This window comes from Wyeomyia smithii, chromosome 3, assembly GCF_029784165.1.
Source record: "Wyeomyia smithii strain HCP4-BCI-WySm-NY-G18 chromosome 3, ASM2978416v1, whole genome shotgun sequence".
Lineage (NCBI taxonomy): Eukaryota > Metazoa > Arthropoda > Insecta > Diptera > Culicidae > Wyeomyia > Wyeomyia smithii.
Genome location: NC_073696.1, coordinates 81,922,521 through 82,134,171, shown reverse-complemented (window position 1 = coordinate 82,134,171; position 211,651 = coordinate 81,922,521). Strand labels below are relative to the sequence as shown.

The 211,651-nt window shown below is 38.8% G+C and overlaps 6 protein-coding genes across 12 annotated transcripts; 2 read left to right on the top strand and 4 right to left on the bottom strand.

Moving 5' to 3' along the window:
• Positions 1 to 311: 311 nt before the first annotated feature.
• LOC129731925 (proton-coupled zinc antiporter SLC30A2) lies at positions 312 to 24,435 on the top strand. The gene is made up of 6 exons (XM_055692314.1): positions 312 to 808; positions 22,521 to 22,631; positions 22,703 to 22,865; positions 23,046 to 23,902; positions 23,964 to 24,204; positions 24,280 to 24,435. The coding sequence occupies exons 1-6, from the start codon at positions 701 to 703 to the stop codon at positions 24,390 to 24,392; spliced, it is 1,593 nt and encodes a 530-aa protein (XP_055548289.1). The 5' UTR covers positions 312 to 700; the 3' UTR covers positions 24,393 to 24,435.
• An 8,546-nt stretch (positions 24,436 to 32,981) lies between these two features.
• Positions 32,982 to 106,594, bottom strand: LOC129731924 (uncharacterized). 2 transcript variants are annotated; one of them, XM_055692312.1, is made up of 7 exons: positions 106,175 to 106,594; positions 62,229 to 63,132; positions 38,500 to 39,607; positions 36,896 to 37,535; positions 36,725 to 36,824; positions 35,169 to 35,323; positions 32,982 to 34,877 (listed from the first exon to the last, which is right to left on the bottom strand). In XM_055692312.1, exons 2-7 carry the CDS (start codon positions 62,296 to 62,298, stop codon positions 34,524 to 34,526), a joined length of 2,427 nt encoding a protein of 808 aa, XP_055548287.1. In that variant the 5' UTR covers positions 62,299 to 63,132; positions 106,175 to 106,594; the 3' UTR covers positions 32,982 to 34,523. The 2 variants fall into 2 exon arrangements, with proteins under 2 accessions (XP_055548287.1, XP_055548288.1); XM_055692313.1 differs by lacking the exons at positions 62,229 to 63,132; positions 106,175 to 106,594 and adding an exon at positions 46,793 to 47,174.
• A 1,555-nt stretch (positions 106,595 to 108,149) lies between these two features.
• On the bottom strand, positions 108,150 to 131,711 carry LOC129731923 (mothers against decapentaplegic homolog 3). The gene is made up of 8 exons (XM_055692310.1): positions 131,057 to 131,711; positions 110,890 to 110,983; positions 110,592 to 110,824; positions 110,313 to 110,527; positions 109,819 to 109,993; positions 109,553 to 109,758; positions 109,350 to 109,494; positions 108,150 to 109,287 (listed from the first exon to the last, which is right to left on the bottom strand). Exons 1-8 carry the CDS (start codon positions 131,254 to 131,256, stop codon positions 109,164 to 109,166), a joined length of 1,392 nt encoding a protein of 463 aa, XP_055548285.1. The 5' UTR covers positions 131,257 to 131,711; the 3' UTR covers positions 108,150 to 109,163.
• An 8,277-nt stretch (positions 131,712 to 139,988) lies between these two features.
• LOC129731921 (RISC-loading complex subunit tarbp2-like) lies at positions 139,989 to 155,446 on the bottom strand. Of its 5 annotated transcripts, XM_055692305.1 has the most exons (9): positions 155,366 to 155,435; positions 155,057 to 155,306; positions 154,849 to 154,978; positions 154,304 to 154,601; positions 149,143 to 149,237; positions 148,787 to 149,084; positions 145,182 to 145,276; positions 144,826 to 145,123; positions 139,989 to 140,719 (listed from the first exon to the last, which is right to left on the bottom strand). In XM_055692305.1, the coding sequence occupies exons 3-9, from the start codon at positions 154,956 to 154,958 to the stop codon at positions 140,642 to 140,644; spliced, it is 1,272 nt and encodes a 423-aa protein (XP_055548280.1). In that variant the 5' UTR covers positions 154,959 to 154,978; positions 155,057 to 155,306; positions 155,366 to 155,435; the 3' UTR covers positions 139,989 to 140,641. The 5 variants fall into 5 exon arrangements, with proteins under 5 accessions (XP_055548280.1, XP_055548281.1, XP_055548282.1 ...); XM_055692306.1 differs by having other exon boundaries at positions 154,849 to 154,985; positions 155,057 to 155,427; XM_055692307.1 differs by having other exon boundaries at positions 154,849 to 154,972; positions 155,057 to 155,427.
• Positions 155,447 to 164,829: 9,383 nt separating this feature from the next.
• LOC129731920 (interferon-inducible double-stranded RNA-dependent protein kinase activator A homolog) lies at positions 164,830 to 168,977 on the bottom strand. 2 transcript variants are annotated; one of them, XM_055692303.1, is made up of 7 exons: positions 168,777 to 168,977; positions 168,130 to 168,468; positions 167,953 to 168,073; positions 167,597 to 167,894; positions 166,736 to 166,879; positions 165,384 to 165,645; positions 164,830 to 165,314 (listed from the first exon to the last, which is right to left on the bottom strand). In XM_055692303.1, the coding sequence occupies exons 2-6, from the start codon at positions 168,446 to 168,448 to the stop codon at positions 165,397 to 165,399; spliced, it is 1,131 nt and encodes a 376-aa protein (XP_055548278.1). In that variant the 5' UTR covers positions 168,449 to 168,468; positions 168,777 to 168,977; the 3' UTR covers positions 164,830 to 165,314; positions 165,384 to 165,396. The 2 variants fall into 2 exon arrangements, with proteins under 2 accessions (XP_055548278.1, XP_055548279.1); XM_055692304.1 differs by lacking the exon at positions 166,736 to 166,879.
• A 24,559-nt stretch (positions 168,978 to 193,536) lies between these two features.
• LOC129731919 (brefeldin A-inhibited guanine nucleotide-exchange protein 1) lies at positions 193,537 to 201,840 on the top strand. The gene is made up of 3 exons (XM_055692302.1): positions 193,537 to 194,149; positions 194,805 to 199,750; positions 200,400 to 201,840. The coding sequence occupies exons 1-3, from the start codon at positions 193,984 to 193,986 to the stop codon at positions 200,565 to 200,567; spliced, it is 5,280 nt and encodes a 1,759-aa protein (XP_055548277.1). The 5' UTR covers positions 193,537 to 193,983; the 3' UTR covers positions 200,568 to 201,840.
• The last annotated feature ends 9,811 nt before the right edge of the window (positions 201,841 to 211,651 follow it).

Here is a 211,651-nt window from a genome sequence, read left to right as displayed (position 1 = left end):
GTAAAACAAATTTCATATCAAATATGAAAACTATTAAAAACGTGTGCCTCTGGCATATGCAGATTCATTTGATAGCTTCACTAATTCACTCTTTATAAAACTTGCGAATCTTACAGCGCTCCGCTACCCATCAAATCAGCACTCACTGCAGTCGTAGTGGTAAAGCTAGAGGCGCAGCCACAGCGCAGCGTTTGTGTGCTTTACTGATTCGAGCTTTCAGTGCACAATAGCTTTGCTGATATTTGTACCAGACCGCTACTGTGGAATATATGGCCGGGGCGAATGGAAAAGTTCATTCAGTATGGCTCGTGCGCCGGTTGAATCAAGACGATCAGATCCAAAACTTTTGGCGCATTCCCCCACCGACATCGTGGTGAAGAGAGTGCCGGAGTGGCTCATAGTGTTAAATATACGTTTCATCAAAGTGATAATTTCTGACGTCGTGTCGAACGAGAAAATGATATAAAGCTGGTTTAACTGTTTGGTTTGAGAGTTTTGTGGTCATGGTCGGATAGTCGACTTGGTAATCGTTACGATCGGAAAACCCAAATGTTGAAGTGATCTGCATATGTTTACTCTAGCAATCAAGTGCCGTTAGTGATTGAACTGAAAACGTTACCGCGCCACATTACTTTCGCAAATCGCCGATATCGCTGTGGATGATATACAGTACGGTACCAGAAACAAACATCAATCCAAAATGTCTGTTTATCTTCAAGTCAGCACTACGTGCGATGACGAAATGTACGATAGTGGAAACGGTGGGATCAACACATCGAGCCAGCAGAATCTATTGTCTATTACTAGCGTAAGTCAGTACCGGTTAGATAGTGAAAGCAAAAAAACTATGCCAGAAAGTGCAGACGCGTTCACTGAGCACTTTGACTGTGAATTCGACTGAGCCATATATGTAATACACTTTATTATCATTATTCACCGAACAATGGCAAATCGACATGAACGGCTGCTTATCGCATATCACCAGCAGACTGTTGGAACCGCGAGCACACAAGGTCTCAACGTAACAATGATTAGACGGTTTCTAAGCCACGAAAGAGCAATGTTTCTTAAGTCCGAATACCACAGGCTGCCACAACAGAGTGGCAATCGAACGTGGGTAAATTTGTACCTGCTATCATGGACTCATGAAGTACAATATTGTCTCAGCTTTTCAGCAGAAAAAGATCATTGTGTCACATATTTTTTTCACACATCGGATGTTGTTTATAAGTGGAGCGAAATTGTAAATTCCAATAAATTGATTGGTTATTTTCGAGCAAAACCGCTTAACGAGGCAGGAGTATTGCTTTTGTTGCACCCACTAGAATGCCACCTTTCTGATTTATTTATATCATGTATATTGAAAGAGTTACAGATTTTCAACAGAACATGCGAATTGTTAGATTTTCAACAATTGTTCAAATGAAATCGAATATTTAATACAGATAAAAGCAATTAATACGAAATGGACGTCTTCTATGTCCGTCAATTTCAATTACTGTTCCAACTAAAATAATAAAAAGAATAAAATTCATTATCTGATTTTTGCATTGTATTTCATTACGAGTTATTATACATTCTGATTAGCTTAATCTAGGGTAGGATTGTGCCAGAAAAGATTACATTTTGGTTTCTTAGTTTATAATACACACATTTAGACATTTAACTTGATCCAAAGCACGTCAATTTTCTACTTCAGTTAACAACTGCTTCATAGTTAGGTTACAATGAACTAAAATTTTACTAAAAATGCATAAACATAACCATTCATAGGGGATAACAGGGGCGTCTCCAGGTTGCTTAATAAGAGAAAATTAAGGGGCCTGATAACCACAGAAGACTTTCTCACTATCTATCTGTCTCTTTCTCTCAAACACACACTTTCTTACTCTGTTTCTTATCTCTCTATCTTCTTTTCTAACTCGCTGTTTCTCTCACACTGTTTGCTTCTCTCTATTTGTATGAGACGACCAAATAAAATTTTCTCTAAGAAGCCTAAACCTATGTGAATGTTATTGATCCTAATTATTAGGTTGTATAACTTAGTAGTTTACTAGAGGGAGCTCCGTAGCCGCAAAGTTACAAAGTTCGCCTTGGTGAGCGGATGGTCGTGGGCTCGAATCTCAGTAGAATCAGGTCATTTGGTGGTTGCCAAAGGACTTTACCATGGGTTTATTCTCAGGCTTCCAACCAAGTACCTTTCCTTTAATCTGAATTCTACAGTATCTCTGTTGACTCTCCTTCTAACAAAAATAAGTCCCTATTATAATAAAACGGGTGTGAGTAACGTATGAAAGCTCTCTCCAGGGAATTGTAATTAGGCGATATTGTTAGGAGGAACAGAGGCTCGGTAAAGTAGAATAGTAAGCTTGAAACGGAAAGGTAAAACTTACACACAAGCACGGATATGAATGATAAGCGTATTACTTACTTCAATAGTGATACTGCCAATAATATGAAGTGCGGAGTACAGAAAACACTTGGGCAATATCACAATAGATCTAATCTCTGGCCGCAGTGATGAGCCCACACAGGAAAAAAACGTAGTTTACTATTGAATATTATTGTGATCGACAGTTTTTTCAAAACTATCTACGCTGGTCCCCCTCCAACGTTCGTGCCACGTGGCCAGCCCATTATAGTCTGCCGTATTTTATCAGTTTTATGAAGTCCGCTTATTGTTATGCTTGGTACACTGCAGGAACGCCGGACTCTATCCTCGCAGATTTCAAATGCTTGTCGATAGGCCTCCTTCATCGACCAACACTCATGGCTGTAGAGGACCATCAGAAGAATCTGCGTTCTGTATAGTGCAAATTTCGTGCGGATATGCATGCTGCGGGATCTCAGAACCGAAAAGGTCCTGTTTGCGGCAAACATCGTTGTCACACATCACGAGAGTACCAAGATACATAAATTCATCGACTACTTCACAGTTACCCCTAACTACCAAAACCTCAGTGCCAAGAGAACTTCCACGCCCTGTACCTACCAGCCACCACGTTCTTTGTTTTGGTAGAATTGATGATAAGTCATATTCTTGCTACTTCCCTATCAAAAGGCATGCACGCCTCTTCCACTTCTCTGCCTTTAATATCGACGATCGATATCGTTATCGATCATTCGCAAATCCAAGGAGCATATAAGACTTCGAGTTAGTGACACCACTGCACGCCAGCTCTCCGTACTACACAATGACAGATCCGAAAACCCGTAACCTTTCTTAAGACCGTCCAACCGGACAGAAATGATGCCCGCTATCCTGACTCATGATGAAAAACCATCAAGTTTCTTCCAAAACCCAGTGCGCTTAACTTAATCGTATGACGCCTTGAAGTCTATAAACAGATGGTGAGTCTGCAAGTTAACCTCTCTAAACTTGTCATGGATTTGACACAAGAACATTTAATCTGTTATAGATCGCTCTTCCTGAAAGCCACTGTGGTACTATCCAACTAAAGCTTTTCATAACAGTTTCAGTCTATAAAAAGCAGGATGCTCGAGATAAACATGTATGCAGACGCAGAGTTAGGGAGTGTTATGCCTCGATAATGCGAATCGGTGGCCTTCCTTGTAGACTGAGCAAATCGTTCAAAAAAGTTCTTTTCTCGGATGGTGATAAAAAACCAAGACAGAAAATTAAGTTTGATAAATTTTCCATGGATGGTAATTATATTAGCTGACTTGCAAAAAAGTCAACGCCCTTGCCCTTCCGGCAGTTAATCGAAACATTTGCCATAGCGGCAAAAACATGCGTTAGGTATGTTTTTGAGTTCTTTCTTCGTTTTTACAACTTCTCCTTAGTTTTCGCGACACCAAAATTGCTAGAGAATTGTTAGGTTTGCCGAAAAATTCTCGATGTGACGCGGTTGGGGGACTTTGAGCGGGTTCGCCGGCTTGGGTATCATATCGATATTCAGCCACTTTTTCTCCTCCAACGATCGCTTCGAGTAGTGGGCCGACGCCTGATCCAGCCAGAACATGGCGTTTCCACCCTTATGATACTTCTTGATGAACGACGCAATCTTTTCAGTCTCTGCCGCTGCGTCATTGCCTGCAGCTCCGAGACTAGTGGACGGGACTACCGCTTCCTGACATGTATGTCCTTGTTCGCCAGGTATTTTTTCACTGATTGGCCGATTGCACCGGCCTTCCGACCAAGCGCACGCAGCGATGTAGCCACTTTTCCCTCTATCTTCCTCTTCAGCACCTTTTGGAGATTCGTGTCGCTCAGGGTCATAGGCCGTCCGGAACCGAGCTCTCGATGCTCGGATTGTTGTTCATATCGACTGAACCTGATAAAGCTGCCAAATGACTCGTGAGTTCCTATGATTGAAGCTGCATGGGTAGTTTCGTCAGTGCGTGTGGAGGTAAACCCATGAAAAATCGACAATTTTTGTCCACTTTTTTAATGCAAACGTTAGTTTGTCTTCGGCCCAAACTCTAAGGATGAGCCGATGGATTGAACACAACAGCTGGTCACTTCCTGGCTTGCCAGATCTGCGGATTTGTATTACTTCTACGGAACAGTAGATGGGTAGTTCCATAAAAATTCGTAAAAATCCGTAGAATCTACCGATTTACTCGAAATATTTATGGAATCTCTCCCGAGTAACTCCCGACTTTAATATATTCGGGTGGGAGGTCGTCCTTTCCAGCTGCTTTGTGACTTTTTAGTTCTGCACAAGCTTTCTTGATCTCAACCAAGCTTGTCTATCACCCTCCATTTCTCTTCCGTTTTTTCTCGACAGCTCTACCCTGTTCACCGTTCAACGCATAGTCACTAGTGTCTCATCAGTTATCGGGTTCCTTTCCCTGTCCTTGCACATAGCAGTAATTGGTACAGTCTAGTTCCTGACGCCGTTGTGTCGTACCTGGAGAAGTATGCCTCCATTCACAGTACTGTATACTCGTTCGCGGTACTCATGTTTCTTACGTTGGTGGAGAATCTTTTCGGTCTTGCTTCCAGATATCGTTCCATGCAAAGTATGTGCTACAGTTTTCCATACCTCTAGCTGCGGCAGAGTTCACCAACCTCAGGCCATTCTTACGAAAGTGAGAGTCCATCGGATTCTGTAGGATTCCACTATGGAATCCGAAGAATTCCCATAACACGATGCTCATTTAAGAATCCTAGTCCCACATACAGGGCCTTCCTGAGGATTCCTTTTCCAGGATACCTTGTAGACCCATTGTGAGGAATCCTATGGAATCTATGCGAATCGTATGTGTTCGTCCGGATATATATGAATTAATTCTACCCGGGACGTCAACCGCACGAACACACAGATTTCGCATAGATTCCCGAGAATTTCTCTCATTGGAATCGTGAGCGTCAGCGAAAAGGGATTCTAAAAACAATCCTCAGGAATGTTCTCTCTATGGGACTAGGATTCTTGGATGAGTATCGTGTTGTGATAACTCTTCGGATACAAAATCTTCCATTATGTGCTTGGCGGGGTACTCGGGTACCCACAAATTAAACTTTTTGCGTCTTTTGCAATTTTCTTCCTATTTCGATAGTTTTAACGCCAAAAGATTTATTAACTGATCTACCTTCAAATTAGCGTTAGCGGTTCTCCGAAAGAACTCGTTTTCTCCCATAAATCCGGTTTTCGAGGATATGTTCCAGAGCTGAGTAACTTTATCAGTTATTAAAATGAATCTCACAATCAGAGCCTGACAAAGTCGTTTTCAATTGACAAGTATCAGGTTATAGCTTTTGTATCATTTTAAAGCTCTTCGTGAGTCACATGAAAATTACTCGGAAGCTCTTGCTTTGATTTTGACAACTGAAGGGCTAGAAAATGATACAAATGCGTTTCAATTGAAAGAGAAGATTATCACCATCACTCTCACATGACGATTCTCAATTGAAAATGACAATGAGCGCTAACGGAGATAGGGGGCTTTCATACAGTACTTCGCGCAAATATATGGAAGAGGGAGAGAAAAAAAAACCGTGACGGTATGAAACGGAGGACATCAAAACCAGTTTCACAATACAAAGTGGTTACGCAGCGCCAGTGATCAACAGTGAAAAAAAATCCGAAATATTGATCGGAACTTGCGTGACGTATTTATTGGATGCCATTGCCGTTTTCTCCACGGCTTGCGGTATGAAAAATCTATCGTCAAACGACGCGATGCGGAGCTAGTTTCAATTGAGACGCTGAAGGAAATGAAAGAGTCTCTCTCTCCGTCACTCTCTCTGTCACTCTCTCCGCCAATTGAAATAGTCATCAGTTTCATTTGAAACGATCCGATGAACAACAGACGGGAAAGAGACAAAGAAGTGATTCGATGACAGCAGCTGGAAGGAAACAAGTGAAAATGAAACTGTTCGAATCGAAATGATAGCCCAAAACAATCAGTTCCATTGTTTTGTTTCGAAAATGTTGAGCCCTGCTCACAATAGTCTTTTCAAAGTTTATAAAATTACTTCCACAGACCGTTTGTATGACTTTCGGTATTTTGGTCAGATGCCCTCGAAATGTTCGTTCCGGAACAGATTCCACTGGGGCTTCATCCACGTGAACACGTTATTCTTTTCAACAAAATGGAAATCTGGCAAAAAGCATATATTATAACTATTCGCTCCGGATCAGACGTTGTTAAACGCTGCCCAATATGGGAAAACAGACGTGTACGAAAACTTTTCTCAGCTGGCACATGTGGCCCACCGGAGCTGGAACCCGATCTTCACTAAAATTACGCGTATCATGGTTATCAAAACGGAGAGCTTGAGATAGGCACGTTCTCGATAGAGGTGACAGATTGCAGCAGGGCATTGAATTGCACTAACCAAAATTTACTTACCCGAGCGCATACATATAAAACAAATTCGCACGCTAGCCTGTGAGGCTAATAGGGGTCTCAATCAACTAAATTAGTTGAGAGAATTCGTTATCGATATTGGTTTTGGCACATTTTGCGTGTTGTATACACACACACTCTACTGTACTAAGTCGAGAAAATTTCCAGTTTGAAAAGATCCTCGACTCGATCGGGAATCGAACCCGATATGACAACCGTGTGGGAGAGCTAACCGACCGACATCGCTAACCACAGAGCCACGGGGACCACATACATACGCGCATACATATAAAACCTCCAAAAATAATATTTTGTAACAACATCAAAGGTTCGGAACATAAGCTCAGAAGCTTTGGCTTCGGATTTTTCTAACCTTAGAAATCAAAAATTGATTTTTTTGTCTAAAATGACATTTGTAAACCTCTAAAACAATTTTTTTACATTTTATTTGATGGTAGATGCTCTTCTCGCCAGTTCCGCACAAGTCCTCTCTCCACTCCATTATGCACATCAAAATGTTCAAATGTCAAAAAAAATTGTTGATCTACAGCAAGAGTTATGTTGCTTTTTGCTTATAGATTGGTTTTCGATATACAAAACATTTTAAAAAAAAACCTTTTATAAATATAAGAAATTCCCATCTTAAAACACTAATCAAATCGATAGTGCTCGAATTTAGCTGCTAATTTAGGAGATGTTTTTGCAGATTTTAGAAAATGATGCATTTTGTTGGTTTGTAAACAAAGATAGAAAACTTATTGTGAAATTAGAAGACTGCTAATGATACCACTAAAAGAGCCTTTTCGTAATTTGCTAAACTCATTGTAAATTATTCGCTTCTGAATCTCACAAAGATGTGCTAAAATCGATCGGGTGTGGGATGAGCGTAAACGGTAAGTACATGATATTGACGTCACATTCTACAATCTGCTTCTTCATTTTTTAATGTCAGGCTGAAGAAATGGAGAAGTTCTTACAATTTGCTAGTGAGCTCCTTGATCGCGTTTGCAATTGCTATCACGAAACAAGTAGTATTTATGTCTCTTACTAACAAACAATGGTAATCAAAAAGTGTTCGAACACTAACCAATCAACCAATCAAAACTGCGCGGGTAATTAAAAAAAGATAAAATTAAATGGTGAATGCCATTCACGACTTCAAAACTACTCATCACGGATGCATCCAACCAAATAAATTGTTTCTAATCACTCTGCACGTGTGTGAAATATTAAACAAGACTGTAATGCTCTGCGGCTGAATAGAGGATGAGTTTAATGATTCATTTCAGTTTATTTGTTTTCGGTTTTCGTGTCACTAGTCGATTATTTCTAACAGCGAGTCAGTATTATGAAATACCTGCTGGCAAGTAAACTTTTGGACTTGGATATAGCTTCCTGAAAATTATATTTATTTTTGAAACTGAAAACATAATATATAATAAACATATCCTTTGTTCTTCCTTTTGCTTCAATAATACCACACTATAATTTTCTAGTTCTCTCTTTATATAATACAAACTCATCGAACAAAAAACCGATTTCAAGATGTTTCCAAAACCAACTGACCTAACACACGACGGCTCTCATAGTTTTAATTTAATAAGCACATAATTAAATCTATCAAAACAACTTGAATTTGAGCAGCGATTGGTGCTAAGACACGTTAGAACATATTGAATACGGTTCTTTCATTTGGAACCAAAGTTGGAAATCTGGATTTTCCAGATTTTTGAAAACGCTCGAGACAAACTTTAAAATTTGCCAGATATTTAACAATGAGCTAGATTTGTTCCAAATTTCCGCTCGTTTGTCTCACAAAAAGGTCATCAAGTCAAATTTTGCAACAATTAATTGCATACCTCAAGAACACAAACACAACGGCCCTTTATCACATTAAATGACTGACATTTTTTTTGTATTTTGCATAACAGCTTGATAACCTCTACGGCATTTCTTTTTTGCTCTAATAAATCAACAGCGTAACTGAAACCTAAATAATTCTACTAAACTAAATCTTCGGTCATTTCAAACTACACCCTCTCCTCTTAAAAGTTAGATACTCAAGATCAAAGCAAAGACGACCTGAAAATGTAAACTAAAATGATGAAAATGAATCTACCGCAGAGCAAATGAATGAACAAATCGCAATGCGAACTTTCTTCCAACGGCTTCACTAAAGGTTACCCTATAGAAGTTTCGTGCCCGACCATCTCTTGCGATCTAAGCACGCCAGTGGAAATGGGTCTTTTTAAAGCTCTTATTGCAGAGTGCATTGTATTCGAAAAGGTACTTGGATGTTTCATTGTCATCAAAGCAGGTATTCCGTTGCTAAAGTACCAACATTATCACATTCCCATGCTGGGAACAAGTTCAACTGTGCTTCTTGCTAATTCTACTTGTAAGGTGGCACCAATTAATGACTGAAGTATTGTTGTTGTTGTGGTTGTCGTTACCGCTTATCTGCCGCTTACGATATCTGAAAAATTTGCCTTATTGGCACAGTTCAAGCTGCAATAGGGTATAGCCAGGGTGCAAGGTGTGCTGTATTACAAATGAACGTCCACGAAATGTTTTCGCCCCTCAGTACGTAGATATACGATAGAGGTGGGTACAGAGGAGGCATTGTTGCGGCAACAGCTGACCGATGAACGATTCGATTTGCCACTGTTCGCGAACCTCGTCGTCACTATGCGATCAATTTGCAGCACACCGGAGCGGGTAAACAAAATTCGTTGTAATGAAGTAAAATGTGAGTGTGTATGTGACCACGTGAGTGCATTGTTTATGCGTCCGCACTCTTCATATGATATATTGATATCACTAATCAAAAGGTAACAACACAGTTACCATTTTAGTTCTGTTGAAAATTGTTATAACATGTTTACGGAGTGTGCAGTTGCAGTTTTACCTACTAACTATTATCATTACCCCTGCGACTAGATGCTTATCATGTTTCTATTCACGTTGATATGATCTTGAAAACAAAAAAAAATGTTTCCCATCAGCTATCGGGTATGCTTATCGTTAATTTCCGTTCAATTGTTGTACAACTATGAATTTACTCAGATATGAAAACACGTTGGTATTCCCTCTAAGCATCATCCGCAGTATTTTTATCTTAAATCACTCCACAAGAAAACTTCAAAATACGATGATTATCAAATTTAAAATAGCTTCAACGTACGCACAGACCAACGTCTGCTTGCACGTACTGCTTATCAATCGATAACGGTGTCGATTGGAGACTAGCCAATTGATTTATTAAACCCCATTTTAGTACTTCGGTTACCCTGGTCTAAACTATTTTTCGCACCGTCAAAATTACCGTATAAGAAATGTTTATTTTTCTAAATTCCGAGTCTGTTTTGGACATGTACCAGTTGGTTAGCGTTAGCGTTCATCCAACATACGTCAATAATTATGTCTTCAGCGGTTTAAAAAATATGCAAATCGCAAAAGGTCAATTCGAGTTTTAAAATAACACTGGTCTACAAAAGCAGCAAAGTGTTGCCCTCAGCCTCAAAATAGTTGTCCTAGAAATATTATTAGTTTTCACCCATTCCTGTAAATGTTAAAGCCCCTAGTGTATGCAGAAGTTCGTCAAAGTGCAGCATAGTAAGTGCTGATCGAGTTAATCGCTTTAACATTGGCATATGGGAAAACTCGTTCAAGTCTAGGCAAAAGTTACCTTTCATTTTTTTCCATTTTGAGCTCTAGAGCAAAATCTGTGTTCACCAGTGTTAATTTTGTTATCCTCATCGTTCGCAAAAATTCAGCACTCTGCTAACCTCCGATTCTATTATTATCAGTAAGCTGAATTGTTATGCTGTCGTATATGCTTATAAAGTGCTGTCCACACAAGCTTGTTTTGAGCTAGAAATTGCAAAAAACTGACTGTTATTAATGTTTCATTTTAACATCAACGCTCTAAAAATATCTGACTATTTGTTGGTATCTTTCCAGCTCCACTTTTTTTTAGTTTAAAAGCTACACACTTATGTTTTGTTGTTTTTTCACTATCAGTGCAAGGCAAGAACCTCTTCAAATCCATAGCAGGCAGTTTTTTAAAGGAGTCGTTAACTAAATGAGAACAAAATTAGTAAACTTTGTCTAGGACGTAAAACGAAATTTACTTTCTTTACTTTTTTGGCAAACGGACCATTCACCGGTCCAGGGCCGAACGAATTAGAGATGTCCATCTTCTTCTGTCTTGAGCAGCCGTTCTCCAGTCTCCCCGTACACCAGCAGATCGTGCATCTTCTTCCACCGCGCACATCCACCGCGTGCGAGGCCTACCACAGAGTCGACGGCCTCTTTCTGGTTCTCTACTGAAGATGGTTTTGGCGGCTCTCTCGTCAGGCATCCTGGCTACATGTCCAGCCCACTGCAGCCTGCCCCGCTGTATTACCTTCACTATATCAGCATGTTTGTATACCTGGTTCAACTCGTGATTCATGCGTCTGCGCCACACTCCGTCTTCCAGTTTACCGCCAAGTATCGATCGCAGAATTTTACGCTCAAAATCTCCGAGCACTCGTCGATCAGCTTCCTTCAGCGCCCATGCTTCATGTCCGTAAAGGGCCACCGGGAGTATCAGCGTCCTATACAGCGCTAGTTTTGTGCGAGTTTGCAAACTACGGGACCTTAGCTGGTTACGCAGTCCGTAGAAAGCCCTGTTCGCAGCTGCAACTCGTTGTTTCACTTCACGGCTCATTTCGTTGTCACATGTCACAAGCGTACCAAGATAAACGAATTCGTCAACCACTTCAAATCGTTCCCCATCTATCTCCACCTCAGCACCAACACCACGGGGACTCCCACGCTCTCTGCCAGCTACCATGTACTTCGTTTTGGCAGAGTTAATGACAAGTCCCAATCTCGCTGCTTCTCTCTTAAAAGGTACGAAGGCCTCCTCCACGGCCTTACGGTTGATACCGATGATATCGACGTCGTCCGCAAAGCCAAGAAGCATGTGAGTTTTTGTGATGATCGCACCGTTTCTTTCGACGTTTGCTCTTCGTACTGCACCCTCAAGAGCGATGTTAAACAGTAGGTTGGAGAGCGCATCCCCCTGCTTCAGTCCATCCAACGTTACGAACGCGGCTGAAGTCTCGCCAGCTATCCGCACGCACGATTTTGATCCCTCCAGTGTCATACGACTCAGCTTTATTAGTTTCGCAGGGAAACCGTGTTCCAGCATGATCTGCCACAGCTCGTTTCTTTTCACTGAGTCGTATGCCGCCCTGAAGTCCACAAAAAGATGGTGAGTCGATAAGTTGTACTCCCGGAACTTATCGAGGATCTGTCGCAGGGTGAAAATTTGATCCGTCGTGGAACGCCCTTGTCGGAAACCAGCCTGGTATTCGCCAACAAAAGATTCCGCTAGCGGTCTCAATCTGAAGAACAGGATACGGGAGAGCACTTTATATGCGGAGTTGAGCAACGTTATCCCTCGATAGTTGCCACAATCCAATCGATGGCCCTTCTTATAGATAGGGCATATGAGGCCTTCCAACCAGTCGTTCGGCATTTGTTCATCCGCCCAGATTCTTAGTATTATCTGGTGGACCGCATAGTACAGCCGCTCGCTTCCCGCTTTTAGAAGTTCGGCCGGGATACCGTCCTTACCAGCGGCCTTGCCGTTTTCCAGCTCATTAATCGCCTTTTTCACCTCCTCCTGTGTTGGTGGCTCCACAGCTTGTCCGTCACTCATAATCGTCATCCTGTTCCTGCTCTGCTCATCCGGTACCTCACCGTTCAATAGCGCCTGAAAATGCTCCTTCCACCTGGCTGCAACCGTCGGTTTATCAGTAAGCAGGTTGCCGTCCTTGTCATTACACATGACCGGCACCGGGAAATTCCTGCTTCTGACTCTGTTGACAGTTCTATAGAATCTCCGCACGTCGTTTTGAGCATAGCTGTCCTCTGCGCTGGCGAGCACCTGCTCCTCGTACTCGCGCTTCTTCCGACGGTGGGTTCTATTTTCAGCAGCTCTTGCCACCCTGTACCTCTCTCTGTTCTGACGCGTAGCCGCAGTGAGCATGCGGCTCCTGGCACGGTTCTTCTCATCTGTCGCTCTCTGGCACTCGGCATCGAACCAGCCGTTAGGCTGCCTTCCACGCGTCGTACCTACCACATCTCTCGCAGTCGTTTCGATGGCGCCGTGAATACTGCTCCACAGCCCATTTATGTCTTCCACTCCTTCCTCCTGCTGTTCTGCGATCCGTTGATCCAGCTCTCTGGCGTATTCTGCTGCCACGCCATCAGCTTTCAACCGCTGAATGTTGAAACGCGTCGTCCTCTCTGTGCGAGATTTCAGCACGTTCGACAACCGTGCGCGGATCTTACAAACGACGAGATAATGGTCAGAGTCAATGTTTGGTCCCCGAAAAGACCTAACATCAGTAACATCCGAAAAGTGCCGACCGTCAATCAGTACGTGATCGATCTGGGAGCAGGCTTCTCCATTTGGATGCCTCCAGGTGTGTTTCCGAATATTCAAACGTGGAAAATAGAAGCTACATATGGCCATTCCTCTGGCCGCGGCAAAGTTTATCAGCCTCAGGCCGTTTTCATTGGTTGACGAGTGGAGGCTATGCCTTCCAATGACCGGACGGAAGAATTCCTTCCTCCCAACCTGTGCGATTGCGTCTCCGATGACGACTTTTACGTCGTGTTTTGGGCACTCGTCATAGATTCGCTCAAGCTTGTCATAGAACTCATCTTTGACTTCATCGGATTTGTCGTTTGTCGGTGCGTAGGTGTTGATTAAACTGTAGTTGAAGAATTTGCCCTTAATCCTCAACACGCATATACGGTCGATGACACCCCGTTAAGCATACAGACGCGAGGCATACGGACGCGAGGCATAGTACGCTAGGCATAATGGACGGCAGGCATACGGACACGAGGCATATGGACGCGAGGCCGAATGGACGCGAGGCCGAATGGACGCGAGGCCGAATGGACGCGAGGCCGAATGGACGCGAGGCCGAATGGACGCGAGGCCGAACGGATGCGAGGCCGAATGGACGCGAGGCCGAATGGACGCGAGGCCGAACGGACGCGAGGCCGAATAAACGCTAGGCCGAAAGGACACAAGGCCAAGGGGAAGTGATATGGAATGTGTTATTATCGTCATCATCAACACAGCATTCGATAACATGTATTTCGCTTCAAAGTGTCATTTGAAAAGCAATACACTCGCGGCCTTCGGCCGACTCGCTGTCCGAGCGAATGCTGTCCTTACTCGCTACCGCTCGTTCGGACTTAACTAAGGGAAGAAAACTCCGTTTGAGTAGACCTAGCAAACCAGTAGATCAGTCGTTTGGGTGCGAGAGGCCGCCGCTTCCGACGGCGGGTCGGCGGCCGGCTCGGACTGCGGAAGCCACGGCGGCTTAGTGCCGCCTCGTTTCCTTGCCCTCGATTATGCGTCTTCGCCGCATGATTTCAAGAAAGGTATTATACCCAACTTAAACTCTTTAGGAATATAATAACACCTGAACTACATAATTGGATCTCATGCGATCGTACAACATCGCATTCGGCCTCGCGTCCTTTCGGCCTTGCGTCCATTCGGCCTCGCGTCCATTCGGCCTTGCGTCCATTCGGCCTCGCGTCCAATCGGCCTCGCGTCCATTCGGCCTCGCGTCCATTCGGCCTCGCGTCCATTCGGCCTCGCGTCCATTCGGCCTCGCGTCCGTTATGCCTTGTGGCAGTATGCCTCGTATCCATTATGCCTCACATCCATTATGCCTCGCGTCTGTATGCCTAGCATACTATGCCTAACATCCATATGCCTAGCGTCCATATGCCTCGTGTCCCGTCCCCTATACGGTCATCTACGGGCCTCCACCGGATGACTCTTGTTTTCTGATTTTCCAGCACTACGAAACCGACGCCCCGTTCCGCTGCTTTGCCGCCACTGTAGTAGATGTGGTACTTGAAAGAAGTGCGTGCAATAGGGTCTACTGCACGGAATTCCCTTTCTCCGGAATTTGGCCACCAAACCTCCTGAATCGCTGCGATTTCGACTCCCTGCCGCTGTAGTTCTCGAGCAAGCAAGCCAGCCCGCGCTGATTCATTGAGAGATCGGACGTTCCAAGTACCCAATTTCCAATCGTTTACCTTGATCTTTCTCCGTGTTCGTAGCCTAGGTCTTTGCCGATTGATCTGTTCCGTATTTCTAAAATCGTTGTTCGTGGTTGATGAAAGGTTTCGGTATGCTACCTTACCAGGGTCGCGATACCTACATCCTGCTGATGGGGCTGCCATCTTAGGTGTAGCTGGCGGGATACAGCATTCCATAATTCAGCCGCCCGCTCCGGGTCAGACGCTGTTGTACGCCGCCCCTATGGGGATACAGCCGCGTACGACCCCCTTGCCAGTCAGCATACGACCATAGTTTCCACCGGGGTTGGTTACCCGATCTCCGCTAAGGTTACTCGTATTCCGGTCGGCACCACGTGGAGGTTGGGATAGGAGTTGCTGGACAGAGGTGAATGGCCACATTAGGGTCTCAAGTTACACGTGTCCAGCCATTTGCCAACCAAAACGAAATTAATAGATTTAAATCTAAGAATCAGTTTTTTAGTTCCAATGTGGCTGTGATTGGTATTTTTGAAGAAAGTTCAAATAAAAAATTTTCTTGGAGCGTACAATTTGAAATTTTGTAACGACACTCATAGTCTTGTAATCGAAATTTTCAAAAAAAAAAAATGAACCGTTAGAATAATAACGACAATCCAAAAAAAATATGGGAATACTCACTAACCCGACTTAATTTTGGTTGAGAAAAAAAGACTGATGCTTTAAAAAAAGGAAGATACTCAAGACATGTTTTAACTTCGATTTATTTGTAGTTTAAACCTAAGGAATACATCATTATCATTTTCTTGGACATTATAGTACACCATCTAACAGAAATAAAATAATTTTAACTCATTCCTCAAAAACTAATAGTTAATCTTCTTGGGAGGTCTCCTTATCAGTTTTTGATTATTTTGGAGGTAAAAGAAACGATGCAAAGAAATCAACTTTACATTTATTTAGAGATAAATTTAGAGATTTAGTGTGGTTCGAAAGTTATGGAAAGAATCGTGTTCTGGAGACTATTTAATCTCACTCATGTTTCTCAATGATGGCTGGATCGATTTTTATAAAATCAGTGTCATACGGAAGGTCTAGTTGTCCCATAAGACCATATTGATTTTTTTTGCAATCGGACTATTACTTTGCCTGTTATGTTTAAAAATGTGAAATCCAGCTAATAAAAGAAACATATTCCAAAGACTACTTAAACTCACTCGCTTTTCTCGAGAATGGCTGAACCGATTTCCACAAAATTAGTGTCAAATGAAAGGTCTAGTTGCCTCATAACACTTTACTGTAATCGAACTGTAACTTCGTCTGTAATGTATCAAAATGTGAAACTCACGAAACTTTATTATCCCAGAAACTACACAACCGATTTGAATTATACTGATATTAGATGAACGGGCTAGTTAAGGGTCAATATGAGTAAAGTGACGTTTCGATTATACCACGATCAAAAAAAAAGTTTCGCGTCATATATTTGAAACATATTTATTCCATGTTATTTGCATGTGTTAATGTATGTTTATATGTGATTAAATGTCATGTTTTAAATGTTCGGTATAGTTTCACTGTTGGCTACCGAAACTTTGTAATTTAGAGTGATAAGTAAATCCAGCAAATATTTTCAAGGTATATTTTTTTCTGAAAATTGAAGTGTTCGTGTCAATGATGAGAAAGGCTGGGTCTCACCGCTTGGTGGAATAATTTGGGGTTTTTATCAATTGATTGATAACGTTGATTTTAATTGCCATTTCTCGAATACAAGGGAAGATTCTAGTTCTCTTGTTATTCTCCGCTCCGCACACACTGAAAGCAAGCATGCAAGACATAACGATCATACATACACGCTACTGGCATACTCACACCTGGTGGTGTTTGCTTTCAGTAAATGGCTGAAACAAATGGCAAACGAGGCGCGAGAGATCCGGACAAAATTACAAACATGTCCGGACATGTTCAGTAATGATGTGCAGTGTGGTCCGCCGGTTCGACCGTCTACTATGGAATGCTGCGATCGAATGAATCACCTGCTCAGCCTTGCTGCGCTAAAATCAACTGCTATTCTGCGAGCTGTGGGTCAAGCCAGTTTCCAGTAAGCGTCAACCGTTCTCTTGCTGCAGTAGTCGGTTATACAATGAAGACTAAATGTCTGCATGCTAGCTGTTATACGTAACTGCTAAAAGTCTGTTCCGGTGGCGCCTCTGTCGACTAGAGCGAGTCAAACAACAAGTCGGTTATAAAATCAAATCGTTCATATACTTTTGCATCGACTGTAATGGGTAAGAAAACCTTGTTTCAGCTCTGATTGGTCAAAAAATGCGTTCAACAAGGCTCTACAGTTTTCAATAGTATAATAGTTAGCATCACAAAATCGCAATACTCCGCATTTTAGTGTGTGCATAACTTATTTTTCTAATCGATTAATGTAAAAGTGAACCCATTGGAAACTAACTTAAATTATTTGAAAGTGTACAATATTCGTGAGGCTGTCGATGTTTTCGGTATTATAATTTGTACCTCTATGTTGCAGTCGGGCGTAATTCTACATAAAAAATTTTTTTGCTGGTAAAGAAAAACTGTCTTTTTTTTAAGGTGGCGGGGAAATCTACAAACAGACACCTGAGAAGAGAACTCAGCGTGTGGGGATGAGACTAGGGGAGAGATACTGGGGTAGTTAAACTCCCCCAGGCACCTACTGATCCCTGTCCCGACCCATTAAAAGCCCTCCAGTCTCCAACCCTGGTCTTCCTGGAACGACGGTTAAGTATTACGTCGGGGAGTGGCTTTTGTGCGTGATGCATCCTCTTTACTCTTATAACCTCCTAGCTAACTACTTGGAGACTGGTAGTTAGCTACCACTGGCATGTTGGTGGTTGACCCGCCACACACGTTGCAGCTCCAGGACAATCTGAGAGGCGGCCGCACAGACCACGTTCCAGATGTCCGGGTCGTCGGACATCCTCCGGACTAGATTGCCCGGAGTGTCGCTCCTCGCTCTTACGAAACGGGGGCATACGAAGGAGACATGCTCAGCAGTCTTCTCCTCCTCCACGCACTCGGGACACATGGGGGACCCCGCGTATCCGAACCTGCAGATATTGCCTGAAACAACCATGGCCTGACAGGATTTGTGTCAGGTGGAAGTTCACTTCACCATGTCGTCTCCCGACCCAGCCGGATATCTCCGATATGAGTCGGTGCGTCCATCTACCCTTTGTGGAGTTGGACCATTCCCGCTGCCAGCGGAGCATCGAGAATGACCGTATGCCCCTTGTGTCACGTTGGTCGAAACACTCTCTGTCCTCCTTGATGGCGATGCTGATAGGCATCATTCCGGACAAGACACAGATTGCATCGTATGACACCGTACGATGCGTACTCGCAACTCTCAGGCACATGAGCCCGTAGGTACTTTCCAGTTTACCACGGTAATTGTTAGTACCTAGCGCTCTGGACCACACTGGCCCACCATATCTAAGTATGGACGAAACCACGTTGGCAAGAAGTCTTCGCTTGCTGCCATAAACCGCTGAGCTATTAGACATCATACGAGCAATAGCCGATGAGGCCCTCTTACAGGCATAGTCGACGTGACTCCCGAACGTGAGCTTGTCGTCCACCATAACCCCCAAGAGCTTCAGGGATCGCTTCGAGGAGATGGTGCAGTCTCCGAAACTGACCACCGCCTGTTACTCCGATTTACGGTTGTTCACAACCGTGACCTCCGTCTTATAATGCGCGAGCTCCAGTTTCTTGGAGCGCATCCAGTCCTCGACCTTGCGTATACAGTGCGCGGCCGTCAACTCGACCTCCTCGATAGACTCGCCGTAAACCTCCAGCGTAATGTCGTCTGCAAAGCCGACGATCACAACCCCTACAGGGAACTTGAGTTTCAACACTCCGTCATACATGACATTCCACAACACCGGGCCCAGGATAGAACCTTGCGGAACTCCTGCGGTAATTGGAACGCACTTCTGACCCTCTCTATGGTGGCTTAAAGCCACCTTAATAAAGTTATTAAAAAAAGACCCTCCTCCGTGTCGTAAACAAGTACTCGGTTCTGGAAATAATTTTCCAGAATCTTGTACAGCGACACCGGTACATGGATGCTCCTGAGCGCGAGCGCTATGGAGTCCCAACTGGCACTATTGAACGCATTCTTCACGTCGAGCGTGACGATTGCGCAGTAGCGTATTCCCCTTCTCTTGCGCTGGATTGCCACCTCCGCCGTCTTGATGACGGAAGAGATTGCATCCAGCGTGGACCTGCCCTTCCGGAAGCCGAACTGGTTAGGTACTTGCCAGACCGTGTACACCCTCCGTGTACCGCACCAGTCTGTTGAGGATGATCCACTCAAGCACCTTGCCCGCGGTGTCCAGCAGGCAGATAGGCCAATATGCCGATGGGTCCCCTGGCGGTTTTCCAGCCTTCGGCAATAAGACCAGCCTCTGCCGCTTCCACCTGTCCGGAAAGAGACAGTCATCCAGGCACCTCTGCATGACTGCCCTGAACAAGAAAAACTGTCTGTCTGTCTGTCTGTCTGTCTGTCTGTCTGTCTGTCTGTCTGCCTGTCTGTCTGCCTGTCTGTCTGTCTGTCTGTCTGTCTGTCTGTCTGTCTGTCTGTCTGTCTGTCTGTCTGTCTGTCTGTCTGTCTGTCTGTCTGTCTGTCTGTCTGTCTGTCTGTCTGTCTGTCTGTCTGTCTGTCTGTCTGTCTGTCTGTCTGTCTGTCTGTCTGTCTGTCTGTCTGTCTGTCTGTCTGTCTGTCTGTCTGTCTGTCTGTCTGTCTGTCTGTCTGTCTGTCTGTCTGTCTGTCTGTCTGTCTGTCTGTCTGTCTGTCTGTCTGTCTGTCTGTCTGTCTGTCTGTCTGTCTGTCTGTCTGTCTGTCTGTCTGTCTGTCTGTCTGTCTGTCTGTCTGTCTGTCTGTCTGTCTGTCTGTCTGTCTGTCTGTCTGTCTGTCTGTCTGTCTGTCTGTCTGTCTGTCTGTCTGTCTGTCTGTCTGTCTGTCTGTCTGTCTGTCTGTCTGTCTGTCTGTCTGTCTGTCTGTCTGTCTGTCTGTCTGTCTGTCTGTCTGTCTGTCTGTCTGTCTGTCTGTCTGTCTGTCTGTCTGTCTGTCTGTCTGTCTGTCTGTCTGTCTGTCTGTCTGTCTGTCTGTCTGTCTGTCTGTCTGTCTGTCTGTCTGTCTGTCTGTCTGTCTGTCTGTCTGTCTGTCTGTCTGTCTGTCTGTCTGTCTGTCTGTCTGTCTGTCTGTCTGTCTGTCTGTCTGTCTGTCTGTCTGTCTGTCTGTCTGTCTGTCTGTCTGTCTGTCTGTCTGTCTGTCTGTCTGTCTGTCTGTCTGTCTGTCTGTCTGTCTGTCTGTCTGTCTGTCTGTCTGTCTGTCTGTCTGTCTGTCTGTCTGTCTGTCTGTCTGTCTGTCTGTCTGTCTGTCTGTCTGTCTGTCTGTCTGTCTGTCTGTCTGTCTGTCTGTCTGTCTGTCTGTCTGTCTGTCTGTCTGTCTGTCTGTCTGTCTGTCTGTCTGTCTGTCTGTCTGTCTGTCTGTCTGTCTGTCTGTCTGTCTGTCTGTCTGTCTGTCTGTCTGTCTGTCTGTCTGTCTGTCTGTCTGTCTGTCTGTCTGTCTGTCTGTCTGTCTGTCTGTCTGTCTGTCTGTCTGTCTGTCTGTCTGTCTGTCTGTCTGTCTGTCTGTCTGTCTGTCTGTCTGTCTGTCTGTCTGTCTGTCTGTCTGTCTGTCTGTCTGTCTGTCTGTCTGTCTGTCTGTCTGTCTGTCTGTCTGTCTGTCTGTCTGTCTGTCTGTCTGTCTGTCTGTCTGTCTGTCTGTCTGTCTGTCTGTCTGTCTGTCTGTCTGTCTGTCTGTCTGTCTGTCTGTCTGTCTGTCTGTCTGTCTGTCTGTCTGTCTGTCTGTCTGTCTGTCTGTCTGTCTGTCTGTCTGGTAGGGCTAGAACTTCACTTTGAATGCTTAAAAGGTGGCGCTGCGATATAATTTATTTTCTCTTAGACGAGTTTTCTGTAAAATTTGTGTTCTTATCGCTTGTCAGATTTTTTATATTTTAATTATTTCTTTAGTTTTCTCTTGACATAAACGAAATAAATCCATCGTTCTGTGCCGAATAAGTTTTTAAAGTAGTTGAGAAATAAACTCGATCCGTTTTTCGCGGATGTTTTTCCTACCAATAAAGTATAAAAAAGTGACGAAAATTTTTCGTGTATTTCAAAGATTTTGAGATACACAAATTCCGTGCCATGTCTGCGGCCAAATCACGAACTAAATTAAGCATTCAAAATAAGGCCCTCATTAAACTAAGAAACTTTGCTGAAAACTGGAAATCGATTGGATAGGGTATCAGAATCCTGGCCAAAGATCTCAAGATTAACAGAGTATTGACAGAAAAATTCTGGACATGATATTCGCAGAGCTTTGGCAGACCAAAATGATCAAAATTTACTAAGGATTTAACAAAAATATCAGAATTTATTACATAACCTACTCACACTAGGCTAAAGCACATTTTTGAAAAATCCTCATTCCTTTAGTAGCAAGGTATAGTCTCTTTTTACGCGGGGGATACGTGACGCGTAAAAAGAAACCGCGTAAAAAACCGCGTAAATTCCGGAATCCGCGTGAAAAACCCGCGTAAACAAAACCGCGTAAAAAGCGACCTTAGTGTATTTATATTCTTAACAATCCAAATTTAAATAAGTGAAAAGTTTTAAATTTCTACTTGTAAATTGGTCGATTCTCACAATATATAGGAAGCGAAATCCGCTAGTCTACTCTTCAAACAAAGTTTTCATCGGTTTGATCAAACCAATGTGATCGTAGGCACGCAGAAACGTCACAATAAACCAAAGCGAAAACCATGCGAACCAATATCTTCGATTTCGCTAGATCGAATCTGTTCACAGGGGCAAACCCAAATAAGAGGGAATAGGACATAATAAAACGTCATGAGAAGCGTCATCGGCACCGTATATTTTTCTTGTCGCCAATAAATAATTCTACAGCAGAAAAACATGCTTGTATGCTTGTAGTTTCGGCAAAACTGCCGGAGCCGAAAAACTGACCGTTCAATATCACGAGAAATGCCGAATTTGTTGTTTAGTCATATGTTTATTCGGCTTGTTATGATATAGATACACTTTTCGAATTTGTTGCCTAGCGCTCAAATATGCGTAGCAACGTAGTACGCGGAGACAGTTAACCGAAGTTGACTTAAAAAGTTTACACTCACTCGACTTTAGCTGCGCTTTCAATGCCTTGGCGCAGTTGTTTTATCCCGTTCGTTGAGAAAATACTGGATACTTCCGCGACGAACTGACTACATCAACCTAGAAATCGGAGCTAATCGAATCGAAAAACATGTGCTTGCTGCCGTACTAGACCTTACCAAACATATTATTAAAAAAGGCCAACATTATTGACATAGTTAATCGCCACTTCATAGAATATCGGTATACCATATATGGATAAAACGACCATAACCGTGACGACGAACGTGATGGCGACCTACGCTAAGAACGTAAAATTATGATAAAACCTACCGCGAGACACGAAGAAATAAATATGTAAATTTTTAATATTCAAATAAATACGCTGTTTTTCTGTATTCCAGCTTGCACATCCAACCTGCAAATTCAACCATAGTTCAAAGAATGATGAATCTTACGGAGAGACTGAAAAGCGAAAACTTATTTGGGCGATAGTTTTCACGTTAGCCTTCATGGTGAGTGTGTAGTACATTAGGCATATCGAAACGTCGGTTCAACGTAAGCTAACAGCGTCTCTTAATTTCAGTTAGCCGAATTCGTCGGAGGTTACATATCCGGGAGTTTAGCTATCATGACCGATGCCGCCCATCTGCTGTCCGATTGCATTAGCTTTCTGATAGCGGTTATTTCCATCTGGATATCAAACAGACCACCCGACGGGCGAATGTCCTTCGGATATAGGCGAGTAGGTAATGAATATTTTTTCTAGCAAATTTTGGATCAATAATAATCAACAGATTTTGTTCGAATCTTTCATCATTTAAAACGAAGGGCCATTCTAAATATAAAAACTTTTATTTCTACATGAGCTAAAGCACCAGAAACTTTATGCGGGGTTTTTAATCTCCCTATTTTCTATTATCTTCCAGAGGTCCTCGGTGCCCTACTGTCAATCTTCGGTATCTGGTCTCTCACGGTGTTGCTGGTGGTGGTGTCCGTCCAGCGACTGCTTAGTAATGACTACGAAATTGACGCCAACACTATGATAATAGTGGCTGTGTTAGGTGTAGTAATGAACATCGCCACAGCGTTCATCTTGCATGGATCGTGTTCCGTAGTGCCGCACTCTCATCACGGCCACTCACACGGCCACTCGCATGGTCATTCCCATGGCCATTCCCACGGTCATTCCCATGGTCACACGCACAAGTCAGTTCCAAGTTCCATATCGGTAGTTCCTCCGCAGTCCCGTTCTCGATCTCATTCACCGCGTAAAAAGAAACCGCAACCTCGTTTGGATAAGCTCAAACTATACGACGAAAAACGGACCGATCAAATGGAGCAACTAACTATTCCCAACTTGCCCCCCACTCCAAGCGGCAGCCCACACACCTCGCTGCCACCTACTAGACACAATTCGTTCACAGTTAAAAGCACTTCGTCTACGAATTTAGACAATATTTTGTACATAGCTAGAACTAAACTAAAAAGCGAAGCTTTGCGACAGCGAATGAGCTTAGATGGAACCAATTCTCCAGATCTGATCAGCTCCAGCAAGCTGCTCTACAATAAAATAGACGCCGATGATTGGTCTACCGTTAGCCAAAACAGAAGGGAAAGCTGTGATACTGAAGACCTGTCTTCGAGTGACGAAGATTGCTCGACTCACCACCATCAGCAGCACGGAGAGGAAAATCTCAACGTTAGGGCTGCCATTATACACGTGATTGGTGATTTTATTCAGAGCGTTGGAGTGCTGATCGCTGCCATCATCATCAAGTTTAAGGTAAACTTCCAAAACTTCGTTATGCTGTTCAACATTTTCTAATCCAACCCTTCGTCCACAGCCGACTCTGAAAATAGTCGACCCTATTTGTACCTTCCTATTTTCACTGATTGTGCTGATTACTACCGTGCGGATCTTTCGAGATTCCATGCGAATACTGCTGGATGCAGTGCCGGACAGTGTTGCGGTTGATAAGCTTAGCGCTGAGCTCGAGAGCATATCGGGCGTCAAAGCTGTCCATGATCTGAACGTGTGGAGCATTACGACCGGACTGAATGTGATGACTGTCCACCTAATGGTTGGTAAGTGACACTAGTGGAACTGTATATGAATATTACGCGACCAGGTTATTTTTTTTTTATTTTACCTTCCCGTAGACCCCATCGCCAATACGTCGAAAATTCTAGTCGCAGCACATACGATAGCCCAGAAAGGTTACAACATACGGCGGTGCACGGTGCAAATTGAAACGATAACTTTTCGTACCTAAGTTTTACGCTTATTTTTTATGGTATTTGTAGGTTAAATTTATAGCTAGAATAAATAAAAAATATTAGAAAAAATGTTCTTTTCGATTGGTTTTTACTATGTTTACAGGGCAATTAAACTTTTTAATTTAAAAAACATTCTTTAAAATTTTACTGGTTGATTGTAAAAAAAAACAATCAAAACTTGAAAAAGTTGCAAATTCAAACAATGAATCAGTAAAATGATAACAAACATTCACACTTGAAGCAGGAGTCCGACTAAATAATATACCTCGCGAACAATTTTGTTGGCTTAAAGCTTATTAAGCTACTGATTGGTTTTTACTGAATAATTGCTGTATAAGCTACTACCTAATCCCTTCGCAAAAGGTGGTATCCAGCGGGCTCCGCAAAAAAAATACATGCAGTGGATGCAGTAAAACTCGGTGGCGGAAAGGCTAACACGTCAGTTTCCACACCGGATATAAAGGTCGACAGTTCCTTGCTAGTCAAGACTATCGAAAAGAGTACGGACAAGCGGCCAAAGGTGGCGGTGCTGTCCGAACAGCTCGATGCGATCATCGAGTTCGCAGCGAGAGGAGCAATATCGCTAGGGATCTGAAACAGAGTCTCCTTCTTCGGACTACCATCGATGAAGCTCAACAAAAGAACGCCGAACTCGGGTTGAAGCCTTCGAAAAGGAGGTGACGACTAGAAGGGCAACTGAATCTACGCAGGTTCAGACCGATGCCCCTTCCCCTTTATTCGTTGCAATCTGCTCTACTGAGCAGGTCGGTAAGCGAATGAGGCAGTCCTCGAAGGAAGCGGCCCCCGATAACGTGAAAAAACCGTTGGTGAAGCTAGTCTCGCGAGCTAGCACACCAACAGGCTCAAAGGCCGGAACGTTGAACGGAGCGGCGACTGTGGGAAACCCATGGGTTGTCGTGGTACAAAAAAGCGTCCAGACAGAGCGGCGACAAAACGTCCGTCAAGGTCAAAGAGGCAAAGAGCAGGGAGGACGCCCTCATACCAAAGACTGACGGGCTAAGTACTCAAAAGTCTTGAAGAAAATAAGTAGCGAAACCCAACTCAAGGATTTCGTCCGTCGATCTCGCACTGGCGAGATGACTCGAGCTCTGGAAGGATGCGAAAAATAAGGGCGCTTTCTACAAGGTGGTAGACGAGCAGGTCCTAGGCAAAGAGATGCAGGTTCTCACGTCGGAGGTGACTTACTAGCTCAAAAACTTGGACGATATCAACTTGGAGGGGTGCGATGTTGCGCAAGCCCTCAAAATGCGATGTTGCGCAAGCCCTCAAAAAGAAGTGCGGTATGGAGATGGCCACTACGTCAATCCGCCTCCGAAAGGATCCCAGATGGTTACCTTCCGACTTGTGTCGGCGGATGTGAATCTGGTACTGAAGAATGGCAAGCTCTAGGTCGGCTTGATATCTTCTTGGTATACTCCAGCAACCGGATGTTTGCTTCTGATGATGGTGCAGGCCATAGAGCGAAGGATTGCGAAAAGTCCCCAAGTGCATGGTATGTTCCTGAAAACTAGACGCCAAACACTTTATGGTAGGCCCCAAGTGCCCAACCGACAAGCCCGCTGCGAAAACACGCGGTTCAAAAGTTATGAATTTTTGTAAATAAAATACATCGAACATAGCCTTTTTTTATGGTCACCCTATTTCGGAGCTAGTTCCCTTAACAACCCAACGAAAGAATACGGGTTTGATTATTTTCAACATAGAAGCATCCCTGCGATTTTGAGCCCAATTGAAGCACTTTGCGTGACCAACTTCGAAATAGGGTGACCATAAAAAACGACTGTGTTCAATGTATATGATTTTAAAAAAATTCATAACTTTTGAACCAGTTGATCGATTTTCAATTTTTTGGATCAAATTAAAGGTAATTGTTCCTATTTATGAGAAAAAATACCAAAAAATAAATCTGGGTGTTTTTATATGCATAATGTATGATATTATTGAAATTTTTGTCTTGTATTTAAATTGAATTTACTCAAATTTAAAAAATAACATATTTTAAAAAAATTTATAATTGCAAGTATGCCTTTCAAAATGAGACCAAAAGATATTTTTTATGTTTGCCCCAAAAAGAATGGCATACAAATGAAAAACGCATATTTTTTATGAAATATATTAATAACTTTGATTAAAATTGAGATATTTACGATGTCAGCATTGCAAATTGTTTCTCTTAAAAAGCTCTAAAAGTCGTTCAAAGACAGTTTTGGGATGAAACTTGAATTAAAAAAGTTAAAGGGGAAAATGTATTTTTTTTCAATATTAATCGGTTGTTTTCAAAGATAGAGTGAAACTTTTTTTTACAAAGTTACTTAAAATTAGTGGAGCTATAATATTGTAGAACAAAATTTTCTTCTATCTACAAAGATAAAAACCTAAATTAATCCACCTAGCGGTCAGACCCAGCCTTTCTCATTCAAACTTTTATTTGTAAAAATAGATTTACATGAACGCTTCAATCCAATAAATGTATATTCACTCTTAAAAAATATTGATGTTGTAATCTATACATATAAAAATGCAATCCGGTCTGTCTGTCTGTCTTATCCATATAGGCTCGAAAATCACCGAACCGATCGGCGTGAAAATTTGTATGTAGGGGATTTTGGTCTTCAGTAGAGAACCAGGAAGAGGCCGTCGACTCCGTGGTAGGCCTCGCACGCGGTGGATGTGCGCGGTGGAAGAAGATGCACGATCTGCTGGGCCCTGGACCGGCGAACGGTCCGTTAGCCAAAAAAGTAAAGTAAAGTAAGTAAGGGGTTTTTGGTGCCGATAAAGGTTCCCATGATAGTTTGAGACCCCTCCCTTTTCTGGAAGGGAGGGGTCCAATACAAATGAAACATAAATTACTACACAACTCAAGAACAAACCAAGCAAATGAAACCGAATTTGGCATGTGGATTTTCAAGGGGTAACAAATATATCCATAATAGTTGGATGAAACACAAATTTCTGCATATCTCGCGAACTAATCAACTAAATGGAACCATATTTGGCAGGTGAATGTTTTTAGTGGTAACAAATATGTTCCATAATCGACCTCAGGCAACATTTGGGATTGTAAGATGGCAACTTCTGGTTTCTGGAAAACAGCGTGAAATGGATAATTCCCATTAAATATGAGTATATCTGGAACCAGAAAGATGCAGAATATAAAAATTGATCACAGATACACTGCCGGTACCCGGATAACTGTCCCATAACGAAAAACAACATGTTGAGAAAACTGCGATTTAATATTATCCGTGAATATTCGGATTTCCAGGAATTACACCCAGAACCAATGACCATAAAAGTTTCATGGCAGCACTAGTTTATCGTTGAAAACAAATAAACATGGATGGAATTGGTTTTACGTTATACAACTTGAAAAGAAGACAAAATAGGACAAAATATGCGGGTACATTTCAAAAGTACTCGCATATTTTGTCCCATCCCATATAAATTCAACCAGCAACCGGCAGTATCATTAGCAACGTAGATTGTACTACAGAAAAACAACATTAGTCTAGTTAATTAAATGTCATACTTCTTTACTGCCGTGATATGACATTGTGACGTAGATCCAAGTGATCAGTTTTTCAGTACGGCCCAAAAACGAAAGAATTTCTCGTCACTTTTGTATGGAAATGTGTGCCAACGTCACTTTGTTTTTTTGATTTTATGCAACGTACGAATAAGTAACAACGAAAAAGAAGATACCAAAAGATAGGTCTTCGGATAAAGAACAAATTGACATGCAAAACTCATATTCGAGAAAATGGCACTTACGTCACTTTGTCATCTCACGGCAGTATATGCCTAAAATAATCCGATATACACTAATCTAGAGCAAAATTATATGTTTGCAGTTTATACCACTATGCAGTGGGACTGTAATGCGGGTACTTTCAATATGGGACAAGAGCAACTTGGTATTTTTTCCATGTTTTTTCATACAAAAGTATCAATTTTAATTTTTTCCCAGAAAATATGATAACAATTAAGTCAATTCCCGATGATAACTCAAAAGTGACCGAAATCAGTATGGGACAGTTATGCGGGTACCGGCAGTACAGTCCTTTTAGATGGTGACTTCCGGTGTCTGATAAACAGCCGGAAATGACCAAATACCATTCAATATTAATGTTTTCGGAACCAGAATTACGCCCAGATGACAGAAATTGATTTCACAGGCAATTTTAAAGTCCAGAATGACAACTTTCGGCCTCTGAAAAACAGCCCAAGGTGACCAAATACCACCCAATATGAGTATCTCCGGAGCCAGAATGTTGCAAGAAGCTAAAAATTGACCTCAGACACCATTATGAATTGTAGGATGTTAACTTCTGGTTTCTGGAAAACAGCCAAAAATGGCCGATTTCCGTCTAACATGAGTATCTCCTGATCTAAAATGATACACAGCAGCTGTAATCGACCACAGACCCCATTTTGGATTATAGGTTGGCGACTTCCGGTTCCTGGGAAACATCCGAAAATGATCGAATAACACCCAATATGGGTGTTTCTTCAACCAGAATGACGCTCAGAGGCTAGAAATTATTTTAAATACCCTTTTGAAATCCAAGATGGCGACTTCCGGTTTGTGAAAAACAGCCTAAAATAACCAAATACCATCCAATATGAGTATCTCCGGAACCAGAATGATGCAACGAGCTAACAATTGACCTCAGACACTATTTTGAATTGCTAAACGGCAACTTCTAGGTTGAAAATGACCGAATAATACTCAATATGGATATTTCCGTAATCGAGATAATGCATAGAAACCATACATTGACCCTGGACACCATTTTGAATTTAAAGACGACCACTTTAAGTTTTTGGAAAACACCCTAAATAACTAAATACCTCCTAATATGGGTATTTCCGGTGTCAGATTGATGCCATAAAATCTGCTGAAAATGACCGAATACCACCCAATATGAATATATTCAGAATTAAGGCGACGTCCACAAGTCAAAAGTCGAGGATGTTGTCATTTCGATTAAAACCAATCATTTCAAACCAATCATTTCAAACGATTTGGTCGATTCGTCGTGCATTTGCAGTTTTTAAACACTTCGCAAGGAATTATTGAATTTGGAACGTTCAATTAGTACGATACCACATTTAATTTATGTTGATGCTACATATATCGATCAAAGCAGGTATAGTTTTAAATAGTCTTTGAATTTCTTGTCTTTCCATAACTTTTGAGCCACATATCAGATTGCTATGAAGTTTGTTATTTGTGAGTTTGAGACAGTTCGTATGACACTAGTCATGTTCAAATATGTCATATAATATTTGAGATAATAGACTTTCGTGGTTTTACCAATTTTGTTCAAATCGGTTGTGTAGTTTTTGAGATACTGATGTTTCATGATTTTTACATTTTGATACATAACCCCTAAACTAAAAATCCGATTACAATGAAACTCAATAGGGTCTTATGGGACAACAAGACCTTTCATTTGCAATTAATTTCATGAAAATCGGACCAGCCATCTCTGAGAAAAGTGAGTGAGAATAAAAATCTGCACATACACACACACACACACACACACACATACACACACACACACACATACAGAAAATGCTCAGCTCGTCGAGCTGAGTCGAGTGATATATGCCATTCGGCCCTTTGGAGCACTTTTATACTTTCGGTTTTGCAAGTGATTGCTATACCTTTCTAGGAGAAAGGCGAAAAGATACTTGATTGCATCGAAAATGTTGGTCACCCTAATTTTGGATAATTTTTCAATAAGCGCTTTAGCATATGTAACAACTGTGTAGAAGAAAGTTTTTCTCTAAAATGTTGCTATAGAGCTCTAGACCCGAATTTCCCCCTGAATTTGGTTTCTGGACCATTGTGCACTGGTCTATTGAAAGGTTCACCTAGATTTTCGACCTATTATCCTTGGAGCTAACGGGCCTAACACCGTTGGTAGTGTCGGGCGACTTCAACCCTTGAGCTGTTGAGTGGGGAAGTCGCTCTACTAACCAGAGGGGTCAGATCCTGTTGGAAGCATTGGCAAAGCTCAACATAGATCTGGCCAACGTTGGGACCAAATGCACATACAGCAGAAATGATGCGGAGTCGATCATCGATTTAACGTTCTCCAGCCCAGGACCCAGGAGGAAGTCCCCGGTTTACTTGTGGACTGACGCGATAGTGAACATTCGCAGTGCGTGACTCTGTGCAAGACGCAGCGTGCGCGAACAGAGAATTGAGCGGAGGATTGGTTCTGCAGAGCGATCACCAGCGATGCTGGAGTGTATCGTCGAGAAACTCTTTCTACGCCACGAGCCCAGTCCTTGGCTTCCCTCAGTCGAGTCTCACGTCCGACGTTCCAGTATCTCAAACACAGACCAGGGATGGTCGGCCAATCTACCGAACACCCATCCCTTGAGCCAGTCTTCAGGTAAATTTCAAATTTTATCAAGGTATACGGAAATTCGAACCAAATTAGATATATTGACAGCATAAACTAAAATTTGCCTAAAAGTCATATGGGATTCTTATGCTTCTATGGGTAGTAAAGAGGGTGCATCAAGCACAAAAGCCCCTTCCCGACGTAATACCCGGGATGGTTAAAGCTGGAGACTGGAGGGGTTTTATTGGGTCCGGAACAGGTCCAGTAGGTGCCTGGAGTTACTACCCTAGCATCACTCTCCTAGTTGCATCCCCACTCCCTGAGTTCTCGTCCCAAGTGTCTGTTTGCAGATTTCCCCGCCACCTTTAAAAAAACTTGTTTGTGAAAAGGTTGTCCTCTAGGTCCCTGCACGTGTCGGCTTGTGGCACGTAGCGTTTGCGTGAGCTGTCTTGCTTCTTGTATAACTTTCGTGTGTGATTTGCACGGTACTGTTTCTTAATCCCTTCGCGATCTCGATCTTCCTGCTGACGCTTTTTCTTACAAACGACCGAGTTTTGCCTGTTCCGTGGCGTGGGTAGCGCTCCACGTTCGCTCTCGTTCCGTGTTGCAGCATTCTCGCTCGTGCTGCATGTAGTTAAGGAACCGACCCTTAATTGTCAACTTACACATCCTCGCACCGACCGTCTGTCAGCCGATCACGCGTTGGCGCTTCATGTGAAGCCGGAACCCAGCTTGTGGACGGACTCAAAGCAAAGCCTTGGGTGCTACATTCCGTTTTGGAACTCGACATTCTGCTTATTATACACAGACTTCGCAGCCAACTGTTTGGCGTATAGGACAGTTGCGGGGCTAGCGCTACGATCCTACTGAACGTACCTCAAGACCAACTGGGGTGGACTGACAGCTCTGGTAAAAGGTCAGTATGGTTTATACAGGGTGAGAAACTAACACAAACTTCAATGGAAAAACATGTACCACTTTTTTTCTATGGCAAAAATAATGACAACCAGAAAGCGTTGAGAGCAAAAGTGGTACATGTCCATTCTGAGCATGAAGGATGCATTTTATTTCGTTAATCTTAGGACATAGAACATTCATGTCTTCGGCAGCGTTGTTCAAGTGATTAAGTACTATAGGATGATGATCTGTTTGTTGAAGAATTCTGTCACTTCGTGGCGCTAGTGTATATGTATTTCATAACAGAAGAAATTTTACATAATCTAGATCGACTGGGGACAATTCAAAGGAAAACACCCTGCTATCTTTAGGATTGTTATTTGGCCGATTATAACTACACGATGGACCAAGGTTCAACTTTTGGTAGACTACCGGTTGCCCTCCGGATCCAGAAATACCATAGAAGAGTAAAACTGAAAATTGTTTTGGCTAGAACTCTGGTATCAGTTATCAAATCTCAGCTTTTCTTTGATATTATGGTATACTATTGCGTTCTGCATCAATTTATACAAAAAACTGAAAAAGTGATCTAATGGCACATGTACCACTTTTGCTCTCAACGACTTATTTGTCAAGACCAGCAAAGCGCTCGACTGGAATTGTGTTATTTAGCTGCTCACGGATTTCTGTTTTTTTTATATATATCAGCTAAAACAGTGTAATTTTCTGAGCAAAACGCGATTTTTTAAAATTTCATATCATTTTTACACTACACTTTTATTTCACTTCACTGTTTAATTCTATCCCTTTTCACCTTCATATCATTTGCCTTCGATTTTTAAATGAAGAATGAAACTCGCTCCAAATCGCTACAATGCAATGACAATTGGTATACAGGCGAACTGTCATTGTAGCGATTTCGAGCATATTTCAAACAATTTTAATTCGTGATTTAAAAATTGAAGGACGACAGAAAATTTTTGAAAATCACGTTTTGCTTAGAAAATGCAGCTCTTTTAGATGATATAAAAAACTGATATAGCTAATCAACCCAAATGTATTTATAAATTATTCACTGGGGTTAGCTATTAGATGAGCTTCAATTTCAGTTATGTGTCCTATAAGTCATCTAAAATGACTGGCAACAGATCAATTGTGTAGTTGACGCGTAATGAGAATCTGTTATTCAACTATTTCTTAAACAAATTGGAGGCGTATCATATTTTTCATTAGGAAAGATAGTAAAAAAGGCATTTTTCTCTGTGAATTTCTTTTCGTTCTAAGCAGGTTCGATAAACGGGAACAGCATATATTCCACATTCATGTATTCACAATACAGCAGTTTGACTCCACTCAAGCATCATTGCATACCACTCCTCCCCATCTGGGAACGGATTGTCAGATTCATTCCTTTTCCACGGTGTATATGTTAATTTGCGTGTTTCGATAGTTGAAAAGATCGTTTGCAGGTTACAGTATAAATTAGAACACTATGATTATATCTGACTTTTTTTTTCATTGTCGTTATTGAACTCTTCGAATTGTGTTTTCTTTTGTTTCTACTTTATTAAGCAGGCCTGTCTGTCTCTACAAGTGGCTCAATTGCTGGTAGTGTTACAGTTCATAGTCGTAATTCTATCATTTGAAAGTATGAGCAAATATTTAGCGAATGTTGAAATAGATACGAATAGCACGGGTATCAACTCGACAAATTACCTAATTTTGATAACGAATAATCGAAAATGCAGATAAAACGAATAGAAGAGCTTACTTTTTTTGTACTAATGTTCGCGATCGATGATCAAAAGGCACTCATATTTATATGATGTCAAATAAAAAAATCTATCGTTTGATGACACTTGAGAAAGCTGTCAGAGAAAGAGTGGAATGTTGAAACTTCGACAACACTGATGGGTATGGTTTGTTGTACATATTTAACTTACTATCGTAAATGTCGAGTCGATGTTGAAACAAATTTTTGCATAGTGCATTTTTGACTGATCAATGCTTGAATAGCGTACGGAAATTTAGATAGATAGAAAACATAGTTGGACTAACAATAATAGAAGGCATAAAATTAAAAGGTATAAATGTAATAAAAATGATTATTCCACTAGTTTAAGCTTAATATGTCGATTATAGATGCTGAAATGAAGTAGGACTTGAGTTTTAGCTACATTTAGTCAAAAACCGAATATTTAGTGGAGTTCCAACGGAAATCTTATAATTTATTACGGATGAATCTTATAAAAATAAGTGAATTCAGCTTTTTATTCATTTGCAGCCTAAGAAACAGGATTTAATGAATCGTTTTCACTACGTGCAGCACTGGCTTTCTAGCCAAAGAAATAAACAGAGCTATTGGTCTAGATCAACCGGCTGTTTTGCAGCAACGCATGCTAAATTCACACTTTAGGAGTTATTTGTTTAGTATGTTATGCTTACAATTAAATAAATAATTTACCTCCTCACGTTTTTATTCCGGTTTATATGAACTAATAATAAGTATATTCAACATATAAAAAGTTTGTCATTTCTCATAAAATCACAATGGATGTATTTTAGTTACGATTGATTACAATTTCTACTCCTTCTCGCTTTTGCATGCTTCATGACGGGTCCAGATTTGTCAAGATTAAATCCACACTTAAAATGTAGGTTTCTGAGTCGTCCTCAATAAATCAGTCCAAATATAATTATCTAGATGTCAGCGTTCTACGTGTTGGTGTGTTCTGTTTAGCGATACAAAAGAATGACAAAACATGCTTTACACATTTACGTAACTTCCGGGCAATGGACCACTCCTACGGTACCAGTCGTTTAGGATATTCGTTGCTGACTGCAGCGAGATCAACTCGCATCCACCACAGCGGCACCGTTAGTCGTTTCAGACGCACTAATCACTACACTACTGGTGGTACTGCCATTGCTACTACCTGCACCGGGAACAAATATTTCAATGTTCTGCTGGCCACTGGCCAGTTTCTGCTTCCGCTTCATTTCCATCAGCTGTTTCCGCTGGATTTCACGCTTAGCTGCGGCTGCCTTCTTTGCCTCCGTTGCTGCCGCTTTTGTACTACTAGAGCCGTTCGTGAGATTATCTGCCGTTCCGTTCGATGCTGCTGCGGTGGCGGGTGCTTTGAAGGGTCGCTTTACAAGTTTCGTACTGCGAGCCTGCGGGACTGGGCTTTTAGGTAACGGTTTCTGGGAAGAAAAAGATAAGAAAGTTAGTCTGGCTGTAACATATAACGATGTCGATTCTAACACTGGTTCAATATATCGATGTAATAAGAAATAAGGATATTTTCCAAGTTCACTTTCCCCCACCTATCCGAAATTAGTACAAAATTCATACCGAGTGCTGAAATTATTATTCATCATGGAAAATATGTTAGCGGTTGAGCAGAAAAAATATCCTTTCTTATCTCTAACTAGTTCGAATTATCCACGATTTCTTAACATAACACGTAAACGTAAAACCGAAAAAACACTCACCTTCCAGCCATTTTTCCGAAAAGTATCAATCTCTCGGAAAGAATCATCCACGTTGTCAACCTGCAGCAATAGCATGTCCCAAAAACCTCGCAGATCTTCGCACGTTGTCTGGAACTTCTCGTTCGGCGACTGATTTAAGTTTTTATAACATAAACCTGTAAGATAAATAAAACATCAAAGATAAAAAGGATATTTTTAAATATTAGTATCAATACTTCTTGAACCGTTACGCGGTTTGTAACATGAATCGTGAAAAAAATATTTTTTATGCCCTACTCAAGTTGTGTTATTTATATCTTAATATTTTCAGTCATTTCAGTTGAGTATCAACTAAAAATATTTGAATCTCTATCTAATTTCAGGGCGAGTTAAACTTTCTATTGAATCTTTGTTCAAACGATGTTTGATATATAAAATTTCATATTAGATTCATTAGAATTAGAATTTACTTAAAGAACTGGAATACTTTCACTTGACATCAAAAAAAATTCGATTGTTGTGACTCCGGTCAGGTTTGGTGAACTGATCGACTCCGGTCAGGTTTGGTGAACTGATAAGGCAGTTTATTTTTGCTAGAGCTGATCAATGAGAATAACTAATTTCAACGGTCTGGACTGGACACGTGATTAACACACGCCGAAAAATATTTACTTTCTCTATTACACATCTGTCAAGCTGAGCTAATCAAAACGCAAGATACCCAAATACAACTACAGGGAGCACGATAAGATAACCAACAATATCTCAAGCACAAAAATACTCAAACCGGTTGACGTCATACGATAGATGGCTCTATCCATATTTCTTTATCAGCACTTTAATTCTGCTGATATAACAACATTTGCAGTTAGGTGTATTGAGAACAACACAAAACGTTCTGAAACTAGATGCACAAGTATCAATCCATTTCTAAAAAAAATGAATTGGGATTCATTGAAAAAGGAGGAATTCATCAAACTGCTTGCCAAATGTAAACTTTAAATGTGTACCCGTACCGTAGGCTAGCGCATCATTCTAAAAGCCATTGTAAATGATAAAGTTTGACAGTCGTTGAATGTAACAAAAAAAAGGTTTTTCCTAGATTAAAGCACAAAAAACACTAACCCGAATGGTAGGGGAAATAAATAACTCTGCTATGAATGTTTTGAGTTTGGATGAGTTCCAAAAACGTCTGGGGCATGCTATTATATCAATTGCTTAAGGCGAACGAAGCAATTTTGCGCTTGTCTTAATAGAGACACATGGTGTCGTCATGTTCCTTATAAGTAGCTAAAATAAAGCAACGTGTGACATGACAATTACACATGAACGAAATTTCAGAGACAATTTTTGGGAAAGATTGAAATTCGTCAACGAGACTACCAAGAGCCGATTTCGGAATTCTTCAGAAGTTCCTGCCAAAACACACATTACAAACTACGTGTAAAAGCATTAGTTTAAAAAAAACCTGTTTTTAGTCTGTCTGATAGTAAAAACATATACCACACTGAAAGTCTACAGCTTACGAACAAAAATGTCGAGCGAATGCAACGTGTGAAATAAAAACAACTACTAACCTTCAAACTGTTTCATTTTTTGTGTACACAGAAGCCGGGCCTTCCCGGCTGCCACCAGCACATAGCCGGCAATTTCTTCGCTAATTTCTACGCCATCAATCTACGAAGCAAGGCAAAAATTTGATCAATTCTGATAAGTTTTGCTACAATTATTTGTTACTAATCGCTCACCTTTAGAGTTTCAACTTCCCTCTCGATTTCGGATGCCATTGTGAGCAGTCGATTTTGCTCGTTCTTGAGCACCTGTAGGAAATAGTTGCCATCCTTCGGCTGAATCTTAGTTGGTGCAATTTCCGCTACCACATCGGTGCCGTTCACATTTTCCTTGTCATCCTCTAAATGCGTATAGTGGTGGCCATTCTTTCTGCTGGTTCCATTCCGAACAACCGTCCCATTGTCACCTCCATCGTCGTTGAACGCCATGACAGCCACAGCCGAATGGTTCAATTTCATATTTCCTGACGCTAGATTCGATTTCTTGTCGCAAACGAGATCTTCAATAGCCGGTGTCTGATCTGTCACTACCGTTGTCGCGACTGATGGGCAAGTTTCCCGATGAGTACTGGCGATGTTATTGCTGGTAGCAGTGGTTGTTGGCACTGCAGCTCCTTTGTCACACGACTTGGACGTCACCGTAGCCGAAGTGGCCACTGATAAAAGCTCGGATTCGGGTCGGGCCGACGGGAGATAATAGGGACGTCCATTAGACAGACGAGGCGCCGAACATGACGACAAAGCGATGCTGCTTGCAGTACCGTTCGATGTAACTTTGCCCTTATTCGAGTGCAACGTCGAGTGCGAGTGGCGATGACTAAGCCGAAATAAATAAAAGAGAGGAAATCGATTAGTGAGCTGTGGGAACAACAATCACGCGTGGAGATAATTATAAACATGATCAGAGGAGATTGGACAATTTCAGTATCATCGCAAATGAGAGTGTAGGAGAGAATGCTGCAGGTGTTGTGCACGTTATTTCCTCAGTATTACAAAGATTCGTAGGTTTAAACCAATCGATGCGAGGTTTATGGAGGTTTATTAGGTTTATTATTGATTTTCTAGATCTAGCAAAATAGTTAGACAGGAATACTGCCGCTCCAAGCAACACTGTCCCATATTCTATGCAAACCTTATGGACGCTGGGACAGTTATGCTTGGAGCGGCAGAATACGATTTAATCGTATAATACCACAGTAATACCACAGAATACCGCTTTTTCGATCAAAAGCGGATTCTTTTCACGGATGTTAACATTTATAGCGGCATATTCTAAATATATACAATTACTACAAATCGCAAAACCCGTTGAATTAATTTTTAGGCCATTTGTAAAGGTAAAGGTGGTATGTGAATAAACTGTTGCTAAGGGGTTTTCAAACCATGTGGCATTTTTCATGCGGCATCTCAAAATAACATCTGTTCGCCGTTGTTTCTGAAAATCACTGTTCACAATTAAAATGTGTCAATATTTAAAGATAATTTTGGTGATTACAAAACCCAATTGAAAAATAAAATAGTGACAAGAAATCACTGGAAATTAAACTTTTATTTTTCTAGGCAGTATTAAACCACACGGCAACCATTTGGGACAAATCGAAACGGTTACGACTCATTTAAAATAATTTTATGCCGAGGGATTGCAATCGAAAATCGTAAAGCTGTTTTATTTTATCAATTACTACAGTTAAGGGGCTCTGAATCTTTGAATTGAAATTCCGATATAGAATCAATAGCGTTAAACAGCATACCTATAGAATTATAGTCAATAAACTTCCTACCTTAGTTCATCATTCAAAACGGCGTGATGACCATTGGAACTCAGACCGCAGCTGTCGCCATTGCTGTTACTACCAACGCTTCGGTTCGATGACGACTTGGGTACTTTCTTGGGCGAAAAAATTTGCAACTGTGCTCGAAACTCGGGCCGCAAATGTCGTAACACTGGCAGTGCTTCCATATCTGGATCATCGTCGATTTCCTTATTGTTCTCGTCAAGATTTTCCCTCGCACCACCGCACCCCATCATTCCGCCGAATCCAGTCGTACCACCGTTCGACACACTCACGCCTCCACCATTCGGAGCCACATTTCCGTTCCCGATCGTATGAATCGCACTGCAGTAGTTTTTGCTCACATTCTCATTCGCAATGTTATTCAAATATTTCCTCTCGTTGCCATTGTAGATTTGCTTATTTATCACTACACCTTCTGCATTGCCGTATAATTTTTCAACGCGTTGCTGTATGAAACTCTTCTTCACTACCTTTTCGCTCTCTCTAGCACTGCTAATTTGGGATTGCGATGAAATCACTCTGGTCCTCAGTCCACCACCGCCAAATCCATTGCCATTAAACATTGACGCATTATCTGTGACATCCTGGCCCCCGGGCATACCGCCAGCCCCGTTATAACGTCCCGTTCCGTTCACCATCCCGCCGACTCTTCCGTTGCTGATGTTATTGTTTATGCTGTTATTCATACTGATATAGCTGAGCGTGGGCGCCGTTAGCTGAAAATTGCCACCATCCGACCGATTATAATGCAGCGTGGCAATGATTGGCCGGCTCGGTGACACCTCCCGCGACTTGTTGATGTCCTGCCGCAGCTTCGAGTCGTACGTCGTCAGGTTCGAGTAGCCATTGACGCAGCAAGCCAAATTAAGGTAGCTTGGTTTCTTGCCAGCCACCGCCGTCGTGGCCGTCTCCGTCTGGGGCGACGTCGTCGTGAGGACGGTACTGATGTTCCCGGTCACCGGATCCAGCACGGTCGTTACGGCCTGACAGTTGATAACGGGGATCTTACAACGTTCCTTAATGCCGGCGGTAAACTCACGCTGGATGTCTTTGGCCGAGTTGGGTGTGAGAAAGTTTAATTCTCCTGAGGTGTCTGGGAAAAAAGAGAGAAATTGGTGGTCATTTTTTGTGAACATTGCGCGATTTCAAAAGATCAAATAACTGCATACGAGTGCAATGTGTGTGATGAGTAAGTTCGTTGAAAAATGTCTCAAGGAAAAAAATATTTCCTCATTGAATTATGATACCTTATTCTACTCTAAGAACGCGTAACAAAACTCAATGCGCTTTGCCAAGAATCCCATACATTTACATGCATAACGGTTGATATAAATAAATTAAAGAATCAACATACACCCTTGACTGTATCCTTCGGCAAAAATTGGCGCTCGGCACGCTACCGAGCAACAACTACATACTGCCTCGTCGCAGCGACAGCATAATGTGGGGTTAACCTCATAAACCATGGTTTTATTCAATGTCGCTATTTAGTACTACCTGGAAGGACACCGCAAGACCTAGTTCTACTCATGCTTAGTTTTCAGACGTCGGTTGACAGTTTTGTATAATCCAACAAAGCACCATTACGGATTACAGTTCAATGTTTGAGCTCAACCCTTTGACCTTATTCTGCTACTTTAAACATACAGTGGAATGTGTATTTCTGCTCACGATAGACTCGTTCTTCAACAATAAACGGTTTTAGTGGGCTTTCCTTGGATTGTGTAGCACATCAATTCGAAGCAACCCCAACACAGGTTGATGACTACTCGAAAGTGCCTCCATGTAGCACATAATGACTTTTGAACACAAGTACCATGTCAACTGAAAAACTGGCGCAGTAAAGAATTCAAAACAGCGTAATAATAATACCTCTACTGAATGCCTATTCCTACTTTTCTGAAAGCAAGCCGTTTATCTCAAAACCTTCGGACTTTCAAGTTGGTTGATATTAGTTTATATTTTTTAAATTTATGACTGTGAGCATCAGGTGCGTCCAGTTCTTCCGTTCCGTTCATTTTTCAGGACGATTGATACAGTTTTCAAAGCGGTTTGAATGATTTGTTGAAACAATTAATTTCTACTAATTTTATTTCAAGATAAAAAACATAAAATAAAACAGAAGCATCGATCTTGGCAAAACTAGTGTTCAATCGATGATTTTAAAAATGATAAATGGTTAAATACACTGACTTTAAAATGTCAAATTTGAGCTACCAACAACAGTCGACAAAATTTATACAAAAGTTTAAATGTTTACTTGATCACTCTTACAAAACCAATTATACCTTTTTCACCACACGACCTACTTTTGATAAAAAATAACTTTCATTTTGAATTATTTATAGAACATAAAAACTCATCAGTGGAGTGGCATAAGGCGCCATTTTATACAGTATATATACGAATGCTCGGGCCTTCCTTTTCACATGCTGCATTAGATTTTGTACAGTCGATTCGTCGACCTTTTCAATTGCTACACGCCAGTTCGCTTAAAATTGCTGCTCGTTCCCGACGACTTTTTCTGTCTTTCGTAAGTTCCAATCGCTACCGCTCGTTCGGACTTAACTAAGGCAAGAAAACTTGTTTGAATAATCCTAGAAATCCAGTAGATCAGTCGTTTGTATGCGGAAGGCCGTCGCTTCCGACGGCGGGTCGGCGGCCGGCTCGGACTGCGGGAACCATGGCGGCTTGTGTGTGTGTGGATTCACACCAGTTTGCCATCACGCACGTGGCTATCGTGAGTCAGGTTTTGCTTCCAGTGATTCTGCCTTTCGTGCCCTTCGAAATTCTGCCTTTCATATTTACGCCTTTTGAAATATTCTGCTGGTGTCATAGAATTCTTTCGACAGCTTAATGTTTTTAAACATCTCTGCCCCCTTGTCCCTTCCCGTCGCCTTGTGAAATTCTTATCCCGGAATCGGTCTAAGTCGTTTTTGACGTATGTCTCGCCATCTATAACGATACAGTCGAATTTGATCAACATCTTCGTGTACAACTTTCGGACGATTATTGTTGCTTTTCGTCGCGGTCCAGCTCTTTTCTTGACACGTTGCACGGTGGTGTGGGACATTCCGACTTTATCTGCCACATCCCGGCTCGATAAGCTTGGATTCCTTGTGTATGTCCCCTTCACCGCTTTGGTTATCTGTTCGACCGTCGGGATGCGGTTTCCTCCAATTTCAGGCTTCCGAGTTGTGGTCAACCTCTCCCCAAAACACTTGAGACACTGTCGTTTGAGGCAAATTAAGCTTTTTCGCTAAGTGATTATGAGACAAAAGCGGAAATTGTTAGTCCGCGTGCAGAATTTTTAAACGCTGTTTCTCTTGTGTGGAGACCATTTTGACAACTGAAGTGTGCCAGAAAACAAAGTAGGCACACCTGTGCCAACAAAAATAGGGGTTTCTACTTGTTTTTCAAATAATCGATTATGGGATTAATGCTACGTTGAAATTAAACACTTCCAACCGTTCATTCGTGGCTATTCTGCACAACTTTTATGATAAAAAAAATGAACGATAAGGCTGAAAGAATATAACTTTATATAAGCTTCATTATCGCAAAAGAGACTTTAATAGTCAAAAAAAAAATTGTCAGTCATTAAAAAATCCTAATAAGTTTGAATATAATTCTAAGCACTTCAAGCTTTACACTGATAGCTTTGCGTAAATATATTTTTATCACATATTTTAATTAAAAGATTGCCAACTTTTTCAGTCGGGTATTCTGAAAATAATGACAGCGCACATAGGAGTATTTCAGTCAAAAACCTGGCCAAAATACGAAAAAAATAATTCACGTCTTCCTCGTGCTATCGATCCTTTTTGGATTCTCTGATACTTACTATTTTGTATGCAGGCCATCTTGAAATTAGTTGCTTACAAACTACAGTAACTATCATAACCTTGTTATTAATGAGAGCCCATGAATAAGTCACGAATTGTTGTACGAAAACTATAAACTTCCTCCCATGTTATTATAACTTTAAAGTGATTCTTGAGCGTAAATTTAATATGGGCGGTAACAACGAAGGTATGTTAAGTAAATTTGTGTCGGTAATGTGTTGTATAGGTTGAAAAAACTTTTTAAAAACAAGGCATTGTCATACATGTGTTTTTCAGTTTCTTTTGATCGAAATTTTTTTTACAAAAAAGGATTTTTGTTAGGGTTCCCAGCAAGTCCCAGCAAAAACTCACCCACCATTGGAAAGGTTATGTGTTTCTCAATAAGTACCAGAAAGAAAATCTGCCCCATGCTCACCCATTCGTAATTGCGACCAATGCGAAGTTGGAACATTCAGATTTGCTGAATTTTTGTTTTTATTGAATGAGTGCATGTATCATGCAAATTTGATTAGTTTCTTCCGGTTTTGTGATAACTTGCCGAAAAAAATCTCTATTCGGGTTGATTGCGCAATGCTATGAACATTCGATAATTAAAAAGTTCCTGATTCTGGAGGAAAAACTTAAAGAAACCCTCAAATGTCATCACAAAAGATCAAAACAAGTGGTAAAAGTCTCACAAAAAACCCATATGTCCTCCAAGAAGCACACGATCTTAAGATGTCAAGAGAGTCGCTTCAAAAGTTAGTTTATATAAAATTGACAGCTTCGAAATATGACAAAAATGGTATAGCTTAACCATAATGTTGTAAAGTTGGTCGGAAGCTTCGCATTTATGTCGTCCAAGTAAAGGATTGATGGCAGTGATCGAAGTAAGAGACGCAAAACGCAAACAAGAGATTGTACCATTGAATGCATTGAGTTACGTAGTTCCCATGACTCAATGATCTACTGGGAGCACTGCGGTTTCCAACATCATTAGGACGATCCTTTGAAAGCGAGTGATTTAAAAGTAGCAGATAATAGATATTATTGACAAAAAAGTATTCACCAGAACAAGCTCTTACTATATTTGTACTTTTTAGAATTGCAGAGTAATAGCAGAGAGAAGTTGATATATCACTGCTAGGTGATTAGATCTTGATGGAAACATGTTAATAATAAGTTTTTATGTCTAAATATGAAACTTAACAGAGATAAAACCACGTTAAGACACATTTGCTATCTGAAAACTCATCAAAATAATTTTGGCCAGGTTTTTGTTCTACGTACTCCTATGTGCAGCGGCTAATAGGAACACTGCGGCCAAAATAGAAGGCGAATAGAAGACGAGGAAATTGTTTGACTTCGGAAAATGTATGTAAAATAATAGGTTTTTTTTATTTAAACGCGTACATTTAAACGTAGTTTAATAAAAACACTCAAAATTTCGCAATATTTTAAATCAATTTTGTCTTCATTTATTTAACTGTTTTGTATTTTTTGACTCATTACGTTTTTTTTTTTTCATTTTACCGTACATTCGGTAAATTTTCGGTCAATAAACATAAATTCGTTGAATATCTACAAATTATTTTTTTTTTAATTTTTACAATACCTCTTTCTAGATTTCCCGCACCTAATATTTGTTTCTGATTACTTTTTTATTTATTGGTTTATTTTTTTACTTTCTTTCATTTATTCAGATCTGGTAATTTATGGTTTGATTTTTCATAGTGATTATATTGGATTTATTTGTTTAATGTTTTACAAATAGTTTTTTTATTTACATAGCTATGTACGTACATCATTCCATTCACTAACGTGAAATTTCCAGGCTGCAAAAAATCCTTGCAAAATATTACTCAAATTAGTTGGGTGGTACTCTAAAAAAGAAGATGGTAAGCTCTGATAGCGAAACATTAGAGCTAATGGTGAGAGCACACTTTCCTGGGTCAATTATTATCGACTCAAGTAATGGCAAAAGTATATCTGCATCAAGAACTCTTGTAACCAGGACAGAAATTAACGAAACAGTGAATATGATGACTGGGCTAAATATAACTAGGGATAATGCAAATACGTTGGCCAAAACAAATTTTTACTGGAAGTAAAGTTGAATTGGCAATCGACTCCTTTGAAAAAGTCACCTGGTAGGGACGGAATTTATTCTGTACTACTACAAAAGGATAAAGCAATTTTAGTAACCATTTTAACACAATTCTTTCAATCAAGTTAAATTTTAGATTATATTCCGGGAGCGTGGCGACAAGCACAGGTCCGTGCTACACATTTTCTGCCCGATCACAATAAAAGTGACGTTCGTGTGATTCATTTTCGGCATACACTTTACCCATTGAAATGAAAATCGGATTTGCTGATGATATAGACATAATTGTGCTTGGCAGGAATGATGCTATCAGTGCAAACCAAATACAAATTGCCTTAAACATTGTTGTTATGAAAAAAAATAAACCTCGGAACATTTGTTATGCGATGCCCTCTCCCGGCAATTTTTAGCAAAAGGTACAAGTTTTTTGATAGAGGGCTTCTAGAACCCTCTGATATCTGGAGTACAAATCCCAGCACGGCTCTCCGCTTCATACTAAATGTAATACCGGACGGACCGGATTAATGCTATTGGTCAGTTATAACGACCACTTCCAATAATACGTTATCCTGTTTTAGCAAGAATAAAAAGGGGAATATATCACAAAAAATCAAAAAATTGTTCGCAGTGACGAAAATACCCAACACGGAAAAAGACGTACAATGTTCCTTAAATTACTATCCTCATTTTTCAAGATTGATTTTTTTTATAAATTTTCTTCAGAATTAAAATTTTTATTCAATAAGGTTTAATTTTGATTTGATTTTCTTCAACACTCTAGTGCCCAGTGCCGCCTTGAAACGGTCTTCAGTTACACCACTAAAAAGCTTCAATTGATATTTAAAAAACGTTTATAAAAAATCATAGTGATTGTTTCGAAGTCCGTCTGAAAATTTCGTGACGTTTTATCATTTTTTCTTTTTTTTCTCATAGCTTGATCTTCGTCAATAGAGTACATCTATTTGTTGGACTAGCGTTAGGGTTTTGTGATTCCTTTTATTTTGTGAATGTTTGGTCCACCTCTGATGGTCATTTTGGCCAGTTTTTTGTTCATTGCTAATCCAATAGCTTATCATCGTCTTTAACAATAGGTTTTTATTATTTTTGTCACTTCATCGAAGTATTTTATTATTTATTTTTTATAAAGTTCTACGGTCATTTTTATTTATTTTTTATAGTATTTTACAGTCATTTTTAGATAAATCAGCATACATCTTTCATCGTAGCGAAAGGTTCCAGACAACTGGGACTCATTTTCCGAATGACGTGTGATTTAAAAAAATATCCACTGCTTAGTTACGCTACTGTTCGCTTGTTAGGTCTTCACTGGAGTACTGTTCTACGGTCACTATAACAATGCTATCCATCGAATCGAAAAGATCCAGTGGCGGTTTGTACGTTATGCCCTTAGAACGCTCTCCTGGCGGCTACCTATGCGTAATACTAGGTACGGGGATCGTTGTCAGTTTCTTCAGATCTACACTCTCCAACTACCCCGAAAAACAGCGCGTTTACTGCCCTGACATTCTTCGTCAAATCAACCTGAATGTTGCAATTGCCCTTCCGTCGAACCAACTACAGCTCTAATAGTGCCATCATAGGTATACAACGCGATTTCAACAGTACCATAAGCCTTCAACTATCGTTTATCATTTAGTGTTACACGCTCGAAATTTTCGTTACTGTCCCGTCGACTTTTATATTAGTAGCCATTAGGACAAGTCATTTTATGTCTGTTGGCAGTAGTAATGAAAAAATAAATAAATAAATAAATAGATTGACAATTTCAAAACCAGCGCTTTATTTACTAAATCTGCATTCCAAACAGGCACAAAGAGATCGTCCGAAGCTTGGGACGAATCGGAACAATCCTTAACTTCGAAAAAAAAGAAACGGAAACAGACACAAAACATAACCAAACCTTCAACGATATGTCACCGCAGCGCAGTCTGTCTGGGGATTCATCATTCCATACACGCCCAAACAATGAGTAACACTGGACAACAAAAATAAATGACTCATAAAATTAAACATAAATTATCAAACAACCACCGGAGAACATGTCAGTTTTTACAACTTTCAACGTCACTTGCAAGCAATTGAATTACTAGCTGCTTAGCTAGCTGCTTTATCAACACGGTCGACAGCAACTCCAGCATCCTCCTCCCAGGGGGTCGACATCCATCGATTTCCCCATACTAGTCATGGCCTTCATCTGCCGTACCACATAGTCTAGGCGTGCGAAAATCATCACTTGAATCAATAACGCTCTCAACGAGAGAGGCATTCACTCACATGGGTACGCGTGTTACCTTCTTCACCTTCTTCTCCTCACGGCAGTGCATACCTTCTTCGTTTGCGAATTCTGTGGTGAGGAATTCCAATCTCATCAGCACACATTCACACACTTGAATACGCCTGCTATTTTCACTTGATTGCCTAACCACTTCATCCACGAAAAACACGGCAATCGTCGATCAAAATCCATAGTCCTATCTCATACTGGTAAGTTTCCGTCGTTAGCCATTTCAACTAGCACAGCAGCGGGAACGGGATCGGGAACGATCAATCACCCTAGGAGCGTACACCTGGTTGCGGCGTTTAGCTTATCGAATCGCATGCTCTCGAATGACTGAACGATACGCAACAAAACAACCTATTTCCTGGCTTACAACAGGGCCGTTACTAATCTACCGTTCGCCAAGAAACGCGCACTGGACTGAAAGAAGTCATAAACTGACCGAAGGTCTGAATGAGACTGCCTACGCAATGATACGAAACGGTCTCATACACATTCTTGTACACTCACTCACAGCATTAAGTCGGCCGACAGAGCGGTTGAATGGATTCACTGAGGCTCCAGTTGTGTTGGTGGGGTAGAAGCGCCATTTAAGGGTTTTTCGGAAGTTCTTTTTCTTTAACATACAAAAAAAATAAAAGATGCTATTTTTTCGCAATTTGAATAGCTTAAAACTAGATTGACTACACTAGATTTGAGCATGTCAAACGCTAAGAAACTGCAAGTAGTCGAATAAAGATTATTAAAAACGCATTTTCTCACACGGAAGAGGCCGTCTTAATTTGTTTTAGATTGCTACCCTATAGGCTGCGTGATAATTTCATTCATAAAGGCAAATGACAATGTGTAAAGTATTTCGTTCTACTGTGTATGTCCAATCGCTGGACAGTTCGATACTATATAGCGAAAAGGTCAAACAACTTTTAACCTTATAGAATTGAGCATTTCATGATAACAGATATATTTCATATAATCAGTAATGAATTTTAACTTCAATTATTATTGAAATACTTTTCGTAATGGGAAGTTTAAAAGAGAACTGATGACTGTTGCTAATTTAGCTAATTTAGCGGGTGATGATATGGCATCACCTGGCATTCAAACTTTGTTTTAAATTTAACAATTATACTTAAAATGTTGCACGTTGAAACTATTCAGTATGGTTAGAAAACAGATCGATCTTGAATATGCAATACAGTTTGTGTCAATTGTTGATTTGAGTTTGAAGTTTATTTTTCGAGGTAAAAACTCATTTCTCTCCGCCAGGATTGGATTAAGAGGCCTCTACATTGCACCTGGACAGAAAACACACCGAAAGATCAGAAAATGGTAAAGCAGATATTGATTCCAAATTTTGTTGTAATTGGTTTTGAAGTTGAACGAAAAACGAAAATGAAAAATCACCCTCAAAAAACTAAACTGTCTTGAAGGTAGAAAGAAAGCATACAACAGTTGAAAAACATCCCTAAAATCCAAAAAAAGTCGAATGAAAAAAAAATCTTGAATATAAATAAGTGACTAAAAACATGTTCAGGGAAAAAAAATTAAAATCTTAAAACGTGTCGAAGGTAAGAAAAAATTGAAATGAAAAGTAGTTACAAAATTTCCTCGAAATGTTTCGAACCTATTACAGGCGAACTTCGATATAAGGTACCCTCGTTATAAAGTACCTTCGATATAGCGTCACTCGATATAAGGTACATTTTACCTCGATATAAGATACATATTTTTATTATGTTACAAATAACTCCGAAATTGGTATGGAAACTTCTATAAACAATATATTGGTTATCTTATCAATGTCTCTGGTTATTATTGATCATTTAGGGAGTGTCCATAAAATACTCCACACATAGTGGAAGTTTAAAGACCCGTCCGAAAAGTTTAATGCTGCTGAAAAAAACATGATATAGCGTGGTTTAACATGGATGGGAACGGAGAAGCTGATAAAAAAATTAACTTAAAGTTTGATCCCTGGAGAATTTGTTTGAAATTTTAAAAGACAAAATATTATTAGAACTCGAATTGCTAAAAATGTTTAAAGATTGTGCATATTTTTATCAAAAACATCATAAAACCTATGAAAAGTTGGAAATATACTTAAGGTGAAACCTCATTGAATCCACAAATGGCCGACTTCGAGTAGTTAATGCGTTCTCTGTAAAAATGCTATTTTATGTTTGCTGTGGTGAAGCAAACGCAGTGAGTATTTCCGAGTCTTGTGCTTTTGAAAATTCGAAGTGGTTACTCGAAGTCGGCCATTTTTGGATTCAATGAGATTTCACCTAAAGGTATGTTCGGCAGAATGATGTATTTCTCAAATATGTAAAAATGTTCAGAATATAGTAGGCCTCTGAAATCACACCGAAAAAAAATTATTGGGATTTTTAAATTTTCAAACATTTAAGGAATGTGTGTATAAAACTACCTGTATGTGATCAATATTCAAGAGATAGAATCAAAGCGTCTTCAACAAAATTTTTCTGCATAATATTACCTAGAACTTTGCTAAGAACTTAACTTTGATTTGATAAGTTATTAAAAAAATTAAATTAATTGCACTTTTAGGCAGATTAATCAAAAATCTATTTGCATCAAAAGTTTCCCCATAAGATAAACAAAAACTTTGTCGGATACACTATGGCATTTAAATAGCATTTTCACACTCAAAGAGTTGAAGATTACGTTTTTCACGTTTTAAACCAGTGTGTAATGTGCAACTTTAGGCCATCCTTATGTGTAAAGAAAAGTAAGTTCAAACGGTCAATTTTAAATACAATGAAGAAAATGCAGATTCCGAAATCCCGAAGGACGAGGAAATTATTGAAAAAGTTTTCAACCCGTAAGCCGTAAGTAAGATATTCATGGTTCTTATACAGCGAACCAAAAATTAAATAATAACGAGAAGTAGAAAAAAAAGAAGCAGTTTCAATAAAAAGTTTGTATGAATGTAAATAAATGTTGAAAAAAATGAATGATAATAACCGTTACGGCTTGATTTTTTTTTCTAGATGACATACTTTTTGGAAATAAACTATCACACGCCGCTGAAGGTCTCCTAAAAAGTAAAAAAACTATGTGTTTCAAATCGTACTTAAAACATGTTGATTAACACTTATAGTTGGATTCTATTTCCAAAATAAACTATACGTACACAAATGACAATGAAATGAAGTATTTGAAGCCCTATTGTTGAAAATGTTTCATGATTCGATATAAGGTACAATTCGATATAAAGTACAACTTAAAAATCGAAATGTACCTTATATCGAAGTTTGCCTGTATAAACAAATAGAAAGTTCTAATTTAATTCCAAAAAAATGAAAATTTCTGTTGAAAAACAGTTGAGCCCAAAAACGAAAAAAAATAACAGAGCAATAAATATAACAATAATAATAACAGAAATTAGTTACAAATTGGAAAAATCATCCGAAGCAGCAGAGAAACTTTTAAACCAAAAAAAAAATATTAAAAAAATTATATCAAATTAATATTTAATAACTTAGAACAGCACCAATAAAACAGAAAAAAACCAACTCAAGCAAAAAATCATATCAAACTCAATGTAAAATGCATAAAAACTCTTTTAGATATAGCTTGAAACATCTGAAAATACTTCGAAAGGCTTGAAATGAGTGAATTCTGAATTTAGTTAAAAATGGTTGCGATTCGTCTCTGGATGCTAGAAAAATCCATCCATGGTTTAAAACATTTCAATTAGCCGGAAAAAATTCAAAATAAAATATGATCAAAACATAGACAAAGTCTTCTTAGCTACAAAAGAAACAGAGGAAGATAAAAATTCGTTCCAAGAATATATAAAAATTTTCCCTGAAAAAACGAATGAAGGTATTCCAAATCAACTAAAAATGTATGTCAACCGCTCCTGAATTCCAGAAAAAATTAAGAAAATGATCCTCAATTTGGTTCAAATTAATTAAGTATTTCTAACTCGATGAAGTAACCAAAAATAAAATGATTGAAATTAAGCCTGAAAGGACAAAGCAAAAATTCATTCCAAATTGACTTGCAGTGGCTCTACATGAATGAAGCTAATTCCAAGTATAGCGTTTCACAGCTCAATTGAAAATGCCTCAAAGTGTTACAACAAAAAACGAAGAGATCACGTATAAAATGATTCCAAATGTTTTTAAAATACACCTGACAATGATTCTAAAACCAGAATATCTGTACAATTTCTAATATATAAACCTTGCCCCAAGTTGTCCCCATGACATGTGGACGGCTTTTTACATCGATAGATTACTTTTAAGATTTTACTCTAATTAGCATATTAGGCTTAAACCGTACTGTATATGAAAGAACGTCCGTCCTGTTTTCTACCTATTCGTGAATTTTTTATCGATCGCAACTTCAAGTATAACTGTTGAAATGTGATCAAAGTGAACAGCATCACCATGTGGAATTAGATAAAAAAAAAAGAAAGCGCACCTCCATTTCTCCACTTTTTTAAATATCGGAATATTTCAGTTGAACGATCTTTCAATTTTGGTACAAATTATATTATTTTGTCCGACGTTTCGGTGTTGGTGTCTTCCCCAGGGAAATTTTTTCAGTTTTGTTCCTTATGCTGTGGGTTTTCAATTATTTTTTTATTTGTTTTCATCATTTGTTTTCATTGCGAAGTCGTCCAGTTGGTGTAAAAAAGTTTAATTTGAAAAGTAAAGTCAAAGAAAAGTTGAGTCAACTCACTTTGAAACAATATCGTTTACAAATGTAGCTATTTCATACTCTCGCCGTGCATTTAATGTTTGGATGCCAATCAACATGCAGTGAGCTCCATATGATGCAAAGCGACGTGAGGCCACAGCCTAGCTTACGAAGAACATATCATTGAAATTGCTTTTGTACTGATTATATTCTTTCTTAATGTATACCTGGACAAGCAGACCACGAAATGATGCAATATTCCAGTATAGATCTCGCATAGGCAATATATAAAGTTTTGATGGTGTATGAGACTTGAAAATGGTAGCGTTTGATAAACCCTAACATGCAATTTTCCTTATGTATGATAGAAGAACTTATGGATTTCATTCAGAAATTAATTGATGGTGTTTATTTCCAAATACAGCTTCATGTCGTCGGCATATGTTAATACTTTCAGATTTGTTTGAGAATGAAAAAAATGTCGTTTACGTACTACAAAGAAGTGGTCCCAAATGAGACTAGAATTGGATTTCATTTCTTTCCACTAAGTTTAATTTCTTTTGCCTGTTAGTTGCATATGCCACTTGGGGAGACCAAGCTCAATTCCATATTTGCAGTTTAGAACCTTAAGTACCTTAAGATGCTTGACACTAATATTCCTCGGTTATTCTGGATAAGGTGCAAAAAAAATCGCAGTTGCAATCTTCTTTCAAAAATGTGGTTCCTTTGATAACGTTTACAAAAAAGATTGCATTTTTGACCGAGACATAGCGAACATGTTCGTTAAGTTGCGCTATTGATGGGAAATTGTTTGATTGTAGTTTAGTTTTAACGTAAATCAAGAAATTCTTCGGACATAAATTAATTTCAAGCTCAGTTTTTGCTTCAAAGCAAATAACTGCGTGTTTTGGTTAGGGACGTTGGGATATCATTAGGTATCGATATTTGAAATCGATACTGGTATCAAAAGCAAATGCTGATACTCCGATATTATCGCGAAAAAAGTATCGATACTGCGAAGTATCGTTGTTCGATATCAGGCTCATTTGAACTAATACTCACATTGCTGTTTTTGCATGTTTGTTGCCCGCGATATGGATAATAGTATTGTTTAATTTATTTGAACTTCTCTTTTTCACCTAATGAACTAGAACTAAATAGCTATTTAGCTTCTGTAAATGTTTCGCCGATTCTGCTCTCCGTAGCCGCAAGGTTACACAGTCCGCTTTGGTAAGCAGGTGGTCGTGGGTTCGAATCTTAGTAGAATCAGGCCATTTGGTTGTCAAAAGGACTTTAGCTTGGGTTTAATCTCAGGCTCCCCACCACGTACCTTTCCTACAATCTAAATTCTACAGTACTCCTGTTGACTCTCCTTCTAACAAAAATAAGTCCTTGTGTTATAATAAAACTGGTGTGAGTAACGTATGGATGTTCTCTACAGGAAATTGTAATTAGGCGATATTGTTAGGATGGATAGAGGCTCGGTATAGTAGAGCAGTAAGCTTGAAACGGAAAGGTAAAACACTTACATTCAAGCACCGATATTGAATAACAAGCGTATTACTCACTTCAATAGTGATTCTGCCAATAATATGAAGTGCGGAGTACAGAAAACACCTGGGCAATATCACAATGGATCTAAGCTCTGGTCGCAGTGATGAGTCCTCACAGCAAAAAAAATGCTCTTCAAAAACATCGAATCTCTTCTGATCTGTAGAGCTATTATCATAACACGTATCTCACAATTACAGTCGCGTCGCATAATATATCACGTAAAATAAAACACGAATTGTTTGGTTACGAATTTTGGTTGGTTAATGATTGGACCAAAGGCGCGTAACAGTTCCCACTAGTGAACCTCAGCCTTCCAGCTACCGTACCCCTACCTTCTCGTGGTACCAACTGATGCGAGTAACCAGTGGAAGATCGGGTAACCAACCCTGGTGGGACTGCTGGTCGCATGCTGACAGGGTGCGGGGCTTCCTTCCTCGGAAGGGAGTTTCCTGGGATCGACAACAACAGAAGCACGCAGTGTCCCTCTCAAGTCCTGGTAGTGCCCGGGACTCTAAACAATGGCACTACGATGGCCCTCCTGCGACATAGTGGGGTTGGTCGCTGGCCTTGCAAGCCCGCACCATTAAAAAACAACAGCAACGAACGCAATAACGTTAAGTACGGACCGGAACAATCGGCTAGGACCTAGGCAACGAAAACGGACTAATGATTGGATTCTCGGAACATGGAACTGCCGATCTCTCAACTTCCTAGGAAGTACCCGCGTGCTTTCCGAGGAATTGAAGACCCGCAAGTTCAACATCGTAGCGCTGCAGGAGGTATGCTGGAAGGGGACGATGGTGCGTACGTACAGGGATGGTCACACCATCTACCAGAGCTGGGAACAGCTTTTATAGTGATGGGAGAGATGCAGAGGCGGGTGATCGGGTGGTGGCCAATCAGTCCTAGAATGTGCAGGTTGAGGATCAAAGGCCGTTTCTTCAACATTAGTATTATCAACGTGCATAGCCCACACCTCGGAAGTACCGATGACGACAAGGACGAATTCTACGCGCAGTTGGAGAGTGAATATGACCGCTGCCCAAAACATGATGTCAAGATCATCATCGGTGATTACAACGCTCAGGTTGGCCAGGAGGAGGAGTACAGACCGGTGATTGGACGATTCAGTGCACACCAGCTGACGAATGATAATGGCCTCAGACTAATCGACCTCCAAGAACATGGCCATACGTAGCACCTTCTTTCAGCATAGCCTCCACCATAGACTCACCTGGAGATCACCGAATAGAACAGAAACACAAATCGACCACGTTTTGATAGATGGTCGCCACTTCTCGGACATTATCGATGTCAGATCACATCGAGGCGCTAACATCGATTCGGATCACTACCTAGTGATGGTTAAGATACGCCAAAAACTATCCGTTGTGAATAACATACGGTACCGTCGCCCGCCACGGTATAATCTCGCGCGACTGAAGCAACACGACATCGCAACACAGTACGCGTCATCGCTCGAAGCTGCACTGCCAGAAGAGGGAGAGCCTGAAGAAGCCCCTCTAGGGGATCGCTGGAATGCCGTGAAAACAGCTATCAGCAGTGCTGCGGAGGAAGTCCTGGGACACGTGCAACCGAATCGACGTAACGAGTGGTTTGACGAAGAATGTCGGCAGATTTTGAACGAGAAGAACGCAGCGCGGGCAACAATGCTGCGTTGAGCCACCCGTCAGAATGTGGAGCGATATAGACTGAAACGGAGACAGCAAGTCCAACTCTTCAAGGAAAAAAAGCGTCGCCAGGAAGAGGAGGAATGTGAAGAACTCGAGCAGCTGCACCGCACACACGAAACACGAAAGTTCTACCAAAAACTCAACGGATCCCGCAGAGGCTTTGTCCCACGAGCCGAAATGTGTAGGGATAAGAATGGAGGCATTTTGACGGATGATCGTGAGGTGATCGAAAGGTGGAAGCAGCACTACGATGAACACCTGAATGGCGTGCAAGCAGGAGATCACAACAGGAGCGGAGAAGACGTGGTCGGTGCAACGAACGACGAAGATGTGCCACCCCCAACAATAAGCGAAGTTAAGGATGCGATCCGGCAGCTCAAGAACAACAAAGCGGCCGGAAAAGACGGCATCGGAGCTGAGCTTATTAAGATGGGCCCCGACAAACTGGCTAGCTCGCTGCATCGGCTGATCGTCGAGATCTGGGAAACAGAACAGCTACCGGAGGAGTGGAAAGAAGGGGTTATCTGCCCCATATACAAAAAGGGCGACAAACTAGACTGCGAGAACTATCGAGCGATCACAGTCCTGAATGCCGCCTACAAAGTGTTTTCCCAGGTCATCTTCCAACGCCTGTCACCATTAGCCAGCAGGTTTGTAGGAAGCTATCAGGCCGGCTTCATGGAAGGACGGTCTACGACTGACCAAATCTTTACACTGCGGCAGATCCTCCAAAAGTGCCGTGAGTTTAGAGTCCCTACACACCATCTTTTCGTCGATTTTAAAGCCGCATACGATTCAATAAACCGACAAGAGCTATGGAAAATTCTAGACGAAAACGGCTTCCCGGGGAAGCTGACAAGACTGACTAAGGCTACGATGGAGGATGTGAAGTGTTGTGTGAGAATTTCGGGTGGAACGTCGGACCCATTCGAGTCTCACAGGGGGCTCAGACAAGGTGATGGTCTCTCCTGCTTATTGTTTAACGTCGCGCTAGAGGGTGTTATGAGACGAGCGGGGTTTGACATGCGGGGCACGATTTTCAACAGATCAGGTCAGTTTATTTGCTTTGCGGATGACGTGGATATTGTCGGCAGAAAATTTGAGATGGTGGCAGACCAGTATACCCGACTGAAACGTGAAGCAGATAGGATCGGACTGAAGATTAATACGTCAAAAACTAAGTATATGCTTGCAGGTGGGTCCGAGCACGACAGGGCACGCCTAGGCAATACGGTAACAATCGACGGGGATGAGTTCGAGGTTGTCGACGAGTTTGTGTACCTCGGCTCTCTGGTAACTGAGAATAACGATACCAGCCGGGAGATAAGGAGACGTATTATCAGTGGAAGTCGTGCCTACTATGGGCTCCATAAAAAACTACGGTCGCATAATCTGAGTCTTTGCACCATATCCTGTACAAAACGCTAATAAGACCGGTCGTTCTCTACGGGCATGAGACGTGGACAATGCTCGAGGAGGACTTGCGAGCACTCGGAGTTTCTGAACGTCGGGTGCTAAGAACCATCTTTGGCGGTGTGCAGGAGAACGGAGTGTGGAGGCGTAGGATGAACCACGAGCTTGCGTGCCTCTACGGTGAACCCAGTATTCAGAAAGTGGCTAAAGCTGGAAGGATACGCTGGGCAGGGCATGTAGCTAGAATGCCGGATAGCTACCCTGCAAAATTGGTGTTCGCTTCAAATCCGGCGGGAACGAGAAGGCGAGGAGCGCAACGAGCGAGATGGGTGGACCAGATGGAGCACGATCTGCAAAGTACCGGGTGCCCGCGGAACTGGAGGCAGGCAGCCATGGACCGAGTGAATTGGCGGAACCACGTTATGCAGGCCATGTCTTAGGACGTACGGCCATCTAAGTAAGTAAGTAAGTAAATACGAATTGTAAAAATGTGTTTCCCTAGTTTTTCCTGTGATGAGTTGGTAATCTTGTCTTGGTTTTTTTCCTACAGCTTAAACTGGAAAAATATTAAAGATTATAGCTTTTTAACCGTTCCAGTGACTTTTGCCACAGGCCACAGAGTTCGCCGTTTCTGAGTTTGCTCACTGGAATACTTCATTTAAGCCTCTGAAGACTTTGAGCTAGCTAAGTACCAAATTTCGCAGAAACGGATAAAATGCTTTTTTTTTATTTCAGTTTGAGCTCTAATGCATTCCTGTGGCTAGAGGCACCAAAATTTACTATAACGGTTGAAAAGTTATCTGGACAAGGAACGAACATGTCTGAGTCACAGATTTTGTTAACCAATTTAATATTTTTCAAGCCGCTAACCGGTAATAGTTCTCACAGTTTCTCCTTAAAATGTCACTGATGAGTGACGAAACGTCGGATAATATAAAAAAGTTGCTATACTTCTTTAAGATTGTTCAGACGAAAACACGCATGCAACGCACTTTAACCACTTTACTATAAAAAAAGGTTTTAAAAAATGATATGATGTCATAACCAGTCCTCTATACGTCGAGATGACCGAAATCCGGTCAATTGTATATAATAAATTTTTAAGCATTTGAAATCTCAAATGCATTTCTACAGACAGGTACGAGAGTAGGAGAGAAACAGCACGTTTTTTGCCGTGTTCGGAAGAAAAAGAATCGATTCTAAGTTAGTATCGGAGGTATTGCAACGTCCCTAGTTTTGGTGTAGTTGTGTAATGTTGCCCTTGTAGGTTTTTGTTTTTTTCTGCTAATGTATTCAAAATCTATGGTTGTTCTAACGGTTACAGGGTTTCCCAAGAAAGCGAGCTAAAAAACATTCTAAGACCCATCGTCACGTAAAAAATTACCTCGAAGCATACCTAACAGAATTGATGTCATAAAATCATGAAATCATGAAATTATGAAACTGTATGAAGCACTACAAAATAACTAAACGCATCCTCGAAGAATAAAGCACTTTCGAAATAATTTTCTTGGGTAATACTGTGACTGCGGGTAATTCCGCGCAGCACATTTTTCCGCGCCTTCATCTTGAAAAACTATTTTTCCACAGAGAATTTCACTAAAACACAACTAATTTGTGTGCTTTACCAGGTGCATAGCATAGCCTGCTATGGAAATTAAGTATGTTTTAGTAAAATTTACTTTTTTTAACAGTTTTTTAACATGAGTGCGCGGAAAAATGTGTTGCGCGAAATTACCCGTTACGGTAATACATAATCTAGTCTCTCACTATACACGATACTTCATATAAATAGAACAACTTTATTACCGCTCGACCGTTCAAAATATAATTGCCACTGAAATAGTTTGATAACATATTAACGGGTGACAACTAAAAATTTGGAATTTTGTAAAGGCTTTCTTACTCCACAACAAACACGCTCAATGAGAAATGAGAGTATGTATTTAAAAGCTCTCTGTCTCCTCTTTATGCCATTATTTTTTGTTTTGTTTATGTATGCCCAGTTCTGTTCAAAATGACGTCGAAACAAGAAGCAAAACAAAATCATTGTACAGTTTGCTGCACAACAATTTTGGCAAAAAGTTCACGATAAGAAATTTGAAGGCGAAAATTTTTCGATTTCTATTGTATATGACTTCCTTCAAACCTCAACTATAATCCGCCAGGAAGGTAGTGAAAGACCGACCAGAGTAGAAGACATAAAAGGGCTTTTTTCTTTTTGTATGAGTCATGGTTTAAGCCTAGTGGTTTGGCTATCAATCAAAATGTATACCAGTCAGGGATGTCATGTAGAAAACCTCATGTAGTTTTCGACGAGTTTTCTGCGTAGAATTCCTCTGGTAGGATACCTAACCAAAAACGAGTTTTCTACGAGTATTGGACGAAAACCTGCAGAGATTTTTGTGATGAATTACATGAAGAATAAACGAAATTTAAGTTTAAAAAAATGTTATTTATTTTTAATTGTGATGATTATTTGTGTGAACTGAGAACGAATTTGACATTTGAAATCGTTGTTTTTAATCTCCATCGATTGAATTTGTTTTTGATGAGTTTTATAAGTTTTCGGATTAGAAATACCTCCCGTTTGCAAAATATTCTAGGGCTTTCTAGCCAGTACAAACAACAAACTCAGGTATGTTTAGTTTTATCTTCGAAACTTCGTTTAAATTTGTAAATAAAATCGAGTAGCAATTCAGAACTCGAAAAATGAGTAATTACTTAACTCAAAACTGGGTAATACTACACCCAAAAAGTGAGTAACAATCACTCAGCTTTAAAACGCCTTGTTTCTCAATTATGCGTATTAACGAAGTTACTAAGTTCATGAGTTGTTCCACTTTTTACGAAGATGCGTTAAATTTTACTCATTTTAGAGTTATATTTCCCGAGGGTGTGAAGAATTCTTCCTGCAACCGTTTAAAGTTGCATGGAATTTTTGGTGGGCTTTTTTTTATATATGCCAGGGGAACCATGAACCATTGAGATGTTGGGTACGCTCTAAATATATGGGATTGGACAGCGATAGCATAGCTCTGTACTGCCGTGAGATGACAAAGTGACGTAAGTGCCACTTTTTCGAATATGAGTTTTTCATGCCAATTTGTTCATTATTCGAAGACCTATCTTTTGGTATCTTCCTTTTCGTTGTTACTTATTCGTACGTTGCATAAAATCAAAAAAACAAAGTGACGTTGGCACACATTTCCATACAAAAGTGACGAAGAATTCTTTCGTTTTTGGGCCGTACTGAAAAACTGATCACTTGGATCTACGTCACAATGTCATCTCACGGCAGTGTAGAAATCAGGCCTAAGATGCGCCTTCACTGTTGCACTGATTTTGTATGTGACGTATATTATGCGATTTTGCTTTCATTAGCATTTTTGAATGACGACAAATCTGTTTTTGAACCGTGAATTACGATTGAAATTATTGAGTGAGAACTTTGTTTGCTTTTTTGAGTTTCTTTATCATTGCTTGTTTCGCCATAATCACAAAATAGTCCGGAAAAACACTTTCTTGCTTCTTCGTGTTTCTTTTTTTTTTTTTTTTTGTTATATCAATTCTCCCGTACTTAAATACACCTAATCAGCGCAGCGAATGGCATTTTATGACTCATACTGTGAATTTTCGAGTGTTTAAGAGTTTTCTACTTGCAAGAGGTTTTCTACCGTAGAAAACGTAGAGTACAATTTTCTACGTAGATTACTTACGAGTCCCGAAAAATCGCGTAAAATACCATACCTGATACCAGAACGAATGTTTGAACAACACTATGGTTCTATTTCTTCCATAGCACCATATTGATGAAAAGTATGTGTTTTGGCCAGATAAAATATAATCACATTACGTCAAACCTTTCTGAACAACCACTCGACTCCATTTGTACCCCAAATAAGCAACCCAACGAATTTACCTTAGTGTCACCCAATCGAAGATTTCTTTGGGATTTTAGGTTCGTTTGGTACAAAAATAACTGGAGATCAACGAATCGCAATCGGTTGATTGGTAGTAGCAAGAGATGCATTTGAACTTGAAGAACATACAACGTTCTTGTTCCGGCATAATAAAAAAGCTTCGCCGGAAGGCCGGTGACGGACCTTTCTCAATTGTTCATTATTTTTCGTTAGTTCATAATGAATATATCTTCTTAAGAAATAAATCAGTTTTTTTTTAAGTTTAACCATCTTTTTTGACAGTACAGTAAAAATTTCCTCATCTTGCACTGCAACAGATTTATTGTGATCCTAACATATTCATAATATCCATTTTTTAGAGAAAATGAGTGAAATCGAATAGAAGATTGAAAAGGTATTTAACAATGGTTTAATTCTTACCGCAAAGCAAAAAAAAGTAAAAATTCCATCATCCATTGGTCTCCATGACGAAACCGTATATTCTTTTCAAAATAAAATAAATGCAAGTCGCTTAATCGCTTTTAACATTGCCTTTTAAAAAAATGTTCATCCTACATACGAAGAATATGATTAAAATGAACAAGTAAACAAATATTATCATGCACTGTATTAGGCGACGCGATCAAATCGGTTCACAGCACCACTCTACAGTCGCCGGCAATGACGCTATTTTGCTGTAGTAATAGTAGTGAATGCTGTAGCAGTTCGAGTTACATGTATACAAAGCACGCACATTAACCTGGCAGCGGTGTAACGTCCAGTCGCGACCAAGCGTATAAACAAACAAAACAAGAACAGCGTTAGCTACAAATTCGAACTAACCAGTAAAAGCAATAACAACAGCAACAGCAGCAGCAAAAAACACAACCTGTGTGTAAATCAATCCGACTTTGGTTATTCTACTGAAACTGGCTCCTTTTCCACTCAAACATGACGCAATACGATATGCATATTAGAGCGGAGTGCAGCACGCAACTGATCGAAATGATCGGTCATGTAACAACTATGAACTGCAGTGTGCATAGGAAACGCATTCAAACAGAAATGCACTGCCGCTAATTGAGAAAATACACAAAACTTCACCGGAGTGTGAGTTTCAGTGAACTTGAGAGCCTTTTTTTAGCCAACCAGAAAAAAAAGGCTGAAAGTTTATTAAACTGATATTCCTATTTTATGTTTTGAAGAGCTGAGTAAAAATTTGATAACTGTTTAGGTTACGGAAGTAAACATCGAAATGATTGAGCCATAAGTGTAAAATAATACCCAAATAATACAGGGAAAACGGACATAAAACATAGGCTTATCCAATTTTACAATCAATGGAATGTATTGAAAAATGCCAAGCGTATGTCTGTACCTTTTAAATACCACGAACAGACAAGCCATAAACAGGAAATCAACGCTATCGTTTTATAAATATTTATCAAAAAAAAAAAAATTAAGGTATAGCACGCACTGGCATTCACGGCTGAAATCAACACCATATAACTTAACAGTGCTATTCAACAGCATTTTTGAGATCCATGCAGTAAAAGTGACTCGGGTCTACGATTCGTACATCATTGCCATCTACGAGCCAAAAATCTGCCATAAATAAGCATATATATTTTGGAAGATTATGTCATCATCAGAAGGTGAAAAATTTTCCAATTAACACCGTTCCTCGAAACTCGCACCTCCACATAGCTGGAAACAAAACTACAAGCAGTAACCGGTTCATAAGCTTAAAGACATAGTTGGGGGGTGGTCCTTGGAAGGTGCAAAACTACAGTCGAAAAACGCAAAAAAAAAAACATTTGAACGAGATCGTGAAATTTCAAGGTTCGGTCAAGGTGAAAATTTGGATCACACACCTTTCTCGGAGGTAGACACACTTTATATGGCAACTTGATTAATAATCGAAATGAGCAGACCGACTCAACGGAAATTTGTCCACTCCCACGAGTTTTTAGCTAAAATCAGGAACAAGGTTTAGGAACTAATGTGGGGAAGTATTCTATACCAACGATGAAATTTCGAAGAGTGGTTATTCTACATATTTTTTTCATAATAGAAATGACACATAATGTCATGGAATGCAAACCCATACTCTTCTGCCACTCGAAAGGTATGCCGAGCTATTAGTGTTTGGTATTTAGTTATCAACCAAACGTGTTTCAAAATTTATTTATTTTTCAGCTTTCGATATGTCAAGTTAAATTTACATAAAAAAAATCAACACCAACTCACCTGAGAAATCAGTCGAATCAGCATCTACGTCAAGTGAACAACTACCAATAGAGTCTACACTTCTATCCATATTCCTCTGGAGGACTCCGGATAGAAGCCGATACTACTGCGACAACTGCTGCTTCGCCACTGTCCTAATAATACTCAACTTTTTTTCAAGGAAAACAACTCCAACTGCGCGTTTTTAGGTACCGATATCACGACTGCTCTGAATCAAATCCTAAACCGTGTGCTAGAAGTTGCACCAAAATTTATAACCTTGTTTTTCAATCGTTACGTGCTGGGCGGCGCACAAAACAAACGCAAATTGCACTATTAGCAAAAGAAAAATTCAACTCACGTTCAACACACCACCGGCAATGTTGTTACTCAACACTCTCGCAGGCCACCAATGAATTTATGCACTCGTATCCCAATTTCCGAAAACCAGTTGTGCACCCGTTGCTGCAATCACAAATTTTGAAAACTCGCCAACTTTGTTCTCCACGGATTTTCCTTTCCACCTACTTCAAAGTGGTGCAGTTCGGCAACCGCAACAACGAACAGTCCCCGAGCTAAGAGCTCCGATCAATTTATTCCTTCTGCGGGTGAACTCTGATTCGAATTCCGGATTGTCTTCCTCCCAGACCGGATGGAGTTTGAGCACTGCCGCGGCGATGTCTTTCTATTGCTGATGCTGTCGGCGCTGTCGTAGCTGCCGTTGCCGTTCACTACGTGTCACACCGCTAGAGCAGCTATAATTGAACATTCTCGGAATATCACTCGCTATTCGTCTGACTCGGAAAAAACCACTCGCGCTGCGTCTTTCTCCGGGGAGTACCGGCGACTGAACTGTTGTAGCAGTTCGAAACGATGCAGCGCCGCGTTGCAGTAGAGCTCCCGGAATCGTGAGTGGAAAATCTCCCTGAAAATAAAAGAAAGAAATGAAAACATATATAAATGAACATCTAATGATCTGCTCTTGCGGCAGTCAGCCAAAGCGGTATCGGTGTTTTACAACTAGGTATAGTAGCGAGTAAGGAAGAGAGAAAGAGTGGGGGAGCGGTTTCGGTAAATCATTTCTTTCTTTTCCAGGTCAGTCGCCTCCAGTTTCGAATTACTCATCGATTTGGCTCAAGTGGCATGTTCACCATGAGCGAGGAAAGGTTTGTGTTACTCGGTCAAAATTATTTTTCCTGCTTGTCTCGTTGCTGAATTATTAAGTACTTTGAATAAATTGTGGAGAGTACTTAATAGTAATAATAAATTTCTACTATAATTAGCAACTATTAATTTCACAAATCGAGACTATTCAATCTTAAACTTCTTTAAGGATTTTGTTTCAAGAAGTGTTCCTTTCGGAACAGAACAAAATTATTCCCATAACGATTATGTTGTTTTTGTTAGCATTAATATAACAAAATCTCCCCATATGCCCTGAAAACTAACCAGATCATGTGGAAAAACATTTCATTTTGTATATATAAGATTTAACTTGAAATTTTCATATAACATCTAACTTAAAACCGTCTTCATCCGCCTAAACTTTTAATCGTAAACAGCCAATAAACCATGTGGAATAATTGTAAGAACTAAACAATGCTTTTTTGCTTGGACTACTACACGGTGACCAGAAACTTTAATCAATTATGATATCGTCTGGGTGTATGCTGTATTCCGCACTTTCATCATTAACAATATCACTATTGAGAGTAAGTGACATGCTTGTATTGTTATCGATTCTCGTGTATATTCTTCTAACATTCGTTTGAAACTTACTGCTCTACTATACCGAGCCTCGTTCTTCTTGCCAATATGATCGCCAATTATAATTCAACTAAACGTTCCTCCGGCCAGTCTTATTTTGTTGAGAGGTAAACGTCAAGAAATTGTAGAATTAAATGTAAATGAATTCGACCCAAACAAACGAAAACGAAAACCCCAACACTTAAACCTGCAAACGCATTTTTTTGCGGCTTCAAGTCGCCGACCACGCACGACGCACTTGCAGCAACCGCGGGACTAGCAGATATAAATAAAAACTAGAATCTTTGGAACACCGTCAAGTATTACGGTGTCCAACAGAAAGAAAAGACAACATAAACCATCATTAGTACCGCGCGCAAGAAGAAGCATTCGAGGCAATTCTCGTGGATGCACTGTTGAGATAGGATAATTTTACCGATTTCGACAGCGGGAAAACAGAACCCATAGGAACGTCGTCGTCGTCAAGCTATGTGGCGGCCCCTTCTGCTCGTTCGGTTTTGGGGCGGCTCGAAAAACGCGAGGATTTAGATAAAAATAGAGTGAGTTCTATTTCGGACCCCAGATGCAAGCTGTTCGAATCGCTTAAATGCATCCGCAGCTTGCGACAAATTATCTGCAGCTGTAGGGAAGTGCCGTTACCTAAGCAGCATAATGATTACAAGTCGTTTGAAAAAATTATCATTTTTTAACACCGTGGTTTTAAGTCTCTTTAATTTATTTTTTCGTATCCTCTAAAAAAAGATTTTGTCTATCAATGTGAAATGTGCTTTGGACCGTTTTTTCGGTGGAGAATTATGACGAAAAGTAACCGTTATGAAACACACGCTGCTGGAACACGGTCCAGTCAGATACACATTGTTCGTTGAATAATAACCCACAACGCAACACACGTCAGCTTACGAATTTCCACTATTGAGCAATCAGCCGATAAGAATCTGTGTTACGGTTTCAGTTTCAATTTCAAAATGCAACAAAATCGCCGAGATAACACCGGAAAAACAACGCCAGATTGTAAACCTGTGAATGCAAAAATTATGTCATGACCGAAACGCTCTGTTTGCTATGCATTAACAGTGTGAGCACCGCACATTACTGGCCTTTCCGAAATGCCAATTATTTGTTTAACGCTGCCATCATCATCGACAGCGCCATCATCGCCATTTACACCCCTAGTATTTGTGGCACTCGATATGGCGAGGCGTGTGCTTCTCATTATAATGCAGCGGCTGCGTGTGACCGAGAGTTGCGTCTTTACGCTGCACTGCACTTTTGAGATTACTCCGGTTGCAGTAACGCAGCTACACATCTTTTCCTGCTTTTTGTAATGGTTGTAGCAGTACGGCGCACTCTGCCTACACGCAGGAGCTGAATGCTACGGGGGATGATGATCTACGTGCGGATACAATCTCCAAGGACCGCTCCAAACGATAATGACAACGAAGTGATCGGCGTCCGTTTGCAGTCAGTTTTACGATCGAGTACGATATATGCATCGGAACAAGACAAAAATATTAAAATAATTGTTTTATTGTTTACTTCATTTAAACCACTTTAATCAAATGTTATGGGTCAAATGGAAAAATCTGGTTACCCTTACTAACACGCAGAGAATCCCCAGGATACCTTTAATTCGGTGACGGAATCGTGAAAGGAATCGCAAACACGATCCGGAGGATTCCCACTCAGGATTCTTATTCAAGAATCCTAGAGCCATACACAGGGCATTCCTGAGGATTCTTTTTTCAGGAATCCTTTTCAAGGACGCTCACGAATCCAATGTGAGGAATCCTAAAAAATCTATGCGAATCGTATGTGTTCGTCCGGGCAGTCAATAGTTTTCATTCAGGTAGCATTTTATACTTCTATATTTCATGAGCGGAAATTTGTTTTTTGCACAATTAGGCTGATACAAATTTTGAAAAGTTTTTATGTCCACGGTTATCAAAGTTAGCTAAGGGGAGGGCAAAAAATAAATAGCACTGAGAAGAAAAAAAGGAATAGCTTTCATACAAAATTGTGTGCAAGTTACGACGTTTGTAACTTGTATGCTAAAGTGTGTTGAAAAATACCTCATTATTATCATTATTAATCATTTGGCCTGCCTCTTGATGACATTTTCACTGTCACTGTACTTGTTTGTTGCTAAATTAAGCATATACGCTGTCGAAAAGTCATTAATATTAGCAAAACGGTTTGAACTTTTTTTTCTTCCCCTTCCAATTTCAACATTTTTGAAGGGGGGAGAGTGACATAAAATGAAAATGATATTTGTATCAGCCTTACTTTGAATTTATCAATGCGCATCACTAATTGTTAAATGTAATGATAAACTAAAATTACATTTTGATGAAGAGAAAAATACACAAAAAGAGCGAAACTTTCCTATTTAAAATTAAAAGCGCTCAAAATCGTGATTTTTCTTTTAGTTATCCTCCATATACTGGTTTAATTGACATACTATCATTAAAAAAAACTCTAGTGTATAAAAAACCTCAAAGAATTAAGTTCTAGTATGGAACTCTGCTGCTAGACACAGGCAACAATATTCATTATAAATTTGTATATCATCCTTACATACAACTTATTGAAAGACACTGGAAAGATATTTTCTACACAGAGCGAGTTATTGCCAAAAAATGTAAAAAATATGTATTTTTAAACTGCATGTCAGATAATGAAGATACTGGAAGGAAAAAACCTTCCAATAAATTTTGTAGAGTTAATATGGTAATAATTCATCCTACGCAGATTTCGTGTGCAAGTTTTGCGTAACTGTGATCTGGGGATGCACAAAACATGATATTTTTCTACATTTTTTGGCAATAACTAAGTCTTTGTAGAAGCTATCTTTGTTGTGCCTTGTACAAAGTTGTGTGATTGGATGATATACAAATATATGCTGACATTGTTACCTTCTGAATGCTACAGTTTTCTAAAAACGTTTTATTTCAAAGACTAGTAAATATATGAAACGGTAGATCTCCAAAACAGAAGGATGTTTGCATTTATATCTTTTTTGGAAGTTCGCTTTGTTATTGAAATACTTTAAATGTACCTTTAGTGGCCTTGTAACGGGACACTGCCCAAGTAAATATTACTTTAAACAGATAGGTAAATTGCAAAATGATGTCTGTCGTTTTTGTAACCTAGCTAAAGAAACCTCGGAACATTTATTATGTGAGTGTGAAGCACTCTTTCAAAAGAGGAAGCAATTCTTTGATAAACACTTAATACAACCATTAGATATCTGGATGACTCCTCCCAATAAGGCAATGAACTTTACTCGTCAATAATACCTTATTGGGACAATGCCTATATTCAGCAAGTGGAAACCATTCAACCTAATAGTGGTACGACACCCTGATGAGGCTTACATCAAATAGGGGCCCGCCACAAAAGATCAAATCTCTGGTCACAGTGTAAAATGTACCGAACAGGGAAAAAACATACTTTAAATAAGTTTAAAAGAATTAGTAAGAATTGTCTTTATAAGAGCTCCCAATAAACAATTGAAACTTTTCGTTGTTGGAACCTGACAATTCAACAACAGCACTACAACATCACAAGATGTAAATATTCATTTTACTGCAAGCTCATGCATTTCCATTTCATGCCACATGAAATATACAACATCACAGGTGTACAAACTGCGACATTGAACCGAGACTAAAATAGCCATAAAGCGTGTAAAATCTGCAAAAGTATCCGAGATTGTTTCTTTACGGTGTAACATACGACATTGATAAAAAAAGCGTTGCAAATTTGCGACATTGTATGTGTACAAACGCACACACAAAATTTGAAAACCATGTCTGCACGCGATAGTGAAGGAAAATCGTCTAATGCACGAAGTGTATAAAATAGCTGAAAAATATGCCTTAAAATGCTTAAAATCGCTGAAAATGGTCCTTAAGGCCAACAGGAAAATGATCGAAAACTATTCTTGTACAAAGGCTGGTGAAAGACAACAGAAGTGAAGAATTATCTTAAATTGTGCTTTGAAAGGATAGAATGATCTTTCTAAAATTTACGTTAAAATTACAAGGGAAGTTCTTCTATAAAACTGCTTTCAATTTTACAAGAGAAAAAAGCAAAAAAAACTCTGAAACCAGTCCGAACGGCCTAATAATTAATTAATAAGTCTTGATATGAATGAAAAACCACTTATAATATACAGGGAGAGTGGTTGTCTGTCTAAATAAATCTAAAAGTAACCTTTTGGAAGCAAAAATGTTTTGAAGTAGTACAATTTTTATTCTTATTTTGATGTTCTCTCAAAAAAAAACGTATTTAATATTATTGTTTTGGTCGCTCAAATTGAATGTTTAACCGTTGTTTGTTTTTTTTTAACGCCAACGCTTCAGTTTTTGAGAAGTTACCATTTTAATGTAGCTGCTACTCTTCTGGCTGTTTTAGCCTTCTTCTCCACAACAACCGACGCTAGAGTACACAAAGATCTAACTTTACAACTGATTTGTTGATTTGTTGACACAACTACCGGAAGCTTTACTCTCAGTAGTCACGCATAAAAGCTAGCATGCAGCAATTTAGTCTTCATCGTATATCCGATTACTGCAGCTAGAGGACTGTTGACTCTTACTGGAAACTGGCTTGACTCGCAGCCGGCGGAGCAGCAGTTGATTTTAACGCAGCAGGGCTGAGCAGGCGACTCATTCGATCGCAGCATTCCACAGTAGACGGACCAACTGTCGCGTCGCGTCATTTAGCCATTGCTAATAGCTGGCTGTGAGTGTGACGGTATCATTTGTGTATGATAGTTTTGTCTTGTTTAATTGCTTGCAGTGTCTGTGGAGCGGAGAATAACAAGAGAACTAGAATCAACCCGTGTCATAAATGAAAAAAGAGAGTTGAAATTGATTAGCCCCAATCGAGCGTATTTCCAAACCTATTGCTATAAATACATCGACGTCGTAATTCCACGTTAACCTTGCGGTTATGTTGTCTTGGAAACAACCTTTTCAACTATTTGTTTTGAATCAGTTGCAAAATATCTCACGGAGATTTTAACAACTGAACCCTGGACAAGCAGCAATTCACCTTAACTAAAGGACTATGTTGTTTACTTTGGTTTTCTAAACTTTCACTTTTATTTACCTAAACACGATATGAACTGAATGGCCGAAAACTGAACTGAACTGAACCGAAAATAAGCCCGTACCATTAAAAAACATCAGCAATGAACGCAATAACGTTTATTAATCGCCAATAACGCAATAGCCAACGAAAACGGACCAACGATTGAGTACTTGGAACATAAAACCCGCGTGCTTTCTCAAAAAATTGAAGACCCGAAAGTTCAACATCGGAGCGGAGGCCTAGTGTGGTTGGTAACGTCTTCGCCAACCACGCTCGACGCCTGGGTTCGAATCCCACCGCCGACAGAGGTGTCGATAGTTGTGAGGGCTTGATCCACTCACAACCAACCCAACTGGTCTAGATTCAATCCTAGCCGACACCGGGAGATTTTCTGGGGCGAAAAATCTCTGGGATCACGCCTTCCATCGCATGAGGAAGTAAAGCCGTTGGCGCCGGTCCGTTAATAAACGGGTCGTGAGTTAGGGTCCTGGGTGTGGAGTCGCCTCCCTGGGCGTCGGTGATTGGCCACAACAGTGGCGGAACTAGACCGACGGAAAATAAGCGAGAATAAAAAAAAAAAAAAAAAAGTTCAACATCGTAGCGCTGCAGGAGGTATGCTGAAAAAAAAGACGATACTGCGTACGTACAGGAATGGTCATACTATCTATCAGAATTAAGGAAGCACACATGGGAACACCTTTTATAGTGATGGGCGAGATGCAGAAGCGGGCAATCGGGTGGTGGCCGATCAGTCCTAAAATGTGTCCTAAAATTCTCTTTACTTTAGTTATATACAGGGGCGGACGAGAGGTGGTTCGAGCTACAGGCGAAAATTGATTCGGTCCACACGGTCAAGACCACAGGAGTGAAAATAAAAGAAGGTGACTTGATAGCTCAACTATTGTTAACGTTACGCAACAGCTATGATTCCCGGGTGACGCCACTCGCTAATCTTGAGGAGAAGGACGGTCGAACAGCGACTGTTGACTGAAGCGAGAAAAAGGACAGACCACCAGAATGACTTGAGTGATGCTAGAGTTGTCGGAGATATGATGAAGTCGCAGTGAAAGATTATCGGCAAGTACCATGGTTCTGGCAAGGTCGAGCACATGCAGAAGAACTGTCGTTCGGCGAAACAAAAGGAAAATGCTATAGCGGCAGTCGATAAGAAGGCAGTCACGTTCATGATAAATGATGACCAGAAAAAATATGAAACCGGGGAGATCCAGTTCTGCTTAGACGCAAGATACAGTGATCATCTCGTGAAGGATGAAAATCTTCTGCGGTCTATGTGGAAAAAGAAAGACGCTTTCATTATCTCGATGCGGCCAGAGGTCGTGCCACTGGTCGAAAAGTATGATAGAATAATTGAAGGTATGTCTAACAAAGGAGTGGAATTTACCATCTAGAATGTAGTACTGCTGCCGTATCTTCGGGAAAAATTGCTCTCGGTCAAGAAGCTCTTGAAAAATATTTATTCGGATCGCTGGTATGGAATGTACCACGTCATTTCGTATCATTCATGATTGGACGCATATCGCTGTAATCTATACCATCAAGCGCAACTCAAGGGTGTTCCGATGTTTCAAGGACTATAAAACTCACCGTGGACCTGGGCCGCGAATAGCTTTGGCTGGAAACAGGATACGAATTTTCGGATGTAATGCTATGACTCAGATCCCGAAATTAGACCCCAAGAGCCGAGAAATAGTAACTTTTAGCTACGCTCCGAATGGATAGCTTTGAGACAAATTAGTTATTGCGAGAGACGTCAAGTTCAACAAAGGTTGTTTCCCTTACACTGAACTGAACACAGTGATTGAGCGCTGATGTAGATGGAGTGGTTTGGCTAGTTGGTTTCTGCATGATGTTGGTGTTAAGATTACGCAACCGACGATCTATTAGGCAACCGTAGTTGCATATGAATGACCCAAAACCTGACATCAAACTCCATTTTATACGTGACCACATCCAACTGAACGCATACTAGTAGAACCTATTTGGACCGACAAGCAGTTGGCGAAGGCGCTGGACGTTGGATGATTCGAAGACCTACGACGAACAGTTGGCCTCCATAATCGAGGAGATAGCGAAGTAGGCACTGTCAAGCAGGCCTTGAAAAGTTGACAAGCGCTCAGGAGAAAGATTTTCAGTCATTTTCAATCAAGACGTGCAATCATTAGGATCGTTTTTCAATAAATTGTTTCTCATTGGTCCCGTTTGCCTGAGTCCGTTCAAGTCCAAGTCCGATGTCATCCGGCAATTTTTTTCAAGGAATGGCAGTCTAAAAAAAAGATAGTCAAATAAAACTTTACAAAAATTCAATTTGGCGCCCTCCGGTGATTGGCGAGCAGGCGACTGTCCTTCGCCTTCGCGTTAATCCGCCCCTGTTTATATATTTCTTTTTCAAATAATACATTCGAAGTATTCTCCTGGAAGCAGTTCAAGTAGGTTCTTCTCGATAAAACAGATATAATTAATATACAAGATTCACACCTTTTTGCCCAATGGTTTCTTTCGGAACGTTACTATTTCAGGAAATATTCAAAACTACACACAATTGCATAAATAGTTAAACAACTAATATAACCTTAAGGTAAAATTGTCGCCGTCTGGGGATATATTCTACAAAAGAACTCTCAAACGGATTACGTACAGACACAGGACGCATGTTGTGCGTGGTCAGACTCGTTTGTTGGCCGAAGCCCACACTTTGTCTGGTTATTAACGGCTGGCAGCGGGCCGCACCGGTTATGGGCCGATGCAAATAAATCTTGTTACATCGTTGCACTTTATTACCTCTCCACCCACAGCTTTCACAATAAAAAGTCAGTGGGGCGATCAGTAAAAATCTTGAAATTTTTCTATTAGAAATTATCGTTCCAAAGTAATATAATTAATTGCTTTTAGACTATAATAGTTCTGGAATGCGTGCAAATAGCAATCAGCCGCGTCGAATCAATTACTTTTCAATCTAAAATGAATATAACAACCAGTTCCTAATAGTTTACATTCATAAATCGTAATTAAATATCCCATTCATTCCATCCATGCTGGCAGTAGCAGCCAAACGGCACCCACAGTAAATAATCTTCCATTTGATTTGGTGATTAAACTCCGTCAGCTCCATCCAGTGAGTCGAAAATATACGATCTTATGAAACGCCTTTCGAGATTTGAGCGACAGCAACCTTTCCGTCAGCATAGCTTCAATCTGGAGTTTGGAGTTCCAACATAAAACTCAACCATTCACGAAACCGAAAGTGTTTCCATATGCAAACCGCACGCCACTCTGCCTGCCGGAAACCCGCCTGCAGTTCGATCGATGCAACGTAATTTTGCCGCTGGCATAATTTCACTGTCCAACCAGCAACGGGCAGCTCAGCAGTGCGACCAATATTATGCCACCAGGCAACTGTCTATATTGAATTACAAATTTACGCCCGCTTTCGGCAGCAGCATGTGCGCCGCATTATATCCAACTGCAGGCGGGTGTCTCTACGTTTCGGGAGACTGATTTGGTAGTTTATCGCATCACTCACTCACTCACTCACTTTCGATCGTGGATTGTCGTTTATAGCACGCGATTTATCGTTAGTGTCGTGATCACGAAAATGCTAATCACAACAGAAAAATAAATTTATTTCGGGAAAACCAACCTAAACTTTCTATATGCTGAAATAACAAACGACAACAAATGTAGCAAATTAAAGATCCGATCATTCGACTATTCGTCTAATCTAATGACCATTGTTGTAATACTAAGCAAAGACAACCACACTAACAGTTGTTTTGGCGAAGCACGTCCAGTTCTACTACTTTGATCATAAGCTTCATTGTTTATGAGCCGTTGCAGAGCTTATGATCCGCAGCTGTGAAAGCAGCTTAAAGGTAATAAATTTTCCTATCTAAGCAACCAAGCATAGTGCAATGTGGGTTGATGGGTGATTTATCGAACATACTTGCTTCTAGTATGCAGAGCAACTTACAGCCCGTTGAAAGAAATAGATTTATTCGGCACGTGTTCTGGGTTAATTCACTTTGCAGCAAACAGACTAAGGAACCAAAACTCTTCGGACCAGAACTGTTGATAGTTCAATATATCGTCGTCGAAGTTAAAGTGAATTGCACTCTATCTACAGCTCGTTTGCATAATACCGTGTCTCCCAAAATGGCACACTTTCCTTATGACAACTTTCATTAATTTATCACCCCTAGTTATGCATCTCTGGTTTTATCCATTTAAGGAAGTTTACCGTCGAAGTGGCATTTCGCTGATGTCTGTTTTGTGTTTATTACCCGAATGAATGTTTCTTTCCGCAACTGGTCATAAATAAATATATCATCCGGGATCAGCATCACCGCCGGCCGGAGAAGAATGCATACCATAATAGCGATGTCATGCCATACTCTAGGCCACCCTCAAATTAATTCATTTTAAAAGCTGACGGCAGTTTTATAATGTAATAGGCTTACTATAAACTTCTTTTTCCACGAGCTGAAATCGCTTCCAACGAGCTGCACGATTTGTGAAAGGTGTAGAGTGAGTAACAATGACCTCAAAGAAGCATGCTGCAGTTAAATATTCAGAAATAGAATTCTAAACTCACTCTTGCCACCACGATGGGCGTCCAACAATTTTCGACCCTCTATACAGGTTTATGTGTTCACAGACCAAAACTGGCAATCCAACCCCATTCAGACTGTTGACCCTATTAGCTACTCGAAGGTAAACTAGCGGCTTGAAAGCAACCAGTTCGTACGGAACGTAATTAGTGTCAAAACTGTATTTGGACATAATAAAGGATTTTTACTTGTAGGTGGCGTTAGATCGAGATCGCATCGATCACTTTCAGCTAAGCGAAAATCTGTCTATTGCTAAATCACTTTGCCGAAAAAAGTATGACTGCTGGTAAACTGCCGTCATGATCGCTGCTTTTGAATGCAGTGTAGCTTTCTGCGATTCGGCGTGGAAATAGTGTTTGGGCCATGGAACAGTTCAAGATTATATCAACAGGTTTTGCGTTCTTATTTCAATTTATTTTTGTGAGTGAACCCATCATCGGAATAAAGCTGTTAATCCCTCCAGACAAGTTTGTAGTTTTAACCCAAAAGGCATGAAAGAGTACGCAACCAAGATTGAGACTGAGAAAATTGAGTTTTCAAAATATCCATTATGATATCACTTGAGCTACCGTTGCATATCCTAGGTGAATGTAAACTGATTAACTGAATGATTCCGCTAGAGCAATTAAAACGGGTTTTCAGGTTAGGCACAATTCGCAAATTTCCCGCGCTGTGCTAAGTTTTACAACAGTTCAACAAACTATACACATATCCACTATCGACTATTTTCCATCGTTGCGCAGCCTTTGCCCAAATAATTTCTCTCCCAACCGATTCGCTAATGGGCCACCGTTTGTCTACGGCGCAAGGTTTGCACCTCACAGCTCTGGAGTGCTGCAATTAGACTGGCACGAAATGATTTGTCAGAAAATAAAATACGCGAACAAACATTATTTCGCAATTGTAGCCTCTTGTACCCTCTGGGTTAAACCAAAACGAACCTATGCTAAGTTTTCGTACGTATAAGCTTTCTCATCTCATGCTCAGCTATTGTTCGCATTGTGTCCGTGCCTAATCTACTTCACTTTCCCTGGCGATAAGCGCCGCCTCATAACGGTACGATGGCAGCATGTGGTTATGCTGATCGTGGTGTTCACATGCTGCGCTTCAGCAAGCATGCGATCCGAGCCTCCGATGGTGCGATATCCGCTACCATCGGGCCGCAATTGATGCACCGCAATATTGTATAATATCAGCATCCGACTGCGTTTGTGCCTGCTTGTGCACACCTGTGAGTGATCAGCACAGTGAGTGGATATTAAAATGGTATTCTGTTCGCGGTTTTTATTCACTTCGGAACCGTGGGATATCAGGAAACTGACGTGTGCTAGAGAAAAGGTTGGTTCTGGTTAGCTTTAATACTTAACAGTACAAACCAACGCGTACTGAACCAAATATATTTTTTAAATTTTCTGTAGGGTAGCAGTTCTATTATCGTCAGGTTTGCCTATTATCTTCCGAGGAGTTAACGAAGTCATAAAAAAACTAATCTTTCACAAGAAAATGCTGGGCAATATGAAGAACAATTCACGCTCTAGGACAGCATTAACCTCCCTGACGATAATAGGACGAACCTGACGATAATAGGGCCGATACCCTATATTCAATAATAAAAAATCAATCCTTATTCCAAAAAAAAACTTTCACTTTATCCAAAATTATAGTTTTGATCTAAATTTTTATGTACAATCAGTGGGAGAAAAAACCAAAAGCGATATTTGAAATCAGTGAGTCGAAAATACCCAAAAAAGTATTCTTAAAACCAAGACGGTTGATTACCAGTGTGTGTCACCGTTGAAACGTTACACATTCATAGCTTAACTGTATACATTCTTCGTTTTCTTAGAAAAAGATTTTACTCTTAAACTATAACCGCCAGGGTCGCGATCTTTCGAAAAACAAAAAGAAACTAGATTTGGATGGCATGACATATGCACGAAACACGAAACACTAATCAGAGCGACATTTATTAAGACATAAGACGTACGCCGACAGTCTCTGAACTATTTAATGGAGCGCTAACGATCATACTTTGAGACCAATTAGCCAACGTCAATCAAATCAGGTCTACACGGCTAGGGTATTTCTTTACGCTATGAACTCCAACTCTACCACTTAATACTTAAATTTCCAAAGAAAACTATAATTTGTCGGTTGACTTCACCGCAAGTATGCCTGCGCTATAACTTGCGGTGATCTATGCACTGTTGATTTCCATACGGAACTGTTCACGCTTCAACGAAAAACAAACTAGCCTCTGGATACAAGGCTCAAGCTAACTACACGACTGACAAATTATGACAACTGATGATACCGTTTCAAATCGGTACAAGCAACAAAAACAACAAGTAAAAACTTAACTCAACATTCTCAAGAACCAAAAGATAGCTTGTTTCCGCGATGCAGCGTAACACGCAGAAAAGTGTTGCCGGCTTTAGTACACGATTGCTCGCAACGAGACTCAATCAACCGGGGCCCAGAGTTCATCATATCATTGTGGTTTCGACAGCGATTTCCCGTCATGCGATTCTTACTTAACCGCAAGCTGACTGCCGAGAGGCACAAAAACTCCACTACTCGATGTTATGTTCGCTTGTTGTCTCTTTCTTTTTTACCCCTTTTCTTTCCGGTTGTGCGAATAGTGGATTAGCCTATTTAGGCAGCGAAAGCGCTTTGGCAGTGAGTGAAGGTTTCACATGCCCCCAACCATGGCGCGCCTGCAGGATAGTTGTGCCGAAAGTGCTCCGCTGGATTCATGGTACGCGATGAAATTAAACGTGAAACCCTTCCTGTCGTCGCGAAGCGGCAGGTTTACACGGCCAGCACTCCGGGAATTATGTGGTGATACGATGCGAACATTGTACCTACGGTGTCGTGCCACACATGCGCAAGTGTGAAAGGCGATTAACCCCTGTGGAGAATTTTGAAACTGGTTTGCAGATTTAAACGCATAAGATATTTGCCTAAAAAAGAAATGATCTGCCAGACCAGTCGGCCACCTGCTCATGAATGGAAAGTGCCGATGAATATCTATTGAAATTAGCAGCCTAATAAAATAGCGCGTGCCGCGTGTTGATCAGCCGTTCAACCTCGATACAAATGAACCGCCAATCATTGTGTTGGGGTCGAAAATAACAAGCCATTCGCTTTTTTTCATCTAGTGTTTCATTTCTTTTGCATTCTACTGTAAAAATAACATGTAAATCACATTTTTTAGTCTGCCAAGCCTATTCTGTAAACAAAACCGCAAATGAATCAAAAATGTTAAACGCATATTACCAAACAGTTTGTTGGACTTATAAGGTGCCATTAACAATGTTATACTCAGAATATAAAAATACACAGTGTGCATATTCTACTCGAACTGCACATTTATATCCTATAACTCTACCGAATACGTTTTTCTAATGTATTACACTTGTAAACACAGGTTTGGCTCTAGAGCTCGAACTGAAAAAAATGAAAGATTCTAGTTTTTAAACCATTGCTGTGAATTTTGGTGCTTCTAGAACAGATAACTTTTTCAGACTTTACGAACTAATTTCATTTTTTGTCATATTGACTTACATTTTAAGTTTAGTAAAGCGGGCAATGTATGTAGTTTCGCGGGAATGCGAAGATGAACGGGAATAGAAGATGTGACTAGAATTAGATAAAATTTTCCCTCGTCCAGACGAAGGACGAGTCTGGACGAGGGAAAATTTTATCTAATTCTAGTCACACCTTCTATTCCCGTTCATCTTCGCATTCCCGCGAAACTACATACATTGCCCGCTTTACTAAACTTAAAACTTTTTCAGAGACTTAAATGAGTTTTCTCGTAAACAGCGTTGAAGCGACGAACCCGGCGAGCAATTACTGCATACACTAGGGGCTCAAAAACTCACAGGAATGGTTAACGTGGAACTGGACTGGATATGGCTTTTGCCATATAATCACTTGACAATTCTGCGCGTAAAAATTCTCAGCCTGTACTTTATAAATAGCGCTCGAATTGCTTCTCTATACATGCGTCAGCGGTGCAAACAATCGATCAAAGTTTCACACACATAATTTGAATGATTTTCTAGAAAATTATCTTGCAAAAATTTGGCAATATAGAGTTTCACCTTAAAAAACTATAATCTTTCTAGGTCAGCTATTTTGAGCTTTAGGGCCCCGAATTTTGTTTCAACATTTAGACCCCACCCACACACATGAAAAAAAATTCTAGTTTTTAAACCAACCCCCTCCCCCTTCTATGGAAAACGTGCAAAATACAAGCTGTAACATATTTTGTTTTAGGAAACGTATTGCGTGTTTAAAGATGCAAGCGGTTATTTATGTGCTGGCAGCAAATACTTTTTTGCAAAAAAATAGATCACTCTAAAAAGGCTGCGTCAATTTTCTCTCACACGCTCCCCCTTTTTACAACCTGTCACAAAGCGATGTTCTACTATTGTACTTTTGAAAGCCTTGTAAACCGGAAATGAACTTCTTAAACTATAGTGGACCCAGCCTCTGCTCAAACCAATCATTCTACTAGTAGATGGCGATTAGGATGGTCCTAACTAGTGAATTGTGAAATTGAACAGTGAATTGAACAACGAAATGTCCTTTGGAGGACAAATTACATACTTAATCAAAGAGTTCATATATTCGGGTACTAGCAGCGGGTACCAGCAGCGGTAGTGGTGGTAACTGCGTCAGCGGTAGGTGCAGCGGCACTTCCTTTAGTAGTGCCTTTGTGCGGCATCGGTAGCATCCGTAGTAGGTACATTGGCCGGCACTTCCTCCAGCGATAAGCTCTGCCGTGTTTTGGCAACACACAAACGTTTTTGGGATGCTGGCAATCAGCCAGCCGTGAACCACACCAAAAACTGCGTAGAAAGCTATTTTACTATATTTCCAAGCGAAATCATGACTGTTTTCAGTTATTCAATAAAGATTGGATTCGAAAAAATGAGACACACAAAACTGATCACCAAAAATTCAGTTTAATACGGATACTTCTCAAATTTTCAGGGATTAAATAACTACATATTAGCTACGTTTTAGATCAATTTATTGAATTTCTTCACCCCAAGCTAAATGCACATACATTTCTCTTGGCACTGCTCATGAGGTCTTGGGCGACGCTTTGCTCATCTTCCTTACACAATTTCTCCCAGTTTTTCTTCGAAGCTTCATTGGTTCTAAATGTTTTATTTTGATTATCGCCCAAAACTTTTCGATCGGACGAAATTCTGGTGAATATAACGGGTTCACCTCCTTCGGGACTACATTCACGCCCTTCGGGACTTCATTCACGCCCTTCGCTTCGTACTAATCCATTACAGGCTTGGCGTAATGGCACGAAGCGAGAGCCGGCCAGAACAGCGTGGGACCACGGTGAGAGCGGAGGAAAGGCAGCAAGCACTTCTGCAAGCATTCCTCTCGATTAATCTGCCCGTTTATGGTACCGGTTGTAACGAACGGCTTGCTGTACCGTCCGCACTCACAGATCGACTGCCATAACAGCTACTTCTTTGCGATTTGTTCCGTCTTTCTCTTCCGTAACTTTTCCGGATCCTCCATGCGGGTTGTACCGACAAAAAACTCGAGGCCGGGGATTTATCTAGTGTCCGTATTTATGTATGTCTCGTCGTCAAGGACGACAGCCTGGCTTGACCAGCCATTCACGGTACAGCTTTCGCACACGCCATTTGGCCACCGTGTTTTGATTGTCAGTCCGGTTTGGCACCTTCCTGACCTTAAAAACACGTAACCCAGCCCGCTTCATTGTCTGCTGGACGAACCGCTTCGACGAATTGACCTTTTTGGCCACGTCTCGAGTGGAAAAGTTTGGGTTCTACTTAAAGTACTGCCTTATCTTCCGCCTTCTCAGGGTATTTCGTTTTCGGTTTTCGGTCGCTTCCAGAACGCCGCTCGATGGCCTTCGTTTCCCGGAACATCTTCAAAACGCGGGACACGGTGGAATGGTGGATTCCAAGCTTTTTGCCGATCCGCGTCAAGATTTGCTGGCGTAGCTCTTTTTGTTTCGAAAGCATCTCGGAAACTACTTGACGGATCGCGATAAAATTTTGCAATTATGCACACATGAACATAACACTCTAAGCTAGTATTATCCAAAATTTCATTAATTTTTACCCACGCGATAAAAAGTTACACCCAAAACTAAGTGTCGTCCAATCTTTAAATGTAAGCTCCTTTTTTAAAACACTATGCAACACATTCTAACAAAATCGTCTAGAAAACTCGAAAATATGTAAAAAAAAATCTACCAACAAATTAAAAAATAACTTTCGTTCCATCTTTCATCAAGTTTTCAAATGACATAAATTTTACATCACTAAAATTGAAGTTTTTTGTTCCGAAGAACATTTTTTCCAAATCTAGAATTTGATTTGCTACAACTCGTCGAAGTTTTTGAGACACAATTTTACAATAATTTCGCTTGTAAAACTAGAACGCCCTTTTAAAATATATCGCTTAAGTCAAGATGGTTCGAATAACTGCGAAAAAAATCGACATAATCTTTCCATATTTCCACGAAAACTGGATGTGGAAAATTCAGTTTTAATTTAAAATACCCGCCATTACGACAACAATTTTAAAAGATATACTCAAAGTTTTCCTGCCGTGGCAGACGATAACACAGTTTGTGAAAATCTATGTAATAAAAATAGGTTGGAGTCCGCCAATCACGATTTAACTAAAGAATGGATAAGCGGATCGGCGTGAAAATTTGTATGTAAGGATTTCTGGGACCGGGGAAGGTTGTTATGCTGATTTTAGACCCCTCCCTTCTCTGGAAGGAAGTGCTGCCATATAAACGAAACACTAATTTCTGCATAACTCAAGAACTAATCAATCAAATGCAACCAAATTTGGCATGGAAAGGTTTTCGGAAGCATGAAATATCTCAAGAACAAATCAAATGAATAGAATGTAAGGATTTTAGAATCCTTGAAATATTTTTATGATGATTTGACACTCCTCCCTCCTTTGAAAGGGGTCCCATACAAATGAAACACATTCTTCTGCATAACTCGAGAACTAATCACTAATTTGACATGCGAAAATTTTTGGGAGTGTGAAATATGTATCTGGTAGTTGGGACTCCTCCCTTCTCTGGTTCCATACATATAAAACACAAATTTCTACATAACTTTAGAATCAATCAGGCAAATGGAACCAGATTTGGGATTTTAGAGTACAAGAAATGTTTCTATGATTATTTGACATCCCTCTCTACTTTGGAAGGAAGGGGGTCCCACACAAATGAAGCACATATTTCAACCAATTTTTCCGGAAAACAGCTTGAAATGATCGAGATGATGCACAGAAGCCAAAAAATCGGAAAATTGCCATTATTGCCACTGGTTTTGCCAATTGCCACTGGTTTTGGGAAGTTTAATTTAAAAAAAAATATCACGTTACTCACAAATTTTATGAAGCATCCTACTAGGCAAAAAAATAGATGCTATCGCATACGGAGGATCACCAAGATATCAATAAAATAGTAAACATTACCATTCCTTTTTAATATTACTACCTAAAAAGATCACGAAATATGTTAGGTAGCTGAATGAAATAATAGATTCGCGAGCTCAAGAATTTTTCCTGGCAGATATAGAAGGCAAATTTGAAAATTACATTCTTACAATGAAATCCTACTTTCACCAATTGAATTTGTAAGCTCGACTTCACTTTTTCTAGCTTTTCATAATAAAAGTAAAGAAATCAACAGTAAGCTTCCACTCACGAAAATTGTTCTAATACCCTAATTTCTAAGTTTAAAGCTCAATAGCCTGGGATCATCTCATATAATTTTAAGTCTGTTGGTCTCAATAAGTTTATTAAACTTAGCGAGCTCTGCTGAAGCATCAACCAGTTCAATACCACCTTAATGATGACAATATCCACTCAAATTGTCTAAAACGGATCAATTAAGGGAGGCAGCTTCACAGTAGAAGAGAGACACATTGCATACGATTTTGACAGCACAGCATTCTATAATAATCGACACACCACATCGTGGGATCTGAAGCATATAAACCAATCGACTCGATTCGTTAACACGACAATACGACTGACTTGTTTCAAAAGTTTCAAAACGCAGCGATAATAATATAAGAGTCAAATAAAAAGTAACTCTAGCTTCAAGCTTTGTGAAGATATACTTCACACTTTTTGCAGTATCATAATGTTCACAGATTTTCCTGATATTTAATAAAGAAAAGTAAAAATATGCAACATCTACGTAAAAAGAACTCTGTTTGATTCGAGACGCAACGTAATAATCAACAGTATTTACCATCCGGCACCTCAAGTTTTGTTTTTTGTCAATTAATGTTATTGTTATTCACACATTTCGGGATGACATTACAGCACACAAAACTACGATGATGCATTGTTTTGTCTCTACCATACCCAAAACAGCAGCACAATAGCCAACAACGAATGCTACCACGTACCACCTTACTGTTTAGGTCAACTTTCGACGTAAATTCAACACACTATGTGCCAACCCAATCAACGATGAAAAAGCACGCCCAAATTGCAACGCAATTGGAGAGAAGGTAACACATGCAACCGACGAAACATCCATCGTTTTAAGGGGAAAGTTTTCGAGTGAATGGTACTGCTCCAAGTGCACCTACATACATCGATAGAAAAGAGGTTGTCATTGAAATGTTTCTAGTTGTTAACCCACACCAAAGGGTAAATATTCCAGCGTTTTGTTGAGAAATTCGATTACCAAATCTGTTAACTTGAACTATGAGTGTACTTGATCATTGATTAACAGTTATTGAGACAGTACAATTAACCGTGTTCCGGGACACCGACCAATCACAGATCACAAACATTGATTTACAATGTATGGTAGTAATATTCGAGCAACGCCCAACTCGAAAAAAAAACAATAACAAACTTTCATCTGCGTATGAAACTGTACATTTATACAAACCGCCCGGTCGGTTTTTATTCTGCGAAACAGGTTTACGAAACAGTTGCAACGAATGAGATTACACTTGTTCCGGCTGGTTAACCACTGTGCCGCTAGGTCTGTAAACCTATAAAGCAGGTTTATGATCACACGATTGCCGACTGTTATTATTGGCCGCCACATAACATTCTCACTGGCAGATGACAAGTTTCAAAACTGCAAAAAAATATCCTAATGGAATAAAAAGTTGGAACTTAATATCTGAGGTGTTGTTATGTCAAAACAAACTATGTTATGTTAATTGCAACTGGATTTGTTTTGCGAATCTATGACTCCATTAATGTGTTAAATAAGCTGCACAAAACTACTTTTATTGTACGCGGTTGTTTTCGCGATTTTTTTGCAAATTTTTGTTTACATGGTAGAGATCAATAAACCACTGTAGAAGAACTGCGAAAACAAATCGTGCAAAAAAGTTGGAGGGAAGCGAACCGTGAAAAACGTTAACCGGCTGCAGTTCTATAATGTGTTTGAAACAATGAGATAATGATGTAGAGCCAAACAAAAACAAACTTACGGAAATTTTGGGCAATTCGATTTTATAACCATAAAAATGACTCTCAAAACACACATGCAAATATTTACGCTAATGTACCGAGAACCACGGTCTTCCACATCGTGGGTCACACCCAAAACCAAAGCACGTTTCACTTCAACTGTCATGACCTTGCTTGGTTTGTTTATGTTTTCCAGAACTTATTCAGGCGTACATTGGCTTCTTTTAGCAATCAATCAAACAGTACAAATATGCATTCTCCTAAAATTGATTGTTTAATCAATAAACGGCAGAGTGTCAATGTGGATGTTGGTACGCAGTTTAGTCGTACGGTACGTTGATGGAGAGTGCTAGGGGGAGGGATTTCACGCAAGTTTGTCTTTGGATTTGGAAAAACCCTCTCGGAGTTCGGTGAAGCATAGTTAGTTGTGTGAGATCAGTAATGGTAACGAGATGGCATATTTGGTATTCGAAAAAAACCCTTAGAAAACCAATTTTCCACTCTGGCCCTTTTCAAATATATATCTGGATTTTTTCAAGTTACTAGGTATGCAAATTGCTTAAATTACCAATGTCATCTTATTCACTAACGGCTGTGTGAATTGGCGTGAAATCCCGCCTAAGCCCAACTATGAAATAATAGAGGTTAAAAAAAATAATGTTAGTCTGAAGAATGACACAACTAATTGTACGGTATATATTGGTTTAGTCAATTATATCACTCGCTTCTAAAATGAATGATGCCGTCATTATAATACCATATCATTGATCCGTATGAAATTCAAACAGAAACAATGCGCGGACGTACTGATTGAGACAATCACAGAACAATGTGTTGTGTATACAGTGTTACATTTTTTCAAGTTTGAAGAACATATTTAATCGATTCGCTTAAAGGCACCGTTTAAAGCCCTTAATAAATTTATCTACACATACATGTTGTCTTACATGCTATTCGGCAACAGCTATACCACCAAAGTTGTTTGTGCAACTACTAATTGCTAACAAATTGCTAATAACTGTACTAGTTGACATCACAGATTTTAATACGACAGATGGTTTGATAAACATTAAAGTTTCCCAAGAAAGATTGCGCCTCTAAGCGATTAGATAAGGTTCCGTCATTTTCGCAAGAAACAATGTTTTCTACTTTATGTAATAACCGCCAGCGGTCTTTCATAACGAAGTTATAACCCAACTTAACCCGGATGACAAAAATAGATAAGCGGTTTCGCTGGCTGCACATATGACACACCCATCATTCAAATGACAATCCATGGCTATTATTGTCATTATATGAGGTCCCACAATATACTCACGTGCTTGCCCGGTTTTTTTTCAGGCGTCGACTAACAAACGCACGAAGACCAGATTGAAAAGTCAACCCGATGAACCCTCGATACGAGAACGGCGCGGCAGCTGGTTGACTGACGGCGGAGTAAGAAGTTCCATTTTTTACAACATTTCTAGGTATACAACTTGTAATAGGCCAAAAAACTTATCTATTTTTAATCACTGAAGGCAAACATCACAGCCCTGCACCGCCCAGTTGTCTTGTCACATCACGAATCTAGCAGTGCGGTTGATTCCAAAAATAAATCACATAATATCAACACGGAATTGGCCGCGTGTTCTACGTTTTCTATGCGCAGTCTTCGGAACATAAAATTCGTCTCCTGATTCTGCTGTGAAACGACGATAAAATAATCTTTTTTGAGGGAGAGGCCCCTGTGTAACCAGGCTCACTTCGACATCCAGTATGTTGAGTTATTCACATTTTTCAACACTCAGTTTTGCCGGCAGAACTACGAAGTGCAAGCCATTGAAACAAAATTCAACTCGTCGTGAAGTGTGCGGCAGTATTGCGGTTGCATGCACACCAACGGTTGCGGGCCGAAACCGCTCTGTGGCCTACATCGCAATGGCTGGGCGAATGTGCCACGTATGTAGCAAGCAACCAACATTGATGGAGTTATGTTTGGGCCGTATTTCACACGGTTCACGCGGGGTTGACAGCGGAGTTCTCCAGCAGTGCAATCGTGTCTCGTATGCAGGGAGGTAACAATTGTTGTTTTTCTTGCAATTTTGTTGAGAAAATTAAATAGGTTCAAGTTTATTTTCAGGAGTTTTTTGATAGAGCGTTTCCCACTTCACTATACAGGGCTACACCATGCGGGAAAGAAATCAGAGGGCCAGATTTCAAATGCTGATCATTTCTATACTACTATACAGAATGCAAAAAACTGCACATTATATGTATGACATGATATGGGAGTTATCATTATATTGTCCGTATTAGTTTTGCCTTTCTCCTAGAAAGGTATAGCAATCACTTGCAAAACCGAAAGAATAAAAGTGCTCCAAGAGCCGAATGGCATATATCACTCGACTCAGCACGACGAGCTGAGCGTTTTCTATATGTGTATGTGTGTGTGTATGTGTGTATGTGTGTGTGTGTGTGTGTGTGTGTATGTGCAGATTTTTATTCTCACTCACTTTTCTCAGAGTTGGCTGAACCGATTTTCATGAAATAAATTGCAAATGAAAGGTCTTGTTGCCCCATAAGACCCTATTAAATTTCATTCTAATCGGATTTTTAGTTTAGAGGTTATGTATCAAAATGTAAAAATCATGCAACATCATTATTTCAAAAACTACACAACCGATTTGAACAAAATTGGTTTCAAATGAACGGACTACCTTGAAACCCCTTGACTTTTAAATTTTATAAAGATTGAACTTGTGGTTCAAAAGTTATGAGAAGAAACGTGTTCTGAAGACTGTTCAATCTCACTCATGTTTCTCAGAGATGGCTGGACCGATTTTCATAAAATCAGTGTCAAGTGGAAGGTCTAGTTGTTCCATAAGACCCTATTGATTTGTTTTGCAATCGGACAATTACTTTGCCTGTTATGTTTAAAAATGTGAAATCCAGCTATGAAAAGGAACATATTCCGAAGACTACTTGGACTCACTCACTTTTCTCAGAGATGGCTGACCCGATTTCCACAAAATTAGTGTCAAATTATAAGTCTAGTTGCCTCATAACACCCTATTGAATTTTACTGTAATCAAACTGTAACTTCGTCTGTAATGTACCGAAATGTGAAAATCACGAAACTTCATTATCTCAGAAACTACACAACCGATTTGATCAATATTATTATCAGATGGGCGGGCTAGTTAAGGGTTAACTGATGAATTATGATTGAACACGTGGTTTCAAATTTTGGCTGTCTTATATGTTCCCATTTCATTTGATTATAATCGAACTTAAGCAACCGTTATGTATTAAATTGTTAATAAAACAACGAAAGTCTATTATCTCAAAGATTACATGACTTATTTGAACATAACTAGTGCCATACGAACGAGTCATCTTTCAAACTTACAAGTAACAAACTTCATAACAATTTGATGGAAAGTTATGGAAAGAGAAGAAAATGCACGACGAATCGGCCATAAGATATGATCAAAGTCAAATAACAAATCGTTTAAAATGATTGGTTTCATCGAAATGACAACATCCTCGACTTTTGGCTTCTGTACATCGCCTTAATTCTGAATATATTCATATTGGGTGGTATTCGGTCATTTACAGCAGATTTTATGGCAATAATCTAACACCGGAAATACCTATATTGGGAGGTATTTAGTAATTTTGGTTGTCTGTTTGGTTTCTATGCATCATCTCGATTACGGAAATATCCATATTGAGTATTATTCGGTCATTTTCGACTGTTTCCTAGAAATTGCCATTTAGCAATTCAAAATGGTGCCTGAGGTCAATTGTTAGCTCATTGCATCATTCTGGTTCCAGAGATACTCATATTGGATGGTATTTGGTTATTTTTAGCTGTTTTTCACAAACCGGAAGTCGCAATCTTGGATTTCAAAATGGTATATAAGATAATTTCTGGCCTCTGAGCGTCATTCTGGTTGAAGAAACACTCATATAGGGTGTTATTCGATCATTTTCGGCTGTTTCCCAGGAACCGGAAGTCGCCAACCTAGAATCCAAAATGGGGTCTGTGGTCGATTTCAGCTGCTGTGTATCATTCTAGATCCGGAGATACTCATGTTGGACGGGAATCAGCCATCTTTGGCTATTTTCCAGAAACCAGAAGTTACTATCCTACAATTCATAATGGTGTCTGAGGTCAATTTTTAGCTTCTTGTAACATTCTGGCTCCGGAGATATTCATATTGGGTGGTATTTGGTCACTTTGGGCTGTTTTTCAGAAACCAAAAGTCGTCATTTTGGACTTCTAAATTGCCAGTGAAATCAATTTCTGTCATTTGGGCGTAATTATGGTTCCGAAAACAATCATATTCAATGGTATTTGGTCATTTCCGGCTGTTTGCCAGACACCGGAAGTCACCATCTTAAAATTCAAGATTGTGTCTGTGATTAATTTTTAGCTTCTGTCCATCTTTCTGGTTCCGGAGATACTCATATTCAATTGGAATCGTCCATTTCAGGCCGTTTTCCAGAAACCGGAAGTTGCCATCTTACAATCCAAAATGTTGCCTGAGGTCGATTATGGAACAAATTTGTTTCTACTGAAAACATTCACCTGCTAAATAAGGTTCCATTTAGTTGGTTAGCTCTCGATATGTGCAGAAATTTGTGTTTCTTTTCCACTTCGAGAAAAAGGAGGGGAATCCAACTATTATGGACATATTTGTTACCCCTTGAAACATCCACATGCCAAATTCGGTTTCATTTGCTTGGTTTGTTCTTGAGTTGTGTAGAAATTTATGTTTAATTTGTATGGGACCCCTCCCTTCCAGAAGAGGGAGGGGTCTCAAACTATCATAGGAACCGTTATCGGCACCAAAAACCTCTACATACAAATTTTCACGTCGATCGGTTCGGTAGTTTTCGAGCCTATATGGATCAGACTGACAGACAGACCGGACTGCATTTTTATATGTATAGATTACAACATCAATATTTTAGAACATTTATTAGATTGAAGCGTTCATGTAAATCTATTTAAACAAACAAAAGTTTGAATGAGAAAGGCTGGGTCTGACCGCTAGGTGGATTAATTTAGGTTTTTATTATTGTTTCAGATATCAGAACATAATGGATTTAGTAGCTGCAGTCTCGAAAAAGGAATAAAAGCACCTTAAAAGTGCAAATGTTGGCAGTTGGCATCACCTAGTTGAGTAGGGGAAATAAGAAAAATATGTATTTCACTGCTTCATACAGCTTTGGTAAATGGAATAAAAGCGTTTTAAAAAACTTTTTAGTTCATCTAACTTCGTATCTCTTTTAAACGCCAACAATCATAAACTTAATTGTATAAAGGAGTAAAATTATTAAGAATGGACAATTTGTATAAGGCATCGTTACGCTAAAAATCTAGATTTCAGACCCCCTCCCCCCTATGTAACGATAGGTAACATTCGATATGACTCTCCCCCATAAAATTACGTAACGCTGAACAGCCTGACTCCCCTCCGAAATTTTCAATTTAGAGCATCACAGTTACGTAACTGTCTTAACTACCCCCCTACGAAGTAACGCAGACTCAACCTTACTCCCCTTCTTCATGCGTAACGCATGAGTAATTTGTGTACGACGCCTAAGCGCATTCACTTCGTAGATAGTCCAATTAGAAAAAAAATTCGTAACTTGTACTGCAAATAATGCACAAACGAAGACATTTCATGCCATTGATCACTGCACTGATGCACTAGATTATACTGCCAAATTCCCCCGGCCTTTAGCTTTGTACGAGCATCTCAAATTAGTTCTCCAGCCTGACGAATAGAAAATAAGCTGCTAGGAAAACCGTACACACCTGTACGGGTCGCCAGGTATACATCAACTGATACAAATCTCCGACAAAAATCGTTTCAATCTTCAGTTACAACGTTTAGCTTACTTTATAGATAGTAAGATAGTAAATTAAGTGTAAGTTTAGGTTTTATTTTAATCCATTTTTGCCTTTCTCCTAGAAAGGTATAGCAATCACTTGCAAAACCGAAAGTATAAAAGTGCTCCAAAGGGCCAAATGGCATATATCACTCGACTCAGCTCGACGAGCTGAGCATTTTCTGTATGTGTGTGTGTATGTGCAGATTTTTATTCTCACTCACTTTTCTCAGAGATGGCTGGACCGATTTTCATGAAATTAATTGCAAATGAAAGGTCTTGTTGTCCCATAAGACCCTATTAAATTTTATTGTAATCGGATTTTTAGTTCAGAGGTTATGTATCAAAATGTAAAAATCATGAAACATCACAATCTCAAAAACTACACAACCGATTTGAACAAAATTGGTGGATGAACGGGCTAACTGAAATACCCTTAACTTTTAAATTTTATGAAGATTGGACATGTGGTTCAAAAGTTATGAAAAGAAACGTATTTTGAAGACTGTTTAATCTCACTCATGTTTCTCAGAGATGGATGAACCGATTTTCATAAAATCAGTGCAAATGGAAGGTCTAGTTGCCCCATAAGACCCTATTGATTTGTTTTGCAATCGAACTATTACTTTGCCTGTTATGTTCAAAAATGCGCAATCCAGCAATGAAAAGGAACATATTCCGAAGACTACTTGGACTCACTCACTTTTCTCAGAGATGGTTGACCCGATTTCCACAAAATTAGTGTCAAATAATAAGTCTAGCTGGCTCATAACACCCTATTGAATTTTACTGTAATCGAACTGTAACTTCGTCTGTAATGTACCGAAATGTGAAAATCACGAAACTTTATTATCTCGCATACTACACAACCGATGTGATCAATATTATTATCAGATAAGCGGGCTAGTTAAGAGTTAACTGTTGAATTGATGAATTGATTGAACATGTGGTTTCAAAATTGTCATAAAACAACGAAAGTCTATTATCTCAAAGATTACATGACTTATTTGAACATAACTAGTGTCATACGAACGAGTCAGCTCTCAAACTTACAAATAACAAACTTCATAACAATTTGATATGTGGCTCAAAAGTTATGGAAAGAAAATAAATTCAAAGACTATTTGAAACTATACTCGCTTTGATCGATATATGTGGCCTCAACATAAATTATATGTGGTGTTGTACTATTTGAACGTTCCAAATTCGTTGATTCCTTGCGATGTGTTTAATGCACGACGAATCGGCCATAGGATATGATCAAAGTCAAATAACAAATCGTTTGAAATGATTGGTTTTATCGAAATGACAACATCCTCGGCTTCTGGCTTCTGTACATCGCCTTAATTCTGAATATATTCGTATTGGGTGGTATTCGGTCATTTTCAGCAGATTTGGCATCAATATGACACCGGAAATACCCATTTTGGGAGGTATTTAGTTCGCGAGATGTGCAGAAATTTGTACAGAAACATGTGCTTGCAGAAGAGAGAGGGGCGTCGAACCATTTTGGACATATCTGTTACCTCTAAAAACTTTCTCATACCAAATTTGGTTGTATTTTCTTGATTGGTTCTTGAGCTGTGCGAAAATTGTGTTTCATTTGCATGGGACCCCTCCCTCATAGAAAAGGGAGGGGTGTCAAACCATTATGCACATATTTGTTACCTCTAAAAATATTCACCTGCCAAATTTGGTTCCATTCAGTTGGTTAGTTCTCAGGATGTGCAGAAATCTGTGTTTCATTTATTAACATTATGGACATATTTTTTACCACTAATAACATTTACCTGCCAAATTTGGTTCCATTTAGTTGATTAGTTCTCGAGATGTGCAGAAATTTGTGTTTCATTTGTATGGGACCTCTCCCTTCCAGAAGAAGGAGGGGTCTCAAACTATCATAGGAACCTTTATCGGCACCAAAAACCCCTACATACAAATTTTCACGTCGATCGGTTCGGTAGTTTTCGAGCCTATATAAATCAGACAGCCAGACAGACAGACAGACCGGACTGCATTTTTATATGTATAGATTACAACATCAATTTTTTAGAACCTTAAGAGTATAGTATATATTTATTGGATTGAAGCGTTCATGTGAATTTATTTTTACAAATAATAAGTTTGAATGAGAAAGGCTGGGTCTGACCGCTAGGTGGATTAATTTAGGTTTTTTTTTTCGCTTGACAAGTAGGTTTACAATTTTCCTACAGTTATATTCACTTAACTGCGGTAGCAGTTTATAATCAACTGATACAATAAAATTCGAAATATATGTGACAGAACACACAATATCAGTTGCAGGCACTACGAAAGCATTCTAAGAAGGTCAATACTGACAAGGGCATGAAGAAAATAGTTTTTGCCTTTCTCCTAGAAAGGTATAGCAATCACTGCAAAAACTAAAGGTATAAAAGTGCTCAAAAGGGCCGAATGTCGTATAGCACTCGACTCAGTTCGACGAGCTGAGCATTTTCTGTATTTGTGTGTGTGTATGTGTGTGTGTGTATGTGTGTGTAACGCTCCAATCTCACTCGATTTTCTCAGAGATGGCTAAACCGATTTCAATGAAATTGATTGCAAATGAAAGGCAGGGTGGCCACTCATTTTACATTTTCGAGTTCCCGCATTTTTCCCGACTTTTTTCCGCATGATTGCAAGAAATTCCCGATTGTCAAAAACAGTACCTAGGTTATGTTCTATCGACGGTTGAACGTCAATTTTTGAACCTTAAATTGAAAGTAATAGCGCATATCACTTCTACCGAATTTGCTCGGGACATTCTACACAAACAGTTGATTAGTTACATAAAATGCAACTTTTGCCTTTCCATGGTAGACAGGTTAAATATAATTTTTGCGATTTTCTCATATTTGCAAATCTTCCATTAAGCAGTCAATAATCGTATTAGCTATTTTGTGCATTCGTTATGTGTGTTCATATGTCTTCTCAAAATATGATATAAGCATCGTTTTTATTCAACGCATAACAACCTATTAGAAGAACAACAACAAACAAAACAGCACTTCCGTTGTTCAAATCATCAGCAAAAGTCATGGGAAGTTGAGGGTGAACATAAAACCTAAGAGTAAAAAATATTTTGATTGAATTGATTATTTAGGGAACAAAACTTGTGACATGGCTTTGCGTTATTTTTTCTCAAATTAAAGATAATGTTATTTTACGTTCAGGAAAAATACTGCGATTTAACTGCACACTAAAGTCGCTTTTTACGCGGGGGATACGTGACACGTAAAAAAAACCGCGTAAAAAAAATCGCGTAAATTCCGGAATCCGCGTAAAAAAACCGCGTAAATTCCGGAATCCGCGTAAAAAACCCGCGTAAATTCCGGAATCCGCGTAAAAAAACGCGTAAATTCCGGAATCCGCCTTAAAAAACCGCGTAAATTCCGGAATCCGCGTAAAAAAGCCGCGTAAAAAAAACCCGCGTAAAAAAAACCGCGTAAAAAGCGACCTTAGTGTATTTCGTTTATCACGCGTTACATAGATTCAAAACTTTTCAGAAGTGAATCCACAACTATTTCAGCATTTTGATTCGCTAATCCATCAAAGTTGCATCTCTCTGGTCATCTGCCAATATCTTCAACTTGTTTGCATCCAGCGCTCAAAATGGTCCAGCTGATAAAAAAAGAACATTGGGGACTAACATTTCAATATAAATGATTTTGAAACCTAAAAAAATAACCTGGAAATCAGAAAAAAGATCTTAAATTATTATTTTTCAAATTAAAAGTCTTTTACTGCACGAACATGTCTTGCAGAAACCGTTGAAAAGGAAACAAATTTATTTTTAATTTCTTTTAAACTTTTCAAGAAAAAAAATGTTTCCTGAAATTTTTCCAAATCTTTCTAATTAGGATTTTTTCTGAAGAATTTTAAGTTTTTATTTCTCCATGATCATCGATGTTCAGTTTACGTTATAAAGTTTTCAAAAAATGTAATAATTTTTTTTCAAAAATCGGCTCTTTGAAATGTTTAATTAAGAATATGTTTGATACTCAACTACTGCCAACAACTTTGTCGAAAACATCGCACCAATCACACAAATCGTTCTGGTTTCGAAAAAAAAAATCTTCAGAAATTTGAACTTCTTCCGTGGTCCAATAATCAACGTTGTAGCATTTGGCAATTTAGAATTCAAAAAATAAGCTTTTTGAGATATCCAATCATTTTTTTAAATAGAACTACCATCTACAGCTTTGCCGGAAACATCACACCAATCAAGCTAATATTTTTGGCTTTTAGAATATTTGAAGTATTTTTGTTTATTGGCCACAGATTTAGCAGCCAACTGTTTAGTGCACGGGGCGATTGCAGGGCTAGTGCTACGATCCTGCAGACACTAACAGTCTTTCTCGAGCCGAGACACGAAACTACGACGACTGACTAGTTAGGCCAGCATCGTACTCTAAGGCCAGTTGCAAAACAAAAGGCATGTAAAAAATCGTATGCAGCAGCAAATAAAATAAATAAAATGTTTTCTTGAAAAATCTCGCAAATGATTATGCGGTTTCCTAAGAACATTTCTGATTGTATTTACTTAAAAAATAGTTTTTTTTACAGTCAAATTGTGTAATTTACAGAAAAATATACGAATTTGAAATATATGTACAAAAATTAGTTTTTCAAAAAAATCCAAAAAATCCAAATTGCTCTATTTTGTGGCAAGTTAGAAATGTTTTTTCAATTAACTGCTCCGCATAGCAAATCAAAGAAAGGAAGTTTAGTGACTTTTGGTTAAAAAATTGACTGCTGAAGAAAAATGTGACTTTTTAGGGACCAACTTGCAGTCCTGCACTTCCAACTTCTCCATCATTTGTAATTGCATCATACACAATACTTTGAAAAAATCTTGGTAACAAAATCCCGATTAAATAAAAAAAATCCCGACTTTTTCCCGCATTTTTCGCCATGTCATTCAATTCCCGACTTTCCCCGCATTTCCCGTTTTCCCGATTGAGTGGCCACCCTGGAAAGGTCTAGTTGCCCCAAAGACCCTATTGAATTTTATTGTAATCGGATTTTTAGTTTAAGAGGTTATGTATTAAAATGTAAAAATCACGAAACATCAATATCTCAGAAACTACACAACCGATTTGAACAAAATTAATTTCAAATGAACGGGCTACCTAAAAAACCCTTAACTTTTGAATTTTATGAAAATTAAACGTGTGTGAAACGTGTTCTGGAGACTATTTAATCTCACTCATGTTTCTCAGAGATGGCTGGACCGATTTTCATAAAATCAGTGTCATATGGATGGTCTTGTTGCCCCATAAGACCCTATTGATTTTATTGGTAAACGGATTATTACTTTGCCTGTTATGTTTAAAAATGTTAAATCCAGCTATGAAAAGAAACATATTCCGAAGACTACATGAACTCACTTACTTTTCTCAGAGATGGTTGAACCGATTTCCCCAAAATAAGTGTCAAATGAAAGGTCTAGCTGCCTCATAACACCCTGTTGAATTTTGCTGTAATCGGACTGTAACTTCGTCTGTAATGTTTCGAAAAACTACACAAACGATTTGAACAATATTGATATCAGATGGGCTTGTTAAGGGTTAACTGATGAATTATGATTGAACACGTGGTTTCAAAGTTTGGCTGCCCTATACGTTCTCGTTTAATTTGATTATAATCGAATTTAAGCAACCATTATGTATTAAATTGTTAAAACAACGAAAGTCTATTATCTCAAGTATTACAAGACTTATTTGAACATAATTAGTGTCATACGAACGAGTCATCCCTCAAACTTACTAATAACAAACTTCATAACAACTGGATATGTGGTTCAGAAGTTATGGAAAGAAAATAAATTCAAAGACTATTTAAAACTACACCTGCTTTGATCAATATATTGTGTGGCCTCAACATAATTTAAATGTGGTAGCGTACTATTTGAACGTTCCCGGTATCGCTCGTGATTAAATAGTTCGAAATTAAGGGTCATTTCTTTTATTTCGCTATTTCTTAAGCACTAACATTACGTCAAATTTCATATTTTATACTTCAATTACAACATCAATATTTTAGAACCCAAAGAGTGAATGGATTTTTATTGGATTTAAGCTATCTATTTAAACTTTTTTTTACAAATAACAAGTTTGAATGAGAAAGGCTGAGTCTGACCGCTAGGTGGATTAATTTAGGTTTTTTTTTATTAATAAATTAGGAGAATAGACTGTTTGTCAGTAGCTATAAGGATATTGCATGTTATGACTTTCTTCTAGAAAGAAAATAATCTTACGTACATAGCCAATATGACAATGGAAATAACATCATCTATACAGCAAAGGACGGAGACGTGCCACTCCGAACGATAGGCCGAGTGCCTGCATCGACTGATTGTTTAGATTTGAAATACCGAACAGCTGCCGGAGGAGTGGAAGAATGAGGTTATTGTTTTTTGTCAATCATCTGACACATTATTGGTGGGATTACTAACTGAATACTACATAAATGACCCTTCCGGAGCATACGAATTTAACCGCTGACGCTGGTACGACTACGAGTAGAGAACGCCGGTAGCTGCTGCGGGTCTCGCCACGGAGGTAACAGTCAAGCGTATCGTACAAATTTCTTTTGCACGGAGATGGACACCACACTACGGAGTTTGTTTCAAGAACAGATCCCACCAGAGAGTAGTATAATGATCGAAGACACAGTGGATCATGAAAATCCGAGGCTACCTTGAAAATAAAACCGAGTTTTCGATTCGCCTTTGTGAAGAGCTCATTATAGAGTAGCCTGAAGGACAGGGCTGAATCCAACGTAACACCCAAATCTCGGACCTGGTTAACCCTTCTCAGAGTTTGACCAACCAGAGTATAGCTGAACATTTCCGGAACATTTTTCCTATGGAACAAAATCACACAGCGTTTCTGGATTATCATTGTTAACAGGATATTGGAGACTAACTTCAGAAAAACGTCGACTAGTCGCTGGAGGTCGAGACAGTCTGCAGTTTATCTTATTGTCTTGAATAACTTAACATCGTCTGCAAAAAACATTCGGCAATTTTTCGGCAACATTAGAGATGCGTCATTCATGCACAGCACAAAGAGCAGTGGTCCTAAATCACTACCATGCGGAATGCCTGATATATTAAAAAAATAGTAGAATGCTGTGATCCAATCTTTACGTAGAGTGTACGATTTACCATATAGAACCTCAGTTATTTTACAGGAGCAAGGGCTATTCCTAGTTTCTCCATCTATATGCTCTATCTACAAAAAAGGGCGACAAACTGGACTGTGGGAACTATAATGCGATGTCCATCCTGAATGTCACCTACAAAGTGATTTCTCAAGTCATCTTCCAACGTCTGTCGCCTCTAGTGAATGGTACAATTGACCGAAGAGAGCTATGAAAGATCGTGGACGAGGACGGCTTTCCCGGGAAGCTAATTCGACTGATTAGGGCTGCGATGGATGGAAACCAGTACTATGTGAAAACTTCGGGTAGAATATCCAGCTCACTCTAATCCCGCATGGGACTTCGCCAAGGAGATGATCTCTCTTGTCTACTGTTCAACACCGCGCTAGAAGGGGCGATGAGCGGCGTTCAACATGCGAGGCACGATTTTCCACCGATCCAGCCAATTTGTCATGACGTAGACTTTGTCAGCAGAACATTTGAGGCGGTGACAGAGCAGTACACCAGACTAAAACGTGAGGCAAAGTAGGTTGGACTGAAGAGGAATACGTCCAAAATGAAGTATATTCTGGCTGGCGGTACCGAATTCGACAGGACCTGCTTAGGCAGCAATGTAAGGATCGACGGCGATGAACTCGAGGTAGTCTGCCTTGGCTTACTGTTAACTTCGGACAACGATACCAGCTGTGTCGGGAGGCGTATTAGCTACAAAAGTCGCGCCTACCATGGGCCTTACAAACATCTGCAGACCAACAGACTCAGCCCTCGCACAAAGTGTATCCTGCACAAAACGCTTATAAGATACAAAGCACGAGACGAGGAAACTGTCCGAGGAGGACTTGCGAGCAATCGGAGTTTTCGAACGACGGGCGCTAAGAACTCCAATTTCCGGTGGCGTGCAGGAGGACGATGTGTGGCGGCGGAGGAAGGATGAATCACAAGCTCGAGCAACTCGCTGGCAAAGCCAGCATATTGAAGATGGTCACATCCGAATGGATATGTTGCACGACTACCTTGCAAAACTGGTGTTCGCTGGAAATCCGGCTGGTACACGACGAAAAGGAGCGCAGCGAGCAAACTGATTAGACCAAGTGGACCTGGCAAGCATGGATTTTACATAGCGCCTGTCCATGAAAATACAGTCCCAATCAATCGTTTATACTACTTTCCCGTTGTTTCAAAACTTTTTTTTACCGCGTTTTTCTCACGCGGATCCCGGAATTTACGCGTTTTTTACGCGGATTCCGGAATTCACGCGGTTTTTTACACGGATTCCGAAATTTACGTGTTTTTTATGCGGATTCCGGAATTTACGCGTTTTTTTCACGGGGATTCCGGAATTTACGCGGTTTCTTTTTATGGCGCACGTATCCCTCGCGTAAAAAGCGACTTTAGTGTACTTAAATTCGTTAGTAAACTTTAAGTATGTGCATAGCAATATGCGTCGCCAGGTCACCACCTGACACATTCCGTATAAACGAAGGCACTTCATGCCATTGGTGGCTTCGTACTGAATGGTACTACCGAGGAAAATTTGGGTTCGATAGGGCAATCTTTAATTAACTCCTCAGTATGATGGGCAAATGAATTACTACGAAAACAATACGCGTCTGTACGGGGCGCAAAGTAGACACCAACTGACAATTTACACAAAACAAAACAATCTTCGAAATTGTGCAAAACTAACCGTATTTGCTTCATGTCTCGTTTTAGGCTTGAATCTGAACAACATGTTTATACTAATGATTCGAAGCAAAAAAATATTCGTGTTTGTCGGAACACGAATGAAATTCATGTGGGACTTAAAACGACCAAAACTCATAATCGAATTTATCTCTTGCTTTATTAAAAAGTATTTTAATACTGAAGTAGAATATAATACAATACAAAACGGTTGAAGATGAGAGCTCAAGCGGAACTGCAGATTTAAGTACACCAAAATATTGTTCGACTGTGTCAACTTTTGAAATACGGAAACAAGTAAAACCGAGTATTCTAAAAGTTTAGTTCTCTATTTTAATAAAATTTTACCTAATTGTTAAGAACTTTAAAAGACTACTTTGGTATTTTTCATATGAAGCTGTCCTACCTGCGATTACTTTTTCAAGCACGATTTGGCACGACCCCAAAAGGTGCTGGCAATGACTTTTCGAAGCAGGTGTCCTAGGCAAAGTTGGAAATTTCATGCAAACTTTCTAAAAAAACTAATCCTGTAAAGTTTCTTATTTGTTCTGATGATACAATTGAACGCTGCTTCTAGTATATGGCATAATAATGGTTCGCAATTACTGTGGAATCCAAGGCTCTGAAGATAATTACACTGAGACCTACACGGAGAGCATACTTTTAATCGTTTGTCATTTGCACTAAACTTGCAGAAAAATGCCCCCGATACAATGTACTATATGTTCCAACTTTATCTTGGACGGAGAGTAAAAAACGTCCCCCTCACTTCGTTTCACCCACGCGAGACAATATGAAGGCAATCTAGATGTCGTTGCACTCTCTACATTCAGTATACACTGCTAAAAACGCTCTAAATTCAATTCCCAAGCAATAGGCTGTTTTTGTCGCATAATACACTTCTCAGTATCCCACACATAGAAGCCGAGTGCACGCCGTAGGGTAAAATTGAATACGCGCGGTGCTGTCCACCGCAGAAGAGCATTTTTTTGATTGCGAACCATTATTATGCCATATATATGTGAATGTGGGTAGTGAACAGCGTTGCCAGGTATCCGGATTTAGCTGGAATATCCAGATTTTTTAACATGTATCCAGGTAGACAGCTTTGATGTCCAATCATCCAGATTTTTCATGGATGATCCAGACTTTATCCAGATTTTATTTTCTCTGTTCCGCAAAAAGGTCATCCCTTCAATTTTGGCGCGAAATTTTGCAATTTCGTCACCTAAAATTTTGCGTACCCCAGGACTTTTATCCGAAACATTAACCTTTCACCCCACGAAATGACTGCCAGATTTTTTCCAGATATTTATTTTGCCTTTTCCAGATTTAAAAAAAATGACCTGGCAACGCTGGTAGTGAAGCACACTCACGTTAACCTCATCACAAAATAAAGACACTATCCAAAGCTTGAAGGTTGAGACCCACATAAGTATGCAAGCAAAACCATACTAGCTTGGTGACAGGGTGATGATTTCCACTAGTTATAATGACAATACGCTGTGTTCATTGGTTTGCTGTCGTAATTATTTTCACGAACTAAAGGTACCAACTACAATTCGCCATCGCAAAAGATGAAACCATTCCATACCAACATACGTGTATAGGTAAACCCGTTAATCCAATTTCTCTCCAGCATAAGTAGGTTGATCCAACATCTTGCCAAGGGAAGCTTCGATGGAAAGTGCCAGCGAAAAGAATAAACAAAATGTTGGAAAGCACGAGAAGCGAAGCGCAAGCACAAACGTAATTCTAACTGCATGAGATAGCAAATTTAATTACCAATAAAAAGGGTAACGAACGATATGTATGCCTTACTATGTTCATTCCGGCAGCGTTTTTCTCATTCGAACAATAGCTATTGGCGAGATATAAAGGCCGTTAGTTCTTGCAATTTAGCCTTTAATAAAATTTCATTACATTTCGTTTTGTTTTGGTAGCAGCAATTATTTTTCTAATCGCTTGGAAAACTTTCTCATATCAAAAAAAGCAATTGAGTTTATGTTTTATAAATATTAGCCATCTTCTTCCGCTATCGTTTCGTTCTCATTTGCTGTTACTTTTCTCCCAAGAAGTTTTGGTCCAAAAACAAACCCGAACAAACTACTCAGCCTCGTTAATTGAAAAAATATCGCTGTTAGCTTTTCCTGATCGACCGAACTCAATCAGGTACGGAGAGAACGACGATGACCAATTGCCAACAGTTATAGGTATAGTTGATGCGGCCGACTGTAACTGTACCAGTTAAACACCGGTGCACAAATAAAACCACTAAAAGAAAACCAATATTTCACCCATCGTCCACGGGGTGAATAGCACGGACGTCAGAAATAAAAATGACCGAAAAACAACTCACCGCTCTTGACGGCTGGACGCATGAGGGAAGTAAACCGGTGGCTTCTTCCTCGCTTAACCGTTCCCCACAAAAATATACCACCGAAACGCTTTCGGGAAAGGTGATAATAACAAACCGCGGAAATTTATCGCGAAAAATGAATTTATAAATATAAACAATAATTAATAGCTCTCCTAAGTAACAGTTCAAGGAGAAATCAACTTTCCTAATTTACCCAGATTTTGCTCTGTAACTATAGGTTTATCTAGCCCCGGTGGATTTATTGATTGAATCGAAATGCTGTCTTCAATGTCAGTAAAAAATCAGGCATAAAACCGAACAGTAAAATGTAGAAAGTGCTTTCAACTGTCCATGTATCTCGTGGGTTGTGACCGGCATGTCGAAACGATTGCAGAACTTGTGTTCGTTAATTTTTTTTTAATTTCCGAAGCACTTTCGAAACTAATATTAGATTGCGGTTATCGTTTTCCTGAAAAATGTTGATATATCACAAAAAGGATTGTTAGAGCTCTCAACCGAATTAGTAAATAATAAGTCAACCATAGTTCGTTTAGTTCATCACCATCGGCGAATAAATATTTTCCAATATTTCCAGAAACAAAATCTGCAGATATTGCAATACCAATAATCAAATTTCAGTTGCAAATTTGATAGGAAAGAATGACATTTTCAATATTATCGGATTTAACAACTTTTTTAAGGTTTATTTAAATCTTTCCGCAGGTAGTTATTAAGTATTATGGTACAGCCTAAAAGTAGAACCAATTTCGATGCACTATATGCTTTATCATCATAATTATTATTACTAGGTCAATGATTTTACGTCCCGATAAATTTTACCGACTTACAACATTTAACGTCACTACATGAATTTGTCATGTTAGCTAACCGGAAACAAATCGCTTAAATTTCGCACTTCGCTAATACACGTCTCTATCGATGAATCGAACAAGTTAGCATCATTTTTCAGAAATAAAAATATAATTACTTGATGGAATTGTATTTGATGGTGGTTCATTGCTAGACCCACCCCCCCCCCCGCCAACATTCCTACGTGATTTCTCAACACTCGCATCGCACCGTTCTTAATCCCAACGCGATTTAGAAACGACCAACGACCGCAAACGACTTCTCGTATGATTTTTGTCGTGATGATAACGCAAAAATATTTGTCATCATTGGGGCAGTATCCCAACTGTCTTTGCTAACCGACAATTTACGCAAGTCATTTTTCGACGTTCTCACTTTGAAGTGAAGATAAACACAGCCAGAAAAATTAAACCGGAATGCTACAAAAGGTGGTTAAAGTTTAAGCAACACTTTTAAACGGCGACAGTTTACTACATTTCACACCAAACTTTACTCTTTATCTCTTACCGCCGCAATGAGACCAACGTTAACACCACCAGCGAGTTTGAGAAGAAAAGGCAGATAACATTATTAAATATTATTGCGACGTTGAATATGCTTACGGGGAGTCGCACAAAACAAAACGTTTCGCCTTGAATTTTTACCATTTGCGTTAACATTATGCAAACTGCGAAACCCCGAGGTTTCTCTTTCTGTGATTATTTTGGAATCATTGTTAGGCGGTATTACATTTTTTTTGTAAATTGTTGTTGCTGTTTGGCGCGTCCGATTTTCGTCAACATAAATATTTTGCTGAATAAACATTATCCAAATTACTCCACTAATGCACTAGTTGATCGAGACCACCAGTGGCCTCGGCTTATACGTGGAATGATTTAATCAAATTTCATACCAGTACAAGAGTGACTATCTATGACTAACTTTGTGGTTGGCTTAGACCACAAACCACCCTAGTTCTCAGAGACTCTCGAAATCGCTGTTTCCACGCAACACTGCGTCACCTCTTAATTTTGCATCTCAGCCTCAGCCAAACAATGTTCTCGATTTCATGCAAATGACTTTGTTGCTGTTCGTGAGCGTGAATACGATGCCAACCACGCTGCTATACCACTGAATATGCATTGCGAAGTGAAGCATCCGCACCGGGTTGCATTGGTACACAGAAACGACAAAAACAAGTTCTTTTCCATCAGCACCGTCGCGCCTGTTGCGAACAGCACACACTTCTAGCTGCCATCAAGCAATTTGAACCCCGTGTAAATATAGTTGACATTTTCAGCAAAAAAAACGAAACGCAGTCTGCGAATACAAAGCTTCTTTTCGACAGCATCAAACTGAATGAAAACCGTTGTAATGTGTACATCGGATAAAGCAACCTAACTGATGCATATTCAGCATAAACATTACTATAGAAATTGAAAGAGTAATGATTTTATTGCAAGTGCTGTGAATCCAAATTTCCCAATATTCACCGATAACTCTCTGATGGATTTTTTGCTTGTTGAACTTCCGAATAATTTTGTAATGATTGTTACTGTTTGAATGTTTTTCACAACTTTTTTGTCATGATTAATCTAAAATAGTGCTGTAATTATTTTATCGCAAGACAACGTCTTTCTGCATTATATATTTTGTGCAAACTAAAAGCTGAGATTTTAAACAGCTGTCATACAACTATTTGTAATATAATATTAATTGTGTCGCTAAAATATACAAGGTTTTAGTGATATGTTAATTAATTATTGATATAATTCTTCACCTATGCGGTGAAAATTTAAGAAAAATGAGGTTGTACGAAGGATAAATTTACCATCGCCAATGTAATTATTCAGAAGCTTCTGCTTTTGAATAAATCGATAACGGCGCCGACTACGTCCTTACGGTCGGTCAGGAAAGGAAGGAAAGAAGTGTAACAATCGTTGTTTTCGGATACCGAATGTACCTCTGCAACTCTTCTCGACTGTGAGGGAAAGGAAGGAATGCATTTGTCACCGTGGTAAGTGACGGTTTTTTTTTTACTTTTATTTTTCCTGCTACGCTTACTACGGCTCTTCTTTATTGAGGCTCGTTAGTTACTTTTGGCAAAGTAGCAGCAGTTATGATTTTCCTGGATCGGTATATTTTTATCCAACTGTGTGTCGCTGACTGTTTCCATAATTCAGCCTGAATCTACTGAGATTCGAACTCAAAACCGTACTCTTGTCCAAGCAAATTTCGTAAAATGGAAGCTATCCAGCTCTTATGAAAACGTATTATTTCCTAAAAACTTAAAACATAATGTATCGAACGCCTTAACCAGTGGTTTTTTGACGGATGGTTTTCTGCAGCAGTTACATGAAAAACCCTGCCGAAACGCAGAAAAAACTGTCTGGGTTGAAGCAATAAAATGTTTCATTGTTGTTGTTTTTTTTTTTTGGATTGTTTCAATCAAAAGAACGATTTATTTCAAAACGAACATTTTTTTTCAAACAAACCAACTACATAGTTTGACACAATTCTTAAACGCTACATTTGTTTTAATCAAAGCGGTTTGTTCGTTTCTATCGTATTTTTTGAAACAATTACCAGTTTTAGAATTTCTGCTAATCATTCTTTAGCGTGCACTATCTAAGCAGTTCTGTCATGTCAACTTCCATCGATCATCTCAAAGTTAAAATACAAATAGTGGTGTTTTACTCGGTGTTTTATTGATGCCGTTCATGAATGTAAGTTTTCATATAATCATTAATTAATATTTTGATCCAGTTCTTTAAAGTGTCGAGATTACAGTATCTACTTGTGATTCTTTGTGGCGATGGATCGGCTGCTAGCGTCTGGTTAACATAACTTTGAAAAGTACATCGATTCCTAGTATCGAATTTGTTAGCTATGGTCTATGGTAAGTAGAGTTCAACTGCATTTATATTGTTTGGGTTAGACATGTTTAAACATATAACAGACTTTTAACAGATGCCTATCTGCCAATGACAAATATTTAAAAATTTTGCAAACAGTGTACTAGAAACTTTATTCTGCGTTTCGAGTAAGGCGAGCTGTCTCTCTGTTGCCTATTTGACAAGTAACAGATAGTCATCATTCCTTACTCGTAGAGCAGAGTATGTTTTAATGATACGAATTTGGATGGTTCATACAATAAATTCAGCATGAACACATTAACAAAAAAAATGTTTTTTTTTGAATTATTTGATTGAACAAAAGATTTGATTGGATGTTTCAATAAAATCTGTTAATTTGTTTTAATTAAGCGATTTTATTGAATTAATAAGATGCTTTTATTGAAATAAACTGCCCATTTTGTTGGTCAGAAAACAATTCAAACGTTTCATTAAAACAAACCAAAATTTATTTGATTTGATTGGATACTTTTTCTGTGTGAAAGACGTTGGATACCTTAGATACTTGAAAAAGTATTTGGAACACAAGCAAAAATTATCGCTTTTACTATTCTTCGTGATCGGCTCTGATGAGCTGCAAAATATCACTACACTGCGGTACATATCTACAAAAAATTGAGAACTCAGATTGCGATGATGTTCTTAAATAAAGTATTTTACATTCAATCCCAAGATCTTTCAAATTAATTTACCCTTTTTTAACCTAAATTATTAATAGAAATGAAAAAACATGTTGATTTTTTTTCTCTAATTAACATGTTTAAACATGAAAAAAAAATATTTGAGTAAAAATGAATGTACAATGTAAGAAGTATTTATATTTTCAATTCTAATTTAATTAAAATCAAACATAACAGAATAGCAGTGGTGGGCACCGCTAACCGAAAATTTAGCGACGCTAATCGCTAAGTCGCTAACCGGAAAATTTAGCTCGATAATCGCTAAACACTAAACCCACATTAGCGGAACTTTCGCTAATCGCTAACTTTTTAATATGTAAATAGTCATATCGCTATATTTATTGCTCGTGTTTTGTAAGATTTGGACCACTTTGATCTGTTTTGGTTAAACAAACGAAAACAATTACTTTTTAAAGCTATTTACAGTAAGGGGTTCACGAAACGGTATTCATATTTGATTTTGTAAAAACAAGAATAACAAAAGTTATTTAGCTTGCATTGAAAATAGATACTCTTAGGAATGTTTTCATAAAAATTCAATTATTATCTGAATCGAAAAAGTAGAACCAAAGTTGTCATAATTTCAAGCGCATTGCAATTTACCAAAGTTCTTGATGTGCCGAAAATTCAATCTAGACCTTGTGCTTGTTCTTCAAAATGCTCCTGTGGCTTGTACGATAACTGGAACTCCATTCTAGGGTAAAAAAAACTGACAAAAGTAATTTTCGCAGTAAAGTATGTTCATCTTTCGAAACAATTTACGTACGCCATCAGCAATTCACAGTTTTTCTAAATATTTCTATTGTCGCTTCTCTACCAAATTTAGCGAAATAGCGATTAGCGTTTCGAAGGCCAAAATTTTAGCGACGCTAACAGTTTCGCTAACCAGCTCAAAAATTAGCGAAATCGCTAAATCGCTAACTGAATTTTAGCGTCGCTAATTAGCGAATTGGCGGATTAGCGGAATGGTGCCCACCACTGCAGAATAGAAGAATTATTCCACAAATAATAAAGAATTCTGAAAAAAAATATACACAGAGCAGCAATAAAGCAACCAATTTCCAACATGTCTTCAAATATGGTTTCAATCAGGATAAACGTTATATGGAATAACCATCATATAGAGTCCTTTATTGAGCAATACCTTCCAATTTTTTTTTGTGTGTGTTTGCTCGGCTCAGACCTGACAGATCCAACTCGCCTACCTTCCAAATTTGAGGAAATTCAGAACTACTTTAAAACCTATAGAAGAATAAGAGTTGAAATGATTTTCTGATCTAGCCTGGCACCACTGTGCGGATGTAGGATTATATCCTACATATGTACTGCGAATTTTGTTTTATGGTTCCCTTGAACATAATAAAGTTACATAAAAAGATTTCGACCAACATTGAAAAGAAAACTTTTAGCAAATGATTTTCATTAAACTTACCCGAAACCACCAAACAAAAGTCCCGACAGTACAAGAAAACAGCACTTAATTTCTTAAATTCCTCGAACAGCAATAACGCACTGGAATTTTCCTTTTATCTAGAACACAGTTGTCACACGTATACCGAAACACTTTTGCCTTTTTCTTTTTTCTGCTCTCTTTGACCACCACAAAAATACACTAATTCAAACTGTTGACCACATCCACATGACCCAAATGATCACCGTTTGATATTACCACAGTTTGTCGATAGAAAATTGCAACTTTTCGCACACAATTTGTGAATTTTATTTGCGAGAAAAATTACCTCCGGACGAGTCCGTACCAACCGATTAACAATCACCTCAGCTCCTATGCTACGAACAACATCACAGGTCTGGAAATGCTGTCGTTCGAGTGCATACTTTTTTATGAAACGCGAGAATGAAAAACGCAATCATCGCAAAACTTTTCTCGTTAGTGCTCTCTCTTTCTTTCTCGCGCATAAGGGTGTATGCTGCCCAGCAATGCTCACGTAAACATATTTCCAGTTTGAAACAACTGGTATAAATATAAACGTATAGACTTGTATAAACATCAGCGCGCATGACACGCAAGTGCCCAGTGGATTAGTGTGTTCGTGTGCATAAATGGTGCCTGACGAAACTTGAGAAACGTTGAGACAGATTCATTTGATTTGTCGGAATGATTGTCTCTGCTATCAATTTTATGCAATGTGGCAATGTTGACTTCACAGTTGCCTTGAAACTGCGTTTTTTTTTTGCAGTATTAAAAAAACGAAACGCTTTTTTTCGCAACATAATGCTTGAAAGTAAGAAATCAAAAATGACTCATGTACATATTAATAAGTCATGTCATGATTCCCCGATCACCTTTCACCGTCTCTTGTCGCTAGCAAGAAGGTTTGTGGGAAGTTATGAAGCCAGTTCTGTAGTTGGGCGATCGACAACGGACGGTAATCTCCACGTGGCGACAGATCCTCCAAAGGTGTCGTAAATATGGGGTCTCCACACACCAATCAGGGACGAATAACCGTTTGGGGTTAAGTCCAAACGGTAGTGAAGCCAAAAATGGCCGACTTCGAGCCACCACTTCGAATTTTCAAAGGCACAAGACACGGTAACAGTTAATGCGTCACCTGTGAAAACGCTATTTTATGTTTACTTCTCCGCAGCAAACATAAAATAGCATTTTCACAGGGAACGCATTATCTATTTCTATATAAAATAGCATTTTCACAGGGAACGCATTATCTATTTCCGAGTCTTGTTCTTCTGAAAATTCAAAATAGTGGCTCGATTTGGCCGTTTGTGGCTTCAATACCGTTTCACTTTAAAGTCCATTCAAAAAGAAATCAATCAAATCAGTCGGCCCTGCAGCTTATAGACCAAAACCTGCTGATGTTGATGTTGCGTCTCGTAAAATGGTTCATAATCTCTACAATCAAAATAACAGACACTACAGAGTTGACAAGGCGCTCACCGTTGGTGTTAACACGGTTTTCTTTTTCTATTGCTAAATAAAGAATTTAGAAGGCTCCAAAATTGTAAGAAAATAGTAAAGCAAAAACCCTGCGTTTTTTTAGGTCATCTCTCCATCTAAGTATCTTCAATAGAAACTCTCCGTTTAAGGCCTGTATTACACTCTTTGACCAAGCGTCAAATATTTGTCACTTTTTGACAGATAAAAATTTGGTCAAAAACAATTGTTTGTCACTCTCCAATTTTAACATGGGGCAAACACGGGCAAACAACAACCATGATGTCAAATAAATTTGACCATTATGTCAGAAGGTCAAATATTTGACCATTAGACAAAGAGTGTACTACAGGCTTAAGAAACATGACATTTACAGTAACGATGAACGTCAGTAAACGATCAACTATAATCAAAATTGTGAATAAAAAAGGGAGAGAGGCGTCAAACGCACCAAGCTAGAATGTCGGATACAACAGTAAAAAAGAACAAGAGCGAGTATGAATGTGGAATTCGAAATCATCGAACAAACATTGTTTTGATTTTTATTGTGTATTCAAGCAACTAACCACTATTTTTGTCTTGCTGGTTTCGCAATTATTTGACTTTTCATACGAAAAGGAAAACAAACAGATATTGGATAAAAACACAAACATCATATATGTGCCGCATATCGCGTTTTCACTTTCACCTTTCGTAAATCTATAATCGTATCACTTCAAAATGGTTCATTAAATCTTTTCAGAAAATAGTGTACTGCTCTTTAATTGTCCCTTCGTAAATTTTATGATTACCAATCTTCTACCCAATTTAATCAGTATTCTTTTCTCATTTATCTTACCGTCGTCGTACATAAACAGAGCTTAGCTGCGTTGGAAGTGGAAATTTTGAATTTCGCTTTTTATTTGATTTTCAACAGTTACATATAAAATATGTTTACAACAAAGTGAAGGTTTCGTGTATGCATTAATGCAATCAATAGATTAATGCTGCTTTAAGCAAGTACGTCTAAAAGGTTGCTCTCATTTGTATTAGAAAAACACAAACGCTATAATGTATACACTTACTTCTACAGAAACAATCGTAGTAAAACAAGGGAACTGCTAACAAAAAAATAGGTTTCATAATATTTAGTCACTTGTTTCACACTCTATCTGAGCGAAGCGCTATAAGGTAATGATTTGTTTCCGGCCAAATGTTAGGTATAACGTCGCTACTTGGGAAACGTGAATTATTTCAACGAACTTTAAAATAATTGATAATTATGCAAAAAGCAGTTCAATCTTAGAACTAAACTAGTCAAAACTGGTATCGATCGTTTTAATTACAGTATCCCACTCGGGTTTGTTTTTCAGCATACCTCAATTTGTAGTAGGGATTCATAATATGTCTGATATCTCGTTTTTTTTTCTTACTGTTTTACAACTTCACATCGATAGCAGCTATCGCAAACTTTTAGTGTCTTCTATTTGCGCACTTCTTCTTTAGTATTAATTTAGTTTACTCTGACATTTTATGACATAGAACTACATGGCAATCGTGGTGAGCCCATCTGGGTGAGAACCCTGTCTAACCACTGCAATGGACCGTTTAAATGCAATTCAATCCAGCATGGTGTTGAGGTAACGGTTTGTCGTCTACAAAAATAGAAAGACTTGATTATTTGTTGACTGAAATAGACATGCGGTTGACGAGTTACCTGTACTCTGCGCCCCATCCTTTAACAAAGGACATTCTAATCGTACACATTCTAGTTAGCTGGTAGACCGCTTCGAATCCCTGTGAAACGGACTGCGATAATAAAGCTGCGAATTCCTGATTGTTGAATATTTTCAAATTACACCCTAAAAAGAGATTCATCTTAATAACAAAAACCAATGATTTGGTAACATTACCACTTACCGGGTGGTATCTTACACACGGTGGCCGGATGCCACCCGTATCGCTGATTACAGTTAGGACTTTGTACAAAAATGCTGGAGTCACTAAGACATTCGGCAAAGACCTCGCCTCCTATGTAGTACAACCGGACGCCTTTGCCAATGTGGCGACGGGTTTGTTCAACCACCTCATTGCGATTGACGTTGGACAGGAGACCCAGACAAAACCTGAAGCATAAGCACAAATTGGATTAGTCTTTCGTCACTACGATAACAATCAGTTTGTACCTTTCGGAGTTTGATGGATCTGTGAAACCGTCCACCGTAATCGATGGTTGGGAAGCGTGGAAGGTTTCACCAACGCGTAGATTCAGCTCGTAATAGCTGATCGAACACCAGAACGCAGGCTCGTGATACATCACCGGTTGTGCATCCATTGCAGGCGACAGACGGGACATATCCGCTAGTAAGAAAATAGCAGTAGGATTAATTATCTAACACAGAAAAGATTACTAGATGTTAATGAACTCCAATTTGCCTAATTTGGTAAAGGCAAATTATTTGACGGCCTATTGCCTTCTCAAAATTGGAACCTAAAACTTTCCTTGAGCATACTATCACCGATGATTTTCCACTCTTACCTCGATGAGACACCTAGGTAAAATTTTCAAAAACTTCGCTAACATCGCAACGGTCCGAATAAACGAAATCTTTGAGAGAATGTATATCTTAGCTGCTTTGCAGAAATAAAATATACAGTGGGATACCAACAATACACTCACTCATATTATCATTCTGATCGAGAGGATCACCGTCTTCTGACATGTATCCAGGCGGGGGCGTCTCGGTGTTTGGGATTGTGCTCACACCGACATTCACCGAGTCCATAATCCTGGTGTTCGTCGGGATCTGCTGACTCAGTGTGACCTCCATGTATGACGGGGCAGCTTGTTGTGTTTGCTGTTGTACTGGTTGTGGACTGGTTACATAGTTTTCACTGAAGCAAACAAACAAAAATTCGAGTTACTCAGGTTTCACGCTAGAACCCAGGAGGAACTTACTTCAATGCGTTATTGTACTGAATATTGACTGGTACAGTGTTGCTTAAATCATCCAAAGTGTAGGTAACGGAACCTTCACCTGCCTGAGATGTGGAGAGGCTTTTCGGTACTAAAATCGTCAATGGCTGCTGGGGATCTGTTCTAGTGTAGTGGTAAGGATTGATGCACACCTCGTCTTTCTTGAGATGGTACGCGTATTCACAGATATCCAGGGCCTTCAATTCAGCTTGACTCTGTGGAAGATGAGCAAAATAGTATTGAAAAATTGGAAAGATACTAATTCAGCGGCGAACGGTACCTGAAGATCAGGCCAACGCCAAAGTCTGCAGTAGATAACGTGCGGAAGACCTTTTCTCAGCGCAACTCCATTTTCGCCACTGGCTGGACGGGCTCTGTAAAAGAAGATTGCAATGTGTTAGTAGATCAAGAATCATCAGTAGATTTTAGCTCGGTGACGCAGGCCATGGATCTAATATATATATTTTCAAAGATTCAAACGTTTCTATCCTGTTTGAAGTTTTTGAACAGTGAAAATTGTTAAAAATCAGTTTTCACCTCAAACAATGAACTTTAAACTCTTATTTCTAATCAACTATATGCATAATTAACACAAACTGTATTGCATATTAAACATCAATCTATTCTCTAACGATGCTGAATAGTATCGTCGTGCAAATTTTCAAGTATAATTGTTGAACTCGAATCAAAGTTTGAATGTCAGGCCAGGAATGGGTTAGGTAACGATTTTTTTTATTTTTGCTTATTTTCCGTCGGTCTATTTCCACCTCTATTGTGTAAATCCCCGAACCCCGGAAAGGCGACTCCAACTAGAATCTCAACTAACGACCCGTTGATTAACGGACCGGCACCAACAGCTTTACTTTCCCATGCGATAGAAGAGCCCAGAGATTTTTCGCCTCAGAAAATCTCCGGAGGATTGAATCTAGATGATTTTGTTGATTGTGAGTGGATAACGTCACCACACAACCATCGACACCTATGGCGTTGGGATTCGAACCCAGATCCTGCGTGGTTGGTGGATGCGTTACTTGTTTCAGGTGTAATATATTTTTTTATCATAGTTTAGTTTTTGCCTATTTCAAGTTAACATATAAAACCTTATTGGAATCATTCTTGACTTCTCTGGCCTTCAAAATATTTTTTAGTAATTTGAAGTTTTTACCTTCCCTGGGCTTTGTAGGTTTTTGTTGGCGATTTGTAACCTAAGATTCAAATCTTGTTTCTTCTTAAAGAATATTTTTACATCAATTATGAATAATTCGATACATAACTTTGAAACAAACTGAGACATAAATGACATTAGACGTTGATCCTGAAAAGTGGTGGTTGTTTCGATGTTTGATCGCCACTTGTTGTTAAAGCCCTAATCAGTGCGAATGAGAAGGAAAACAAATTAGAGAAAAACAATCGCAGCCAACTGTTAGTGTACAGAACAATTGCGGGCTAGCGCTAGGGTCCTATTGTTACTCCAGCATCTTACCCCGAGACCAACTAAATGGTTCCTTGAGTCTTCCAGTGTTTGTGAGATGGCAGAAAATGTATAGCGTATTGAACTAGAACAACAGATTCCAAGCATGTAGTGAATGAAAAAAAAAATGTTCAAAATAAACATGACAAATTTCCCGGTTAAGTATTGAAATTCCCGGTTTTCCCGTTTCATTTTCGAATTCCCGGCTTTTTCCCGGTTTTCCAGGTTTTCCCGGATCGCTGGCCACCCTGCTTTTTACCATTTTTGGTCGGTTATGTTTATTCCACGACCATTTTGAACGGTGAAATGATTCCACAAGGATGGGAAAAGTCATAAAAATTTATTGATTTGTAATGTATAGATAAATATTGGATTTATTTCTTAGTAATGAAAAGAATCATAATTCGATCCGTGCCTCAAAGCGGTAAAAGTTTCAACTTTTTGACCGATGTACACTAGTGTAAGCACCGGGCAAGTTTAGTTTTGAAATAGAAAAAATATCTATCTGGCTACACTTCCGGTCTAAATAATATTTTTCTAGATTTCTTGGTTTATTTTCTTTAAAAATCATCTTTCGGACGTCTCATGCCTATAAATTGTAAGAAAAATTAATTAAGTAATTTTTAATTATTTTCGTAAAAACGTTATAACTCGAGATTGTCTTATATTTCCTCGGGAGGCTGCATTTTTCTAAAAAGTATGCAATCAAAACTAGGGAGTAGTTTCTCATATAATACGGTCAAATTTTCAAAAAAAAACGTAGGACTACATCTTTGTTTACTTGACTGGGGTACATTTTTTGCAGGCCCAAATAAAACCTCCAAGAATGTGACAACAGATTTCAAACGGTAACAACTGGTCAATCACATGATGGGTTGCAATCATCTATATGTCATTAGTTAGATAAACTGTGGAACAATTTTGCGGTACGTTAGTTATCATTATTACTTCACTACTCAACAGTGAAAATGAATAAAAAGCTTCATGGCCATATTTTCGACAAAATCCATTATTTTGTGAGATTCTCGAGTCAATGTTCAACCCTGACTGTGGTAGAATGTGCACGTAAGTTCGTTCGCGCAGTAACAAATACGTAAAAACCGTGTTTTTCCAACAAAAGAATCCGCCAAACTTGTGACAGCTTTAGTTTAAAAGGTTTGTCTAATAGTGTCATTGCCCATTGCCTGTGAAATTGTATTGTAACGCTAGAAAATTGGAAGTGAAAATTATCAAAAGGATTGCTAATAGTCGGACACTCAAAACAAAAGATTCTGTCTTCGAGCAGTTAGGACACTCAATCCGCTACCACACTATCTAGAATGTCAGACGAAGAAGTTGGCAGCAAACGGCTGCGTAGTAACTCAATTCGTAATGGAGCTCAACAGTTTGGCAAAGAAATGAGTGTTGCTGAGCTCGCTAGCCTAATGACTTCTCAGCTGGCAACGAATCAACGAAGTGCCAAAGATGACAACAAAAAACTAGGAGATAAATTAGACAAATTAACCTCGCAAATGGAGAGTATGAAATCGGAGCTTTCTGCAGATATCCAGAAATTGAGAGATGAATGCAACGGATCTCTTACTGATCTATCTGCAACAGTGGAGAAATACAAAGTTGACGCGATGCAAGCATTGGAATCTGTCAGTAGGATAAATGATTTGATCATCAGTGGAGTTCCCTTTTCTGATGGGGAAAACCTCTACGATTATTTTAATGCGTGGTGTAAAGCTCTAGGGTACAAGGATAACAATTTACCACTTGTGGATATTCGGCGATTATCTTCTAAAAGGCTTGAAAACGGAAACGGCGCGGTTATTCTGATACAGTTTGCCTTCACAGTACATAGAAACGAGTTTTTCTCTCGATACATGCGGACTCGTACTTTATCACTCAAGACGATTGGTTTCACCGTTGACAAACGCATATACGTTAATGAGAACTTGGGGCCTTCCGCAAGGGAGATCCGATCGACGTCGTTAAAAATGAAAAAGGAAGGAAAACTACGCAGTGTGATATCTAAGAATGGTGTTGTATTCGTCAAACGTTTTTCTGATGATAAGGAAGTACCAGTTTCAACAATCAACGATTTGGAGTTGCTGATTCGGAAAAGTTGACCTTTCCCTGAACTTTTCTCTAATATCCCATCATTCCAATCCCAGCTATCCTTTGTTTTCTTCCTGAAAGTCTTACAAACACAACGGATTTTGCATCAGATGAACTACGGGATTTTTCGTCAAGATGAGCTACGGAATGCTTCCGGATTAGATGCCGCTGCTACTAATTTGTGTTCTCTTTTACGATATCATAACCAACAATGCTGTTACTTTTTTAGAATTACTTTCAAGTTCTTGCTTTTTTATGTATTTGTATTGCTGTTATTTGAAGATTGTTATGAATACTAAATCAAAAAAGTTAATTATGGTAGTATTAAGAGTGCTCAAAATTCATCTACTCCCTAATGCTGATTTTTTCCATAAAGGATATGGCTAACTTGAACAATGGTAACGCCTCAACAGAATGGTGTATACCTGGAACTGTAATGAAATCAGCTTTTTATCATGGTAAGCTCTCAATATGCTTTGCAAATAGTCAGAGTATCTGTGCTCGGAAATTAAGCAAGCTTCATGAGTTGAAACAGGTTTTCAATATTTCTAAGGTTGATATTGCATGTATTGGCGAGACATGGTTGAATGAACGAATTGACAGCAGTGCTATAATAATAAATGGGTACAATCTTATTAGAAATGATAGAACCATGAAAGTTGGTGGAGGAATTATTATTTACTTAAAAAAAGGTTTGGACTATCGTGTTGTTGGTAAGTCTGAGAATGATACTAATGGAAAAACTGAATTTTTAATTATTGAGGTATCAATTGATGGAGCAAAATTGTTAATAGCTGCTTTTTATAATCCCCCTGGAGCTGATGCTTCAATCACTCTAGATATGCTTTTACAGCAATACGGGCCACAATATAATCATATTTTCTTTCTAGGTGACTTTAATACAAACTTGTTAAACTCAAATTTGCCTTCTACAAGACGGTTTGAAGATGTTTTAACCAGTTACCAAATGCATAGTTTGGGAAATGAACCCACATATTTTCATAAATATGGTGCGTCTCAACTTGATCTTATTTTAACAAATAGTATTTCCCACGTTCTACGGTTCAACCAAATTGAAATTCCTACTTTATCTAATCATGATCTGGTTTTTGCGTCACTGGATTACAATTTAGCTAGCGTAAGTAGTGTCGTCAATTATCGAGATTACAACTGCATTGATGTTAGAGGCCTTAGTGCTGCGCTCACTGCTTGCGACTGGCAGTATTTTTTCTCATCAACAGATTCTGATGTTCTGACCGAATTTTTTAATTCCACTATTAAAAATTTGCATGATCAATATGTACCAATGAAATCTTTCAGAACTTCGAGATCGAGCGAGAATCCGTGGTTTAGTAGAGATATTGGCAGAGCCATTGTTGATCGAGACTTGGCCTACAAGCAATGGAAAGCTTCACATGACCCCAATCATTTTAGGTTATACAAAAGGCTTCGGAATAAAGTAACTAATCTGATACATAAAACCAAACAACAATTTTACTATAATCAACTTAACCCTGCGTTACCTGCCAAACTTTTGTGGAAACGATTAAGTAACATGGGAATAGGTAAACCATCCGCCACAACAGTGAACAGTTTCAGTGCCAATGAGATCAACGAATATTTTGCCAGCAACTATCTAGACGGTGACCAGCATGATCCGTTTTTAGGTAATTCGTCTGAAAATTCTTTCGACTTCAATGAGGTTTGTGAAGCTGAAGTTGTTAATGCTCTATATGATATTTCATCCAATGCTACGGGTATCGATGAAATCTGCCCTCGGTTCTTGAAAATAATATTGCCAATGGTTGTAACCCAAGTTACTTTTCTCTTCAATACAATCATCGCTACTCGTAAATTTCCGTACATGTGGAAATATTCTAAGATCATACCAATTAAAAAAAAAAGCACTGCTAATTCCATTGAAAACCTTCGCCCCATCAGTATTCTGAGTGTACTTTCTAAAGCGTTTGAGCGTATTTTGAAAAAACAAATTTGTTCGTATACATACGAGAATAAACTATTGAACGACTATCAATCAGGATATCGACCAAAACATAGTACAAAAACAGCAATGCTAAAAATATTTGATGATATGGGGTTTATATTGGATAAGGGTAAGCTTGTGGTTTTGGTGTTGCTGGACTTCTCTAAAGCATTTGACACCATATCGCACAGTATTTTATGCAGAAAGTTAACAAACAATTTCAAATTTTCGTGTAATGCTGTTGAAATGATTGGTTCCTATTTGAATGACCGGTATCAAACAGTTTGGAATAATGGCAAATTTTCCAACTATGCTCCAATTAGATCGGGAGTACCTCAAGGGTCAGTTCTAGGTCCAGTTTTGTTCTCCTTATACATCAATGATCTTCCAAACATTCTTAAGCATTGCAAGATTCATCTATACGCGGATGATGTACAGTTATACTATATCTGTGATAATAAAAACGTTAACTTAACTGCTTCACAAGTGAACGAGGATTTGGCGCATATATCCAAATGGTCTTTGAATAACAGATTGTCCCTAAACGTTAAAAAATCATATGCAATTCTTATAGGTGATAACAGACTTAATTTAGATAAACCGTGTTTGAAGTTGAATGGTTCGTTGTTGCCATTTGTTAGTTCTGTCACTAGTTTGGGATACAGAATTCAAGATAATCTAGAATGGGATGGATTTATCAACGAACAGTGCGGAAAAATCTATGGCAAACTGCGGTCACTCCAGCTTAGTGCGTGTTTCTTGAGCGCTGACACCAAAATTAAATTATTTAAAGCACTTATTCTTCCTCATTTTATGTCGTGCGATTTTTTGTTGATGCAGGCATCTGCTGCTTTACTGAACAAATTGAAAGTTGCTTTGAACGCATGTGTTCGGTTTGTATTTAAGCTTGATAGGTTTTCACATGTTTCACACCTGCAATCAAAGTTGATTGGATGCCCGTTTCAAAACTTTGGGAAGCTTCGATGTTGTTTACTGATGTTTAAACTAATAAATTACCGCGAGCCACATTATTTGTTCAGCAAATTGAGATCTGTTAGAAGTATTCGTTGTCGCAAATTTGTTATACCACGATATAGGTCAACAAAATACGGTAACTCATTTTTCGTTAGAGGCGTTGCAATTTGGAATTCACTACCAAACTTTTTAACATTAGAGAGATCGGAATCAGCTTTTAGGAGAGATTGTTTTGAGTACTTTTCGAGATAATTAAAGTAAGAAAATAGTCAATATGTATTGAAGCGAACACGAAACGCAAAATAACATTAGATCTACCACCTATTAACATTGTAACATATAAAAAAGGCAAAGCCTTAAGTTGCAAAATAAACCATAATAATAATAAAAAAAAATGGGCTGACTCTATAGAAGTAATACGCATAACGTGTCAGAACATTTTCGAGAAAGTTTTTTATTTTTAGTGCGTTTTCATAAGAATAAAAAAATCAATAGGACTGATATTATCTAAACATATATAAAGACAGATTTTTCTCGAAAATCGGTTAAAAAAGGAATAATTGAATAAAAAAAGTAATAATTATATGCATCCATCCATTGCGTTCCAAAGAAATGGATGACAACGCATAATTATCTTTTGGTTTCCCGAAAGTTTTTTTTTCTTTTCTCGGTATGTATGACATCATGTATCAAAACTATAGTTCTGTTTAACACAAACTTTTGACCAATGTTAAGAAATCTCTGAATAGTAGTATATTGTACTTAAAAAATTGATGGAGAACCCGCTAAAGCGAACAGGGACAAACCAGGAAAAGTTCATTCACCGACCCCGCTTCCGTCTCTATCTTGTCCCTTCGTTCCTTTTCCGCATTTCCGCTTCCACAACCCGAGGTATGTTATTAACTATTGCTGTTATACAAATCTGAAAAACCGGCGAATGATGCCGAGTAAGGATAAAGCTGGTAGCGAGAATCAATATCAACATAGAAATAGAGCAATCAAACCAACACAATCCAACAATACAAGTCTAAATTAAAACAGCCCGGATTGATAACTTACATTATTATAACCGATTCTAGTCTGAAAGTAATGATGCTTGCTCCTTGCAGATACAGATACTAAGCTAACACTTTTTCGATAAAAGCCCGAACGGTTCCCCTATCGCTTATTGCACACCTCTGCTGTAATTAATCGAGGGAGGTATTACGTTACTTGTTTTCTATTCCGCGGGTGCTGCTGTGGTTAATCAATATTTGTTTTGGCTGCCAATGTCGAGGACAGTCTAGACTACGATGTACACACACTCTTCGTCAATCTTTGGGTTGCGTTCACTGTTCTTGGATAAATGACGAAATCTCTAATCCAACATAACATGTTCTTACTCACAAACCGCACATGATTTGCTCGGCTCCTTCAACGGCTTGCACACATTTTTCTACACTAAATCACTTGTGTATACATCAAATTTCACTTCTATACACCACACGCCATTTTAGTAAAGGCTCTTGTTTTTTTCCGCCCCAACCAACACAACACATTAATATAGATCCAAGGAGCGAACGATGATGATACAGCACACATCGTAGATTTTTTTTTCTAACATTCAGCAGCCCCAAGTCTACCGAAGTGAAAGTCCATCCTTTCAAAGGAAGATCAGGCTCTAGCTGTCGCAATAAAACTAGGAGGCCTATTTACGCGTACAACATTGCTGCAAATAATAAATCCGATACGCGCGAGCCGACATCCTGAGGCGCTCCAAAGCCCACGCTGGAATAGCTGAGCGTAAGGTTTTATGTACACCGAAAATAAGCCTGACGGCTTCGCGCTGTGCATCCACGACTACGGCGACGACGACACAACGATTCCGTTGGGCGGCACGAACTGGGATAGACGGACGGATCGACCGACCGGATGACTAAATTCACTCTCTATACCCCCGCCGTCTGCTGTTGTGTCTGGGCACGCGGGTAGACGACTTCTATATGAACGTGAATGGTTCTGAAATTTGCACAACAAAATTCGACTAGTATGGGTGTTTGCTCCGCTGAATGCACACCATGCTGCTAGGGATGCTCAGTTGTTTACTCTGCAGTGAATTTTGAAATAACATGTAACTTAAAGCTGGTGCATATGTCATCGGCAAGACAAAATGCTAAACGTTGTGCTACGCTATAAGCTTGAAGGTTAATTTCCCTGAAAAATTTCAATATGATTGCCTAACTTCTCTAACGCAGACATCAATAACGTGGGAATCTAATTAAAAATATTCAACACATAGGGCTTAGAGTGCCGATGAAAATAGACCCTTGAAAAAAAGTTCTTCACTTCTACCTATGAGAAATTTCTATTTTTTATGCCAAATATCTGGAGCTGCCGACTTCACCGCTGTAAGAACCAGTACCGGTTCCTGTCATATGTAATGATATGAAGGTGAACCTGATAACCGATAAACCACAGGTGGCCAGACGTTAGAAACAACACTTTGAAGTGGTTTTGAATGGTGGGTAAGGTAGGAGAGTCGTCGAGGAAAACATGAGAGAAATCGGGGAGGGCTTTTTCTTTAATTTATGCGAAGGTTTACCAGATAAAAAATATGCTTCAACACTACTAAATATATTCATATCAAAGCATGAAGCAACGGGTTCATCGCGACCAAAGTTCGTACGATGTGAATAGATTTTTCAGTAGTGAGTTTCAAAATATTCATCGTACATCGCGCGATCAACGTAGTAACCTGTCTACTGAGACCAAGTGGATGCACATGTTATGTCCATATATCATAATCGATTGATGCTACAACTAGTACGCCACTACTGTTTTTTTAAGTTAAGTGAGAATAATGAGTACAACACTAGCACACTGAGAGAGAAGCACTTAAGAATTTCATAAGTTATAACTTATGAACATGCATAATTTTGATTTTATTAGACACTTTTGCATTGCATATCAAGCTTATAAATTTCATAAGTATACTTAAGGACTTTCATATAAACGTTATGTGCATCCCATACGCGTAACTTCTGATTTTCATTACCGGCGAAATTGTGAAATTTCCATAGTCATATCTTATAAAATCTGCAAAATGGCAGGCCAAAATTGTTGATTTGTGCACCGTTAGATAAGTGTTAGAAGTATTTGGATAAAGCTAAGCTGAAATTTGCACAGCTGGTGTAAATTGGAGCAAAAAACTGCAAGTACCTCTTTTCAAATCCTATAGGTATACCATTACATAATGTCATTTATGTTTATTCTAGAAACTATTAAATCCTGTGATCGTTAAAAAGGACAACGCTGACGACATTCGGCAAGAGGAATCAAAGGCGAACTTGTTTCCCGAATTTAAATCTTCATTTACTTGTACTCTTAACTATATATTTGTAATATTTGCGAGTGAAGAATAAGTATGAACTAGTGTAAAAAAGTTTTTTTAACAAAACATGTTAGCATACCCTAGTATTATGAATTTCATAGCAGCAATTATAAGCTTTATAACATTAAACTAATGATATTCATATCAATCTGTTCATGAAATTCATATTGAAAAGCTATGATTTTGATATGTCTGTTCTTATAACATTATGCATGTTATAAGAACAGACATATCAAAATCATAGCTACGACCAATAAATTTTATAAGTATGACTTATGAAAATCGTTAGCAGTCGAGAACAATATTTCCCCTCCAATTCATAAGCCAAACTTATGACTTTTATAAGGAATTTTTGTGGCGCAAAATCATAAGAGGTTCTTATGGAACTCAATAGTTATTTTCTCTGCGTGCATGTGTGATACTAACAAAGCGATAGGTTTTTCAATACTAAATAGTTCCACAAAAAATGTCGCAGGTTTAATATTTTGTTTAAATTGTCATTTCTAATTTGGCTGAAACTCTGCATAGACGTTTTTATAGGCAAAAGATGCCATTCTGTGCTAACGGTTTGATATTTTGCAACACGACTCATTTTTGAGAAGTTATGGGGCCATCCACATACCACGTGGACAGATTTTTAACGATTATTACTACGATCATAAATACCTTCTCAAAATAGCAAATTCAGTAGCTTCTCAAAAATGAGTCGTGCTCCAAAAAATTTAACCCATAGCATAAAAAGACATTTTTTGCCTATAGAAACGTCTATGCAAAGTTTCAGCGAAATTAAAAATGACAATTTAAAAGGAATATTAAAACTGGGAAATTTTTTTGTGGAACTGCTCAGTATTAAAAAAAACCTATCGCTTTGTTAGTATCACACATGCTAGTGTTGTACTCATTATTCTCACTAAACTTAAAAAAACAGTAGTGGCGTACTAGTTGTAGCATCAATCGATTATGATATATGGACATATATGGACATAACATGTGCATCCACTTGGTCTCAGTAGACAGGTTACTACGTTGATCGCGCGATGTACGATGAATATTTTGAAACTCAGCTTGGAAAATAGCTCCAATTGATGGGTTAACACTGATGCTCACCAAATTGTTTTCTTGCATCTTATAGCATTTTTTTTCAGCTTTCCAATGCTGGTCTCAGATCGAAAATCGGTAGTTGCGAACACGGTCAAAATTGCATTTTTCTGATATAATCCAAGATGGCGGCCAAATTCAAAATGGCGTGCTAAATTCTGATCACTTCAAATGAAAGACCTATCATTCCTCTTTACAGAAAAGTGCTACTTGTAGTACTTTACATTACGAATTCTAGAGATATAGCTCAAATAATACATCAAGAATTGCTAAAATTTCAACTTTTCTGAAAACTGTTTCGCCCCTTGGTGACCAAGGGGTCAACAAATTCGATCAAACAAAAATGGCATTATCATTTTTTCTCTATTTCTAATAACTATGTGCATCTATATCAAATTTGAAACGAAATGAATCTTCGTTGCATATGTTCTAACCGTAGATTCCAGTAAAGCTGGTATGGCATCCAAACAAGGTTTGAGTTTTTGAGGATAGGACGGAAGAGCGCAATACGATAATTTGAGGTAGTACAGGTTTTTGAAATCACGTCTGATTTTCGAAATAAATCCAAGCTGGCGGGTAGCTTTTGAGATAATTATCGAGCGGTGACGATTGAAAGTCAGTTTTGGATCGCCAACACCATTTACGTGTTCAACTCTTTCCAATACTTGATCATCTATTTGGTTGGTAATTAAATATTATAGGCGATTTTTACGATGGAAAGTCATTACGTCTCATTATCAATGCTGATTGTCAGATAATTTATTTTACATCAATACACACACGAATTTAACATATCCTATAGACGTCGGCTGTTCAACATCGCATTGGAAGGTGCTATACGGAGGGCTGGTGTGCAGAGAAGCGGCACCATCATTACGAAGTCGCACATGCTTCTCGGTTTTGCGGACGATACCGACATCATTGGTATCAACCGTAGAGCTGTGGAAGAGGCCTTCGGACCTCTCAGGAGGGAAGCTGCGAGATTAGGGCTCGTCATAAACTCTGCTAAAACGAAATACATGGTGGCTGGTAGAGTGCGTGGTAGTCCGTCGGAGGTTGGTGCTGCGGTGGTGCTAGATGGGGAAACATTTGAAGTAGTCGACGAATTTATTTACCTGGGAACATTAGTGACATGTGACAACGAGGTTAGCCGTGAGATAAAGAGGCGGATAGCAGCCGCAAACAGGGCCTTTTACGGACTACTTAACCAGCTAAGGTCCCGCAGTCTGCAAATCCGTACTAAACTTGCACTCTATAAAACACTGATTCTTCCGGTGGCTCTCTACGGCCATGAATCATGGACGCTGAAAGAGGCTGATCGGCGAGCTCTTGGTGTTTTCGAGCGTAGGATTTTGCGTTCAATTCTTGGCGGCAAACTAGAAAATGGTGTTTGGCGCAGACGCATGAACCATGAAGGGTACCAGGCATACAAATCGGCGGATATAGTCAAGCGGATAAAACACGGCAGGCTTCAGTGGGCTGGGCATGTAGCGAGAATGCCGGATGAGCGTCAAGCGAAGGCTATATTTAGCAGGAATCTCGATAGAGGTCGTCGACTTCGAGGTAGACCCCGCACTCGTTGGATGTGTGCTGTCGACGAGGATGCACGCGAAATAGGTGTTAGGGGCGATTGGAGGATAGCAGCCCAAGACCGAGGGACATGGCGACGTATTCTGGATTCGGCATTGGATCGATAATCGGTCTGTCGCCTTCAAAGCAAGCAAAGACGTCGGCAAGCCTCAATGCAACGAATCATCAAATATATTTTTCGATCGTTAGCATGAAGAAGCCTAAAGCCAATTCCAAATAAATAAAAAAATAATCAGTAGTGGTCCTGAATTGCTGCCTTGAGGTACACCAGATGTGTTGGTAAATATGAGCACCGCGTTGTGAGTCAACCATTCGTAAAATCTTGTTCAAAAGTATTCGGTGATTTATACGATCAAAAGCAGCGTTCGAATCAAGTATATATCACGTCCACGTGCGCTTTGCGTTACAGTTCATTAATGCAACTAAAGGTGAAATCTAGAAGATACATAGGAACTAGAAGTGAAACTTAAAGGAATACGTAACACGTATGGCGGATGAGTGTTGAGCAACGATAAAAAATATTGTTGTTAGTAGAGTTAGTAGAGGCCTGGAGAGACGACTGCTGAGCAGACCCTGCACGCGTTGGATGTATGCTGTCAACGAGGATCGAGGTCAAGGGAGCGGCCGGAGCTAAGAGAAGAGTGGCCAAGATAATTCCCCGGTTTGCTCCAGGTTTTTTGCTCCAAGCGTGATTTGCTGATTTTGACAGCACGCGTGTGTGACAATATTCCTAAGGGGTTCAGCTTGCCGTGTCGCTAAACAGCTGAGTTTGACTCAATCATTGAACAAGTGAAAGTAGACAAGCAAAAAAAATCGAATGAAGTGCCAAGCGTTTGTTTGCAAAAGCTACTGTGGTTCCGGTCTGGGCATTAGATATTATCGATTTCCCAAGGATGCAGAAGCTTATCGACAGTGGCTGAAAATATGCGTGAAATCTGAAGAAGATATTCCAAATTTGAAAATCTAACGCAATAGTGGAATATGCAGTGTAGGTATTTTTTTTTATTATTATGTAGTTTATTTAGTTGTTCGTTGTAGATTCACTTTCCGAACGGCATAACAATAACAATAAACAGACTCATGAAAAAGAAGAAGTTGATGAGTGTAGAAGTATTTTACGTTTGAGGAAACAAGTGTCTGCCATAAAAAGGTGCGTTACGCATTTTTATGATTTTATTACTACATCAAAAAACTCATAGGTCACGGAGCTATTGAAAATTAAAATATTTGAGATTAAAGAGCAAATTGTCAAAACTACCTGAAAAAAAAAACTATTTCGTAGCGAGCAGCTCAAGCTTCTCTCAGGAGAAGTAAAACGAGAATATCAATGAAGCAGTAAAACTATAGTCGAGAGTTTTCAAACACATTTCGCTTATCATGGTGGTTACAAAAAAACTAATACAAAAAGAATATTCGTTCCCCTCAACGAAAACACTTAGAAGGCAACTTGAAGATCTCAATTTCAATCCAGGTATTTATGTTAGTTAGTCAAATATCTATAATCCTAATTGCGGAAAAACATTGATCGCAGGAGTTTTGGAGGATATTTTCACGATGTTTCAATATAAAATTTCATCGATGTAAATTAGCTGGATTGCGAGGAGGCACGCGAATTTTGTCTGAACAGAAAACAGCTGATCGGAACTACTACTTTGCCGATTTCGAACACATTGGCCAGTAAAGCATTAGTTTACATGCTTGTAGAAATTTTCTCAAGATGGAAACAAGTGGTCGGGTACGACCATACTGGTAGTTCAATCCCGAGACACGTACTGAAAGATAGAGTCATAGAAATAATTGGAAGAGTGGAATCGATTGGCTTGAGAGTTGTTTTTAACCTCTGATTCAGGGTTTTCAGAACATGGTACATGGGTGGCTCAACAATGTCTTCTTAGTTTTTCTCGCGTGGTACGTTGAGTGCAAAAAGCTTTTTACCAATATAGTTCATCGCAATCATCTCCAAAAGCTAGCATCGTCGGGAAAGGCCATCAACTGAAGATGTGTCATAAACTGACTGACAACGATGTCAAAATTGAACAAAAAATCACAGGAGGGTTGTGTGCAAAGCCACGACCGCAAAGATGAAGTAGAATACTTTTACAAGAAAGAAACCCGGCTGCTTGCGTGTCAGTCATTTTTTAATTTGTTGTTCAATTCAATATCGGATAAGATACCGATCACATCTTGGCGTTATCACTGACAGTGCGATTAAAGTATTCCTTGTGATAAAATAAACAGTGAAAAGCTGATTTAAAACTCAAAACTAGACGACTCATGTGTTGTCAAAATGAGTCAACTTTTATTGAATGCATTTACTAGTGCCCGCTATCGCACAGAGACTGCATTCCACTAAAGTGCTTCACTGCATCAGCTGCTATCGATGCTAAACCCGTTGCAACTGCCACGCTATTCGTAGCCATGCCAATGTTTTGGCCGCTACACGCTGGTATTGGTATCCGCTGTCCCTGCATCAACTGGCCCAGCTGCTATCGATGCTGAGATTCGCTGCAACTAGTGCAGTATCCATTGCTATGCCACAGCTGTGGCCGCTATCCGCCTGGTATCCACTGCACAGCTACTGCTGCTGCTAAGGAAAGAATGCTGTTGTCGCTGTCTAGAACTATTATGAGCGGCTTCGTTGCTGTTGATTTCTTTTGAAGGGACTTTAACCCAAACGGTCATTCGTCCCTGATGAGCGGCTTCGACTGAAACAGGCTCTTATATAAGGATGAAAAACCTATCGATAGTAGTAGGCAATCATCGATAACTATGGATAGCCATTTCAGTCGATAATTCCCATCCTTACTCTTATACAGACAAATAGCAAATTTAAAATGCCAAGGTCTATGATTCTGTCGACCGTGCTTGGGAAGCAATCATATTAACGACTAATCAGATCAGTCAAATTTCGCGCTTCAACAAGGATTGACCATTCTCAATAAAATAGTTGCTTGTCATGATTTGGACTTGATAATTTTTGAATTTTAATTATGCGAAAAATTAATTTTAATGCTGATAATGAAAGCTTTTCGGATGTTGTGCTCATGACTGAAGGAAAAGATAATTCAGTACGTTCTGAGACACGGAGATGAAACCAAATATATACCTGTTTCAAATTTCTTGAAAGTGTAAATTGATTTAAGAGAAAATATTAACTCTTCAATTAGGTTTTTATTTCATCCTGAAAAGGACAATTTGTTGTTTAATTCAATGTTTGATAAGATGCCGATCACATCTTTGCGTTATCACTGGCAGTGCGAATAAAGTATTCCTTGAGGGAAGATAATCACTCAAAAGCTTTCCAGAATGTTCTTTTCATGGATGCATTTGCTGGTGTGCCTGCAATCGCTCAGAGACAGCATTTCACTAAAATGCCACACTGCATCAGCTGGCCCTGCTTATATTGATGCTGAGACCAACGTCAACCGCTGCGCTATCCCCGTTGCCACAGTAGTGGACGCTTCCGTTGCCATTGGTATCCGCTGTCCTGCATCACCTGGTCCTGCTGACGATGCTGAGACGCGCTCAGCAATCCGTTGCCATAACACAGCTGTGGTCTATATCCGTTGCACTGCTACTGCTGCTGTATCCACTGCACTGCACTGCTACTGCTAAACCTTGGCAGGCAGGAGCCGATTCTCCAAAGTCCAAAAAATTCACAGGAATACAGTGGCATGCAAGTTATGCTTCGACATATTGCTCAGTTCTAAGAAGATTCCTGAGGAACACTCTATATACTCTCGCATACGACTTATCGTTTCGTATCTGAAGAGTTTTTACCTCAACTCAACAATCTCCGTGGTCGTCAGTGTCATTTACGCTGAGTTGCACACAAAAAGCAATTAAGTGTTTACTTGCTTAGTCGTTCTTTATTTTTGGTCATAAACTCATATTTGTATCGAAAGCTGGGTAACAATCATGTGATGTATTGTAAATTTTGACTTTTCAATGCTTAAAAGCTTGTTTGAAATGTCGAAAGTGACATTCAACGATGAGACTGTGCGAAAGTGCGACTGTGCGTCCCTTACGTGACACTTAGTGTTTTTTTGATTTTCTGAACGACATTTCCATCAGCATTCAAGTTGCATTCATGTTTCATTTAATTTTTTTTCCGTCATATTCTACGAAATAAAAAAAATACATTCAAATCAACTACCTGAAAAGTTGCATTAACAGCACAATCAGAAATGCTTCATCGCTCGAACTCATCAACTGTACACCCCTATCCCTGCAAAACACAAGCGCATGTCATTTGTGAGTAAATAGCCGGCAGAGAGGAGGATATAGCATTCCGTGTATGTGTTGCAAGTTCAACTTCTATACGCTCCACGCAAAGTGTTGTTGCCGCACACCAGAGAGCCAAATAATGTGCAGCGCCGGGCCCAAAGGGGGTGGATTGGGGTTTTTGGCTGCGCCGCAGTTTGCCTGCAGGATGACGGCAGGCGTAAACGATGAATCTCGGTGGGGACGGTGAATGCGATTATTCGAATAGTTCGCAAAAAAAATAACTCTCTGTGGCATACGGCTGACGCTAAGCAATGATTTTTGAAGTAAACTATTACCGTGCCGTGCGTCCTCGGAGTGCATGATATGTGCTGTATTCTAGAGAAGAGTTGTATCAATTAGGCTGCTCGAAAAAAAAACCTTCAAGCATGAAACATGATATCCCGCTTGAGTTGAAAGGAAAAACGAAACATCAAAATGTCATTTTTAACTAAATATTCATGAGCGAATAAGTTGCGTTTAATTGCCGTTTGCATATTAAAAACATTATAATGATAAATAACCTTTCATCCTAATTAGATCCACCATGACGCTGCTACAGAGGCCTTGTGATACACTATAAGTTCAATTTTTAACAAGTTTAGTATAGCTATTTTGATACACAATACAAAAACATTGAATATCATTCAGGGCTTATGTATTGGACACAGGTAATCGAGTCTCATAGATTATACTCTCCATAATTCTCGTGGTACAAAATGATATTCGGACGGCTACAGGCATAATAAAGCACACTGCAATCGGGTGGCCAATTTCAAAGTCTGCTCGTTTTTCAACTATAAACATTTTTGCATTCTGTTTTTACCGTCCAATGAGATATCTCTTTTTCGAAAAGCGAGAGTTCGTTTACATACACACAGAACTGCTAGGCAGGCGTGCTCATAATGCATGCATCACCTACGGTTTTTCTCCACCGTCAGAGAGAACGAGATAGAATATTCATTAAATACAACATTTTAAAAAGTGTATTATTATCGCATGCTTCCAGGTATCGTATATTTTGTGCAAATTCTTGCGTTCTACTCGATCATGATTATAACGACGTATGGCTCTCATATTTTATATGTTTTATGTATCGCACATCGTTCAACTTAGTTTATATCGTCGAGATGCAGATGTGAAACACAAACACGCAAGATACACCTCAAGCTTAACCTGCCAAGATGACACTCTACGTATTTATATCGTTCCATTGGGATAGCAAAAAGAACTTCAAAATGTAATGGTGGAATCAAGGCGGAATAGAAAAAAAAAACGCACAGGTTTTATTTGTTCGTTGTGAGCTGAGAGAAGGATTTCCAATCGAATATCACTTCAATGCAAAAAAAAAAATTAACTAAGTAGAGGCTTCCATCATTCATTATCTACCAAAAGGGGATACTTATAATATTTACAATAAATATAAGAGACACTCATAACTAAAGTGAAAAGAAGCATAACAACTAATCGTTACACACTCTTTCCTTGAATTAAACTCGTGCCGACTCTTGATTATTATACTACTAGCCGAATCAAGTGGTAATATCTTGCTTTTTTACTAGTAATCTTACTCACTTTTACCCTTCATTACTTATTCTATATGATTTACTCTACACATGAAGAATAAATTTTTCTTGCATGTTTTGTGTATTTTTTTAATAATTGTACTGCCTTGTATTTTTTTTACTTTTTTTTCTCTTAATTTTTTGTTTCATTGCTTCTTTTTTTAATTTTAAAGTGAACGAGTCGAACTGATCTAATACTACTGTATCCTTGAAGCTACGAGCTTCCCATACTCATATCCCGGACCGATCTTATAGACAAATTGGATGATCTCGAGTCCTTCACAAACTGAACAGTCTCGACTATGTACTTCTAACAAGGCACAAAACTTCCCAACAAGCTCATGCAATATAACTAACTATATAATACATGAAATTTTTCATGATTCATGATAAATTTCATAAATTCAACTTGCAGACCTGTTGGTAAAATGCAGAACAGCGTACGATTGAGTTGAGTGAGGCAGCCGAAATGAGTTATGCATGTTATGCTCGAAACCAGTTTCCCAGAAAAACTGTATAGACTAAATACCGTTAGAATCGTTAGAGTTTTAACCAAATTTATACTTTATTTTTAATTTTAATTTTAAATAGTAACAAAAAGAACGACTTGCGTTTTTCCTCGGACATAATTGTGATTACTTCTCCAAGTTATGATTTTCAGAATTGGTAGTTGAATAGGTAGATTCAGAAGCCACGAGCAATGAGTGAATAGAATTTGAACCAATTCTCGAATTCGCAACGCGAGGCCCACACCCACTACATTATTATTTTCCCAGAAGTTGTTCTTAATTGCAATCAGACCAGCAAACAAAACAATGTTTAAAGCCTTGACACATGTTTCACTACTGTTGAAAAGTTGATTTCAACAATCAACACTAATTTTTGATTCGATCAAAGATGATATGCAAATTATTCAAAAGTTTGTTTGTTGTTTTTAAATACTTTTTTTAGAGGAATATCATAAATGATTAGAAGTATTCGATATTGGTGATAAATATTGTTTGGTTCACCAAAAAAGAAAAAAAATCGCACGCAAAACAAAACCGGTAGTAATAATAATAATGCGGTTAACAGGTAAAAAAAACTTTGGAATGAATCCGAACCTCTCTTTATGTCTCTCGGCTCAGTTGACCTTCATAGAATAGAATTTTGTTTAACTTACAGTTATGTTAAATTTTCAATCATGGTTAACGAGACAAACACACAGGATTCCGGAAATTAGACGAAAAGGCTTGATAATTTCCCAACACTTATCAGAGCATATCACATGTTTTTCTATGCGTTTTTTAAAATAGCGTGACTAGCGATCAAATTTGAACATAAGTCAACGTATAACACAACAATACAGTCAGTCATCTCATATTGATTATCTCTATGTCGTGATAAAAAATGATGACAGTTATACTATGCCAAGCATTATAACTGCGTAACAAACTCTTCCCTGTTGCCGTTTCCCGTCCCTGATCATGCATACAAATGTTGTTGACCTTGCGCTTGTGTGTTGTGTGCAGAGAGCAACGAATCCTGGATATTGATTTACTGCTCAGAAAATCGATACCTGGTACAGCGAGTAAAGAGCACCCAAATTAATAGCCTAGCGAATAGAAATAAATCTCAAAATTATTCTGTTCCGAGTAGAGCTAGCCTCCCTCTCTCTGGTTCAGTCGTTTAATGGTGAGAGATTTAACGTTGGGGATAACAAAGATTCACATAGGTACTATGTCGTACCTGTTTCGCTGCTTGATAACATTTCGTTTATACTATTGTTTAATATTTTCAAGTTGACAATACAATAGTAGATGTTCCTAGAACATGTTCGTTCTCTTTAACTTTACAGTGTCGTATGATACTTTACGTGTATGGCAAAACAAATTGGAAAATGTGGTTCTATCTTTGAAAAATCATATTTTTGCTCTTCATATCAAAATATTATAAAATTGATGCTACAACTGATGAATTCAAATATCGAGATAGTGAAGTCCTGCTGTCACCTTTAAAAATATGTACCTATCTAGAATAGCGACTTACCTTGGTATCGTGACACACTTGGTGTTGAAATTTTGAGTCGTAATGGCCCGTTCCAGTTCGTCTAGAGAGCTGGACTTTTTGAGCTTTTTCACCAGGCTTTTCACCGCTTTCTCGCACCATTTGCCTTCGACGGAATCATCGGCGGAGGCTTTCTTCCAGCCAAGTAGGCGTTTTACAATTGGGGGACTGAAGGGCAACATAGTTTTCTGGCGCTCACGGCAAAGCCCTACTGGCTGTCTTTCTCTGTATCCGGAAAAACCGGTCCAATTTTGTAGCTTTTTTTCTATACGAAGCACTTGGTTGTGCAGGAAAACTACGCAACACACAGCTTCACACGAACAAATACGGCTAAGAAAATCGATTAGTCTAAGGTCTTTCCTTTTCGACGTGCCGAAAGATAACAAAGATTTACATAGGCTAAAATGTCCGGTTTGCCGAATAAACTCTTCGGATTTTTGTCTCCTTTAGGAGCGCAAATGAGCAATTCTTGCAACGCTTTTCAACAATTAGTTTTTAGCGAGGTTTTAAACTAATTTTGCTGTTTAGAAACACGCACACCGCCACAAAAAGAAGAAAATTCACCAAAAAATGTACAATTCGCAGTTCCACTCGCTGCTTTCCTTTCGTCGCGAAGGAATCACAAAAACGAGTCATCTGAGCTTAAGTGTTAGTAAACCTGAATGTACACTAACACACTCCAACTCAATGTCAAAATGACATGTGTCTACACGTTACTCCACACTTACACAAAATATGGTACAGGAAACTAACCATTTTGTGCACCCGCAGTCGTTTCAAATTTACACAGAGGAAACATTTGTTTTTTACGTAACGCGGAATTTGGCAATTCTCAATATTCAGCAAATAATTTTGTTGGTTTTTATGTTATTGGATTATTGTTTGGCGGATGTCGGCTTAATAAGCTGTAATTGTTGAAATGTGTAAAAAACGGTCTATCGTCTGTTTAGGGAAGACGACGACTTGAAACGCTAAAATTTTGGAATCGTTGAAGAATGCAAGCATGGATTCAAAATACTTAGAGAAAATGTCGAATGGCTACATGGAGTTTCCGACATGATATCCCTGATCAGAGAACGTACCTTAATAACCCGTTTGCATTACAGTGGATATCATGTGATATCGCCTATCTTGGAGAGGTCCACTCATACCTGACACAAGGAGCGTTTTGAAAGCAGCTGCATTCTAAATTGTCCTTGAGCTACAAAATAAGTTTCGGGTGCTGGCGCTACGATCCTACTGACACTATCAGTCTACCGAGCCGAGACTCGAACCTACGACGACTGACTTGTTAAGTCAGCATCGTACCTCGAGACCATCTGGTAGATGCACCTATTGGACATATTTAGCAAAATATAAACTTTTAGCATTTTTAACACCATACTGCCGTTTCTAGCATATTTGTCCTATGTTCTACACAAAACTTATGAGTGAGGAAGCGTTTTTTTCACTTTGGAGAACCGGAGACGAAGCATCACTATGCAACAGCGTATAACTTTTTCGTGTTTGTTGATATATCCTTACTAACTATACAATTGAATGCCGCAAATTCAGGTGTTTTAAGTTGGAAATTGTTTCTTGAATTAATGAATATTGGTAGCAAGGTATGTAGCATTGCCATATTTATAATTTAAATGTATCCAAATGATATATTATGAGATGCGATAATTATTATGCCCTAGTTGTAATTTTGTTCCAATATGGCCTATTCTGCTTTTGACATACCATTACACTATGCCTTTATACATCATGCGTGTCACCTTCAAAAGGGTGACATCCGTGAAATTAATTATCAATTAAGTGAAAGTTGAGTTGAAACCCTCGAAAATAATTATGCTCCTGAGAGAATATCATATCAACTAATTTTTCAAAAACGGGTAGATTCAGTGCAATTGAAAACGAACGTGCTAACTTTCACAATTTTTGATAACAAGATGATTTCACTGCAGCCTGGTGGGGATGACACCCAAATTTTCCACCCCGGGTATCACCCGGTCACGCTAGGTCACTACTGGAACAATTATGCTTGGAACGGCCGCATACTCTTTATCCCCTTATCTACTGTTTCTGGCAACACGGTGCGCGACAACTTTCAACTAGAGATACTCAGAGAGAGAGAGAGAGAGAGAGAGAGAGATATGCGATGAAAAAACCGCTGTCACCAATGTCAGAGGTGCCAGATCTCTTCTCAAAGCGCAAGTTTGACTAACTTTTTTATTCGATTCGTATAACTGATGGTGTCGAATAAAGTCCTGGGGAATAATAAAGTGCATCACAAAAACCGTGAAGGTGTGGATTTTTCTGTTTATGCTTAATTTTATACACTTTCATCATTATTTTGTAGATCATACAAAGAGTTTGTGAACCACCAATTAAAAATCACTGTGATGAACTTTGGAGCATTCTCAATTCATTCTTTAGCAATAGATCATGAAAAACGTGTAAACATAAATATAATTCTTTATTGAAATTTTATTTCGATTTTATTTCGATCCACGAAAATAAGTTTCCAGGTAGCAACGGAACCTGAACTCATGAACTTGACCAATCGCACTATTTTCCGCGAGAAAACAACTTTTTGACTAAGGGATCATTCAAATAATACATAACGCGCTCGGGGGTGGGTGGTATTCAGTGAAGCGTTATATTGCGTGTGGCAAACATGTAAAATTGCGTTACACGGGGGTGGGTGGGTATTGAAAATTGACAAATTTCGCGTTATGTAATATTTGAATGGTTCCTAAAGTCATACCTATCGCAAAACCGCGCACATCATCTAGCTGGCCTTGTTGCCAGTATCTCTCGTATATTTATAAAGCCCGACCAACCACTCTTTAAGTTTCTTCATGAAACGAGAACGATCGCTATCGATTAGTTTTGAACCTATATCGATTGATTTCAGTTGTTGTCGTTTCATAAAGGTGCATAAAGTGTGGTTGATCGGGAGGTTGTAACGGAAAAACTTTTCCTAACAAATAAAATCTTGTAGAAAATACATTGAATATTGCTCACTGTTTCGGAACACAATCCATAGCGGTGTTTCGACAAATAAACGAAGTAAAAATTGTGTTTAAGGAATATTAACGTCATTAAATTCTTGCAGCACCCGATTGGATCTCGGCCGTAGTTCCGGTGTCGTGGCACTCGGCTTCGGGCATCTGCGATAACTGAAAAAACACCAAAAAACAAATATGGGTGAAACCTGTATGCATTTGAAACTTGTTCTTTCCTTAGCGAGAAATATGAATGTTACTCTAGAATCTAGATTGGTTGGTTAATGACTGGACCAAAGGCGCATAACAGTTCCCACTAGTGAACCTCAGCCTTCCAGCTACCGTACTCCTACCTTCTCGTGGTACCAACTGATGTGCGAGTAACCAGTGGAAAGATCGGGTAACCAACCCTGGTGGGACTGCTGGTCGCATGCTGACAGGGGGCGGGGCTTCCTTTCTCGGAAGGAAGTTTCCTGGGATCGACACCAACAGAAGCGTTCTAAGTAACGCAGTGTCCTTCTCAAGTCCTGGTAGTGCCCGGGACTCTAAACAATGGCACTACGTTGGCCCTCCTGCGACATAGTGGGGTTGGTCGCTGGCCTTGCAAGCCCGCACCATTAAAAAACAACAGCAACGAACGCAATAACGTTAAGTACGGACCGGAACAAACGGCTAAGACCTAGGCAACGAAAACGGACTTACGATTGGATTCTCGGAACATGGAACTGCCGATCCCTCAACTTCCTAGGAAGTACCCGCGTGCTTTCCGAGGAATTGAAGACCCGCAAGTTCAACATCGTAGCGCTGCAGGAGGTATGCTGGAAGGGGACGATGGTGCGTACGTACAGGGATGGTCACACCATCTACCAGAGTTGTGGAAGCACACATGAGCTGGGAACAGCTTTTATAGTGATGGGAGAGATGCAGAATCGGGTGATCGGGTGGTGGCCAATCAGCCCTAGAATGTGCAGGTTGAGGATCAAAGGCCGTTTCTTCAACATTAGTATTATCAACGTGCATAGCCCACACCTCGGAAGTACCGATGACGACAAGGACGAATTCTACGCGCAGTTGGAGAGTGAATATGACCGCTGCCCAAAACATGATGTCAAGATCATCATCGGTGATTACAACGCTCAGGTTGGCCAGGAGGAGGAGTACAGATCGGTGATTGGACGATTCAGTGCACACCAGCTGACGAATGAAAATGGCCTCAGACTAATCGACTTCGCCACCTCCAAGAACATGGCCATACGTAGCACCTTCTTTCAGCATAGCCTCCACCATAGACTCACCTGGAGATCACCGAATAGAACAGAAACACAAATCGACCACGTTTTGATAGATGGTCGGCACTTCTCGGACATAATCGATGTCAGATCACATCGAGGCGCTAACATCGATTCGGATCACTACCTAGTGATGGTTAAGATACGCCAAAAACTATCCGTTGTGAATAACATACGGTACCGTCGCCCGCCACGGTATAATCTCGCGCGACTGAAGCAACACGACATCGCAACACAGTACGCGTCATCGCTCGAAGCTGCACTGCCAGAAGAGGGAGAGCTTGAAGAAGCCCCTCTAGGGGATCGCTGGAATGCCGTGAAAACAGCTATCAGCAGTGCTGCGGAGGAAGTCCTGGGACACGTGCAACCGAATCGACGTAACGAGTGGTTTGACGAAGAATGTCGGCAGATTTTGGACGAGAAGAACGCAGCGTGGGCAACAATGCTGCGTAGAGCCACCCGTCAGAATGTGGAGCGATATAGACTGAAACGGAGGTAGCAAGTCCAACTTTCAAGGAAAAAAAGCGTCGCCAGGAAGAGGAGGAATGTGAAGAACTCGAGCAGCTGCACCGCACACACGAAACACGAAAGTTCTACCAAAAACTCAACGGATCCCGCAGAGGCTTTGTCCCACGAGCCGAAATGTGTAGGGATAAGAATGGAGGCATTTTGACGGATGATCGTGAGGTGATCGAAAGGTGAAAGCAGCACTACGATGAACACCTGAATGGCGTGCAAGCAGGAGACCACAACAGAAGCGGAGAAGACGTGGTCGGTGCAACGAACGACGAAGATGTGCCACCCCCCACAATAAGCGAAGTTAAGGATGCGATCCGGCAGCTCAAGAACAACAAAGCGGCCGGAAAAGACGGCATCGGAGCTGAGCTTATTAAGATGGGCCCCGACAAACTGGCTAGCTCGCTGCATCGGCTGATCGTCGAGATCTGGGAAACAGAACAGCTACCGGAGGAGTGGAAAGAAGGGGTTATCTGCCCCATATACAAAAAGGGCGACAAACTAGACTGCGAGAACTATCGAGCGATCACAGTCCTGAATGCCGCCTACAAAGTGTTTTCCCAGGTCATCTTCCAACGCCTGTCACCATTAGCCAGCAGGTTTGTAGGAAGCTATCAGGCCGGCTTCATGGAAGGACGGTCTACAACTGACCAAATCTTTACACTGCGGCAGATCCTCCAAAAGAGCCGTGAGTTTAGAGTCCCTACACACCATCTTTCGTCGATTTTAAAGCCGCATACGATTCAATAAACCGACAAGAGCTATGGAAAATTCTAGACGAAAACGGCTTCCCGGGGAAGCTGACAAGACTGATTAAGGCTACGATGGAGGATGTGAAGGGTTGTGTGAGAATTTCGGGTGGAACGTCGGACCCATTCGAGTCTCACAGGGGGCTCCGACAAGGTGATGGTCTCTCCTGCTTATTGTTTAACGTCGCGCTAGAGGGTGTTATGAGACGAGCGGGGTTTGACATGCGGGGCACGATTTTCAACAGATCGGGTCAATTTATTTGCTTTGCGGATGACGTGGATATTGTCGGCAGAAAATTTGAGACGGTGGCAGACCAGTATACCCGACCGAAACGTGAAGCAGATAGGATCGGACTGAAGATTAATACGTCAAAAACTAAGTATATGCTTGCAGGTGGGTCCGAGCACGACAGGGCACGCCTAGGCAATACGGTAACAATCGACGGGGATGAGTTCGAGGTGGTCGACGAGTTTGTGCACCTCGGCTCTCTGGTAACTGAGAATAACGATACCAGCCGGGAGATAAGGAGACGTATTATCAGTGGAAGTCGTGCCTACTATGGGCTCCATAAAAAACTACGGTCGCATAATCTGAGTCTTTGCACCAAGTGTATCCTGTACAAAACGCTAATAAGACCGGTCGTTCTCTACGGGCATGAGACGTGTACAATGCTCGAGGAGGACTTGCGAGCACTCGGAGTTTTTGAACGTCGGGTGCTAAGAACCATCTTTGGCGGTGTGCAGGAGAACGGAGTGTGGAGGCGTAGGATGAACCACGAGCTTGCGCGCCTCTACGGTGAACCCAGTATTCAGAAAGTGGCTAAAGCTGGAGGGATACGCTGGGCAGGGCATGTAGCTAGAATGCCGGATAGCTACCCTGCAAAATTGGTGTTCGCTTCAAATCCGACGGGAACGAGAAGGCGAGGGGCGCAACGAGCGAGATGGGTGGACCAGATGGAGCACGATCTGCAAAGTACCGGGTGCCCGCGGAACTGGAGGCAGGCAGCCATAGACCGAGTGAATTGGCGGAACCACGTTATGCAGGCCTTAGGACGTACGGCCATCTAAGTAAGTAAGTAAGTAAGTCTAGAATCTAGATCGATAGCAGAACCACAACGGCATTATTTAAAAGATATGAGTATCGCGTGCTATTATTTTTGTGCTGACTTATTTTTTTGGCAATGTTTATGGGTGATATCATTTGTTATATTGTAACGAATACAGTCAAACCAGTTTTTGTGCGACTCTTCTTTGTGCGAAATTTATTTTGTGGGACCTTTTTTATGCGATTTTTTTTTTGTGCGACTGTTTTTGTGCGGCATATGAAAAAGGACCACTTCCGACAAAATTTTCAGCCATTTAGTTTTTACGATTCTTGAAATGAATTCCAACGCATTACAGAAGTGTTGCGTCCAAAAATTGCTAATTGAGCCAGTTTTACGTAGCAAAAGTCACGAATTGCTTGCCTACGAAGGAAAGTGGTTGAAAGGATTAGCATGTTTAAAAAAGTTTCGTTTATCAATCCGATGTTTTAAAATTGTTCTCATAGGTATTCTAAATCAGAATCAACAACTTTCGAGTTATTTTTAACTGAATTTTTTTTTATGCGGTCCCTATCCACCGCATAAAAAATGTTTTTTCAATAATGCTGTGGAAATATTGTTTTGTAGCTGCACGTGAAGTTTCAAATGATTTTTTTATGCGATTTTTTTGTGCGGTCCCTATCCCTCACACAAAAACAGGTTTGACTGTAGTGAGTTAAAATAAATGCCTAGATTTCACAAACTTGTAGAGGTAGTAACCATTTTTGATGTTAGCTGTGAACTGGAGCAATTCTTATTGTAATTTAATTATGTAATTATAGATGGTACCTCTTCTTTCCTTTCGTCGTCAAGCACCTGCGCAGTTACTCTCGGCTCAAGTGGTTGAACCTGTAATCTCTGCCACATCCTCTGCGCTGCCTGGTGTTTGGCGATCTTTTTACTATTACCCCTGCCCACTTCACGATATTTAGAAACAGCGCAAACAATGGCAAACTGACGTTGATGTGGCAAACCACCTTCCATTTCCGTTTGGTAGATTGGCGGAGGCCAACGGCGAGCCACACACATCTCTTGTAGCCAACCAATAGGGTTACCAGTCGGTTCGTACTTGCTTTCGTCGATTTGCCTGTAATGAAATATAAGTTTTCTCGCAGAGTTCAGAAGTAAAGACAAGTCCGACTCACTCAACTTTAACGCTTGATCTTCTTGCTGGGGGGTCACCGAGCGAAACGCTACTCAACTTGTCGATTTGGGTTTTAGAGGCTGCACGTTTTTCCTCCTACGTGACAAACAAACAGTGACACAATAAATAAATAAATTTCTTGTGTAGTAGAATTAAATGGAAACATAACCTATTCTCAATATTCAGTGACACAATAGATAAGTAAAAGCAAATATGCTCTCGCTACTGCACTGAGACAGCGGAGATTACGGGTTCCAGTTCTGTCTGGCATGTAATTTTCTCCGTTCGCGTTTTTCTAATACAAAAAAGTAGGAGGGTGGTATTCAAGACACGACCGCATGACGTTGGACTACGGTATTCTTATATTCCATTAAAACAAAAAATAGAGAGAATTGCAACTCTAGTATTTGCTGCAATTTTATCTAACAGTGCATTTCTGGATGCTGAGACGTTAAAACGTTATACATCATGCGTGTCACCTTCAAAAGGGTGACATCCGTGAAATTAATTATCAATTAAGTGAAAGTTGAGTTGAAACCCTCGAAAATAATTATGCTCCTGAGAGAATATCATATCAACTAATTTTTCAAAAACGGGTAGATTCAGTGCAATTGAAAACGAACGTGCTAACTTTCACAATTTTTGATAACAAGATGATTTCACTGCAGCCTGGTGGGGATGACACCCAAATTTTCCACCCCGGGTATCACCCGGTCACGCTAGGTCACTACTGGAACAATTATGCTTGGAACGGCCGCATACTCTTTATCCCCTTATCTACTGTTTCTGGCAACACGGTGCAACTAGAGATACTCAGAGAGAGAGAGAGAGAGAGAGAGAGATATGCGATGAAAAAACCGCTGTCACCAATGTCAGAGGTGCCAGATCTCTTCTCAAAGCGCAAGTTTGACTAACTTTTTTATTCGATTCGTATAACTGATGGTGTCGAATAAAGTCCTGGGGAATAATAAAGTGCATCACAAAAACCGTGAAGGTGTGGATTTTTCTGTTTATGCTTAATTTTATACACTTTCATCATTATTTTGTAGATCATACAAAGAGTTTGTGAACCACCAATTAAAAATCACTGTGATGAACTTTGGAGCATTCTCAATTCATTCTTTAGCAATAGAACATGAAAAACGTGTAAACATAAATATAATTCTTTATTGAAATTTTATTTCGATTTTATTTCGATCCACGAAAATAAGTTTCCAGGTAGCAACGGAACCTGAACTCATAAACTTGACCAATCGCACTATTTTCCGCGAGAAAACAACTTTTTGACTAAGGGATCATTCAAATAATACATAACGCGCTCGGGGGTGGGTGGTATTCAGTGAAGCGTTATATTGCGTGTGGCAAACATGTAAAATTGCGTTACACGGGGGTGGGTGGGTATTGAAAATTGACAAATTTCGCGTTATGTAATATTTGAATGGTTCCTAAAGTCATACCTATCGCAAAACCGCGCACATCATCTAGCTGGCCTTGTTGCCAGTATCTCTCGTATATTTATAAAGCCCGACCAACCACTCTTTAAGTTTCTTCATGAAACGAGAACAATCGCTATCGATTAGTTTTGAACCTATATCGATTGATTTCAGTTGTTGTCGTTTCATAAAGGTGCATAAAGTGTGGTTGATCGGGAGGTTGTAACGGAAAAACTTTTCCTAACAAATAAAATTTTGTAGAAAATACATTGAATATTGCTCACTGTTTCGGAACACAATCCATAGCGGTGTTTCGACAAATAAACGAAGTAAAAATTGTGTTTAAGGAATATTAACGTCATTAAATTCTTGCAGCACCCGATTGGATCTCGGCCGTAGTTCCGGTGTCGTGGCACTCGGCTTCGGGCATCTGCGATAACTGAAAAAACACCAAAAAACAAATATGGGTGAAACCTGTATGCATTTGAAACTTGTTCTTTCCTTAGCGAGAAATATGAATGTTACTCTAGAATCTAGATTGGTTGGTTAATGACTGGACCAAAGGCGCATAACAGTTCCCACTAGTGAACCTCAGCCTTCCAGCTACCGTACTCCTACCTTCTCGTGGTACCAACTGATGTGCGAGTAACCAGTGGAAAGATCGGGTAACCAACCCTGGTGGGACTGCTGGTCGCATGCTGACAGGGGGCGGGGCTTCCTTTCTCGGAAGGGAGTTTCCTGGGATCGACACCAACAGAAGCGTTCTAAGTAACGCAGTGTCCTTCTCAAGTCCTGGTAGTGCCCGGGACTCTAAACAATGGCACTACGTTGGCCCTCCTGCGACATAGTGGGGTTGGTCGCTGGCCTTGCAAGCCCGCACCATTAAAAAACAACAGCAACGAACGCAATAACGTTAAGTACGGACCGGAACAAACGGCTAAGACCTAGGCAACGAAAACGGACTTACGATTGGATTCTCGGAACATGGAACTGCCGATCCCTCAACTTCCTAGGAAGTACCCGCGTGCTTTCCGAGGAATTGAAGACCCGCAAGTTCAACATCGTAGCGCTGCAGGAGGTATGCTGGAAGGGGACGATGGTGCGTACGTACAGGGATGGTCACACCATCTACCAGAGTTGTGGAAGCACACATGAGCTGGGAACAGCTTTTATAGTGATGGGAGAGATGCAGAAGCGGGTGATCGGGTGGTGGCCAATCAGCCCTAGAATGTGCAGGTTGAGGATCAAAGGCCGTTTCTTCAACATTAGTATTATCAACGTGCATAGCCCACACCTCGGAAGTACCGATGACGACAAGGACGAATTCTACGCGCAGTTGGAGAGTGAATATGACCGCTGCCCAAAACATGATGTCAAGATCATCATCGGTGATTACAACGCTCAGGTTGGCCAGGAGGAGGAGTACAGACCGGTGATTGGACGATTCAGTGCACACCAGCTGACGAATGAAAATGGCCTCAGACTAATCGACTTCGCCACCTCCAAGAACATGGCCATACGTAGCACCTTCTTTCAGCATAGCCTCCACCATAGACTCACCTGGAGATCACCGAATAGAACAGAAACACAAATCGACCACGTTTTGATAGATGGTCGGCACTTCTCGGACATAATCGATGTCAGATCACATCGAGGCGCTAACATCGATTCGGATCACTACCTAGTGATGGTTAAGATACGCCAAAAACTATCCGTTGTGAATAACATACGGTACCGTCGCCCGCCACGGTATAATCTCGCGCGACTGAAGCAACACGACATCGCAACACAGTACGCGTCATCGCTCGAAGCTGCACTGCCAGAAGAGGGAGAGCTTGAAGAAGCCCATCTAGGGGATCGCTGGAATGCCGTGAAAACAGCTATCAGCAGTGCTGCGGAGGAAGTCCTGGGACACGTGCAACCGAATCGACGTAACGAGTGGTTTGACGAAGAATGTCGGCAGATTTTGGACGAGAAGAACGCAGCGTGGGCAACAATGCTGCGTAGAGCCACCCGTCAGAATGTGGAGCGATATAGACTGAAACGGAGGTAGCAAGTCCAACTTTCAAGGAAAAAAAGCGTCGCCAGGAAGAGGAGGAATGTGAAGAACTCGAGCAGCTGCACCGCACACACGAAACACGAAAGTTCTACCACAACAGAAGCGGAGAAGACGTGGTCGGTGCAACGAACGACGAAGATGTGCCACCCCCCACAATAAGCGAAGTTAAGGATGCGATCCGGCAGCTCAAGAACAACAAAGCGGCCGGAAAAGACGGCATCGGAGCTGAGCTTATTAAGATGGGCCCCGACAAACTGGCTAGCTCGCTGCATCGGCTGATCGTCGAGATCTGGGAAACAGAACAGCTACCGGAGGAGTGGAAAGAAGGGGTTATCTGCCCCATATACAAAAAGGGCGACAAACTAGACTGCGAGAACTATCGAGCGATCACAGTCCTGAATGCCGCCTACAAAGTGTTTTCCCAGGTCATCTTCCAACGCCTGTCACCATTAGCCAGCAGGTTTGTAGGAAGCTATCAGGCCGGCTTCATGGAAGGACGGTCTACAACTGACCAAATCTTTACACTGCGGCAGATCCCCCAAAAGAGCCGTGAGTTTAGAGTCCCTACACACCATCTTTTCGTCGATTTTAAAGCCGCATACGATTCAATAAACCGACAAGAGCTATGGAAAATTCTAGACGAAAACGGCTTCCCGGGGAAGCTGACAAGACTGATTAAGGCTACGATGGAGGATGTGAAGGGTTGTGTGAGAATTTCGGGTGGAACGTCGGACCCATTCGAGTCTCACAGGGGGCTCCGACAAGGTGATGGTCTCTCCTGCTTATTGTTTAACGTCGCGCTAGAGGGTGTTATGAGACGAGCGGGGTTTGACATGCGGGGCACGATTTTCAACAGATCGGGTCAATTTATTTGCTTTGCGGATGACGTGGATATTGTCGGCAGAAAATTTGAGACGGTGGCAGACCAGTATACCCGACCGAAACGTGAAGCAGATAGGATCGGACTGAAGATTAATACGTCAAAAACTAAGTATATGCTTGCAGGTGGGTCCGAGCACGACAGGGCACGCCTAGGCAATACGGTAACAATCGACGGGGATGAGTTCGAGGTGGTCGACGAGTTTGTGCACCTCGGCTCTCTGGTAACTGAGAATAACGATACCAGCCGGGAGATAAGGAGACGTATTATCAGTGGAAGTCGTGCCTACTATGGGCTCCATAAAAAACTACGGTCGCATAATCTGAGTCTTTGCACCAAGTGTATCCTGTACAAAACGCTAATAAGACCGGTCGTTCTCTACGGGCATGAGACGTGTACAATGCTCGAGGAGGACTTGCGAGCACTCGGAGTTTTTGAACGTCGGGTGCTAAGAACCATCTTTGGCGGTGTGCAGGAGAACGGAGTGTGGAGGCGTAGGATGAACCACGAGCTTGCGCGCCTCTACGGTGAACCCAGTATTCAGAAAGTGGCTAAAGCTGGAGGGATACGCTGGGCAGGGCATGTAGCTAGAATGCCGGATAGCTACCCTGCAAAATTGGTGTTCGCTTCAAATCCGACGGGAACGAGAAGGCGAGGGGCGCAACGAGCGAGATGGGTGGACCAGATGGAGCACGATCTGCAAAGTACCGGGTGCCCGCGGAACTGGAGGCAGGCAGCCATAGACCGAGTGAATTGGCGGAACCACGTTATGCAGGCCATGCCTTAGGACGTACGGCCATCTAAGTAAGTAAGTAAGTAAGTCTAGAATCTAGATCGATAGCAGAACCACAACGGCATTATTTAAAAGATATGAGTATCGCGTGCTATTATTTTTGTGCTGACTTATTTTTTTGGCAATGTTTATGGGTGATATCATTTGTTATATTGTAACGAATACAGTCAAACCAGTTTTTGTGCGACTCTTCTTTGTGCGAAATTTATTTTGTGGGACCTTTTTTATGCGATTTTTTTTTGTGCGACTGTTTTTGTGCGGCATATGAAAAAGGACCACTTCCGACAAAATTTTCAGCCATTTAGTTTTTACGATTCTTGAAATGAATTCCAACGCATTACAGAAGTGTTGCGTCCAAAAATTGCTAATTGAGCCAGTTTTACGTAGCAAAAGTCACGAATTGCTTACCTACGAAGGAAAGTGGTTGAAAGGATTAGCATGTTTAAAAAAGTTTCGTTTATCAATCCGATGTTTTAAAATTGTTCTCATAGGTATTCTAAATCAGAATCAACAACTTTCGAGTTATTTTTAACTGAATTTTTTTTTATGCGGTCCCTATCCACCGCATAAAAAATGTTTTTTCAATAATGCTGTGGAAATATTGTTTTGTAGCTGCACGTGAAGTTTCAAATGATTTTTTTATGCGATTTTTTTGTGCGGTCCCTATCCCTCACACAAAAACAGGTTTGACTGTAGTGAGTTAAAATAAATGCCTAGATTTCACAAACTTGTAGAGGTAGTAACCATTTTTGATGTTAGCTGTGAACTGGAGCAATTCTTATTGTAATTTAATTATGTAATTATAGATGGTACCTCTTCTTTCCTTTCGTCGTCAAGCACCTGCGCAGTTACTCTCGGCTCAAGTGGTTGAACCTGTAATCTCTGCCACATCCTCTGCGCTGCCTGGTGTTTGGCGATCTTTTTACTATTACCCCTGCCCACTTCACGATATTTAGAAACAGCGCAAACAATGGCAAACTGACGTTGATGTGGCAAACCACCTTCCATTTCCGTTTCGTAGATTGGCGGAGGCCAACGGCGAGCCACACACATCTCTTGTAGCCAACCAATAGGGTTACCAGTCGGTTCGTACTTGCTTTCGTCGATTTGCCTGTAATGAAATATAAGTTTTCTCGCAGAGTTCAGAAGTAAAGACAAGTCCGACTCACTCAACTTTAACGCTTGATCTTCTTGCTGGGGGGTCACCGAGCGAAACGCTACTCAACTTGTCGATTTGGGTTTTAGAGGCTGCATGTTTTTCCTCCTACGTGACAAACAAACAGTGACACAATAAATAAATAAATTTCTTGTGTAGTAGAATTAAATGGTAACATAACCTATTCTCAATATTCAGTGACACAATAGATAAGTAAAAGCAAATATGCTCTCGCTACTGCACTGAGACAGCGGAGATTACGGGTTCCAGTTCTGTCTGGCATGTAATTTTCTCCGTTCGCGTTTTTCTAATACAAAAAAGTAGGAGGGTGGTATTCAAGACACGACCGCATGACGTTGGACTACGGTATTCTTATATTCCATTAAAACAAATAATAGAGAGAAATGCAACTCTAGTATTTGCTGCAATTTTATCTAACAGTGCATTTCTGGATGCTGAGACGTTAAAACGTTATAAATAATAATATATACTAAAAGAATGGATATTTTTTATTTAATCGCTGTCATTTCATACATATTCGAATCAATCTTTTGTTTGCTGCACTACCAAGACAATCATTTAAATGAGCGAATTGGTAAAATTTTCCTATCCAAGCAAAAAGCAAACTTTACGAAACTATCTGAAATTGGAGCCCAGAACGATTCAACCGAAAATTTTAAATTTGAAAATTGTTTGACATTTAATCGATAAAACTCATGCTAGGTTAGTTCCAGCCCAGCATATAACTTCATGTATTTGAAAAAAAAAAAAAAACGTTTGGTTCAATAACTCAATATAGCAAGAGCTCAATCACACGTTTTTCGGTAGTTGTTATCAAGGTTTGGGCGAGTGACAGGAAAATATCTTAACTTCTTCAGTTGTGATTTAGAGCATTTCTAATTGTTTTGTTATTTTTCACGATAGCGACAAGTTTGTTTCTTTCTGTGTGTGCGAGAAACAAAATCAAAACCGCGCACCGAGAAACAAAAACGAAAATTTAATGAATGCTCATTGAGAAAACTTGCAACTCTTTTTACCAATAACTTATGATACTCAAAAGAACCCGTTTTGATCTAAATCAAATTTCTAGTAAATAAGTGTTGATCATTCATAGGTAGTAATTTTTCCTCGATGAATAAAGACTGGCTGAAGAAGTTAAAATCGCTGCTGTAAAATCAAATTCACAACTGTGTTCGTTAAGACGTTTTAATATTTTCAATGACAATAATAATCTTCGATAAACACCCGCTATAGTTATTCACACACATGCTATAACCATCTAAACACGCGTCAAAACTATTCATACACACGCTGTAGCTATAGCTATCCATACACACGCTATTCCTTTCCATACATCCGATACAACTATCTATACACACGCATAAGCTATCCAACCATGTGCTATTACTATCCATACATACGCTATAACTAATCATTACACACGCAGCAGCTATCCACACACAAGCTATAACTATCCGTACACACGCTTGAGATACACACGCAATAGCCATAATATGCTACAGCTGCTAGTGTCTTACACACGCTATAGCTAGCCATACACACGCAACAGCACCATCCCTATCATCGCAAATGTCATAGCAATACAGATGCACATACGCTATATGTGCACACTGCACACACACCCAACGTTCTCACCCAACGATATCTGAATTGGATTACCGCTGGTGGGGTCCAACTCAGATCGAAGGAGCACCGAACTGAATGAAGAAATGCAGCTTCCCACTACCTCCGCCGCTGCTGCCTGATACCACCGCTCTGGTTCTGCTGCAGCTCAGTTTGGCCGCTGGAATCAGCCACCGCTGCTGATTATACAAGACCGGCCTGGTGGCCTTTCACTTGTTAACTGATGACTGCTATGAGACGACACAGGCTATTATATAGCCCAAAGCAAAAATCCATCCGCGAGCAAACAAGAAGCGAGCTTGTGATTGGTTGAATGTGCACGACTTTTAACACAACTTTTAACTAGTTTAGTATCGAAAACATATTTAAATTATTATATGACAATCTTGCGCAATATTTCCCCTATCAATCAAGCCATCGGTGTTTAGAATCTGTTCAGTGGTAATGATAAAAGAAGCATTTTAAAACGGTGTTGAAACACCTGTTGCAGCTACCGAAAGCGAGCTCGTTATTGGTTGAAAGCTGTGAGACTGTTTACAAAGTCAGATCGGTTGTATCCGTTAGTGTCGACTGTGCTTGTGAAGAGAGGTGGTGATTGGTTGCTCGGTATGATTTAGACAATCGATGTGATTTATCAATTTTTCAATAGTGTATCTCGAACAATAGGTTATTTTTGTTACATAAATTCAACCGTAAAAGAATTTCTGATCGGTTGATGCCAAAACCTCGAAATTCTGAAAAGAAATGACTGATATACAAGCGCTCAAAACCTGACCACTTTTCCCTGGTTTTCCCCGGTTGAATTACTAGATTTTCAAATTCAGATGCCTAACTTCGATATAGACGTTAGTCCAACGTCAAAAACGGAAATTATTCGCAAAAGAGTATTTGGTTGTTTTCGCGCTAGCTTATACTTATAACGACATTTATAGATATTATTTTATTTTTCCCTCCTAGCTTATTCTAAGTCAAAACAAACGCTTAAAATTTTCAAACTAATACCCCGTTCACACTACACCGCATATTACCTGATATCAGGCGATTCGTGTTATCGAGGCCATATCACCATCCAAAATACCTGATATCCCATACAATCGAGCTGTCAACGGATATCACCTCGGTTACATGCTATCGCGGATATCGAAAACCAATAATAACCACATTTCAAGCAGTTGGCAACACGGGCAACAGACATTTGACGCGACCCTAGAAATTAGGCAATTCGCGTTGCATGCGAGAAAAAAGGAAGGAAATATTTTTGCTATTTTCATCCCGCACATGTTGATAATTTTATATCAGAGTTCGCGTTGGTGCGAGCCAACTAGCTGACATCTCTATCCTAATCCCATTGCTCTTGTTGTCTTGTTTTAGCTTTGACCAGTTTTTGTTTCCTTCTCTTTTCAATTACCAAAGCAAATGTCAAATCTTATCAACTCACTCCAATTTGAACGCTCGAAGTCATATCCGATATCATATGGCGATATCAGGTGATATCCGGCGTAGTCTGACAAGGCATAACACTGTTTGTAAGAGTAATAACACTTTTTTTTTATTTTCGATTTTTACTGTGCACTGTAATATACCGTAAGATAAAGTTTTTCTACTTTTACCGCCTGATTTTATAAATAGAAACACAACAGGAATATAAAATCAACGCAGTTTTTCGAGGGACGAGACAGCTTTTATCGGAGTTACTCTTATGCTTGGAGTAATTCTAATTTACTCAATATTACTCTGAAATTTTCAGATGATTCACATTTTTGATTACCTTGAGAACAAGAAAAATATATAAACGAGCAGACCGAGCAACATTTATGTGTATATTTGCGGCTGGAGTAAAATTTAAGGATAGATATGCAGAGACTTAAGAGTTACTCAGATTTGCTCTTTATTTTTCAGGTGTTCTTAGAAAAACTCAAATTTACTCACTGTCTTACCCCTCGCAATTTTTCAAGCTGCAATTATGGGTGATACCTTTTCGTTGCCTTCCTCGTCAAGCACATGCACAGTTTTACTCAGCTTCAGTGCTTGATCCTGCAATGTCTGCCACATCCTCTGCGCTGCCCGGCGTTTAGCGATCTTTTTACTATTACCCTTGCCCAACTCACGATTCGTCAGAACAGCGCAAGCAATGGTAAACTGACGCTCATGTGGCAAACCGACTTCCATTTCCGTTTCGTAGGTTGGCGGAGGCCAACGGCGAGCCATACACATCTCTTGTAGCCAACCAATAGGGTTACCAGTCGGTTCGTCTTCGCCATCACCGATTTGCCTGTAATCAAAAATAAGTTTTCTCGCAGGTTCCAACAGTGAAGTAGAATCTGACTTACTCAGTCTTAACGCTTAATCCTCCAGACGGGTGGTCACTAAGCGAAATTCTGCTAAACTTGTCGGTTACAGCCCTAGCAGTTTGGTGGTTTTCATCCTGTGTGACAGACAACACGATAGGTGAGTAAAAGCTATGAAAGCTCAAACTGAGGGTGAAGTGGTCCTAAAGTTTTGCTCGTTTTTTCGATTTTTACGTATCAACTGAAAGAGTGTAATTTGCTGAGCAAAACGTGACTTGTAAAAAATGTTTATCGTCGTCCTTTGATTTTCGAATGAAGAATAAAAACTGCTCGAAAGGTTTTAAGACAGTTCGCCTATAGTACATAGGCGTAATAAAGCTACGTAATTATCTAGAAGAGGGTCTGACTTTGTTTCGTCACAAAGTTACTATGGGGAAGGGAGTGACAATCAACCGTGAAATGAACCTGTGAGCTTTGAACCCTGAACTTATCAGAATAGCGACTGAAAAAGTTTGACATAAACCGTCAAATAGTGTACTGATCAAAAACAGTTTGACACCGGCTTAGAATTTTCATATTTTAAGCGTGGTACGCCGTTGAAAAAAAAGATTCACGAAATTTTGCCCTTTTAACCAAACGGAATTTTTACAGCTGGGAATGCTTCACAGTAACGATATCCGACGTCAGCGAGCGCATGATTTTTGCTTTTTTTATCACATTTGAACACACACTTATTTACCAAAATGCGTGGATCTGGTGTGAGACGATCGTCGATCAACTATTTAACTGCCTGACTCTTTCAGTACCTAAATAATGTCAGTGCTCATTATTCCGCGCATGAACAAGTGACATTGCGTTTCACAGCAGTGTTCACACCAAGTGAACTTCGTTTTCCCTTTCGGTTTTTGATTTCTTTTTAGCTGCGTACTGTCTGTTGTGTTCTGTTACAGAGCGATAATACAAAACGTGTTGGCGGTTTGCTTAGACAAAAACGACTGATTAAATCTATATGCGTATACAAGATACAGACATATAAATATACAGTAGAGGCTACAGTAACATATACAACACCTCCCTCCTTCAAGTCTTCCTTTTCTTGATGAATCAAGAGTTTCGCATATAATTTGCCGAATTGGTTCTCACAACACACGATCTTGGTTCAACTAGTTTCCTTAATATTTCCCCCTTACCCATCGTTTAGTTGCTGCATCTTGCACCAAGACTAAATCACCTTTCTCGAAATCTGGTCTCGGATGTGCTGCCTTATCGTAGTTGCGCTTATATTTTCATTGATTGTCTTACAACTGCTGTCTGATGCTGTCGTCTTTAACACCTGCGAGCCTTCTCTCTGCTATTGGTACCTTTGACCTCAAATTTCTACCCATCAAAATCTAGGCTGACGATTGTTTCCAAAATGTCACAGTTCAGCTTGAGCCAGAAAAAAATAGTTGCAAGTTTACACACATTTTGTCAAAAACATCACACGGAATAAAATTTACATCAGATCCTGTATCTAGTTTGAATCGTACCACAGTATCTTCTACTTTCAAATCGGTGCACCATCTTTCTTTTCTAACATTTACCAAATTGAGTGTAGGCAGCTCTCGTACTATCGAACTAACGACATCATCACACTCATCATCGGCGATATCAATCCACTCTCTGGATCCTGATGAACGGTGGGGCTCTTAGCACGAATCTCTTGGTTTTGTACTGGTCTATTTCGGCAAGCTCTTTCGTAGTGGTGCATTTTTCTACATCTCCTACACTGCTGTCCGTACGCCGGACACCTTCCTCTTGTATGGGTAGTTAGACAATAATCACGTTTTGTGAGGTTTTTGTGATTTCGATTTCCCCTTTGTGATCCAAAATTGTTTTTCGCTTGACTTGATCCCGCACCTCTGGTAACCGTCTCAACCGTAACAAGACTCGAAGTTCCACGGTTAATAAGCTGTAGTTGTTTCCTTTATAACTCATCCAACCTCGCCGCTTCTATTGCCGCATTCAAAGTAACATCCTTTGTGCAATCTTTAGTGATCAACTTGTCTCTCAGGTCAGCACTATGGCATCCAAAAATAATGCGATCTCGAATCATTTTGTCTTCCTCTAGCGTATTGCAATTTTTTACCAACATACGGAGATCAGCCAAAAAACGGTCAAACGGTTAATCTTCGGCCTGGCTACGAGAATAAAATTTCCAGCGCGAGTATATCTCATTGTTCCGGGGATTGCAGTAAGCATCAAATTTTTCCATCACTTTTGCATACGTGCCTACCTCTTCTTCCTCGAATGTAAATGTATTGTACACATCGACTGCATCGTTGTCAATTAGGTTAAGAAGAGGAGCTATTTTCACTTTATCCGGTTTCACATCATAACCAATCGCTATCATGAAGAATTCCATCTGCTGTTTGAACTTTTTCCAGTGTTCGGCAACATTTCCTGATAACTCTAGGGCATCCGTTTAAAGCTGTCCATCATATAGGGTTCTTCGATAGTTGGTGAAAGCACTGTTCCGCGAGTTCTTCCAATAAGCCGTAATGTAGCTTATCGCGCCTTCTGTTCGGCGATGGCTTCTTGACGACACCTTCTTTCGTTTTAAAGTAATCCGCAGGTTAGATTTATTCGAAATCTTTACTGGTTTTTTGATTTTCATCTCTCTATTACCAGCTGCGCCATGTTGTATTATTCACGGTAAGAGTCGAAAACCCATTAATGGGTATTGTTGTACCCATTTTTTCCTGTCATATGCGGCTGTCAGAAGAATGGGTACATTTGAAAATGTAATATGGGTTAAAATTGTACGCATTAGAAAGACATGTTCTTAGAAAAAAATGGGTCATTTGTTTACCCATTAATGGGTGAAAAAATACTTCAAGCATCATTTTAGTTTGCTCTGTCGATTTGTTCGCACGCGTTACTTCTACGATCTGTTTTGTTTATTATTTGTCAACAATTGCCGTGGAAGGACTTTGAAAGAGATTCGATACTGCGTCGTTGAAGAAGTTGCAAGGTAAACAGTATGTTATATCAAGTATTGAATTTTACAATGTGAGATTTTTTTTATATTAGATCTAGAATGTTCACTATCCGTCTGGTATTGGCTTTGTTGCAGAGAATAGCGATTCTGACAATTGATGATAGCAGATAAAATACTCCTGTTTTCGTAAATAAGATTCATTTTTGCAAATAATTAAAAATAATTATTTCACTTCCACTTCTTTTCATTTTTTTGAGTGATAATCACAAAATTTCCGTTTATTTAATAATGGGTAAAATTTCACCCATTTCCTTGAGAAAATTCATTTCTCAAAATGAGTGATTTTGTACCCAGTTTTTGACGTTTAATCGGTTTACCCGTTAATGGGTAAATCGAGTTTACCCACTAAATAGGTTGGCTCACTTTTTGGCGAAATGGTTGAAAAAGTACCCATTAATGGGTTTTCGACTCTCACCGTGTTTTACGGAGCGATAATACAAGACTGATTTATTCTGTATATGCATATTGGACCTGACGACTCTGTGGGTATTGATTTGGTTTTTACTTGCGAAAGTGCAGGAAGGATATATTTTTACTTTTATTTTCACACATAAATTGACAATTGCATATGAGAATTCGCGTAGGTGCGAAAATCTCGTTTACTTGTGTCAGGGCCAATACAAGATATAGGCAAACAAATATACAGTAGAGGCTACAGTATTTAACATACAACATACAACCCATGAGAAGAAATTTCATTGCCTGTTTCAGTGCCTAAATTTTACATGTGATTGAGATAGGAAAATGAATTTCTTTTTGAACTGCATACTGCGCTTTACCAAAGAAATTTCAGTGAAGTGTTTTCTAAGTGTAATAAGTTTGTCAAAAAATTTTGACAAACAATTATCTTTGACCAAAATTTTGTCGAAATTTTATGTCAAAAAGTGACAAATATTTGATGCTTGGTCAAAGAGTGTACTACAGCATTTATAGCGAATCCCTTTAGGGCCCATCCACATACCACGTGGACAGCTTTGGGGGGGGGGGGGGGGGTAGAGTAATGTCCACGGTCCATACAATTTTTTTAGAATTTATATGGGCAGTTGTCCACGGAGGGGGAGGGGGGGGGGGGATCAAAATCGTTAAAAATCTGTCCACGTGGTATGTGGATGACCCCTTATTCCCAGAGGGTTATCTGGCATTTCTTTCGTGCATCGTAAATCGCGGTATCGTTTCTCTACTGCCGTGTAGATTTCCACTCACCCAGTGGAATAAAAAAAATCGCTATAAAGAATCACTCACTGATTCGTTGAAATAGACTTTTTTATCTGCGCTAGTATCGCAGGTCGATTTCACTAAGGGGCCACCTACATTCCACGTGGACAAATTTTTAAAGATTCTGACCCCCCTCCGTGGACAACTGCCCATATAAATTCTAAAAATTTTGTATGGTCCGTGGACACAATCACTTAAGCCTGTATTACACTCTTTGACCAAGCGTCAAATATTTGTTACTTTTTGACAGATAAAAATTTGGTCTAAGATAATTCGTCCCCTTAATGCTAGAACTAGATAACTCGAAAATTGACGTTTCGAGAAAAACGAGTTTGAAAATTTGACGTATTCTGGTGATGATGATTCAAATGCAATTATTAAAGGTTCCGATTTTATGAAACGCATCCATATCGTTTCAGGCCCGTTATAGCAACGTAAAAATCAACAAAAAACCGAGTTATTTAGTTTTACTACAAAATACGCTTGTTTTTCGTAGAGATATCTTGTTTTTTAATTGATGAATAACACTTTTTCTTGTAATCGTGTTTCAACGAGTTTTGGATATGTTATAGAGCTCGACGCGATAAATATGATGGCATACTTAACTTAAAATCGACAAATTTCGAGTTATCTAGTTCTAGCATTAAGGGGACGAATTGTTTGTCACTCTCCAATTTTGACATGGGACAAACACGGGCAAACAACAACCATGATGTCAAATAAATTTGACCATTATGTCAGAAGGTCAAATATTTGATCATTAGACGAAGAGTGTACTACAGGCTTAAGTAGAATGGAATTAAATTTTAAGAATAGGCTATGTTTACATTCATTCCCATACAAGACTACAATTTCTTAGTAGAATAAAATGGAAACATTGCTTATTCGTAAAATTCTTCTGGAATATGAAATCAACAAAAAAAATTAAACTACAATTACAGGTGATACCTCTTCATTGCCTTCTCCGTTAAGCACCTGCGGAGTGTCTCTCGACCTAAGTGGTTGATCCTGCAATCTCTGCCACATTTTCTGCGCCGCCTGGGTTTTAGCGATCTTTTTACTACTACCCTTTCCCACCTCACGATATTTCAAAACAGCGCAAGCAATTGTAAACTGACACTGATGTGGGAAACCGACTTCCATTTCGGTTTCGTAGATTGGCATAGGCCAACGGTGTGCCATACACATTTCTTGTAGCCAACCAATAGGATTACCAGCCGGTTCGCCTTTGCCATCGCTGATTTGCCTGTAACGAGAAATAAGTTATCTTGCAGGATCGCTTCTAGCTTCCAGCCTCTACGCGAAATGCGGTCAACTCGTCCATTAAGGTCTTGGCAGCTGTAAAATTGGCTTTTTTTTCTTAAACTCTCCTGCGTTCAACAAAAAATATAACAAAATTAGTGAATAATCTTCTGTTTTATATTGTTGGTGCTTGTTAATTCCATTTTAGGGGTTTCGTAGATAGGTAACGCATCTTGCTCACCGCCGCTAACCTTGTTTGGTCCGCGAGGTTGCCGTTTCGGTTGTTTTGGGTTGGATGGCTGGCAGGTGGAGTTTCGACAAGTAGCAATTCGTTCAAGTCTTCAGCTGGCGGTAAGTCCATAATTTAGCGTTCAGCTAAAACTAATCTCTGTGGTGACTCAAGTGCCATCTTATCACGGTCGACTCGTCCGTAGACGCATCTTATCTTATCATATTTACCTTGCACAGTAATCGTTGAAGTCAGTAAGTAACTTTTAAAATGAACGGCAAATTAAAGAAATGTTGTCCGAATCGAAATAAAATTTCAGGATTGATAGTTAGAAAAATTGCTATAAGATCACTGTTTTTCAATACTATTAAAGCTAATAGGTAACTAAAAGATTTATTCACGATAAAATAAATTGACCTATAGGTACAACTGTTTAAAGCGTTTTTTTCCTCGTTAAGTGAACAAGCTGAATGTTAGAACCTTTAAGTTTGAAATAATAAATTGAGTTACTGAACCAATCTTTAGTAACCTTTATTTACTTTATTCCAGTTGTACCGGTGCACACACAACAGCGCTTACTCAACAAGGGATGTTAAACCTATCGATAATTATCGATAGTTGCCAGCTATCGATATAATCATCAATCTTCCAGCGTTATCGAAAGTTATCCCTCTCTTTACCATGGTTACTCTCCAAGTATGATGACAGTTCTACAAGGTATGCTACATTTTTGTCTATCCACGCACACAAACAAATCTCGTTATGAAAAATTTCGCGTTTCGTATGGAATTCAGAATATTTTTGGAAATTTCTCGTTTTATGTTGTTTTATATCTGATTTTTTTGGTTGGAGAGTGAATCTCCAGTTGAAACACACTAGAAATTGATATTAATTTAGATTTAATGTGAAAAATTGCGACAATATGTCGAACTAAAATATATAAAAATGCTATTTTTCTAATAGTTGGAGCATAATCTTAGTCATTGTCATAGCTCATGACTTTTGTTACTGTATGAAACATAAGCGACTCTATTTAGAAACGCTATTAGACTACAATAAAATAACGAAAAGTGCAAAAAGGTTACCGGCAAATTGATGAAAAACAGCATATTTTACCTAAATAGCAGCATGTTTATGTATTCCCCACAAATAAAACATGTTTCAACATCATTTCTATAACTTTTTAGGAAAGTATGTTTTATAAGTTTAGTTTAAAATGCAAAATCATTTCAAATTTCATACAAAATTGGAAAAAGTTCATAACGATCACTAATACTAATGCATCGATGTGAATAGCATACCTTGTAGAACTGTCATCATACTTGGGGTTACTCTAGAGCACCATAGGCCTTTAAAACATATTTGCCTATCCTACTCAAAATGCATATATATGTTCTTGAACAATCAGTATGTCGTTCGAGAATATATTTATGAATTTTGAGAAGCATTGGTAAATATTTGGAAAGACTTAGCATCCAAACCTGTGGTGCTCTAGAGTAACCATGGTAGAGAGAGGGTTATTGATGTTTTCGATGTTCACTCGCATCCATCTTCGACAGCGATGCCATAACTAAAAAATAAATTTCCTCAGTCAGCGTTGAAAACAATTTCAATTCCTGTTCGTACTCACTAAAAATTCCCTTCTTTTCGAAACTATTGGAAAATTGAGAAATAATCAATTTTCGTGTGTAGAACTTGATATTTTTTTTAAAAACAAGCGTCTTCGGTAAGTTGTTCGTTACTATCCAGCAACATCCTCAGATTCATATAAATAATGTATGATCAAAATAACACAATTCACAAATTGATTGGATGAATATTCCACCAATTTGAATATATATTTGATTCGTAAATGTGAATTGATTCGTGAATGTGAATTTTATGATTATGATTTGAAATAATTATTAGAATCATTACACATATTTGAAAAAAAACGAGAAGTTTGGAAAAAACGTTCTAAAACTTCTATATTTGAATTTGTACATTCAACAAGTTTCAATAAAAAAAATAATTGAAAATTAAACTTTTTTGTTTTGATTTTATATTTGTTACTCTGTCAAATTTTCTTAACCTAAGTTCAAAGTTCAAGAATGTTATTCAATTTCATTTTCATTTCGCGGTAGATGGTTGGTCAGTTGGAGCCAAGTCTGTCCAACCTCGATATTTAAGGAAGGATAATGGCTGACTGCCACTTGCGGGACTGTATGAATGCCATTGGAAGGAATTGGAGAAAGATTGGGAAGGTATTTGAGCGTTCGAAAATAAATAAATAAAAATACAAAAAAAAATAAAATAAAAAAAACACAAAAAAAATGAAGAAATAAATAAATAAAAAAATAATAATGATAATAATAAGACAAATAAACAACTATAATAATAATAAAAACAATAAAAGAAAAAAAACCATATGTACTTGTTTTAGAGGATACTTCCCTCTTGTTGTCTATCTTGAATCTGGTGATTGCTTGGATTGGTTATTGTTGGTTGTTTTGTCTCTTCTCTCATTTGCCTGTCCTGATTTGTTGATTATCGAAGAATTTCTAGGTGTTAATCTATGAATGATAAAACCTCTCAACGATATCAAACTCATGTTATCGTGTAGGAGGTAGGGCGTTGTAAAAAAAATGTTCAGTAGTGTGCTTATGTCAATAAGAAAAATGTTAAGGCGCGGTTTTATATGATTTTGACTACTTAATAGTATAAAGATAGATACACTAAAGGCCCGTGATCGCCAACACGCCTTCTATTTTGTATAAGGAAGGCGTCATTACGCTATGTGTGTATCTGGGCCTTAATGCTGGGTATAAAGAGAGAGGGCTATATAGACATGTCATGCTTAATACATTTACTACGCTTCCACTGGTAATGTTTTATAGTCGTTTGGTCAGGTAATTTACTACTTTTTTATAGTTTGTCCAAAAATCCTTCAAAGATTGAAGAGTCGTCGCTTGATAGACCTTATACATCAGAACATATATACATACACAAATGCATAAGAGTAGGGCGTTGTTACGTTGAGAGAAAAAAAACTAAACTTGATAGCAGGAAGCCAGAACCAAGCTCTCCCCGCTCCATCCAGGGCCCCAAACAGTCCCAAACCGATCGGAAGTCAATCGGTCCCGCCCCCGCATCAGAAGCTGTACAAGAGTAGAAATGACACATAAATTATATATATATATATATATATATATATATATATATATATATATATATATATATATATATATATATATATATATATATATATATATATATATATATGTATATATATATATATATATATATATATATATATATATATATATATATATATATATATATATATATATATATATATATATATATATATATATATATAATATATATATTATATCAGTGCGTCTTGAACTGTCCTACAGATCAGACGTTTTTTCGGTTGCTTGTGGACTGGTCTTTGACTGCCTATAGCTTCAAAGTTTGTGTTTTGTCAGTGTGTCTTTTAAAGACTACCTGAAAGTTATTTCCCATCAGTCTTTCTCAAGGCTACCTACTTTTGAATTTAACATTTGTTTTAACTTTTTTCGTATCACCTGGACGGAAAAAGAAACCTCGCATCGCTGCGGAGAGGAAAAGAGAGGCATCTCTTTCTGACACATCGAGTGTCTGTAGTGACAATCCTTTTGATATTTTGCCTGAGCAAGAAGCTGGTGAAATGGAAGTTATTAATATTGAAACTATACAAAATATAAAATCTTTAAAAAAGGAGAAAGTTCCACCTATTGTGGTAACTATTTCTTCTGAATTTAATATATTCAAAAAGGAACTTTCAACGTTTGTTTCTGACGTTAAAGTTACCTATCAGATTGGCCGTAGAGGTGAATGCCGCTTATTAGCCGACTCAGTAAAGGGTCGTGATCGTCTTGTTCAGTATTTAACTGACAAGATGTACAAATTTTTTACATATGACACCAAGAACGCCAAGCCGTTCAAGGTTGTCTTGAAAGGTCTCACCAACGATCAAACCGTTGATGAGATCAAACTTACTTTAACAGAATTACTTGGCATAGCCCCTACCCAAGTAATTCTAATGAAACAAAAATCACGAGGCGAAAACAGTCAGAGAACTGGAATTTCCCTTGTTAATTATTTAATTCATTTTAACCGCAATGAGGTTAACAACTTAAAATTTTTTGAAAAAGCACATGCTTTGTATAATGTGCGTGTAAAGTGGGAAATTTATAGGAAGTATGGCGGAGGTGAAAAGCATATCACCCAATGCCGTACTTGCCAACGTTATGGCCATGGTTCCAAATTCTGTAACATGGACCAAAAATGTCTTAATTGTGGAGACTCTTCTCACAAAAAGGACACATGTCCTGTGAAAGAGAGTAAAAATTTTCGCTGTGCGAATTGTAACGGCAACCATATGTCAAATTTTTATCAATGCCCAGTCCGTTTAGCAATTGTTAAGGCAAGGCAAGGTAAACAAAATTCAATTTCTCAATTAAAACCAACTTCAAAACAAAATTCTCCAAGCGTACCAGTGACGCATAGTTTACCTACTCCTTTGCATACCCGTTTAACTTATGCACAGGTTACAGGTAGTTCGAACATTATACCGCCTAGTGTTGGTAGTTCGAAAATGACCGTTAATATGGGTAAGCAAAACACGCTAGAAAATAATTGTACACCTATCACTCCAGCTAATATTGCTGCCGACAATATTTTTTCTAATGTCAACTGCCTGGGGCCTATTACGGCAGGTAAACTTTCTTTTTTGCAACAGGCGATCTTATGAACGCCATGTTGCAGGCAAAATCAATGTTTGAAGCCATTCAAATAGGCACAAATTTTACTATTAAAATTGTTTCTAATTTAAAATTTAGCAATGATTTTAAATAAAACAATTAAAATATTAAATTGGAATGCTCGCTCATTGAAGGCCAATGAGAATGAGCTTTTTAATTTTTTAACAGTAAATAATGTGCATATTGCAATTATTACTGAAACATTTTTGAAACCTAACATTAAATTAAAATATGATCCCAATTACGTGGTTCATAGATTTGATAGGATTCAGGGTTCCGGCGGTGGAGTTGCAATTGTTATTCATCGACGAATCAAACATCGTGCTCTTCCCCATCTTGAGACGAAAGTTATTGAAACTTTGGGAATTGAAGTTCAAACTGAACTTGGGATTTTATTTATTGCCGCAGCATATTTACCATTTCAATGCACACGCGAGCTCAAAAATTATTTTAAAGGTGATTTACAAAAACTCACTATAACTTTTTCTTTATCACATGAATCAGTTTTAAACCCTATGAGCTCTGTTTTTAATTATAACAAGGCTAATTGGGAAAGATACAAAACTCATATAGAGAGAAATTTCAATAATGAGCTTGATTTGCAAAACGTAGTAAATATTGATTCCGCTTTGGAAGCATTAAAATGTGCAATTGTTGATGCCAGGAATTATTCTGTTCCAAAGGCTCAAATGAAATTTGATTCACCAATAATTGACGAAAATCTTCAACTTCTAATTCGTTTGAAAAATGTCCGCAGACGTCAATATCAACGTTCTCGTGACCCTGTTTTTAAAACTATTTATAAAGAATTACAGAAAGAGATTAAACATAGATTTACTCTTCTGAGAAATCAAAATTTTGAGACTAAAGTTGAAAAATTGAAACCATATTCAAAACAATTTTGGAAGCTGTCAAAGATTCTTAAGAAACCTTCAAAGCCTATTCCAGTTTTGAAAGATGGTGAACGTTTTCTTGTATCCAATGAACAAAAGGCTCAAAGACTTGCTCAGCAGTTTGAGAATGTTCATAACTCAAATTTGAATTTTGTGAGTCCAATTGAAAATGAAGTCACACGTCAATTTGATTTAATTTCTTCCCAGAATTTTTTACCTGCAGAAATAATTGAAACTAACTTGAATGAGATTAAATCAATTATTAAAAATTTCAAAAATATGAAAGCACCTGGTGACGATGGAATCTTTAATATACTAACATCTCCCTGAGAGCACAATGGAATTTTTAGTGAAAATTTTCAATTGCTGCTTCAAAATTGCATATTTTCCCAAATTATGGAAAAATGCAAAAATTACTCCCATTTTAAAACCGGATAAGAACCCAGCTGAAGTTTCAAGTTATCGACCAATCAGTTTGCTTTCTTCAATAAGTAAACTGTTTGAGAGAATTATTCTTAACAGAATGATGTCACACATCAACGAAAATTCAATTTTTGCAAATGAACAGTTTGGATTTCGCCATGGGCATTCCACAACTCATCAATTGCTCAGAGTTACTAATATGATACGAGCTAACAAATCTGAAGGTTATTCCACTGGAGCTGCTCTTTTAGACATAGAAAAAGCATTCGACAGTGTTTGGCATAAAGGTTTGATTGCGAAATTGCAAACTTTTAATTTTCCAATTTTCCTAATCAAAATTTTAAAAAATTATCTTACTGATCGAACTCTGCAGGTTGTCTATCAGAATTCAAAATCTGATAGATTTCCTGTCAGAGCAGGTGTACCTCAAGGTTCAGTCTTGGGTCCAGTCCTGTACAACATATTCACTTCAGATCTTCCTGATTTGCCTCCAGGATGCACAAAGTCATTGTTCTGCGATGACACAAGCATTTCCGTAAAAGGAAAAAGCCTTCGTGTCATATGCAGTCGATTGCAGAAAAGTTTAGATATTTTTTCTTCCTACTTGCAAAAGTGGAAAATATCTCCCAATGCTTCTAAAACTCAAATGATAATTTTTCCGCATAAGCCTAGGGCTTCTTTCCTCAAGCCGAACAATAATCACGTTGTCAGGATGCACAAAGTCATTGTTCTGCGATGACACAAGCATTTCCGTAAAAGGAAAAAGCCTTCGTGTCATATGCAGTCGATTGCAGAAAAGTTTAGATATTTTTTCTTCCTACTTGCAAAAGTGGAAAATATCTCCCAATGCTTCTAAAACTCAAATGATAATTTTTCCGCATAAGCCTAGGGCTTCTTTCCTCAAGCCGAACAATAATCACGTTGTCAAGATGAATGGGGTTATTTTAAGTTGGTCCGACAAGGTTAAGTACTTGGGACTAATTTATGATAAAAAACTTATTTTCAAAGAGCACATTGAGAGTATACAAGCCAAGTGCATCAAATATACGAGATGTTTATATCCTCTCATTAACAGGAATTCTAAACTTTGTTTAAAGAACAAACTTTTGATTTACAAACAAATTTTTAGACCAGCAATGCTCTATGCTGTACCGATCTGGTCAAGTTGCTGTTCAACAAGGAAGAAAACGCTCCAAAGGATTCAGAATAAAATTCTGAAAATGATTTTGAAGCGTCCTCCTTGGTTTGGTACACTCGAATTATATAGACTTACTGGTGTTGAACCATTAGAAACTATGTCAAATAAAATTATTAACAATTTTCGACAAAAATCGTTGCAATCCTCAATTGCTACGATAAGCTCTCTTTATAGCCAATAAGTTAGCAATTAAGTTAGTTGTAAGTTTACTTCCCCTTTTCTGACAAGTAGGTTTAACTCCCTACGAATGATAAGTCCTAATTGTGAAAGCAAACAAATCCTAACAATCAGAATTACAAATTTCTAACAGTGTTGAGAAGTCACCATTTGTGATTGGACACACATACTCATTATTTACTAATATTTACTTAAGCTACTAACAAATCCCCCCTTAAAAAAAAAAAAAAAAAAACACAAATTATAAATCAAAGCGTGATGCGCAAAGAGTGAGATCAGAAACTCTTGTAAAACCATAGAATTGAGGTTTCTTATATGCATAGCAAACAAACTCGAGCTTGGTATTTCGTATAGAATAGGTGTTGTAATAATTATACTTTTTTTTTGAATCACACACAATTGTGCTTCAACAAAATATCTTTAAGTTGTGCTCAATATAGACCTTTTTACGTACGAATGTGTTAGTGCCATTAGTTGAGGAAAATATTTACAAATAGCTGTTTCGTTTGCAATGCTATGTTTTAGCAGCTGGACAAATATTCAGTTGAACACTAATTATGTTATGTGTCCACGATCCATACAATTTTTTAGATTTAATATGGCAGATGTCCACGGAGTGGAAGGGCGGGGAGGTCGAAATCGTTACAAATCTGTACACGTACACGTACACGTACACGAATGTGGATGGCCCCTAATTAAGTACGTGTGCAAATTACTTTATATTTCAAATATAAAATTCATATCCTTGAGATTCTACTTGAAATGATTGTCATCATAAAAATTGTTGTCTGTCACATTCTTTTTTCAATACTATATTCATTTGAAATACAGAAAAACTACAAAACAGAAATGTATGCACTAGGTACGCCTTTCAAAGATTAACACACCGCTAAGCCGATCAACAAATGCTTGTAATGTCATCTTTGCAACGCAGAAAAGGGTCTGGTGTACACTTTCGTGCAGTTTCTGTTTTTTTTTCGATTCTCTTATATAATTATTAGATATTCAATGATTACAACCTCTATACTTTGCATTAAAATAATGCCCATTTTCCTACAAATATGGGACTTGGATCCTCCTTGCTCGCATGTTTTTTTCGTGTCTCTCTTTTTTTTTTTGTATCGATTAGATGCTTGACGAAATCCCACTAATTGTATTCAATATACTTTGTTTGCATGCATGTAGTATTATGTGTAATAATATATTTAGTTAATAATTTCAGCACAATTCTCCAATTCATATCGGTTGGGACATTAAATATACTTATGTTTTTATTATGTTTTAATAAGAAGCAGATTTTTAACACTATTAAAAACTAGAATATGTTTTAAGAAAAAAACCTATACGAACAAAATAGAATTTGAAGTGTTTGCTAAAACTCAGTTACTTACTGCTAGTTGGGCAACTGGTTTTCCATTTATGTTATTTTTTATTTCTTGGAAAATAAAACCCACTAATTCTATGCAAAGTATAGCTTGTATTAGATGTTTTTGCGAGAGAACGCCCAAGCATTGCTTCCACTGCAATTAGCGAAGGGCATTTTCAATTGTCGGCTTCAATACGCACACATTTTTGCTTCCAATATTTGTAATAAAATTAATCTTTAACCGTAGTAGCTGAAGTTGTTTTCTAATTATTTTTCTTTGTTTGGCCACACATCCTGACCGTTTCTATCCGTATCCGATTTATTACACTATACACATAAATAACTTGAATGTTGCGGACCGTTCACGCCTGTTCGATATAAATTTAACCGCGTAATCGTTTGTCGTTCAAAAGGAGTCTAAGATACGTGAAAATATGTTTGCAATGCACTTGCAATAAACTCGTGCGTAGCATAGAATAGTATTTTATATTTCATTATCATTTTATTATTCCATAGCGATACTAGTTATTTATGTATTTAGTTAATTTTAATAAGACGTCATAAACCTCAAAAATTCATTATACGATATATATATATATATATATATATATATATATATATATATATATATATATATATATATATATATATATATATATATATATATATATATATATATATATATATATATATATATATATATATATATATATACTTTTCTTTTTTCGACTCTAAGCAAAGTCATGCTATTTTTAATTTTAATTTAAGGAGTAAATGTAGTAATGAGAATAGAAAATTAAACTAACTGAAAATATGATTGTAGAAACTACGAAAAATATAGTTCAGCAGGTGGGACTCGAATTGGAAGTTGTGGGTTCGAGTCCCACCTGCTGAACTATATTTTTCGTAGTTTCTACAATCATATTTTCAGTTAGTTTAATTTTCTATCTTCATTACTACTTTTACTCCTTAAATTAAAATTATATATATATTTATATATATATATATATATATATATATATATATATATATATATATATATATATATATATATATATATATATATATATATATATATATATATATATATATATATATATATATATATATATATATATATATATATATATATATATATATATATATATATATATATGTATATATATTTATTTATATGTTCGGATAAGACACATAAAAATTATAATTTTATAAAGCGTTCAACGGAAAAACTCGTCCAAACAAACAAAAATCTTGTAGAAAATACATTTAGATTGCCCACCTTTGTCACTATTCTCAATGAGAATAGGCGATGATAAAACTTTGAAACACAGTCCGTAGCGGTTGTTTCGACAAATACACAAAGTAAAAATGTGTTTTGGGTATATTGACGCCATTAGAAGGCGTAACTGCAGGCCTAACTCTCCGACATCAATGTCAGGAGACGATGTTAAAAGATTGTTTCCGCTAGACGCTTGCAAATTGGATTTCCATATTCAAAGACTTATCGATGATGAGGTGTTCAAACGTCCATACCGACCAGAATCAGAACTTGATATTTACCAGGTGGGAGCACCTGAACACAATTTGCTGGTAATGTATTTTTAGTGAGCGCTTTTACAAAGCACCATCGACTAGTCATTCGTTCTGTGTGACGGATAGAGAAACAATGTTAGCTTACAAGATTATTAAAAAAAGAAATATTTAAACAATTACCTTTTAACCACGCTTAGGTTTTAGTCATTATTTTTAGATACTCCAGCGAATTGCGTGCAGCAGCCGATTGGGCATCCTTGGCGGTAGCTCCGGTTCCATGGCACACCGCGACGGGCAGTGTTGATAACTGAACCAAACACTGGTAACGACCACTTAACGATTTTTCATCGATATCCACGTATGTTACCTCGAACCGTTGCTCGGTAGCAATGTCATGAAGCATTTGAACGAAATCGACACTTCGATCATTCAAACAGGTGACCTGATAATAGAAGAACGAATTTGAGTGAAACTTGCATGTATTTGAGCCTTGTCCTTTTCTTTGCGAGCAGTATGTTATTCGATAGCAGAGCCCAGCGGCATTATTCGATGAAAATAGAGATTGACATCGAAGCCCGGTCCGAAGTCCGAACAGAACGTAATCTTTATCGGAAAATCCGATATTATTTCACAACGAAATTTTCAGAAATGGGGAACGAACTAAGCGATATTTCCAGAGTTAGAAAAAATCCAACTCAATTTCGACAGCCCAGCTGACAATGACGAGTATCGAAAACATTACAAGTGAGATTTTATTCAATTATCTATGCCTAATGACTAATTGTCTGCAGTAGTTGTCTTGCCTGATATTCTGTTATGCGTAGGAAAATTGCTTGATACTTGATGTTCTAGTGTCAAAACGAAATTTTTCGGGCATACTCACGGCAACTGAAGCTGTTTCTGGTTACCGTGATGCTGTGAAAAAGAAACCATTTAGTAAAAGATCTGTTTAAAATTGCCAAACAACAAAGAGGAGAAACACTGCCAATAATTGCCCGAGGAAAGGCTTGTTGAGTGTTTCTACAACCCGATCGTTCGACTGCTTGACCAGATTTCTTGGAATGAAAGAGATAGCATGGAACACCTCATTCCGCCTCCTAAAGCGAAAACTGGCTGGCAATCTAACAGATCATAATATACTTTGCAGGAACGATCTGGAGGCTTGCTCTTTGAAACTGCATCTATTAGATGCATCTTTAGGCAGCGGAGCAATATAGAAACGCTTGCCGGAGGCTGCAGTACGAGACTATCATATTAGCTCATAAAGCTCCTCGTGACTCAACGCGTTTTTATATGGAAGTAAACAATGACATTTATTCTCAGGGATACAATTTCATAGCACATGTTAAATTTTCTTTAAAATTTTAAGTGATGGAATAGGTTGCTCGAAATTGTCTCGCAGCCTCTTCTTAGTTGTTTCATTTAAACCACGATTTTCATCCTGCGTGACAAACAAACATTGACACGATAGATAAGTGAAAGTTCAATCAGGAAACATATACAGATAATGCGCTGAAAAAAGGCAAACATACCTGCAATTTGCGCAAAGTGTCACCGGTGCGCGACTTCAAGCTCTTGTGGAACTGAGAAACCTTTTGACCATGGCCAGTAGTCAAACTGGGAATACGAGCATCCTTCAAGCCGGCATACCGTCCTGAGATGGTGGCTGCCTTCAGCTAGAATACAGAAGAGAGCACACAATTTGTTTACAATCATTTTACTTGACGACTTGTCTAGTGGACGCAAACTACTGTGTTGAGTAATGGTTATTTTGCAGAAAATTTTGCATTCTTTCACTAATATCACAAATTGTGTGGTTCTTACTATATTCCAACTGCGCGGCTGACATTTTTAACTAAGCACTTTGAAACAATTCTACGTTAATACAACACAAATGCAATATTAGGAAAGACTACAAAATACTTTACTGAGACAGCTTAGTTACGTACGGAAATTGGCCTCAACTGATATAATACAATACCAATGAAATATCGCTCACAACAAATAGTTTCTCTTTAATATTGGAGCAAATAAAACAATAAATCAGTAGAATAAAACGGAAAACATTAACATTTTCCTAATAAAATGTCTGCAAGTGTTTGTCTAAGACACAACACAATTTACCGAAAATTATTCATAGGAGAGCATTCTGTTGTTTCCGTGCCATATTTATAGGTAATATCATTTTTTCAAACATATGCCTAAAATGTTAAAACCAAGGCCATTTGTAATAATAGTAATACATTTTCGATATTTAATATATACTAGGGCGGTCCTTAGCTGTGATTCACAAAAAGATAGAATTTTGCGACTTCCACCACCTGATTTTATGGAAAAGCACAACCAGACTATAAATTCAACGCAGTATTTCAAGCTGCAATTATAGGTGATACCTCTTCGTTACCCTCCTCGTCAAGCATCTGCACAATTTGATTCGGCTCAAGTGGTTGATCCTGCAATCTCTGCCACATCCTCTGCGCTGCCTGGCGTTTAGCGATCTTTTTACTTTTACCCTTGCCCACCTCACGATATTTCAAGACAGCGCAAGCAATGGTAAACTGACGCTCATGTGGCAAACCGACTTCCATTTCCGTTTCGTAGGTTGGCGGAGGCCAACGGCGAGCCATACACATTTCTTGTAACCAACCAATAGGGTTACCAGTCGGTTCGTCTTCGCCATCACCGATTTGCCTGTAATCAAAAATAAGTTTTCTCGCAGGTTTCAACAGTGAAGTAGAATCTAACTTACTCAGTCTTAACGCTTAATCCTCCAGCCGGTGGGTCACTAAGCGAAATTCCGGTCAACTTGTCAATTAGAGCCTTGGCGGCTGCGTGCTTGGCTTCTTTCTTAGACTTTCCCGTGCCCATAGCTGCGAAAAAAAAAACAATAAAATTGGGGAAAATTCTTACATTTCCCAGACCATACCATCTTTATCCTGATAAGACACCCGGTAACGGAAAGTCGGTTCGTGAACAGCTCCCTCTACTTGCATCAAATCATATTGCGGTGTTATGCCACGACGGCTTAGAAGCTCCTGCAGCAGCGAAATGGGCGTTTTCATATTGTTGGTGCCAGTTAATTCCGTTTTAAGGGCTTCCTCGATAGGTAAAGCATCTTGCTTACCACCGCTTACTTTTTTTGGCCCGCGAGGTTGTCGTTTCGGTTGGTTTCCGATTGGATGGCCGGCGGGAGGATTATCGCCAAGTACCAATCCGTTCAAGTCTTCAGATGGTGGTAAATCCATGATTTAGCGTTTACCTGAAACTAATTATTAGTGTCTAAAGTGACATCTTTTCTACTTGATGCAAACATTTTTGCGATTATAATTAATCAATATTGCTAGGCATACGGTACGCTTTTCAATAAATTGAGCATCCAAATACTTTTCCCACAGCATGTTCGCTGTATTCATTTCCAATTTAAAATCTAGGTACAATCTCAAAATGAAATACCGATGAAAAAATTTTAAATTGAAATGAAATTTTTGCGCTGATACCTTAAAATTGTGCTACATACGATCCGGCTCCGCCATGATGCGACCTTCTCGATTTTTGAACATGCATTATACTTACCTTTTTTGAAAAACTAGAGAACACTTGGTTTCAATGCTATTTAATGACTAAATCACGCAGCTGAAACTTTTCTGTTAACTGATAGGCTTAAAAATACAGGTTTTCGTTGCTGTCGTAGCTAGACACAAAAAATCTGGGATATGCACAAAATTTTCTGCCGATGCCAAGACAAATTTGGAAAGGATGACAAGCGGCTGCCCTGTGGAAAATAATTTCAACCGAAACATTTCTTTTACACGCATCAACTGTGTGCTAAAGCCCTACACAGAAAACGAAAACTAGCCATTTTCTTGTCCATTTCACTCAACGGGGTCGTTCCGTTCTGGGAGGGAGAAACCGGAGAAACGGATACGAAGCTGTGTGAGTTTCAAAATGAACCAGAATGAGCTGTCACTGACTGTCAATATGAACCAAGAGAAAAAAAAGCGTTTTTTGTAAAGAGTATTGTTATAACTAAACGGTATCGCGTTGCTTGAAAAAATATTCATCGCAAACAGTTTTTGTATTCATTGTGGTTTTACAAAATATTTTAATTTAATTTACGAAAAATATGAATTTCATAAGCTTTAAGTAATAATCATGTTAGCGAACTTCGATTATTAAATTTACGTTTTTTTTTCTGGATTTAAGGCTTTGGTTACTATTTCGAACACAATTCATCACGGCCGAATGTTGATTCTCGTTTCACAAAATAGTGAGATGTAGGATTGTAACATTTTTGAAACTGCATGAAACTTTGAAAAACCTGCCTCACAGGTTACGCTCTCGTACACATTTTCAGAATGTCTGCGCAAATATATATAGACTCAAAACCCTGAAGAGACTTTTATACAACGGCAAAATGAAAAAGGCAGGCTCGAAAAATTTATGTTTTACAGACAAATTTGCACATTCAGTATTCCTGATGTTAATAAAAACTTCGTTTGAGTCATGCATGCGTTACAGCAAGAAAATTGCTACACGCTATCAAAAATCGACGCATGTTCGTGTTCTCAGTTTTGAGTGTAGTATTCGTTTCTCCCTCCCAGGTTCCGTCCAGGGAGCCAATCTTGAGCAGTTGTAGATTAATATTCAATAGACCATCGCACGATGATGTCACGGTTTTGACAGTTACTGGTAACTCTGTCTATCCTCGGGCGAAGCTGTTTTGCTCTCAACAAAAGCGAATCATTTTAATTATTACCAGAATGCCCTTTAAATATTGGGCAATAGGTACCAGCACATTAAAAACAATTATAAATTGAGCAGCACTATCCGAAAAAAAATTACACTATAAAAAAACCTTAAAAGTTGCTGTAATTGTACATAGTTATACCACATACATAAGACATACGTAACAAAGCAAAGCAAAGCAAAGCAAAGCCTGGGTGCTACATTCCGATTCGGAACTTGACCTTCTGTTTATTTATACACAGACTTCGCAGCCGACTATTTAGTGTACAGGACAATTGCGGGGCTAGCGCTACGATCCTACTGACACTAACAGTCTCTCCCGAGACGAGACTCGAACCTACGACGACTGGCTTGTTAGGCCAGCATCGTACCTCGGGACCATCTGGGAGCCAAGACATACGTAACACTCAGGAAGAAATCTTACAATAAAGTTGGTACAAAATGAACTACTCGAATGGTACCTTACTCTGAATAAAATCTTTGTTTGAGTAGTTTTTGAAGGCAGTGTACTTGCGCAGCCCTGCATTTGTCTCGATCCTACTCGAAAAATGCTGCATTGATTTTTTAAATAACTTTTTGACAGTTCCTTATGGGATTTTCTTTGGGGCTCGATAAAGCCGAGAAAAACAAAATTCATTTTGTTCATTATTTGTCGAGCAGTTGGACAGGAAGAGGTACGGAGTTCTATGGGGCAACGTGTACCAGGAAAAAACGCAGGTGTTACGTATGACAAATGCAGGGCTGCGCAGGTATCCGAGTAGTTCATTTTGTACCAACTTTTTTGGAAGGTTTCTTCCTGAGTGTTACGTATGTCTTATGTATGTGGTTATACCATAATTTAACTACATTTTTCATTGCAATTACCGTGCTGGATCGAAACCCGTACAGTATCGAAATCCGTACACCTTGATGTTTTCCTTCAGTTTTAAGCATTATAAAAGTGAAAATTCATATGATAGTTACATGTACATATCCGTTGAGTTGTTGGCTGTAGAGTTGAGCTTTGCTGTTATACAATGGCAGAGACCTTAGAAAGAGAGAGAGGATATGATCAAGACGAGAGAGGGTTTAGTAGAGTCAGGGCAGTAGATTGTAAGCACTACGACTGAGCGGTTGAGTTGTCTTCACAATAAATATTACAATTTAACGTGAAGTAGTGTTTTATTTGACGCGGCACAAATAAACCCATTAGGTAAGATGTAACATTTTGGCGCAGCCGATAGGATCTAAAGCAGACCTAATGTAATAGTTTACTGGAAAAGATATCGAGCATACTAGTGCAATACCTTCAAGATGGCGGTGGTGTCGGCATCACTGTGTTCCAACTATTTTTTTTTCTTCATAGGAGGGATTGGTTGCTTCAAGTGCCGTCTGCAAAAGAGAGCACCATCATACACACAAAAAAAAATCACCAGCCCAATCGTTTGATTGTAGGGCAAGATAGAAATGATTGCTCTGTAGCGCTTTAAGTAAGCGAGTCCGGACGCACATTACAACAAACATTCGCCAGTCCAAACGTTTGATTGCAGGGCAACGTAGAGAGAGAAATGTAATGTAGTATTCAAGAAGAACCAGAACAGAATCACACAACTACCGATACGCCAGTCCAATCGTTCGATTGTAGGGCAAGAGAAAATCACTGCTCTATAGCGCTTCAAGTAAGCGAGTCCAGATGCACACTACAACAAAGATTCACCAGTCCAAGTATGTATTCAAAGGAACCAGAACGGACTCACACAACTACTGACACGCCAGTCCAATCGTTCGATTGTAGGGCAAGAGAGAAATCACTGCTCTGTAGCGCTTCAAGTAAGCGAGTCCAGATGCACACTACACAAAGATTCACCAGTCCAAGTATGTATTCGAATGAACCAGAACGGACTCACACAACTACTGACACGCCAGTCCAATCGTTCGATTGTAGGGCAAGAGAGAAGTCACTGCTCTGTAGCGCTTCAAGTAAGCGAGGCCAGATGCACACTATCAAACAAAACCAAAAAAAAAATATATATTCGATTGAAGTGTAAGAAGAGGAATAGCTATTTCATAACACTTCATGCCAGTGAATTCAGAGAGTTGCCAGAGTTGGCTCAGTCCAAACGTTCGATGGACCCGTGAGAAGGAAAATTGCTCTGCAGTGCCTAATACCAGCGAGTCCGCATGCATACTGCTACAGCTGTTCAAGTCCAATCATTCGAATGTATGTTTGCGATAAAACTGTAGTTTGCTTCTCTGCACAATAGTGGTTGCCAAACCCATATTTCAAAGTTTCAAATATGAGAGAATTGCTATGTTATGTTATGGGAGACATTATTAGAACCAATCATTCGATTCGTTTTTTTTCGACTGGTAGAGATTTTTGTTTATCCATAATTTTTTTTCTAAATTTTCTGTTATTATTACGTTTCCAGATGGAGGTTACAGCAAAACAGCAATGGGGTTCGATAGAACCATTCAATGATGGAGTAGATCAACAGGATTTACGCCGTGAATGGGAGGAATGGAGAAGATCTTTTGAGTTGTTTTTGGAGCTGAAGCATGTTGAAACCCAGCGTGAAAAACTGGTCCTTCTGCCGTCGCAAGGAGGCAGGGGCCTGCAGAGGATTTATCACAATGTTGGAAAAGCGGCGGACGAGGTCTATCCCGAACCTGTCAAGGTACCGCTCATGCCCCCAGAGGTACCGGAGTACGATAATGCCATCAAACGGTTAAATAAATTCTTCATTGGTAAAAGAAACGAACGAGTCGAGCTCGAAGTATTTCGGTCACTGGAACAACGCAGCGATGAACCTTTCAATCATTTTATATTAAGGTTGAGGACGCAAGCAGCACGTTGCGATTTCCTTGATCGAGAAGAGCGAGAAATACTTCAGCAAATTACGATGGGAGCAAAGGATGAACGTGTAAGGGACAAAGGTTTGGAAAGCACAATGGATCTGGATGACCTAACCAATTATGCTATAAATCGTGAAATCTTAAGGAAACAAAAAGAAAAACAGAAGGTATATAGCGAAACAACGGTGGCAACTATACGTCAATCCTGGAAGACAGAAGAGAGGGCGAGCTTACCCGGAAACAGATCCAGAACGTTCAGAGGAAGGACACACGAGGGCGAGCGCCGTGGCGATTTTCAATGCGTGCGTTGTGGTTTATCTGGACACAAAAGTGACTCGCAGTATTGCCGCGCTCATGCTGCGCGTTGTAATAATTGTGGACGAATTGGACACTTTGCACGGAAATGTCGAGCATCTCGTTACATACAGAAACCGTTTTCCAGGGGACGGCAGGTTCACGATAACCAAAGCGGATCGAATGCTATTCAAGATCAAGATGAGGAGCTTCCAAAACGATCAAAATACGAAGAAATTGCGAAGGTATAATGTTTTCCGATGTATTGATTTAGTGTACTATGTTATTTTGTCTTGATTTTTTTTTAATTTTTATTGGTCAGTTCACATAAACAAATTAATAAAAAGTTTCGTAGAGGACATTGAAATGAACACTGTAAAAAAAAAATGAGAACGTTATTGTTTTTCTCTGCCTTTCCTCCCCCAGGTTTTAGAAAACACTTACGAAAATGGGCCAGTCACGTGCAGGATTGACCAATTCCCTGTGAACTTCCTAATCGATTCTGGTTCGGCAATAAACACGGTGACAAAGGATGTTTGGAACACTCTAGTAGATGGAGGTGCAAAAATTTACAAAAAAAAGTTTCAATGCGATCGACGATTCACTCCTTATGCGAAACAAACTCCCCTGCGCGTGGTGGTTGTGTTCGAAGCATGGATTACAGTTAATGATACAAAACCAAAATGCTACGCAGAATTTTTTGTTGTTGAAGGCGCCAACAAATCGTTGCTAGGCAAATCGACGGCAGAGTATTTGAAAGTTCTGAAAGTTGGACTAGATGTCCAGAACATTGAAATGGAAAAGCAATCGTTCCCAAAATTTCCAAACGTGCAAGTAAAGCTCTCGATCGACAAATCTGTGCCTCCCAGAAAGATAGTGTACCTGCGTATACCAGAATCTATGAAGGAAAAGGTTGACAAGAAAATTTGTGAAATGTTGAGATTGGATGTTATTGAGCACGTGAAGGGACCGGCGGAATGGATATCCCCTATGGTAGTTGTACCAAAAGGGAAAGATGATATTCGTCTTTGCATTAATATGCGGTATCCGAATCAAGCTATCCATCGTGAGCATTATCCGCTTCCAGTTATTGAGACATTGTTAAACAAGTTGAGAGGTGCAACTTACTTTTCAAAGTTGGATATTACATCAGCATATCATCACATTGAGCTGCATCCAGATTCACGCAGCATTACAACTTTTATGACGGAAAGAGGACTCATGCGTTTCAAACGGTTAATGTTTGGAATCAACTGTGCACCTGAAATTTTCCAGCGTGTCATGACTGAAATGCTTGCGGACGTGGAAGGAGTTGTAGTCTATATTGATGATATAGTTATCGCTGCAGGTACACTCGAGGAGCATGACAAACGACTCAATCAGGTTCTAACGATACTCCAACAGAATAATACAAAACTTAACGAAAAAAATGTCTCTTCCGGGTGAAGGAACTCGAGATTCTAGGATTTAAGGTCAGTTCTTCGGGTATAAGCCCTTCAGATGATAAAGTGGCAGCAATTAAAAACTTCAGGGTTCCTGAAACAAGAGAGGAGGTCCGAAGTTTTTTGGGACTGGTAAATTTTGTAGGGCATTTTATCCCTCGTTTGTCAACAAGATCGGAACCTCTTCGACAGTACATTCGTGGAGACGTTTCGGAATTTGGAATCGAACAAAAGGAGGCATTCGATGATTTACGGAATGAATTGTCGGAAGGCGTCCGAAAACTTGGCTATTTTGACCCGAAAGATGTGACAGAACTCTATATAGATGCTTCTGCGGTGGGCTTAGGATCGGTCCTTGTCCAGCGAGATTCATTTAGTGTTCCGAGAATCATATGTTTTGCTTCTAAGGGACTAACTCCAACAGAACGTATCTACCCACAAACCCAGCGCGAAGCCCTTGCTGTAGTTTGGGCTGTCGAAAAGTTTTATTTGTACTTGTTTGGCCTGCATTTCACGATTTTCACCGACCACAAGACGTTGGAATACATTTTTGGTGGTAAACATCAAGAAGGCCGTCGAGCAATCACCAGAGTAGAAGGTTGGGCGCTCCGGCTCCAGCCGTATGATTTTGACGTGAAGCATATAGCAGGGGTATCCAATATTTCGGACATATTGTCACGGTTAAACTGCAACGCGGATCCTCCTTTTGACGACAATGCGGAACACTACCTATGTTTCATTCAGGAGGGGTTGTCTGCCATAACCCTAGATAACATCAGGGCTGAAGTGTCGAAAGATGAGATACTGACCGCTGTAATCAAATCACTGGATTCCGGTGATTGGCCATCAAACCTAATCCGATATCAGGCCTTTGCTAAAGAGTTAGGTGTGATAAATGGCATTTTGGTACGAGATGAACGGATTGTCTTGCCAACTAAGTTGAGACATACGGCGCTAGACATTGCGCATCGAGGCCACCCTGGGGTTGTTACCATGAAAAGAACACTTCGAGATAAAGTTTGTTGGCCCGGCATGGATGATGATGTGGTTGAAAAAATTCAAGAATGCGCCGGATGCGTTTCTGTCTCTGGTGTGGGACCACCGGAACCATTGCACAGAAAGGAAATGCCTGATCGTCCATGGCAGGAGATTGCAATAGATTTTTTCTCGGCAAAAGAATGCGCAACTTTTCTTGTAGTCGTTGATTATTTTAGCAGGTTCCTAAGAGTGATTGAAATGAAATCTACTACAGCCGCCAAAACAATTGAGGCTTTGGAAAGTATTTTTGCCGAACATACATATCCTGAAACGATTCGCAGTGACAATGGCCCTCCATTCTCTAGTGAGGAGTTTGCTAGATTTTGTGCTAGTAAGAATGTCCGGTTGTTCAGGACCATTCCGTATTGGCCTCAAATGAATGGGCTGGTTGAGCGCCAAAACCAGGGTATACTGCGAACATTGAGAATAGCAAAAGCAACGAAGTCTGACTGGAGACAGGCGATTAAAGAATATGTGTACATGTATAACACGTCCCCTCACTCGGTAACCAGAAAGGCACCCATGGAGTTAATGACGGGACGGCCGGTAAAAGATCTTCTGCCGTCATTAAGGACCGATCCTAATTGGTACCGGGAAGAAGGAGTACAATAAAGAGATGCCATCGAAAAGCTTAAAGGAAAGAAGTATGCGGATATTCGAAGACACGCCAAGCCGTCAGAAATAAATGAAGGAGATACAGTTATTCTTAAGAACAATGAACATGGCAAGCTTGAACCAAAATTTAAGTTGGATACGTTCAAGGTAATAAGTCGAACAGGAAATGACACGATCGTTGAGAATGATGTAGGAATAACGTTTCGACGGTGTGTTACTCATCTAAAGAGGTGGCCGGAACAACAAGCATCAGTAGCACAGCCAGAATCATCGTCATCACCAATGGTAACGGATGGGAATAAACCAGATAAATCACAGAGTTATCTGAAAAGAACCAGACAGGAACAAACGAAGTCATCTGTAAAACGCCCTGTTAGAAATAGGAAGGTCCCTCATCGATATGTACAATCTGTTACTTATTTGGAATCATCCTCGGAGTAGAGGAGAGATGTAGAGTTGAGCTTTGCTGTTATACAATGGCAGAGACCTTAGAAAGAGAGAGAGGATATGATCAAGACGAGAGAGGGTTTAGTAGAGTCAGGGCAGTAGATTGTAAGCACTACGACTGAGCGGTTGAGTTGTCTTCACAATAAATATTACAATTTAACGTGAAGTAGTGTTTTATTTGACGCGGCACAAATAAACCCATTAGGTAAGATGTAACATTGGCCTTTTGTGAAATTAAATTATGCGCCAGTAGGCCATGAAATAAAAACATTAAAAATGAAAAATCAATCGTGTATCGGTTTCAGTTGTCATTTCGTTGTATCGTTAGATAATTTACTAAGGAAACGTTCTTCAGATAAAAACGATTTTCAAGTGGGATATAAGTGTTTTACTCTGTGAATCTTTTTAAAATTGATGGAAAAGGTAAGTCTTCGTCATTTTCGAACTGTATATTGCCTAATAAATAGTGTAAGTTGTATTTATTCAACAAAAACTGTGCCGTACGGATTTTGATTCTTTTTATTTGCTTGAATCGAAATCCGTACAGCGTGTGTATCTTGCATATATTGTTGAACTTTCTTCTTGTTTTCAGCATATAATGGAAGAAAACAAGTATAAATATACGGCAAACAATGTTAAACGAGCTTTTACTGAGGTGCGCAAGGGAAAGTCGTACCGGGAAGCTTCGAGAGGTTCCGGCGTTCCGGTTACTACGAAACGCTACGAAAATTGCACTATTTCAGCTGATAATCTTAAAATTTGAAAACCGTGTGAAACTTTAGGAGCCAGTTGATCCTCAAATATACTTTTTCGGTAATTTAAAGATAAATTATAAATAAAAGATGTTCATTTTTGTACTTCTTCATCTATACGGAGTTTGATTTATTGTTGTATGGACTTTGATCCAGTCTATATCGCGTGTGTGCGGATTTCGATTCAAAAGTGTACGGGTTTTGATTCACACAAAAAACTGTGTACGGATTTCGATTCAAAACATGTTCTATTTAAACATGATTTTTTCGAGTTTCGGAGTGATTTTAATCATTTTGCTGGAAAATAGTGATAAAATATAAGTAGACCTATAACTAAACATGTCAGTTTAAAGCAATATGTGATTTCTTGATTTTATATTGACCGTCGAAGATTATCATGTGCTTAGGTGTACGGATTTCGATCCAGCACGGTACATCAATTTTACATTGGATATCATTATCCAGAACGATAAAAAACCTTGTTTTTGTTATTTTTACCATGAAAAGGGGGGGTTGCGAGAGGTAAGACAGTGAGTAAATTTGAGGTTTTCCGAGTTTTTCTGAGAAAACCTGAAAAATAAAGAGCAAATTTAAGTAACTCCCGTGTCTCTGAATATCCTTCTTAATTTTTTTTCCCACTGCAATTATACACATGAATGTTGCTCGATCCCACCGTTTATATATATATTTCTTGCTCTCAAGGTAATCAAAGATATGAACCATCTGAGAATTTTGGAGTAATATTGAGTAACTCCCGTGTAAGAGAGTAACTCAGATAAAAGTGAGAAACTTTGAGTTTTTCTGAGAAAACGTGAAAAATAAAGAGCAAATCTGAGTAACCCTCGTGTCTCTGAAACCCCATCCTTAAACCTTTTCCCCACCGCGATTATAAATATGAATGTTACTCGGTCTCACCGCCCATATATTTGTCTTGTTCTTAAGGTAATCGAAGATGTGAATCATCTGGAAATTTCGGAGTAATATTGAGTAAAATAGAGTTACTCCCAAGCATAAGAGTAACTCAGATAAAAGCTGTCTCGCCCCTCGGGGGGTTGTTAACAGCATTTTTCAGGCATTTTTCCCATACATTTAGAAGTCACTGACAATGTTTTTCAAGGTAAAAATATTGTCGGTGGTAGATGCAACAACGAAAAATGTTGTTAAAACATGGTAATGATACAAACCGTTAGCAAGTTTACAGTAAAAATATCATGTTTTTATGGTTACAATAAAAAACATTGTCCGTTTACTGTTTTCACCGCAAAACACATCGTAAATTTTTTCTCGGGTACGATCGAATTAATATTAGTTGAATAGTGCCACTTTCACGAAATCAATCACTCATCACTCGGGTCATGAATTTTTCAACCAGTTTGATTTTTCATTCAATATTGGGTTCAAACTACTCAATGTTGGCTTATTAATTAATGTAAAGTTTCAAGGTCGTACAGACGCCATAAGTAGACACTAACCGTATGCGGTGATATTCTCTATATCAGTATGTACAAAAAATGGGAGAACCTCCCTGGAGTTTTAAAATCAATCTCTTCAATGTCGAACGAAGTTATTGTTTCAGTTTCAGTGGAGAACTTTTCCAAATCCGTTTCTTTTAAAACTAGCTTCAGTTTATCATTTTGACAGTTTTTCCTCTCATCAAGTGTATCTCTGGTTGAAGATAACATAGCGTACTTGAAGGCACTGACAAACTGAAAAGCGTTTGGAGCATCATTGAATCCACAGCATCGACGAATTTCAGAAAAGGCAGTCCTGACAAATTGAATTCACGCAAAGGTACTTGCATCCGTGCTCTGTTCTCATTTTTTTCCATATCCATATCCCATTAATCCCTTTAGGTACGATGGAACTTTTTGAGTGGATGTATTGTGCATTTAAATAAAAATTATCAAAACGTCGCTGATAAACTGGCAGTCAGGCTCACTTCCCATGTTTATTTTGGGTGTTCTCGCAACACTGCAGTCATCTCAGCCATCCCCGCGCTGTTCGTCCGGTTTAAAAAAAAAAACAAATACATTGAAGTCATTCCCGCAGTCCACGTTGTGTGAACACGCAGTTGTTCTATGTGTGTGTAATGTCGGAAGAAAGTTCGGAAATCGGACTTCAACTTTAACTCAAATTTAGTGCTGGCGCCACAGTACGTTTTGAAGATTCTTATGGAGCCTAGATCAATTATTGCAATTGAGTGATATTTTACTTTAATTAAAAGAAAATTAATAACCTCTTCAATGTTAAAACAGTAGTTTGTAGTATAATACATTTTCTTCAAAATTTTCATCGTACTTACGAAAAAACTCATGTGAATTGGGTTGTTTAGCTATACCAGGTTTTTAAATCATCTGAAAGATCTGCATTTTCTGAGTAAAACGTGATTTAAAAAAAAATTTCTATCGTTGTCCTTCGCTTTTTAAATCAAGATTTCAAACTGCTCGCAATCGCTACAATGACAGTTCGCCCATATACCAACTGTCATTGTAGCGATTTGGAACGAATTTTAATTCTTTATTAAAAAATCGAAAGATAATGATTTAAAAACCACGTTTTGCTCAGAAAATTACACTCTTTCAGATGATATATAAAAATCGGAAATCCGTCAATAGCTTAACAACCCAATTGAAGTCTCTGTGATTGGTGTTCTGTACAGCTGAAAAATGTATTTAAAATATTCAAAGTAATTTATTCGTATCTTTCACTAAACATTATATGATTATATCTTGAGTTCAGACTTGAGAAAACTTTGATTTTACCTTCCTAACTGAATCCTTGGAACGTTCTTTCGAATTAAAGGTGTCAAACAATTTGTCGTGGATATGTGCTTTTCCGAACCCGCACACAGTCGTTTGTGGGGCAGAATGAGGTGCTTTGACTTTCGCACAAACCGATAGGTACAAGGACCACTCAAATAGGTTCCAGATGCGAATTCAGTGATTTTTTTTAATGAATCGAATGTAACGAGATTTAACCGCGCTCGTTATCCTAGTTTTTCGTTTTCAAACTTTGCTCTTTTAAGAGCTTTAACTCTTTCCGGAGCTTCAAAACCAGTGTTGTTAGACTCGCTCGTAAATAGCATGCGATGCTCCAAATGGTGTTCCCATGCAAACGAAATCGGACACTGGAGTATTCTCTATTCGAGCTGTTTTTCGTCCTTTTTCGCTTTCTTCATTACACACCAACGAGTGTAGCTGCATGCGAGTTTCCTCGAACGACGGTAAACTCACGATCGCTCCCGAAATCATATGCACACATCTTAATATACTCGCGTCTACTCCCCTACTTGCGGGAGTAAAACCAGCCGAAGATCTTCGATTTAAAATGCATCCCGATGACTGCGGAGGGGAAATAACAAAACTGAACTGCAATATGTGGTCGTTATTAGGTGTTAGCTAGTGATTGATGAGTGCGGAAATAGCGTTGCTACAAAAGTTCTTATGATGGCTTCACCCCTACGTAGTCTTGATTTCTCAGTGTATTTTTCATTTGATGAAAATTTTAATTTTTCGGAATGCAAGCTGTGTGGTAGGCAACTGAAAGGTAATTAATTGTATAAAGAATGACCGAATGAAAGTTCGAAGGCGGCAATTTGTGGCTGCTGCATAGTAGCACCTCAACATTGTATGTATGTGTAATGTATGTAGAATGCAAAAGAAAGATTTCAATTGAAGTGATATTAGCTTTGAAAAACATTTTTGATACATGAACACAAACCAGCGATGTTTACCTAACAATTGAGAAGAGATGTGAATATTCACTGCCTTTATTATGATTTAGGGAGAACGAGATTTAACCTAGATCGCCACATTGTGAAACTTCATCCAAAGTACATTGAGGGTTACGCAATACCACAATGTCACATGCGCAGTCAGCTAAAGGATGGAATAAGTGGCACTGCACCTAATTTGGTTACAAACGAGCGGCAAGGAAAAAGAAAATCCAAGAGAAAAATAGTTGTTGAAATCGATGAGGCTGAGTTTAAGACGGCTTGCGTCGAGATGGTAGCGTTCGATGGTGTCAGTTTTCGGTTTTTCGAACAGCGTGGATTTAAAAGATTAACCCAGCGAATCCAGGATAGCCTGAACATTACAGCAAATCGTTTTAATGCGGTTTCGTGGACGGATGAGGCTGCTGCTGCTGTTCGTGAAAAAATTGCCAACGAATTAAACCATCGGATATTCAACATATCCATTGATGCTGCTAGCCGAAATGGGAGGAGTATTTTGGGTATTACGGCGCAGTATGGTGAAAATGGCAGAATACACCATCGAGGTTTGAGCATGCTTGAGATGACAAGCCGCCATACCGCCAAAAATTTGGTAGATGAATTACTGCTTGTTTTAGCAACATATCAAATAAATCCCTGCCAAATTTATTCGTGGTCGAGCGACAACGCATCAAATATGATTAACGCTGCAGGTCTGCTTAATGATGTGCAAATGGAGGAAATGTTTTCGATTGTGTCGGCCGAAGAAAATATTACCAATATTGAGAAAGATGAGGCAACTCTATTGAAATTTGGTGAGTTTTTTTATTATCAAAGATTTTGAAAAATTTGAAAGAAACTCTATCAAGCGTATTTTTCTTGCTTTTAATTTATAAATTTTTTATTCAAGATTCCATGTAAAATTTATATAACTATATATATTTTATTAATATATTTGAACAAAATTGCAATGGTTAACCAGCAGAATGCGTAAATTTTCGATAAACAAATGAAATATAGATTATAAAATATGGAACATAAAATTTTCAGTACAACATATGGAATATAAAATATAATATGAAATATGAAATATGAAATATAAAATATAATATATAAAATATAAAATATAAAATATAAAATGTAAAATATAAAATATAAAATATAAAATATAAAATATAAAATATAAAATATAAAATATAAAATATAAAATATAAAATATAAAATATAAAATATAAAATATAAAATATAAAATATAAAATATAAAATATAAAATATAAAATATAAAATATAAAATATAAAATACAAAATATAAAATATAAAATATAAAATATAAAATATAAAATATAAAATATAAAATATAAAATATAAAATATAAAATATAAAATATAAAATATAAAATATAAAATATAAAATATAAAATATAAAATATAAAATATAAAATATAAAATATAAAATATAAAATATAAAATATAAAATATAAAATATAAAATATAAAATATAAAATATAAAATATAAAATATAAAATATAAAATATAAAATATAAAATATAAAATATAAAATATAAAATATAAAATATAAAATATAAAATATAAAATATAAAATATAAAATATAAAATATAAAATATAAAATATAAAATATAAAATATAAAATATAAAATATAAAATATAAAATATAAAATATAAAATATAAAATATAAAATATAAAATATAAAATATAAAATATAAAATATAAAATATAAAATATAAAATATAAAATATAAAATATAAAATATAAAATATAAAATATAAAATATAAAATATAAAATATAAAATATAAAATATAAAATATAAAATATAAAATATAAAATATAAAATATAAAATATAAAATATAAAATATAAAATATAAAATATAAAATATAAAATATAAAATATAAAATATAAAATATAAAATATAAAATATAAAATATAAAATATAAAATATAAAATATAAAATATAAAATATAAAATATAAAATATAAAATATAAAATATAAAATATAAAATATAAAATATAAAATATAAAATATAAAATATAAAATATAAAATATAAAATATAAAATATGAAATATAAAATATAAAATATAAAATATAAGATATAAAATATAAAATATAAAATGTATATTAAACATGAATTCAGAAATATGAAAAAATGTAAATGCAATTCATTTTGTTGCATTTTTTATTAGGAGTCGAGAGTGATGTGAAAAATGAGGAACAACTACTCGGCTTGGTAGACACCGCAATACCTGAGATTTCTCTAGAAGTGATGCGTTGCGCGGCTCACACCGTGAATTTAGTGAACAAAGATGCCATTAAGTCAACTGATTGCGCTAAAGAGCTTAAAGAAATTCGGGCCATTGTTAAAAAATCTAAGCATATCGTCTTTCGTCCCGTATTTAAGCTTAACGCTGTAGCAGTTCCGAAACTAGATTGCGAAACTAGGTGGGGCACTACGGCGGTAATGGCTGAATGTTTTCTCGCTATTGAGCCAATCGAGACACAGTTACGGAAAGTAGACACAACCTTCGTGATTAAAAAAGAATATTACGATTTCGCAAAACTGTTTGTTGAGGCATTCAAACCTATATTAAAATTGTTGCAAAATCTGCAAAAAGATCAAATCATTATTGGAGATGTTTACAAGTACTACTGGCTAGAAACACGAAATCATTTGAATAAAATTGAATCAAATAAATACGCACAAGCACTTTTGGAAGCACTCACGAAAAGGAAAATTTCACTGTTTGAAAATAAGGCATTTGTGGCCGGAATGTATTTAGATCCACGCTTCAACTTTAAAGATTCGCCATATCTTTCAAGTGTTCAGAAGCAACAAGCAATTGTAAGTATTAGAATTAAAGATTTTTTAGCGAGTTTGTATAACATAAAAATAATTTATGTTTAGGATCATCTAGTCAATACTTGGAAAAATATTCAAATTCAATCGAACAAACATAATCGTGACACGCAAAACAATCCGTGTTCATCCTCATTGTCTGAGCTCGATAAACTAGTTGATGAGGATTGCAAAAACGTCAATGTTACCGGTGATCAAATGTCAAGTTATGGAGAGGATGAAATCCGTACGAAATTGCATCACATTTGCTCAAATCCACGCTGCCTAATTGACACTGATGTGTTACTGCATTGGTCCAAGCTAGAGTTCATCGAACCAGAGCTTTTCGCAATATCAAATGTAGTGCTATCTGCAGCAGCTACATCTGTACCTGTAGAAAGAGCCTTTTCCGGTCTAGTACATGAGCTAACATCATTTAGAACTAGATTAGATGCTAGCAATCTCGACAACCTTATGATACTTCGATTGAACCCAGATTTGTTATCTGACATATTTAAATCCGACTAGTGTATTTTTTTCTATTATTCCAACTTTTGCTTGTTATCAAAGTTATATTGGTTATCAATAAAAAAAATACTATGCAACATTCGTTTTTTTTTATATTTTTTTGAGTATTGTTCAAATACGTTGAACTACGTTTCAGAATAAACTTAAAAAAACTTCTGCTTTATCCACTATATAAGCTGAAGCAGTTGAAAAACTAGTAAAACGGTTAAAATTCCCCTAAGATGAATTATTAATCAAGGTTTGCTACCGATTATTTCCAAAATTTTGCCTAAAAAAAGGAAGAAGTGATAGTCAAATAATTAATAATTATTTATTATTAAATATTAAAAAATACATTTTTTCTATCGTAAAAAATAAATTTTAGATATAATATACACTAAGGTCGCTTTTTACGCGGGTTTTTTTTAACGCGGATTCCGGAATTTACGCGGTTTTTTACGCGGTTTTTTACGCGGTTTTTTTACGCGGTTTTTTTTACGCGGCACGTATCCCCCGCGTAAAAAGCGACTTTAGTGTACAGTCATACCTCGATATAAGGCAACCTCGATATAACGTAACTTTTACCTCAATATAACGTAACTTTTTAAAATGTATTGAAATTGAAAATTAATGATACAGCAACTGTTTTTGGGCTATAAATTGCTTCGCAAAAATGTTTGTAGTAAGTTTTGAAACCAATGAAACCAATGCGAATATTGTCCGAAATGCGCATGAGGAAGGTTAAAAAATACCAATAGGTGATGGGAAATAGGTTTTCACGCATCCTTCAGTATCAATTCACAATCTTGCAGCAATTAAAAAAAAATTATTTTGCTTGTTGAAATTTTCTCTAAATGGGCATAAGAAAGGTTTAGAAATACTGATAGGTGATGGGGAATAGGATTTCACGCATCAGTGAGTAACCACCAACAGTATTGCATCAATTAAAAAAATTTTTTTGCTTGTTGAAAATTGTCCTGAATGGGCATAAGAATGGTTTAAAAATACTGATAGGTGTTGGGAAATAGGTTTTCACGCATCTCTGAGTGACCTTTTGTATTGATTGAAAAAAATATTGTTTTTGCTTCTGAAAATATTTCTAAATGGGCATAAGAAAGGTTTAAAAATACTGATAGGTTATGGAAAACAGGTTTTCACGCATTTTTTACTAACCATTAACATTCTTGCATAAATTGAAAAGATTTTTTTTTTGCTTCGATATACCGTAACTCGATATAACGTAACGAAAAAAAAAGTTGCCTTATATCGAGATATGCCTGTATTACATTTGGAATTGAATAAATAATAAAAAATATTGAATATAAAATTTTAAATATAATTTTAATATACCGCCGCAAAAACGAATGCGGCGATAGTTCTTACGCCAAGCTCGTATAAGAATACCCACCCAGCCGTGAACTGTGTATCATTTATAATTCAATTGAGGTGAGTATGTTCACGGCTGGGTTTTTATAAGAAATGAATTTAATGTAATTTAATCTATACTCTCTGTATCACTAACCCATATGAAAAAACTTTTTACAACCGTGCAAATCCAAAAAGAGAAGCAGACTAAACTCTTAGGCCGTGAGCATACTGGCGCGGCCTGTTCTGGGAAGGCCATATCGCCTTGCCGTAGGTTGAAGTACTGCCTTGCATCATACACGTTCTAACATGCATATTATATACAAATTCTGCACTTCACTCTCGGCACGGCATGAGCCATCCAAGCACGCGTAGTCGAGTTCTTTTAGTCGAGCACTCCTACTCGCGTGTCCTTACTCGCGGAGTAGAAGCCGCAGAGTAGAGGGATAAAAGAGTATTTGCGTAGGGGCACAAGTTAACTGCTGCTCTGGCTAGTTCGTGAATAAAAAAGAGTAACCCGCAAGTGTGTGTGCAAACGATTGGAGAAGCGTAGCATAGAGATCGTTATCAAGCAGAAAAGAGGGAAAAGGTTTTGCTTCTCTCTCACTTTGCAACGCTGTTCAAAACTAAAACTTTGTTATAATCGTCTTTTTCTCCCTCTGACGCTACCAAGACTCGCTGTCTTAATACATTCTTGAACCAACATGTCAAACGAGTACCGCTACCACGATGTTTCTTCCTCAAACTTATTTGACACTTTTTTTTCTAGAATTGAGAATTACGCACGTTAAGTCGACATCCCAGTTGGTCTCGAGGTACGATGCTGGTCTAACAAGCCAGTTGTCGTGGGTTCGAGTCTCGGCTCAGGAGGTACTGTTAGTGTCAGTAGGATCGTAGCGCTAGCCCCGCAATTGTCCTGTACACTAAACAGATGGCTGCGAAGTCTGTGAATAAGATACAGAAGGTCGAGTTTCGAATCGGAATGTAGCACCAAGGCTTTGCTTTGCTTAGTGCGGATATATTGGAAATTCTTTATATCATTGAACTTATAGTAATATTTCTCAACATGAATAGAACGTAGTAGACAAAAATAGGCCAAAATAACATCGCCGAACGAATGAAAGTGTGAAGCTCTTTGATACGCGAGTGTCGAATGACCATCTTTTTCTTTGTTAGGGCATCCTTAACAGTGCGCTACCATTTAAGTTGTTATGGCGATTGTGTACAGCGCGGCTATTTTGCTCACTCACCCGTTTTCACACCGGTCGTTACTATCGTCTCTGTTTGACGTTTCTCCAGCATACACCTTTAGTAGCGCTGCTATCGGGCTGCCAAATTTGAGAGCGCGATGCTTGCCGGAGGCCCGGCTGCTATTTCTCTAGCGCGTTTAGCAGCGACCGGTACGGTATGAAGTGATGATAGAGCGCTGCCTAAAAAGATAAAACTCTAATAAAAATCTATATATATAGTAAGGCTGTGCGAGATTTCGAATGATTTCGTATAATTTCGCAAAACTCGGAATTTCCCGAAATTTCGCGAAATTTCGGTTTCGCGAAATTGCCTAAAAATTTCGTTGAATTTCGCTGAACTCCGCCTAAAATTTCGCGAAATCAAACTTCCAATTTCGACGATTACGAAATTTCGCGAAATTTCGGACCAAATTTCCGATGCACATTATTACATTATTTTGGTTTGTGCTCATTGCGACTATAAATTAAATTGAATATATCTCAACAGTTATCTGGTATACTATGTCAGACATAGAAGTTTCAACTCTCAGCCGGTAATTTTCGTTTTTAAATACAAAACCGTATCATCATGCGGGAGATATTTTTTATTCACGCAGAGCATAAAATTCATGTCATCACTGAAGTCATATTCGAGGAATATGAAGCCGTCCAAATGCGCTACGAGGTATCTAGTAATTTGTTTGTAGGAATAAATTTTACGCATCTTTTACGTACATCAAAATGTGGTTATATTTGCAGCGCACAAGGTTAAAAAGGTCACTTTTTGTTTTTCGTTAAGGAGGGCATAGCAATTTCGGTCAAAACTAAAGCTCTGAAGCTTTATCTTACAGGCCAAATGTTCTATGCCACTCGACTTGTAAAAATTTAAATGCGTTTATTCGGATTTCTCTGTGTTAGAGGACTCCTCTTCGCACACCGTAGTGTATTTAAATGTGTTTTTTTCAGATAGTTCATTGCTATCACTAGGCTGACCAGATATCATGCCTTATAGTGTGCAGACAGAGTGATCGATGTGTCAAGCAGAAAAAGTTGTAATTGCCTGAATTTTTAGTATTGTTTCAAATCACTCTGCTTTCAAAGTCAGCATAGGTTTCAAAATTGCCAGGTACCTTATCAAAAATATTTTAAACGTGTTACCAAAAAAGTATACTTTATCAATAAATGAATAAAAAGCACATGGTTCGCTCTCGTCGAACACATAACTGAGAAATGTTTCTCTTGTTTTAGAGGACACAAAATTTTACAATGTCAAAAACAAGTTCAGATTATAGCATAAAAGCGATTTTGTTTTTGCACTTGACGAATATACAAGGCAGAAGAAAAGAAAGGTTAGAAAGAACGAGAAATAAGAGAACGAGGATGATTACGAATAACTTAATTGAGCAAAAAGAAAACTATTTGTTTGTTACAACATTCCATTCTAACTGTTGATTGGTTGAAAGAAAAATAATTTTTGGTTTGTTTCAAAGGGGCCGTTCCCAAACCACGTAGTCATATATAGGGAGACGGGGGGGGGGGGGTGGTTATCAAAAGACCACGAAAAATCACGCGGGGGGTGTGGGGGTTAACGAATAGACCACGTAGTCTTTTTTCTGACTTATAATTTATTATTGCCACTCAGTCAAGACGAAGCCTTCGCAATTTTTTAAATAATAAATTTATTTGATTAATAAGTGTCACGGAAAGTTTGAGAGTTGTCAGCAATTAACTGTAATCAAATTTTTGAAAACATATTTCAAATTTATTCGAACGAAGAAAAAATTTATTTTTGTTTTAAACTGGCTTTGCCTTATATGGCATTTACTGCTTTAGAATAATAGTTCTATTTTGCAATGCGTCGGGATTCATGACATTTTTCCTGGAAGTATATTTCAATACTCAACGACCGGTAAAAAAAAACAACGTTTTGGTCTTAAAAACAATATATAAGACCTGGATGTTCATGAACTGAAGGAAGAAAGAAAGATGTTTATATTTTGTTCGACATTCAAAAACTTTGTAATTTATTTAAAAAAAACTAAGTTACAAATCCGATACCTGAAAATCACTAAAAGTAAGGTTTCACTTATTATCAACTAAATATTTTTCTAGATGATTTTTAGATGAGTATACAATTCACAATATCTATAAGCGAAAAGTTTATCGTAGATGATCAAATTACTTAAGCAAATTTTATTTATTTTGATACTCAACAACAAATTAAAAATCATTTTGAATATACTCAACAGAATAGCGTATTTTAAATTACTTTCAGGTAAGAAAATTGTTATATTTGTTAAAGACAATGAAATATTATTAAAAATTAAACAACCATTATCTATTTGTTATTTTGGTTTTGAGAAAATGATATTACTAAAAATTCTATTTACAATTTGCGCAATAACTAATAATCAGTTTTCTTAAACCTTCATTTTTTTATAAATTTTTCATACTTTATTGTACATATATGCAGAATAAGATCACAAAACAAGAGACCACGAAAGACCACGGGGGAGTAGGAGGGTATAAAAGGGATCAAAATATGACCACGTAGTTTGGGAATGGTCCCAAATGCATTTTATTATTTTTGGTGTCGCAGAAACTCACAGGGCATATTTTTTTAGGTCAAAATTATTTTCTACAACCTTACCAGAGACACTAGTTATGCCAGTCAAACAAACCGATTTAGCTGAAAAAATAATTTAATCTCAAATTGGGCACTCTGTGGGTAGTTAAAATATTTTTATAATCGAAACAGTTGGTTTGATTGGCATAGTGCCTTTGGCAAAGTTATAGAAAAAAATATTGTCCTTCCAAAAATAAACATGTTGTAAAATTTTTTTTTTGAAAAAATATAACTTTTTTTTTGATATCATCATCGTTTCGGTAATTTTTTTGTAATTTTTATACAAAAAAAAAAAAAGATTTTTGAAAATAAGCTTTTTTATATTAATTTTAATTTTTCTTTTACATTAAAAAAAATGAATTTTTTGATTTTTTTTTATCGGAAAGATAAAATTACTATCTAAAACTTTTCCAGAGGCGTCACACTGATCAAAAAACTTTTGGCTCTGAAAATATTTATAATCACAATAATCCTCCCAAAATAGCATTTTAAATAGCTTCTCAGCCTATAGAAACGTTTATGCAAAGTTTAAGCCAAATCTAAAATGACAAAAAATATAGAAACTGGGACATTTTTTTGTGGAACTGCTCAGTTAAAAAGTAATTTTAAGTTGTATTAAAAAATGTGCAAACATATTGAAAACTTTAAAGTTTACAGAATAGTTAACTTAAATTTCGTTTTCCTCGAATTGATAAAGATGTCACTTAGTCTAGTCTGACTAAACGGTGTTAAAGAAAATTCAATAACACTGGTCGACAAAAGCGAAAAAAAAGTTGCCCTAAAGCTCAAGATGGTTGGTTGCCCTCCAAAAGTTTTACAGCTTTTTAACCATTCCTGTGAATTTTGCTGCTTTTAGAGAATGCAGAAATGCATCCGAAGGCCGCCGAGGAATTGCTTATCGGATTCGTCGCTTTTACGTTTGCATAGGGAAAAACCCTTTGGAAAAGTCATCTTTGCTAGGGACACCAAAACTCACAGGAATGGTTGAAAACCTACCTACCATCTCTCATGTTTTCCAGTTCGAGCTCTAGGACAAAACTTGGATTTTGAATGATGAAAGTGCTATGAAAGAAGGATTACTAATTTACTATTTTAAACAAAGTTGCATTCAAACCAAAAGAATCAGTTCAGAAGTTTATTAAATTATTATTTACAAAGACATTTCGAGTTTGACCTTTTTATCATTTGTATCTATCGCGCTACTATTACCTGCAATATAATCTGTATAAATGAATGCATCAAGATTTCAGTTTTTAGCGTTTTTGATTTTCTCGACAATGTCGGTTTATCGATATCTGAATACCTACGTTACTCTTCGTCGACCAGGTAAGCATCTTGCGATCAGCTGCTGAAGGGTACTTCGTTAGCGTACGCTCCAACGTTTCAAATCATTGTAATGCTATGTTTCAGGAACATTCATTTTATTTTTCGAAATTTCGCGAAACTTAGAGACCAATTTCGTTTCGTCTCGAGAACTCGAAATCCACCTTGATTTCGTTTCGACTAATTTGGCGAAACCGAAATTAAGGGTTAATTTCGTTTCGTTTCGTTTCGACACCAGAAAAGCCAGTTTCGCACACCCCTAATATATAGCATATACAGTAAGATCTTACTAGGGGGGAGGGGGGAGGGGGGGTATCAAACATTCTTACGATGTCTTACAAGGGGGGGTTGAGAAAGTGGAAAAATATTCTTACGTAATTATTGAACGGCCCCTAAGCACTAAATCATTGCCCTACAACAATACTATATTTGATTACAGAATGGGACACCCGAAACAATGTTCAACTCTAAGAGATGGCGCTGTAGTGGTAGTGGTAGTAAAATCGAAATTTCAACGAGCATTTTGCTTAATGACCGATAAAACTGCTATTAGTTACTCTGTTTTTATATTATTCTAGCTTTCTAGTACTTACTTTTACTAAATTCAATCTATTTTTATCAAAAAACTTGATTTTGCTGTACTACTATATTGAGTCAACGGAGCTGTATAAGAAAATCAAGTTTTTTGATAAAAATAGATTGCATATAGTAAAAGTAACTACTAGAAAGTTAGAATAATATAAAAACAGGGTAACTAAAAGCAGTTTTTCCAGTCATTAAGCAAAATGCTCGTTGAAATTTCGATTTTACTTCAACTATCACTACAGCGCCATCTCTTAGAATTGAACATTGTTTCGGGTGTCCCATTCTGGGTAAGAACTTATTTTGACCTAAATGCTTGTATGCATCTGATATAATGTTAAAAAGGCAAAATAGCGAGCTGATAAAATGCTGCAGGTGGCAACCATTAATATGCATCACTAATGTTGATTTGAAGCACCCATGAGATTTCTCTTTTCTGACATGTGAGTTAAAGAAACAAACGAAAAAAAAATTAGAACCTTAATTATTTGGTGTCTGGGACGAATGCAAAAAAATATTTAGAAGTAATACATATGGTTTATTTTGTGCATGTGTTCTCCCTTAACATCGTTTGGAATTCAACAGGGACTTTTTTTCATCTTCTGATATTGACGGTTCAGAAACCACGAGCCCAGGAGATGTTGATCCTGGATCCAACTCACTAGTTTGCAAACCGCTAGTCTAACAGGCTACCGTGGGATATTGTTGTAACCTTTAAATATTATCGAAAAACTGTTTAGATGCTTATAGTGTAGTGCGTTTTGTTAAACTGAAATACGAAATATTGCCATGTTCTCCGGATTTTCCCAGGTTATTTTCACAATCGAAAAACTTACACTTTCTTCCCATCTTGAACCTAATCCAAGAATACAAAAATACTTTTGACAGGGCTGCCGTGAGATGACATTGTGACGTAAATCAATGTACGAAGAAGTAACAACGACAAGAAAGATGCCAAAAGATAGATTTTCGAATAATAAACAAATTGGCATAAAAACCCATATTCGAAAAAAGGCACTTACGTCACTTAGTCATCTCACGGCAATGGGTACCTTGTTTGGGGTGCTCGGAATCGACTGTCTTACTTGCCACTTGTAGCATAAACCTGTATACAAGTTTGGCCTCGGTAACTTTTATCACTTTTGCCTTCTCCGACGAGAAGCAAAATTTGCATGATAAATAATTTTATTTATTTTATTTTTATTATTTAGCATTTTATTTTTCTCTGTGATACTTTTTTCCACACCTCTGCTTTTACATAAGGCACTCTGTACTAAAGAATGTCATTTTGACATTTTTCCATTACGTGCTCTCTAACCAAGTATGATGACAGTTCTACAAGGTATGCTACATTTTTGTCTATCCACGCACACAAACAAATCTCGTTATGAAAAATTTCGCGTTTTGTATGGAATTCAGAACATTTTTGGAAATTTCTCGTTTTATGTTGTTTTATATCTAATTTTTTTGGTTGGAGAGTGAATCTCCAGTTGAAACACACTAGAAATTGATATTAATTTAGATTTAGTGTGAAAAATTGCGACAATATGTCGAAATAAAATATATAAAAATGCTATATTTCTAATAGTTGGAGCATAATCTTAGTCATTGTCATAGCTCATGACTTTTGTTACTGTATGAAACAAAAGCGACTCTATTTAGAAGCGCTATTAGAGTACAAGAAAAAAACGAAAAGTGCAAAAAGGTTACCGGCAAATTGATGAAAAAACAGCATATTTCACCTAAACCGCAGCATGTTTATGTATTCCCCACAAATAAAACATGTTTCAACATCATTTCTATAACTTTTCAGGAAAGTATGTTTTATGAGTTTAGTTTAAAATGCAAAATCATTTCAAATGTCATACAAAATTGGAAAAAGTTCATAACGATCACTAATACCACTAATACTAATGCATCGACGTGAATAGCATACCTTGTAGAACTGTCATCATACTTGGCTCATCTAATCAAAAAAGAAAAAAAATACGGAGAAAAAGAACGGATGAAAATTATCTGCAACGAGAATAAAAACTTTATTTTTGTAGCTAAATAACTTTTCGGCACCGTAAAAGTGCACAGAGTGCAAACTAAAACAATTCTACATTAGTGATAATCTCCTTTTGCTGTCGGTATACTTTGATTGCGAAGTTTCCGTAGAGCAGTTGGTGCAATCAATCCCGATTGCGTTTGGGTTATTTAAGGCCATCTCGACTGTATGTTATTACTTTAATATGTAATGGCGTTAACAAGTAGTGATTGAAACTCTGTCCGTCTGATGTTAATGCTGTTTTGCTCCAAAATGATTTTTTTGTAAGTGGTTGCAGTTGCGAAAAACTGACGAAAGTAATCGGTAGTGTAAAATTGAGGATTGGCTGACTCATCACCATTCAAGAATCGTCGGTGTGAAACTATGCCAACACCTAGTAATAGTATCAGTAAAATCAGCAGTGGCAGCAGTTGCAATACTAAAACGAAAGAAATGTTCATCGTCCGTGCTTTGGAAAAGATCCTAAGTGATAAGGATATTAAACGGTCGCACCACTCGCAGTTGAAGCGAGCTTGCGACTCAGCGCTCGGTAAGTGAGAAATCGTTAACACTGTGGCAGTATCATTTAATGCAACGCATATAGTTTGCTGAATAATTGAGATGATGAGTTATTGATTTTTTTAGTATCAGTTGAGAGTGTGTAGAAGGTGGTGCATACACCTCTTTTTACATCTATGACGTGATAAGCTCGATAATATTTTCTAACATATGGTTCAGCATCGGGCTTTAATAGAAATACTGCTACAACCATAATAGACTTGTTTCTGTTTTGAACAAAGTGTAAGCCTCTTGATCAACTTCAGATGAATGATGTGGCATGCAGACATACAAGACAAGCATGTTAATAAGTTGTTTGTCAATAAATTTGCGGAGTCAACAAATATTGGCTACTCGAAAACAAAATACGACCTCAAGCATTCAATTTTAATGTCGTTAGTCCTTCATATGTGAATGATTTTTATTTATTCGATAATTAAAATATAATTTAAGCTGAGTGGTAAACCTAAAACGAATAAATAAATTGTAACTACTCTCAGGAAAATATATTTTATATATTGATGTGACAATTGTTGTTAGTGACAACTTTAACTTTAACACTGTGCCCTGCAACTTCAGCTGAACTGAATACATACTTGGACAATTTCATGACTCTAAAATACTGTAAATTTGTTTTGTCATTGCAGAGGACATCAAGGAAGAGCTGAAGGAAGCCGGTCAAAGTGAACACAATGGCGAAGTTCCCGTTCCATCGGCTGCGCTGCCGCTGCCGAAGAATGACTCTTCCAACATTATCAACGCCGAGAAGTATTTTCTGCCATTCGAGCTGGCCTGCCAGAGCAAAACGCCACGCATCGTGGTAACGGCCCTAGATTGTCTGCAGAAGCTGATTGCTTATGGTCACTTAACGGGGAACATTCCGGATTCGTCGAATCCGGGTAAATTTCTGATCGACCGTATTGTGACGACGATTTGCAACTGTTTCATGGGACCTCAAACCGATGAAGGCGTACAATTGCAGATCATAAAGGCTTTACTCACTGTGGTAACCTCACAGTACGTCGAGGTCCACGAGGGTACCGTACTGCAGGGGGTAAGAACCTGCTACGATATCTACCTTTCTAGCAAGAACTTGATCAACCAAACTACTGCGAGAGCGACTCTGACGCAAATGTTGAACGTGATTTTCACTCGAATGGAGAATCAAGCTTACGAGTATTTGGCCAATGGTAGCATGGTCGTGTCGACCATGGCCGCTGTTTCGCCAGCTGCTCCAACGGGACCGGAAGAGATGCCTGTGGTGGAAGAAAAACATCCAGATTACGACATGGTACGGGTAATTGTGGAAGAGATCGTAGACAATGTGATAGCCATTGCGGCTGAGGAAACTGGTAAACAGGTTCCAGTGCACGCGGAAGGTGATGTAGTAGAGACAGGAAGCATCGGAGGAATTTCCAACGGTGGTATGGATAGTACCTCCATGGCAAGAGTTCCATCGCAAGAAAGCATGGAAGTAACCAGTGAAAATGATAGTATCGTAACCGCTAAGTTCACACACATTTTACAAAAAGATGCTTTTCTAGTGTTCCGAGCACTGTGCAAACTTTCCATGAAACCTCTGCCGGAAGGACACCCGGATCCGAAATCGCATGAACTGCGGTCGAAAATCCTATCGTTGCATTTGCTGCTCTCGATTCTCCAGAATGCCGGACCAGTGTTTCGATCGAACGAGATGTTCATAATGGCTATCAAGCAGTACTTGTGCGTTGCACTGTCTAAAAATGGAGGTAGCTCGGTTCCGGAAGTATTTGAACTATCTCTGTCGATCTTTGTTGCGTTGCTGTCCAACTTCAAAACACACCTGAAAAAGCAGATTGAGGTGTTTTTCAAGGAGATTTTTCTCAACATTTTGGAAGCGTCCAGTTCATCCTTTGAACATAAATGGATGGTCATCCAGGCGCTGACACGGATTTGTGCTGATGCTCAAAGTGTTGTGGATATTTATGTAAATTACGACTGCGATTTTTCCGCTGCCAATCTGTTCGAACGGCTCGTAAATGACCTATCCAAAATAGCCCAAGGTCGCCAAGCACTCGAATTGGGAACTTCAGTGAATCAGGAAAAATCAATGCGTATTCGAGGGTTGGAGTGTTTAGTCTCGATTCTCAAATGTATGGTAGAATGGAGTAAAGATTTGTATGTTAATCCGAATTCGCAGACATCTCTGGGAGATCCACAACCGCATGCATCGTCATCGGCAGTGACTATAAAAAGTTCGGATGATGGTCCAGATCCGTTCAAATCTCACGGAGGTTCAAGCCTGAGCATTAACTCAGTTGAAAGTACTAATACATCCGGTGGAAATCGCGAAGTGTTGGATCTTCCGGAGGAGTTGGAAGAGAGAAAGCAGCGGAAAGAAGTTATGGAAACTGGAATTGAAATGTTCCACAGAAAACCCAAGAAAGGGATACAGTTCTTGCAAGAGCGAGGTTTGTTAGGTGTAACGGTAGAAGACGTCGCCAAATGGTTGCACGAGGAGGAACGATTGGATAAAACCCAGGTTGGCGACTATTTAGGTGAGAACGATGAACAAAGCAAAGCTGTGATGTGCGCCTATATCGATGCAATGAACTTTGCTGATTTGGATATCGTGGCAGCATTGCGCTACTTTTTGGAAGGATTTCGTCTCCCGGGAGAAGCGCAAAAGATTGACCGATTGATGGAGAAATTCGCTAGTAGATATTGCGATTGCAACCCAAACAACACCTTGTTTGCGTCAGCGGATACCGTGTACGTACTGGCCTTTTCGGTGATCATGCTAACAACGGATCTGCACTCGCCACAAGTGAAGCATAAGATGACCAAGGAACAATACATAAAGTTGAATCGTGGTATAAGCGATAACAAAGATCTTCCGGAAGAGTATCTTTCTCAGATCTATGACGAAATTTCTGGCCACGAAATAAAAATGAAAAACACGGTGGCCAGCAAGCCTGGTAAACAGATTATCGTGAATGAGAAAAAACGAAAACTGTTGTGGAACGTCGAAATGGAAGCACTATCAACGACAGCAAAAAACCTCATGGAATCTGTGTCACATGTTAAGGCTCCGTTTACATCGGCCAAACATCTGGAACACGTTAGGCCTATGTTTAAAATGGCGTGGACATCGTTTTTGGCAGCATTCTCTGTTGGTTTGCAGGACTGTGACGACCCTGAAATAGCCAGTCTCTGTCTGGACGGTATTCGCTGTGCTGTGCGGATTGCGTGCATCTTTCATATGACCCTGGAACGTGACGCTTACGTTCAGGCACTTGCACGCTTCACTTTACTCACCGCAAATTCTCCCATCAATGAGATGAAAGCTAAAAATATCGATACAATAAAGACGCTAATCATGGTAGCCCATACCGATGGAAATTACTTGGGTTCGAGCTGGTTGGACATCGTAAAATGCATATCTCACCTAGAACTGGCCCAGCTCATCGGGACCGGTGTGCGACCGGAGTTTCTTTCCGGGCCGGCATCGCATCGTGATACATTGGATCCATCGGCAAAGGAACACATCGGCGAGACAAGCTCACAGAGCATTGTGGTTGCTGTCGATCGAATTTTCACCGGATCCATTCGATTGGATGGGGATGCGATAGTAGATTTTGTCAAGGCTTTGTGCCAAGTTTCCCTAGATGAACTCACACGGCCTCAACCGCGAATGTTCTCGCTGCAGAAGATTGTGGAAATTTCCTACTACAATATGGGCCGTATTCGTCTGCAGTGGTCCCGAATCTGGCAAATTTTAGGCGAACACTTCAATGCCGTCGGTTGCAACACCAACGAGGAGATAGCATTCTTTGCGCTGGATTCACTACGTCAACTTTCGATGAAGTTTATCGAGAAGGGAGAGTTTACCAACTTTCGCTTCCAGAAAGATTTCCTACGGCCGTTCGAACATATTATGAAGAAAAATTGTTCGCCTGCGATTCGGGATATGGTGGTACGCTGTGTAGCGCAGATGGTCAACTCGCAAGCTCATAACATCAAATCTGGTTGGAAGAATATTTTCTCGGTATTCCATCTAGCTGCGGGAGACCATGAAGAAGCGATCGTAGAACTTGCTTTCTTAACGACGGGAAAAATCATTACGGATTTGTACCAATCACAGTTCCCAATTATGATAGATTCGTTCCAAGATGCTGTTAAATGTTTATCGGAGTTTGCCTGTAATGCAAAATTCCCTGACACCAGCATGGAAGCTATAAGGCTTGTGAGAACTTGTGCTCTGTGTGTGAACGATGCACCTAATTTATTTGCTGAGCATGCTGGTATGGAAAATGACGTATCCGTCTCGGAAGAAGACCGTGTCTGGGTTCGAGGATGGTTTCCGATGCTTTTCTCATTGTCCTGCGTCGTTAATCGCTGCAAACTAGATGTCCGAACGCGAGGTCTTACCGTACTTTTTGAGATTGTCAAAACTCACGGTGACGCCTTTAAGCCAAACTGGTGGCGGGATCTGTTCAATATCCTGTTCAGGATTTTCGATAACATGAAATTACCCGAGCATCATACAGAGAAGGCCGAGTGGATGACAACCACCTGCAATCATGCCTTGTACGCCATCATCGACGTATTCACTCAATACTTCGATATCCTCGGGCCAATGTTGCTAGCCGACTTGTATTGCCAATTGCATTGGTGCGTCCAACAAAATAACGAGCAGCTGGCTCGCTCGGGAACTAACTGTCTGGAGAACCTGGTCATCTCAAACGGGTTAAAATTCAATGAAGAAACCTGGGATAAAACGTGTCAGTGTATGCTTGATATTTTCAACAGTACACTTCCCAACGAGTTGCTCTATTGGAAGCCTGACCCAACCCCTCAAGGTTATCAGAACTCGGCATCCTATGGTGGTCAACATAATGGAGAAATACCGCGTCACGGTATTCTAAAACGTTCCCCTTCGCAACATTCTGTTTACAGTCAATCTGACCCGCAGGATCATCCTTCGAAAGCATCAGACTTTAATCAAACCTCCGTCTTGTTCTCTAATCTGTTGATCAAGTGTGTCGTGCAGTTAGAGTTAATACAGACGATCGACAACATAATTTTTTTTCCGGCTACCTCCCGAAAGGAGGACGCAGAAACGCTTGCTCAGGCAGCTGCAGAATTATCCTACAGTTCTTGTAACACTATCGGAAGCAGTTCAACCCTGAACCAATCGCTGTCAACGGAAGAATGCCAACGGGAGGAGCAAGGCATGTACAGCTACCTGAACACGCCCCATTTGCTGCAGTTGATCGATTGCCTGCTGCAAAGCCACCGGTTTGCGAAAAAGTTCAACTCCAACCACGAACAGCGCAATGTACTCTGGAAAGCTGGCTTCAAGGGTTCACTGAAGCCGAACTTGCTGAAGCAGGAAACCCAGTCGCTAGCTTGCGTGCTGCGAATACTGTTCAAAATGTACAGTGACGAAAGCCGAAGACGTGACTGGCAGGATATTGAGAAACGATTGATCGCTGTGTGTACGGAAGCGTTCGACTACTTCCTATCACTGCAAAGTGAACCACATCGGGACGCGTGGACCTCACTGCTACTCCTAGTTCTGACTCGATTACTGAAGATGCCGGATTCGAGGGTAAGTAGTATTTATTTAGTATGCCAGATACTGGTCAAAGTTGAATTTTATTGGAAAAATCGATACGCATTTATAGATAACCATGCGTTCCCATTTAAATCGTTCGATGGAGGTGCAGTGCTACAAAGTTTCTGAATCATGTGGTCATATTTTGGTCAAATTATTCCACTTCGATTCACAAAAATATAGACAGTTGCGCAACTTGTACACAAATTAAGACTGTATCATGGATCGAATGTGATTTACATCTATATCGACATCAAGAATATTGAAGCATTACAATGATCACAATAAAAATAGTAATGAGCGAATTGCTTATTTTCAAACAACATAAAAAATTCCGGATAAACCCCTGAAATATGTAATGGTTAGATTTAGAGCAACCCCTTTTAACGTGTTTGACTTGGTAATTTGATGTTCATTATAAACCGCAAAAGTAAGGAAAATGAGGACGTAAGCCGTTCCTTGTTATTAATTTTACTATTAATTAATTCATTAATATATTAATTTACTTATTAATTATATTAATTCATTAATATATAAATTTACTTATTAATTAATTTTTTAAATATGAATCTTCGAATTCATCATCCACCATTTCGTTACACTATATTTAACATGAACTCACCTAATTTCTACTCTTCTCCAGTTTGCTGCACACATCTCCAGCTACTACGTGCTTATGTGCGATTTGATGTGCTTTGATCTAAAACCGGAACTGCGAACGGTATTGCGACGAGTTTTTCTCCGTATCAGCCCAGTCTTTGGTATCTCTAAGCCTGGCAACAACAGCAGCGCAGGCGCAATCGGTACCTAGTATCAGCAAAAGAGTGGTGCGTCTTCGCGGACTTCTCCACCGGCATCACATCACCAGCGATATCGGGGGCGAGGACTGCGAACCTATCCGGCAGTTCATCAGCATCAATTGCCAGCCTTCCGTGGTAGTTCTGATGTTTGTAACAGTTGTCAGTGTCAGTATAGCATCGGTCTGGCCGCATCCGTAAAAAGGGTTGAAAGGAAACAAATTTATTCCGATGCTGATTTGGCTTATCATCAACAGCAGTAGCGGCGGCGAAAGTTATGAAAAAAAAAACACGGTTGTAGTAATTTCGTACTGAAACTTTCATTATTCTATAATTGTTGCGCATATGTTCGTTATATTTTAGAAAGCTTTTATCTTGTACTAAATTATTATAAATGGCAAGTGTGTAGGGCTAATGTGAGCCAATTGACAACCCGATCACAATTAATGTATCATACGCCGATTGTTGTAAAATGTGACAAATCCAATTCAATAAATCAATTTGGTTGATAGAGCAATGGTTTCCCTCAGAAAAAGTATATTATTTGAAAACATGCGATTGAAAACAACCAACTTATATTGGTCCTGCTACAAAACTAAAAATCGTATCATTTAGTGCAGTAACACTAATATTCCGTAAACATTAACTAGCGATTGATTTCAAACATAAATAGGTCGTTGCGTAGAATTTAGTAGAGTAGTTGCAAAACCTGCTACTGAAAGACCTAATGAACTGATCAGAGCTGATTTATAGTAGCGGTGATGAATAAAAAAATAGATGGTATAGAAAATAAAGTCGCTCCTTACTTACTACTACTAAAGTAGCAAAAGAACTTGAAAAGTTTCGAACTTTTGAGTAGCTGGTAAAAGAGTTTTCTTAAATACCCCCTACATAAACTAGATAATACAAACCTACACACACCCGAAACACTATGCATAGAATATTACAGAATGCAATAGACTACTAATGATTATTATTATTAAAATAACATATTTATAGTCAGGATGTGTTACTGATAGAGAACAAAGATAAACCAACATGGAACGTAAATATGAGTTAACTGTACTGCTAGCGAAAGTTTAGCGTCTTAATTCGTGGTCTGTTTTTTAAGTGCAAAGAAGACAAAAACAGGTCGAACATTTCAACATACTATATGAAGGTTATGAGAATGTGAAAATTTCATTTTGCTATGAAGCACACAATGGCGATTATACTGTATATTGTTCATTTACATACATATTAGATATGGAATAAAGAGCTAGCAAAAAAAAAAAAGTTTTTTTTCCAATGTATTTCTGCTGTAAGTACTCAAAAAGTATTTTAGATTGCATTCTGAAGAATCACAATTTGACTGCTTGAGGAACATATCCTGCCGAAGAATCAATGGTTACGCCTAACTTGCAAGTTTATAGGGAAATTTCTACAAAACAAAAACATGCTATTTAAGAAAGAAAAAAGTGTCCTGAAGAAGTATCGTTTTCAAAAGTATATAACTTTTCTCCTGCTAAGTAGATTTCGAATACCAACATCTTTATCCATAGTTACAATTCTCTCTTAACTTGTTCAAATCTTATTAGAAGTAAACTAGCAAAAAGACTTTTTACGCGGGTTTCGGAATTTTCGCGGATTTTTCAGCAAAGGCGTTTTTCACGTTGTGTGTTATTGTTTTTTTTTGTGTTCAATTAATCAATTATTTCAATTATCTAAAGCTTGATTAATTCAATATTTGGTCGCACAAAATAAGACATTACTTACTTTACTTTCATGGCGACAGGTCATTAACGACCCACTGCCGAATCCAGAATACGTCTCCACATCACTTGGTCTTGGGCTAGTCTTCTCCAATCGCCTCTAACACCTGCCGATTGGGCGTCCTTTTCCACACCAACATCCAACGAGTACAGAGTCTACCATGGAGTCGCCGACCACTGTCGGTCTCTCTGCTGAATATTATCTTCGCCGGTCGCTCCTCTGGCATTGGCGCCACGTGGCCAGCCCACTGTAGCCTGCCGTGTTTTATCAGCTTGATGATATCCGCATGTTGGTATGCTTGGTACAGCTCGTGGTTAATGCGCCTGCACCACACATCATTCTCTAATTTTCCGCCAAGTATGGAACGCAGGATCCTACGCTCGAAGACTCCAAGTGCTCGCCGGTCGGCCTCCTTCATCGACCAACACTCGTAGCCGTAGAGTACCACCGCACAGTGGTCGGAAAAGGCAATTTCACGAACTTAATTCATTTGTGCTTAAACGGTTGATGTAAGCCAAAGACAATGTTCTAAAGAATTGTTCACAAAAATATAACGGAAATGTTGATAAGAAAATTTTCTGATCATGGCCTACTATCATAAAAATAAAAAATCTAACTTTTGATACAACGAAGATACATAAATAGTTTCTTCTGCAAAGTTGTAGAACTTTTCGAAATATGAAACTTTGCAGAAGACATTAAATTTCTATGACGTCTATTTATTGAGATACGAAGCATTTTCTCTGTCAACCCCCTCAAATTTAGTTTTTCTAGTATAACTTTTGAAATATTTTTTTTTTCATGCACATAAAGTTCTAGGCAAATATGATCAACATAAAAATACAGGTTTATTTCGAAGACAGCATGAAGCTACAATCGTTCTATACTAAGTTAGAGCGTTTTTTCGTTAAATTATTTCGCATATTCAAATGCATATAGGGGAGAAAGAGGCAAACCGGTACACATCATCAAATACTTTTTTGAAAGCTTAAACCTTGTACTTTAAGCTAGTTAAACTTTGATACTTGACAATTCATATATGAATGAGTAGAGTGATGTTTTATGTATGTATGTTTCTAGAGTTTTCTATACAAAAACGCACCAATTTGAACGATGATTTGTGAATTTATGAAACAGATAACTCTCAATACTTTAAAAATTAGTGAGACTTCTCATTTATAGTTAGTTGTTGATAGGTGCATCCATCAGTAATTCGACGTGAGTAAAATGAACGCATGACAGCAATGTTTATTGTTAATTATCTATTTCATCTTCAGCTGTCTCGTATTCACTTTTTGTGAAATCTAATATAAACTTAGCATCTTCTGAAAATTCTTGATGCTTCTTTTGCGGTTTGACCCGCAAGCCGGCAATAACTGGATCGGAAGAAACTAATAGACGACGTATAAGATCACTGTTAGTAACAGTTCGTGAAATTTTTCGCGTGTGATCTAGCCTGAACCTTTTCATCACTTTGTTCAGTGACTCTTGTAATGTCCGCACCGTGAAATAATATTTTATGGACTGTAGCTGGCAAGTAGAACCAAGTATATATGGACACCAACAAACGAGCAGTTTCCGAACAATAGTGTTTGAATTTTGATGCGTTAATTTCCCGGTCAGAAGAAATGACCAGTAGTATTGTAGCGCAACGTTGAATTGCATGCAGATCAATACCTAAGATCTCCGCTGCAACTCCTGCATTTTCAAAAAAGCGTCTCGCTGTGAAGGTCCGGCTCCATTACCACGTGGCATGTCAATAAGAAGTCCTAGTTCTTGCTTAAATCGATACTGAAATCCCTGTTTGAATATTATCTCCTCCAAAAGTATCTTCACTGATTTTGAGAGTATTGCGAGTTATCTGTTTCATAAATTCACAAATCATCGTTCAAATTGGTGCGTTTTTGTATAGAAAACCCTAGAAACATACATACATAAAACATCACTCTACTCATTCATTTATGAATTGTCAAGTATCAAAGTTTAACTAGCTTAAAGTACAAGGTTTAAGCTTTCAAAAAAGTATTTGATGATGTGTACCGGTTTGCCTCTTTCTCCCCTATATGCATTTGAATATGCGAAAAAGTTTAACGAAAAAACGCTCTAACTTAGTATAGAACGATTGTAGCTTCATGCTGTCTTCGAAAGAAACCTGTATTTTTATGCTGATCATATTTGCCTACAACATTATGTGCATGAAAAAAAAAAAATATTTCAAAAGTTATACTAGAAAAACTAAATTTGAGGGGGTTGACAGAGGAAATGCTTCGTATCTAAATAAATAGACGTCATAGAAATTTGATGTCTTCTGCAAAGTTTCATATTTCGAAGAGTTCTACAACTTTGCAGAAGAAACTATTTATGTATCTTCGCTGTATCAAAAGTTAAATTTTTTATTTTTATGATAGTAGGCCATGATCAAAAAATTTTATTATCAACATTTCCTTTATATTTTTGTGAACAATTCTTTAGAACATTGTCTTTGGCTTACGTTAACCGTTTAAGCACAAATGAATTAAGATCGTGAAATTGCCTTTTCCGACCACTGTGCACCGGGAGGGTCAGCGTCCTGTAGATGCGCAAATTTCGTGCGGACATGCATGCTGCGGGACCTCAGCTGGCTTCGTAAATCGTAAAATGTCCTGTTTGTGGCTGCTATCCGCCTCTTCACTTCGCGGCTAACATCGTTGACACACGTCACGAGAGTACCAAGGTACACAAATTTGTCGACTACTTCATAAATGACCCCATCTATCACAATCTCAGTACCAAGACTTGAATAACTTCCACGCTCTCTAGCAGCCACCATGTACTTTGTTTTGGCAGAGTTGATGATAAGTCCAATTCTCGCTGTTTCCCTTTTAAAAGGCACGAATGCCTCTTTCACTGCTCTGCGGTTAATACCGACGATATCAATATCATCCGCAAAGCCAAGGAGCATATGAGACTTCGAAACCGTCAGACCGTCCAACGTCACGAACGGGTCCGAGATTAAGCCCGCTATCCTGAAGCATAAGGGGCCATCCACATACCACGTGGACAGATTTTTAACGATTTTGACCCCCCCCCCCCCTCCCCCTCCGTGGACAACTGCCCATATAAATTTTGAAAAAATTGTATGGACCGTGGACATTAGCCAACCCCCCCCAAAGCTGTCCACGTGGTATGTGGATGGCCCCTAAAGAAAAACCATCAAGCGTGGCACGACTCATCTTAATCCGTTTAGTTGGGAAAGCATAATCTGCCAAAACTCGTTGCGCTTAACTGAATCGTATGCCGCCTTGAGGTATATAAAGGGTCATCCACAAATTACGTAAGGGTTAAGGGTGGAGGGGGGGTATCCAAATTTCTAACGAATGCTTACGAAGGGGGAGAGGGGGATTCAGAAGAATCTTACGTAAGATTGAAAAATTAAAAAAAAAACTGAAAAAAAAGTTTACAAAACTAAAAAAAATAAAATTGGTTGAATTTTTCATCGCTACGATCTTAACAGTTGGACCTTGGGAAAGCAGTGAATTCGCCGTCGCTGGGTGATTGCGTGCTTTACTTCATTTCTACTTAATTTTGAATTTTGTTTACTTTACCATAGTATTAACTGTTCTGTTTTATCCTCTACGAATTTGCTATGTGTAAAAAAAAATGTTTTATCTTCTAAAATATTTTTTTCCCTAAAAAGACAATCTTACGTAAAATTCGTGGGGGAGGGGGGGAGAGGAGTAATGCAAAATCTTACTAAGCCTTATTATAGGGGAGGGGGGGGTCGAAAATTTCGAAAAAAGTCCTTAGTTTTCTTCTCTCAATTTGTCAAGGATTTGATGCAATGTGGACATTTGGTCCATTGTAGATCGCCCTTCCCGACCAGCGGGACTGGTCCAATTCTACCAAAGGTAGATGGACACACCGACTCATCCCGGAGATAGCCGGATGGAACGAGAGGCGCCATGGGGAAGGTAACTTCCATGTTCCATGGCTGCTTTAAACATGATTTGCACAAGTTTGGGCGGAAGAAACCGCTGCACGGTGCTCCCACAGACCGTTATTATAAAAAATAAATGCACCAAAGAATCTGAGTACGCCATTCGATTCGTTATGGCGTCCAGAATCTCTGGTCAAAATTTCAAAATCATCGTACGGTACATTTTTGAGTAATGCCTTTTCGGAGGTCGTAAAGTACAAAAAAGTGATATTAAAACGACGAAATACTCAATGTAAAGCACGTTTTTCAGCCATAATTTTATGAAACAACTTCCAAAATAGTTTCTACACACTCCAAGTATTATATTTCAAGACATTTACAATTGGCGGAAAGATTTATTTGAAAATCCCACAGTGCACAGTGGTCTAAATTCGAAAAATCGTGATCGTTCTAGATTTGACTGTGAAAAATTGATTTTATGTACCTAATGTCTTCAGCAAAATTGTTTCATGGAACAAGGCCTTACTTTTGGCGTTTTTGGTTTTTCGATCAATCCACCTAACAGTTAGATAAAAATAAATACTTTTTCTAATTTTCAATATACCGGATTGCTTCCTTCAGCCAAGTTGTGGAAAATTCTAAAAGAAAAACAATTGCCGAATACTGCGGTGTCCTATCTGTACGTTGAACACGACAAAATAGAGTTTTTTGTGGAACACCCCTCCTAAAGATAACTAGAACAAGATACCTAACTTCCTTATTTTTCATACATTTTGAATACGACCGATTTCCAGCGGTGAGTGCTGCCATCTGATGACTTAAATTCTCATTAAATTTTCACTATGAGCAAAACCGATTTATCGTGCATAGTCCGTCATCGATCGTTGAGCTGTTCAAGATTGTATATAAAAAAGGTGTAGCAGTTTGGTCAGCTCGACGCTTAAGATAACATGCAGATTAATGATGTGTATTGTCATTTTTTGCACTTAATGCTATTACCGTATTTTTGCGCTTCAAAGTACGAAAGAAAAGTGTGCAATGGACTGTCAGAGTGGGAGTTTCTATTGAGGGGTTATATCTATTTTCAGGTCCCATTCTACCAACACTTGAAGTTTGATATGCAGCAAGCCAGGTTTCAGCACCATTGTGCATATGGTCAGGTTCACCGGGGCACCTGATTTTTGCTTTATTAACCTCGGCAAGAGTGGAAAACTTGGCTGTAGAGAGTGCTCATAGCGGTTATCAGGAATTTCTGATGGTACGCTCAATTTTAAATAATGCACCGATTATTCTTGATTTTTCCGGAAAGTTCTATGTTTGAGAACTAAACATTCGTACACATTATTAACATTTTTCGGATAGCAGCACCGTACTGTCGTCCACATGGATACTGGAAAAACTGTTTCACCTTTCAGTAGTCATGTCTTGGCCTTGTCGTCATTTGATTTTGACATTAAGTATACATCATATTAACAGTGTATAAATTAGTTCGACTTTTGCTCACGCGCAGCGACAATCATGTCCGATGAATTCTGCAAGAGTCAGGTATCTTGTTCTAGTCATCTTTGCCCCTCCATAAAATCAGTTTTTTCTCTATAATTTTTTCTGTAATTGTCAAAACAATAAATTTTACAATGTCTTGAGGAAAACTTAGTTGAATGCATAAATTCTTAGAACATTTTGCATTGTTTTGACCACTACAGACGAAATTATAGACAAAAAACTGATTTTAAGGAGGGGTGTTCCACAAAAAACTCTATTTTGTCGTGTTCAACGTACATATAGGACATCGCAGTATTCAGCAATTGTTTTTCTTTTAGAATTTTCCACAACTTTGCTGAAGGAAGCAATCCGGTATATTGAAAATTAGAAAAAATATTTTTTTTATCTAACTGTTAGGTGGATTGATCGAAAAACCAAAAACGCCAAAAGTAAGGCCTTGTTCCATGAAACAATTTTGCTGAAGACATTGAGTACATAAAATCAATTTTTCATAGTCAAATCTAGAACGATCACGATTTTTCGAATTTAGACCACTGTGCACTTTGGGATTTTGAAATAAATCTTTCCACCAATTGTAAATGTCTTGAAATATAATACTTGGAATGTGTAGAAACTATTTTGGGAGTTGTTTCATGAAATTATGGCTGAAAAACGTGCTTTACATTGAGTAATTCGTCGTGTTAATATCACTTTTTTGTACTTTACGACCTTCAAAAGGGTATCACTCAAAAATGTACCGTACGATGATTTCGATATTTTGACCAGAGATTCTGGACGACATAACAAATCGAATGGCGTACTTAGATTCTTTGGTGCATTTTTTTTTATAATAACGGTCTGTGGGAGCACCGTGGCTGAGCATGTGATATTTATTTGCACAGGTGAGGAGCGAAATGTTGGCAGTAAGCGGGCTGGATACTACTCCGAAAAACATAGTGGGAAGGATGTGCGAAGACAAGGGTACCTGGAGAGCAGTCAGCACGGCTGCTTCCCAGATTGTTCTTTCGCTGCAAGGCATCAATCGACGGGACAACCATCGAAATGCCAGTAAAGGCTGACCTTGCCTTCACTTAAGCAGCAAACTCAAACAACCAGAAGTTTGAATTTCACTTAACACACGAACTTAGAAGTTCACATAAGGTTCAGATTTGGTTCCGCGGAACTTCCTTGCTGAACAACAGGACACATTACTCACAAAGCGAACTTCATTCTAAATAAAGTACCGTCAACACCTGAAAGCAACTTAAAAGTTCATGAGAAGCTGCTTGTTCCCCTTTATTGGAACCTTAAAATTCACATAAAGTTCACACGTGAACTTCAAAACCCCCGGAAACTAAAGTTCGGTTAGCATCTTATACGTACTCCTAATCAGCACGAAAGTTCAGGAGAAGTCTATGTCGTAATTCATTTCCACTTTTAAGTTCATGTTAAGTCCTGACGGATGCTTTACTCGGCTTTGGCGAAAGTGCTCCACGATTAGTGATGAAAAATGAGTTTTTCAAAAACAATAAAAAAGTGGTTTATTTTATTATCATCGGATTTTTTTTATCTGAATAAACGGCAAAAGGAAAACAAAGCTATAATTCCAATAGGTAATATCATGGTGTTTAAAGGCTTTCTCTATCTAAATACTTCATTTTGTTACCTTACAGGAAATCAATCATGAATTCTGATTCTCAGGAATGGGCAGTTCAACAGAAAAAATACACCGGATGTAAGCTGTGAATTGCCGTTAGACACTTGTTTGCGCGTGATACTTTTTTTCCTGAGCATTTTGTCCAAATCTTGGATGCTGATCTCATATAGCGGGAACGGAGCAGTGGTATAAATCTAGGCTTCAAAGAGGGAGGACTCGAGTTCAAAGCGTGTGTAGTAAGTTGCAAAAAAATTATGAAACTTAATAATAAATGGAGCCAGGCATTATTCTTCTGATCTAGATTTCTTCAGTAAATGATTATCATGGGATTATACCAACACGACTAATGAGTGGAGGGAATTGAAAAATTGCAAATTGTTGTTTATTTAAAGTTTTTCGAAGTTTTCTTTTCAAGCTGAATAGCGCTCTGTTCAGCGACCTATCCGAACTTTATGTGAACTTTCTAGTTCGGTTTAGAAGCTGCTTTGCATGCTACTCGTAGTTTATTCAGCAAATGCGAACTTGAAAGTACGGTTAATTACTAAAAAATTGAGCAGAATATAATTCTTCCTTATCGTTATACCCCGTTCACACTACACCGCGTATCACCTCATATCAGGCGATTCGTGCTATCGAGGCCATATCACCATCCATATCATCTGCTATCCCATACAATCGAGCTGTCATCGGATATCACCTCGGTTACATGCTATCGCGGATCCAAGTATGATGACAGTTCTACAAGGTATGCTATTCACGTCGATGCATTAGTATTAGTGATCGTTATGAACTTTTTCCAATTTTGTATGAAATTTGAAATGATTTTGCATTTTAAACTAAACTCTTAAAACATACTTTCCTGAAAAGTTATAGAAATGATGTTGAAACATGTTTTATTTGTGGGGAATACATAAACATGCTGCGGTTTAGGTAAAATATGCTGTTTTTCATAAATTTGCCGGTAACCTTTTTGCACTTTGCGTTATTTTCTTGTACTCTAATAGCGCTTCTAAATAAAGTCGCTCATGTTTCATACAGTAACGAAAGTCATGAGCTATGACAATGACTAAGATTATGCTCCAACTATTAGAAATATAGCATTTTTATATATTTTATTTCGACATGTTGTCGCAATTTTTCACACTAAATCTAAATTAATATCAATTTCTAGTGTGTTTCAACTGGAGATTTACTCTCCAACCAAAAAAATCAGATATAAAACAACATAAAACGAGAAATTTCCAAAAATGTTCTGAATTCCATACAAAACGCGAAATTTTTCATAACGAGATTTGTTTGTGTGCGTGGATAGACAAAAATGTAGCATACCTTGTAGAACTGTCATCATACTTGGATCGCGGATATCATGTTCGAAACCAATAAGAACCAGATTTGTAGCAGTTGACAACACGGCCCAAAGACATTTGACGCAACCCTACAAATTTCGAAATTCACGTTGCATGCTAAAAACAAGGAAGGAAATATTTTTGCTCTTGTCATTCCGCACATTTTGACAATTGCATATGAGAGTTCGCGTTGGTATCAGGTGATATGCGGCGTAGTCTGAACAAGGCATTACATATGTCTTATTATGTGGGGGAACTTTCATTTCAATAGATTTCGAGCAGTTTTAATGCGTGACTGATAAACCGACGGACAGGAGTCGCCTCCCTGGGCGTCGGTGATTGGCCACAACCAGGGGGAATCTATCTGTCAAATATCGTGTAACCGTGACCAGCATATTTGGCAACAAGGCGTCCGGTTGTTTTGGTTTTTGTCGTTTTGATTGAAGTAAAATTTAGTATAATTGTAACGGTCTTTTCAACAAAACTCTAGAAATCGCAAAAAAACTTTTATTCATACTGCGTTGCGAAGTGAAACTTGGTGGCAGCAGCCAGCAATTAGCTAAAAATCATGAAGTTTCCTCGCCACACAGGAAATCTTTTAAACGTCATGGACCAACAAACTTCATGGACCAGAGTTGATCTGCGATAACGCACACATATATGAATTTTGACAGCAGTAAATCCCCCCTGGCCACAACAGTGGCGGAACTAGACCGACAAATATTGGGTCATTTGAGAAGTATGTTGAACAAGTAAAGAAGTATTTTGGTGTTTTTGAGGTGCAAATCACATTTAACGTGGTAAATTAATTTAAACTTCGAAAAACAGCTTAGCTCAAATTTGTACCGAAAAAAGGTGTCCTGATTTCTAACTTCGACCAGATGGTATCCCTAGTGAATGCGCATTATAAATTGATTAAGTGTTAGAATGAATAACTTGTAAAAA

What these genes read in the sequence shown, in the direction of transcription:
- LOC129731925 (XM_055692314.1), top strand. Translation starts at nt 701, where the DNA reads ATGTCTGTTTATCTTCAAGTCAGCACTACGTGCGATGACGAAATGTAC. An exon ending in TTTTCACGTTAGCCTTCATG is followed by an intron (nt 22,632 to 22,702) that starts GTGAGTGTGTAG and finishes TCTTAATTTCAG; the next exon opens with TTAGCCGAATTCGTCGGAGG. An exon ending in CCATCATCATCAAGTTTAAG is followed by an intron (nt 23,903 to 23,963) that starts GTAAACTTCCAA and finishes CTTCGTCCACAG; the next exon opens with CCGACTCTGAAAATAGTCGA.
- LOC129731924 (XM_055692312.1), bottom strand. Translation starts at nt 62,298, where the DNA reads ATGGATAGAAGTGTAGACTCTATTGGTAGTTGTTCACTTGACGTAGAT. An exon ending in TGATTCGACTGATTTCTCAG is followed by an intron (nt 39,608 to 62,228) that starts GTGAGTTGGTGT and finishes CTTTTTTCCCAG; the next exon opens with ACACCTCAGGAGAATTAAAC. An exon ending in AAAAATGAAACAGTTTGAAG is followed by an intron (nt 35,324 to 36,724) that starts GTTAGTAGTTGT and finishes TTTATCTTACAG; the next exon opens with GTTTATGTTATAAAAACTTA.
- LOC129731923 (XM_055692310.1), bottom strand. Translation starts at nt 131,256, where the DNA reads ATGTTGCCCTTCAGTCCCCCAATTGTAAAACGCCTACTTGGCTGGAAG. An exon ending in GATCCATCAAACTCCGAAAG is followed by an intron (nt 109,759 to 109,818) that starts GTACAAACTGAT and finishes CTTATGCTTCAG; the next exon opens with GTTTTGTCTGGGTCTCCTGT. An exon ending in GGATGGGGCGCAGAGTACAG is followed by an intron (nt 109,288 to 109,349) that starts GTAACTCGTCAA and finishes CTATTTTTGTAG; the next exon opens with ACGACAAACCGTTACCTCAA.
- LOC129731921 (XM_055692305.1), bottom strand. Translation starts at nt 154,958, where the DNA reads ATGGACTTACCGCCAGCTGAAGACTTGAACGAATTGCTACTTGTCGAA. An exon ending in AACCTCGCGGACCAAACAAG is followed by an intron (nt 154,602 to 154,848) that starts GTTAGCGGCGGT and finishes TTCTCGTTACAG; the next exon opens with GCAAATCAGCGATGGCAAAG. An exon ending in ACGAGGAAGGCAACGAAAAG is followed by an intron (nt 145,277 to 148,786) that starts GTATCACCCATA and finishes TTTGTCACGTAG; the next exon opens with GAGGAAAAACATGCAGCCTC.
- LOC129731920 (XM_055692303.1), bottom strand. Translation starts at nt 168,448, where the DNA reads ATGGATTTACCACCATCTGAAGACTTGAACGGATTGGTACTTGGCGAT. An exon ending in GTCTTATCAGGATAAAGATG is followed by an intron (nt 168,074 to 168,129) that starts GTATGGTCTGGG and finishes TTTTTTTCGCAG; the next exon opens with CTATGGGCACGGGAAAGTCT. An exon ending in ACGAGGAGGGTAACGAAGAG is followed by an intron (nt 166,880 to 167,596) that starts GTATCACCTATA and finishes TCTGTATTCTAG; the next exon opens with CTGAAGGCAGCCACCATCTC.
- LOC129731919 (XM_055692302.1), top strand. Translation starts at nt 193,984, where the DNA reads ATGCCAACACCTAGTAATAGTATCAGTAAAATCAGCAGTGGCAGCAGT. An exon ending in AGCTTGCGACTCAGCGCTCG is followed by an intron (nt 194,150 to 194,804) that starts GTAAGTGAGAAA and finishes TTGTCATTGCAG; the next exon opens with AGGACATCAAGGAAGAGCTG. An exon ending in TGAAGATGCCGGATTCGAGG is followed by an intron (nt 199,751 to 200,399) that starts GTAAGTAGTATT and finishes ACTCTTCTCCAG; the next exon opens with TTTGCTGCACACATCTCCAG.